Source organism: Falco rusticolus, chromosome 5, assembly GCF_015220075.1.
Source record: "Falco rusticolus isolate bFalRus1 chromosome 5, bFalRus1.pri, whole genome shotgun sequence".
NCBI lineage: Eukaryota > Metazoa > Chordata > Aves > Falconiformes > Falconidae > Falco > Falco rusticolus.
The window spans coordinates 2,123,944-2,412,301 of NC_051191.1; the positions used below are offsets into that span (position 1 = coordinate 2,123,944).

The 288,358-nt window shown below is 38.1% G+C and overlaps 1 protein-coding gene across 4 annotated transcripts; it reads left to right on the plus strand.

Annotated features, from left to right (window-relative positions):
* Positions 1–8,762: 8,762 nt before the first annotated feature.
* On the plus strand, positions 8,763–188,944 carry TBC1D22A (TBC1 domain family member 22A). Of its 4 annotated transcripts, XM_037387552.1 has the most exons (14): positions 8,763–8,960; positions 11,552–11,608; positions 13,782–14,122; positions 14,868–15,047; positions 40,643–40,713; positions 47,302–47,430; positions 48,382–48,444; positions 56,111–56,225; positions 56,703–56,705; positions 79,558–79,664; positions 95,307–95,382; positions 110,941–111,068; positions 155,463–155,558; positions 185,663–188,944. In XM_037387552.1, exons 1-14 carry the CDS (start codon positions 8,899–8,901, stop codon positions 185,789–185,791), a joined length of 1,557 nt encoding a protein of 518 aa, XP_037243449.1. In that variant the 5' UTR covers positions 8,763–8,898; the 3' UTR covers positions 185,792–188,944. The 4 variants fall into 4 exon arrangements, with proteins under 4 accessions (XP_037243449.1, XP_037243450.1, XP_037243452.1 ...); XM_037387553.1 differs by lacking the exon at positions 56,703–56,705; XM_037387555.1 differs by lacking the exons at positions 155,463–155,558; positions 185,663–188,944 and adding an exon at positions 136,425–138,043.
* The last annotated feature ends 99,414 nt before the right edge of the window (positions 188,945–288,358 follow it).

A 288,358-nucleotide genomic window follows, 5' to 3' on the forward strand; every position in this document is an offset into this window, starting at 1 on the left:
CTCGTCTGATTTTTCTGCACAAAGATTTTTCACACAGTAAAAACCTCAATCAAGCCCAATGAATTGTAGCTGAAGTACAGAACATTTTTCAGCAAGACATCCTACCTTAATTTAAAGAAATCAACTTTGGAGAAGCTCCTACATCCCCTACCCAACGAGGCAATTGCTTATCTTCACTCTTTAGAAAGTATTTTCCCTTATCTTCTTCTAGTATTAATTTCCAACCATTAAATCATATTATGACTCTGCTACGTTTTAGTAGATTGCCACTATCATTAGTTACAACTCTTAATTTTTGCCACCTACAAATACACAGCACTTGAATTTTCAGAGCACTGGTAAGAATGTTGGCTAGCATTATCTGAGAACTGGTACAAACAGAAGGGTGCCACATATGACCTAATATAAATCATAGACAACAAAGATGGTATGGGATCAGCTTGGTATTAGTAATATTAATAATTACAGTACTATTAATGTGGGAACAAGAATACAATATGATGTGAACTATAAATTTGAAGTTTTTGTCATGCAGTACTTATAAAACCTTATTTATCAGTATCAAAGAAATTCTCCACTTTTTTTTTTAAGGCTGTGTAAAAAAACAGAGGAAGATTTGTCTGGTAGAAACCTATCTGTTCTTCCTTCGGTACATTAGTTACTCCAGTATAAGATACTATCTCTTTGAGCAAATCTTTTCTCTCACAAAACAAAGCTAAAAAGGAGAAAACACAGAAGTTTTCAAGCTTCATTAGTATTTCAATATTGTTCCTGTTCTGCAGCCCATGGCTGATTTTCAGAGTTAGAGAGATTTTTGAAAAATGATGCATAACGTATTTATTTCCTCTGGCTACTTGTGAAATCTTATTTTAATGACCATGCATACTAGAATTATTACCAATATACTTCAGGATTTCAGTAGAAGAGATTAATCCTTTGAGCTCTTTCTATTTAAAATGGCTTTAACTTCTGAGGAGCTGCCTGTGATTGCCTTATCATTTTCTCTTCAAATCTCAGGGACTCTCTGGTGGTTTTACGTCAGTATTCTTAGTTCATTTCTTGCTCTAAGATTGCCAGTCCTGAAACAACTGTCAAGACCATTCAAGTGAAATTGCAAATTTTCATTTCAAGGTTTAGAAGCTAAGCTGTTCTTTCTTTTATTACTTTACAACATGATGCTATATGCTGTGTTATACAAGAAAGTGATAAGAATAGCAAAATACTTCGTTGTCACTTTTTAGTCTGAGTTTTCTTTTTTCCCTTAGCTGAAAACTTGCACTATTTCTATCCCTTTCTCAAAAGTTACAAGGTCTAAAAAGAACAAAACTATGCAGGTTTTTATTTTTTTCCAATTCCACCAAGATTCTTAAATTTGGGAAAACATTTATCTTCAGCTAATGAGTACTTAGTAAATCCAATTCACTAGGAGTATATCTCTTGGATAAGGAGCAGCAATGCTTTAAAGCAAATGTATAAAATACTTTATCATCCTTATCATATCTTTTCACCCAAGTATCTGTGGAGTTATTCTCATTTTCTTTGCAATATAATTTTGCTGATTTCTCTTTCACCAAGCTCTCAGACCCTCTGTTGCTAAACTGTAAGCCTTCTCAATGCTGTCACTAGTAAATGGGTGGCTCAGCCAACAGCATTACCACAGAAGCACTCAGTAACTCTTTTCTACTGAAGGTCATGCTGGAAGGATCCTCCAACTACAATATCTTCATTATACTCCTCACTCATGTTTACATTTGCTCTCATTCAGATGACCACACACAAACCACAAAACCAGCAATAAAGATTCAACTAATAAAAAACAGTTAATGAGACCTGATACAGACATACCTCTAAAGTAGCAAATTCCATTCCTCTTTAAGAAAATGTGAGCTGGTACAACTCACTTTATTTGAATAACTATAATGTATTATACTGCAGATATTTTTGAAAATGCTATCTATGCAACACACTGCAATGCCAACTGTGAGTTTATATTCTATCCTGTATTTTTCATTCACCTTACAGTACCTGAACTCACTCTACCACTAATCCTTTTCTACAGAAATTTTATTAATAGGATTTCAATACTGAAAATACGTGGAACAGTAAAAAAGAAGGGAAGAAGGCTGGTTTTGGTTTAAGTGTACATTTCAACTGCTATGCAGAGAAAATCAGAAATAGATTAAAACGTGAACAGTGAAACTTAATTGCCTTCTAATATACATTTGGATCAAAGAGAAATTAATTGAGAGAGAAATGAGGTTGAATAGCATGGTAAAGGCTTTGCTATCCTCAAGAAACACCTACAAAACTTAATCCCTTGTACACACACAACTGACATGAAAAAGGCTCTAACGGTAGCTTTGAGGCATGAAAAGAGAAGTCAGTGGTAGACTCAAATTAGATATAGAGATCCAAGGGTAAACCACAAAAGGAATTTCAATAAGTGCTCGTGACAGAGCCTGATGGTCAAAGACAAGACTAGAACAAAAAATCCAAACAAACCCAAAACCCAATCAAACCCTGTAGCAGTCAGTCATAAATATTGTCAGAGAAGAAATGTATGTTCTCAGGATAAACTGTAGATGCCTATTAACACACAACTTGATGTGTTATAACACCTGAAAATATCTGCTGAAGATAATTAATCAAAATTCCTGTGTAGTATAGTGTCTCCTTCTTATGTACACAGGACATAAAGACTCACTTCTAAATAGCTTTTTTTGACCATAAAATGGAAGGAGTCAAGCACGTGACTGACGCTAGTGGCATGCCACATGCAACGTCTCTGTGCTGAATACACCTTCTGAGAGCAATGGATCAAACAGGAGAGGAAACACAGACTGGCCAGGGAATGAACTGAAGGGAACATGTCTTTTACAGACTTCTACAGGTCTGGAGGTTTCCAACACTGAAGGCAGGTCAGCATCAGCAGTCACAGCAGCAGTGGATAACCAAAACGTAAATAATGCTGAGAAATACTTCTCTCCATGCCTGGTGCATTTCCAGAGATTTAAGATGAAACTGTCCACTAGAACCAAAATTATAAAAACTGAGAAGTTGAACTAAAGTACCTAAATCTGCTGTTGAATTCCATCTTGGAGTTAAGAGACACTTTGTTTCAGGTACTTTATCAAAAAATAATTCAATAATACAAACTTTTAAAAGAAAAGAAGTGAGGCCACTCAGCAAGATCAGTATGGCTGTTCCAAAAGGAAACCTAAGGGACCTGAGAGCCCTACTCACTCTCATATTACAAGCCCAATCTGCTTTTGTTCTTCAGTTAATTACAGGTGATACTTAAAAAAAAAAAAAAGACGACAATTCGTAGATTCAAAATAAAAGCTCCAGATACCCACCTTTTACATGCTGCCCTATTTCATGTCCAGTTTTTAGACTAAAGCAATAGTAAACAGTTTTGCTATTTGTTATGACTTTGGGGGAAAAAAAATAATTGGTTCTGTGTCTGTTTCAAGGAATTGCCTACTCCTACTGACTTTAGAGAAATGGTATTGCCTACTTTCTCATCAAGCCACAGTACTAAGCAGGTGTTCTGGCACCTCTAAAGTTCTCCCAATAACTCAAATTCTTTTAGTTTCAGGAAAAATCAACTAGTGCTCCAATGATTTTGCTTTTCACCTTGTTCTGATAGCAAGTTAAATGTGAAGTTTAGAAACTGATGTGTATTGTTTAATTTAAGGAAAAGAAACTTCTATCAGCAATGAACAGAAAAGAACTGTCATGGCTCACAGCCAAATACGCATTGATTTATTTCTCTGTCTTTGGAGTTCTGTCATGCTGCAGTGCTATGTTTAAACCTTCACTGTACGTACTGGAGGCACAATAAGGTGGAATTTCAAGTATGTTGGAAAGAGGACCTGTTACTTTTGCCAGCCTCCCTGTCTTCTACCCAAGGCTTCCATTTACAAAGCAATCTTCCTCCTCTGAGTCATTTAAGCCTCAACTGCATATTGCAGAAAATTATAGAAAAGAGCAGTTTCATCCACTGGATTGCCAGTGAGCAAGCACTCCTTGGACACAGCATGCTGTTCCAGGCTATGCCCAACAGACGGTGTCAGATTATCAGTTTATGCTGTGACACAGACAAAAATAATACTAAAACCTGCACATAAAAATGCATGAAATGTTAACATCAGCACTGTTACTAATATTTTAGTGAATGAGCTTTTGAGAACTACCCAGATCGATCACTCTTCTAGAAGGAGAAACAAGAGACAAAGACATTTACCCAGAAACAGCACATACTTGTTTATTCGGTTTCACACCCTTCTTTCACTCTTAGTGAACACAGAGTGTGAGTGTGCACGATTCCTTACATGTGCACTACCAGAATAAGCGTATTTTGGCAAGCCCACTCTTGTTCTCAAAATCTTGTTCAATTCATGTGCAATAGGGAAGGCCACTTACAGAGAAGAAGTTACAAAATGCTATGATGACTGCTTGTCTGCAATGATGACTCCTCCAAGCCATTACTCTCTCATGTCGATTCTTTACCCCTTCTTTCTTCTCCAGTTTTCTGGAGGAAAAATATACTGCACTGAAAGAGCTGTTGTGACTATGTGATTTGCTGGACCATGTCTAACCTCTGTCAGTCTAGCTGTTGGCTGTCCTTCTTTAACATGCCTTTGCTCCTTCTTCCATGGTTCTACATGTCTACTTCTCCCATTTATCTTACCTTGCCTCGTATTTTTGTCACCAAGTACTGCACCCTCTAGGATTATTGTCTTCCATAGTATAAGTGGTGCTCTCTGTTTCTGCTACCCTTTCCTTATTGTGCAGAACCCTGGTTTTGGGTTAGTTTGGTTGGCAACTTCACTCCCTTTGCTCAATTTTGTTTTAAAGAACTGCTTCTTCCATGATATTTACAAGAAAGCAGATGGATACAACAGCTTGGTAGAAAGGCCTGTGCATGGAGCAAACAGAAACAATGACCAGCCACCATAGAAAGCCCTGTGTACTACATTCAGAAGCACTTCCACTGGTTTGTTAAAGTCATAAAAACATGTGCAGAAACTAATCCTTCAGCATGGAAGTGGCTCATTTGAATTCAATTTATAGTCTTTTTCCTCATTGATTAAAGCAAACAAAAAAATGCATATAAGCATAGTCTTGTTAGCTTGCAGAATAAGTCAGTTTAAACCACACCTTGCAGATGCATCTACATTACAGCGTGTTGCTGACACAGCAATGTAAGGATAAGCATGAAAAAACATGCTCCCTAGCTTACAGAACTTTATCACAGCAAATCTCCCTGGTGTGAGTGTAGCTAAGTTACCAGAGGAGTGCTGTTGTCAGCTTAATTATGTTTAGCATCAATCTATACTTTGCCATGCATCATCAGAAAAGCTTCTTTTCCCAAAATACACTGCACCTCCACAGAAAAGCTTACCTGTGTCACCATACCAGCACAGCTATATTAGCAGAGGCTCTCTACAACAGACAAGCTGAAAAACAAATTGGTATAACTGAATGTCTACTGAAACACCTGCATATATATATATAGCTCACCAGCTATCACTGTGTCTACTTTGTTCAAAACGTTGCTAGTGCAAGCTACAACACTTGTAATTCTGATCAGCCAAGAACACATCTACATTTCTACAATTTGGAACATATAAAAATGTCTTAGGCATTCTCAATAACATCTACCATCTATATGCAGAGACTCAATTTTGAAAAATGTCCAAGAAAAATAAAAGCAAAGAGAAAAAGAGAGCAAGGGAGAGAAAGAGGGGGGAAGAGAAAGAGAGAAAAGGGGGGAAAAGCAGGGAAAAAGAGGGAAAAAGAGAAAAAAAAAAAAAAAAGAGAGAGAGAGAAAAAAAGAAGTCCACAGACTGCTGTGTTAGCCCAATACATTACTTTCACATGCTGGGAACAGACCTCTTCATAACTATAAATTCTTGCATAAAACTTTGCATGAAACAAAAAAATACTGCAGTAGGCCTTTTAATATTTCTTGTTACTCTGAAATAACAAAAATTCCCATGCAAGTAGTAACTAAAATATTACTGCAAGTTCATACTGCAATCCCAGTAGGGCTTAGCTTAGTTAATATTGCTGCACGGACTTCGAAATAACTAGTTTGGATGTTTGAAGCAGTGCAACTACAGCTAAGAACAACTCAACATTAACCAATTTCCCAAGTGCTTATTTAGATTCTTGGGAGTGTTTGAAGACTATGCTAATCAGCTGCAGTAGGCAAGTCCCAGTGCTGACTGCAGTGTTGTTAAAGTCTTTGAATGACAGCACTTGAACACTGGCAGATCTCATTCTCAAACACAATAAAGAGCTTGACACGGAATCTGTATATGCACTCAGCTGCTCATGTTACATTTCTGTGGCCTAAGAAGTTCAGCAGGAACACTGCTAAAATACATGTTCAGACCACCTTCACCTTCCAAGTACTGTATAGTTGTGAATTTACCTTCTTATGACACTCTGTTCATACTGTTTTAGAAGTCCTTTTCAAGGACACACTCTCGTGGTCAAATCATCTTAAGTGACGGGCATAAAAAAATGTACCTAAATTACCTGATGGTGGCTTGAAAAGTTCCTCCTTCCAAATGTCTTGCATCTCCAGAACTTGACAACACAGGTCTGCATCAGGGATAAAATAAAGCGCTGAATAAGGAAGAAATATGAAAGTGAATGGAAAGGGAATGAAAATAGTGTCCTTGCCTTCTTGAAAGTCAGCTACAGAGAGGACGGAGACCAGCTCCGGACAGCTTCAGTCCAAGGGTCTAAACTGGCAGCAGCCTTCCACAGTAGCAGACAGAAATTTTGTGACTGTGTACTTCCAGTTCTTCTTGACAGAATTGTAGGCCCATTTGCAGGCCAGACCTATTCACTGGAACAAATCAATGCAACAGTTATTTGTTTCCAGTATAAAATTTGGCATCAAACTAGAAACCTAAGCACAATGTAACATATACTGAATATAATGAAAACTAAATAATACAATCAACTTTGTACTGACTTTATTATGCAACTCAGTAAAACTTCCACTTCTGAAAGGAACCAGCAGTTCCACACGGCTGCACCAGACTGACACAAAAGCTAAATGTCCTTACTTCAGAATTCAGGTCAACTGTTAGAAGGATGACAGATGGCTCAGGCTATCTAGGCTGAATCTAATTACATTTCCCTTCGACAAATATCAACAATGAACAAATAAAAAGAACATAAATACATTTTCAACATCTATATTAATGCTAATGAAAGAATGTATCTTTACGGATTTATCACTTTTTGACTGTCACAACTGAAAGGACCTCATTTTTTGTATTCTAACTGCAACAGGTCTAATTTAAATATATCTAGCTAAGCCCAATCACAGTTCTACTCACGGCCTCGCAGGTTTCGTTTTCACTTTAGCTAACAGATGTAGTTAATATTACATTGGTTCTTGTGTATTCTATTAAAGTTGCTGATACGCAAGGTCAGGATGTGTTACAAAAGGTTCAGAATCCATAAGAGGGATCCTATTCAAAGGATACAAGTTGAGAAGATGATACTACCCATAGCGTATTCATCTATAAGTAGCATTGAAATTACTAGGACATGCAGCTTTCACTTGTAGACTGTGATCTAGCAAGACCTGTGAAACATTTTATTTTTGTGAGTTCTTAGAAAGTAACTGCTGAAGTAAATCCCGAGGCAGACAAAAAGCTTCATTATTTTATGTTCTTAATAAATAACTTACACATGAAATACATGCTAAAGAACAAATGTTGCATTGCAGGTCAGGTCTTGTACTACATGCCAGTTTTTGAGTTCATTATGGCAGAATGTTCCCTGAACAATATTTGACATATTAAATTAGCCTTGCATTAGGATGCAGCAAAAAACTCTGTAAGTCAGCACTGTTTTCTTAGAAGCCATACTCCAAAGAGTAACATAAAACCACACGTATTTTATTTGCAGAAGTAATATATCCTTGGACCAGAATTGCTGAGAATTCTACAGATAAAGACTCACAATCTCGTATCATCTCAAAGCAAATAAACAAAGAGTTTACGACTGAATGAGTCCAATCTTCAGGAGAACCTTAAAGCAGAAAAAGATTAAAGCCTACCTCTCCTCCATCAAAAGGTAACTAGGTTGTAAATAGTCGGAGAAAAACACAGTGGAAAAAAATCTGATGTATTTTTTTATAAAATAATGTTAGATCTAATTGGACTGAAATCTGTCCTCTTATCTCCAGTTAATGTCTCCTTTCATTGACATGGCAAGTTCTGCATTTCTTCCTAAAGAGTACTCTGAATTACTCCTCATGGTTAAATCGAAAAAGATTAAACCCTGAAAACACCATACTCGGAGTACCATGAAGTAAAACCTGACTTATAGGAATGCGCCAGTTAATCACAGAGAGGAGCCAAGAGCGGGTCTCTGTACCATTACAGGCTGGTACCACACACACCGCCGCAAGGCCAGGGAAGGCGCAGGCACCCTGCCGCCGGCAGCCTCAGCCCAGGTTCACACAGCGGCGACAGGGCCCGGCCAAGCCACCGCCGCTGCCACCCGCTGCCCGGCCACCCCCAGCCGAGCGGGACCGGACGCGCCCCCGTTTCCGTGACGGGAGGGGCGGGGCGGCGAGTGGCGGGGCGGGGCGGGGCGGGGCGGGCCTTCCCCACCCACCGCCCAGCCCTCCCTCACTGCGATTGGAGCAACCTGGCGCACCCGGCAGCACTCTCACTTCTGGTTGGCTGAAAGCTCCAGGCTGCCTTAGGGGGCGAATGAAGAGCGGGGTTGTTTCCTGGTTTCAAGATGGCGGCGCTCAGTCCTGTTCCTGTGGCAGGGGAGGGGGGGGAGTGAAGCCTGAGGGAGCGGGTCGGGGCCACAGAGCCGCGCCGCGGGAAGGGGGATGAGGTGACGGCCGCCATGGCGAGCGACGGGGGCAGGAAGCAGTTCTGGAAGCGAAGCGGCGCGAAGGTGCCGGGCAGGTGAGAGGGGCGGCGGGAAGGTCGGGGCCCGCGGGCGGAGGCTCCTCGCGGCGGCCGCGGGCCCGTCCCGTCGCACCGGCAGCGCGGGGCGGCGCGGGGAGCATGCAGCCCGGTGGTGCCGGGCCGTGGAGCGCGGGTCAGCCTGGCCCAGCCCCGCTGCGGGGCCCGTCCCGCCCCGCTGTCTCCCCACCACCGCGCTCCGGCCGCCGCGTTCAGCGGAGCCTCGCAGGTCCCGCGCCCCCGGCGGGGAGCGAGTCCGCCCGGGCGCTGCTCGCAGCCGCGGGCTGGTGCCGCCACCCCGTCGCTCCCGCCGTCCTCTCTCGTTAGCGCGGCCCCGGAGCGTCGCGGTGCTGGGCGCCTCGTTATCTGGTGGAAGGTTGCTGGTGGTGTCAGCAGGCGTTGGTTGTAACTTGTATCGTCAAAGTGGTTTCATAATCATCTGAACGTGCATTGCCCGCCTGATGTCACGGTCAAAAAAGTTAATGTGATTTTGGGGATGCATTTTCTGGGAAATCTTGAATGAGAGCATGTATTTGTAGCTTTTAGCAACGATACAAGTTACAGCGCTTTGTGTCTTGATCCAAGTAATGGCATTTTGAAATACTACCCAGGAAACTGCACTTCATAGGCATGTTGCTGTATTTCAGTTTGTGCTTGATATTTCAAAATATCATCAGTTTCTCAACTTTCTTCCTGAAGTGTGAACAGCAGACCCTGTTGTTCTATCATTGCTAGGACAAACACATTCTCCCATTCAAAACTTCCCAGAGGATAGACCTCCGAAGTCACGTTAACTCTTTTGACCATTGCATGAGGCAGGGAACACATGTTCGGATGATTGTTTAACAATATTCTCTGCTCCCATCTCTAAACTGTTACCACAGTAGAGTAATTCAGTTTATTATCTTCTTATTCTGAAAATAAGGCGTATTCTTGATTCTCAGAGAACAGTAACTATACATTGTACCATTTTACCAGAATTCAAGAAAATAATTCTACTTGTCGTTTAACTTCTTCCATTCTCAGTTACCTGTAAGCGTTGACTGGTAGTGGTTTTGCTTCTCTAGTCATAATCTAAGTCTTTCAGTCCAACTGTTTTTGTATGTCTTGACTACTTATTTTGTAACTTTGCTGACTCTTTTGGGGCTAAAACACTTTTTGACTCTCCTCAGTTACACAGGGTCTATGAATAGGTGCAGTTAATTAACTTGCAGGCTTGTGGAAAAACAAGGGTGCTGTGGAGAATGTGCTTTTGATCTTTTGGTTTTTTTTTTATGTTGTGGAGAGGATTATTGTTACTTGATGGTTACTTTTGTTATTTTTGTTTATATGTATGTTATACATTGTTACTTTATGTGTGAATTTCCATTATGGTCCTTGACTGGAGTGTCTGAAAGAAAGAGGAAATTCTGTGTGTATACCAAAACCGAAAGTGACATCTGACCCTTATGTGAGTGTAGACCAGGAGAACATGCAGACTTGTGGACATGTGGACTGTATGGCATGCAGTTGTGTAGAAAGACTGGAGGTATACTGACTCTTTGATTGGCATGGAATCATGTAAAAATCAATAAAGTGTATAAACCACCACTCTCGGTCATCTCTAGGGCTAATTTCACTACTCTTAATACTACCCTTGTGTAAGTTTAAGCCTCAAAATTTGTGTGACTGCTGTCTTTTTGGCTTGCTTCTATCTCAGGTTTACTAAGGATGGATTTATTTGTATTCATGGTCTTGAGGTTGGTTTGGATTTATCAGGAGGGCATTTGTCTCCTATGTGGTTTTTATTTTTAGTACAGATTAAGGTGAAGTAGATGTTAACATTGCGTATGGTTTGTTCCTCTTGCAATCAGAGAGTTTTGCGATAATTTCTATTATGAAGCCACATGTAAATCTTGATGTGTCTTCTGTGGAGTCTTTTACCTATAAAATAATTTTATAGCTGAAAACTCGAAGGAACGTTTAGTTTGTAGAGAGTTTTATTATTTACACAGTAGCATACTGTGTCATTGTGTTAGAGATTATAGTGAATAAATCTGTCTTTGGAAGCTTATTAATTTCAAAACATTTGATTTTAATACTCCCATGGCTTTTTTTCTCTAGCATGCCATATTTTGCATTTTTCTTTCAGCTCTGTTCTTTAGTAATTGTTAAGAAGGGGCTGGTTGGAATTTGAGTGACAAGGACACATAGAAGATCATATCTTTACAGACATTTCATTGAGAATTTTTATTTTTTTGCGAGAGGTAAATGAAGAAATGATGAAACAGAAAAAGACTTTAAAAGCAGTGTAGATTCCTATTGCAGAATTAACTTTTTTCTTGTTTTAGTTCCTGAGTGGAAAAGTCAGTCAGCCTAAATTAGCCTAGGCCTCAAAAAGAGCTCCTGTGTGGCAAATCTGTGGTTTTTATTAAGTTACTTTTTAGTGTACACTTCAATTTCAACATTATTTTTGGTGTTATGTGGGATTCTTTGAAACAGGAAACTGTTGGAACATTTCAGTTCTGTTTATTATTTACTATTTATTTACTACACAGAAAACCCTCAAATGTTTAATTACTTTTGTGATAACTCTCTTTCTTTTCCTTTAGTATTCAACATGTGTATGGAGCTCAGCATCCACCTTTTGATCCATTATTGCATGGAACGTAAGTTAACCTAATACTTAAATATGCCAGGTGGTTTGGATCTCCTCTGCCTTCTCTGCTCTTTCTTCCCTGATGTCTATAAAGCTTATTGCTAACAGTCCTTTTTCAATTTTTGTTGTAATCTTGGCTTCTCTGTTCTAAGTGCTCTTTTGTGACTTCCTGATGCTTACTGTATTGGGAATAACAAGTCAGCTGTTCAGTTCTTAACAGAGTTTGCCAACTGTTATCATCTGTTTGCAGTGTCCTATATATTGGAAATCGTATGGTAAATATTAATCTTAATTTAGCAGAAGAAGCTTACAACTGGGGTATAAGCAGCTTTCCTGCATGCATCTTTCTATTGATGGACTGAATTTGTCTTATCTAAAGAGAAAAGAGTCAGGCTGTGGTGTAGATCATTTTGAGGTGAAGGTGGGCTTGTGAATAAGGAGACAGCAGGTAGAATAGATTTTACAGTGATTTAAAAAATTATTGCCTTAGATCACAATTGTTGGATATCAGAACACAATGTATATGAAAATGACAACATGGTAAACATCATTAGTAACAAAATAAATTTTATGCTGATAACCCATAACTAATACAAGTGAATTATTTTCATCTCCTTATGGCTGAGGTATTTAGCTGAAGTGCTGCATTCTGACAGCTTCTGGGTTTTTTTTGTTTTGTTGGTTGGTGTGGGTTTTTTTGTTTGTTTTTTGTGAGTTGCTTTTTTTGAAAGGCTGTTTTAAGCTTTGTCAAAGACAAAGTTGTATCTGGTTTGTTGGTAGTTTTCACAACTCCTTTGAAATTAAAATGTTGGTGTATGTGAGAATTCTTGGGAAATTTTATAACTGATGAAGTGAACAGTCCAAAGCAGGAAGGGGAAAAAAAAACCCTGTTAGATAGAGCAGTGTTGGCTTGGGAGGAGGCCGTACTTCTAGTGGATTTTTTTCAAGGGCTGGTTTGAAATGGCACAAGTAAACATGGGCTATTTAAGTTTCAGATGATACAGAGTTGAAAGCAGTTGAAATATGTGACCTTAAGGACTGAAGAAAAAGGAGTGGGATGAATTGGTTCAAAATGTGGAGTGTTAGAGACTCAAACTAGAAAGTTACAAAACCTAGAAGCTTATTGCTTGAAGTTGTGACAGAAGAGGAGAAAGATCTTGCTATTTTAGACAATGATGGTAAGATGGGCAAAAGTGTTAGTATTGTAGCATCTGTTAAGAAAGATATTCCCTGTAATGCATAACAGAAACGTTACTGACATTGTATGAAGATTGTGTGAGAACTTTTTCTGGTTTCCAGTTCTGGCTGCCTTAACAGAAAAAAGGTAAACTAGCACAGGTGGAAAGACAGACATGGCCAGAAAGGGCCATTAAGTTAATGGCAGAAGCTTTTATTTTTTTGAGAGTCAACTGGGAACATGCTCACCTTTATGCCTTTTTTAGCTGAAATCCGAAGGAAGTTGCGATTGTTCTAACTGAGAATAAGTCCCAAGCTAGGGTAGGTTACTTCTTTCATCTGTTGAAAGAGGGACAGAATGTTCGGAGCTCATCAAGCTGCACTTAGGCAGGGTATTTCCTCTAGGTACTAGTTTATGAGAAGAGCAAAGTTCTGTAGCAAATCTATACTGGAGTGCCTGAATGGGGAGGAGTGATAGATTTGATGAGCTTTAAGGTGAAACTTGATTTGTTTATGGCAGTGATTGTATTACGTGATTGCTTATGATGACTTAAGAGTAGACCTGATGACTTGGTTACTGCTCCTGTGTTGTTATGCAGCAGTTGCATTGAAAGGACTGAAATCTCTACAGAAGTTCATGAAGAGAGAGGTGCAGTGTGTCCTGATTGTCTTATAAACTATTCCATTAGTATTCCTTTTATTTGACTTTGGGGTTGGTCTCTTTATTGTTTGGTTTTCTTTGTTTGTTTGTTTTCTTTTTTTAAGATAAGGGAAGGAAGGATTTGTTCAGCTTCCATTCAAAGCCAAGAAGAATCAATTTTTACCTGCCCTTGTTCTTGACATATTCAGCTGTATTTTGTCATGGGTGGATGTAACAGGATTGGAGGGAGATAAATATTTGCTACCTATGTAATGTCAAGCACGGACTTTTGGGTTTTTGCCCTATCCACAGTTTTTTCTTACTCCATTACTCGTTCTTTAAATACTGTTTATTTGTTTTTGAACAGCTTGATAAAACCACCAGCTTCAAAGCCACCTACAACTCCAGTGAAACTAAAGAAAGTCAGCACCTTCCAAGAATTTGAAAGTAACACAAGTGATGCTTGGGATCTTGGGGATGATGATGATGAACTCTTAGCAATAGCTGCTGAAAACTTAAATACAGAGGTGGTCATGGAAACAGCTCACAAAGTAATTCAGAATCACAGCAAGCTACAGGAACAGCATAAATCTGAGGAAGAACATCTACAGGAAGAAAAAGTAGAATTCGCAGAGCTGACTTCAATTGCAGGTGGTGATAATCGGCTTGTTAAATCAGTGAGTGAAGGTCATACATCAAGTTCATCAGGTATGTGAAAAAATGAAAAATCAACTGGGGAGAGCTATAATATTTGCCCTTTAAGACATTAACCCCTTCCCAACCTTTTCTTAATACCACAGGAAAATATTATTAATCGATACTGATTTGAGGGGGATCCTGCATACCATACTAAACTGTAGAGCATGTGTGTGAGAAATACATGGGTGAGGGAAGTAGGGAAGTATAATTTAACTTTTTGTTTTCAGCCTTAATACATCCTCAGTTTTGGAAGGAAGTTGCACTCTTGAATGTGTTTTAGTTAACTGCACCAAGATATATGCAATTAATAGTATTCCTACTATTTTGAAAAAATTGTGATTAAAATGCTACTATGTAAAGTATATTGAAAAAATGGGGAAAACCATGCATGTGGAGTTGGGTATTTATCCTCATGTGATCTGGCCTGTGTTTATTGCAATGATTTCCCAGTCTTTTTTTTTTTTTTTTTTTTAGACTGTTGAGGGAGACAAACTGCTTTCAGTAGCACAGAAATTTTAGAAATCAACTAGCCTTGCTGTTAGTATGATCTCTAATGAGTGTATTTTAATTGTGGAATACTGCTTGGAAGAGGAATTGTGGAATACTGCTGAATCCAAGTAATTTGAAGTCCAAACTTGTGCTATACTTGGAAGCTTCCATTTCTTCAAAATATAATTCTACTTTGAATTTACAAAACTTACTAGTAGCCTTCTCACTAGCTGAGGCTAACTGTTATGCTTCTTTTTCCCTTCAGATAATGCTAGTGAAAATTCTTCCATGCAGAGATCACAGTCCCTTCCACAAACTTCCACACCTCCCTTGGTGAGTGGAATGGCAGACTATCATGCCTCAGTTAGTCCTGCGTTAACTGAAAGAGAAGCATCCCGATTAGACAAATTTAAGCAGCTACTTGCTGGCCCCAATACAGATCTCGGTGAGTATTTCTTACAGGAGTGATGAATTACATCTAAATTATTCTTTAACTATAAAAGTTTCTTGTTTGATGAACTGTTATGTCTGATGGTTTGGTTTTGATCTAATCCTTTCAACATTTAGAATGGGTCTTGCAAAAGGAAGATGGAATAAATTTGAATGCTTGTATTCATGCTTATAATACACAATTTGCATTCATCCTACTAATATGTAGGGTGTTAGATGGCTTCTTGTTCTATTCTTTCTCATGTTATTTATTCCTAGTGGACTAATGTCTGGAGAAACAACAAAGTGTAATTAGCTGTGTTTAGTGTTAATGCCTGATAATGGAACAGCATGCATTATAAGAATGATTCTCACGCTTAGAAATATGAATGTGAAAAACTGAGGCGTGGGAGTATTACTGCTTGTCTACCCAGCGAGCATTCTTTATGTTCACAGACTGATACAGTAGTTCTGTGTCTCATCTGTAAGTGCTGACAACATGTTAATGTGAAAACAAATGTATTGTCAGATAACTTGACTGTTCTCTTTGTGCACTGGATTTTAACTGCTGAATAGTAAATACAAGTGCTTGAAACGGTGTCACAAAATCAAGTGGCTTTGTATCCCAAGTGAAAATCTGGAGCAAGTAGAAATAGTATGCTGTATTTGGAGAACTTGGCTGGTCACTTAGATGTAGGAGTATAGATCAAAATAATTGGTAAAGAAAATGACTTTTAGTTAGACTGTTCTGGAAGGTAGATACAGGAAACTTGTGGAAGGAAGTAGAAACTGCATGTTTGCAGTTCTTGAATTGACACATTCCTGTCCTGTAGTTGTCATGACTTCTTCAATATAATATAGGTCAAGTTGTGGCTTTTTTCCGCCCTTCTTTCCATGCTGTGTCTTACTGTGAGATTGATGCTAACAAAGTAGAACTATGGAAACAATACTTACTAGAGGAGACTTAACACTTCACTGAGTTATAGGATGTTCTTAAAAAATGCAACTGTCAATAAACTGAGGTGTTAAAACAAATCGTGTGTTCTGTATAAGCTTGAAAATGATAATCAAGTAGCACTTTTTCTCTTTTTGTTCTGAACAGATATTATGAGCTATGTGATTGTGACTGACATGAAAACTCATGATTAAGACTGTTGTAACTGTAGAAGTCTTTGTTATATAAGGTTACAAAGTCAGAGGGAAGACAAAGTTTAAATTACACTTACCCATTTCACTTTCTGTCTAATTAAATGGGAATCCTTTCCGAGTGAATAAAATTTAGGGTTTAAAATAAAATATTTTTGGAAAGGTGTGAAATAAAATCTCCACTCTTATTCAGAGTGCAGTCACGCTGACTGGTGAGTTTAGTCAATGTTATTAAAACAAACTAGGTTTAGGGTTTTTTCCCTATTGAACTTTCTAGATCTCACACAGTAATATACATAGGGATGTGAAATTTGAATATGTTGCTCTTGGATATTTTCACATTTCAATAATATCAATAAGCTGTCAATCTTTCTTGTATCACTAAATGTCTTTTCTATGTCTGTTTATAGGAAGCTTGTTTTTTCTTTAGTGCAAACTGTAATCAGTTTCTCTTCTGTGCAAACTAATCAGTACTGAATTTGAAGTTCGGGGAATTAGAATTCTAAGTCTAGTTTCGATTTTTTTTAAGTATAAAAAATATTTTGACTTTTGTGTCTTGGATATATCCAGTAGATTTCCTAACATCTATAAATAATACATGATTTTTCTGAGTGAAAGAAATGAAGACTATTGAAGATCAGGAAGGTGTTAGTAGTAGATGATATGTGATGGTAGTGCTTGGGCTACGTTATATATATTAGGGAAAGTGTGTGTATGCATATATACATATACAAACATGTATATATGTGTATGATTGTATGTGCAGTTCATCAGAATCTGATGTGTATGTGTGTACGCATTTTGGGGAGATTTTTGGTTCAGCTCCATGTTACAATGCAGACTTAATTTTAAAAGGATTCTTGATTTATCATGACAGTAGTAGCCTAGGAAACTGCTGTGGGTTGTGTGTGGTGGTTTGTTTGGGTTTTTGTTGTGTGCGCTGTAGATTTATTTTTTTTCTTTTTCCTTCAGAGCAATACTGAAAATGGACTAAGATAGAACTAGGTAACAGGCTCCAAGCTAAAGGGTTGACCTGCTGGGAGGCAGCTCTGTGGAGAAGGACCTGGGAGTTCTGGTGGACAAGTGCCCATGAGTCAGCAGTGTGCCCTGGTGGCCAAGGAGGCTGATGGGATCCTGGGGAGCATTAGGAGGAGTGTGGCCAGCAGGTTGGGGAAGGTTATCTTCCCCCTGTACTCTGCCTTGGTGTGGTTGCATCTGGAGCCCAATTCTGGACTCTCCAGTTCAAGAGACGGGAAGCTACTGGAGAGGGTCCAGTGGAGGGCTATGGGGAAACTATTAGGGGACTGGAGCATCTCTCTTATGAGGAAAGGTTGAGAGAGCTGGGCTTGTTCAGCCTGGAGAAGAGAAAACTGAGAAGGGATCTTATCAATGCGTACAACATTTGAAGGACGAGTGTTAAGGGGGATGGGGCCAGGCTCTTTTCAGTAGTTCCCAGCAACAGGACTAGGGGCACCGGGCACAAACTGCAGCACAGGGAGTTCTATCTGAATATAAGGAAATGTTCCTTTACCTTGAAAGTGACAGAGCACTGGAACAGGCTGCCCAGAGAGGCTGTGTAGTCTCCTTCGCTGGAGATACTAAAATCCTGCCTGGCCGTGATTCTGTGCAACCTGCTCTAGGAGAACCTGCTTTAGCAGTGTGATTGGATGAGATGATCTCCAGAGGTTCCTTCCAACCGTGACCATTCTGTGATTTTGTGATTCCATGACTTGTAGTGAGTACTGAAGGGGCAGGTAGCTATTCTGTTGTAGCTGGCTCATTCTCTTTGTGTGTGTGTGATATTGTGGTATGTGTGGGTCTTTGTTTTGTGTTAGATCCACAGATAGTTGGGTTTTGTTTGTCATAATGAATTGGTGAGTAGCTGTCTTGGAGATATTTTAGCAAATATTTCTGTTCGTTTCTGCATGTAGTAGGGTTGGTTTTGCTTGGAAGTAATAGTACCAAAAGTAAATTATTTCTGCTGACTTTGTTTTCTTGATATGGTTTTGCATATTGTTGAAAGAGATTAAGAAATCCTTTCAAAGCAATATAAAATAAGTTAAACTGTGGAACTGAGTCACACAGGTTTTCAGCTCAAGGCTTATTATCATAACATGAGAAGCCAACATAGACTAAGAACACTAAGTAATACATATGACCTTGAAATCCTTTCAGTTAATTTGAATAATCATTATCCCATAAAGACAGTGTAGAATGGAATGTTAGTCTTGTATGTCAAATAGAGGTTGTGAAAGAGTGTTCTTTTACAAGAAAAATCTCAAAAAGATGGATTGTGCATATAAATTTGGAAGTGAAGATTATTTTGGCTACTGAAGTCCACTAATAGATTTTGGATTTGGGTTTGGTCCATAGGTTGGATATTGTGAAGTGGTGCAAATAGGTAGGTTCTATCAACCCTATCAGATTATATACTGAGCAAAATACTACACCAGGTATAGCATGCAGTTGGGATATGAATCCACTGGTAAATATTACATAATGACAGAACCATTTTTAATGTTTCTGTGTACAGTTTGATCCATCAGATGCTTATATACACAAATAGTTATTAAAGCAAGGTACAATCTGAGAATACGAACTGGGAAAGGAAGAAAAGGAAAAAAAAAAAAGAAAAACACTCCAGAATTCTCAGCTTATAAAAGAATTCATTCTTCTAGGTTGCTCAACTCTTCTTTGTGAATAAAGAGCCTATGTCCATGGCTCAAAAGTGCCATTAACTTGCTTTTAATGTTTTGTAGAGCTGAACAAAACCTCACTCTTGTAATTTATAATTGCCCTTGCAGTTGTTCTGAATCTTTCCTTAAGCCTAAGACACTTCTCTGTCCTGCAGGCTTTTTTGTTTGCATGATAAAACAGATGCAAATAATATGCCTTATTTCCATTTGACACTTTTTATTTGACTATTGCTATGCTGTTATTACCTCCAATATAAATTGAGAAGCTTAATGTGAATTGAACGTCAAGAGTAGTTAGCTCTATGAAAAAAGGCCAGTTCCTATAGAAATGGTACGTCTAGGGACGTGAATTGTGCTGCAGGAGAGAGGTATTCAAGAGAATATACTTTCAAGTAGTAATGTAATGCAGAGAATAGGAAGATAATCCCATAAGGTTAAAATTACAGAATGGAAGCTGCTAAACAAGCTGTACCATGTTATGGCGAGAAAGGTGGTCTGGTAGAAGGAGCCTGGTGTAAGTAACAGTTGTGATGGGAGAGGGACTTGAGGACTGGCCCCTGTCAGTCAGATCATACTGAAGTGTACTGGGTGCAAATTCAGGAAGCAGGATAGGACTGAAGACAGCAGCAGGACAGCTGTGTTTAGCAACAGCTGCCGAGTAGACTGTAAGGCCTGTGTGTTACAGAGCCTCCCACTCCTGGTACTGCACGGCCGGTTATTTAGAGGGAACAATTTACACTAGTTGTTTTGTGCAATCAACCTGTGCTTATGGTTGCCTTGCAGTCAATTCGATGTAGATTTACTTCATTTCAGGCCTCGTCTTAACTTGTAATGGACCTTGCGTTACTGAATGAAGATGGGCTTTGTGCTTCCACAATCTTTTGCAAACAATTGGTTGCTTTAAGAGGAGGGGAGGGGATGGGATTTTAACAAAGTAGTGTGCGGAGAGTGTCTCTGAGAAGAAATTTCTTTTTGCTTCAACAGGCCACTGCTTACATTTTTAAGAGGGACAGTACTGCCATGTCTACCCTCTTTCCAATTTAAGATTAACTCTATTAAATTTGTTAGACTTGTGTTTTTAAGTAGTCTTGTAGAACATTTTAGGGAGCTGTTTACTGTGCAAACACTGTAAGCAAACTATTGATAAAATCAGACTGACTTGAAACAACAAACAAGTTATCTCATGCTTGTGACCTCAGCACAGCAGACATGATGGCTTTTGTAATATCAATCCAAAGAATAGCCTATTAAAGCCCTTCCTTAACTCCCTCTTTATCTTCAAATCAAACTGCTTTTCTGCTTTTCTTATATACATAGAGCTAATGAGTATGTAATTGAATGTCAGGAACATACTTATTTAAATATGTTTTATTTAAATAAACAACCAACAGTAACCTTGGTGTACTGTATTCTATTGATTTAATAAAGCTTCATAACACTGTAATGCTACTGTTATGCAACATAGCACATGTATATCAAATTCTTCAAAGTCAAAACCAACTGATTTCTTAAGATGTAAAGTTGTTCTGCATGTTAAGTTGACTTTTCTTTCTGCTTAGTCAACATGTATTCAGAGTTGAACAAAATAACATACTGAAGTTTAGTATGCTACCTTGGTAAAAATAATAAAGACCCTGTAAAAGCACTCATGAAAATGGTAAGGCATTCCTATCTTAAACTTACTCATATTGCTGTATCTTATATTCACCTTCAAAAGCTCAGTTTCATTTACTGATTGTAAAAAAAAAAACAAACAAAAAACAAAAAAAACAAAACAAAAACCCAAACTCTAAAAGGCAAACCTTTGCAGAGCACTCCACAGGCTGCTGAGTGGGGTGCTGTCTCTTAGCCAGTCCTTTGCTATAGAGGTAGTAGATAATGTGAAGTCTCACAGAACGTGTAAGGAATAGCTGAACTTTGATTAATCTGATGACAAAAATTAATTCTGTAATTTCTGGAATTACAAATGGTGTAATCTTAGGTTATCTCATTACAAAAGTGTGTTGCTGCTGTGTACTGTGATAAAAGAATTCTAGGGTGGATCTCTAGATATGAAATCTAGAAAGAAAACTTAAGGTGTGTCTTCCCCCCCCCCCCCCCCCATCACAGTTGTCATCTATATTGTAGCAACTTAAAGTATGATTTTTCTATTTGTGTTTATGGTTGTTTGTATATTCTAGACGTATATTAAATGTGATTAAACATAGTAATTATCTTTTCTTTCATTTATGGTTCATAAATGTAGTAGTCTGTAACAGCAATCCGTTATGTCCTTTAAAACTGTTTGTCAAACTGATGTTATTGAAAAGTTTCATTAACTTTACAAAATGCATTAATTGAAATGAACTTGATTAATACTGTTTCCAGCTTCATTAATTTATCCGCACTGAACTGCGTAGCAATTTATCTCTGTGCTCCTAGTCCATCCATGTCATTCAGATTTTTATTGCCCCCTGCAGTTTTGAATTATTTATAGTTGATCACACTAGTGGTTATTGTTATTCCTGTTTGTTAATACGTAGTATAAAGTGAACGTGTGTCCTGCTGCTGCTTCTTCATGTGACATATCTGTCTTTTCAAACTATTACTACTAAAAGGTGTCATCTCTGATTGCTGTTCTAGTTAGCTCGTTATCTATAAAACATGCTTGCTTTTTCAGCCAGTAAACGAGACTAGTAAAAAAGTCATTAGTCTACCAGCAGGGTTTAGGACATTTTTTTTTTTTAATTAAATCTTCTGAAATAATTCAGTGCTAAATATCTAAATAATTCATTATATTAATTACGTTTTGCTGGATTAGTATTTTGTCTTCCTGTTTTCTATGGCTTAGTCTCATAACTTGTGGTTTTACGTAATAATCAGCATTTGTTCCGAGTACTGCTTTAGTGGGATATTTCAATTTAAATATTATTTTTCATTCTAACTAGGTGATAATGGGCTCTTGGAACAATTTCAAGAGGATTTTGCGTAGTTTGTCTCCATAGGATATATTTCTCTTCTTTTGTGAAGATATTTGATTGATGTAGTAGTCATTGGATTATATAATGTGTTGGCATTTTCAACTATTGGTATTGGACGAGTCTTTAAATTTATTTTTTTTAGTAAACTTTTTATTTTCTTCCAGTTTTCCTCTCTTTTCTGTAACTCCTCTGATCTCGGGTTTTTGGTGTTTTGTGTGTGGGATTCTTTTTCAGTTCCTCTTTTATACCCCTACTTCATAGTATTCAAAACACAAGTTAAAATAGTTAATTTAGTAATTGGAGACTGCTCTCAATCCACTCGGTTCCCCAGCCTCTGCTGATACTGGTGATTGCCCTGACCCAGGCGCAGGACCTTACACTTGGCCCTTGCACTGAACAGCTGCAGATCCTGTTAACAAACAAAACAATCTTCTCTTGCCTCAGTTCTGAAAAAGGAGCCTGTACCTTAAATCTTTTACTTTTTCTTTTTTTTTCTTTTTTGTTTTTTGGCAGGAGCTTTGATATTCAAGTCAGACTTGATTAACAAACTGATATGGGGCATTACCGGCTACACAGAAGAGCCCTAGTTCTGAGACTCTGGACTTCTTTCAGGAAATACTTGCCAGTAAATCAAGGATCTCTTGTCTGTTTTTGCTGATACTAATTGCAGCAGCATGGCATAGAGAGTAAAACTTTGGTTTTGTGCTGAAGTCCACAGAGAGCATTCTAGATTAAAACCATTGATCTGAACACTACTCAAAGAAATACGTTCTTAGTACAGTCTTTAAAACTCCCACATTATACTCTTGGCAGTAGGTTCCTTTCAGCAAGTTAGTGCTAATTCTCTTTTCAAATGGGTTTGGATGTAGAGCATTATAATGGGACTGTAAGTTCAGCTGATATGAAGGAATTACTGTTCCAAAAAAAAATAAAATCCCCAAATTATCATCCAAATTCATGTATATACACAAAATTGCCGTGGTAGTTACCAGTAACTGATCATTGAAAACAATGGGAATTAGATAGCATTCTATTAAAATTGCAGAATTCATCGATTAAAAGTTTTTTCATGTCCATTGAAGCTTTAATAGAGTTTTCAGGAGATCATATACCCCTCATTGTATTGATTTGTGATCAGGTATTCAAAAATCGTCTTTAAGCTTGGGCCATGAGGTGAAGAATACGATTCAGAGGCATATTGTACTCTGGAGGAGCTGGGAGAAAGAAAGGTACTATATGGTGAAGTTTTGTTGTAGTTTTTTGGGTTTTTTGGGCTTCTTTAAATTTATTTTTTTCGGTGCACTATCTCCCTTTCTTTCCTGATAGCATCATGAAAGCTGAACTTACACAGATGCTATGTGAAATCCCCATTATTATAGCGAAAGAGACCTGGGTGACAAGTTTGGTGCTCCCTGTGGTAGTCAAACTCTCCAAGGGTGCAGCCTTGCCTGCTTCACACGTCATCCTGCAGATGACATGGTAGGGGAGGAACTTCCTAAGGATGTCACGAGCAAGACTATTGAGAACTTTGAACTTTCTATGGGTCCTGAAGCTTTTGAACATAAAGGTTAGCAATTTACATGTTGTAATGAGTGGCACATCCTACTTGTAAGTCAGTTTACCAAGGCTCAAGGAAGTAAACTCTTTGTGTATATTTTCTTGCTGCCATCCGTTCTGCTGTTAAAAAAAAAAAAAAAAATAGAAACTTAAGTCATAGTTCATTAGTAGGAAGTCCAAAACCGGAAGATATACAATAAAGCAGTTATTGCCTGGGTAGATAATCATAGTGGAGCATAGTTCACTCTGTAAGTTTGTGCTATGCTGCCTTCCTGATACTGATTATTGGTTAGATATGTCCTCACGTGTTTTATCAATAAGTGACAGTTACTTTGGAGATGTAATATATGTTTGCAGATAAATGAGAAAACCTTACATGGATTAGAGGCTATGGGCTAGCCTTTTACAGGAGTTTGTAATAAAGGTGGGAAATGCAGGAAAAACTTCTAAACCCCATCTAGAATGTTTTTTAAAAAAGATATAGTTTTTTCTGTTTTAATTATGAGTCTTTACTCCAATGATTGTATTGGAAATATTTTCAGTTGAGGTATAGATGTTCTTTGACAGCTAGGTGTGTGTTACTGGCTGATGCTGAGAACTGAAATGAGAGTAAAAGGATTTTTCTTTTTATATACTAACAACTTTTTATTTTTTGTGAACTGTGAGCTAAGCACAGCTACTCTACCTCCCTTAGCGCTTGACCAGAAACTGAAATTAATGCGGCTTTCTTGTCTTTCCAAATTCATGAAATGTTTAGGAGCAATACACTACAGTCCCAGTAGTCTTCTCACTTTAGAGTTGATTGGCAGACATTAGCTCTCCTTAGAGGCAGGAAATGGTAAAATGTCAGATTCCTGAAAGTGCCATGCAATTCACTATATTAATATGAACAGAAAGAGCCAAATGCAGTAGTTGAAAGGCAATTTGTAAGCTATTTTGGATGACAAATCAGTTGGCTAATTTTGCAAGATTGCATGCTTTTTTGTTTGACTTTCCAAACTCAGCTTTGAATGCAAGTGGAGAAAGTGATCCAAGAGCAGAATTGTACACCTAGTGAGCTGTTACATGTGAAATCCTCTGTCTGATTTGGATCCTTGTTATTCTGTATGTCATGAAGTTTATCAGCAGCTTTCCTCCTAAGCCGAAGATACCGAGGGAAACTATAAAAAGAAAGGTCTTTGCTCTTATATGGGAAATAAATGTATATTGTAGGTAGACTTAGTGGTTTTGGTTTTTTGTTAGTGGGGGAAGCTCTCTAGTACTAGCTGTTGTGAATAATTGCATTAATTTTGTGGCTCAGTAATCTAGACATGTATCTATTAATCCTGATTATTTGAGGTATGCCTTTTTTTGTACTGTAGTTTCACTGTGAAGGACCAGTGTCAGATTGCATTTTTTGAAAGTATATATTGCAGTAGTGTTCTGTTTTTTTAAAGTCTGTTTTGTATGAGTGTTTTCTAAAAAACATGAAGCTATAATGTTATAAATCTATGCCTTTTTTATTTGTTCTAAATGCATATGAATATTTTAATAAAAAAGTGGGGGAGGATGGAGCACAGTTGACATTGTCCAAAAATAAATAATGGTTACTTGGCTGTTCACTTAAAAACTGCATTTTTCTTGTGATTGGTCAATAGACTGTAAAACTCCATCTTCTCCCTAAACGGGAGAAACAAATACTGACTGTTATTTCTAATTAAGTAGGAAAATTGTCTCCTTTAACTGGTACTGTAAGTGGTATTTTCTATTTTCTCTATCTCTGTGTAGATAACTTATTTTACTTGGAAAGTTTGCTAGAGACTGTTTGAATGTCTTCAATGTGAAAACAAAAAGGTTGATGCACAGAAATGGAATGTTGCAGGAGAACTGTGAAAAACTATAAGGCCATTTAAAATCTTATACTGGCATAGTTGTTCTTTTTTACTTATTTTCATAATGTACATTGTTGGCTTCACTTGTTGCAACTCTTCTAGTGGTTTTATCAGTCTTCCTTTTGCTTTAGTCTTCATAGTCTTCTCCTCGCTTGATTTCTCATACCTTCCAAAACCAACCTCATCTACTTCTGCTTCTCTGACTTGCTATGTGAAATAGCAGACAAGATGTACTTTCCTGCTCCCTTCTAGCAAAGGTCCTAAAAAGAGTCTTACCCTGTGTTTACAACATAGGGTTGGGCTTTATTTCCTGTTTTCTGCATGCATTCAGAAGGACTCTTTGTTCCATTGAGAAGATTAAGGCAATGGTTGCTTAAAAAAAAATAATAATGAAGTGCCTAACAGAGCTATTATTCATTTTGGAAACCAGTTGCTGTGGTTGCCATAGTAATAACAAGCCCTCTATTGAAGCTATTTTCTATATGTACTGCCTGTATTATAACATGCTGTTGGGGGAGCTGCTGTTCTGTGCATCTATGCTCTTGAAAGAATTTTCCAGCTTTGTGTAGTTAAATTAGCCAAGGAATTTATGTTATAGGTATGTAAACCATGTACATTTAGTTTATCATATCTATTGTGGAGTTGTTTATGCAGACCATCACTTCATGTAGCCATTTACTATAATCTCAATGAAATAACAGCTGCATCAAAAATGAATAATGCATACAGAGAAATTTTGAACTCCTTTAATATTCCTTGCTTATTTTTTATTTATTTGTAACTGATAGAATGATGAGCTTGTAGTTTGAAAAAAAAATACTTCTAACTTGGTTGTTTCCTTTTGTGTGTTTTAGGTGTAATGGGTAGTAGCTCTACTAATAGTTCTTAGGGCTAGAAAGCTGGTAAAGTAATGGCATGTTTTCTATGTAGAATGCTCTGTGAAACATTTATGGAATATGAAGAATCTCTAGATCTACTGCAGTAAAAGGATATTGTCCTAAGATTTCTTTTAGAGTAATTGCATAACTTCAGAGTAATTAGAGTAATAGAGTAACTTTTTCTTCAAAGAGCAGAAATAAAACATTTTTTTCCAAAATCAGATGATCTTGTTCACTACAATGTATATCTGAATTTATCTACCAATTTGAAGCATTTACATACCACATTATCCCTTCATAATAAGATATCCTAACCCAACAATATTTCTGCAAAGAATAAATGCTGTCTCTGAAGCAGAAATGACACTTGGCTAGATCTATCAAATGGAGATATTTTTGCTCTAAAATCCATGGGGTTTTATAAAAATTTTCATACTAGTCACTGAATTATGTAAAATAATGCTACAACTGAAAGACAGAGTAGCAGCTGGGGTTCAAGGTGTTGCTTCAGAAAGTATCATTTTAATCTGGGACAGAGTTTATAGACAAGGTTTTGCAAATACTGGTTCTGGATCTGGCTAATTTAACCTCTAAATCAGTAGGTTAATTTCAGTCCTGTGCTTCCATTTTCAACAAGTGATCATGTCTGTGATAATTATTTTGAAAATGAGCAGTTGCAAAACACTGTCCTGGAATTTTAAGAAAACATTAATTATATTGAAGCAAGGATATTTTTGCAATACTTTTGCATTGAAAATGTGTGCCGGATTTGTAGGTGGCATTGAAACTCCATCGTAGAAATCCTGTGCAGGGGAGCATGTTCCTGGTTCATAACTAGGACATCTAGTTCCTTGGGAAATCTGCAATGGGAAAGAGTTAGTATACTGACAGTAAATTGAAATTATGCTTTGACTAGGGAAAATAACATTTCAATGACAAATCGTTTAATGGTTAATTAGATATTAAATAGAGGACAAGTTTCAAATATAAGTGCAAGTACATTTCCTGGTACTCTGAGTCTTGGTTGAGGATGGATTTCTTCTGATACCTTGATTTAAAGTGTTGCAGACTATGGGGTTGATATATAGAGCCAAACAGTTTTTTACAAGGCAGTCATTTCCAAGTTTGGAAATGACTTCATACTTGTACTTCTGTACTGCTACATTCTGTGCAATAAAAATTAATAAATATATGGTGTAGTTTGAGTCTATTTGTACTCTACACATCTTTTCTTTTTGACTTTATTAAAAACAAAATCGAGAACGCTTTAATAGCCAAGGACTGACTTGGGGAAAAGAGGTGTTTCCATGACGTCATGGGTATAGAAATGCTGTGAGTACTCTAAAAACCCCCCAAAGAAACCCAAAACCCCCAAACAGCCAAAGTCCACAGCACCTCAATAATGCAAGTCTTTTATTCGGAAGCATTGTGAAGGGCTGTCAGCTTGGCCAAGATATTATTGGGAGTGAAAACGGAGGACAACAAAACTGAAGTTCCTAACAACATTTTTGGGGAAGAGAAACTGAAATTTAGACTTTTTTTTTTGGGGGTGTGTGTAAAATACTAGCCATTCCTGCTGCTCTGTAAGCTATTATAGAAATCAGTGTAGAAGAAATTGGCAGCTAACTGGGGAAAACAAGAAATTTTGTTATGGTTGCATTTGTATAGGTGCTCTAGGAATGTTTCCTTCCAAGTAATATCAAGTAAATTGCATTTTGTGTGCATCCTTTGCCTTAATTATCAACAGTAATAGGTGAGTAAAAATGTTTCAGAAAGTGAATATAACTTGCACCTAGACTCTTCATTTTGACTGTTGGATGCTTTTTTTTCTGCATTTCATGGTTGATAGACAAAAGTTTTTTGATGGTTCTTTTCTATTCTTATTTTCCTTACTAAATAAGACTTGGACTAAGCATGCGTAGCTGTTAATGATGAAAGGCCCTACTTTCACTTGTTGGTAATTGATCAGAGAAGACTTGTTCATTGTGTATTAACAGCAGGTAATATATATTAGGCTTATACAAATACATATTATATACTCCAATATATAGTATATGAGAATTCCTCTTTTTTTGGATGTTACACTAAACCTCAGCCCTTGAAGTCTGTTATGTCATTTTAGTATAACTATAAGAGTCAAACAGCTAGAGTATTTTGGTATGCATACAGCTCTGGCTACATCATCCGACTTTCTTTCCATTTACCTGCTTAGCAAGTTACTTCTAGCATTTCTTTTCAGTAGTTTTTTTGTTAGTCTTTTCATTCATCCTTTTATTTTGTGAATCCATTGGAATAGTCACACATATTAGGGGGGAAAGGCAGAAAATTTCCAGGAAAGGAAGGAAATGAAAACTTCTGCTGGTGTACATGTTGAAGAGGTAACTTCTGTCATCTTCCTATATGGGGAACATGTTAAAAAAGTGCTTCGTTTTCTAGCCTCTCTCTGCTGCCTCTTTGTGAAGATGTAGCGTCTGTGGATGTAGGTGAGAACTGTTCAGGCTCTTAGAAGCTGTGAGATGGGTTCCAGGTTTAGAGCTTCTGTGGCTGTCAGGAGCCACCTGGGGCTGATGGCAGCTTTCAAGGCCAGACACTCAGGCATGTGCAGATAAATACAAGGCATTCTTCTTTCTTGGTTGCCAGGAAGCATTCAGTATTGGATGTTGCATGAGCTGGCATCTTGTCCAGTTTTTTTATAAAGTCAAGGCTGTTCATAAGAGCAGCATGTCATGCCTGTTTTCTAACAACGTTTTGTCAAGCATCTCATTTACTTCTGTTTCTTGGAAGGATGCTCTTTTTAGAGGTGTAATGAAATAGTTTTTTCTTTGCGTGACATCTTTGTGGATTTATTTGCTCTTAAGTCAAACTTGTGACCTCTGTCAGGCATTTCGTATGTTTTTGTAGCTCTTTTGTGTTCTCAACTAATTAATTTCTAACTATTGGCTCCCTTGAGTGTGCTGTGTGTTACATATTGGCCCAGTATGGAACTTTTTTCTAAAAAAAGTCTTTTAATCATGCATTATATGGAGAAAATTCAGCTTAAATGGGTTTTCTGTTATAACGTGCTGTAGAAAATGAATGCATGTAACACTTCTCAGTGGGAAGGTTAAATATTCAGTAGGAAGCATGGGAGGAAAAGGGAAGAGTCAGATGTGTTAAATGAAAAGCTGATGAAAATTGGGTACAACAAATGTGGCAACTTACAGACTAGAACTTGCACAGGCAGTGGAAGCTGGACAGGGAAGGGCAGTGGAAGCTGGACAGGGAAGGGCAGTGGAAGCTGGACAGGGAAGGGCAGTGGAAGCTGGACAGGGAAGGGCATAGGGAATGCTGCTCTGCCTGGTTGTCTAGGGATGTGTTCAGGAAAGCCGAGGTGCAGCTGGAGCTGAACTTGGCGAGGAATGCGAAGAATAACAAGAAGGGCTTCTACAGGTTGTGAGCCAAAAAAGGAAGGTCAAAGAAAGTGTACCACCCGCCAACCCCCCGACCCCAAATGAACAAGACTGATAGACTGGTAACAACAGAGGAGAATGAGGCTGAGGTACTCCACAAACTTTTTGCTTCAGTCTTCGCTGGCAACCTTTCCTACCATGCCTCTGGAGTGGATGGACTGCATGATGTGGACTGGGGGAGCAAAGCCCCTCCCACTGTGAGAAATCAGTTTTGTGACCACCTGAGGAACCTGAACATACTTAAACCTGTGGGACCTGATGAGATACATCCCAGAGTCCTGAGGGAGCTGGCTGATGTAGTTACCAAGTCACTTTCCATTATATTAGAAAAGCCATTGTAGTCAGTGAAGTCCCTGGTGACCAGAAAAAAGGGAAACACTGCACCCAATTTTAAAAAAAGAGTAGAAAGGAGGACCCTGGGATCTACTGACCTGTCAGTCTCTGCTCTGTGCCTGGGAGGATCATGGAACAGATCCTCCTATAAGCTACACCAAGACTCATGGAGGGCAGGGAGGTGATTCGAGACAGCCAGCACGGCTTCCCCAAGGGCAAGACCTGCCTGAACAAACTAGTGGCCTTCTATGATGGAGTGACTACATCAGTGGACAAGGGAAGAGCTATGGATGTCATCTATCTGGATTTCTGTAAGGCCTTTGACATGGTCGCCCACAACATCCTCCTCTCTAAATCGGAGAGAGATGGATTTGTTGGATGGACTGTTTGGTGGATGAGGAACTGATTAGGTGGTCGCATCCAGAGGGTAGTGGCCAGAGGCTCAGCGTACGCATGGAGATCAGTGAGGAGTGGTGTCCCTCAGGAGTCGGCGTTGGGACCAGTACTGTTTAATATCTTCATCGATGACACAGACAGCGGGACCAAGCGCACCCTCAGCAAGTTTTCAGGCAACACCAAGCTGAGTGGTGCCGTTGACATGCCTGAGGGATGGGATGCCTTCCAGAGGGACCTGGGCAAGCTCAAGAAGTGGGCCCGTGTGACCCTCGTGAGGTTCAAGAAGGCCAAGTGCAAGGTCCTGCACCTGGGTCGGGGCAACCCCCAGTATCAATACAGGCTGGGGAATGAAGGGACTGAGAGCAGCCCTTTGGAGAAGGACTTGGGGGTACTGGTGGATGAAAAGCTGGACATGAGCCAGCAGTGTGCACTTGCAGCCCAGAAGGCCGACCATGTCCTGGGCTGAATCAGAAGAAGCATGGCCAACAGGCTGAGGGAGGTGATTCTGCTCTTATACTCTGCTCTTGTGAGACCCCCACCTGCAGTACTGCATCCAGCTTTGGAGTCCTCAGCACAGGAAAGATATGGGCCAGTTGGAGGGGGTCCGGGGTGGGGGGGTGCACAAAATTGAACAGAGGGCTGAAATACCTTTCTGATGAGCAAAGTGTGAGAGAGTTGAGGTTGTTTAGCCTGAAGAAGACTCTGAGAAGACCTTACTATGGCCTTTCAGTTCTTAAAGGGGGCTTATTAGAAAGGTGGGGACATCCTTTTTTAGCAGGGCTTGCAGTGATAGGACAAGGAGTAATGGTTTAAACTAAAAGAGTGTTTATTTAGGTTGGACATCGTCAATAATATCTTCCCGATGAGGGTGGTGAGGCACTGGCACAGGTTTCCCAGCGAAGTTGTGGATGCCCCATCACTGGGCGTGTTCAAGACCAGGTTGGATGGGCCTTTGAGCAGCCTGGTCTGGTGGAAGGTACCATTGCTTGTTGCAGAGGTTGGACGAGGTGATCTTTAAAGGTCCTTTCCAACACAAACTATTCTATGATTCTGTGAACTTAAAATTTTAATTTTCATATAAAAATGCCAGAATGATTTCACCCCCCTCAGGATATTTGTTAAATTAACTCATGTGTCTCAAGGTAATCTAAGAATTTGAATGCAAGTATTTCAATTGTGTGTTATCTTTTGATTTTATGAAGTTTTCTGGTGGGTCACTTATAAGAATAAGGCCCATCTTAAAAACAGTAACATTTACACTTGCTGTAAAAGTTATGTTCATATTTGAAATAAAATGTACATGTAATTGATGTATTTTAACAGTAGTATTAAACTTGGCTTCACTGACAGTCTTTTACGTATATCTGAATTGGTACTCTGTATATGTTTCAATTTGTTCTTGCCTGTCTTGGCACTTTTTTATTTTATGCTATACTAGCATTAGACTAAGTCGCTTAGGAGCAAATTTTTTCCTGCTTTTTATAATTGTTGTTGGGAAGGGTAGGGTTCTTGGTTTTCTTTCATCTTGTTTTGCTCTTGAACCATCAGAGAAGACTGTAATGTGAATTGGTGCTTTAACAATAGTGATGTGCAAGGGTTGGACTGTATGCTTTTGGGGTGATAATCGTGAAAGCTTGTTACCACACCTGATAAGAATTCTTGCGTGGCATCTGTCAGTTGTAACATGTGCTGTTTGTCACTAGCAAAATGCTAGTTGAGCTCACTTTTAAGTGAAAAGTTAGGACCAGAATTTTATATGATTTTTTGGAGTAGTCTGAGATCCTGGAACTTTGGAGGACTCTCATATAGGACAGCAGTCATTGCTGGTACAAAGATTGAGTTATCATATACCCAGGGCTAATGGTTTGTGATGGAATTGACTTAACTCTCAATGTGCAATCAGTTTATCTAACAGTTTCTGTAGTGAAAGCAATTACCGTACCAGTTATAAAAGCAAAAGAGAAATAAAAGCCTTGAGAAAGTTCAGGAGGATCCTATATGACATGACAGTAGAGTAGAGTAGGTTATTAAACACAGTCCAAAAGGTAAAGTGGAGCAGAATACAAGTCCTGTTTGAGGAACAACTTGCAAAAGGTGTAAAGACTACTGTTGAATGCTGCTTCTCAAATATATTGAGAGAAGGAACATTGGCAAGGATTCTGTAGGCCCAGCAGACAATCCAGGTATGAAAAAAACACCCAGAGAGGATAAGGGTTTTGTAGAGGAACATAAATAATTGTGTTCAGCATGGAAGAATGTAGGGATGTATTTACTCCCAAATCCTACATTGTGAGAATTAGAGGATCTGTTTCAAATGTGTTAGTTTTTATACACCAAGGGCAAAACATCTTTGTTTATTTTTATTTCCATGTCCTGTGCTGTGATTTTCTTCCAGGAAGAGCAGTCCTTTGCACTCAGTCCCATAGGATTTTTGTTTGTATTTTTGTACATTGTTTGGAATTGTGACAGCCCACATTATCCCTAATCAAAGGAAATGCATGTTCGTTGCAGAATAGTGTCAGGGATGAAAACTGATTTATCTTGAAATTCGCAGAAAGAAATCATTCTTCCTCCTTTTTTTTTTAAATTTTCAAAGAATAACTTCTTAGTTCAGTGAGTCCTACAAGTAGTTGTTTATATTTAGCCTAGACACAGAGGTTTCATTTGAAATAGTGCCATAATTTAAATTCCCTGTCAAAACTGTCTTTGCTTGGTCTTGAACATAGAAGGAAACTTCAGCTGCATGACAGGATAGAAAGTTTTTTTAGAATAAGCAATATTCTAATTGGTTTGCATAATTCCTATCTTAGGCCTTACATGAGTTCCTTAAGAGTCAGTGGAATTTTTGTCCTGGACGATTTGTCACTGACTTAGTCATATGCTCCACATTTCTGATTCTGACAGTATATTTGCATCTTTTCTTAGTTGGTTTTTTTCCCCTTCCCCCCCTCCCCCCCCTTGGGTCTTTTTTTGTCCTTTTTTTCTTTTCTTCTCTTTACATGTCTTGTTTTTAGGGGTTGGTACCCATGTTTGTGCATAGATTCCTACTTGGGTTGAGTTGAGGGAGGAGGAAAAATATCAGTAAGGTGATTAGGGAGAGTTCAATGCGGTACAGAGTTTAAAATGAGCAGTTGGTGTTACCCGGAAGTAATGAATGTAGTTTCTGAAGTGCAACTTATTTTCTATTTTCTGCATATACTATGCTTATTGCTTTTGAAATGCTGTGCTTGTGTGTAACAGTAGCCAAAACTTGCAGCTTTAGCAAAATGATTGTGTAAGGTAGTAATAAACTTATGTGTAAGATCAGTTTCCTTTCAGCCAGCCTACCAGTGACAGAAATCGGTCAGAGCTGGTAAAGCATACTTGTTCCTAACTACTGCACAACGACTAGTGCAGCTGTATGATGCACAGCTGGAGATCACTTGCATTTGAAGACTTGGGGCCTTTGTTGTTGTTAAACCAACACCAGAGCTTGTAATCCTGTTCTGGTATAGAGGAGAAATACATATATAATTTGTAGAAGTGTTTGGTTAAGGCAGATTTTTCTCTTTTATTATATATTCGTTTTACTTATGAACTATTCCTCTTCAGTACTCTTGTTCATATTATATGTTTACTTTGCCTTTACTTCTTCTGACAGCTTCCCGCTGTTTTGGCTTTTAGAAGGATATAGCCAGTGATACTGTTACTTTATGATGTAGTGTTTGGTAGCTTGGGGATTTGCTTGACTTCGAATCATGGGTGGAATTGAAACTTGTAGATAGATGTGTTAGGGCTGCAGGCACATATTTAAGTTGCTGCCTGCTCTACTTGGATGCTGAGCTAACTCCCTAGGGTGTGGACAACTACTGGAGGCAACATGAGAAATTGCTGAACATAACAGTGTGAGAAGCTGACAGAAGTTATAGATAGCACCCCACCTTATGGGGTGCCTGGATTTCACAAGTAGCCAAGGGGGAATTGGGTGAGAAATGTCCAAACAGTGTCATTACCTGGAGAGGAGCACTGGGGCCACTTTGGAAGGTGCAGCATTACAAGACCAACAGTGCCTAGGTAATCATTTCTGAAATACCAGATTCGGTTATAGCTGTAGCAAAACTGGGACCACTAAAGGAAGAAGTAATTGGAGTGGTTTATTAATTTGGGACAGAGAAAAGGAGGTAGAAGTGTGGTGGAAAAAGAAGATCAAGTAATGGGAGAAAGGGTAAAGTGTGCAACCAGGTGCTGTCCGGGGATACCTGTTGGGCAGCTTGTGCGTGATCATTGCAGTTGGAGACTGACAATAAACTAAACCTGTGAAGATCATACAGTACAAGTCAAACCTGCTTCAGCTGCCAGGAGGGCTTCCTTACCTTGGCTGGTAAGAGGACACCTGTGTGGGTGGATCAAGAATCCTGTTATCACTGGCTTAGTGCTTTTTCCAGGTCTGTTTGTGGAGCTGCTACTCCATAACATAAATCAGGTATTTTGATATCTATTTTGGTTCTTTTAGTCATTTGCTGCCAATACTATTAGATTGAGTGGTAGTTCCTGCTTTTGACAGTGGTTGAGAACTTACAGTATTAGAATTGTATCTTGTCTGCTTCTGTAGACTAGAAAATTGGAATTGCATGTGAATCAGATTAATGTATCCATCTTCTGCCTGCTTTGGGAAAATTGCTGAAGTTGCTATGACCTAAAACTGTACCATATGAATTTACAATTTTGCCTTTTAACTGTTCTTGACCTTAGGCATCTATTGTGAAGTTGGCTGGTTTTGTTCTTTGGCATACAGATATTTTGTTTTAACTTGAACTTCTTAGATAAACATCTATTTAAGGCCAAATATCAAGATCTTCTGAAGATGATCACTTAATACCACGATAACATAGAAGTTCCTGAACAGAGAAATTTTGTCCTTCATTCTACTGCTCACCATCTCCTGTCTCTCCATCCTGGAAAACTAGACCCTCAAAGCTATAACCGTAAAGAACTAATCCCTGTGAGCCAAAAAGCCCATTCCAAATAGTAATGTCCTTGGATTTCTGCTCTGTTTCGAAGTAGCAGGCTGGTTTTCATCTTCTTCCTGATGTTAAAAAAAAATAAATATCCTATTGGTTTTTACTTCACTAGTGTCCATCTGCTCTTCTTTGATGCTCTCCTTAATGAAGCCTGTTCCTGTCCAGCTGTGTTCTGTACTCCAGCCTTGCTGTGTGTTGTGGCACAGCTGTTTGCATGCTTTTTTTGGTCATGCCTATTGTGTTTTCTTCAGGATCCATTAGTGCCCCTTCTCCATTGTTCATGACATCGCATAGCTCTGACATTAGAACTGCTTTTTGTTTTCTGTCCTCAGTGTATCAGCAGCCAGTCTCTCTGCCATTGTACTTAAAGCATCTCAGTGCCCAAACCTCAGTTTTTATCGTGAATGGGTAATCCTTGGTGTTATTTCCTATTTAGTGTCAGTGAAATTCAGGAGTCACTGATTTAATATCGGAGAATTTCATTTGCTTATTACATTTCTCTTCTGTTGAATCCCTTATGTTTGCAGTGACAGCATACTCATGATGAAATAATTAGTTGTGCCAGCCTGTGATATGTAGTTCAATTTAAACTTTGCCCTCTCCCTTAGTGTTCATAGTCTGCACAAGTTCTGCTTTCATTGTTTCTTTGAGACTTCAGTTCACGCTAAGTTCTAGTAGTATCATATCTTTCTAACGTTACCGATCTTTTGGTCATACTATATTCTTCCAGTGCCTATCAAATCCTTCAGAGGAAGAATAAGGGAGGAAGTGGGATACTACCATATTCCTTGGAGTTCTGTGTATAAGCATGCTTTTGTGCTACCTCCATCCATGGATATTTAGTCTTCAGAAGTACTGTGAGCTTCTTAGTGGTTTTTGAAAGCATGTGCTAGTCCTGACTTTATTTTGCTTAGACTCTAACATATTACAACTGCTTTCCTGATTTTGATATACTGTATATCATAAACATCTCACAAAGCCATGGAAGAATAATATATTTCTAGAGTAAGTTGCCAAGTGAGATAACAAAAATATTCTTGCTTTATTTTCACAATACAGAGAGAAGTAATAGAAATAATAGTTGTATTCAGTAACTTTCAAGCTAAAAACACGTGGATTTTATATTGTAGAATGACAAAACTATTATAACATATGATGTTGTCTTGCTCCATAAGATAAAATACTTTTCCAGAGTGAGAAATATTTTATAAATACAATATAATAAAAGAATCATCATGTTTACAAATGCAAATAAATTTGAAGTTTTAAAGTCATTGGGTAAAGAGAGTGACTATAGTTCACGACAGCAAAATTGCCTGTTACAAAATTAATTTAGAATTAACTTGGGGTTACAATTAACTTCATAGTTAAGAGATAAAGTGTTCTTCCAACAAAAGCTTCAAGATAAAATTTGCGTGTGCGAAGTTGTTATAGCATGACAACTGTTCAAAGTTAACTAAGAATAACGAAGACTATATGAAAAAAACCCTGCAAAACTTGTTGTCTAGACTTTGTTTTTAGAATCACTAGCAGCAGTCTGGTGTTTGTAACTTAGCAATAAAAAATAGCCCAAGCTCTAGAGAGGTAACATGACATCAAGAATAATTGCATTAAAGCATATATTTTTGTCTTTAATGATTCTGGTACATTTAAATGTAGTTTGGCAATACACTGATCCTCTACTGTAGCTTGTCTGAAACTGAATAGAATTTCATTTTTCTAATGGCAGTTCTTGTTACGGGCTTTAAGAATATAGAAGGGTAGTGGACACTTGGACTTTATGTCATTTTTTTTCCTTTCTAATGCACATTCTTACATGTTAATTTTAAAACATCTGTGAGGCAAAAAGTTGTAGTTAAATTTATTGTTATAGTTTGGTATAAGTAAGAAGGCAAGAGAACATTGATATCTGGGATTATTCTGAGATAAAGAACAAAACCCAGGTTCCTGTGAAAATATCTTTATTATTCAGATTGTATTTTTTTTAAGCTACAGTTCTGTTTTAAAGATGGTACCACTTTCTAGTTCATAATTCAAGGTTTTCTTAACTATACAGTGAACTCTGTTGGCCAACAATGAAGACAGGTGTGGAATTTCAGTTGATGATTTGAGGAAAGATACAGCTGAAATATATAGGGATGAGAGCCACAAAGAAGGAAAATAAGGAAAAAGGAAGTCTGGAGAAGAGGGTGAAGTGGATAAATGGGACTCAAGTGATCTGTAAGTAGGAACTAAAGATTAGGAAATTAGTGTTAAAGGGATGAAGATTTTCTTCTGGTTTTGCGGTCATGCTACTCTCAAGGAACCTTGGTATAACAGCAATTTTGTCATTGTTACTACTGTTTTTTATGTACCTCAGTAGGTTCTCCTTCTGATGTACTCTGTGCTTAAAGAAGGGGAATTAAAAATATTTCAGTGCTTTGCCATGTCTAGATCTTCTCTGAACCCAAAATGGCTCTCGGTCTGCCAGTTTGGATTTCTCTGAACAAGGCTACATTGCGTTTTCTGTTTTGGAGTTCGGACTGGTAAAACAATCTTAAACTTGTTTCTGCCTAATAGCGTATGCTTTTATTTTCAGATTAAAGAGTAGGCGATAATCTGCTTGTGCCAATTAATAAAGAGGGAGGAGTAATAAAGAACTGACATTGCAGTTTTTGAGCAAAGAATACTTGCTGTAGATGATCAGCATGTTGATAGGGATGAAATGTAAATAAGAAAGAATATAAAATGTAATCAGTTACAGTGAGTGTAGTTACGTTATTAACTAATTTAATCTGCTGTTATCATAGACATGGATAGGCTACGAGTACAAGGAAATACAAAGTTCAGGAATCCTTTGTTTGCTGGAAATCAAATAAGTAATAGAATATCTCAAGGTGAAAGATTCATATTTGGTGTGTTCTTACACTTTTTCCTTTAGATTTGGTATTCTAGGTTTTGGATTGCCCAGAGAATATGATTGAATATATCTTTGGTCATGCTCAATATGATGTTCCTAAATGCTTAGGTATTCTGCTGCTTTTGTTCACTTACACAATAATACTTATCTAAATATAATTTGTACTGACAGAAAATAACCTTGACTGACTTACGTACTCTTGCTTTAACAAGGTGTCACCTTGGCAACCTTGTATTTCTTCTGTAGAAAAGATATAAAGTAGCTCATTTAAAAACAAACAACAGAATGAACCATGTCAAAAACATGTTAGGAGATACTTTTTTTCCCCATTTTTTCCTGTGTCAGTGTGTTTTTAACTTTTTCAAGGGTTTGAAATGTAGAAAAGTTTCTATTAATGAAACTTATTTTTGTCAAATACTATTGTATTTCAAAGCTTATAGTTGAAAGAGTTTCATTGATGTTATAAGAAAGTCATCCTTTTTCTTTAGACTGGATTTGAGACTTGTGGTAGACACATTCACTTTGATATGATGGCCTTTTAACATCTTGTTTCTTAATATCTGTTCTTTTTCTCTGCCTTTCTGAGTTTCTGTTTTGTTTTGATCCTAAATGCAGCATCTGGTCACTGTTTTGCTTGGATTTGGTGATGTAGCCTCACTGTTCCAAGTGAGATCTCTGTGCAGCTGCTGTTGTCTTAACTGAGCCTGCTGCTCAGAGGGAGAGGGAAAACATATAACTTACTGAAGGTGTATGTCCAGTACTGTGAAGTTTCTCTTACTTCAACAATTGTTGATAAGCCCATGTCTGTTTGGAATAGTCATCATTGGTTTGAAGTGACCACCCTGAAACCACTCATCTACCTATGACCATAACAATCTTTCGTTTCTGCCTCCTGCCAATTTTCTGTAAGAAAAAGAGATGGAAGTATGAATTCATCCAGCTGGATTTTTTTTAACAATGATTTATTTAACTTCATATTAATGCTGTCGTCTCATTTAAGACAAAATGGATTTTGCAAGTATCATTTTTGCTAGCATGTATCTAATGTAAAAATAGGGCATCCTAATGATCAGGTAACTTAACACCGCAAAATCCAGTATACTAGAGTTTTTTGTTTGCTTCAGTTGCTTCTTTGACAACCTTTAATTACAATTTAGAATTATCTTTTTTTTCTTCAGTAACTATCTAGCATCAATAAACTTTTAAAATCTGATTCCTTTTTCTTGGGATATATTGCATGTATTTTAAATATTGTACTGGTTTCAGTGGACTGTGTTTTCATTCCTGGTTACAAGTAGTTGTGAGTCTAGAAGTAATTTGCTCTAAAATAACATGCCACACCTAACATGATAATTTGCATTTCTTGATATTATAGATGCACCTTTCTTTAAGAGTAGCAGAAGGAATTTGGGGGTGGGAGGGTAAAGACAGATGTTGCCAATAGGAGTCCTTGTCATAACAAAAAACCAAAGAAAATATGAATCTATAAATGGCCAAAATCAGTCAGTTGTGATATCTACTCAGAAAGTAGTTCTTCTAATTACTTTCTCCTGTGCTTCGTTTTCTTGGGGTGGGTAGATAGACAGGTAGGCAGAATGTTTTTAACGGCTTTGTTGAAACATAGAATTTGGAAAATATAGGCATATGATAGAAGCAAAATTCACTGGAATATACATAGTTAATTAAATTACTACATAATTAATTGGACTAAGTCTATGCAAAGTAAAATGTAGAATTTTGTTGTCCTGTATTCTTTAACAGGTTGATAACTTGAACTTTAGCAGTTTTAAACCATATTTTCTACTCATAGTAAGAAGAGGTACAAGCAGATATCTCAAATACTGTTTCTTGGGGACACTGTTAAGCGTCTTTTGTCTTTACATTTTTCGTAATTTTGCTATAACTTTTTTCACATGATAAGCAATTTTCACAAAAAGTATGTGTCAAGTCCCGCAGATTGGTTTAGCTGGGTATGGTATCTGACAAGCAGCTTTCAAGAGAATGGAGTACAACATGAAGAGTGAGAATATGGCATGGGATTCGATTCCAGCATTTGGACATAAAGTCTCATTCTCTTTCTGTAACTGCAAATCTCATTTTTAGTTAGGATCTGTGTAAGCATATTATACGATAATACTGGATATCTCTTGCATGTTAATATAAGGCATGTAAACTAAAAAGTAATGGTGAGAAATATCCCAGAAAGTTACCTTATCACAGTCAGTATGTATTATCATAGGTATCCTTATGGATAGTAATTATCCGGTATTTTATTGATTCATTAGAACTGCCATATAATTCTGATTTCATTGGACTTTACAAGAAGACGTGATCATTTTTGTAAACAACTTTGTGCTAATTTGAATATATCTATGTATATTGTTAGTAGTTTCCTTGGTTCTCATGACACGTTTCTTGTTTAATAGAAGAATTACGGAAGTTGAGTTGGTCTGGCATTCCCAAACGGGTTCGTCCAATTGCATGGAAGCTTCTTTCAGTAAGTTGTATTTTTTTTTTTTCTTCTTCCTTTGCATTTAGTAGTAATAGGGTTTTTTCAAGCATTGCAAATAATTTTGCTTGACATGTAATCCATCAGTAATACTTGAAATCATTGTGTCTTGTTGCTGAATTGTAATGCAAGTTCTGTTCTTTTGCTCAATTTCAAGATTAATTTGTCAAACTGAAAGGAGGGGAATGAGAAGGAGTAGTAAATCATGTCAGCTGTATATCTTTACTTTTTCAGCCTGGCTTTTGATGAAAGAAAGGCTTATGTGATGATAGTTGCCTCTTTCAACCAGTTTTGATGGAATGGTGGAGAGTTCAAAGACAAGTACATTTTACGGTTTTCTTGAAAATAGGTAGAGGAAATGAAGCCTATTGGTGTCCTGCAAAAAGGCTTCGTACTGACTTTAAGGTTAAAGTAACTACAAGAAAGGATTAGCACTATATTGAGGAGAAGCAGTGATAGTATCTTACAGGTTTTTTGGCCAATTTTTCTGTAGTGGTTTAAGACAAAACAAATCTGAACTACTGTGGTCAGTTACCTTGTGGTGTTGGCTCCTCTGATGTCAGAACTGTGAGTCAGTTCAGGGAGACAAGCTAATTAAGAAGTTAATGACTTTTTTGTAGTGTGAGTTTTTGGCTGGCTGTGTTCTCTGAACTTTGCCCAGTGGTCAGAGGATTTTGCAGCGGTGTTACCTTGGGAACAGGTTGAGCGAATTAACATGGAACAGCACTGGAGATGTTTCAGTTGGACATCAGAGACAAGCTTTCGGGAATTTGGGATTCACTGGGTGTGGTGTTACAGAACTTGATTTTTTTAAACGGTTTGCACTATATTTTAAAAGCTTCTTCTAAAAAAATACAGTGTTTTCCTGATAGGAGTTTTTTAATGTCAATCTTTTCAGCTATAATACTTGTGATGGCAAATGGTTGTGCATTTTAGCTGCTGTTTGTCTGTGGTTGGGAGAAAACTTGTGAGGATGTTTGTATTAAAAAGAATAAAAAAAAAAATCTCAAGCTGTCTACTCTCCAGAGGCTCTGAAAGACACTTTATCAGCAAATCTTCGTGCATTTAAGAACTGTTTAAAATTCCGAGTTATACACAGAGCAGTTTAACACTCTTGAATTTTTTAGAGAGTAGACTTAAATAGCTTAGCTTTTTGTAGAATGATTCAGTGGGGAATGCGAAGTATTTACTTCAGATTGAGACTGATTTCCAGTGACTGAAAGAGTCTCTTTTGCTGATGACTTCTAAATTTGCATTTGAAGGAACTAGGCTGCTAAATGCAGATGCAGCTTATTAATGGTGGATTTTCAAGTATCCTACTGTAACTGAAATGAAACATGCAGTACACAGTTTATTTTAGTTCTGTTTCCAAAGTTGGTGTCTGAGACTTTGGTAATGAAAAGAGCTTCTTTTTTTTTTTTTTTTTTTTTGTCTTAAAGTTTAGGATGCCTGTTTGGAAACACTCAAAGTGAAAAAAATTGTGACTAACTCAATATTGACTTTGAAACATAGTAAGCTAAGGCATAGTGCTCTGCCCTGATGGGGCCACAGTTGGAGTACTGTGTCTAGCTCTAAGGGTCCCCAGTTCGGGAGAGACAGAGAACTACTGGAGAGGGTCCAGCAGAGGGCTACAAAGATGAGTAAGGGACTGGAGCATCTCCCTTAACAGGAAGGGCAGAGAGACCTGAGCCTGCTTAGCTTGGAGAAGACAGAGAAGGGATCTTATAAATATATATTCTTCAGAGTGGAATATTAAATAAATAGCAATAATAAATAGCAATATTTTAAAAGTTCCTAGCTTTTATTATGTATTTCTTGTCATGATTTCTTATCTACTGAGCGGTTGTCAATACATTTTTGGAAACACACAAAAATGAGTGATTTAGTAATCATTACTCTTCTATACTGTAACACAGCAGCTTGTTTCATCTTTCCAAAGTGGGGAAGAAAAAGTTCTTTGAGCATCTGCGGTCGTAAACTCCGTGATGCTTTTTTCTAAATGGTAGTTAATTTTTAAGTCACATCAGTTGTTTAAACATGTTGCCTATGCCTAACGTATGTCCCAGGTAAGAGGGTGTAATGTGATCATGTTTTGTGCTATAGGTGCACTGGAAGCTATTGGTGAAATAAGTGTACAGAAGCAAAACTGTTTTGGTTAAAGGTCAGTTTCAAAACCAAAAAAGACCAGAAAACCAAAGAAACCAAAGTGTAACTTAGAACTAAATAAAAGGTGGATATGTTTGTTTTGAATTATTCAGAAGCCTTACTTAAAAAGCCCAAACTATGACTGACTTGGGGAACTGAGTACAGCTGGTAGTATTTGAGGCAGAAGGCGAATTGTGATTGTAATCTTTGTAAAATCAGCATTGAAGTTGGAATTTTAAAAGTAAGATTTAAATAATAATGTTAACATACATTTGATGAATACGTTTTTTCAAAGGGAAAGCATATGAAAATCAATATAATGCTTAGGGGCTGTTGATGTGATGCATCTCTACTGGTAACACTATATAAAAAAAATAGATGATGTATTTTAAAATACAGCAAAAACTTTAGATATACTGTACCTAATCATAAAGCAGAACTATTCAGGCTCACTTCTTTTTTGAATAACAAAACTAAAAATAAGTTTGCAAAAGCCTTTGGAGGAAATTAATGAATAAACAGATTAAACTGTCCACCAATTTATTCCCTGATGATATGTTGCAAGCCTTTCCAACTTTTAAAAATAAAACCTAATTTGTAAAGTGTACAGGAAACAAGATGTGTCCAATTGAAAGATGGCTTGTCTTAAAAACTGAATAATAGCAAAAAGACTTGCTGAGAAAATATTGGTATCCTTCGAACAATCATGTTTGATCTCACAAATGTGCTTTTCTAATGGAACTAAGATGTCCTACAGGAAAAAAACCAACAACCCAAAAAACAACCATTGAAAATAAATGGGAGGCAGAATTCAATATGTAACTTAATAGAAAGCACTGGGACAGGATATTAAATGTCAGACTGAATCTTGAGGCAAAAGTTAAGCTGGTGTGATTTAAAGTATCTGGAACCAGACACGAGTCAATACATCTTAAAAGATAGTTTTCCCAAAGCGAGTACCTCTTCAGGTGTCTGGAGCGTAGTGTGGTTTGTACTTATTCTGTTGCCATCTTAAACAATGAAGAAATTAGAACAATAACATCTTAAATTATTTTAATAAGAAACATAGAATTGTTTAGGATGGAAAAGACCTTTAAGGTCATCAAGTCCAACCATAAACCTACCACTGCAAAGTCCACCACTAAGCCAGTGCCCTAAACGCCACGTCTACATGTCTCTTTAAATACCTCCAGAGACGGTGACTCAACCACGTCCCTGGGCAGCCTGTTCCAATGCCTGACAGCCCTTTCAGGGAAGCAATGTTTCCTAATATCCAACCTTGGATAATATCCATCCCTTGGAGCAACCTGAGGCCATCTCTTCTTGTTCTATCACTTGTTCCTTGGGAGAAGGACTGACCCCACCTGCCTACAGCCCCTGTCAGGGAGTTACAGAGATTGAGTGATAAGGTCCCCCCTGAGCCTCCTTCTCTACCGGCTAAACACCCCCAGCTCCCTCAGCTGCTCCTCACAGGGCTTGTGCCCCAGACCCTTCACCAGCTCCGTTGCCCTTCTCTGGACGCGCTCCCCCACCTCGATGTCTGTCTTGCACTGAGGGGCCCAAAACTGAACCCCGTGTTCGAGGTGCGGCCTCACCAGTGCCCAGTACCAGGGGACGATCACCGCCCTGGTCCTGCTGGCCGCACTGTCCCTGGCACAAGCCAGGATGCCGTTGGCCGCCTTGCCCCCCGGGCACCCTGCTGGCTCATGCCCAGGGCTGTCACCCGGCCCCCCCTGGCCCTTTCCCCCCAGGCAGTTCCCAGCCCCCTGCCCCAGCCTGTCGCGCTGCGTGGGGCTGGTGTGACCCAGGGGCAGGACCCGGCACTGAGCCCTGTTGAACCTCCTACAAGTGGCCTCGGCCCATCGGCCCGGCCTGCCCAGACCCCTCTGCAGAGCCTCCTGCCCCCCAGCAGATCAGCGCTGCCCCCAGCTCGGTGTCACCTGCAAACTGGCCGAGGGTGCGCTCGGTGCCCTCGCCCAGGTCATTGATAAAGGCATTAAGCAGGGCTGGCCCCAGCACGGAGCCCTGGGGACACCAGCTGTGACCGGCCGCCAGCGGGATGTAACTCCGCTCACCACCACCCGCCGGGCCCGGCCGGCCAGCCAGCTTTTAGCCCAGCATAGAGCGTACCCATCCGAGCCATGCGCAGCCAGTTTCTCCAGGAGAATGCTGTGGGAGATGGTGTCAAAGGCTGTACTGAAGTCTGGGTAGCCACACCTGCAGCCTTTCCCTCATCCACTAAGCGGGTCACCTTGTCATGGAAGGAGATCAGGTTAGTCAAGCAGGACCTGTCAGTGTGGCTTTCTGAAAGACTGGGCCTGATCACCTGCTTGTGTTGTACATGCTGTGTGATGGCACTCAGGATGTTCTGCTCCATAACCTTCCCAAGCACCGAGGTCAGGCTGACAGGCCTGTAGTTCCCTGGATCCTCCTCCTGGCTCCTCTCGTAGATGGGTGTCACACTGGCTGATCTCCAGCCTGCCAGGACTGCCCCAGTTCACCAGTGATGCTGATAAATGATGGAAAGTGTCTCAGTGAGCACTTCTGGCAGCTCTCTCGGTACCCTTGGATGTTTAAACACTTGGTGTTTAAGTGGTCTAGCAGGTTACTGGCCATTTCTCCTTGGATTATGGTTGCTTCATATAGAGATATTTTTTAAAATCTGTTGATGTTTTAGTATGTTGCGTATTTTGTCCCTAAATGTTGAGTGAAATAGAAGTTGTAGAAATGGGTTATGATGTTGGAATGTTACTGGATAGTAATGGAACCTGTACACTTAGTGTTTATTTTTATTGTATAATTAGCAATTTTAACATGTTAGGTTTAGCCCTTCTGTTTTTCTTTGTAGTATTTAGGAGTGAATATGGAAATTGTTTTTGTAGTTAAATGCGTAGCATTTTATTAGTTAGTTGCAGTAGGTATGTCTCATTCTGTAACAGTAAATACATGCTGCTCGTCGAGTATAGCATTATTTTGATCTTAGGAGAAGTATTTTTGTTAAAGAAACTTAAGTCTGACAATTTTTTTTCTTTGTTTTAATCTTTACTATTAGTATGGTGATAGCTTTGCTGTGGAAAGTGAGCTTTTGTAATATTGGCAAGAAATATTTTAATTTGACTTGACTAGTGAATAATATGATTATTAGGGTTTTTTTACGTTGCCTTGGATGTCCAGATCTCTTTCATAGTCATTTATCTTTAGAATGTTTCTGATACAAAGTTTTTTTGTTCAGGACTGCCATGTATGTAAAAATGGACTAGCTTTTTTTTTTTTTTTCAGTGTTAGGGGGTATGTGTTTATCATTTGAGATCAAGCTGCTTACAAGAAAGCATTAATTATTTTTGTATATTCAGGAAACTTTTTGGTGGCCAGTTACTTTAATAATGGTGTTTCTAATAAGTATACCTTATACGTAGAAGTGAACATTTAGTAGTGTTGATGATACTTCTCATAAAATGCTGAAATAGTAACCCGAGCTTGTTGGTTTTTAAATGTAAGTAGACTTAGATGCCAGAAATAGCGATCAAACACGAAAATCAAGATGGATTTATTTTTTGGGTAAGATAGGAGTTTTTTGATATATATAAATGATTTCAAAGAAGAACTGTTCAGCTACGTTCTGTACTTGACGCAACAATATATAATCCTGTATTTCTGATACATGACTTTATTAGTGTGTCCATACCTTAAGCAAAATAGGATAATACCATAAATTGCTTTTGGGAAATAATGAAGGAAGTGTACAGCTAGCGTTCGTGCATCTTAAGAGCCCGGTCACTGGTGCTGTTGAGTCTTTTTCTGTGATGAAACTTTTAATAACCTGTTGTGATGAAATGAAAGTTGAAATTATTTTTTTCCTCTTCTGAAACAGTGAATAAAGCAGCTAGAATGTTTGTAAAGCTTTTGAATTAACACTCAATTGTATTACAAGTTTAACCATAATTTAAACGTATTTGCTAGAGTATATCATTCCTACTTGAAAATCACTGAGATAATATGCATTTTGTTTAAAAACTTAATAAAACTAATAGCCACATAAAAATACAGAAAATAATGAACTCATATAGAATTACATTTATCTGAACTTTTTATTTGAGCTTTTCTCTTTGGAAGGCAAGCATTGTCTTGGAATTCTTGATGAAAAATTGCTTGTTAAAGCTGAAAACCTTTAAGAAAAAAATTTTAAGAAAAAAGCTGATTTTAGTAAGGTGTTTTTATCTGAACTTTTGTATCAGTTGGAATGTTCAGAAAGCTGATTTACTAAAGGATTATTCAGATCCATGTAGGACTGTATGGTACTATACAGTTTATTAGCATTCCTGTGACATGTAATCGAATGCCGGTACAGCTTTTTGTAAAGCAAAGAGTAATACCCTTTTAATTTCACTGGATTTTTGTTTGTGTGGTTTTTTTGGTTTTTTTTTCTCTCAGGGCTATCTTCCTGCAAATGTGGACAGAAGAGAAAGCACTTTACAAAGAAAACGCAAAGAGTATTTTGCATTTGTTGAACAATACTATGATTCCAGAAATGATGAAAATCACCAAGATACGTACAGACAGGTAGAACACCTATTAAAGTGACTTACCTACAGGAGATCTGCTAAAGAACTGAAAGAGGTTCTTTTTGAAGTTTGCTACTGTTTTATCTATTTCTTTTATTTTACTTGATAGACAGCTCTCTAATCAATTGTTTCCCTACACTGCGGCAGCAAAATAATGAAATATTTTGGTCTGAAATTTAAAATAGTAGATTTCTTTAACGCTAGCTTTAGTCGTGCTATGTGTCACTTCCATGGTTTTCCATTTAAGAATAGTAGGGTTTTCAAATCTTTGACCTCCTGCTCAGACTCTCCTTCAAATGAATGAGGATGGAGAGGGAAAGTATAACAGTGACTGTTTCTTGCTAGCTCCATGCTTCTGCTTAAGACATTGAAACTGTATGATTTGCAGTAAAGAGGGGCATGTCAAACTTTCTTAACCACCCAGATAAGCAAATAACTTAATTTTTTTTTTATTAAAATGAATTTTTTGTATCAGTAAATAAAGACTAAGCAATACTACTTTAGCCTTCCTTAGGACAGAAGATGCTGAGATTGTTCTTTCAGGTTCAAGCCTGATCTTTAGTAGTAAGATGCGTATATGGTAGTGTCAATTGAACATGACTTTTCAGAAGTAGTAGTATGTATTTAATCATAGTTACTTTGGGGAAATGAGTATTGCTAATATGACTGTAACTTGCAAACAGTCAAAATGTGATGTAAGGATCCTAAAATGTGAAGACAAAGTATATGTAGTTTTTGATGGGGTTTTTTTGCTTCACTGATAGATTAACAGTGACTTACAGATTTGGCCATATGTTTTGAAATACAGTAAATCCATGTTATTCCAAAAATAGTTATACAGTGGGATTACAACCAATACTGTAAAACCATAGGATTGTTGTTACTATAGTGTTATTTAAAAAGTGTGTTGCTGGTTCCTTTTACGGTGTTCTTCTTTCTCTCTAATTAGATCCATATAGATATCCCACGCATGAGTCCTGAAGTTCTAAGACTTCAGCCTAAAGTAACAGAGGTAAGAATAAGATCCGAAGAATTTTATTTTTTCTAAGAAACCATGTTATTAATGAATCTGTTATCACAGGATTGTTTAGTAATTAATTTGACAACATTTGCTATTTTGACTTCAGGGCTAACTTTAACAAAAGTCAAAAAAATGAGGATATGTAAGTATAGGCTAAGAATAGCAGTGTAAATACAAGTAGTAAAAGGAGTGGCATCTCATTGATCTCCTGCATTGAATCAGTCAGTTTGGTCTTGTGCCTTTGAGGGTTTTTTCCTTTTTTGCTTTTTTATATATTTAGTTAATGAAATGTTTTTCAAGTACTCCAGAGCATAGTTCCCATAGTTCTATGTAACTGTCAAAATCATTTAAGGTCTGGAAGTTCTTATCGTAGAGTCTTCCACTTGGGAAATATTCTTGTGAATTTATAGCATGACCGGTTTGTGTTCCTTCTTTGATTATGCTTCTTTGTAAGTTTTGTATGTTGAGCACACTATTGAAATTCTTTTACTACTGTATTAAATATACATGAATTAATAATAAATGTTAATCACATTGGTCTATATTGTTGGGTAATTGAATCCCATGGGGATTTTTCTTTGTAAAGAATAAATAGTACAGATGGTGTGAATCATCCTCTTTCAATTACTACTTTTAATCCTTCAGTATCTTCTTATTCCTAATGTTTCTAGTTAGACTTTCAAATGTATTTCATGTATGTTCTTAGTATCGTTATAAAGCCACATAGAACATCATCTGATAGTTCATTAGATGATATGAGAAGTTAAATGCAGAATTAGCTTTCACTGGTTTTTCTGCTCTTGTGATTATTTAATGGAAGTGCTCCTCCACATGTTGAAGAAATCAGTTTGGAGAAATAGCATATTGTGGTATTCTGAAAGAAAATTACATAAAAATACTGTGTTCTTTCTGCTTTCTACATGGTGGTGTTTTACCTGGGCTTTTCTAGGGGCGAATCAAAAAGTAAAGTAAGAACAATAAAGGGACAAGAAGTGAAACAATACCAGTAAGAAATAAACTATTAAAGGAATGTGTCAGTTGTGTCAGTGTTGTAGCTAGAAATGAGCCAATAAATGAAACCGGAGGTGAATATTATTTCTTGGAAAAAATAGTTACTGAAAGAAGAATACTTAAATACTTCTAAGAGGAAAGAAATACTTGTACTGTATCAGGAATAGTCTTTTAAATTGTTCTAAAGATGTATTTGCATTCAACATAGTGGTGGCTTTTTTTGGGTGGTTTCTTTACTTCCTTGCATCGTGTGGTTAAACTGTTCTGAAGTTTTCAGTGAAGATCATCGGTCTCTTGAATATGACTTTGGTTCAGATATACAAGGCTTGTGTTTTTGTACTTCTTGGTTCAAGTGGAAATGCCCCAAAATTATGGTTCGTTCCCACCATGCGCCTCCCCCCCCCCCCCCCCCCCCGCCCCGGGTGTTTTAGTGAAGGAGAAATTAGAAGCTGTTTAATTTGTCTGGTGTAAGAATGTGTGTCTATTCTTTTTTTTAAAGGAAGATTGCAAAGTAAAAAACTTGTCTTCAAGAGTGACTCCTAGGTGGTGTATTTATTTCTAAATTAGCTGAACAATTGTAAAAACAACTTTAAAATAGAAATTCCAGCTAAAAAGCTAATTTAGAATGTTTAATGTCCTTTCTTTTAACCAAATTATTTGGATAAGAAGTAGCTTAATAAAAACTGATGATAATAATAAATGATACTAAGAAAGACGAACTATTCTCATTGGAGAATATTTTTAAATAAAGCATTTAGTAAAATAATAGGATTGTCAGACAAACTTGTGGGATCTTGGACTAGTTTTGTCTTTTGTTTATTAGATTATGCATAACACAATATATTTCTATGACTGCTTTTAAGAGATGGTTAATACATTTTTTTAGATGCAAACTTGATAAGAGTTTATAGAAACACAGCTTTGTATCTACCATAGTTACGTGCTTTTTCCATAATACAGTTAGAAATGTTAGAGTAAACTTGTATTGATAGTTAAAGAAGATATGGTCAAGGTTTTCCAACATTTGAAACATTTTTTTTTTGTTAAATATTTGGTGTGTTGAGGAAAGCATCTTATTATAAGACATTGCAAAGAATTAAGTTACAGGGTATTTGCAGTCTCTTTTTGGTTAAATGATTAACTTAGAGCTAAAGAGTTTATTTGGAAATTTGGAGAGTATATTAATGTGAAGAAGATACTAGTGCAGTATTTTTTAGAAGCAGTCATAGTTGACAGGAGAATTTTTTTTTATAGCTGAATTGTAATTAATCTGAAAATAGGCTGGTTTAATGAAAATGCTGACAGTCAACTTCAGAACTAGTAGACACTCCCAGGATAAAACACCTCTCATTATTGCTTGGGAATAATTAAAATAAAAAGGAAATACTGTGTCTAACTTTTTCCTAAGTATAATCCAGTAATATCAATAGAATTTCAATACCAATTATTATTCAGTGAAGTTTGAGCCTGGATTGCAGTTTCAGTTAATTTTGTGGGACCATTAAAGGTGAATTTTTTTAGATCTTCTTCACTTTTAGTTGTCTTTTTGCAGATTAACAACATTGCTCATGTAGCATATTCATTTAATGGGATTGACTGAGATGTCATTTACGAGTGTGTTTCCCCCCACAAAATTAGCATTGCTTTCACTTCTAGTTATTTGTTAAACTTGTCCAAAAGCATGTTTTCTAATGCTTTCTAATCTTAAATACTGCTTTGAAGTAAACATTTTAAATCCATACTTTTTAGAAACTGATTGCTCTTGCAAGTGGCATTGAATTATTTTCCAATGCTAGTAATTCTATTTCATGTATACAGCCCCTTAAATTAGTATGTTGAATACAGCCTGGTAGATTTCTTTAATTTGAATGTTTAGTAAATTGGGCCACCTAACAAGCATAATTGAGCCAGATAAAATAGATGAACATAATTCTTATTTATGTGATCCAGGCATTGCACAAGTAGAGTGCTGCTGCTTTCATGTTTTAAAAAAAACAACAATCCCTCTGTGGCATGTCCCCCCTCGCCCCCCAAAATAAAAAAAATCCCTGTCCATACCCAATATCATCCATTTGATCCAAGAGAACTGAAGCCAACTTGCGTAATGTCATCTTACAAAGACTAGTGTAAATGATGCTGGTAGAGTCATGACATCCAACTTCTCCCTTGCTGCATCCTCTCCCTTTCTGGGTTTTTGGAGCCCTACCCTAGCACAGCCTCATCCCCTATCCTCATAGGGGATCCCTTCCTATTCCCAAGGGCTCATGCAGACAAGGGCCTCTCATTGCTCCCAGGGCTGACTGCCTTTTAGGGAGGGGGGAGATGTTGCTGGTCCCAGGTGAGCAATGGTCACTTTCCCTTTTTTTAAGGCAAGTTGACAGGAGCTATAAAGAAGGGAATCAAAGTATGCGTCAGACAGGTTTCAAAGGGTGTGGCATTGTGTGCAAGACTTACTGTGGTTATGATGTTTTTTGTACATATTTTTGATGCTGCAGAGGTTTGGAATAATGATACCGCTACTAGGAAGAATGTCACATGGAATGAGGTCAAGAGACTGAAGGCAACAAAGCCGGGAGACCTTACAGCAGCCTTCCAGGACCTAAAGGGAGCCTACAAGAAAGCTGAAGAGGGACTTTTTACAAGGGCATGTAGTGATAGGATTAGGGGAATGTCTTTAAACTGAAACTTTAAACTGAAATATTTAGATTAGCTATTAGGAAGAAATTCTTTACTGTGAGGGTGGTGAGCCCCTGGCACAGGCTGCCCGGAGAAGCTGTGGCTGCCCCGTCCCTGGAAGCATTCAAGGCCAGGCTGGAGCAACCTGGTCTGGTGGAAGGTGTCTAGTGTGTGTGTATGTTACTAGATGATCTGTAAGGTCTCTTCCAACCCAAAGCATTCTATGGTTCTATGAAAAATGCTAGTCAAAAGACTAGAAGCATAATGTGTATAAACCTCATGATGTCTTCTGACTTCAATTTCCAAATGTTACTATTCCAATATTTGTATTGCTCTTGGTGGTATCTGAGTCTCTGTTCCCAAAGAGCTTTTCATTAGAGTTAATAAAAGCTTTAATTTATTTTAACTTGGAATTTCATTTCCATAATAAAATGTTTCAGTTTAGAAGGTGTTTTGAGTCTGATGTGTGGCAATAACTCATTATTATGTTACTTTTAAAATCAGTTTGAAGTGCTTTACATTTTATGGGAGTTATGTGGATCCTGGGTGGGAGGAAGGTAATGTTAAAGGACTGGGAATAAATTGTGGCCCTCAAAGAGGAGGAGAAAAGAGTTAGAGGTCTTCCTCCATATGGTTCACAAAGTTTATTTTAAAGACTAATGACAGCAAGTTTAGGTTTGTTAGATTTGATTAGCTGGTGTGGTGTAGTCTGTAACTTACTATCAACGTTTTCTGTATCTTTAACTGAGTTTTGTTTAAATGTCTAGTACATGGCTGTGTATTTCCTGTCGATGCTTGCATAGTATGGGAGAAGTAATTCCAAGGAAACAACACAATTTAAAAATAGTTTATAAATTTGTCCCTGCCTCTTTGGTTTTTTTCCTATACATAGAAAACAAAAAGCAAATTCTTAAAAGCCTTTGTGATTGAAGGTTTGGGGGGTCTGGAGTTCCTCTGAGGTGGCAAAACCCACAGGAAATTCAAAATCTGCATTTAAGCTAATGAATCCTTCTCTTCATGTATATGAATATAGTTCTTAATGTTACCATGAATGAGAGTTAAATTCAAGAGAGAGTAATTGATTGGTAATGACATCTCATGAGATGTAGTGGCTCATAGTAGAAAAGTAATTCCAGATTCTGTTGCTGATTTGAAAATCAAGAAGGAAACCTTTGGGGAAAGTGACTTTTTTAATGAGCCCTATTTGAACACAGTGATGAGTGCTGTGTAAAAACTTAAATCAGTCTGCCTTTCTGGTTTCAGTGCTCATTTTTTTTTTTTTTCTTTCAATTCAGAACAGCAAATGAAACTTTATGGAAATGGTTAGGAAATTGAAAACACTATTTCAGTGTGTATTTGTTGAATTTCTGATTAGAAGGCGATATTAAATCCAACGTTTAAATCACTGAGTGGTCCTTCCTGCTCAGTATTATTAAAAACAACCCAAATCCAGACAACACCCCTACCCACTTAGTTTTCATACCTGGATTTTAAAAATGTTTGAAATCCATAGGCTTCTCAATTTGCAATGTAAACTATGTATGTTATCAGGTTCTGAGTAAAGGAAAGTTTGGTGGTACAAATGTGGGGATTGTTTGACTTGAGAAATGCCTTAATGAAAAGCACTACTATTTTAATTTTTACAGTGTCTGTTACTGAATTACCGATTCTTTAAAAAATTATTTTTTTGATTCTCACTGTGTGTATTTTGTAACCTCATCACACCAGGAGTTTATTTAGCCTAGTGCATAACACTATTCTACGTTCAAAAATTGCTATTTAAATGGGTTTTTCTAGTCATCTCTATCTATTTGTTTTGAAGAGTTATTTGTATTTGCAGTATGCTAAACGTCTTTTATTTGAAGTAAAACGGAATAACAGTGATAATACTGACAAAATTAATGTTACTGAATCTAGAAATGGCAGCTGACAGAAGCAGGAAGGATGGCTATGAGGTAACGAACCTAGATAGATTTGCAGTTTTCTAATAATAGTAAAAAATATGACACAAACAACTAATTTAATAAATGTATAATTATGTAAAATGTAAAAGCAAGCTGTAAATGACAGGTCACTTATATAGTTGTTGATAGACAATGAAACCCCACTGGCTATTGCTTGATGGGCAGAGGTTGGTATCTTTTTAGTATGATGTGCAGTGTGTATTAAAAAAACATGAGGTAACCGGACCGGCACCAAGAAAAAATTATAGGTAAAGGAATAAGCATCTTGGCTAATGAAAACAAGAGGCTTTTATGAAGAATTTGCTATGTGAATATTTCACTTTCTGCCTAATCTTTGCTCCCAAACTGAAGTGACCCTGTGCAAAAACTGAACCGTAATTGCAGCTGTAATGGATCAGACCTAAGCTAAGGCTTGTGTTTCAGCGCCCACCGAACTCTTCATATTTATTGTTGTTGACAGTGTCCCTTGTTCTGTGGATTTTCAGCATTCCAGGGAATTGTAAAATCTGGAGATTAAGGGAAGTTGATTATCAAAAGAAAACTTGTGTGAGAAAGGTAGATGATGTTGATATTTGGGACTTGTTTCCAAAGCAAAAGATGCAAATGTGTTTCAGCTTCAGGTAGCTCATGTGGAAGCCTGTGATGGGACTCTCAAGTACTCAGATGCGAGTCATATATGCCTCGATATCTCCTTACTTAAAAATGTCTGCAAGAGGGCTTTTAAACAAAATAATTAAGATTCTTATTTAAAATGGAATTAGAATGGTTAGTATCTTAATCTAAAAAAGCAGAAAACTTGAAGTGAGCTTGAATAGAAATAAGACTGGCTGCATAAACTAAACTTCCTCTCCCTATTGCGTCCTGTCAGGTGAAGTCTTTCATGGGCTTTCTTGAAGCCTTGAGCATTAATTGACTTCTGGGGTTGCAGCAAACTATGGAATCTCCTTGGGGTCCTTACAAAGTCTATCATTGTTTTATTAGTAGTGAGCTCTGATCTTAAAAGCAACATAGTCCTTTGGTTTGAGCTGTCCTTCCTCTGCTCCCCTTACCTGCCTCTGCGTTCTGGTTTCTTGGCCAGACCTTCAATGGAAAGAGCAAATATTCTTTTGCTTCAGAAGATTATACCTGATTGAGTACCTGTAACTGGGGCAAAACACTTTGAAACTTTCACTCCACTACTTATTTGCAGTATTTAAAAGACATGTAGCTCGTTCAGAAGCAAATAATTGAGAGAAAATATGGCTTGTCACAGTCCTATATTGTGTCAGAGAAGTTCTGTGACTTCCCTGCTCCGCACTGTTCTCATGCTGTCCTTCCCATGGTGAGATATGTGGTGGCCTTAGGAGCTTTTGCAGATCCTAATCAAAATACAGTTCACAGAGTTGAGGAGGTGAGGTTATGTGATATGGCAGGCACAGCTGCCTTATTTCTACATTTTCTGGTTTCGTATTTTTTTTTTTTAATTGCCAGTATACATTCTTCTGAAGCCTAAACCCCCACACTGCAGTATTGGGCAAGCTTACCTATTATGGAATCTCTTTTTATGGGCATGTTGTTAAAACATCTAAGCTATGTGAAGTACTTTTTTCTGTAATTTAGGAATAAATAGAATAGTATATTGATAAAATACTTTCAACAAGGTGAAAAATCATGGGAAAATGATTTAATATTTCTGTCTCTTGAGGAAAGATAAATTTTATATTGTTGGAAAAGCTTTCATGAATAAGTGCTACTCTTTTGTAACTACTGTAACTGGTTGGTTTTAACATGTGCTAATACCCTGAAAATGTATTTCTTTTGAAGAACTGAGAAGCTTACTTCGCACTGAATGTTAATTATGAATACTAGTGTTCATTTAGGCTTTTATACTAGTTTTTATACTTGTTTCTATACTTGTTTTTATACTAGTTTCTTAATGATTATTATATTTGTCCTTGTAAAATATTCAAGTATATGGTTTAAAATAGTTTGTAAAATTTCTGATAGTTTCTTTAACTCTTTTTCAGATCTTTGAAAGAATTTTATTTATCTGGGCAATACGTCATCCAGCCAGTGGATATGTTCAGGGCATAAATGATCTGGTTACTCCCTTTTTCGTAGTCTTCGTTTGTGAATATATAGGTAAGATTTGTCTTAATACCAAATTATGACTTGGTACTGGTTTTGGAACAACATCTTCATTTTAATCTGAATAACAATTTGGATGAGCTAATCAAAACATTATTTGATGCATTAATCATAAAATTTTGAAATTCTAAATCCATTTAGTTCTCTTCAATATATACTGAGAAGCAAATAGATCTTGTGTAAGTAGTTGGTGGAGTTCAGGAATCGTTCAGCTTTTTATTCCAAACAACCTTCTCCTAACAACAAAACCCAACCAAACAAACCTCTCTGTAGCAGTTGCGACAACGTTCTCATTTGTGATATCTGAAAGCAGGGGGAAGAATCACAGTCTAGGTTTTGGTATCGCCGTGATTTCTAGTTAAGTGTTCACCACTCCTGATGCTTTTTTCTTCATAGATGGCTTTATTCTCCCTTTCTCCCCGCTCCCCCCATGTTTTCTGTGAAAACTTTTAATTGTACATATGAAGTGAGAAGGTGCCCACAGTAAAACAAGAAAAAACCCCATGAAACAAGGAAACCTTTTAAATGAGTGGTAAGGAAATTTAAGTAGAGGGAACCTACTAAACTAGATTTGTGACTGAAAGAAGGGCAACCTGAAACTAGGGACTGAAATTTAAGGCAGCAGTAATGAAATTTCTCTGGTGAAGAACTCTGCTGTTCTGGGGCTTACAACACATACCACTAGTAACAACAGGAGCATAAACAGCTGTATTTGTTGAGTTTGTGGCTTTATATGTGAGTATACTTTCTGAAAACTTTTTTATTTGCCAACTCAGATATTGGTTAAATACTCAACTCTTACTAGAAAACAATTCATGCCTTAAATCTGTAGATTAGTATTTATGTCTTTATAAACATTAAGAGTATGGCTAATCATTAGCAATTATTCATTAGTAATTGGGGTATCACTATGGATATAACTGCTACGGTTAAACAGTAAAAATGACAGCATTAATGTGTCTTGAATTAAAACTGTTTTCCTTGTACTTCTATTTGTCATACGTATGTACAACGAAAATACACAGTGCTTATATGTAAACTTGAACAACACGCTGTCTGGCTAACTTCAGTGGGGCTGTATATAGTGAATTACTCCTACCTTATCTACGTAAGATACCCATTGGTGTCTTAATCCAGATTTATTAGATTTAATGAAGGACAGATTATCCTTGAGTGGATGATAGACTATCCATTTACTCATTTGCATGGCAACGCCTCTGTTGCTTTGTTCATTTCTTGTTTCATAGGGGGACATTTCATTGCTAAGCAACTAATGAGAACTACCACTGCTTTCTACCTAATCATCTCTTAAGCAGGGTAGAGGCCTACTCCTGAGAGTACTTGCAGTTTCTGCCTTTTACTCCCTCATTTGACAGATAATGAAAACGTTCTTAATGATCCTAGAACAGTAGGGTCTCCAGTAGACTTTAGGGTTGTTAATTGAAATAAGAAGTTCAAATGAGATGTGATTAGAGAATTGATATTCCATGTTAAATAGACCATTTAATTAATATGGTAAATAAGTTTGTCTTTATCACCAACTTACATTTGGAGACCCTGATGATTGTTAATATATTTGCCAGTTTGTCAGTGTTTTTGTATAGGAGAGCATAGCTGTTCCACTGAGTGTCCAGTGAAGAAAGACAAAACTCAAAACCTAACAACCATACAAGAGATTTTGCCACTGCAAATTTATGAAACTCGGAAAACTGTATTCTGAAAGTTCATTGAAAAGTTAATGTCTATATAATAAGAAAAATACTGAAATGGAGGTGCTTTCTTTAATATAGTGGTGGTCTTGGCTAAGTGCTAACAGTGGTTATTTCCCCCAGTGACACATAAAAACTTGATTTGACTTTAAATAGCTTTTTTATTTGAATCTTTTGAATATATTCAGTTTACACTGAGTAATGCATCCAAGTTAGAGTAAATGTGCATTTTACTTATACTTGAAATAGGGACGTTACATTTATGAAGTATGTTAGAAATCATGAGATTTAGAAAATTGGACTCTGAATTGTACCTAAGTGATTTTGATAGAAATTAATGCAGAATTGAAGGAGCTTCCTAGCAAAAATGTTTAAGCTATTAGTGTATTTAGAATCTAGTAATACTCTATTTATCTTAGAAATTTTCTCTAGATCTTATTTCTTGCTCTGATTAAGTGAGTATTGGCTTGTAACTTAAACTGCTTTATTAGTACTTCATTGTTTTTTGTATCTTTCTCAATTTAACTGAAACCTTTGTGTTGCAATTCTTAGTCACTTGGGTCTGGAATCATGCCGTTGAAATTGATAATGCCTTTTATTTTAGGTTCTTTCTACAATTAAAAAAAAAACAGGTCCTGAAGAGTTAGTTTAATAATAAATTCTTACTAATAACAATGCCATTAATAACTATGTGCTGATAAGGTCATTTGATGGTATATCCTGATAGTGTTTGTACAGTTGAAGTTTTTTCCAATATTTTGGTGGGAGGAAAGTAATGTTTATTTATGACTAAGAGAGCCCTTAATCTTTAATCTTGCATAACAAGTGTGAGACATTTATTCTAGTGCTGGGAGTCTTTTGTTCTGCTAAAGACATCCAGACACTATTTGGAAAGGTGTTGCTAAAGAACTTTTGAAGATACAAATGACATGTGTGGAAGTGACAATTTACGTGCCTTTTCATTCAAATCTGAATACTAAAAAGTAGGTTTTGGGGTCTTTTTATAAGGACCAAAGTCGTGGATGTTTTGATGGTTTAGTATGGATTGAGGTACCTAATTTCAGCACATAAGTTCACACATTTAGAATAGGTTGAGCGACTGAATATACGAAATGAGTATGTTAAATGTGGCGAGCATTCCTTCAACCTTTACAGCCATGTAAATGCGATGGAAGTGTAATTTGGTAGTGTCTCATTAGTTCCCTGTTCTGCAATAAAAGTAGAATACTGTAATGCTTTCAACGGGATAAAACTTGGTTGTCAAACCAAACCAGGAGAGGCACAACTGTAGTTAAAAGAAAATTTCAGAGGGCTTAGATACCAGCCCCTGCTGGAATACAGTATATTCAGATTAGGATTTCTGGTCTACATTAGAAGTAGGAATTTGCACCTTAGGTTCTTCATACTAGGTGATTGTGTGTGTCAATCTCAACTTCCCCCCACTCCCCCAAAATGCTAGGCATCTTTAAGCTTATTCTGCCGTAATATAAAGCTTCCTTTGGAATTTCAAACACCAGTTGTACAGAAAAACTATTTTGTCATTACTTACAACCTCCTACATGACGAAGCACTGTTATGAGTTGTCAGAACAAATGGTAATTACTGTCAGGGCAGCTTTCCTGAAAGCTCTTTGTCTTTCTAGCATATTAGTTTGTGTCAAAATGAATATCGTCCATGTGGGTACAATTCCAGAGGCATTTTTGGTATTGAGGTAAGATATACCATGTGACTGCTCACTGTTCACTGATTTAACGTGGACAAGGATATTTTGCACTGGATTGCAAATTCTATTTCAAGTTGCCACAGGTGTTACTTTCTTTGTACACTTCTCTGTTGCTCCTGAGTTCCTGTTGATATACGCTGTTTCCAGGTATTAAGTTGTGCTGCACAGTTGTCCATGGTTTCTTGCTCACGGAGTCAGCTACATTTCACTACCTGTGACGTCTCACTACTGCGTCTGCATTTCAGTAATTTCCTGGGCCTTGTGTGTGTATTTAACACCACAGAGAGGACCTGGGTCACCATCCAGAGAGATGAGAGCTCAAGAGAAACACCATCATAATAAGGATGCATGTCAGGCCATTACTAAGTGGAATGGCTGTGTGAAATCACTTTGAAACCTCAAGCAGTGCTGAATCAAGAGAAAATTAAGAGTTAGTAGGAAGTCAAGGGCAGGAAATGAACACTATTGTAGCATTTCATAATTTGGTTGGATAAAGAACATCAAGAAAAGGCTACTGAAGACTGGAATGGCGATTGAGATATTGTCAGCAATCTTGTAATAAAGGAGCTTGAGACAATCTGAGGAGCTTAGAAGAGCTCATGAACTGAAAACTTTGGAAAGAGAGGGGGTCTTACCCTTGTAAGTATTTGTCTTGTGATCTTAAATTATTTTGTTGAAGGTAGTAAATGCAACTTCTGTTACCTAGTATTTTTTTTATTGATACATACATGACTTTTATGGAATAATGAATCCAGGCCCAAACCCTAATGGGGTTTGTATGGGATTTAGTCCCAGACCAGTGTTATCTGTGATAAGATAAAGGTACTTTAATCCTGGAAAAGCAGTCATCTGTGTATAGCTCCCTTGCTTACCTTTCTTTTAATTCCCTCTTGTGTGTCCTGTCCTTAAAATGAGATTTTGTACTGGTTATTGCCTTCTCTCCTTCCTTTTCTGCTGCAAATAATTACACTTAAAACTACTAATTCTGTTTTTTACATAGTTTGTTAAATGGTATATCTAATACAATTTTCATTTTCATAATATAATTGGAGTGATGTTTCAGAGCACTGTCACGGCTGTATCTGAGGTAATTCCTCATTGTTTCTTCATAAAATGTGAAAAAGTCGTCAATATAGGAGGGAGATTTTTCTTCTCTCCAGGAAAGAGTTGTAATTTTTATGCAGTAAGTAAATCTGTTTAGAACATACATAAAACTGAATTTGAGTGCTGAGGCAGTAAGCCAGAGAGCAGAGAGTATAACCCACTGACTCCAGAGAGCTGCTAGAAGTTTTTTCTCATACTTACAGGGTTAGAAGGAAAAATTTTCTTTAGCATGCATTATTTCCTTTACAAGACAGAGCTGAAACCTTGGGTGATACATTTATCTGAGATAGCAGGATTGATGCATCTAAACACCTAGACCTGTCCTATTCAGCTCCACCAATTCGCTAGTCCTTGGAGAACTACAAATAGGGCTCATGCATTGGGGTTTTGAGGAGATAAGTGGAAAAGATGTAACATTCTTAGATATTCTTAGATGAGACTGAGTGAAACCTGAAAGAATGGCAAGTTGTTTTGGTGAAATGGAATATGAACAAGGAGCTATAACTGTATTAACTGGATGCTTCTCCCTCTCCCAGGCCCTTCAAGTGGCTGGAGACTGATAGGGCCATCCTTGCTGTCTCCTGGTTTACCAGGAAAGAAACACTGGAAAACCTCCTAGGACAAGATTGATTTGGAATATGAATGACTTCTTCAGTTTGAGAGATGAAAAGCTTTTATTTGCAGTTGTTGTATGCTCTTGAACTTTTCTGATGATTTTGGCATTACACTTTGTAACAAATTTCTAGTGTTTCAGTGCTTTTCTTTGTTTAAACAAATGCATGTTTTTGAACAATACTGTATTAAATTTTTTTTTATTTACACATTTGTTAGAAATCATTTAAGTAACTTACACAAATTCAGTTTGCATAAAAACACTGACGTGAAGCATAACTGACATTTTAACACTTTCTTGCAAGTTGTAAAAGTATTAAGAAAATTATTTCCCAATTTTTTAAAACCATTGTAAAATTGTCATGAAAAGCTATTCAAAATAATTTAAATCACTCTTCTGTCATATGAAAATTCAGTGCCACAAGTTCCATTTGATCACATTAAATTCTCTTCTTAATGCAAATCACCAGTAATTTCCACATACACAAATATATTTCAGTGCTGCTTCTTAATAATTTCCATGAGTTTTTATATTATTACTCATGATGTTAGTCAAGTTGACTGAAATTTTCATAAACATGAACAATATTCTATGAAATATTCTTTAATAATGGAATGGAATATTATCTGATATTTGGATGGGCAACCAATGAAGAGAGCTTACACAAAACTTGAATTCAAGTCTTGAAAATACTGAAAATCCATTTCAATCTTCTATGTAACTCCAGAAAACATCATATGCATTCCTCTGTAAAAGATCTGCAACATACACGAGCTGCATGGTGATCTAAAACTTTTGATTTACCTGTCATTTGTCTTCAAAGCACTCTGCTTTCACATGTTACGAAACTCTTACAGTTATATATATGTATGTGTGCATGGACTAAAATGATGCAGAAACTGTTCAATGTTATCTTAGCTGGCTTTGAGATAACTGCCACTCACTTTTTCAGGTTCTAGGACTATGTTTCCCCACTCTCATCCTGTTGGGCCAGTCTGTTGTCCAGTGGATGTATTTTGAAAGTGGTGCTGAGCAGCTCAAGAGAGGGAAGACTGTGATGAGTAAGATAAAAACCATTTGAGTTTGGTTTCACACATTCATGATTCCTGCTTTGCACCATGGAACAGGTGAAGAAGGTCCACAAGCAAGCAGAGACCTGTGTCATGCCTGTCCCCAGTGCTGAGGACTTGATACTTCTGTACCAGTCTTCTTGCTGTGTGGCAGCACTGATTTTGACTGCAGTGGCAAAGCAGCTGGAAATGATAGGTGCTGAAAGAGAGTCCTAGCAGGGTGTTTCTGAACTCATTATTAAATAGACTTTGTGGAGCTAAATCACGTTTTATCCTGTTTCTTACGATTTGGCTTGTTTTGCTTTATTTAGGAGTTTGCTGAGATCCTTTTATAGGTCTCATTTCCTCCTTGCATCATCTATTTTATGCCACCTATCAGATTCCTTAGTTGGAATTCAGCCATTCTTTTCATGCAGAATGTACTAATTGCCCCAGTTTTAAGTCACTGCAATTTGTAATCATTTTCAAATGCATGCATATCCTTCTGTAATTCAGAAGACTTTTGTTTGATTTATTTTTATTTTCTCTATTTATTTAAATATTTTGAGTCATTGTAGTGAAAAACCCTCACAGTTCTTCCAGGTGAATTACATTGCATCAAAGGAAATAAAAATACAGACCTCATTTTTAGCGCCTTAATAAAACCTTAGCATTCTTTTGAAGCACTTGGCTGGATTATATTTTTAAATTTTTATGTATGTCTTAAGAAAAATGAATAATTCACAATATCCCAGCAATTTTCTTTACTAATATATAATATACCTCTTCAGGCCTAATTGGGCAAAGAAATCATACTATTTTACATCCTTCTGTTCACTTTAAGGAGGAGAATCCATGTGAAAATAACTAGCAGTGAATTGTTTGAATTGTCAACTGGCAGTGCTTGCCATAATATACTGCAGCATGTAATAAAGCAGTACATTTGGAGACATTGCAAACAACTATAAGGAAAATTTGGATAGTATTAAAGAGGATATCTCATGCTTAGGTTTTGAAGAGTTGGGGAATGAAAGGGCATGAAGTAGGGCAAATATGTCTAAAGGGCTTGAATGGAGAGAATTGATTGATAGGGGACCAGTGAACTATGAATTACCTTTAATCTTTTGATCCTTTTGTTTATGTGTTTAGTTATTTAATCAGTTATCTTTATTTTATCAATTTATCTTTCAGATAATTTGTTGGAATATTAATTTTTCACTTGCAGTTTGATCAATCCTGTAATCAGCGCTTTGTTCTGGGTTAGAGTTATATAACCATTTCAATTAAGGGCTATTTTTTTCAGGTAGTTATCATAGTAAAAGCCCTAATGAATATAGCTGAGCTCTACCCACGTATGCATTTTGTGTGTGTCTGGCTAGTGATAAGAGTTTGTCTACTTTTTTTTTTCTCCCTGGTTACTTAACCTACTGGAAGTCAGTGATGGCCTTTGGTATCAAATACGTAAGTGAATGTGTCTGCATAAGCTCTCTCTTATTTGGTTTTTGTCAAAATTGGGTGATTTACTTATTTAATTAGTTGATTGTTACCAATCTACTAATTGTACCAACCCAATTGGTGGTGCCGACATTTCTTGGGGTATAGTAACCTTGAGAAGGTATTAATTATGAGCAGCTGAGAACACATCTGCAAATAACTGGTGTAGCTGGTTGGTAGTATATTGCTACTTACATTTTACTCGATATGTTTGATTCCCAGTAGGGGCTTGGAACTGTGGGAACTAGATTATGTGGTGTAGAATTCAACTTCTTCCAGATCCCATTGTTTTTTTCAAGACGTCAGTGAACCCCGTCTGTTTTAGCTTTGTTTCACTGCTCTTTAAACTTAACAGTGGATCTGCATATTTGAGTGTTTCCAAATCAGATTTAGTTGGACAGAAAAGGGTTTGCTTGCCATTCGCTTAGATCACACAGCTAAATCAGGGCTTGCTGCTGTCAAAATAGGTAGATTTGTTTTCTCTTTTCCAACCCAAATGTGCCTTCCTCTTTTCTCTTTTGGTCAGTATTGGCTTTTCTCTGGCAAAGTGGATCAGTTCAGTTAAACTGGCAGGAAACGAGCCCCATAATAAAATGAGTAATTTAACTTTCTGCTGTCATCTTGATGATCAGAGACCAACATCAGTGCTGATGTGGGATAGGAGCGTGTTAGGGAAGAAGGGAGAAGCAAGATCTCTGTTTAATGTCAGATAGCTCTTAGACTGCTTTAGCTGTATTATTAAACTGCATGCTGATTTTAAGTCTTTGTGAATTCCATTAATTTTTTCCTTAGTAAGTTAAGGAGCAGTCATAAAAGCATCTCAACAGACATATGTAGGTAGGGTATGGCAACTTGCTTTTCTAGTGTTTTTACTTCTAATACTGTCTTGAATGGCTGTGATTTTTTGCAATAGACAGTACTGTTTTACACAATCAATCCTTTAACTCTGTGTTTCAGTTTTGATTTCACTGTCTTCAATACACTGTCAGATTTCCAGGCTAATTAATAACAGTTCATCTGAAAAGTTGGGTGCATGGTTAAATCCGATAGACATATTGGAGAAATATTTGAATCTGACTGAACAAGTTTTTATCAATAATTGTGATAACCAAACACTGTAAATATATTTTCTGGTTACTAGTTTCAACTTCAAAGCTAATTAAAAAAAAAAATTGATACACCAACTTTTATTAGTCCCCTGAAAACTCCCCTGAAAGGTGTCAAAGTTGAGGCTTTGCTACCTTTCTTGCATATCGTATATGGAATTATTTTTAATGTTACATCTGTCATATAATCTTAATTTTTTTTAAAAGCAGTTCCACAGATCTTTATAACATTAGCATATGAAGTTGTATCATACTGATGTGATGGAGAAAATAACTCCAGTCATCTTCATGCCCTCCACTGAAACAAAATTAAGTTCTCAAAAATCCATTTGGTTGACCACACAGATTGCAAAATTGAAATTGCTGTTCTCAGGAACTGGCATATATTGCAAGTTTGAATAAAGTGTGGGCTGTGATAAAGTACCTTCTCTAGTTTGATTACAGAAGTATAGTAGTAATAGCACTGGATATTTACCTCATAAGCATGTGTTAGTTGATGAAGTAGGATGGTACCCTCAGCTTCACTGTCTGTCAGGGAAAAACATGAATATTTTAACTAAAAAGTTTTTGTGGGTGCCTTTAGAGAAGGTTCCTATCTGAAGTGGAATAAACCAAAGTAGTTAGAATTCTGTGGCTACAGTTAATATTTGCTGTGAGAAGTGGGGAAAAAAAAATATTAAGGTTGTCCTAGTAAGTATATCAAACTGCTTAATTGCCTGTTTTGTAGTTCTCTAGACGAGAGAAAATTAGTATTTTGAGTAATGGTATTAATTGCGCATAGTGTTTTACGAGTTTCTGTTCAAAAAAATCCAACCAGACCAACCCCCCAAAACCACCAAAAAACCTCAAACCATGAAATGTTGAAGTGTATTAGCCCTTCAGAGATTTAAGTTTTGTGATTGTCTTCAAAGGAAGGGCAATAACTAAAGCATAGAGTCTTTAATGTTAATAAAGAATGGAAAAAACCCCAGTGTGTAAAGTATATGTGAAAGATGCCTTTGCAAAACAAAACAAAACCCAGCCCCCTCAGAAGTCATTAACAAGGAGTCTATCATCATGTTAATAGAAAACTTCAAATATGTGCAAATTTATGTTAGTAGAGTTACCAGTGGTGTCAGAATTCAGCTCATGTACCAAAATGCTGAGTGTGTTTTGAGTCATAAAACATACAGAAGGAAAAAGCCCAAACCCCACAGCATGCTGAAAAACAATAATACTTCAATTTTATTACTGAATGAACTTCTCTGTTGTATTTATTCTTTCATACTCCCGATTATCTATCTAAAATTTAAGTTTGGATGACAAGGGGGAAAGAACAACTGTCACCGTTGTATTTGTCTACTGAAGTTTTATGAAGCTTCTCTAACTGTCCCTGTTTGCATCTAATTTGAAAGAGTTTGTTTTCTACTTTGAAAGAGTGAAATAGGTTTTACTAAATCTTAATAGGATTGTTGCATTGATTTATAATATTGCTACTTACAGTCTAGATATTAATGATATTTTTTTATTCAAACAATTTTCAGATAATGCTGTCAAAGTCTTATAGTTCTGAACTGTTATGTATTCAACGTACTTTTGTGGGCAAATTATCAAAATATAGTTCAAGATGACAGTTTGGTTTAAAATTTTTCTCATGAGCTTCCATTTGATAAAGAAGAAAAGTAAATAAGTTTTTCTTTTTACTTTGGAAAGTATTTTCTTTATTCCTTTGTGCTTATGATTTCATAATGTTCTAAAAGAAACTAAAATATTTAAGAATAGTTCTTCAGTGTAATTGCCCTGACTTGCTTATCTGATGCAATGTGGTCCAATTTTTATAAAGAAGTGTAAAAGGTGAAAGATGCTTTCACCTGTTTTAAAAGCTTTTCCTAACTTTTGTTGTTTTGAGTCAAATATGTTAATAAGATAAATGTACAAGTTAGACAAAATGGAAAGTGGTGGATTTGGACTAAGACTGTATTAAAGGTTACTCAGGTAAATTTAAATTTTAAATTTAAACTGAAATGAATTCTTATGAAATCATTTCCTTTTTCACAGGAAAACTGTGATATTAAAAAGCGAATTTCTCTTTCCTCAGGAGAAGAGAGGGGAAAAACAGATTTAAAACCCAAACAGCAGCAACAAAAAAAAGAGAAAAACTCCTGAACTTCGCTTTTTTCTTTTTCCTTTTTTTAATAATGTTAACATTATTTTTGTAGGACTTCGAATAAAAGGAAAGGACTTTTATGTACTTGAGAAGAAAATATCCAAGTCCTTCAAACTTGTCATGTTAGAAAATGCTTTTCCTTTTGCAGAGTGGCATCTACATACTAAAGCCCATGTGCTCCAAGTCTCAGCTGTCACTTTTAACCTACCTAAATAAGTATTTCAGAGCAGTGATATCTCTAATTATAATACTGCAATATTTTTCATTGAAAGTGTAGTAAGCAACAGTTGGCTGTATATTTGATCCATGTTTGGCTGACGAGGTTGAAAAGAATGTGTCTAAAGGGATTAAGAAAGTTTGGCTATGGAGAAAAGCTGTAAGAGCAACTATTGAAGAAGCATACACTTGCTTTCTCAAAGATAGTACGACAGGTGTCAGGCAGAGGATTTAATCAGGTTTAATAATTTCTGATGACTGGTGGTAACTACTTCCAGGTACCCACTATTTGAATTCATTGTTTTTATCTTAAAGATGCTGCTGTATGTGACTGACTTGTTGTTAACTAGAGAAAATTATACAAAAATTTTTGATTTTTTTTCTTTGTTGGCATCAGATAGTAACTGAAAAAATGATAATTGCTACTTCATAAAAATGTTTTTTGAATAATTTATGTCCGTAAGATTACCTTAATTTTCCTACTCTTCCTAACATAATAACTTGTTCTAGTACAAAAATTTCTTATTTCTGTTAGGGCAAAAATAATTGGATTACATTTCCTTAAACCTATGTTTTCCTGCTATCTGTTCTTCCATTCTCCACATTATTGTGAGTAGAGGCTTCAGCAGGTGGGGTTTGAGGTTGTTCATTTGTTTTTTTTCTTTTAATCTTTGTCTGCACATTTCAATACCATATGAAAGGAGAGTATATTGAGAATATTGATCAGTATATTACAATATATGACCGAGCCTCCATTTATTATTTGTAGTGCAGTTGTGATGTGATGACTTTTTTGAAAAGCAGATTCAAAACGTGAGGAATGGAAAGGAGTTTATAAGCCCAGGAAGTTAAATCTCCTTTTAGATGACTGTCATGGTTTTATATTTTAGATATATAGCCAGGTAGAGACTTGAAAGTTACCAATAAAAATGTCTTCAATCATATTGGTGCCAGAAATGTTATCAGAGAGTCAAAAAGTCTGACAGAGGTCTGAAGGGAACTTATCGAATGTCACTCCATTGCGGGGGAGCTGCATGGATTCTTTGTTTAGATGTTTCCGATGAAGGGACTTTCCAGACCCTGTCTTATGGACAGAATCAGAGGAATTCTTTTGAATTTTTGCTATAAGAGCTTATAGAACAAATCTCTATAAAATAATAAGAATTTTCTAAGTTCAAATGGGACTAATGTTTCTAATGAAATGAATGTTTCTGTAATGTGGTAATATCTCATTATAGAGCATGAAAGCAGTTTTTAATTCTGTAAACTTGTCTTGTGTTCTTCTCCCTAATAAATCAGTTGGTGTGACAAGATACATGTCCATCCTACAAATCCTCCATTACTTGCTTCTGATAGTTGCTTTTTTTTTCCTGGCTATGTGGTTTCAGCTCATGGAGGGATCATCCAGCTTGGGTTACTCAGTATGCTACCTTCTGTGTTTTACTAGATGAAGTCTTCAAGACCTTTAGGGTTCATTAATTTAATTTTATATTGTGATTAAACACAGAAGTTATAAAAATGCTGAGGTCGCATAATTATACCAGCTTGTCTTCTATTTCTGCTAACTGGTGATCAAAATTTCTTCTTAGACTAGAGGTTGTCTCTGCTGTCACTGTTCTTCCTGAAAGTTTATTCGACATTATTTTACTACTACAAGGCATTTCTGGTCCCTCAAAGAAAGTCTGTGAGGTCATAACAATTGTCCTGTTGGTTATGTCATTTTTTTATTATTTATTTTGGAGCAGTGTTTATTGTGAGGGTGATGAGACCCTGGAATAGGTTGCCCAGACCAGCTGTGGCTGCCCCATCCCTGGCAGTGTTCCAGGCCAGGCTGGATGGGGCTTGGAGCAGCCTGGTCTGGTGGCAGGTGTCCCTGCCCATGGCAGGGGGGTTGGAACTAGATGATTTTTAAAGGCCCATTCTAACCCAAACCTTTCTTTGATTCTATACTGTTGTTCAAACGGAGATCCACATCTTGCTTGTGTTCTTCAAGTGCCTCGGGCAGTTTAGAGCTTAATATGGATTTTTTTTCTGGTCTAGTAATTAACTATACTCTGCATTAAATATTACTTTACATTTTCATAAGAAAAAAAGTCAAACCTTTTGTCATTAATAATCAGTATAAATACATCATAATAAATACAAGAGATTAAATCTAAATATTTAATGTTTTCAGCTAACTCTTGGATTTGTTAAATCAGTCTTTGTATTATTCAAGTATTCTAGCTTTTCTGTTTGTGTTTTTTTTCTCTAAGGTATGCTAAAGAGTACTTGAGAAAAAAGGATTTTTATTCCCCATGTATATAATAAAAGTTCTGCTAATGAAAGTCCTGTTTTAGTGCATAGGATGATGTGTTTAAGTGTATAAATATGATTATTGATGTGGATTTTAATTATCTGCTTTTAAAGTTTGTTTTGCATCTGTATGTGTATTTCTAAAGTTTTAAATGCATCTGTCTAAAGAAGATGTGTTATTTCATGATGCTTAATGCACACTCCCAGAATTTTAGAAATTAAATTAATTTGATAATATGAATGTTATCTTAGTAGTGCATTTCTGATAAGTTTGAAATATCTTTTTGTGATTGTCTCGCTTTTGAAGGCTGTTAAGAAACCAGTAGACTTGTCCTGTGAGGAAGTCATGAGAGGTTAGTGAAAGGTATTTTATTTGAAACTACAAACTGTAAATGTTGGGTCATGGGAATAAATGGAAAACAAGATCTTGAATAATGGCGGAAGCAGTAAAATGAAATCAAAGAGCTATCAAAAGATTTCTGCAAGTGTAAAACTGAAATAATTGTGAAGGAGAAAGTTAATTACAGTTAATGTAACTATTGGAGAGACATATTCCAAAGGGAGCAGCATATTTTAGTTCTGGCTTGTGCATCCGTTTTACTCTCCCCATGGTCTCTGTATAGTTATAATTAACGATCATCTTTCTATAGTGAAGCAGCACAGAGGTGGTTATACTTTCAGATCTAAATCTTCTCAAGCACACGTTCCAACAGACTGGGAAATTACTTTAATAGCTTTTAGCACCCAAAAACCACAATTTTGTGTGTTTATTATGAAGTAAGTCACAGGAAGAAAAGCCGAAAGAATTAATTAAGCACTGATAACATGCTGTACAAATGTCAGGAATATAACATTCGAATACTGTTGCATAGATTGGTAGCATCTTAAGATCTAAGAGAAGGTTTTCAAATTAGGTAGATCACTGCTTAAAAAGTTGGAAACAGCTTTGTCTTATTTTCAATGAGATGTGGTTAGTTAATGTTTTATATATTTCAAACCATTTGAAATACAGTTGTCAGAAGTTTGTATGCTGAATTTTTTTAATTGGAATAAGCTTTGTAGCTTAAATGCAAACCTGTTTTAATCATAGTAATCAAAGTAATTGGGTTTTCATAATCATGGGGCTTTTTTGCTTGTTTTTAATTTTGAAAATCTGAGATTTTTAATTTCTACTGTAAACTGGAAAACAAATTAGAAAAGTGAAAAATCAAGCGCTTAAGCACAATAACTAAAAAACGGGAAATTTTGCAAAACAACTTTTCTTCTAGATGTTTTAATCGCTTTATTTCATAGAAACAGAAATTATTTAATGCTTTCATAGCACATTAGGTTTAATAAAAACCCAACACTTGTAAAAAAATCTGTTGCCTGAGGAATTGTATTCTTGTCAAAGACATTTCTGAACTGATTTACATGTTCCGTCTTTAGTTAATTGTGAGATTAAATTACAGTTGTACTGTAATTGACATACTCTTATTTTTGAATAGATGGAACAGGGTTTTTTCCTAGAGGTTGTACCATGTGGTGTGGTTATTTCTTTATCTAATGATAAATGCCTATACAGTATATAGAAGTGCTAAGTCTCATGAATAAAGCAAACCTTGTGGCACAGATGCATGTGTAGCAGTTTCATTAGGAATTTGTAAATCACAGTAGATTAAGGTAATTAAGGAATGCACTCAACATTTAACCAATATAAGAAGTAGTGTTGCCTGTGTGGTCAGAGTTCATTCCTCTCAAATAAGCTGCTTTATATTAGTATGTGCATGTTGTGTTAATAAGTATAAATAATAGATGGTACTTATGTTCTGTTGTAAATAAGGCAAGAAGTCTGTAAGGTGCATTTCTTTATTAGCTATGAATGATGTGGGAGCTTACAAAATAAGGTAGCATGTCATTTTTATTAAAAATTTGACCAATAATGTGTATTTTAGATTTGCATTAGACATCCACTATCATAGGCTTGTGTGTACAGTCTCCCTGAAGAACTAGTTCTTTCCCCTGCCATCCATTTTTCTTTAAGAATTTATTTAGTTGTTCAAGAACAATAATAGGTCAAAGTAAAAATTTCTTCATGAGTGGGTGAACTTATATAAAGTTACTGTCATATGTAACTTGTTGCTGAACTTACCTGACAGTGGCAAATTTGTCAGTCTTTCATCACTGAAAAAAACATATGAATTTTTAAGTTTTTATATTTACATAAAATGTCTTGGATAATTTCTATTACTTTTATATTTATCCAAGCTAAAGTTGAACCTTTAGCCTGGTTAAGTTATCCAGCTAATTTATTAAACATATTACTGTTTATGGGATTGTTCAAATGAGTTCTCTTTGCCTGTCTTTGAATATTAAGTAATTATGTGCAAGACTTTTTTTTGTAGTTTTAGATAAGAAATGTTTATTTTCAATGCTTTTAGAATTCACCCTGCATATGCAGATGCATAGACTATTTTTTAAAAAAATATATTTTTGCCTTTAATGCAGTTGCTTTTTCCCTCTGTCCAGTAAATAATTGCGTTGAAAATCTACATTCATTTGTAGATTCTTTTTGAAGGCTCTTCCATTTTAGAAACACAGTGCTAGAGTGACTGTCTCTGAAATAGCTCTGTAATCAGTTCCATTCCTTAACACAGGCAGACTTGTGTTCCTGAGGCTTGCTTTAGACTTGTTTCACTGTGCTATGGTTTACTCTTACCCCACTCTTGCTTTCTGTGCTCTGCATGTTTGTGTATGCACATGCATAGGCTTGATAAAAAATTAAATGATAAGCACAAACTAGGTAATTAAAAAAAAAAAGTGATTTGGGAGACATGTTCAACTTTAATCTTTCATTTCCTATTCTCCAAGCACCTTTTGGATTTCTCAGAAACTCCCTTATCAGGCATTCTAAGAAAATGCTCATCAGCATCCTGTGCTCATTGTGCATACTGGATGCTAATTAGTAGTCCTGTAATTTGCTATCACATGCACCACTTCTCCCTGGAAATCTGTTTTGGTTGACAGCAGCAACCCTACTGAAGTGATTACTCTTAAGAAGAATTTGTGCTGAATGTTGTGTTCTTCATTGTTGCTAAAATACGGTTTTAAGAGCAGCTGTCATGAGCTTTGAAGACTCCTGTTTCACAATAATGTCACACTCAAAGGATGTGGCTTATATCTTGTTTTCTAAATGTAAACTACTTGTACTGGCCATACTTGTCACCTGTGTAAAAGGTTGCCAGGCTTGTGCTTGGCATCTGCATGTTCTGTGGGTCGAAGACCTGTTAGTGCCACCTGGTTTACTTGGTTCTATTTCATACCCTGTGTCGATGGTAGTTATTGAAGTAGTAAAGCTGATTTTCATCTTTCTTGTATCTGCGTTGTTGGGCAGTAATCTCTGTCCACAGCCTATGAGGAACTGATGTCTTCTGTCTGATTTGCAGCATGAGCTGGCAATGTCCCTGTTTTGCAAATAATTTTATCATTCTTAAAACCAGGCCTATTTCTGTCTAGATATGTTCTGCATAGGAATTAAGGGCATGTCTGGACTACTTAATTTTTTTGGGGGAAAAAAATTGCCATTGAAATCTACACTAGAAAAAGCCTGAATAGAAAAATCTTACTGGCAAAAGTGTAGGCCCACTGACTGTAATGTCTCAGTGATTTACTAATTACCGTTATGCAGAATCTGGAATTGGAGAATAAGTATATGCTCTTTTGTGATAGAACAATTGAGAGTACTTGCAGGGTCATACGTTAATTTTGATGAGCATGAAAATTAGGTCAAAGTAATCTAGATTACAGTATTTTTTGAGGTGCTGGTTTACCTTGTTCTCCAGGTCAACATAGATTATAACATTCTTCATGTGCAGTAAAATTTACAGAATTAATATTAATAAAGTAAAATGATTAACATTTAAAACATCATTATTATAGTGATGTATAAAGGTATTTATCTTGCTTCATTTTGCATCTTAAGGAAATGGTGGCATATCAACTGAAAACAAGTGTAGGATTATTAACAGTGGTAAAACAGGCAAGTTAACAATACACCCTGATGTGAGAACATGACTGGTAATAGGGGAGTATTTGAAATACAATGAGGTGATGTTTACCTAAGCTTGGACTGATGAGTTGATTGAGTTCTTTTGATTTGATTTAATTTTGCCTTTGTGACTGCAGTATCACAAAGAAAGGGAAGTTTTTACTTTGGTGATTAATCCTTGACAGCTCAAAAGCTATTTCTATCAGATAAAGATGTAATTAGGATTTTTTCAATGAGAGATATTGATGTGCTTATGTACATATTTAATTAGGTAATTGTTACTGAAAGAATTTACATTTAAATGCCCTATTATGTCCTGACTGAATAGCTTTTTCGTAAGGCTTTTTGAAAACAGAGTTTGAACTAGAATATGTAAGATCTTCTAGATGTGGGAATATTATTGTGCACCTCTGCATGCAATCATAAGAAGATGCAATGTCTGAAGTAGATTACAACAAAGTAAACTTTATACAGATAAGTACCTGCACACGTACAGTCAGAATGATTTCTTTGCGCCTCTGCAAGAGCTATATAATTTGGACTTAAAGGATATGGTCAGACGTTTTATGCATTAGATGAGAAATACATTTACACAAATTAGTGCTAAAAAAGGACAACTTAAAGGTGTTCAGAGAATTAAACTTCCTAATATTTCTATGTGTTGTATCTTGCTTATGTAAAGAACAATCATAATTTTTTTATGATCTTACAGTCTGTTTTGGGCTTTAGCACTGGGTCTTTCTTATACCATCATCCATTCTGTCCCCTACCTTGCACTCCAGTGAATTTATCTGAGTTTTGCCTGATTCTGAGTGCTGAGACACAGTTTCAAGATAAAAAGCTAAAATTAAAACATTAATAAGCCAATTACATATGTTTTATTAAAAATTAGTTGCCTTTGAAAGAATGTACGCTTCATTTTGTAGAGATGTTTTGTATCAGCTTGCTTAGTATACTGAAACAGTAGAACTATCAAGTTACATTAATTTCTTTCCCACTTTACAAAGACTGAGTGTTGATGTTGGTGTAAGTAGCAATTTAGAGGAATTCTGAATGCAGGGTTGCCTTTTTGTTGGTTGCATTTGAACACAGTTGGACACAGACAGCTGTTTGGATGTGTTGAGAGGACTGCTGGTTACTGTAGCAATATCATTAACCCATTTCAACAATGTCATATATTTTAAGTATTTTAATTTTATTTCAGGACATGATATCTTAATAAATTACCTCTGGAATTAGAATTTTCCAGTTCTTTAATGCAAAAAAATTGTTTTGTATGATTCCATCTGTCTGTAATGGCAGATGTTTTTACCAATTATCTATACTGAAAAGGTGAAATTCAAGCATTTTTTAGAAGAAATCAAATATATGTAAAAGACAGATCAGATATGAACTTAATTTTCACATTTTGAACAACTTCCACCAAAATCATCAACTAGACTTAATCTCATGTAAAACCCTATTTTTAATGGCAGCAAGCCATTATCATCTGTTTAGCATGTTTATTTTCTACTGACATTTGTAAAATAAATCTGTAAGTAATATTTTTTATTATTATTTTTCATTTTATCCTTAATGTCTCTGCCTTCGGGAGTGGATCCATTTAAAGCTGTTTAGGAAAAGTTACTCTTTCTTTTTTTCACTGTGGGAAGTTTCAGAAGCATACACTGGGAATGAGTAAAGAACTGTTAATACAATGCTTACAACAATGCGCATATTCAGATCATCATGTCATTGACTCCATGGTACAGCATTTTACCTCCAGGCAACTATTTTACTGTCTTCTACAATTACATAGATAACACGATAAAAATCTCTGCAGGAAACTGAAGAAAATGAGAAATGTTGCTGTGAGACTTTGTAATCAGGAAATTTTATGCAGCGATGTTTTTTTCCTGCAGATATTGATAGGTGTACACATTGACCTAATATTTTTCCCCATATTCTTGTTATTTAATCTTCGTATTACTGTCTATTCAGATTTCATTCATTGAGAATAAATTTAAAGTTATCTAAAACCAGAATTTGCAATTCTGTTTTCAAGCACAAGCCTTAAAATTGAAATAATGTCGTGTACTTTTTGGGTTGGTTAGTTTTGCTTTTTCTGTTGTTTGCCCTGAAATCCCTTCCCCTCTTTCTTTCCTAAACTTCTCTAGTGTTATTTTTCTTCACCCAAGTTGGAAAAAAATAAAAATAGAGTAACACACAACTTGATTGCTTTTCCCCATAAAACTGCGTGGAGCAAGAAGCACTTGGCACTATGTGCCTACACAAAGGAATAAACATATATAAACTGTTATTTTGCATGTTATTCTGCCAATCAAATATTCCTGAATTGGAGCTTGTCGTGAAAATGGATGGCTTTTTTTTAATTTCAACTTTAGTGTGGAAAAGGGTCATTCAGATATTCATAGTCAGTTTTGAACTTCCTCAGTGAAGTGCAGCAAGTGAAGGGGAATTGATGCAGCAGAAACTATTGCACATCACTGAGCACTTGCTTGTTTGGCAGCTTTTGTGGTGCTGTGCCACCTTTATTAGATTTAGTGTCTGATGGCTCACACAGTGCAGCTCGGTGTTCTGTGTATACCAGGTATAAATCAAAAAGTACCGGTTAATATAACATATATAAAAATATACTACTTGGCTGACCTAATGAAAAATGTATTTTAATGTATCTCTTAAGTAATTAATTTACTCTTGGAAATATTTAGTTGCAGAGTTTTAAGCTCAAGTTTGACACTTGTTCTATACAGATTTGATCCTACTAGTGTGCAGTTGAGATGTAATTGGGTTGTCTTACACATTTAATTAGATTGATTTTTAATTTTTTGTTGTATTTCAAAACTTTATTATCTGACATTAGAAGAGATGACTTAGGGATGCATGAAAAGCACAATGGGAATGAACATATATGAATATATAAGCTCCCACTATGTTTAAAGAACATATAAAAAAATCCTGAATACTTATTTTATGTTTGAATGGTTTATGAAAATGCTAGAGATCAGTCGGTATAAGGCACAGAAAAGCATGATGTTCTGGGATGTCTCTTCCAAAGGGAGAGACAGATCAAAAAAGCTGGATGAGCACTTCCTAAGAGTGCTATTTTTATTTCTGTAATGGTTGAGCTTGTGACTCTGTGACATTATATTTAGGGATTATGGATTCTTTTAGTGAAAGAATTGGATGGTTCCTAAATGCTGTCTGTATCTTCTGATTTATAGGATCACCCAAACTAGAGCAGAAAGAATGTGTAGAACATACCAAAAAACTTGTTCCTGCTTTAGAGGGTATATCATTTATCATCTTTTCTGTCTGGAAAAGTCTTTCTCTTCTAAATTACTGGGAATATTCATCCTTAATTTCTGAACTTTTTAAAAGGACTTCTCTACTGAAAATTTTGGTGTTTTTTTTGTTTTAAAATCTCAAGGCACAGCAGGTTGGAGGTAGGTAGGTAGATAACTGATTGTTTTCACATGTTGATATGAAACTTGCATTTTAAATTGACTTTTTTGTCCACGTTAAGTCTAACAATTTTCAGTATTTTTGTAGGTCTTGTGAGTAGTCTTAATTTTTCTGTTAGTGGACTTAGTAAAGGACATGTTGACACTGGCTACTTTTTCTGGACTTAGAAGGATCTTTCTGTTGTCTTTTTTGAGCTGTGGAAATGGCATTTCAATCTGGAATAATTTTTCCAAATGTACATCACCTTAACTGCTTGTCTAATCTTAGTGAGGTTTTCTTCATTGCTAGACATTTTGGGTTTTTTCTTGATGTTGGTCTATTTGCCTTTAATCCTTATCTCCATTGTAGTCAAGCATCTTTACCATGAAAAAACCTTTTATATTATGTTAAACTTTTCTCTTAATATGCTTTTTCTGAAGGAGTTAGATGTAATAAATGCAACGAACCCAAATTTGTTCTAGAACCTGTCTTAAATGAGGGGAATCTAATAGAGAAAGTGATGGGAACTGAACAGAAAGGTGTTGGAGGCAAATGTTACCTCCCAATTACTGCCCGTGTTACCCCTGTTTTCAACAGAGCATTGTGATAATTTGCTCTCCATTGCTGGGAGAGGAGTATGACTTCTGGGGAGTCTGCCCTCCTTTTTGCTGGGAGGAATATGCTGTTGACATTGGGCAAGGAGTTTTTTCCTCCTCACAAAATGATCTGCTATTAAAAAAAAATATGCTGTTGCAGTCTACTACTCTATTGTTTTGCAAGGCAGTGTTATATTTATTATCTAGGGTATTTACTATATGTTGGATACTTGTTTGTAGATATTCTAGAAACTGGGGTTTTAAAACTGTATGTGAATACAAAGGTGGCATTCCTTTAATAACCACTGGTGACTACTGGTGCATTGTTTACAGTCCTGCCACCTCTGAGATCGTGTACTTTTATTTTATGGAATCAGTGCTGCAATCCTTTGTTTTACTTACCAGATTTTCCAATATCTGAACTAATGTTTTATTAGCATGACCTGATCACCTTCTCCTACAGCTATAAATATTTCACAATCCAAAAACAATGATCCCTTAGAAGATGCACGCCCACATATAGACGTCAGTGCAAACAAGAATGCTTTGGTAACACCCTGCTACTAGTGTCTATTAGTAGTGGTAAAATCACTGGTATGTTAAAATTGTTTTGTAATATGTACTGCTCATGGTTATTACCAGTTGACAAATAAAGTACTTTAAGGTAGCGTAATCAAACGTGACAACCTAAAGGTGTACTTAGGCTTCTGTAATGACATACTGCAAAGCTATGGGTTGGATAGTAGAGGAGTTTTAAGATACTACATATGCTTGGTTTTCTCTTACTGTTTATTCTGTGCTAACTTGCAGTTGTGTAATGGAGGAAATTCCTTCTTTGGTATATCATACTCTGTCAAATTTGAATAAGACATCTCTTCTGCACACTCCCTCCTTGAGAAGAAACCAGGGTTGGGAAAGTTGCTGCTTTGATTCTCATCTTGATACAGTATGACAGTGTGAGCTGCTGCAAGAGGGGAGCTACAGCATTTATTCAAAGCATTCCCAGGTGTATGGGGCCTTTGGGAATTAGCTGGCAAGGCAGCACATTCTGTGTTCTTTTCAGAATGGATTAATTCAGATGCCATGGTTGAAAAATAAAACAGCGTGGCTTAGGTGGTAAAGTTTCAGTTCATAGCAAAATGTGAATTTCTTTTAACATACTTTTGTTAAAGACATAGTTTCCATAAATTAGACATCATTGGGGTTCTGTGCTTTTCCAGTATAGGGGGGAGGGGTTTGGGGTGGGGAGGTGGGAATCGTCTGTTTCCTTTTGTCTGATTTCCTTCTTATTCCAAACGCTTGCCTGAAAAACAAATCCCCTTTGAAAAGCTGTGGTCAGCTTTCTAAATAAATTCCACTGCTTTTCTAAAAATATTTTTCAGGGCTTTTTCTTTTGTCAAGACTGGCAAGATATTTTGCTGTGCATGGTGCAAATATAGACATGTTCTGCAGAGATTGTTCATATATAGCTTGAGAGTTCTCAGAGTGCTTCTGATGAACCTCTTTCAGGTGTGAAATGTTTAGAATGAAGTAATTTATTATATATTAATTCTGGTTAACCAGGCATGATTTAAGATTTTCAGAGTCTGCAAGAAATTAAGTATTCATTAACATTTAAAGCCATTAGGTAACACAGTTGAGCAATAAATGATTCATTTAGTCCCTCTTAAAGTAAATGTGCATTGAAGTTTCTGACTAGAAGATAAGTGGTGGTTGTCTTTGTTTTCAATTATTTTCCTCATTCTTGCTTGATTTATTCTGTGCACTTCATTGACTTGTCTTTCTCTCTCTTTTCTTGAAACAGAAGAAGAAGTGGAAAATTTTGATGTTTCCAGTCTGCCTGAAGAAGTGCTGCAGAACATAGAAGCTGACAGTTACTGGTGCATGAGCAAGTTGCTTGATGGCATTCAGGTAAATTGATTTTTTCCTGTCTGAAAGTAGTGGAGTTGTCCAATTAATGTCATGGCTTTGAATTACTTTAAGGCTGTTGAGAAAGTCTACATCCATGAAAAGCAGGGGAGAAACAGGTTTTCCCATTGAAGAAATCCGCACAAGTTTGGTGTAATATTAAGAAAGGAAAAGGGAAAAAAAAATCGTGCAACTTCTTTTCATCAATATGTCTGCATGTTTCATTGTAGTGTGATGTTCTAGAGCAGAGTTAAAATCAATTCTAGAGGCACGTTGTGCACCTCAGTCACCTGTCCCGGTTTCAGCTGGGATAGAGTTAATTTTCTTCTTAGTAGCTGGTGCACTGCTGTGTTTTGGATTTGGTGTGGGAACAATGTTGATAGCACACTGGTGTCTTTGGTTCTTGGTTGGTAATGTCGAAATTAAGTCAAGGACTTGTCAGTCTGTCAGACCCTGCCAGCGAGAGGGCTGGAGGGGCAGGGGAACCTGGGAGGGGGCACAGCCAGGACAGCTGGCCCCAACTAGCCCAAGGGATATTCCACACCATATGACGTCATGCTGTGAGTATATAAGCTGGGGGAAGAAGAAGGAAGGGCCGGACATTCAGGGTTACGGTGTTTGTCTTTCCAAGTAACCATTATGGAGCCCTGCTTGCCTGGAGGTGGCCGAGCGCCCACCTGCTGATGGGAAGTGGTGAATGAATCCCTTGTTTTGCTTTGCTTGCGTGCACTGCTTTAGCTTTACCTGTTAAACTGTCTCTATCTCAAGCCATGAGTTTCTCACATTTACTTTTCTGATCCTGTCCCCCATCCCACTGGGGGGCAGTGAGCAAGTAGCTGTGTGGTGCTTGCTTACAAGCCGGGGTTAAACCAAGGCATCGCCAAGCACGGAGAAAGTTTGCTTAACCCTCCAAGTAATATGGTCTTACTGAACTGGTGAAAAGCTGGCTTATTTATTATTTTTTAAATCATTACTATAGCAACCTATAAGCAATTGCTGTCTTTATAGTTCCTGAAATTATCTTCATATTTTTAAAACATCCGTTTAAAACTTTATACTTGTGTTGCTTCATTGGGTGTTGGAATTTTTTCTATGTGGAGAAGCTGTAAATGTAGGCACAATTTTTTGTTAATGCAGCAAGTTACAGACTTGAGTGGTAGATTTGTGTGTGCATGTTTGCATTGGCTGGCATAGAAGTTTATGAAAAGTAGAAGTATCTGCAACAAATAGTAAATAGATAGCTAAATATTTTGCATTTAGGTGAGGGAGGAATCCATATGATCTGCCATGGAGTAAATGGGAGTCCAGGCATCTCTGGTATTTAGCATATTGAAGCACCTTGTGCTGCAATGCTGACACACCGTAGAGCAGGAACTTCCAATTTTTCAGTTTACAAAGAAGTAACCTGAATTAAATTGTATAGGCTTTGTGTTGCGATAGGCACCAAATAATATTTATGTAATATCTGTTTTTCAGATCTGTGTTATTTGAAATAAACATGTTGTATCTTGCTGGAAAGTAAAAAATAATCTGATTTGGTACACTCAGAATATATGTATTACAATAATATAATTGTGAATTCCTGGATTACAGTGGGTTCAATATTGACCATTGCTAAAAGTGTGAAAGTTTCTGAAAGGTGATGATTTCTATTTTGCACTGGCCACAAAAAAATGTTTTGGTAGGCATTCAGGGTTTGTTTGGTGCTTTCAGTGAGCTGATAAAAAATAAATTAGGGTTACAAATATTTATCAGATTGCTGCTTCTTTTCTTTTTTTATCTTCATAACTTCTCTTTCTGATTATTCCTTGCTTTCAAATGAGTTACTTGTAGAGTGTAGAGGATCTGTTCTGTGAAACTTTCAGTATTGGTGACGATAGAAATTGTTGCAGGGATAGCAAAACTTTGGTTGATTTATTCCTAATGTTCTCTTAAAAGGTGAAGTGACGGATAAGTGCTTCTACTGTACTTAATAAATTGAATCCTGGTGGTAGGTCCCATTCAACTTTATTTGTTTTGAAATTATTTGGACATGTGCTTGAAAATTTGAGGTGTTGTTTCTCCAAGGGGCTTTAATGTAGCAAAAATGTTGAGACTGAATTTATGTATGTTGAAAATTCCAGTCATAAATAAATCATTATAAAATGTGAATAACCATAATTGTTGTTATGAGTTGAAGCTGTAGTTTTCAGTGAAACTAAATCAGTGCTTTACAGATTCTTTATTTTGACTGCATTATTTGACAGATGTTTCTTTCCTTATGGTACTTACTATTTTATAAAAGTGCTTTAACATATTCTTGCCTATGGCTTATGTCTTAATATGAATGTTTCATTCGCTAAGGCATATTGTGAATTTAAGCTTGTAACAGAGTTCATTTTGGACAAAATTGTTATAAAATTGAATCAACAAACAGAGGTCTTCAACTTCTTTGAGGTTATTTTAAGTGTGTTTCTCCTGGTTAAAGGTCAGATGAGTAGTAGCTCAATGTTTTCTGTAGTGTTATTGAAAAACATAGTTGCATGTTGATTCCTGTAAAAAAAATGCTGGTTTGCTTATTTCAATCTCTCAGAACTACTACATTTTGAAATATTTGACTACATATAAAAAAATGTGAAAATTTATGAAGAGAAAAAGTGAGACCTTGAAAGGAAGAAAGCCAGGTAAAGAAATGGAAGCCCTCCAACTTTTTTTTTTTACCAGTTTCTAGAATATCTTCTGGCACAGATCTGCTGCTCTGTTCTTTTCTGGAAAAGGAAGTTCAGAGATTACATAATTTCTCCTTAATATTCTGTTTTCTTACAAAACTATCAAGTACTGATAAGCAAAATACTGAAGGTAATGATAATGTAATTAAACTGCATCAATGAACATTTAAGCTTTTACAGAAATGAAATGGTTTTCGATTGGATGTATACAAGGATGCACTCGTCTATCAAAAGCAGGCTTGGAAGATTATGCTACTGATGTGACTAATGATGTTACAGTTAATTCAGTGCAACTGCGGAGTGCTGCTATTTACTCCTGTTCTCCTGGTTTCATTTGCTTGTCAGATAGAAAGGTCACATAGTTGCAGGTTGAGTTGGTTGGGAGAACTAACCCAAAAAGAAATCAGCTTATTGAGAGGAAGGGGTTAAAAAAAACCTGCAGAGAATAAAGTTTGTTTTACTGAAGGGGTGCCGTCCAGAGGGATCTTGAGTGGGCCCATTCGAACTTCATGAAGTTCAACAAGGCCATGTACAAGGTTCTACGCATGGGTTGGGGCAATGTCCAATATCAATATGGACTGGAGGATGCATGGATTGAGAGCAGCTCTGCAGAGAAGGACTTGGGGATACTGGTAGATAAAAACTGAATATGACCCAACAATGTGCGCTTGCAGCCCAGAAAGCCAGCTGTATCCTGGGCTGCATCAAAAGAAGTGTGATCATCGGGTTGAGGGAGGTGATTCTGCCCCTCTGCTCTGCTCTCGTGACACTCCATCTCAAGTACTGCACCCGGTTCTGGGGCCCCAGCATAAGAAGGTCATGGACCTGCTGGAGGGAGTCCAGAGGAGAGGGCCACAAAGATGATCAGAGGGCTGGGGCACCTCTCCTATGAGGAAGGGCTGAGAGAGTTGGCGTTGTTCAGCCTGGAGAAGTCTCCAAGGAGACCTTATTGTAGCCTTTCAGTACCTAAAAGGGGCTTATAAGAAAGCGGGAGATGGACTTTTTACCAGGGCTTGTAGTGACAGGACAAGGGGCAATGGTTTTAAACTGAAAGAGGGTGAATTTAGACTGGACGTAACAAATATGTTTTTTATGATGAGGAAGCCCAGAGAAGTTGTGGATGCTCCATTTCTGGAAGTGTTCAAGGTCAGGTTTGATATGGTGTTAAGCAGCCAGATTTAGCGAAAGGCGTCCGTGCCCATGGTGGTGTGTTGGACTAGATGAACTTTAATGGTCCCTTCCAACCCAAACCATTGTATGATTATATGATTCTAATAACTCGCATTCTGCATGCACAATCACCAAATCTGCTGGCAGAGGGCAAGGACTAGATGAGGATGGGTGAGGTAGGACCTGGAACTGTTAAGATCAGATCATGCCCAAATTGCATAAGTTGATTTACATCAAATTGTAGTAATCCTGTGCTCCTGTCTGCACCTGAACGCTCATTCCTGTCTATCCCTTGCTGAGTGCTACCCGTTGCGAGCTAACTTACAGAGCAGAACTGCCGGACAACACAATAAACAAAAAAAGCACTGATTGATTCATTTAGGGGGTGAACACCTTGAATAGGTACCGTAGTGTCATGGTTTAACCCTGGCTGGCAACTAAGCTCCATGGATGTTTTAAAAACATGAAGATAATTTCAGGAACTGTTAAGACAGCAATCGCTTATAGGTTGCTATATTAATGATTTTAAAATGAATAAATAAGCCAGCTTTTCATCACCTCAGTGAGAGTGTTTTACTTGGAAACGTGAGCAAACTTTCTCAATTCTTTGCAATGTCCTGGTTTAACCCCAGCCGGCAACCAAGCCCCACACAGCTGCTTGCTCACACCCTCCTGATGGGATGGGGGACAGGATCAGAAGAGTAAAAGTGAGAAAACTCACGGCTTGCGATAAAGACAGTTTAATAGGTAAAGCTAAAGCAGTGCATGCAAGCAGAGCAAACCAAGGAATTAATTCATCCCTTCCCACGGGCAGGCAGGTGTTCAGCCACCTCCAGGCACGCAGGGCTCAATCATGCTTAATGCTTACCTGAACAGACAAATACCATCGCTCCGAGTGTTCCCAGTTTCCTTCATCACCCAGCTTTATACGCTGGGCAGCATCATATGGTCTGGGCTATCCCTTGGTCAGCTGGGACCAGCTGTCCCAGCCGTGTCCCCTCCCAGCTCCTCGTGCCCCCCCAGCCCACCCGCTGGTGGGGTGGGGTGAGGGGCAGAAAAGCCCTTGGCTCTGTGCAAGCGCTGCTCAGCGGCACCGAAAACATCCCTGCGTTATCACACTGTCTCCAGCACAAATCCAAAGCACAGCCCCACACTGGCTACTGTGAAGGAAATTAACTCTATCCCAGCCAAAACCAGCACACGCAGGAAAGTAGTAAGTAGAACTGCACAGCAGGGCCCAGGTAGGATCATGACAGCTGAGACATAGGTTTACTTTAACAGCTGTAAATTCTCAGTTTACCAAGCTTGTGGCCAATATGCGGTGGTCTAGATGATCCACTTAAGCCTCTCTGCCACTCAAGAAATTTGCTGCTGACTGTTTCTTGGAGTTCATCATTGAATTGGTTCTTATTACTCCCTTAGTATTTTCCATATGATCTACTGTAGATAATGGAATGTCTTTACAGACAGCCGGGAAAAACTGGTTCTGTCCCACAAAGCCACAAAACTTTAGTTTTGTCTCGAGTTTGTAGTCTTGCAAGATGCTCTAAAGCTTATCTATAAAAACCTGTTTCTGAGGGGGTGTGTGGCCATGTACAAAATATGGCTAAATAAGACCACCATTCTTGATTATTTTCAACACGTTAGTTGATAATTTCACATTTGTAATCTATACAACAGTATTTTGGTGCATTTGTATTGTGAATAAGAATCATGTATTCCTATTTTTTTTTTTAGTAGCTAGTTAATTTCTAAAACTATTTTGCAATTCAAGTTGAGCAGTTGAAAGAGAAAACGTTTCAGATGTCAGTCCACCATGTTCATGATAAAGCTGGTTGTCTTTAGAACACTTCTAAATGCATGAGCACTTTTGCATTTTCACCTGTAGGAATAATGGCTGTGCATATGGGAAAACGAGCACTTATCCCACAAGTATTTTTTCCGCTTAATTAAGTAGACATTCCCATACATCCATCGTAATTATCTTTTTTATTACTAAATTGTCCTTTATAACACTTTCCTCAACAGAGTCCCGTTAACATTCAAGTAAAAAGTTCACGCTGATCTGTGCCACCTGAAAATGTAATGTTCATGTATAAAATAGAGTATAACTCTCCGTTTTCAGTTCAAGTGTAATGGTAATAAAATAACCAAAGGGGAAATATATGCATTGCATAATGATCTAACCAGATGTATTAAAAATAGCAATAAAATATTAATATTATTATTTATTAGGGCCTATGAATTTTTTTGAATGAAAGGGAGATAATTCATTTCCAGGGACTGGAGTATATATTAGCTGTCTCTCTGTAGCTGATTAAATTGTAAGATTTATGATTTGCAGTGGGAATCCTGCAAAGTTCTTTCTTGCTCCTTAGTTTTGGAAAGTTGTTGCTAATGTGTGCTTCAAGTCTGAATTATGGGTGGATGGATGGAATGCTGCTTGGAATGCCTTTCAGAGATCTGCAGGAACAGATAAACAGCATGAATATGCAGCTCGGATGCAGAGAAGTACGTGCAGAAATAGCTGGTGCTGGCTCTTCTGAAAATTCTTCACAGGACCTTCCAAAGGTTTATTTTTAAGGAAAAAAAAGGTTGAAGATAGCGTTCTTTGTGCCTTTTCATTAAACTCCTGCAAGACAAGTTTCTTGATTATGTATTCAATTCATTTGGATAGCTCATTTAGCGTTATGATCTGTTGTCTGAGAACATGGGTTAGCCAAAATAGACAGATACAGCAAATATGGACTGTAATTGTTGGCATCTGTCTGTTACCTGTCTTTTGTCATGTGAACTGCATGTCTATTGCGGATGTACTTTTGTGCATGGGTCAAGTTTCTGTATCACGGGTACCACAGCGTCTACCTGTGCAAATGCAGTGATAGCTTGTCTGGGATTTCTGGGTTTGCATCAGCCCAGTGCTTCTGGTAAGCTTAGATAAATTGAGAAAGTAGTCTTTCCTCCCACCTTCCTCGTCTGAACATAGCACTGCAAATGTGGTGTGCTCAGGGAAAATGTGATACACTATAGAAGTGTCTCCCACGCAGTCTTCAGAGTCACCACTAACACGGTATAGCTGATGCTGAAAGACAGTACTGCAGTCATGCTCCGATTTCTGTAGAAACAGATCCTAATGCCAGTCAGAAATCTATGTTTTAAAAATGTGGAAGTCCTGTCAGGGATTGTCAGAAATTCTAGCAGTACCTATTTCTGCGTGTAGTTCTCTTAACATTTGAGCTGCATATTCATGCTCTGTGTCTGTTCCTGCAGCTACTGTCGCTGTAACTCCATCTGTGAGATAGAAGTTCTGTACAGTAATAACTGCTTAGTGATTTCCAGAAATTCAGATTGTTCATTTTATGCTAGTGTCTTGTCCAAGTGGTATCCTGAGAATGACAAAAGATGGTGTGTGTGTTTTGGTGTTTTTTTTTTTTTTCTTGAAGCTATGACTGTTCTTAGGAAAAACAATGGCTTGCTTGATCAGAATTGTGTTTTAAAACACTTGTAAAAGTAACAGCTTTATATTTTAGAATTAAAGTGCAGATTGTGTGGTAAAACTTTATGAATGATAATATATATAATTATAGGGATGACTGCTGATGATTGTAAACAGATAGTCTTGCTGAAAGTGGGTTTATTGTTGAATGGAGACTTCTGTTCTGATGAATGAACAATACCTTGAGTTTACTCTTATTCTTTTCATTATCAGTGCCTTCCGTAAAGCTGTTTCTAAATTATGAACAGTTTTAAATGTAAATACCCAGTTTTTCAAATTTAGGTATTAAGCGAAAAGTCATAAACATGAGAAATTTCATGAGAAATAGGTTCTGCAATTAGGGCAGACATTTGTGCCTGTTCAGGATTCTAGAATGGCTTGTCTTCTAATGAGAAATGGATAGCTTCAACATTTTTTAGTAATCACTTATTAAATAATACCCCTAAATGGTATCTATCTGTATGTCATATGTGAGACTTTAATCTTCTGAAACGTAAGCATGACTACAACAGGTGCTTCTATCGAGAATACTTACTGTATTTGTGCTCAGATGTCTACTATTTTTCTTACATAATCTGTTGGAGCAAATACTGGTTTATGGTGTTTTAAACTTGGAGGAAGGAAAAGAACATTAAAAGTAGAAAAAATGTCTAGAAATTTTTCCATAAGCAGGTTTTAACTTTCTCAATTTAAGAGAATATTCTCACACATTATTCATATGAATTACTGTTCAGAATGAATACCATTAAGGGCAGACTTTTTTGACAGCAAAACATATGCAGCATCATGCTATTCTGTGTGACTTATTTCCAACGTACCTTCGGAACCTTAAAGTCTTGTTTGAAGCTCCTGTTCATAGAATTCTTTGAAGACTTGATTAGTACTTGGAGGAAAAAAAAATACGTTTTATTGAACAATGCTAGGAAGTTCATAAACTCGGGCAGTAGAGTTGTAACTATGAGCCGTTGGAATGTAATTAACACAATTGTTATGGTAGTTCTGTTCTTTTGATGTGACAGTAATTAAAGCATGTTTACTTACTATTGCCTGTTCAAAACTTTGAAGAGTTAAAATGTAAAAATATTGTATCTACTTTAGATTTAGCTTGAGCAGCTAAGGACTGTATCATGGTTGTTGATGATCTGGCCTCAGACAAACTGTTTCAGAGTAGATCCTGAAACTCTTGATGTACGCAAAACTGAGTTAAATGTCAACATTTTAATTTTTTGGAATAAATGATCCTTCAAACTTGTCTACACTGAGACTGTCATTAACAATGAGCCCAAGTCATATAGCATCAGTGTCTACTTTGCAAAGTATAAGTTGTACATTGATTTAGAAGAATTGCAGTTAAATCTATTGTTTGTGATATCACTGAACTGTATAGTAGGAGTATGCCACAATAAGCTTTACGTGAAAATTATTGAGTTTGCACTAGCACCTGTGCACAAGAGATCTGTTGAAACACTCCTGGAATTTCTAGTGGACACTGGAGGACTTAAATACCTCCCCATCAGTTTGAGAGGATTGAATGCATCACTAGGGTACCGTGCATCAGGATGCCTAGTAAGAACTGCAGAGGCAATTGCTAAATCTGCTCAGTTTCAAATGTATCTGTGCCTACCTCCTGTGAGGGTCTCTGGTAATGGGTGAACAAGAAAATCAATGCTCAAAACTGCTTTGGTATGAGAGCAATGGAATGGGGTGGATATGGCATCAAATTTTGTAAATGCTTTCAAGGGGATTCAAAAGAGCACAGACGAGTAGACTTGGGCATCAGGAAAGTCTACATTTGTAGAAAGTGTAAAACCAAACAGAATTAATGGTCAAAAGATAAACCCCCATATTATTTAATATTTTCTATAACTCCTGTAAAGCAGCACAAATCTGGAAGGAATCTGTGAGCCTGTGAAAAGCTGTACAGTTTAAATGTATTTCCAAAATGCAATTTGATAAAGTCCTTTACCAGAAGTTTGTAAAGAAGCTAAGCATCCATGGTAGAAGCATGACATGTTAGCACGTAGGGAGAGGAATGGTTTATGCAAGTAGTTCTCAAAAGAAAAAAAACATCACTTTGCTACTTTTAAAACATAAGGTGAGCTTGTGCTCAGTATGCTGTTTGCAGTTTTAATCCCTTCTGTACATCCCATTTTGAAATGATGGATTGGAAGTTAAAAAAATAATTATGGAGCAAGATAAGTGTGATCAAAGGTATGGAACAGTTTCTGGGTGATGGATTATGTTCTTCAGCTTGGATGACTTCACTAAGTGGAGGAATGTAATAGAAGTCTAAAATGATGAGCTGGATGAAGAAGGTGTATAGGGAGTAGTTGCTTTCCATCTTTTCTTATGCAAGACCTAGATAGTATCTTGTAATACTGCTGAGTGATTGGCTTTAAAAAAAAAAAAAAAGTGGTTGAGTAACTAAGCTGCAGGGCTACTTGTCAAAGGATGAAAAGCATTTTACATGAGCTTAGAACCTGAATGGTTTGAAGTCTGGTTGAAGAAAAATCTTTAAACAATTTTAATTACCAGGTTACCACCTTGAGTTAAAGAAATCTCAGTGCAGCAAACTGGAAACTGAAAAAAATGCTGCAAGCGTATCACTGCAGGCTTAATTTGCTCTTATTGTCTTTTGTAGTTATTTGGGGAAAACCCAAGGTGGTTCTTTTGTTTGGCCCGTAGCCGATTTTAAGTTAGTAATAATAAGCTTTTGTTGGGACTTCAGGTAATAGAAAATTGAGGGCATCAGTAGGATTTATCTTGAGGGCTGTAGTTTTTCTTCAGGACAGGTGCCTTCAGAAGCTTTTAAGGAGCCTGTGTCTCTTTGAAAGCCAGTAACACAGTTTTCTGGCCTGTCACTGAGAGTAAAATTTTCAGGAAGAGAACAGATCTATTTGTAATTGGTTTGTAATACTTATATTAAGGCATTGCTTTATGTGTTTTAGATGAAATATACTGTGCTATCAGTATGCTTCAGAATAAAAATATTTTATCTTCTACCTCAAATTTACTTCCTCACCTTTTTGGGATTGTACTTGTCCATATTTATAATTTCTAGCTCTGGCCCAGATTTGAACTGTTGCCTGGCCTGCGCCATAATCCAAAAATATACCCCCAACACTTCTTTTATTGCTACTTCAACAGTTTCTGTAGTTGTTTGCAATACATCCACTTGTGTAAAACTGAGATTTCATTACGTAGCCCAGTAGAAGATTGGGGATTTGATTCTGGGATGATGGATACTATTATAACATGAGAATCTGTACCTGTTTTTTTAATAAGATGTTGCTTTTTTCCATCCTGTTATATAGGAATAAATAAGATATTCTTTTCCATGTAGAAAATTTTGGGCTGCAATGCTTTGTAAATCTCTTTGCTGTTGCTTAGGATATTTTAAGTTTTCAAAAATCAGGCTTAATAATTACAAGGTTGAAAGCTTTTTTCATTTAAAGGAAGTATCTTAGAGTATTTCTGGAACATGCAGTGGAATATGTGCAAACAGCATACTCCAGCACACTTGTGTGTTTTTGTGCGTGTGCACTCTTTCTCCTGAACTGTATTTAAGATTGAATTTATATTACAGTCTCCAGCTTCAAGAAACTTGTTGCTAAACCCTGCCTACCGCTGGTAGTGTTAATATATATGTTGGCTATCATCATCTAAGTGTCATGTTTCCCTCCTACCTGCCCCCACCTTTTCACATAATTTTGAGAGCAAGGTGAACAAAGGTTTTTAATATGAGTTTGCTTAGAGGATTCACAAATATGTGAATGAAGTCCTTAAATGAGTTTAAAAAATTTGAAAAGTTCCCTTTCTGACATAATGAGATATACAACTTTAGAAAGCTTTTTTTTCAGTTGTCTTTTGTTCATTTGATAATATACTTGAACATACCTAAATTGATGTATAGGAATACTTAAATATACATCAGTAGAGAAAGTAGATGTCTAGGTATGCTGTATACAGATTGCTTAATGTATCCTTCATATTTAAAAGCACTGATCTGGTTGACAAAACCTTGTTAAAAACAAACAGCACATGAGGACTTTGTGTCAAAACTTTTCATTTCTTTCTGTAAATGGTTCTAATATTTTCATCACTATGTTGCTGGTAAACAGCTTGTGTAACCTGAAAAAGTGAGAAGCACTGTGCCTATACTTGTGCTTGACTGCAATCATTATTGTTAAATTATTGAGAGTGTTTTTTATTTTCAGTTTGGCTGGCTGTATTTCTTCCCTTTCCTCTCTTCCCCCTTGTCCCCATTTCTTTTTGAGAGTATGGGAGGATAATCCCAGTTAAATTTGTTCAGTGCATTTTTTTCTATATTTTCACTTTCTAATCAATTTTCTTCCTTTTAAACCTTTTCTACTCTTAAAATAAAATGTAAGGAATTACTTAACATGTTTTTTCATGTTTAGCGAAGGCTGTAATTGAAATATTTTATTTTAAATTATAGTGGTTATTTTTTGAGAAGTCGTGCCAGACCTAGTTGTAGTTGCAGGGCACTGAGGTGGTTATACTAGCCTCTGCAGAATAAGTACAGACTACTAATACGAAGATTTGAGACTGAAGCAAGTTTTGAGCCCTTGTGACATTATAAAGTCTTAACCTTCTGTATTGTAAGGTGAAACTAATTATGTGTCCAAGTCTGCACTAGATATTATAACCATTCAGCTGTGAAGTAGGTTAGCATAATTCACTGGAATTATGTTGGAAGCGATCTGAGCAGAACATCAAGGAATTTAGATACTGCACACCAGTGCATGAATTTTTTATCTTTATTGAGGATTCTGTTGTGTACTCATGCATACTTTGTCATATGTGAATACTTACTAGAAAGTGTCACGAACAGTGGTTGGAAATATAAGGCATTTTATATTAACTGTTTGCTGAAGACCTGTTGAGGCAAGACACTCCTATTCTTAGTTACTGATGACTTTTTCGGAGTTTTTCTTTTGCTTAAAGTGGATGGGCAAAGTTGCAGGAGGAATAAATGAGGAAATATAATAAAACTTTGAAGGATGAGTAATGAAATGTTCCTTTGAGGACCCACAGCTGTGAGGGGGAATAGGTAGCAAAGTTGAATACTGGAACACTTTTTTTCTGCAAAAGTTAGCAAAGAACTTTTATTGAGTTTACGTGGCAAGGTTTTGGTAGCAGGGGAGCTGCAGGGGTGTCTTCTGTGAGAAGAGGCCCTGTGTTGGACAGAGCCAGTTCCAGCCAGCTCCAAGATGGACCTGTCGCTGGCCAAAGCTGAGCCTGTTGGTGATGCTGGTGGTGCCCCTGTGGTAACATGTTTATGAAAGGGTAAAAAGCACTGCACAGCAGCTGTGAGAAAGGAGTGAGAAAAAGTGAGAGAAATAGCCCTGCAGACCCCCAGGTCAGTGCAGAAGGAGGCAGGAGGTGCTCCGGGCACCGGAGCAGAGGTTCCCTGGCAGTCTGTAGAGAAGACCACGGTGGGGCAGGCTGTCCCCCTGCAACTCATGCTGGTTAATGGTGGAGCAGATATCCACCTGCAGCCCGTGGAGGGCTCCACACCAGAGCAGGTGGAGATGCCTCGGTGGAAGCTGTGGACTGTGGAGATGAGCTTGTGCAGGAGCAGGCTCTCTGGCAGAGGCGAAGTATGATGAACTGACCACAACCCCTGTTCCCCATCCCCCCGCGCCTCTTGGTGGGGAGGAAATAGAAAGAGTTGGGAGTAAAGCTGACTAATTTTGAAGCCGGTATTGCCAATTAAATCATAAGATAGAAGAATTAAAATCTTAACCACTGTACTTCTATATTGCCCTGAGCAATAATTCATGAATTCCATGAGTTTGACATTTTGGGATTTTTTTCTTTTAACTGTGGTACTAGCTTTTCCTTCCACCTATAAGCAAAAAAGGAGCAAGAATAGTAGATAAATGGATGCTTTTTCTGTTTTCAAAGTCCTTCTTACAGCAAACTCCAGAAAGCCAATTACAAGTGTCATAGGAGGGAATACATACAGCATAGTTTAATTAGAAGAAAGGACTGGGGGAGCCAGCATCTTTCTAGTTAGTTGAGTCAGCAGATACAGGAGTGACTCCCAGCTGTGTTCATTTGTGGCTGAAATAATGAACAGAAAAATAAATGAACAGGCAAAATATCAAATGTAGTGAAGAGGAAACTTACCTGTTTTCAAATCCAAGATGGCAGTTTTGTTTGCATTTCCAGGTGTGTATGGAGTAAATTATTTTTTGAGAAAGAAAACAGTTTCAAATTCATAGATGGCAATTGGGAGTTGCACTGCCTGGGGAGAAACTAATGATCAAAGCAGTAGTCGTTTAGCTCTATGTTGGCTTTCAGCATTAAATAAGTGCAGATACTTTTACAGCCGATCTGTTATAGATTAAATAATTGAGTACCATATTGCTGTACTTTGAGTACAGTAGTACTTCCAGAAATATTAGTTAACTTTCTTTAAATAAATAAATAGAACAGTATGTAAACATTAGGAGAAAAAAAAATTGAATACAGTTTTTGTTGTTAGACCAGGTTCTGTAAAGAAAATAAATATGTATCACGTCCAGGATACAGCATCTTTAGGAAACAGTATGAGTAATACAGGAATGTGTCAGACTTGTATAAAAGGTATTGTCCCAGTGCATGGGATAGTTTCTCTGTTCCCGAAATAAGATTATGGTAATTTCCAGTCTTTCAATTTTGATGCTTTATTATGCTACTGAGGATGCTCAGTTCTGTTTTAGAGAGAACGCCAACAAGATGAAATGGTTGTCTGTTGTAGTTGGAATTTTCCACAGAAATCACCAACATTCAGAGAATTATTCTTGCTTCCTTGTCAACACTGTTTTGGTTTATGCATTGATTTCTAATATCAAATATGAAAGTGCTACTGCTAGGCCTGTGGAAAACTTTGCTATAATCTTTTACATAGCCACTACTGTAGTTGGTTACAAGTGATCAGAGCATGTAATAGACTTTGATACCATACATCACTTGTTGGTTGATGTACTATAATGGACAGAATTATTAGTGTATCATATCCCTGGTGAACTTTTAGGTTTCATACTTTACGGCAGTTTTACAGAATTTGAAGATTGAATTGTAATTCAGGTTCATAAAACAAATAATAAAAAAAAGCGCTGTGTAAAAACAGTAAAGAAAGTCAATATGGCCTTTTTTCTTTCTATTAAAAGAAAAATATGTCAAGATTCATAAAAATCAACCTATATTCATCCCTTTTACACTAAGGTCAAGTTAAAATTTGAAATCAAGTTCAGAACAATTAACAGTCCATCACTGATGAATTTTTTAGGATGGTTTTTGGGATAGTTCTCAGCTCTCCAGTTGATTTTCACAAAGGAATTATTTAAACAATAGTAATGTTCACTTTTATCTTGGTTTTCTGTGTATGTAGTGGTGACATGAAAACAATTTTACATAGCCACTTTCTTGTAAAATATTTATTGGTAATTTTCTTTTCTTGAATCTCTCCATATAGAAATCCATAACAAAAACAGTTGAGGGATTGCCTATCAAATATTCAGAAACATTCCTGTGCATTTAAGTAATGTCTTTATTTAAAAAGATTGATCACTTTGGGGTTAAAGTGAAAGTATCTTTCTTCCTTGTTATTTCAAACTCTAGCCCAATCTATATTATAGAGCTGTAATACAAAAATAAATAAAAAACCCCAACACTGAAGTTAATACTTTCAAACAAATACGTGCAAATACCCTGCCATTTTAGCTGTATAGCTTGTATGTTAGATTTTGATTCATGTTATTAACTGTAACCTCGGGTTCAGTGTAGTCACGACTCCATTGAAATAGACTTTTGATTTCCTATGCTGCTGGAAGGTATTATTCTGAAGTTCTAAAGTTCAAATTCTTGTCCTATCACTGATTAGGGTCTAGATTTTCATATTTCCTACATTATTTGTGATAGAACTGTAAATTTATGGGAAAAAATCACCTTAAAAGTTTTCTTGCGTGTCACATTTTGACATTTAAGATGACAGTCTTGTAAAGCTACTTGGACTTCTGCAATAAACCTGAAACTTCAAGGGCGCGAGATTAGCAAGTAGAGAGCAATTCATGCGGGAATACCTGTAGGGTCTACAATGTGGTGATTTACTACTCAACTGTAGACACAGACCTAGGAAATGTAAAAACAAGACAAAAACATAGAAAAATGCATGGATTAAGATATGCAAGTGAAAGAGAAGAAACTTCCCTCCCCCCGCCCCGTTCCCCAACTTATACTTGTGTGTGGTCTCTTCTTCAGGATAACTACACATTTGCACAGCCAGGAATTCAGAAGAAAGTGAACATGTTGGAGGAACTTGTTAGTCGAATTGATGGTAAGTCTTCAAAGCTAACCTAATTTCTAACTGGTGTTTCATTGAAAGTGTTTCACTAAAACATTTGCGAGAAGTCAAACCAACTTCACTGCGGTTACCTGCCATGGTTGGGGTAACATCGCCTTCTTCAGATGAGGTGTCATAATCAGTTTGTGGCACAGTGGTCTTTGCAAGATCACTGTCGTGTATCATTTAAAAGAAAGCCACTAGAGCATGAGCCAGTTTCATTACTTTTTATTAAGGCAATATAATCAAAATTCAATGGCAATTTCTTTGCAGCAGAGTAATGACCACATACAAAAGGCAGCCAGTATTCGTTTCACATTAAGCTCAATGATTGTTGTAATTCGGGCAAGTCACAGTGGTTGTTTATGGTTGTCCTTCGGCACTATGTTTGTGCCTTTGTGCATCATTTTGCTATCTGGAATGCCTGAATAATTTCTCTGTGGAATCCAATTAATTGTCAACTGTGGAAATAACATCTTTAATATTATAGATAAATTACAGTATGTGCAGGAGTAATTTTAGATTATGCTTTCATGTTTTAGCAGGGCGCTTTGAAATATTTTCTACCTTCATCCTTGAAATAATTCCCTTCGTGAAATGCTGACTGTCATATTTCTAGAACAGAGTTTAATTAAATGAAATGCAAGAGATAATGCTTGCCCATTCTTAACATACTCTCTTGATAGTTTAAATTAGTGAACAGAGTATTAACAAAATGTTGCCAAGCAGAACCAGGCATATATTTGCGACACTAGCCTGTCAATGACGAGATAGAAAAAATATTTCTGTATTTTAGCTTAATATTTGATAATCTTCTTGGAAAGCTTTACTTCATCTTTTTATTACGCATACTGTGAAGGTTTTTTGCGCCAGTGCTTACCATAGCAGGTTTTGGGTTGGGCTGCATGTATTTACATCCTGAATATTTGATAATGCTCTTTTGTGCCCTTTTAGGATGTTAAAGGATAACATCCAAAACTAAGGGCAGGAGAACAATGTTTATGTAACATTACACTATAAATGTAAAGGCATGTAAAACTTTGTTGTAAATGTATTTTGTACAATGTAAAATATGAAAAATATAAGGGGATACTTATGTATATAGGGTAGCAATGTAATTGCCAAATTTTTAAAGCAGTGTATTTTGTTACTTAAAAGAATAATCTCTTTGCAATGTGACTTTTTTGTCATTTTATACTTATATCAATATTGGTGTTTACATTGCGAATACTTGTAGAAGCAAAAGAGTGTATATTAAATGAAGCATTTAATTATAATACCTATAAATAGACTTCCTGAACTTGGTAAATGAACATTTATATAAACAATTTTTTTTGTAGTTTTCAGTAGACATCATGCGTGTTTGCTAGTTAATGTTGATCTTTCTGTCCTAAATACTTAAAGTAACATCTTAGATTAATCTTAACTCTAGAGCATTTACACGTTTGAGTAGTAGAGGATGGTTTCCTTGTTTTAAGCAGTATAGTTGGAAAAAGCAAAGCAAAATTCTAACATTAAGGAATTGATCATGTTATAGCAGGTATATTTTGCAGGTTGTACATATGACATACCTGTAGCATATGTAGAAAAAATATTAAAGGAAACTATTAAAAAACCACTGGGGATTATAACGCGTCAGAGTGAGGGAAATTTCATTACAAGTTTTTTCATTATAGGAGCTATGAAGTGTTTTAAAAAGCTGACATTGTTATTTTAAAAGGAAGCCAGTAAGACTTTGGTGTAAATGACATTACGGAAACCTAAAACTATTTAGGTTATAAGGGGCCTCTGGAAGTCAGTGTTCCAACCATCTGCTCTTGCCTCTCTTAATCTCCCTTGATATAAGGGGACAGGGTCAACTTAGATCAGGCTATGTAGAGTCTTGCCCTGCCAAATCTTGAGTAAGTCCAGGAATGGAAATTCTCCAGCCTCTTGGTAAGACACCTCAAGGGTTTGACTATTGTCATTGTGTTTTGGTTTTTTTTTTTATTTTAAAAACCTCCAACAACCGAATTTTTGTTTCTGGAACTGATGTCCACTGCCTTTTATTTTATCTCTGTGTACCTCTGTAAAAGTAACTGGCTTCATCTTCTCTGCACTCTCCTAAGTAGTTGTACTTGTTGATAGACATTTTTTTTTTAAGGCTGAACAAACCCAGTTCTGTCAGCCTCCTTTCATGTGTAGAGTGCTCCAGCTTCTTACCTACCTTGGTTGCACTCGACTGGACTTGCTTTTGTATGCCAGTGTCCCAGAATTGGACATGGTGCTGCAGACATGGTCTCATCAGTGGTGAGTACGGAGGAAGAATCACCTCTCCTGACCTGTTGGCTTCTCTTTTGCTAAGAAAGCCCGATGTACAGTTGGCCTTGCTTTCTGCAAGGACACAGTGCTGACTTGGGTACAGTCTGTTGGTCACCAGGATCCCCAAGTCCTTACTGGCAGGGCTGCTTTCTAGCCAGTTGGTTCCTGGTCAGTGCTGTTGAATGGGACTGTTCCACCCCAGGTACAAAATGTTTGCCCTTCCTGAACTTAGGAGGTTCCTATCAGCCATTCTTCCAGCCTGCCAAGGTGCCTCCAAATAGCAGCCCTGACTTTCAACATGTAAACAGCTCCTCCCAATCTGGTATCATGCACAAACATGGAGTCCACTCTGTACCATCTGTGTTAGTAAAGGTGTTGCACAGTATTGGCCCCTGAGGGATGCTGTTAGTAATTGGCTGTCAGTTGGACTTTGTACTTCTGATCACAACCCTTATATTATGGTGGTTCAATTAAAAGTTTTGGATAGTAAAAGATACACATTTTTTCAGAATTCTTAGGGCTGTTTCTTTTTTTTTCTAGAAGACTGTTCACTCGGTTACTTTCTTTTGCTAGAAAAATACACCAAAGTACATGTAAGATTAAAATAAGAGTTTTAGCTGTTAGATAGGCAATGGTAAATGTGAACTGCTGTCACTTTCAGTATGGATGCATCCTTTGGATGCCTCAGGTAAGGGATGCTGACCTGGCTGGCTTTTTGATGGAAACACAACATGGTTTGATTAAGTTATATGTTATTCTGCTTTACTCTTCTTCATTTCTTGTCTTTTCATCTTTATACTGGGTCTGCTTTACTGTAGCTGAAGGGAAATATATGGCTGATATGAATTCAGTAACTGTTGGTTTTTTTTAAAAAAAGAAATCACACCATCTATGTTGACTGTAAATATCCTAAGAGCTAATTACAGTTATTGTGGAATAATATTCCTGCTGCTACTGTGTCACATTATTTTCTTGATGCTGGGTAGCTGCATGGTGAAGAGAATCTTCATGTAGTAAGTAGCTGTGTGAGTAGATGAAGTTTGTATGGCTTGTTTGCTAACAGTAATGGATTACTGGTGTATGAAAAGTGATGCTTGTCCTTCGGAGAGCGTTAAGACATTATGCTAGTGATTTAAGCAACCTTCATTAACCCAGCCTTATGGATCACAACTCTTCTCAAAGTAACTGTCCTTGTGTGTACACTGCAGAACATTGCAGTAGACTTCAAACAGCCGAGCTGCTCTGTTAATTTAATCATAATCTCAATCTGCTTAAACTTCAGAAAATAATTTTGATGAATCATGTTTAATGGATTTTTTGAGTTTGTTAATAGGACTGTTGTAGATTGTTATAGACAAGATGGAATTTCAAGACAAAACGTTATTCAATCTCGTTTATCTCCTTGTCATCATCATTCAGATTGTTCTAGGAATTGTACAAAAATACCAAGAAGGAGGATCAATAGATAGCTCAATAATATAAGGAATGTTATAACTTATTATCTTTTCTGTTTCCTGTAATGTCAGTAGAACTTCTCTGCTCTAAATCGTGAACCATCTGTCATGTTTTGTAAAAGGGCACACTCATGTTGCATGCTGTCTTCCACTTTTGCGTCATTTAGGCTTGAAAGCAAGGAGACACTATAGGAATGCCAAAATTAATTCAGGATTTGTATTTCCAGAATTTATGTGTATTAACATTTTGGTGGTTTCGTGCTTGGGAGAGTCTTAGCTTCTTCAGTTTACTGTAAGACATCTTGTAATTACATTAGAGTTTGAGGTAGCCATTTGGAGAAGGCTGAGGATTTGTAGGTAAAAGTAGTCTTAGATTTCCATAAATGTTGATAAAAGAGGTTAAAATTCTGTGGCATTCTCTAAATGAACAAGAAGGCAGTTCGGGGGGGGGGGGGGGAAGTGTTACAATGTTAAATTTATCTTTTTTTAGTGTTATCTTCTTAGTAGTATTACAATAAACAATAAAGGCAGTATTCATGAATGAATTCAGTATAAATATTCTGCATCTTCTGTGAGGGTAAGTTTGGAAACATTTTTTTCTACATCTTTTATAGAACAACTCCTGGGGTTTGCATCTGTGTTCTGCACAGCCTGATCTGTGCTTATGTTTTCTTGTAGTTAAATAAATTCTGTGTTATTAGTGTTCCAGATTCTTTCCCCAGTAATTAACAATCTTATTGTAGAATTGGCCCTTGAATCTTAGTGACAATAAATGGGAAAATAAAAATGAAGAAAATGATTTTTTTTTAAAAAAAAACCTCTTACTGTTGCTGTATGTATTTTTTCCCCCCTTTTTTTGAAAATCGAAGCAATGGAAAAATACTTAAAAGCATAAAACAAGTGCTGCATTTTAACTTTCCCATAAGGAAGTTTATGAAGAATTCAGCTACATTTTTCAAAAGTTCAGTAATATTTCAGTATGTGTTCAGTATCCACTGTGAACACATCTTCTGATCATTTTTTGTAGAGTTACTACTGGTATTCTTACGTATGATATTTTAATTGAGAGAACTGCAGATTTATTTCCATTTTAATATTGTGAGAAAATACGTATTTTTCAAAAGAAAGGAAAATATTTTTCATGGAAATATAAAGTTGTATTTAATTTCAACAATTACTGGTTTAATAAATACTACCTAGTATTGTTTGGCAAAATATTTTTATTTATGCCTAGGTGCAGTTAAAATGTTCTTTCACCATTTTAAACCATGTTATATTAACAGTTCTGTTTTTTTTATCGTTGCCATATTGTAAATGTGTTTGTTTCATTCACTTAAAATGAAATACAAATTAGATAATGCATTTTGTTTTAATGTTCTGAACAAATTAATCTTGGCTCTACTAATCATACTTACTTCTGTCTTGGGTTACAAATGTCTCGGTTGGTCACTTGTCTGCAGTTCTGTAGGTAATGCCACGAGTGAGGACTTGCGGTAAAGTACTTTCATGTCATGGCCTTAAATTTATACTTTGCATATGTTTTTGCTATTTATGCACACAGAAATTTAAAATATTAAGTTATTGTATATATTTATATGCATTGTTTATATATATGCGCAGGTCAAGTTCTTAATGAAATGTAGTAGATAAGCAAAAATACATACAAAATTTTTTTTTAATCCACAGTGAAAGAGCTTATTTAATTGCACCATTCTGTGTACTTCTCATGCTTTGAAATATTTGCTGTACATGTGTCTAAAAGGTTGGTTGATACAATTCTTAATATTTATGTGTAGTGTTACGGTTTCTTATTGAGTTGGAGATGTTTATAAAACATCCTTCATTAGAATAGGATTAGTTCCAGTAGAATTATTCTTTCTGATGTCTGAGTTGATTTAAGAGCTGTGTGTTCTTTCTGGGCTGCTAACGTTTTAAATGTCCGGACTTCACCTGGGAGTCCTGCAGTTGCTCCTCTGAATGTTGCATTGGTGTTTGAGATCCAGCAGGTTCTTGTCTCAAGAGATAAAGGTGCCTGTTCCCCTGGAACTGTCCAGTACTTCAAACACTAATATTTCACAGTTCTGCTTAGAACTTAATTTGATATGGTGAGTTAAGCCCAAAATGTACTAAGAAAATATCTATTGATTAGTTTTGATTCTTCCATAGTTTCTAAAGGACAGTCAGTTTCTGTGATGATTGAACTTTTTAAACTGCAGAGAAGAATTGCTTTACTTTTTTTGTTTAGGAGAATTAGAATCTCAAAAAGGCAAAATGTCAATCAAGATTAATATGTTTTCTTATCTAACAACTTACTGTTGTTTAATAAGAACTCACAGAACAAGTGATCTGTTCATTATACTCTGATAGATATAGATTAACTAATTTGGTTTTAATTTGAATCTTGGGTGTTCATACAATGAACAGATGATGAAACTATGGTAGTAGGTGATGTGTGATCAATTTTTGTTCCATATTCAATCATGCTAATGATTTTTTTAAAAAAAAATGGTTAAAGAATACTTCATTGTATATGAAAAATTGTGGTCATGTTTAATTTTATTGTAAAACATTTTACTGACATATAATTTTGAACTAGGGTTGTGTTGAAGTATCTGGAAAAAAGAGCTCTAATTGTAGTAATTGAAAAAACTGTTACAGTTTAACTGTGCAGAAGTATTTTGAATTAGAAATGGACATCGAATTTATTTAGACCTTACTGCTGCTGTTGAAAATCAGTGATTAATAAGGACCTTCTCTGTCAGTCTATCTTTATATGTCAGCTTGGTGCTGAAGTGATTAAAAGTCTTGTAAGCATTTCATAACCATTTTAATAAATTTGTGCCATAAAGCTCTTTTTCATTTTAACAAAGCCATTTTATTTAGCTCACCAGTAGTTATTTTTTATCTGATTTTATGGTTATAATTACTACATTATACTTTAATCCACTCTTAAGTGCTAGTCACTGGGCATTATAATTAATATATCTTCTAAACGATATTTTTGTGTTTTAACCATGGGGATTATATTTGTATGCTATTAACAGAGTTCAGAGATCTTAACAAGAGTTGAGACCGGCTGTGAAATAATTTGTGAATTCCTGACCTCTGTAAGCATTGTAACTTTTAAATAATCAAAACTTACTATTTTCATGGAAAATTAAAAAAAAAAAAGGAAGAAAAAAACAAGTTTAACATGATGGGGAATTTAAAGTGTTAAGCATAAACCCTGTTATGAATGCACACAGTTAAGATTTAGAACAGGCTATGGAAGTCCAATGAATGTTGTCTGGAAGTAGGAGTGTCTCATCAAATATATTTCTAACTGCTGTTTGTTGCATTTTCAATAGTAAGTTTGAATTCCACCTGGAAACAAGTTTTATTTTTAACTTTTAGCTAGAATGGTAGCTCTTCTTTGATCGCTACTAACTTGCCTATATAGTTTCCCCCATTTTGCATTGGATAGCACAGAATTATTATTTGCATTTGATTCCCTGAGGCAACTAGGTCTTCCCTCCCTCGTTCTTTCCCTCCCTTCTTCCTCTGGTATTTTCTTCTGCTGCTTTGGGATCAGTGTCTTGGGCTTTTTAGTATCGGAATATTGGCCATATCTTTTATGTATGAAGAAGGTATTTCTGTCATAGCTACAAGCTGTACATTTAGTGAGCTAAATTCAAATAGACTGTTACCCCTAAATTGTAGGCCATGAGGATAATATAATTTGGTAATATTTCTGGTTTTCTGCCAGTTGTCTTTTCATTTTGTACAGGACTTCTCAGTTTTATTTTTTTAAACGCTTTTGTCGTAATTCTTACAATGGATGATTTTAGCCAGTTATAAAAGGCAAACTAATTCTGGAACAAGACATAATCAGCATGTAAATCTTTTACTGAGATCCCTACTATTACTTGAAGCAGAATTGTGTATCATAATGAGATCTTGTCTTCAAGTGCACAATTATGGTCTTTTGAATGTCTCTTCCTGTCATCAGGAACTTTTGTTATTAATGTATATTAATGAAAATTAATATACAATAACTGATAGTAACTCATTGCTAAGCTGTAGTCTTGACAGAATTACTTCTGTTCAGATTTTCACTAATTTAGGCTGGGAGGTTGTAAGCCTTAATCTGCATCTGAGAACATCTGATGTTAAGATTTTACTCTAAACTTTTTATATTTGTCGCACATAAACATACTGGCTTTGAACAATGTAGAAATTATTCAGGAAGAGAGAGACTGAAATACAAATTTGCTTTCGGTAGGTAAGGTACTCAAAATGAAAGTAGTCATTTACTGATTACAAAGTTCCTTGTTTCGGACAGCAAGGTTCAGTATGGTGAGCTATAATTTTAAGCAAATGACAATGTTTAAAGAATCTAGGGGTGGTAGAAAAGATTTCAACATTTTGTTACTATATTGACTGAATGGATAGTACGTGCAAGGTGGTGGTGGATGGGTTGGTTGAGGAGTCCCTAACTGAATCAATGAAGTTGCTTGAACTGCTCCATGTTAATCAACAATCTGTGAATCTAGACTGGAGCAAAATGTGCTTCAAAATGATAGAAGACAAGCATGGATGACCGTATCCACATGGCAGCTGATACAATCAAAGGGATGCTTTTTCCCTAAGGACATCTGGAAGCTTGCAGGCAATACTTATGAAAGCCAGTTTTGTGAAATGCTTATGGTAACTTGGAGGTGAACCTTAAGCTGTCACTGCTTTTCAGGAGGTTCTGGTCTCATGAGTGCAAGTTTGCAGGGACAGCCCTTGTGAGTAACACTGTTTCTAGTAAGCAGTGTTCTTCTAGGTTATGTAGTTTATTTGTGTTACAGTAATGTCTTTTTGATAGCTACCCACAGTTCAGCTAAGTAGAAATAAATGCCTACTACAGTACTGCATTAAATAGGATGCAATCTAGTTCGTTAGTTGCTTTGCACAGTTAAAACAGTACTGAAGCTTTGTAGATGGAAGCTAATACTTGGAAGCTGTCAAATATCAAGTCACAGCGTTATGAAGAAACTGGAAAAGAAGTGTTACTGTATTTGTTTAGCTTGTACATACATCATACTTATAATGGGCTGGACAGTGACAAATTTTCTGTAGTCCAGAAATTGCAATATTGCACAAGGAGGGAAGCATCATGGTTGCCTACTCAATAGCACACAAATTGTGACAGTGCAGTTTGCTGGTTTTAATCTAATGGTCAGACAAATTCCAGGCTTGCGAGCACATCCCTTGTGAATGAATTTGAGATTAAACCACGTGATTTTCTTTTTTAATGATCAGTGGCAAAATTTAACTGATAATCTGATATCTCTAGTGAAAGGTTAATGTTTGCACAATAGTCTATGGGAGAAATCTGATCAGCCATGAGGAAATGCAAAACACTTTAATATTTTGGCTATTTGTCACAGGATATTTAAAAATTTTAAATATGGATTTGCTATAACCTATGCTGTGAAGCTTCATTTTCACCATTAGCTGTCAAATGGAGTGCATTAAGTCATAAATAATAATTTCTTAGTACGTTTGAACCTAATATGGGATGGAAAGTGTCTGGATTTCTAAGTCGACCGATTAATTTTTTTTCCAAATCTGCTTCCTAAGGAAAAGAACAAATTCTTTCAAATTCTGCAGTTGAAAACTTGCTGGATTTTTATCTTTCTTACTGATGGAGAGAAGACAGGGGGACAAATTTGTATTACACTGTTCGGTTAATCAGGTTTTTTAAAAGTCTGGAAAGATGTTAAGTTGAATTTAATAGCAAGAATTACTTGAAAAAACCCCATGAATAAAATAGTGACTGAAGACCTTCTATATCTGAAGTAATTCTTAGTTTTGCATAGTAGTTCTGTCTGCACTACGTTCCTCCAGAAGTTTATTACCTGCCAATGATTTTTTTTCTCTTTTAAAGAACTTGTTGTCATTGTTAGATTCATATTTCCATACAGAGAACCTTCCAAGAGAGTCATAAAAGAATTAAAAGACAGGCAGGCTCCTATGTTTAATTTGCAAGAGACTATGTATTTCAAAGTGAAAGGGTTTTAAGTTTTGAAGCAATGGCTCTTCTGGGTGTCATGCTTTCTTATTAGGTGCCTGTGTTATTTGTGGATATGTTACAACTTCGGCTCTAAGTTTATGGTGTTTATTTTTTTGTTTGCAATGTCAGGGTTTTTTTAAATAAGAAGTTGACTAATTAAAAAATGAAGAGAATTAGACAGTGGAGGTTCTCATCTGTAGTAGAAATGGAAATTGATTTCTGAAATGTGTCAGTGCTTCATGCTGTTTGGCTTGTCTTCCATTATGCTAGTTTATGAATGACAAGTCTACAATGCTTGCCTTGATTGCTGTGGTCCCAAACCCGCTAGAGTGCCACTAGAGTGTTGTCTGCCTGATGTCAGTAAAGCCTTTGACACCATCTCCCCAGCATTCTCCTGGAGAAACTGGCAGCTCATGGCCCGGGTGGGTGTACTGTACCCTGGGCTAAAAGCTGGCTGGCCGGCCGGGCCCGGCGGGTGGTGGTGAGCGGAGTTACATCCCGCTGGCGGCCGGTCACAGCTGGTGTCCCCAGGGCTCCGTGCTGGGGCCAGCCCTGCTTAATGCCTTTATCAATGACCTGGGCGAGGGCACCGAGCGCACCCTCGGCCAGTTTGCAGGTGGCACCGAGCTGGGGGCAGCGCTGATCTGCTGGGGGGCAGGAGGCTCTGCAGAGGGGTCTGGGCAGGCCGGGCCGATGGGCCGAGGCCACTTGTAGGAGGTTCAACAGGGCTCAGTGCCGGGTCCTGCCCCTGGGTCACACCAGCCCCACGCAGCGCGACAGGCTGGGGCAGGGGGCTGGGAACTGCCTGGGGGGAAAGGGCCTGGGGGGGCTGGGTGACAGCCCTGGGCATGAGCCAGCAGGGTGCCCGGGGGACAAGGCGGCCAACGGCATCCTGGCTTGTGCCAGGGACAGTGCGGCCAGCAGGACCAGGGCGGTGATCGTCCCCCGGTACTGGGCACTGGTGAGGCCGCACCTCGAACACGGGGTTCAGTTTTGGGCCCCTCAGTGCAAGACAGACATCGAGGTGGGGGAGCGTGTCCAGAGAAGGGCAACGGAGCTGGTGAAGGGTCTGGGGCACAAGCCCTGTGAGGGGCAGCTGAGGGAGCTGGGGGTGTTTAGCCGGTAGAGAAGGAGGCTCAGGGGGGACCTTATCACTCAATCTCTGTAACTCCCTGACAGGGGCTGTAGGCAGGTGGGGTCAGTCCTTCTCCCAAGGAACAAGTGATAGAACAAGAAGGGATGGCCTCAGGTTGCTCCAAGGGATGGATATTATCCAAGGTTGGATATTAGGAAACATTGCTTCCCTGAAAGGGCTGTCAGGCATTGGAACAGGCTGCCCAGGGACGTGGTTGAGTCACCGTCTCTGGAGGTATTTAAAGAGACATGTAGACGTGGCGTTTAGGGCACTGGCTTAGTGGTGGACTTTGCAGTGGTAGGTTTATGGTTGGACTTGATGACCTTAAAGGTTTTTTCAAACCTAAATGATTCTATGTTTCTGTGGAAAAAAGGAGCACTAGCATATTTCTATAGCATTTTTTCATATGTTAAGGAGCAATGTACAAACACAACTCTGTGTGCAAACGTCTGTGCTAGTACACCTCTGTGGCAAAGGTTGGCTCGTTATTTCACTGTTCATTTGGATTGGTGCTAGAGGAGTTACTCTTGTAGCTAGTGTACATTTTTCAATAAAAATTGGGTGGCTCTTAATGAGAAATACACATTTTTCTTCCTTTCATTGAACTAAAACCTCTATTAATCAGATTCTCAGCTTAACGGCATTTCAGATAATTTTTAACAATTAGTGCTTTTTATATTTACAATGAAATATGTATAAACTTTTGATATAATCGAGTTAGAAATGAAGTGCCCAGGGTATGAAATATGAGTAGAAAAATGTAAGTACTTTCAAAAATGTCAAAGTTAGGTCTAAAGCTGATGTCAGAGAAGATTGCTAGGGTTCATAGGAATCATTAAGTAAAGCTCAACACCAAAAGGCTAATGTTCTGAAGTAATAAATTATACAGATGGATGCAGTAGCACCGTGCTATGCCACCATAATTTGGTGATTCATGCATAATTTTACTATTATTTTGTGGTTCCTCTTTGCTTATATGTAAATTTGCCTAGGCATTCACTCCAACAGTACCTCCCAGTCAGGACAGCAATTAAGTCATGCTTTAGTGTAGGTTATTTCTTTACTTAACCATGGCTCTAGTTTTTGACACTGTAGCCACATGCAAATTTAATTTTGAAATCAGTAAAACAGCATGAGAAGCTGACATTAAACATTAATAATAAATACTTTATAGGTTCTTCTGCCATGAGGAGCATGTGTTTAAGGTGGGTAAATGTGGTCATTCAAACTAGTATATACAATAAGTGTATTTATTAAAATTATAAATAGTTATAAATGCTTTTTATGTACAGAATATTTCTTTTTGTCAGTATGCTATTTTGGAATGCATCTGTATAATGTATTTTATTCTTTATAATCAGAAGACTCACTTCACCAAAACTGTATGTATAGATTTATTGAAAGTATTGGGAAACTTCTTAACTATAATTTTACATTCTTTTGAATTTTGTTAAAAGAAATGTCTTTTTTTTCTAAACTGTAAAATAATTTTACTATCAGAAACCTTAGTAGAAGTATTTTTTGTAAATTACTTGAAGTCTGAAAGCTGACAGTAATTATATATCTTGCTTGCTCATTGCGCACATGTACTTATTTTCACTGAAATGGAAAATTTAAATTTAGATTATGACTGTCCAAATTACCTTTATCAACAAAATAGCCTCTACTCACGATTACTTATAAAGTAGGAAGAATTAGCTTTTTTACTCAAAGCATCTTCTATTCCAGTCTTGCATCAATTGTATATAATGCACAGAGTTTAGTAGTCTATTTTTCAAGTTGTTTAGACTAGAAAGCAACTTTCAAGAAATTTATTATGCCCATTAACAACTGTAGTTGAAATATCACAAGTGGCACAATTTATTGTTCTTCATTACTTCCCATGGCTGCAAGTACCCAAATGAAATTTGTTTATGCTGTGCGAAGAACAAAAATGTTTGTGAGTTAGTAACTTCAGTTAGAAAGAAAGTTGACTTTTTTTACATCCTGCTGGATGTAGCAGGTTTTCTAATTATAGTAGTCTGCAATACAGGTATCTCTATGTGGCATTTAAAAAATGAATTTAACATAGTATCTCACTTCAGTATATCTAACTTGCAGCTAAATCTGCCTAGAACTACGGCAGTTTGGAGAAAAGGAGGCTGCGGGGCGACCTCATTACTCCCTACAGCTCCCCGGGGACGGGGAGGTGGAGAGGGAGGCGCTGAGCGCTTCTCCCTGGGATCCAGCGAGAGGACACGTGGGAATGGTCCAAAGCCGTGCCAAAGGAGGTTCAGACTTGACATTAGGAAGCTTTTCTTTACTGAGAGGGTGGTCAAACCCTGGGACAGGCTTCCTGGAGAGGTGTTTGATGCCCCAAGCCTGTCAGTGTTGAAGAGGCATTTGCACAATGTCCATAATAACGTGCTTTAGGTTTTGGTCAGCCCTGAAGTGGTCAGGCAGCTGGACTAGATGACCATTGTAGGCCCCTTCCAACTGAAATATTCTATTCTGTTTAGAAGTTACAGGCATGCATTGCCTTTGTGTGGAAAAGGAAAATACAGAGGCTTCTGAAGCTTATACTCTCTTCAAAATACAGACTTTGCATATAAACTGCCTTGTTTAGGCAGAAGACACATGGTTACTGCATCTGTCGACTTCCAATAACTTTTCAAGCTGGGGAATTGCTTCATCAGTGTTTTACAGAAAGGGAAGAGCCTCTGCGTGCAGAATTCCCACCTTTTTTAAAGATCATTTGTTGATTATATTTATTTATTTATTTATTTATTTTAAAAGTAACCTAGATTAGCAATGCTTCTGAGCAGGGGCTGCAGGGTAAGCCCTGCAGTTAGCTGTTGTGTTTGGAGTGCTGGCTAGATAACTGTTGCACTTGCACAGGTTACTGACCTGATGCAGAGTGCAGAACTAGCCTTCATATTGGCTGTTGTCTGTTTCCCAACTGGGAAATGCATGTTTAAAAAGACATGAAATGCACAGTTTAAAGATTCACAAGTCTTTATATATAGCTACAACTTTAAAAAGGTTCCCAGGAGAGGTACCAGATAGTTTTAAGATGTACATACAGTTTAATATATTTGTCTATATATTGCAGAAGGATATGAGCTTAGAAACATAGATGCCAGGTCTGCTGAAGAGAGCTTTAGCCACAGGTAGATAGAGGCTGAGAAGTGCCATGGAGAAATGCTGGTGTTTTATACATTTCCATGGATTATTTGTCGTCAGACACCACAGGAGATGGGATGTTGTGATAGGTGGACCTTTGGTGTAATGTGTTGTGACTGGTGTTATTTTAAAAAAAAAAAATCACTGTTGGTTGTTTTTAAAATCTACAAAATTTTTGCTTGCTTCCATATTGAAACAACTGTATCGTATTGGCTGACACTTTCATATAGCCACAAAATACATCTTGAGGAAAAAAATTGTTCTAATAACTTAAGTCTGTATTATAATCTAGTGCAATTAATTTCTGCTACCTTAATCTTTAAGTAGTGTTTCTTGTAATGGCACTGCCATACTGTTGGGATTTTTTTGTTATTGTTTATTTAGTATTTTAGTGCCTTTTTAGAGTTTTCTGAGAAAGGTGAAGTTTGTAAGGTCCGCACGTACTCACTGTTTTAGCTGATAATACACCTCAGTGAATGTGGACAAAGGATGATCTGGGTAGAGAAATCTTCCAAGAATGTAATTTGCATAAAGACAGACAGTAGGAATGTCTTATTTAGGCTTTAAGAAAGACTTCTTGTCATAAATCTATCCAAAATAAGAAATTAGCATTTCTGCAGTATTTGTCAGTCACATAATGCCAATGTCATACTTGAGCCAGTTAGTGGAAACCTGGTAACAGAATGTCTGTGATCCTTTTTGGTGGAAATTCTGCTCAATATATAAAAGCCATGTAGTAGATCAGTTCTATTAGCTCTAGCAATAACCCATGCAAGTGATTATCACAGCTTTCAAATAGTAAACGTGCTGCAGTAAACAGAGTGTGTATGAGTACTGCTTTAGAAACAATTTATTTGTACTGGGGTTTATTTGTATCTATTTGTTAAACTAAGAAATTATTTAAGCTGCAAATTACTTAAATTTGTTCACTGTATTTCCTACATTAATTTCACAGTTGGTTTTTTTTTTTGTCTGGATTGAATACAACCTTTACATGTACTTTCCTAATATTTCTTTGTCCTGTTAATTTAATACTGTCTTTTTATTACCAACACTTTATTTTTGGAAGCCATTGTTTTATTTGCAAACCTTGTCTCTTGTAGTCTTGCCCCAAATAATTTGCAGCCTAAGAAATTAGTGAGGATATATATAGCTAATAATTTCATTTTGTAACTTTATTTTTGTGATATACTGTAAAGCTCTGACCTTAATCTTTTCTTAACATAACACAACTGAGGGCAGTTTTTTTAAGACATCCAGAGACAGAAAAATAAACCCAATGTAATGGTTAACTAGTTGTTTCTATTTTGGGGATTTTCATTCAGTTGTAAGAGTTGGCATGTACCACTATATTTTATTTGCTTGAGATTGGAAGAGTACCTTATTCTTTTAGACAGTGCATTTGATACTTACGAACTTCAGAAAAATTGCAGTAAAATGTCTGTGTATTCTGTCTTCAGAACAAGTTCATAGGCACTTGGATCAACATGAGGTGAAGTACTTGCAATTTGCTTTCCGATGGATGAATAACTTGCTGATGAGAGAAGTCCCTTTACGGTGTACTATAAGGTTATGGGACACATACCAAGTAAGTATATTTTTAAACCTCTGTAACTTGTATATTGTTTTTTGGACACGCCAATACATTTCTGTGTGTTTTGTCTTGAACCTTTTTGGTTTATTGTCATCTGAAAATCATCATAATAAGAGAAAAAGCCTTCAGTGATCATCACCACTTAGAAACATTTAGTGTCTTTAGTCTTCTTGCCCTTCAAAACCAAGCACTTGATGTCATGATAATTTATAGTACTAAAATGAACACTCACTCAAAGCATGAGTTAATGTCAGTATTCCCTTCTGTCTCTTCAGAGAAGCAAAACATTGAATTGTGCTTAATCAGTGTCCTCCATCGATTCTGAGTTCCAGGCTTCTTACTGCCCGTCTGCTTAACTACTCAATCCAATACTAGCTTCCAGTCTCCAGTTCTCAGCATTCATCCTTCTGTCATGTCTTCTCTCTTACTGTTTGTCCAGACAAAACTCCTTATGTTACTGGCCTCTAGTTAAGGTAATTATTTTTCCTCAACAATTTCTTGCCTGACTGTCAAGTGAAGGAATTGATACCAGAGAAAAACTTTACCTGTTCTTGGTTCTGTTACTTGACATTCCAGTATCTTCTGGTTGCAATTTTTGACTATATGTATTTAAACAATATAACCTTATCTCCTATCTTCATTATTGAAGTTAAGGGCGGGGGGAGAGGGGGAAGGAAGAAAAGTAAACGTTAAATTCCATACGAATTTTCAACTTAATTAGTTTAGTAAATATGACAGTAACATCTAATTTCTGTCTCGTAAAGAGATGTTAAATTTTTATGTATCAGTGTCTTTATAGGTATTCGTTATGTATTAATGTTTATTGAGTTTCATACACTTTAATGCCAGAATGTCTACTTAGACCATCCATCCAGACCTCTAGCAGAGGGTTAAGAATTGCTTGCTATTAGTTTCATGAGTCTGGTAAGTTGTTTCAGTGCAGTGTGTTTTGTAGAATGGTATGCAAATATGATAAGAAAATGTTAATAAATGACGGGGTCTGTCACTTCTGCTGTTAAGTCGGTCATAAGAGGTGGTTGGTTTCCTTGCAGGTTTTAGTTGGTGGTTCATCTTCAGCAGTTTTCTGAATTGAATTTGGCTGAATTTTGCTTCCCTCTGGGGGTCCTTTTATACCTCCTTTGTCTCATTTTAACATCTGTTACTCATTCTAATATCTGTTATTACCTGACATTTTCTTCCAGTGCAAAATATTTATTCTTTATAAAATCTTTCTGATAAATGTAATGATTGAGCAGTTTCAGTGTTTCACTGTAGCTAATTTCTCTCATTTTGAATAATTTTTGTTGCTATTGCCGCAGCGTTTCTAACTCCTGAAAGATTTTTACACTGCTAACTCTAATGCTGCATTCAGTACTTGATCATTATCATCAATGTGCTAAAATCATGTAAAAGCTCTTCCTTAATCCCAGTAACCACCCAGATGTGCCCAAGAAATAGCTGGTTTTGCCAGAACTTCACTTTGAGCTCATCTGTGAGCTATCCTTCTATGGTACTGTTGAGAAAGTTCTTTTGAAGGCCAAGCATGAGGTTGCTTTCTCAAACTAGCTGGTGCCATGCTGAAAGGAAACTTTTCTCATTGCTAGTCCATAGGCACCTCTCAAGTTACACTTCAATGGGATCTTTATCCATAAGTGGTTCTAATTACTTAATTCTAATTTGTAGCAAATTCTGCTATATTACAATAGTTCTCTATGGTATTTAAAAGCTTAATACTTACGTATTTACATGAGATTTCCAAGGGTATCTTTTAAATGAAGGTTTCTTGTACCTAAATACCTAAATGAGTTTCTTATACCTAGAGTGAGATTATTTTATATATATCTAATGTACTTAAGGAGTAATTCTGTATTTTAACTCGACATATGCAGCACATCTGTACTGCTTTCTAGGTTTCGGTATTTTGCAAACTGTTCTGTATGCATTTCTTGGTGAGTAGCGTATTCAAAACCAGTCAGGATACCTTAACGTAGAAGTCTCCTACCAACCCTTTTTCTGAATGAAACAACCTTAAGCAATTCCACAAGTCACTTACCAGGTTTCAGCTGTGCTTGTACCAAACTTGTTAACAACCTATAATATGAATCTTATCAACTTGATAATATGGGTAATAAATGCAGTGAACCTACAAGATGCAGTAAAGTTTGTGCAAACTCTTTGCTAAAGTGCTATGCAATAACATTATGGATTTTTACATAAATAACTTGTCCCTAAGCAGTTCGGTTGCATATAATTTATAACTTATTCATTTAGAACTGTACCAGCAGTGCTGCTTTCCAAATGGAAAACACTTTAGAGATGGAATTTGCTCAGTTAGTTTTATCTTCTGATTCATATTTTCAACTGTAAATCCTGCTATAGGCCAAAATGTCATTTAAAGATACACTGGTAAAGAAATTTTTCAGAGGGTCTAGGACCTGTGATGTTGGATTTGAAAGAGACTTAAAATTAGCAAAGGCAGAAATGTAATAGGGGATCTTATTTTTTTGAAAGAAATTTAGCTTTCCAGATACAGATGGAAGGAGCAATCCTACTGAGAATTGTAACAGCCTGGATAGATGCTTGACTGTTTTTCTCAGTGTACTCAAAGGCAGATGATGTTATTAGGCTTGATTTTGCTATATTGTATGTCCTAAAACAGGAAAGCAAGACAACATGAGGATTCTTCTGAGATTTCTACACTTATGTCTTCTGCTATTTTAGTGGCTAGTTAGTATGTGCATGTACTGACTCCCACCCCCGCCCTCGATACTCTTGAACTACTGCAAACAGAAGCACCTTTAACTGCAGTATAAGTTCAGAGAGAAGGTGAACTAATCATGTTGCGAAGTAATATTAGCCACAGCAGGGACTACAAGGCATCCTTACACTGCTGATGCAAGAGCTTCTGCTCAGACTCTACCCACTTTATGGCTCTCAGGAAGCGATGAGGGATTTTGCAAGATACTGTTCACAGGCAGCTCTAGTCCCAGTGCACAGCACAATTTGGGAACAGCATAGGAGTGGTGCTGGAGGACGATCAGGATAGGTGGGACTGTCAGATTCCTTCATGTGGAAGGAATGGAAAGACAGACAGGTGGGTCTGTCAGATTCCTTCATTTCTGCACTGGAGGTTGGCTCCCTCGTTTCCTGCAGAAAGCCAGGGCGATGATGGATGGCTTCGCTCCCCTCCCAAGGATTAGAGAGCAGTGGCCTCCCTTGAAAGGGAGGATCCTGCTGATGATTTTTTTTCACAGAAAAAAGCGTTTTGTCTCCTTTGTCTTCCTCTCTCCCCATCAAAGCTGAAATAATGCCTTGTCTTGCTGAGCTGCATGTTTCTCTGTGTTTGAAGTGGAAAGATAAAAATTGACCAATCTGGAATGTAAGCTGGAGACAGCACATTCTCAGGCCTCATTTTCTCATGAACTGTAACACAGGGGGGGGGTCAGTGGAATAACAACAAACTTAAATAGCCTGCTGTCATATACTTCCTGGTGAAATAGATAACTGTTGTTGTCTGGAGCTGCTAGAACTGCGTTCTGTTTCTCCAAATATGTTGGAGTTCTTCCATTGACGTTGGTGAGAGTAGGATTGGACACTTAAGTGATGTCTACCTCTGTCTCTGGTAGGTACCATTGTACCAGAGTACCATTGCTGCTCTGGTTGGTGTCATATTTTCTGTCTAGTTTAATTTAGGATTCATCAGTCATTTGTTAGGCTCTGTGAAATAAATCATTGAACATATAATCTGAAATACCTGTACTTGAGCAAGTTAAAATTTGAAGGGAAGAGAAATTTGGAAAGGTTCCCAAATACTCGCTTCGGTAAATCCTCTGGTATTCTGTAACTGTATCTGTGAGATCCACTAAAATATATCACTGTCTTCTGTAGCAGAACTTTGTAAAGTAGAAAAATTAAAGACATTATGCATCTTGCTTACAAAGGATATGTTGTGAGAGCTTCTTAGCTATAAATATTCAGTTTGGTTTATGCTTTAACCTGAATTGCATTTTAATGAGAATGAATTACCCCACTTTTTCACTTGATTCAGGTTTGCTATTGTTTTTTTGCTGTTTGGTTTTCATTGTTTTGTTTTTGTTTTTAAGATAAATGCTGTAAATGCCTTGTGAATTCTTTCAAAATAGAAATTGCTTGTTAAGTTATACCCAAAACATTCAAATTTTAACTCTGTAGAACTGATTAATATGAATGTTCATAAACTGTAAAGTGTGAAAGATTACACAAACCAAAATAGTGTAACATAAGACCTCAGTTTTATCTTTTTATTATCTTTTGCTTTTTTATTTCACATTTTGTATCTCTTTTGGTATGAAGGATTGGTAAAATGAGATAGCATGATGGCTGAATTATTCAGGATACATAAGTGTTTAACATATTTCTATGGACTCAAGGAATGCAGGTTAGTTTTATATTTGTTCCTTGCCAGAGGGGCATTTTGACACTAATTTAAAGATTGCTTTGTGTATTTGAAACTGACTTTTGTTGGCTTCTAACTCTGACTTAAAATATTCAAACTATTGGATTAGAAATGTTGTGGATGTCTCCATGCTCAGCATCTGTGCTGTTCTACTCTGGATAAATATATTAAATATTTACCATCAAAACCTCAGAAGGTATCCATGCTTCAGCTCAAGACATTTTATTGATGTCTGCATCAAGATTTTCTTTTGGTATATTTTATTTCTTAAAGTGCATGTTGTCCTTGGGACACTTTTAAGATCCACTGTGTTTATGTAGCTGCCTACTTCTCTTTTGGGGAGGGGGGAGGAAGCAATGCCATTACAGTGTTGGCATCTGTTCTAAATTTTCATCCTTGAATAGAAATAGCAATATGCGTCTTGAACATCAGTGATTGTATACCAGTACTTAGAGCACAACAGTATTTAGTTTTAACTATCAGTATTTTTGAACTGCTTAAATATTGAATTCAAAATTGCATTTGATTTCTGGGAAGTTTGCAGCTAGAAGGAAGGCTTTAACAATGCTGTGAAATCATACTGATACAGATAATACAGTGTTGTATCGACTGCTGTTTTAAGTAGGATAAAATTTTTCATTGGCATACAAGTACTTTATTATATTTACTTTTCAAGTAAATGGTGTGCATGTATTTTTCATTGCAGTGTTTTCCTTCTGATCTGGTGTTCTTATATAAATTACCTTTTTGTGCTGTCTTTTGTCCAGTGATTTCTCCATGGAAGTAACTTTGTAGTGGTACATAATTTACAGAAAAGACACTGACATAAGTTCCATAGCTAAAAACTTCTTCAGGGTTAAAAAAAAAAAGAAAAGAAAAAAATTGTAGCAACTATGTATATTAGTTTTCAATTTGAAATACCTGGTGGCAAGTGCTGTGTGAATGTTTAGACTTCAAGTGTACAGCCTAATATTTTCTCCTGCCAAGAAGTGCTTTTGTTTCGAAGCACTCTTGCTAGCTCACCAGTAGGCTGATGTAGCTGGAATGAGTCACACACTCAACTCATTGGATACACCTCAAAACAGGCAGGTGAGGTAGGTAGTGTCTACAATGCCCTGGTCTCCTACTTTACAGCTTTACCCTGTTCTTGTGTGAGGAAAACTAGTGTTGCCAAGATATTTTAAGGCTTACCATAGAAAATAAATACAAATTCAAGTATATAATCCTGCTATGTAAAATGCAAAACAGTTACAAAGATTTGGAAAAGGTATAGGAAAATGCAAATAACAACACCGATAGAATTTGGCAATACCGATGAGTTCATGCTACTGAAACAGGTTTTTCTCCTAGTTCCTGTTACCCCCTGCTCCTTGGCAGTATTTGTTAGTTTTCTTGAGATTAGCCCAGTGAGGGGGCTGATGAGTACCACAGCCAGTACAAGGGAGGGAGGGTAAGAGAGCAGAGCTGTGATTTGAACCCTAGTGTTAAATCAGAACGATTGCTTGTCCTTTTCCAGCTTATTTGCAGTCTTTTCCTAAGAAGGTTTTTTTTCTTGGTGGGTAGTAAATTTCTCAGGTTGCATCTGTTAGACAAACATCAATAGAGAGCACCCATTGCTGCTGGAACCTACTGGCTTATGTCCTCTTCCTGAGGTCCTGCAGATGGATCCAGAAAAATGTAATTTTTCCTCCTTGAAATCTAATCTTTCTTCTTCATCCAGGAGACTGATGCTTACTGTGCTCAAAATAAACAATATTTCATTTTTTGAAAAATGTGTGTCTTCATTAGACCAAGTATTATCATAGACCAGCCATTTATATCCTTTCTTCAAGGAGGAATGAAATTTTCCCTCTCTTTGGCTTAGTGTTAATTTTTATTGTCATGTATCTCATGTTGGACCTCATACTCTGTTGACCAATGTGGTAACAGACATCTTTGTTTCCCATTTATTTGTTGGTGTAATTTATGTAGCTCATTACTAGCTTTTGATTAAGGGGATTTTGTTTAAAAGTAGACATCTAATGTTGTATTTTAATGAACAACATTTGTATCATTATCCAGAAGTGCTGAGGACCCAGAAATCGTGCTGAAGGTCATGAATAACTGCAGAAGCACAGGCTTTCTTTTTATCCATCTAACTAGGGACATATTAAAATAAAACTTTGACAGATATTTCAACAGCACCACATCCCTGCCCGCCCTGCCCCGCCCCCCCCCCCCCCCAAAAAAAAAAAAAAAAAAAGGCAGAAAAAAAGGGCAGAAAAAAAGTTTAGATGTAGTAATGTTATTTGTCTGGCCATCAGTCACTGAAATTTAGGATGTTTAAAAATGCAGTTACATTTTTTTCCTGTGTTTCCATTTTTTTTGCATAGACTCAATCAGAGATTTTGATTCCACGAAAATGACAATGATTTTAGTTTGTTTTTTGGTAGAGTTGTCTTGTGATTAGTATTTATTTAAAAAAAAACAACAAACTATTAAAGTTGAAACAGGAGTGTTTCTCAACAGACACCAGAGAATCTATACAAGAAAGGTATTATTACTACTCTGGCCTCAATCAGAGCCGTAAGCCACCTGAGACAAGAGACTCAAAATACATCTACTGAAAGCAGATTTAATTTTTCATGGCCAGGAATATTTTTCTTTTTATGGCAGTTCTAACATATCTTTTCCATATTGAGTTCATTCTATTAAGCAGAAAATTGTTTTCATCCTTTTCTTTAACAGGAGACTGAGACCTCTCACTGTCCCAGTGGTCTGGTCTATTTTTCCTGTTTTACACAAAGCATGGTTTGGACTGTAAAGGTCCTTGAACCAGATTAGGTTAAGTGGACAACAAATATTTAGAGTGAGATCAAAAATGTGGAGAAGGTATATACCCTCCCATCTTCTACTACTGACAAGCTTTATTATATTTGTTATACATATTTTTAAAATGCCCATTGAATATTTTTAAATATGTATCTAATTGTTTTAAAATACACTGTTTAAAACATCCCATGCTGGTGATTTTTTGCAATTTTGTTACGCAGTGAGGAAAGAAATTCTTCTCTCATTTAACAAAAGATTCTTCTGAAGTAACTTCCACTTATTTCTTTGATTATGAGAAATTGTCAAATCATTCTTTATTCACTTTCCCCCATCACCTGTTTCAGAACTGTTTTCTGTCTCTGTATGCAATCACTCCTTTTCCAAGCTACAAATATCTCTACTTATAGAAGCCGTTACATGCACTTTTTGTGCTTATCTTCTCTGTAATCTATAGTTTTACTATAAATTTGATTTCTGTCATATACTAGATGGAAACTGCTTCAAGAAGGAGATGGGCACACCATAGATTGATAGACTGGGATGAAATTGTTTTCTGTTTGTTTCTTTATTTTTATATTTATTTTTCATGCTTTTTCTCCTGTTGAATATGAGTGCTTTCAGGTAACTTCATAGTTAGTCCAGCTTGTTGGTCTCTGGTTAATGTTGAGGACAACATCGGTGTGTTTCCCTGTGTGGTTATCTAGACTGAATTTCATTTGCCATTTTGTTATTCAGTGACACAATAGCTTTCTGCAACTTTTTGCAGCCAACTTTATTTTTTTACCAATAAAAGCTATCCTGAATAATTTTGCATCACTATCAAACTATTCTTTTTTAAGACAACTTAGTAACACAGATCCTATTATGTTATTTTTGTCCTTTTAATTCATGAACACTTTCTTGTTTGACAACTTAATTTTAGAGTCTTGCTTAGTGACCTTGTTAAGTGTTTGGACATTTGAATATTTAATATGCATTTACTAACATATGGGTAAGATCATGATTTTAAGATTTCTAGGCATTTGCCAATTTGATTGAAACTGTCCAGTGGGTTAAATGTTTCTGGAGTAGGGGACACGGACATAGTGGGGTATAACCTTTCCTGCCCAGATATCAAATGTGAATGTGAGAGTTTAATTTTCTTTGGAAATACATATAAAAATACTGTGTGACTTGGTAATGACTGTTCTTGTCCACCTGCCATATACCATCAAGGAAACCAGCTCCTGGATTAAAGAGCGTCAGTGGCCTCTGGAGCCTGTACTTACGTCATGCCTCTCCCTTTATTTCTGCAGCCTCTTGTTTTCTCCTGGAGATTATTATTTATTTATTTATTTTGCTTCTTACTTGAGAGCTGGAATTCACTGTCTTGCTGTCTACTGAACCCAGCCTTGATCTTACCCACATTCGCTATAATTCAAGAACACCTTTTCACATTGTTTTCTTTAAAAGTAAATCTAAAAGTATGATTTGAATCTGATTTAGTTTTTGGATACCATAAGAAGATGTGAACATATGAGAGAAGGACTTCATGTGCAAAATTGGGATTCTAAACATGTTCCCGTTTAAACAAAACATCTTTATTCTGACTCTGCATTTCTTTGGAAGTTTCTAGCTCCTTTTGTGTTCAGCAAGTCAGTATTTCCCCCTATGTCAGTAGACTCCTGATATGTAGTTTCTTTCAACTTGAGCAGTTGAAAAGATTTTATACTTTTTAAGTCTTTGTCAGGCAACTGACTGTCATCACCTTCTACCACATGGGTATCTTCTGGGATAACTTTGTTGCCACGGCAATCTCCCATTGACAAGAGTTGTGCTCATTAGTACTTTATTGTGGCAGGCAATTATATTTCTGTGGCATAGCACTGAAGTCAGTGACCTCTTGTTGTTTATCTTGTGCTAACCGCAATCTGAAATAAAAGTCAAAGAAAAGACAGTAAGAATGCTAGGCAAAAAAAAGAACTGGACCGTGTATATGATATGTGCAGTCATTAATGTGCGTAAGCATTATGTGCGCAATGGTGAAAAACCAAGTTTCTTAAACAATAATTCAACTTTTCAATGTGACCTTAAAATACACTCATTCACATTTATATAAGCTCTCAGGTTTTCTCCTAGAAAAGAAGTAAGCCAATATGCTATTTGTAGACTTACAGTGACGTATATGTATGATTGGTATTCTTTTGTTGATCACCCAGGTCTAGTTTGTTGTTCCGATGTATTTTGCAGTTTCTTCTTGAGCGACAGAGTTCCAAATTCCCAGTGAAAGCAGACTGAGTGGGTACTGATTCTGAGCTGGACCATAGTCTTCACAGAGCAGCATGCACACTCAGATCCCACACTGTGATCAACGGTTACACGTCCTCACCTTCCCCCATATCCTGTCATGTATGATTTGCCACAACAAGGATTTTTATAAAAAAAAAACAACCCTCAGTTCCTCCATCAAATAAAATAAGCTTTATACCTATAGCTCTACTAATTATACCTTTCCTAATTAGGATCTTAGCCATCTCATCTGCTTAGCCTGGTCTTTATTTTCACCTTCTCTCTTGGCCTTGTGGGAAGACTCAATCTTGGCAGTTTTGGTATCTCTGCTCAAATTCTGTGGTACGGCAGAGCAGGCTGGGGACCATAAGGGATGTGTGTCAGGTTACTTCTTGGGAGTGAATGCCTGTGTAGTGGTATTTACCTGAACTCCAAGAAATATGCGCTTACACTAGCAATTAATCATAAAACTGACAGTAGCTTATGCAAGAGATGCTTAAATATGACACCCAGGAAAGTTTACGTTCTCATTTGGCACAAATGCATGCCTTCAAATTTACATGTTACTTCCCCATACATGGGAATTTCTGGGTTTAAAAGTCTGTTGGATCTGGAACTCTGATTCCTAGTTCCTAGTCTCTGGCCTTCCTACCTATGGGCTTACTGGGAACAGCAGAGGTGGGGGTTCGTATGAGGTATAAACACAAAAATTCAGGTGCCTTTCTGTAAGTTTGTGCATGTCTATTGCTGCATCGAGGTATCTAAGCTTCCCTGATAGCTGATGGAGACCTAGTAAGTAAACTCAGAGCATCCCAGAGAAGTTAGCTGAGGCTTAGTGTAGCTGGTCAGTTGAATCCCTTTTTTAGGCTTCATTGAACATACTCATTACATCATCATCATTACCCGTGTATGTTAAGTACACAAGGTGCTTTTGTAGACACTTAAATTAAGAAATCTTAATCTCAGAATGGAAGCACTCTTGAATTTCTGAAAAAAAATGAGTTAGCATTCCCTTCATAATATTCAAAAGGACTTTTTTATCATGTGAAATGTTAATGCAAGTAAGTGTGGATTGCAAATATGTTTGCATATTGCCAGTTTTTGTCCATTTTTCTTTGGTAGCTTTCACTGACATCAGGGAGGATTCAGTGTGGCAAATAAGACAAGGCCAAAGCTGTGTAGCCATGCTATTTTATACGGAAGGTATTTAGACGTGCAAAAAGCATACAAAATCAAAGCTCAGTGATATGCATAGGGAAACCTGTAGGTTTTTCTAGGTTCAAGTTCTTTCGACAGCTTCCAGTACTATTGAAATAGATGGCAATTTTTCTGTGGCTAAATGGAAGCTGATTCTGAATGCCAAGAGGATGAAATAAAGTTCTTATGCTTAACTTACTGTGAGTGATCTCATTGACTTCAATAGAATAACTCATGAATTCAGCTAATTAAGCATGTAATCTTAAGTGCTTTATTGATTAAGGTCTTGATGCACGACTATAGAATGTTAGATACAGTCTAGAAAACAGTTTGTTTTTCTTCTTGGCTATTTTGAAGTAGTCAGTGTTTTTAGAGGAAGGCTTTATTAAAATGAATACTGTTCTTAAAGACCAAAGTCTGAAAGAGAATAACATTGCTATAGAAGAAGAGAGAAAGAAAAATTGCCTTCCTCACATCCATATGCTCTTTAATTTTCTGTATCTTTTAGATTCTGTACACAAATGACTTTCGTAGCACCTTTCTGTAATTTCAAAGGTAGTTTAAAAACTAGGATCTCAAGTCCTCCTGTATTCCCTTTGTCTCTGAATTATGTTTGTATTTGCAAAAGTTCTCAGCAGTGCCCAGCAATAAGACACGGGGTTATGGGCACAAACTGACTCATGTGGAATTCTGTTTGAACACAAGAAAACATTTTTGTCCTGTGAAGGTCATCAAACACTGGCATAGGTTGCCTAATTTATGGGGTTTCCATCCTTGTAGGTGTTCAGAAGCCAGCTGGCCATGGTCCTAGACAACCCAGTCTAGATGACCCTGTTTAGCAGAGTGATTAGAATGGATGATCTCGGGAAGTCCTTTCCAACTTAAATGATTCTGTGACTTACATTAGACATAATTAAAACAAGTACATATTGAGTAGGTGCTTCACATATGTTTTGCTTATGCAGATTAGGAAGTCAGGAACTGAGAATTTATCACATGCTTTTCAAAAAAGGAGTTGTCTTGCGAGTGATTTGAAGATATGTGTCCATGTTTTCTACTTGAGATACACGTATGAAGCAATCACTAACATATTTCTGCCTTTGCTTCCACATATGCCATTGTCCATTATTACAACTTCCCTTATGCTGGTCTCATGCTTTCCTGCCTCACAATGAGGTGAGTATCTAGAATGGCAAAGGTGAATGTCTTTCTGATGAGTGAGCTGTCAGAGGTTTCCGTGGCATGCTGAGCTGTCAATCTTCACTGTCATTTCACTGTTGCTTTGAGATAATGTAACTTTTCTCTGTTGGGTAAGCTTTCACCTGGATGAGTCTAATGATTTTACATGACTACATAACACTTTATGTTTGCATAAATGAAATCGCATAAGTACACGCAAGGCAGTGAGCCTATGCTTTCATTGTCCTAAAGCAGCTGTGGAATTCCATGTTGTGAAGTTTTTTATAAAGCTGTCTTTGTACATGGAATATGGTTTTTTCCCTCTATAGGAAGTCTGCATGCGCGGAGGGGATTTTGCATAGCCATGTCTCCTCTTCTTGTGGAGATGTGAGGGAAACAATTTAGCCCATCTGTCTCGTGCTATACGCACAAGTAGTGGTCAGAGTGGGGATGCGTGTGTAGAGGTGAAGTATTATCAAACATCACTCAAATGCAAGACGTTTTATTGCGTTCAATGTGGTATTAAATAACTTCCCATTACATAGCAAATAAATTATTGTAGGTGACCTTAAACACATCACTTGGTTCTATTTACAATTACATTTTCCTGTTTCTCTAAAAGAAAAGTTAATGTCCTCTCAATGTTGAAACTCCTTTGTTAGTGCTACTTATGTGAGTAGGCCAACAGTTTCTAGATTAACTGATTTTATGCTTGGGTGTTTTTTTTTTAATAAAACAGCATGGATAAAGGAAGACATTTACTTGGCTTAAGAAATACTAAAATCTTGTTCAAAAAGCCTTGTGCGCTTTTGCTTTACTAATGTGCTTATTATCCTAGATATTCGGTAAAGTAGGCTATATTAGTTAAATATATCAGATTTTAATCTCCTTTGACTATTGTTTCAGTTGGTGCTGAGTGTATGGCTCTTGTCTGAAAATTGTACTCCACACTTTCTGTTGACTTAATAGGTATTCTCTCAGTTTACTTAGACCTAACTTAAGTCCTCTGAGTGATCACATCCCAAAGTATCACTACTGGATGTGACACTGTTGGAACTTAATTCTGTTATTTTCATAGTCTGAGTCACACAGATTCACATAAGCCAGGTGCTTAAAATAAGTAACCTCAGTGCTTCTGCAAAGTAGGTGATTCTCTACATACAGTATTGTTATATGTTGTAGCCTATCTTAGTTCAGTTATTCCTGGTTTACCTCAATTAAGTTGTGCCAGTGTCTGTGTAACACTGTTTATTTTCAGTTACTAAATTTCATTTTATAACTGCTAACACGGTAATATAAAACTAGTATGTGAAAGTTGGAGACGTTAATTTTAGCTATACACAATGAAAATTCTGTTAGCCAGATGATGGTTATAGTAATAGATAACTGTAAGCTTGTCTTCAGGGCATTTGTTCATGACAAACTCTTCCGCTGTTGATAAAAAGTACCTTTGTGATGCATGGAGAAGCACAGATCCAAACTGGAGTGCTGCTGTCAGCTGTGTGGCTTGCACAACCACGTGGATTTTACTTAGCGAAAGGAGAGTAAGCTTCCTTCATTACTTTAAAAATTTATTGTTACTATTAGACCTTAAACACTTGAAAAAAGTTTTCAAACCCATTGTAAGCATCCTTTTATGCAATGTAGTAAAATAATTACTACTGTCTTTCCAGGGTGTTCTTTTAAAATTGATTCAGTGTAAGTTATACTTAACACGTTTCACCTTTTCTGCCTTTAGGTACTATTTTAAACAAAAAAAAAAAAAAAAAAGAAAAAAAAAGAAAGAAGCAAGGGAAGCATTCTTATCTGAAACTTATTTGAGCATACTGATTCAGGGTTTTTTTTCTCATAGCCCATTTCTCATAATGTTCTTTAAATTTGAGTTAGTGGATATGGTATTCTGCTTGTGTTTCTTTGCAGGGACTTTCCTGTGTAGGCTATGAGCAGGGATGCAGAGTCAGTGTGTAATTCAGAATCGCTGAGGAAAGGAGCAGGAGCACAACAGGAACTTTGCAGGACACCCCTGCAATGCAGGGTAGAGCTGTTCCTTCCCACAGAGCCCTTCCTTGCTGAGCTTCACTTATGTGTCTTATGTGAGATTAAGCTACAAGTTCAAGTTTAGTATTTTAAAACTAGAATCTACTTGGTTCTTTTTTCTCAAGCTCCTGTTGTTAGTTATGCAGGTTATTGGTGCCCACAGAAGTGAATGCTAACAACTAAACCCTGACTATCATTTGATTTTTTTCCTTTTGTTTCTAATGACTTATTGTTGTAGTTAAAACCAGAACAAATGTAAAATAATCGTAACATGTACAGTTCTCTGGTTCCTTGTTTTAAATTTATTAAAACATCCATAGCTAACACAGGGTTGATATATATTACCTTAATATGAGAATCCATGATGTTTCCAACTTTGAACAGTAAAAATTTACAATCAGAAAAAACACTTCATCAGAAGTGTTCATAATAAATTTAAGATGAGCAGTTGAATAAAAATGCAAGCATTTTGTTCCTTCTCTAAATGAACAACATTGGAAATAATACTGAATATATGGTTTATATTATTGTGCATAACACATTTCTGAATAGCAGAACTCCATCTATGTAAGAAACAAAATAAATCACCATAAAATAGACTTGAAATTCAGAAATGTACAGAAAGGTACAGTTGATACCACTTTACAAAACAGGGTAGCCTCACTACTTTATGTTAAATAATTTGTATATATTTGTGATAAAATTAATCTATGTACTGCAGAACATTCTACTACACTGAAGATTAGTAGGTTGACGTGTGTAGATTGACCTGATTTGCTTCCAAGCAGACAATTTTAGTGACAAAGCTTTTAAGCAGCCAGCACAGGAAATGTATTAAGCTTTCAGAATAATTTTAACTCTTTTCCACTGTCTAAGATGTAGTATCTAAATTGAAATGCAACCTTATTAGGGGAAAGAAAGGACAAACAAGTATTCAACAAATCCAGTAAAATCCAGTAAAAATAGCTTCTTTATAGTAGCATAGATACTTGTTAGGGGGATTATGAAATCAGTATAATTACTGTTTGTTTCTGGAATGCACAACATCATTAGAATTACATGAAATATTAAGAACCTTATCTTCTTTTGTCTCTCCAGTGCTTTAGCTCCTGGTAATGATCACTTCTTCCTTAATATTCTGGTCTTTCTTGTTTTCCTGATATATGACAGTCTTGTGCTTTGCTCTGCCACTTGCGTTGCCCTTGACTGTCTATTTTGAGAGCTATTCTGCCCTTTCTTCCAGTCTCACAGGGGTTCTTGGTCCTTTTTTACTTTTCCTTCTCCATCCTATTCATGGGTGATCTGAGAATTTCCTACAACTTCACTGTCAGCTTTTGCTGATCATTTGCATATCTACTTTCTTTTTTTTCTGATCTGACTCCCTTAGTTAAGATGTGCATTTCGGAGTGTCTGTATGAGAGTTCTCCCTAGATAGCTGATGACAATTACTGATACCAAGAATTATTCTTTTTCCTCCTGAAGGCTCTCTGTTCTCTTACTTTGTAACTTTTTGTAGTAGATCCTGCATAGGATTTTTTGTTCAACATATTTTTCTTTCACATTTTCCAGACTATCTGTACTCTACTTTCCCCTCAAAAATTTCGAAAACCCCAACTCTTATTCTCATTTTGAATTTTTTGTCTAATATGGATCTCTTTAAATCAGATAGAATATGTAATTTGCTGCTGCTGTCATTACTCAGATCTTCCATCATTCAGTTCCTTCATTTTCTTGCCATTTTTCTCTGTAAGTATTCTTGTGGGTACCCAATTTACTTTTTTTTTTTTTTTTCCCCAGCAGTAGTTGAGGAATTACTGATCAGAAGATTCCAACTATTTCAAAGTGTGTGTAAAGCTGTGCTAGATCTTGGCTGTTCTGTGCTTAATTGGAATTAATATTTTTTTAGTGTGAAACTGAAATAAAATGTTGCAGTATGTAGGTGAATATGAAGAGGCTCTAAAGTGATGCCTAACATGGCATCAGTTATCAACAGTGGTTTTCAAATTAAATCTGATTTCTTCCGTCCTCTGGGCTGTCATTAGCAAGCATTATTCCACTAAATCTCTGCTGCCTTTAGCTGTCAAGATTCATTTCAAAACAATAAAAAAATTCAGCATAAGAATCTTCAGTTTGGCACTGCTTCAGAAAGTAAGTTGTCCTTCTGATTATTCAGATCTCTGTTCAGAGTATAGAACGTACACTAGAAAGTACAAGTTTTGAAATACTAGGTTGTTATACTGGTTATTCTAAACAAGTATACAAATCAGTTATTGCTAGTAAAACCAGCACATTTTAAGTTAATGAATTAATTTGGTACTACTGTGTCTTTTTTTAAAAAAAATTTGTCTAGTCTGTTCACCTATTTGAAAAGATATGTCTATGAAAGTATATTTGTTTGTATATTCAACATTTTTGGCTACACCCTAATCTGTTTTCACTGTGTGTTTAATAAAACAGTTAAACTTGTACATGGGAGTCAGTAAGATTCATTTCAGGTAACTCAATTGTCTTGAATAATTTTCCATAGGTAGTAATACCTTTCAGTGAAGCTAAAAATCAAAACAAATGTCTCTAAAGCACTCACTCAAGACTAAGTATAACGTCTGAATCACAACCTGAGCATCATTACTGTGCTGTGATACTGTCGGGACTTTGTAAACAATGAAAGAATTTACAAATAAGATGAAAATAGCTGTTGTGGGAAACATCTTTCTGAGATGGTGACTCCACATCTGCTGTTGCAGTTTTTGAAGCCACGACTGTGGTGTGATTGAAAGAAGATAAATTCCAATTCAAACTGGTAGTACTTGCATTTAATGCTGGACTTGTATTTTTCCACTTTTATTTAAAAAAGTTTATTGTAAGAAAGAATTGTGTTCTTTACACAGCTTTCTCAATTCATATTAACTGGGATGTTTGAGAAATACTGAGTTCATGCAGTCGGATAGAAGCTGAATTGTGTGTTGCCAATGGCAAAAGTTTGTCATTCATGTGTGCTGACAGAGGCTGCCAAAAATGCCTTTGGGGGGAGCTTCGTTTGAAGGTAGCTTTTGAAATGAGTTAAGAAAATATTTTTTTTTTTAAATTATTTTTTTAGCTGCCTCTGGTTGAACACTCCAAAACTAGTAATTCATGAAGTTGTACAATACCCTTTTCTGCAACGTTTACAGGGTGCTATATGCTGAATTTCGGCACTATTGTTTTGAACGGTTGATTATTATTATACTAAGGATACGTCAGCCATCTTTAGTAGAGTAGTAAAGTACACTTGTATTTGGTTGATTACTGAGATTTCTTTTTATTCCAGCTGCAGGAGTTCACAGTGCTTGAATTTCACCCTGGCTATCTTTTATTTCTCCACTGTCTTAATCAGTACTGACAATTCACCCACCTTTCTTTCTTGTTTCCAAGTCCTCTAATTGCAGCCTTCATTTTAATTTTTTTTTTCTTTTTTTCCTTCCCCTTGAAATTAAAGATGTTTTCTCATTCTAGATCCATTAAGCTGCTGTTTAAAAAACATTTTTTACAGCCATGGAAATGAGACCTTCCAATCTTGTGTTAATACGCATGCTGCTAGTTCTGCAGCTTTGTACTTGCATGTGCTCATGGGCAGTATCCCTGCAATCATGTGAGGTGATCTTGCTTGTATAAATTAGCATATGCAGCTCATGAATTCATCAATTCCCATTTTGATATGCTGACACCCTCTAGGTTGCTTGGATTCTTTATTAGGCACTTTTTTCCGAATTCTTCTCTTGAGAAGGAAGATTTAGATGCAGGTCTGCATATACATGCAGCAGATGCAGGTCTGCATTTTGGTTTGCAATAGTGCAGTTCTGGAGCAAATTCCCCCTTTCTCCTCACTTGCCTTCTATTGGTTTGGTTCATGGAATAGTTTTGGTCTTAATTCCTTTCTCAGGAAATTTAATGGCAGCTTTTTTTTCAGCTACACACCAAAGAGGTTCCAACACATAATATCCCCTAACTGGGACATACATGTTTCAAGGCAGTGACTTGGACAACTTCAAACCACATGAATGGTGGGAACATAGTGTTTGAGGGCTCAAGGCTAGGTCTAGTCTGAAGTAAAATCCAAAACTAAATTGAGTGTGAAGACAAATGCAAATCCAACTGCATTCACCGTAGCTGTAGAAGCCTCAGCCCAAACTGCTCAGATCTTCTCATGATCTCTATTGCAGATGTAAATGCAGACAGGGGCTTTCAGATAACCCTGTTTGGTCCATCTCATGTAGACCTGGATTAAATAGGCACTATCTCAAGTCCAGTCATGCATTTTGTTATTATATAGAGTTTATCAGCTATCAGATAGCTCTTAGTCTGTAATGTTATTCAGTACATCTTCAACACCTGCTGAAAAGATTAAAAGTTGCACACGTGTTTTTATAGTAATTTCAGATTATTTGTGCTTGGTTAACAAAAGTTCAAATACACCTAATTTTGCTGTCGTTCCTGTATCATGATAGACTCATGGGGTATCATTTTACAAGATAAAATTAATCATGTATTTGTGCAACCATAAATCAGAACCTAGTCATTGTTTATTATCATTAATATGGAAAATAGTGTTTGTATAGAAAATTTTCAAGTTTTGTCATAATAGACTTGAAAATGAGGAGGACCTGTCCTTCACAAGCTCCAGAGTTGAAAATAAGGACCTATCCTTATTCCTACTTAAGTACCATAGAAGTCCATTCTGCTACTAACCTCGTATTCTTATCTTTCCCTACCGTGAGGTGAGATTGCTTATGAGAGGATGGTTACACTTGTGCTATAGCTGTACCACTTCACAGATTAATTCTATTCATGAATAGCTTGTGAATCATCATTTAAAATATAAAATTCAGTAAAACTCAGTGGAGGGAGGAATAAAGCAGTGTTTATATAATGTTATGACTCCCAGAACAAGAAATTCAAGAAGGCAAAACTATAATAGAATATTTCCTTTTCTATAATTCTTTGAATAAGACCTGTTAACAACTTCCAGACATGTTTGGTCAGTTGTTTCATCTTTTGAATTTTCTGGATATTTCTAACAGAAGACAGAACTACAGGAGTATGTTTATAATTGCCATCATCCTAATTCAGTGTGCTTCAGTTCATTTTCCATGGAAATTTGCATTGGAGAGATGTGATGTTGGTGGTTTTCAATTTAAACGCAGTAGCATCCACTAAGGAAATTGCAGTACCTACATTTTTAAGGGTTGTGTATGTTGTTGAAACTGATTGATTGTGTTAGTCTAATCAAACTGTCAAAGCAATCCTTCTTACAACATTCTTCTTCATAAACCCATTAAGCATTTGAACTTGTGTTTTATGCCTTTTCCATAGCAGAAAGTAAGCATCATTTGCAGTCAAAGGGAAAAGGATTTAGACATGAGAATACTCAGAAAGGTTTAACTGGCAAACTGATTTGTAACTTTGAGAAATGAACAGGGAAACCCATATAATGCTAGTTGCTCATCAACAGTGATTAAATTATAGTTAATAAACTTGCAGTTGATACTTTAAAAAGAACTTTTTAAAAACGGGTATGTATTTTCCAGACCTTTTAATACAGCATTTCAACCAAAGATACTTTTCTTTCTGAGGATAGGTGATTAGCAGTGTTTCATATAAAGTCCACTTTATATTCCTGTGTGATGGTCTCTCAGCCAGCAGGTTACGTTATATTTAAATACAGAGGCTCATTATAAGAGGTTCATTTCTAATTTTACTGTGAGGTTGGGTTTTTTTCTACTGACTAAAATGAGATTTTTTTTTTTAGAGGGGAGTTTGCTAAGAATTCCAGAAAACTTTGTTAATATCTAGAAGGAACTAGAAAATAACAGCATCTTTAGCGTTGTTTGAGATAATTCTGTTTAAAGTTTAACTACACAGAACTATTTCTTGTGTATTTGAAAACGTCTTTTTTTACCCTGTTTCTTTGAAAATACTCAAGTCCAGTATCATCTTTTGTTAGATTTGTTTGGTATTAAGATTGAGTCCACTGTAATTAGCTTTATTTCTAACTGGTAAATCTATTAAAAAAAATAATTAAAAAAGAATTCTTAGTGGGACTGATGATTTCGGGGGGGAGGATATAAAAGAAAAAGGGTGTCTTAAGTGTCATTTATCCTAGTATACTTCAGATATACTTAGTTACTTTAACTCCATTTGTCATTACTTTCTGTTGACTTACATGGCTTCAGAGCCAGTGAGCATAGAGGAAACAGTAGCAGTTATAGTGATTCATTATTAAACATGAAATTGGAGAAAAGTTGCATGGAAATATTGGTGTTGGGGAGAAGATTAGGCTTTAAAAAAAACCCCAAAACACTGAACACATTTCAGGATAATGTGCAGTTAAAGTATCTTTGGTGAACTGTTTGGGGTTTTTTTTTCCTGGTTTCAGATTAAAATACAATTTTTAAATTGATGAACAGAAAACTGCATACATCTGTGCTATCTGTATTTATGTTACATGGATGTTACATATTTAGTTTTGAACATGTCATTATTTAGTATCTTCACAAGTGATTGGGAAAACAAGGTGAATAACAGAATAAAAAGCCAGCAGCTGGTAACTGCTCATTCAGAGTAAGCATGGAAGTGAACTCACGAACCAAGAAAAGCAGAAGGGCAATCTGAGACAGCGTATACAGCAATGAAATGGCACTTGACAGTCCCATTCATGTAAGAAAGATTTGGGGAGAAAAAGGAAATTATTTTTATGTACATATTCATTTAACTTGAGCTGTGTGTTGCCACTTAGGAACAAGAACTTGAGGTAATAATACTTGTGTGAAAACGTTAGCATGGAGAGTAAAAGCCTAATTTTGCCTTTATGTAAATCCATGGTGTTCCTGTGGAACGGGGTTGAGGTTGGACGAGGTCAAGAATGAGGGAAAATGAAGACTTGCTTCTTTTGATGAATCCTTAGCCTGGGGAAAAAAATACTGAGAGGGGAACATAGTACAGGTGTTCAAAATATGCATGGCATAGGGAAAAATTTAATTACATTTAAGAACAGGTGTCGGGTTCAAACCTAAGAGGATACTTCTCTACAGAGCATGCAGTTTAATTGTGGAACACTTTACCACAAGGCTCTGTGCGTCCTGAATTCTATAGCAATTCAAGAAGTGACTGAGCAGCTTTGTGACAGAAAAATCCATCGTTAGGTATTGAAACTGATTCCAACATCTGGCTTGAGAAATCTCTGTGCCAAGATGCTGGAGGATGGGAAGATGCTACCTAACACCTGTCAAAGATAAGATATTCAAGCTAGAGGTTCTTTCAGAGTAGCCATGCTGGGACACTAAAGCTATGTGGCAACTTTTGGCCACTTTCCACATAATAAAATACGTTTACCTAAGTTCTCCCAAACTAACTGGACACTTGTAAACTTTCTCAGATGTACCATATAGGAGTTCCATAGGTTGTCCTAAAGAGCAGAAGGATAACTCTAGAGACCATAGAAAAGTTGAAAAGTAAGTTACTTCTAACATTGTACAAACTCCATGTGATAAAGGACGTCTTTCTTCTGCAAAGCACTGTGTTTTTCATGCCAACATCATGGTTGAAATGGTTCATGTTGCATTTAGGGTCTAAAATCATACCAAGAAATGTCAAGTGGACACGCAGAATTAGGCAGCATTTTTCCCTTAACAGTATTTACTAACTTACAATATTAATAATGAAGGCTTTCTGCTAATTTACTTATTTAAATAGAAAGATGTAAAATGTTGATTTGTTAGATATTGATACCTGCATTTTCCACATAAATCTTGGATTGCTTTTAAAAACAATATTCTGAAATGTTCCATCCTTTGGGGGTTTTGTAAATATTTTTTTTCTGCTGTTCCTTCCTCATAAATTTTATTTGACCACTTGGCAACATCACCCACTAGGGAATGTTAACTTCCTCATTTGGTCTCCAGTTAAATGAGGAGAGCTGGTGTCTTCATTCAGTCTGGTTCAGCAGGTTGCTTGATTTCCTGACAAATAAATTAGCAAACCGAAGTGTTAAGAAAGAGATCAATACAAATATTTTACATAAAATCTGATTTGTATTACAGGTAAATTACATCTTTGTTTTCCAGTTAAGCCAAGAAATCCTTTAATTAGGTAAACAACTATTCCTCAAAACTGTGTTGTTAAATGCGTTAATGATAGGTAGACCTTTTTGTGTGAATAAACTCTTTCTCAAAGTACAAGGTAGTTTTTTTCAGGTGTTAGTATTGCTTACAGAGACAAGGACCGCTTTTTGTTCATCTGCTTCCGTCTTCACTGCTTCCTTCTCCTGGTCTCAGACAAACATCAGATTTGGCCTCCAATGTTTCTGGTAATCCAGTTGCTCATTGTTTATATTTTATTTAGTTCCATATTCTTGCAAGGTAGATATCAAAGACATTTTATCCTTCACAAAACATCAATATCAGTCCTATGTGGGTTTACATGCTAGGAGGGACATGTATTTGGAAATAAATATTTAATTTTAAACATGTTAGATTTACAATATGGACAAGACATATTGCTTAAAAGCATTAGCAAAAACTAATGTTATTCCTTCAGCAGGGAAGCAGAGAGGTAGTGGGGAGGACGAAGTGGAGGAGGAATGAGTTGTCTTCTATTTAATACTTCTAAATAAAATAGTTGTGTTAACATGCTTTGATCCCTTAAAGAACTGATTGTCAAATCAAGGGAAATTAAGGAAATTCTGTTATCTTTTTGAGTAATTTAAAATAATGTAGAAATTTTTTTCCGTTTTGTTCTGTTATGTAATAACTGAATAATGCATTATTAGGTTTTCCATCATATTGCTTAGTCTAAGGCATTAACAGAAAATTATGCAAAGTCAGAGTCATGTTACAGGTGCTTTTACTGTAGTAAATTTTAGACCCTGCAAAGGAATTTTTTAGTGAGGAATTTAAGTTACTTCAGTATTAAAATGTAATGGATATCTCTTTTCTTTTAGATGTGTTTGAATTTATATTTGTACGATTTAAGCTGCCTTATGTATTTTATCATCTTAGCTTTTTTCAGATTAATCAACTCCTTGCTATTCTTTTTTCTAGTGTCACTTCCAAAAATTCTGCTATAAAAGTAGACTTTGTGGAGTTAAATCTTCACTGAAAGTTTTCCTCACCAGTGCAGTAGTTCTGATTTATTTTTTTTTCCATTTCCCCCTTATTCTGCTTCATTGGTTTTAGGATTAAAAATAAATCCTGATCCAGAGAACTCTTCATATTTCTAAAGAGTTCTTTGCAAGTATGAAGATGAGCACATGTGCAAGTATGCATACCTGTACTAAAGCTACAGGCTTAATACCACGCTTAATTCTGAAACTGATGCCCTGAAGTTCGTTAAACTTGTGTTAAACCAGTGCGTTAACAACCTTGAGAGGTCTTTAGCTCATCAAGCATGCGTCGTCTTGCAATCTACCTTTGGCACTGCCTAGTTCTTTTGGATAATGTTATTTACTGAAACCAGGTGTGAGCTATGAGCACATCCTTATTCTCCTGTCGGGGGGGGGGTTGGACTTGCAGTATCTTGGCTGCCTTTCGTTTCTTTCTTTCTGCCCATGGCTGTGAGGAGGGTCCTGTTCTAACTTAGCTTTATTGTTCATTAGACATAAATAAGTTTAAGCAAGGCATAAGGAGCTGGGCAGGACTGGGCAGTTCTGTGTCACACAGTTGTGAGAGGAGGCAGGGGGTGGCTTACTGGCCTTGTTAGAAGCAATCATTTCTGGCCCCTTTCCACATGTTTTACTGCCTGCATGTGCTAATAACTATTTGTCAGGATATAATTAGTATAATAGAATAGAATTGAGTATTTCAGTTGCAGGGGACCAACAAAAATCATCTAGTCCAACTGCCTGACCAATTCAGGGCTCACCAAGTTATGGCAAGTTTTTGTTGCTCACCTAGAGTTAAAAAAACGCACCTCTAACTGATTTCTGTTGATGCCTTCTCTTCCTTATATTACTGGGAAAGGGTTTTACCAGAATGCTGTGTTCTAAAGTCTAGCAGCACTGCAGATGCAATTTTAGCTGTATATTTTCACTGGGAAAGGTGTTTTGGAGAGCTCCATCCTGACTTGATCTTTTACAAGCATGATTGAGAGGTGCGAGAGAGAATATATAAAACATTCCTACTGGAAAAGTTGCTGTTTGTATCACTGGATCATTGTAGTTATTCATTAAGTTTTAATGTTCTCCAGTATGCTGAGATGTCAGTTCATGTTCTCAAAACAGTGTTCGGAAGCCCCGTTCACTTGCCACATCAATGCCTTATTCCTGAGAAGGGCACAGAAGTTTTCCTCTGCTTCTCCAAGCAGGAGCTGGTGCTGACAGATACTTCACAGTAGAGAGATGTCACTGTATTCCTGTTTGCTCTAAAATGGACTGTATAGTGCACTATGGAAATAATCTGCTTCTGGCCAAATAACACAAAGGCATTTCACAGTCTATAGCACCATCCTTTTTCTTCATCCTTAGCACAACAGCACAGGAATTTAAATAAGCTCACACAGAAGGAAGATTATTTTTATTTAATCTAAAAATTGTAACCGAGGGGGGAAAATCAGAGTATTTTAGTGAATGTAAGGAAATAGAAGCATAAACACTTTGGTTTTGAGATTAGGGAGTATAAAATTTACAGAATGAAAGGACTTGCAGTCTAGTGTTGATTTAGAAGAGAATGCCTTAAAAAAGAATGAGTTTTCCTAGTATAGTTGCTGCATTTTGTTTGCCAAGTTTCTGATGTCTCCTTCTTTCAGCCGCTCTACCTTATATTCACAAGATTGTGTATATTTTTCAGTATCATTACAAAAATAAGTTTTGATTGAAGTCTTTTTAAAAATACTTAGTAGAAATAACCTTTCCAGAGGAAAAACGCTCTTTTATAGCTGGTCAGAAAGTGGAGTTCATCATAACTCACTGTTGAAATTATTTTTTTTTAAAGCATTTTATAATGTATTCATTACTGAAAATCCACAAATATACTTGAGCGGGAAAGATGCACTTTTGTTTGTTCTTCCTGCTAAAGCATAGCTTACTTTCATGGTGGAGTGTTCGTGTAGGTGAAAATACAAAAATAAAAGCAAAAAAAAAAAAAAGATCATGAGTCAGTCCTAAAAGCAATATGAAATTATGAATGACAATTCAATGTCCTGCCTGGCTTGTCTAATAACTTTGTTAATATGGTAGTCTAGTTCTGGGGGCAAACTGGTAGAGATTTCGTATCAGGCTAAACACCTTGTTTTGGATAAAGCAATGTGCACAACAGTAAGCAGTACAGGGAGGAGACAGGCTGAGCTTACCTAAAGATTTTACTTAGAGTATCGACAATCATCCATTTTTTTTTTGTCTAGATCTCCTGTTTTCTTCTCTTTCTTAAGCGTAAATTTGTTCTTGCTCATTTTAGGTCCTTGTATCAGCAAAAATCAAAAGAGCTTAAGGAGAATTGACTATGAATAGATGAAACATTCTGTATTGAATATCTGTCTCACTTGTAGAATAATTATTCCACCCATCGCTTTCTTCTGACGAATGGAACACAACTGCTGCCAGTTAAGTCTACTAATTGCATCTTTCGTATCAACTTCCAGCTCTTTCTGTTAAACTGTAATATGCTCTATCAAGTATATTATTCTGTAGATATGTTTCTTAGTGTTCACACTCAACAGATATTTTTGTCATGCATGCATTCCTCTGCAAGAGTGAGGGAGTGTGAAAGAATGCACTGAGCAGTGTCGGATGAAGCTCATTGCTATTCTGACAGCATGACTGGGCTCCTTTAGGAGGGCATTCAATCCTTGGCTTTCATTCCCTCACACTGATGTGATAACAGAATAAAAGAGCTTTACAGCTGATTGAAGTCAAGTAGTTGGGCTATTGTAAATGCTCACAAGAAGATTACTGATGAATACCATTACTGCTGGAGGTTGGACTAGCAATTGTGCATGTCCGTGCTTTCTTATAGAGAACAAATAATGAAAGAGAGCATGTGTTGTTAATTATGGAGTTAGCTGTGCTTTCCTTTTCTGTAGGGAAGATGGTGGTGTCCATTTGACTTCAGCGTGCTAAGAGTTGTATGATGCGTGTTAACCAAGTTCTGAGAAATCTTCATTTTTAAGTGGTAATTTGAGCTGTGGCTGTATTATTTCTCTAGTTCTGAATACCAGAATAAAGAAAATTGAGTATGATTCTCTGTTTTAGTCTGGAGTCAAAAGGTGCTTGGCCACTTCAGGAAATAATGGAAATTCACAGTTTTCCATCGTTTGCACTGCAACATTCTCGTTTTTCTTGTGACAGGAGACAGATTGAAGGCAATGAATTTATTACGGAATATTGAACATTCTTTGCATATAAATGAAGCAGATGGCTGAGATAGTCTCAGACTTCTGTGGTTTAGTTTGGCTGAACGTTTTTGAAACTAAAATACTTTGTGTCTGATTGTCTTTTCATGCATAGAGGGGATATATGGGAAAACATTACGTCAAATTCGCAGTCTCACTTTTTTCTGTTATGCTTGTAAGCGATGATGGAAATAGAAGATACAAAAACTCTGCAGGAAGTCTTTCCTGTGCTAGATGATTGTTCTTAAATACCTGTACTACCTCTGGCAGGACACTGGGTACTCCCTAAACGCTCAGGTCCACCTGAGCTTGGAGGTGGGTTAACACAGCTTCTCCTCTTTAGCTTGAAAACATTCCAAAAAGGCTTTTTGAATTGTTTTAATGCTGTTTTTTGCTAAGTAGAAGTTATAATAATTAGTTTCTTTACTCGTCACAGAATCCTTTCTGTTTATGAGAGAGCAGAAATAAAGAGTTTGTATGCAATGCTACAGCTATGCAGTGCATCTTTGTAAGGCAGGTTTGCTTCCAGGCTTCATTTATAACTTTTGAGTGTCTGCATTGGGAAATAGTGCAGTGCGTAGGAGTGGATCTGTGGAAAATCTACAATGCAAGCCATGGTTCGGTACATGAATCACAGAATTGTTTACGTTGGAAAAGACCTTTAAGACCATGGAGTCCAAACTGTTAACCTAACACCACCAAGTCCACCACTAAACCATGTCCCTAAGTGCCACATATCCACGTCTTTTTTTATAACTCCAGGGGTGGTGACTCAACCACTTCCCTGGGCAGCCTGTTCAGTTCTTTACCACCCTTTTGGTAAAGAAAATTTTCCTGATGTCCAGTCTAAACCTCCCCAGGTGCAACTTGAGGCCATTTCCTCTTGTCCTGTTGCTTGTTATCTGGGAGAAGAGACCAACACCCACCTTCCTACAGCCCCTGTCAGGGAGTTGTAGAGTGTGATCATTTACATACTTCTATCCCCTGAGCCTCCTTTCCTCCAGGTTAAGTAACCCCGGTTCCCTCAGCCAGTCATCATAAGACTTGTTCTTTAGACCCGTTACCAGCTTCATTGTCCTTCGCTGGACATACTCCAGCACATCAGTGTTGTTCTTATATTGAATGTGTGTGAGAATGGATTTCAAAAGAATGCTTGCAATCCAAACCAAAGCACTGCAGTAACTGTGCCCGGAATGACTTTCTGAATCCTAGGAAGCTCCTCGGAGCCCTTTCTGGCCACTCTACATGTTTGCTTCCTGATCCTCTCAGTGTTTGCTTCCTGATCCTCTCATCAGTCTTTCTGGCACTGATTGGTGCAGGTCCCCAGTTCTTTGATCTAGTTTTTCTTGTGGTCTTCACTGTGGTCACTGGAACTTTCCTTCCTGGGGGTCCTCTGTTGTTCTGAAAGGAAACTCTTTAGGGATCTCAATTTTCCTCTGGAGGCATCATCCTGACCTTGTGGTGTCTGTTTTTTAAAAGGAGTATAACCCACACAAACTGAAAACGTATTAAACTGACAATCTTTCACCATAGTCTTAAATTGGATCATCATGAATATCCATATGATTACTGTACACTGTATAGCGTAACTTTTAATATATTTTTCCATTGTTTTTGATAGGTGACAACAATTAGGTGCTGCTGTGATTCTTTTGTCCTTTATCTGTCTTTGAGAACAATAGCAATAATTCCGTAGATTGTGTTGATACCTCTGAACGAAAAAGGTATTATGAAAAGTAATAAATGGAAATGATGCCTCCATCTTATATTTGCTCTGAATTTGTTTCTAATGGAACTTTTATGAAACACAATAAATAGTATTGAAAATGAAAGTTTTATGTAGTGGCTTTGGAAATAGTAATAATACTTTGAATAACCTAAATAGATATAAAAAGCTATACAACAGCTTTTTTGCATTCTAGGTGGAAATAAATAGTTTATTTTGGAGGGGAAACATGGTCTAGTAGATAGAGCAATAGAGATAACAGTTGAAATGGCTGTGCTTTCTTGCTTTTTTTTTGTTTAAATACTGTCAATTCTTTTTTCTTCTCTTTTGCAAAAAGTTATGGTTGATAATTTCCAGGTAACATCAACAACCTACCATTTTTTTTCTTCCCATAAATGGAGAACAGATTTTTTGAAAGATTTGTAATAATTATTAAATACAAATCATCTCAACAAAAACTATATCTTCTAATTATCTTTTGATAAATTCTCATGTAGCTGAAAAACATTATTATACATTGTGCTGAAATACCTTTCCACGAAATTAACAGTAGCATTTTCATGATTGAGGCTTTAAGTTCTAATAGTCTTCCTGTTTGTTAATAAACAGGTTTTTCTTCTTTCTAACTAGATTCTTTCTTTCTTTGTGGTAATTTATCAAACCTGTGGGAAAACAAATCAATCTGTCCTTTCTGAAAGGCATAAACAACTTTCATTAATGATACTTTTTTAAGGTTTATATTGCAGATAGAAGAAGTTGTCTCTTAGCTGTGTTTTCACTTCATTTTAATATTTCAGGAAAAGTTGCTTTTATGGGGGTGATGTGCTGTTGTTTTATTTTGAGATAATCCAATACTTGCTTTTTAATAAGACATTTTCATAATTAAAAACCTTAATTTTGTTGAGATTTTAAAATACATTTTGTATTTTTGAAGTTAAATACTTCAGTGCAGACTAGATATTTGTATGACTGCAGTATTTTTTTTTAAGTGTGTTTATTGATATGATCTTGGAATACCTGCTATGTAAATTAGGGATGTGGTAAAGAGGTGTTTGGTTTTCTGAGTTTCTGACTTGTAGATTCCCTTCCCCTGTGGTATTGAGTCCCATTTTATTACACACACGTTCTTCATATCTTTTATTTTAACTGGGTTATGACTTGTTTTGTTTTGGTGGGTTTGGGGGTTTTATTGTTTGTTTGGGTTAGGTTTTGTTGGCTTGAGGTTGGTTTTTGTTTTCTGTTTCTGTTTTTTTTTTTTTTTTTCTAATTCTCTTTGTCTCTGGTCCTGTACCCTTTATGGAAACAGAACTGTGCAGCTGGGATTCCTGTAGGCTCTCGGTGCACAGTGCATGACAACCTTTGCTTCCTGCCTGTTACTATAGTAGCAGCACCTTGTCATTTTTCAGAAATGAGTATTAATTAGTTTTATAGTTTTAAGACCCCAGGGATGCAGAGGCTTTTCACAGCCATCCTTGCTGTCTGAAAGTTATGTGGCGAATGCAGATTCTTAAAAGGCATCCAGGATCCATCTTCAGTAGCTCATCACTGGTCCTGAGAATTTTAAAACTTATTGAATCACTTAATTGTTTGACACCACTATTTCTATTCCTGTACCTGGATAAGCAGTTTCTGCCGTGGCTCTGGGAGTCTCTTCAGTGTGTATATCTTCAGTAGAACTTCACATGAGCTGATTTCTTTGTTTTACAGCTCATTTTGCAATGCACATTGGTTGGTTAGAGCATGTTTCTTCCAACTAATAGCACGGTACTGCCTCCGTTTTGGATGGAATGAGCTACAGGCATTGTCAGTACATGTTGAGCTTCAGCTTTCCACACAGCCATTCCATTTTATACTGGTAATTTTTTAAAACTACACTAAAAAATAATGGGTACAGGAAAGAGTTTTCAAAAATGGTGTTAGATGATCAGTATTGGCCATCATAAAATCTCTACATACATTTTTTTTTAAGGTTGTAGAAAAACTAATTGCAATAAATCTTTTATTTTTTATTTGCTTTTTCTACATCCTTTGCCATTTTGATATTGGAGTGTTCAGGAACTGAGGAATACTAATGTATATAAAGTGACTGGTGGTGACGGGTAAGCTGTGTCAAAAACATTGCAGCTGTGTGCCAAATGAACCTGTATTTGCAACTTAAATAATATCTGAGATATTAAAAACATTGGCATTGACTTGAATGTATATTTGAAAAACACAGCTTGACATCCTTCTTTCCAACATTTCAGGGTATATTGTATTCAGATTTTAAAGCCTAAAAGTTCAGAATCTTCAATCTTCAATGCTATAAGGAAAACAATGGGGAAAATCTATTCAATTCACTTGAAAAGTATTATAAAGTTGAAGGAAAGATGCAATAAAAATTTATATTTTGATGATACATCTATTAATAGATAAATCTATTATTTTAGTTCACAACATGGGTAGATGATATTTTGTTTGATTTCTGTTGTAATTTTCTAGTGGCTGAATTGTTATTTTGCCAAATATTTGTTCCTTTCACATTCATTTTGTTGATAAAATTAATCCTGAAGCCTGGCAGCATGATTTTTTTGATTGTCTTATTGTTGCTTGTTACAAGTTAATAAAAGAGATTTGAAGAAAGTTATATAGAAGTATATTTTTTTCTTTTATAATAGCAAAAAACAAATCCAGTAAAAGTAATTTATAACCTCAGTCGGCACTCTTTTGAAGGCTTGAATAAAGTAATTTGTAAAACGCTTCTGAAAATGTGGAATGATGTTTAGGAATCGAATGCAGTATGCAGCCCCTGGGTTGTTTTAGTAGGACCAGTGCTGGGGTTTTAAATTATTTGGTCAATAGTCCTTGATTAAGGAATTTGCAGAAGTACTATACTAGATGTTAACTGTGAACTTCAGCTGAAGATTCTGTATTCAGCCAAAAAAAATTCACCGAGCAAGCTTTTATTTGTATCAAAGCTGTCCTCTGGCTTTTAGCTGCCTAAGGCTGTGGAGGTGCTGATTTAGGGCACTCTTGCTTGCTTTGTCATCTGTTGGAGGCTTCTCAAGAGACTGGTACTGAAGACTTGGCCCTTTAAATGTCAACATGGATTAGTGGAGAGATGCTCAGAAAAGCTGGTGGAAGGAAAAAAGCAAGCCATGTGTATTAACAGCAATAAGAGATTTTAATAACTTAAACTTCACACTGATGATGTCATATCAGATGGGAAAAACATGAAGCTGTACTGGTCATCTCAGGCTGTCGGTATGGAAGAAGCTGTTGTAAGGGCTTTTCAAGCTACTCAGCTGTACTGTATCTGTGATGGAGTAACGTTGTCCAGAAAAAAACCCCCATGTTACTCGTAATATTAGAATTAATAAAGTTGTACGCACTTAGGAAAGTATTGATGGTTAGTGTATGATACATCTGAGCTGGAGAAAAGTACAAACGGTATTACTGTCTTGTAATTGCTCAGGGTCCTTCAGGGTCAAGACAGATCTTTCGGTTCTCAGAGTAAAGAGTAGTAGCATCAGAGCTGACCTCCAGAGAACCCTGGTAAAGCAGATTGTGACAACTCTACAGGTGTTGCCATTCCCAGATAAGTCTTTTGTTTCATGCAGCTGCCCTCAAATCAGTGATCTGGTGTGAAGACTGTTTATTAGTGTGGACTTTAACTTGATTGTTCTGCTGTCCACCAGGTTTTGATTTTTAAACATTTTTATAAGATTCAAAATAAAGATCTTCCCTTGATTCAATGTTCTGAGAGATACTTAAGTGCTGAGCAAGCTGTGGCATCCATTTAGATGTTAGCATCTTCAGAACAATAGTGTTCTTCACAGGAAGATTTTTTTGCTAAAGCTAATGAGGTCAATTATATGTAGGGGATGTAGTTTCTCATTCCGATCAGAGTTCAGCAAAGCTGCACCTGATCATCACTGTTACTCTGTTTCTGTACTAACCAGCTGTTGGATGGGAATAGAAGTAGGCTGAAGAGTATATTTTGGATTAGTTTGGTGAGTCTTTTGGATTAACTGTTTAGGTAAGAAGCAGCTTATTTTATTCACCCGGACAAGATGAAGCTCGTATTGATAGCTGTCAGGCATCTAATGAATTTAATTAAAATACATGCATTATTAACATTTCCAGCTGTGATATTGAATGACTAGCAATTTTAAGATACTTGGAATGAGTAATGGTGTTGGCTTTTCAGTTGCTTTTGACATCAGCCCTTTTATAAACCTGCAGTTTTGCAGAATCATGACTATAGAGCCTGTGTGCTGGACATAGCTGAAAAGCAGCTGAATAATCTTTTCAGATTATGTGCTTTTTCTTCTGTTTAATCAGTGAAGATGCTGCTGCATACAGCAGCTGCCTACTTTAGCTTCTGTGACATTATTAGTGTGTTAGTTTTAATGGAAGCTAAATGAAAGCATGCAGGCCAAGGAATGTTGTTAAGCAGTCATATGGTCACAAAAAGCTCGGTGCATTCAGATCATCATCGTGAGACAAGACTGTACGTAAAGCCAAGTTGCCATCCCTAGATAGAGACTGATTCAGATAGTGTTGGTCTGCAAGGAAGCAGTATTTTCATGAATAAGAGGTAATATTTTTGCTGGCTAGTAAGTGGAGGAAAATACTTGTTCCAACGATTTTCTAATCTCTGGAAGAATACCGGTGATCAGAATATAAGGATTTTGTTGCTAGTTTGAAGAATGTAACGTGGTTTAGTGATGAGAGAAGGGGATGAAAAAAGCTAGTGGTCTGTCTTGAGTATCTTTATAACGGTTGTGCTAGAAACTTGAGTGGTGGTCTTGACTGTCACGACTAAGCTTGGAAAGATTAGCTTGGAAAACAGGAAAGGAAGGCAATAGCTCATGCTTAGTACTAAATACCTTTTTGGTATTTCTGTTCTCACTGTCCTATCCACTTACCTTCTTAGTCAACAAGACAATCTATTAAAAAAAAGTGACTGAATGGGATACGCATATTTGTTCGTTCTCAGTTTCTATGGTGTCTTCCTTGAAAGAAGGAAGAAGTCAGGGAATAGTTTGCTTGACTATCTAGTTGTTATTACTAAAAATAAAAGCAAAACATTGTGTACTTTAAGAAATACCTGCATAAATGTTGGGTTTATGCTCAGAATCTAATAAGACATTTTCACAAAATGTTTACGTACTACATTGATGTAATCATCTGTCAATTTACAGATGTAGGAGTTTGAGGATTGTGGGGTTTCTGTTCACTGGACAAGAATTCAGTAATATCTTTGTTGGATTACTTAATACTCTTTACTCAGATGACCAATAATATTTTGTTTAAGCATTCATTGCAATCAAAATACCAACTTTTGTCCAGAAAAGCACACATGTAAGCCTCCATATCTGGAAGTGACATACGTGTCCTAAAACATACTAACAGGACGTCTTTGAATTACATGTTGGCAGTGTGTCAGTAAGCGTGTTCTTGTTGCTTATTGCAGCTTCGCAGCAAGTAACTTGTTTTTTAATACTGTTTAGATATTTTTGTCTTTCAGTATGCGTGATAGGTATTGGTACATTTATTCAACTTTTTTTTTTTCAATTGTGAAGTGTTAAGCTAAAACTTTTTACTTTTTATAGGTCTGCTTTGAGTAATTAATTTTATTAAAGCTAATAATACGATAAAGCTAAATCAAATTAGTCAATTATACAACTTTTATGCAACTATTTCAGTATCTTTGAAATCCGGGGGCTAAAGGCTCTAGTGGTTGCCTTGAGCGTGGGTTATGTATTTCAGCAAAATGTGATAGCTGATGAATATCTGCAGAAAAGGATATCATTGTGCTCTTCTTAATGAACTATTTCATACAAAAAAAAATAATCAGTCCCATTGTTTAGAATAAAGGGATGCATGTAAATGAGGCTAGTGCTGAAATTGTATTTAAACAATGCTGACAGTTCTTCTATTGTGTCCATTAATTAATTTCCCGGCATCAAGGTTCTCGGGGAATGAACTGTAAAAATAATTACAATGATACATGAGGTAAATAGTTTAGAAATTCAAAAGGTGAAATAGGGAATTAGTTTAGTAAATATTATTCATACTGCTTATTTGTGCTCATTTGCCTTTTAAAAGCAGGTTATTGAGGAAGTGTGATCTGGTTTTGATTCACATGATCTGCTGAAGTTCTGCTCACAGTTGGAAAAGTTGCCATATTCCTTTTTAATCAATGGTGCACGTCCTTATTTCGAATCAGTAGTCTGCTTAAAGCAGGTTAATGTTTAAGTAAAAATGTTTTGCCTTACAGCAATATTCTTCAGAACTAGATTAGTTGCAGCCTATTTTTACTAATGATCTGAATTCAGTTTGTGCTTGGTAAGGTAAACCATATCTTTAAGCAGAATTTGGTGAATAAAAGCAGTTTGGATTCTGGTATTACACAGCTTTGCTTTTTTCCACCACATTTTTTGCCAACTAAGTGGTGTCAAGTCACTAGCTGAGGAGGCATTAAAAAGTTTAAGTTCAAGTTAAATCAGTGATTTCAGATAGAATAAATAGGGTCTTAATTAGAAGGAAACTTCAAAACAAACTTATTTCCAGCTGGACAATCGTGTCTGAATAACTGAAGCCCAACTTTAAGCCTAGTTTAAAACAAGTCATTGCAATAAATGTTCTGTCATTGAATGTAGATGAAACAAAGATGAGATAATTTATTTTTTTTTGTATCCCAAATGTGCATGCCTTTTGAAAATATTTTGTCTGAAGGTTTTCACTCCAATCTGCCATGTAACCTATAAAAAAAGAAATAGCCTTCAGTTTTTAGAAAGTGTTTTGTGCAACTTACCTGTGCTGGGGGCAGGAACTGGTCTGTCACTTCTGGTTTTATCCTCGTCTTACTGCTCCTCAGCCTTTCCGTAACAACTCAGTCAGTACTTCCATAACTTCTGTCATGCAAGAGGGATTTTAAGTTAAAGTGGGGGACATCTGAGTAAATTAAAGATGCAAAATGAATTTTCTGGGAAATAGCTAGAGGGTTAGACTTTTCAAGCGTGCGGATGTTTTTGAAAAGACTTGATAGTGTCATCTTCTCATATCCTCTTACAGCTTGTGTGATCTGACTGCCTATGCCTAAGCCTTTTTCTGAGGAAAATACTCAGGACTAAGGGGCGCAGGGAAGTGTATGCTTCGGTTTTATATTCATACAAGAAACAAAATACATTGTATGCTTGTGTTTCATGCTGTTACAGGAAGGACATAGTGATGTTCACTGTTAATTAGAGATTCTCTAAGTCATTACACTGCTTCATGGCTTGGTAAGATGATTAGGAGCCATATTAATGGCTCTAACCAAAATACTTAGTTCTTTAATACATTAACTATGGTGAACGAAAGAAAATATAGCTCTAAGTAATCAACTACTTCCTAAAACTTCAGTAGTGTAAATTATCCCCTGTTATTTATGAGGACTTATAATGGTATGTGGCTGTTATTTGTTAGCACACTGAAACCAGCCTTTAGTAGTTCTGTTAGTTCTTGCTACTGGTTCTGCTGTTCTCATCACCAAACAAGTTAGGAGGTTTTGATCTCAAATACTTACAAGGAAGAAAAACTTGTAGAAAATTTTTGGGTTTATTTTTTTTCTACTAGAGGAGCCACAAACATATTAGATTCAGGTTTTATATCTCACCCCTCACCATTCTGTTGGTTTTTGTTAGCTACAAATTGCAGTGAATCATTAGCATTGGTAGAATTCATGCTCACATTGCCAAGTCCCTGTTCTTGCCCTGTTCTGTGTAGCCATAACTAGTATGTGAAATAGAAGTTTTTTATCTTCTGCTTTGTAGAAATCCAAAGCAGCAGATTACGCAACATTTTCTCCAGTAAGTACAAGGAGCAACTAATGGTCACTCTTCAGTGCTGAGAAGAGGCTTATTAACATGGGAAATAACAAAAACAAATCAATAAGCTTTCTGATGGTTTCACGATGCTTAATTCTGCCCTGTATAACTAAATTCTTTTCAAAGTAATGGTGGGAATAAGTGTTGCAAAATTTAGTTGTTCTCCCTGGGTAGAGTTCAGTGTCACCTTGCATTTGTATCGAAGCCATTCTCCAAGAAAACTGCCTTACTCCACTTTCTTTTGTAAATGCCCAGTTCAGCCAGAAAGGACTATAAGGGAGTTGCATAAGAAGCCCCATTCCTTTAGTGAGATCTAGCAACATTCCTGTATATGAAGGTAATAAACCACCACCCATCAGAAGAAAAATAATTATAAAAGAAAAACACATTTCAGTATTGGATGTTAAAGTATCTCATTGAGTGAATTACACTTGACATCCTAGTCACAATGAACTTTTTAAAAAACTTAATGATTAATTCGTTGAATGAACTTAATGAAAAACATTGTTATTTTTTTTTTCCACCAGTGTATTCTGGAAAAGCTAGGATAAAAAAAGTAAAATACACACTTGAAGTTAGTTATTTTTTATTCTATATAAGTTGAACGTATCAGCAAGTGAAGAAGTCAGTAATTGAAATTCTGTTTGCAAAATACAAGCTAATGTAGAAAGTTATATGAGATATGCTTTTTAAAAGTAAATGATTAATAGGAGACTGGATAAATCAAGTAAATAGTAATTATCAATAGCATTCATTTATATTTTATATTGATTAATTGTCTTGCTATAAATTTTGCAAGCCATATGAAGCATTCTAACAGGGCAAGAAGACATTGATCCAAAAAAATGCCAGGAATGGTCTGTATTCCTTGTGATATAAACCTCTGCTGCAAAATCCCAGCCACAAGTCATCTTTTGGGAACTGTTGCCAAGTTGTTGACTAGAACAGAGAGGCCAACTACTAAATTATTACGAAAACTGATCTTTGCCTAGTTTTCAGCATGAAACTGTCAAATCTAATAGAACAATGTAAGATAAATAACTTTTTTGAACATTCCTAACAAAAATAGGAAATGTAAACACAGTTCTTGTAAAGTTGTGGGATTGTTTTAAACAGCTCTTCTACAAGGGACTTACAGTGAGCACTGAGGGTTGAGATGATAAGTTTTGCATGGTGTACTGGAAGTGCCAGATACTTCTAGCTTGCTGTTATGACCTGAAAATGTTAGTTTCCATCACAAATTTTAAAGTGCTGTCAAATGTGTTTGTATCAGTTTTAATGCAAAGATCAAACCAACCCATATTTTTTTGTGTTAATTGTTGGATGTTTGCATTAGAAACAGCTACTTATAGGCCTTACCTATAAGAAAGGTTGTTTTTTGGTTTGGATTTTTTTTTAAGCATAAATTATCCAGCTTCGTTGCTATATTTATTTTCAGGTAAGATTCAGTTTAGACAAGTGCTGCTGGTCAGCTACTGGGTTTAGGATCATCCCCTTGGAAATAGTCATGGTGAAATAAAAATAATGGTAGAAGACAATCCGAAATGTGCAAACTCAATAAACGTAAATGCTTTTAGTAGGTATATTTATGTATAACTGTAAAATACTTTTTAACGTTTATCATGATGAAAATCTGATTTTTTTAGCACCACAGAATAATCAGAATTTCATTATATAACTGGCTCTAAGAGTGAAAGTCAGGAGAAGGTTATGACCCTGCGCGTGTTAGTAGGCTGCAGTGTACAAAGAACATAGTTGCAATCCTCAAAGTATTCCAGTATCTTTCAGAATAACAAGATTTAGGTGACTTCGGTACCATGTTCTCTAAACTTAATCATAATATTCTTTCACCATGAGTAAATATAACATCTTAATAAAGTGTTGTCATGATTTTTATGGTGAGAAATCACCTCTTGCAGAGCTCTAAGAGCCAGTGAACATATGCATTGGGTTGATGAAGCCTACTGAGATTGCTGAAAACAGTAAAGAAGGTTCTTCGTTAAAGGCTATTAAGGAAAAAACGTGGATGTGGAAATAAAGGAATGCCCTTGTATGGATAAAACTGTCTGAAAGATGGAAAACTGATGGTAGGAAAAAGCAGACAGGTTTCAAAATTAAAGGAAATCACATGTAATTTTTATACAATTTGTGACGAGGCTTTAGCTCTTTCTGCTGAAACGATTGCAAAAGGGATACAGGAGTAAGTGAGACAGCCAGGTTTGCTGACAACACCATGTTATTGAGAATAATGAAGGTGAGAGGCTGACAGCAAGGAGTTGCAGGACTTCATGTTGCTATAAACAACCAGGCAGTAAATATGGGCTTCAAGTCAGCTTTCTACACTCAAGCACAAGAAGAAAATATGAGCTCAGTAGCAGTCACGAAAGAAAAAGAAAACTCAAAGGCTGGGAATTACTGGGAAAGGAGAACAAAGGATCATTATGTAGCTATGAGAGTTATGTTCTTTCTGTGTCTTATATACTGTTATGCAGCTCGGACCGTATTTCAACATCAGATAATTGCAGGAAAGGATGCTTAAGAAGGCTGAACACTGAGCAAAGATGGTGGGAACCGGTAGATGAGGAATGGTGGAATAGACAAACATTCTAGTCTACAAAAGAGAAGGGAAGATTAATGTACTGAAGAAAGTGAATAGGAAGTGATTGTTCATACTGTCTTTCAGTGTGATAACAGCTTTGAATGAAACTAGCAGGTGTTGGGTTTAAAATAGACATGCTATATAGCAAGCATTTGCATTTTGAAATTCTTTGCCACAGAACTTTGTGATTACCAAAACAGCTTACAGTTGCAAAAAGCTTTGGGCAGATAAGTAAAGACAAATCCATTAACAAGTATTAAATGGATATATTCTACAGCTTGTGTAAGGACATCTCTGAGCACTGAAAGTTAAAAGAATGTTCTGAGGAGGTACTGCTATATGCTTGCAGTCTTATACTCGTAGTCATCTGCTGTTGTATGGGCCTGGGGGCAGGATAGTTACCCTGATGGACCTCTCCGTGGTGTGCATGTGCTGTGCTTCTTCTCAGACTGGAACTCTGAGTCTCAGTTTTGACAGTGAGTTGAGTCTGTCCCTAGGAAGGTGAAGGCTTCTGGCTGAGAGAAACTGCAGATTCTGAAGGATGAGCCAACACATTCCACTTTCCATGATGGTCCTGTGCTGGCTTCTTTCTCTTTTTCTGCCATAGATTGCTTGGATAATTTTGGAACAGTTACTTAAATCCCTTTACAGCTAAAGTATCTGCTCTTTGTAATGTCATAAACCCAGAGTTTCTTATAGTTGCTTTCTTCATCTGTAATCATAAAGCGTGTTGGAAGTCCTTGTGCCTCAGCCACTATTTGCTTGTGGAATGTGGTGGTTTGATACCTAACCCTGGCACAATTTCATAGCTTTAATCATTCCGAATACTTAAAAAATAATCATGATTTGTATTCTACCAGCAAATATGATATAACATGAGATATTACACTCCCTAAATGCTGATGTATCCAGGGTATGGGAGGCAGGTTAGACTAATTGTTGACTAGACAATAATCAGTCTAGTCATACAACAAAATTTGCATTCTTTCAGCAATTTCTAATTCAAGTAGTTTGGGGAGTGTGGTATAAAAAATGTCTTTCATTTCAGCTGCAGAAGAGATCCAGCATTTGCAGGGCAATGCGATATTTGTGATGTTAACAACCTAAATGATTTTTATTGATAATGACAGATGGGTCTTAGATAATGTGCTCTGAGTCGTCTGTAATATGTTCAGAATAAGTCTTCTGGAAGGTTGTACATCTGTCTTGAGATCTTTTGCTAAAATATTTAAATCAAGGTCATTGTCTAGATTTGATTTTAAATAGCTTTTAGCCGGTAGTCTGCATTTCTGTACATTTAGAGATCAAACTGTTTGTATCTTCAAAAGATACACATGGAAAAACTATAATAGGTAGCAGGTGTTAGAAAAGGCAATTATGCATTAGCTGTTTTACTCAATTTCTAAAACTGTCTAAAACTATCCATTGGAAATACTTTGTAGCCTAGACTTATCTCTGAAGCATGATGATTTTTTAAATCTATAGGGGGGTATGCATTTTTTCTTTAATGAATTGCATATTTAAACCTATTTGGTTTCATTTAAGAGCTGAAGAAAATTGTATTGGAAAAAAAAAAAAAAGATTGAACAGAAGAATCTCAAGGAAAAGTACAGGTTCTTAATACTTTGAGATACTTTTTCTGCAGCTCCTCAAAAACATTTTTAGTTTCCAGTATTGCAGTTCTGAGGTTTTTTTGCTTTGAAAAATTTTTTTAAGCCACTTATCTTGACATTCTGGCTATAGAAGAGTTTTCTTTATTATGTGATACTAGAATGAATTCTCAGGCTTAAAGTCGGAATCTTAGGTTATTATCAGAAAAAAAAAAGAATACTCTGATGATCTAATTTGACTGCCTTTGTAATATTGTTTTCTGAGTCAATGTAAGAGAAAGGAAAATAAACAATTTTGTGAACAGCTACTGCAAGTTGACTTGGATAGTTAAAATGCTGCTTTCAGACAGATTTCTGTGATACTGCCCCTTCTCCCCTGTGCTTTTGAAGAACTTACATAATGTTGGAAGAGTGAGAAGAAAGTGTATATTAATACCAAACCAGGTTCCTTTCAATTCCCTCTTTCTTGCTCATGTCACATAATTAAAGAAATGTAAACCTTTATTATATTCAGGTAGAATAAAAAATAATCCAATACATAAAAGATCATGATGAATGGTTATTATTGTAAATGAAATTTTCCTGCCTACAGTCTATTCATTTTTCCCCCTTCTTTATGTGCAAAAATAGCCTTCCTCTTTCTTAATCTACCCTCAGCAGTATTTCTGTACTTTATTTGCTCAGCAGTCTCAGTCCAGCTTTATGTGCCTCCATCCCATAGCAGTAATGTGGCTTTTTTTTTATTTCCCTGCTTTCCTGTTTGATTGCAAATGCTCAGGCTGGTGCCATGCTCTTCAGTTACCCGTTCTTTGAAGCAGATCTAAACACAGATGATAATTCACCAGGTAATGGTGAACCAAGCTGGTTCTTACTATGCCAGAAAGTTTTCACCAGTGACAGTACATACTTCAGAGTGGGCTTCTGGAAAACGCATTGATGTTTTCTTGTACAGACTGTTCACTGAGTCTTAAACACAATCAGTTTTCATTCCACATTACTACCCTGTTTCCCACCCGAATTTGAAGAAAGGTTGTCATTTTTGTGCGATAACGTTGTGTATACCAAAATAACAGAAACTTTCCGTGTATGATTACAAAGCTACTGCTTGAAAGGACATTTTTAAAATTCATGTTAAAAGTGAGAAATTGGTTGCAGTTCAGTGCTGAGAAAAAATAGACCAGAAGTACTGTTTCTATACTTAATTTAAAAAAAAAAATTAAAATACTTTTTTCTCATTTTAGAGATGAAAATGTTATAAAAGATTTTAAAAGGCTGAATATAAAAAAAATACTGCAAGTTCTGTAAACTTATTTACAGAAAGTAGTAAGAGGGTTGTTTTCTATAGAATTGGATTTCTGCATTTTTTTAGAATTGTGTTTGATTATTTAAATAGTGCCACAATAGTTTCTGGTATGATAAGTGATACCAGCACTTTGCTTACAAGTATGTCGTCTTGGTGTATGGTTTTATGCTTTTATATATGTTAACTCTCTATCCCAAGAGAAATGTAAACACTAAAGTAGATGATGTGGATTTTTCGGGAGGGTGGTAGTAGGTACATGATTCTGTAAAGCTGTTTTTAAGTGGACTTCACTTTGATTTTTCTGATTAAGACAAACTCTAGAGACAAGTCGAATTAAAATTACCATATGCTTTGTCTGTCCTGAGATTTTACCATGTTACTCAGGTAACGTTACTCGAGTAGAGTGTTTTCCTAAAGTAGGAGAAATATCACAGGATTTTATAATCAGAATCTTCCTTTTTTGGTTCCAGAATTAAGGAACTACTGTTTTCAGCCACAACTACACTTTTATATTTAAAACTTCCCTGTGAATAACTGGCATTGACTCTTGCTGATTTGGTGGACAGGATGGTCTGTGGTTTCTGTAGCTGCTAACATGGTGTAGCGCACTGTGCGCTGCTGTCAGTCCAGGGTAAAGGAGAACAAAGACTAGGAGGAGAATATTTTTACTTCAGTTGTGACAGTGGAGGTCAGTAACGGTACTTTATTGCACTGTTAAAAATGTTACATGGAAATACTGTGCTCTTCGAAGTTAAATAGCAATAAAATAGATATTTTATCATGCTATGTTTTACATAAGAAGCTATTTTAGTTCTTTATTTAGTATCTTTACTTTAGCAGAACACTGTAGTTTCTAAAGAGTGAACTGCAGTTTAAAATGACCAATAGAGAATATTAAAAAAACCCTTATACTTTTAAAGCACTACAGTTGGATCTTATAAATTATTTAGATATGAGCATTTAAGTATCCCTACATTTCTCAAATTATGTAGCTTAATTTTATAATTATTATTTTTAAATGTTATTTTAATGAGATGTTACATAGCATTAGTTCACCATAATCACATTGATAATTAAATATCATCTTTTTTTCAGTTCTCAGTGGTATAGCAAATAAAATCTAAGATTAATTTGGTAATATGAGAAAACTTAGTAGAAGTCTTTTACAAGTAGGATCACAATTTTTTCTAAACTCTTGCATATACTTATAAAAACTGTAATTTCTAGGGGGAGTTTTATAAAGTGACTGAATCTACTTACTTGAACTAGGACAGAAAGCTGCAGATTGTAGAATCGTGGAATGGTTTGGGTTGGAAGGGAAGTCAAAGATCATCTAGATCCAACCCTCCTGCCATGGGCAGACTCCTGCCACCAGACCAGGTTGCTCCAAGCCCCATCCAGCCTGGCCTGGAACACTGCCAGGGATGGGGCAGCCACAGCTGCTCTGGGCAGCCTGTGCCAGGGGCTCACCTCCCTCACAGGAAAGAATTTCTTCCTTTTATCTCCTCTAAAGGCTCTTTCAGTTTAAAGCCATTCCCCTTGTCCTATCCCTACATGCCCTTGCAAAAAGCCCCTCTCCAGCTTTCCTGTAGGCCCCCTTTAGGCACTGGGAGGCTGCTGTAAGGCCTCCCCGGAGCCTTCTCTTCTCCAGGCTGAACAACCCCAACTCTCTCAGCCTTTCTCCATAGGAATGGTGCTCCAGCCCTCTGATCATCTTTATGGCCCTCCTCTGGACTCGCTCCAACAGGTCCATTTCCTTCTTATGCTGGGACCCCAGAACTGGATGCAGTACTTGAGACAGAGTGTCACGAGAGCAGAGTAGAGGGGCAGAATCACCTCCCTCAACCTGCTGGTCACGCTCCTTTTGGTGCAGCCCCGGGTACGGCTGGCTTTCTGGGCTGTGAGCACACACTGCGGGGTCATGTTGAGTTTCTCATCAACCAACACCCCCAAGTCTTTCTCCTTAGGGCTGCTCTCAATCCATTCTCCACCCAGCCTGCATTTGTGCTTGGGATTGTCCCAACTGACACTGAGGACCTGGCACTTGGCCTTGTTGAACTTCATGAGGTTTCACAGGCCCACCTCTCAAGGTCCCTCCGGATGGCATCCCTTCCTTCCAGCTGTGTCAACTGTGCCACACCGTGTGGTGTCCTTAGCAAAATTGCTGAGGGTATACTCGGTCCCAGTGTCCATGTTGCCAACAACGATGCTGAACAGCACCAGCCCCCGTAGGAGGAAAGCCACTTGTCACTGGTCTCCTCTTGGAGATCGAGGCATAGAGTTGCTCTGGTCGCAGCGCCCCCTAGGGGCTGCCCTTGGTGTGAGTGGCGATGGCCACTGCTGCCCCCGGCCCTGCCGACGCCTCCGTGCTGCTCTCCTGCAGGTCTTGGTGCTGCCCGGGGGCTTCCCTGGCTCAGGAACCCCCTGTGCACCGTGATCCCCCGCCATACTGCACAACGTGCCTGCTCCACAGCTGATTGTCTCGGCAATCGGAATACAAATCTGAGTTGTAAATGTTTTGCGTTACAGGGAGTAGATTTTTCTGCTTTAATAAAAACCTCTAATTCAGTCACATACAGACCAGGTTTATTTTTAAAATGCGTAATGATTTCCTACAGCAGAACTTATAAAGAAAAAGCTACTAGCAGTAGTACAGTTTGCCCTTAGTAACGGAGATGAAGCATATGTTCACGCCAGAATGTTGAGCTAGGCAGTGCAGTATTTCATGCCAGATATAACCTGATAGATAACATCAGGGACTAAAAACACATCTGTAAAGAAGGAATTTAAATATAAGAAATGGATGAATACCTCCCCGTAATTCCCGTTACAGATAATAGCTGTGATAGTTCTGGCATAGATGAAATGCAAACGAGCTTCTGATACGAAGAGAGAGATGTAGCTGACATTTGTAGTTAGCAGTGAATGCCATAAAACTACACTTGGGGTATATGGTGCTCAAAAGTATTGTTTGTGTACTGAAAGGATGATCTATTTTTATTTTTTCTAGTCTGAACCAGAGGGGTTTTCTCACTTCCACTTGTACGTCTGTGCTGCCTTCCTTGTCAGGTGGAGGAAAGAGATCCTGGAAGAGAAAGATTTTCAAGTAAGTAAAAGGGATATTTTCCAAGCACAGGGTGGTATTTATTAAATTTGGCTTCCTAGCGTTACTTGGAGATAAATTTATGACAAAATAGTAGCAGCTGCAGCAAGACTGACGGTGTCTGACTGTTTGTTAGAGTTGCTCCAAAACTGTTAGACTAAGCAGTAGGAGATGTATTTTCCTTTTCTACTCTGGAAAAGAAATACTGTTTTAACTGAGACAGACTTTGGGAAGATGGTTTCTGGAGTTACTGCTGCAAGTAGAGCCTTGGTATTTCAGAAAAAGATTTTCTGACAAGGTAACTGGATTTTCTTTTTAAATCTGAAATGCATCACTGGAGTTATTTATTTATAATTTCTTATCTGTATAATATAACAGCATACAGTTAACGAAGTGACTTCATTCTTTCAGAAAAGCTAGGCAAGCAGCCTTTTAAAGTAAGGAGCCTTTTTTTCAGTAGGAAATAAAAAGACTGTAAAAGTATTTACTTCGGGTCCCTACATTTCAAAACCTTAGATTTTTGCAGCAAAGAACGTTACCAGGGAGTTGTTTGAAATGAGATTTGAATATGGCAAATAGGGAAACCATTTGCATACCCCTGTAGCAGTTCAGTTATGTTTGTGAACTGGTGACAGTTCACTTCCATAGAAATCCTTTATATTGAATTTTACCCTGTGATACACATGCGATGCCTGGAAGGCCTTGAAGTCCTGTTTACAGGCTGACGGTAAACAAGCCACGCTGCAGAGCCCCCCCCATGGCCTGCCCTGGGGAAACTGCCCGTTACCAGCATATTTTCTCTCCATCTGACTGAACTCTGTCGCCCTGTACAAATGAACCATTGTGTAAATTTGTGTATCGCTTCAATCTATTTTATCTTTCTTCATAAAATGATTTATTCAGAGCACTTTAACATTGCCTATGTTTGCAATAAATAAATGCCTAAGGGCACAACATAACAACATCAATTTATGCTACCTGCTGATGCTGTCAGATTTTCTCAATTTATGTTATTTTGTCAAAAACAACTTTAATGTTGGCAGCCATGCCTCTCAACTACAATTGTTCACTTTTAATCCTTCCTATTAAATTTTTCCTGTTGATTTCCTGCACCGAAGTTCATAATTTTCCCCTCTGTACCGACTCTATTACAACTATGCTTAAAGTAAATAATAATCCCAAGGTACGTTACTATGAAGATTTGCTTTGTTCTCCTTACATATGTTCAGGTTTGTTTGCTTATTTAATAATCAAGGTATTTCTTTATGGATTAATTGCTTTATGGGTTATGTAAGCTAGACTACAAAGTACATAAATCAGGAACACACTGGAACACATTCATCACGCTGCTTTAGCTTGCTTACAGCATAGAAATGCAATTATAATTTTGAGGATCTGTAGACTTGTGCTAGTTTTATCACTATCATATGTTATCACTTAAAGCTTTGGCCTTCTTTGTTGTGTACATGACCTTTTAAAATGACTAAACGAATGTGTTATCAATTCTCCAAATGATAGTTCTCTCCCACAGGCAAGAACGAAATCTGTTATTCTTCTGCTTTGTTAATAATAGCTGTAGACCATTGCCTAGTCTTCAAAGTAGTAGCTCAAGAAATAGACATTTAAACTAGTCTGGAAAATTGGGGAGTTCAGGATGTGCTATTGGAGTACTCTGATTGCTCTGAATTCACATTATTGAGAAGTCATAGCTATATAGTACCTTTTGTACTTAAATTTTTCATTCTGCAAACTGTATCAAGAATCATCAAAACATGCATCCAGTCATTTCTCTTTCACGTGGTAGGGCTTGTATTTGTTTTTCTGCAGATGATTGAGATAAGGGAAGTCTCTCCTAATTCTCAGTCAGAGGGCCTGGTTCTTTAGTTCCAGCTGTGAAAACTCATGCTGCTCTTTTACGTGTCTGTTTTACCTCTTTCAGTAGAATTAAAATCCTCACAGGAATTTTAAGGCAGGATAATTTCCCCAGAACACCAGGTGTGGTGATATGCCAGATGAGGCACTGAGCAGGTTTTGAATCACAGACCAGTTTTAAAAGACTTGGTTATGCAATACTTTTTGCTTATTATTTGATCAAGTATATTATCAGTAATGTTACAGTCAAGACAATGATAGAAAATACTCTTTGCTCTGGAGATGCTTGTTTCCATCCTCTTAAGTATGTCTTGCTGCAACCTAAGCAATCAGTAAAAGTATGATGTTTATTTTTCCTCACATCAATAGATGAGTTAATTGACTTATACGCCAAATGTTCAGCCCTCTATGATAATAGTTCCTTCCTTCTTACAGAGAGCACACGTGTGTGTGCTTCTTGTTTTAGGGTGGCTTTTTGTGTATTGTTGTCTAGCAGAGAAAGACATTCTGCAATGAAAGGAGTTAGGCTGGCTGGACTAATACTATGGAGTGATACAACCTGAAAACTATCTGGTCGTTGGTTTACATCTGTAGAACTAAATGTTATGGTATCAGTGGAAACAAGTTTTGATAAAGGAAGTAGAGGAAGAAATAGATGTTCCAACTCAGACCTCCAAATGTTCAAATAATCATATGTGTGTATTATAGGTATACATGTATATAAATAGCTTATATATAAACTTGTAACACAAGCATATAAAACTGATGTTAATCCTGTATTTTTCATGTTTGTAGGACAACGTAGGAAAGTTTTTTCACTGTAAGATGATAATCAAGTCATGACAGAAGTTGTCTTCATTTTAATCTGTTTGAACAAGTTATTGTTCTCATTGCTGTCTGTTTGGTCTAGTGTAAGATATCAGTGTAGACTTCCTCTGAAACATGAGATTTGCAGGTTAATGTAAGTTTTAGCAACAGACAAGTGAGGAGAAAGGTGATGCTTTATATGTAAATCTAGAACAATTTACAACATTGTCTGCAGAAGTTTTCCCATCTTTCTGCCATAGAAAAACTTGGACCTCTTGACCTTCCACATGTCACTTCTTCATTCTGTGTCCTCATAAACTGTTTCTGTCTGACTACTATAAAATACAGTACACTGGAGAATGAAGTGCAGCTATTTCAAACTGCAGTGTCCCAAGAGAAAACGTTTGCTTTTAGGAAGCTGGGGAGGAGGGAAATGTCAAATGGTTTTGTTTGGCTAGGTGTTTATAGTTGCTTACATTTTGTCCTGCTTAATAGAGGTATCAGTAACCTTTCTAGTCAGGTTTAATCCTGTTTGGAAATTTACTATTTAATGCAATGAGCTATGTGATGCAATACTATATAGTGAGAACAAAATTTGCTACATGCAGTTTTCGAAATTTCCCAGGGTCACTTTTTATAACTGAAATTATACCGGTATGTGTTCAGGTAGACATTTTAAATATTTCATGCCCACGTATAATACAAAGACTAATATTATTGAAAAGAATGATAGAGTTTTAGTTATAATTAGAGCTTGTTACTCTCTCACGGTTCTCACTTCTACAGAGGGTCTGCTTTAACCTACGTAGGATGCTCCACATACCCAGGTACAGAAAGCTGGTTTGGGTAGCTCTGTAGCTCTATTCGTACCTCACATGTGGGGGAACACAGAACACAGTGGGCAGGCAGGAAACAGAAGACGTTTTAATCCTGGCTCAAGTTTTCCTTTGTAACCAATGTGTTTTATAGGACCAAATGGGTCGTTCTTGGCTTGTGATTTTTCTGTTGATGGTATAAGTGTTCTTTGTTAATTCACTGGTTCCATACTAGTGTCGGATTAAAAAATGAAAAAAAAGCAGGAAATTTAATATAGCTATAAACACAGTGGGTTTTTAAATGTCATAAAATATGATTTGAGATGTGAATGCCAAATGTGAAATTTAATTTCTACTATCTAAGCTTAAGTGATTAAGGATGCAAGTAATGAAGACCTTCCTATTCATCAGTATGTGTTACTTTGACATAGTGTAATCCATTTTCATCACTACAGCAATAAGTCCAGAATTCTTCTGAATTCTTGAGAGTTGTGAATAGTTGATGCTGTTAAGTGATAAAACATTCATTTTGCATGATTTTGAGCATATTTAGAATTAAAACATTAATAGAAAATATGGCTGAGTTTAATGGTGTCATGTACAAGGTATCTGAAAGATTTGTAAGGAAACAGGACTTCAGGGACTAGATTCAGCTGTCAAACTGAATATAGGCTAATAGTAATGTTGGACTGACACTGGTTTAACTGTTAAGTATTGGAGATTTAGTCCAAATTTTCATTTTAAGTAAGTTATCATTTTGTTGGCGTGGCTGAGCTACAAAAATATATTCAATATGTTGTGGTAAGGAATCTGTCTTGCAGATTTTTTCTTCTTCATGATTCTAAGATACAGGCTTTTCTGTCTGTCTAACAGACATTTTCACCCATGCTGTCATCAGCTCACATCTTTATTACTGTGATGTCCTTTTCTTTGGCTTTGACAAATGCATTTTTGCTTCATTTATATTCACCCAGACTGCAAAGAAGCTGTAAAGATCATTTTTCAATCCATCATTTTTTCTTGCTTTGCATCTCCTTTAGCTCCCTTTCCTTTATAGCGCCAAGGAAAACTTAGATGCTTTCTCTTTCAGAGCCTTTAATGGACTAATTCCAACACCTTAGTGTCATCTCATATTCCGTGTTGAGATGCTGACTGCCAGTTTATCAGCCTGTGATGACAGCCTCATCACGTACTTGAGCTTGCAAGAAAGTATCTGTGCTATCTCCTAGGTTGACCGTCTTGCTTAAATAGGGCACCTAATGCAGATATTCAGTTACTTTCCTCTGAATCCTTATGTAAGTTCTGTTTTTCTGCACAACCCAGAATAGATTTGACAGGTAGGCTTGAGTCTGTTGATGGCGCTTTACAATCACATTGACTAGTTTTGCGTTGCTTCTTTTCATTTTTCTGTGAATTTGTTGTCTCTTGGTTTATACTTGAGCCATAAAATCTTCATGGTAGTGACTGTCCTTTATTCTGATTTATATAACCTTTAAAATAATGATGATTTAATCATTTTTTTACATAAATACTAGGGAGTAAGCCTTATTGACCTCATGACCAGAATGAGTATGTTCACACTTGTCTGTCCTATTAAGATTTAGACAAATGCTTTTCTTTTTTTTTTCACGTTTACTTATGGTGCAGTATTACAAGCTAATGATAGTTCAAATGCTAATGTGAACCACCATCTTCCGCCATCACATGATCAATACAATTTTAGGGAAATTAAGGTCATTGTAACCACATATGTAAATGTTCATGCCTTATGAAGTTGTTGTCAGGTTTCTTTTTGCTGTAAAACTTAGGTTTTGTATACATTAGTTTTAAGATGGAGGCCTGTTTCAGAGGATAGTGAAACATTTCACAGGGCCTGCATTTTAAGGAAAGTCAGGTAGAGGGTGACTTTGAAGTGCATCTTTAGCTTGGTGGTGGAGTGAGTGCTGTCAGAACCTTTAGTTTCTTTTGCCTTTCCTTCCCTTTTCAATGATTACTTAATTGGAATTAGTGTAAGGTTAGAAGGTTTGCTACTATCTACTCTTCTTCCTAAATCTCAGCTCACTTGGATACTTTGCCCCCTTCTTTCACATGAAAGCGGAGGAGGCTGTCATGGCTTAGCCCTGGCTGGTGACAAAGCCCCACGCAGCCGCTCGCTCGCTCGCCCTGCAGTGGGGTGGGGGAGAGCATGGGACAAGTAGAAGTGAGAAAACTTGTGAGTTGAGATAAAGACAATTTAACATGTAAAGCTAAAGCCGTGCAGGCAAGCAAAGCAAACCAAGGAATTCATTGACTACTTCCCATGGGCAGGCAGGTGTTCAGCCATCCCCAGGACAGCAGGGCTCCATCATGCGTAACGGTAACTTGGGAAAACAAATGCCGTAACGCTGAATGTCCCTCCCCTTCCTTCTTTCTTCAGCTTATACGCTCAGCATGACACCATATGGTATGGAATATTCCTTTGGCCAGTTCGGGTCAGCTGTCCTGGCTGTGTCCCCTCCCAATGTTCCATGCCCCTCCAGCTTTGTCTCCTTATTTCATTCTTGGACTTGTCTGCCAGTTTTCATCAGTACAGTATTACAGCCTTGGATACAATCACAAAGGAGTCTGTAGCTTGTATTTATCAGCATTTGGACTATTGCATTTATTATGGGCATATTTTTTATTTCACTTTTCACATGAGCTAACATTTTTGTTAAAGTGGATTCTTGTACATGAGCTAAAATAACTTGAAAGAGAAGATTTTAAAGAAACAAATCAGATTCCATACACCTGTCAGTGTATATTTGCTACAGCTACTCAGGTTAAATAATAAAACTTTGCACCCTGAAAGTGGAGTAAGTAGATAGTTACAGAGGTGACTGAATAAACAAGATGCTTGGAAGACAAATTAAATTCATATTGCTGTCTGCATAAGTAACAGGTTTTAGTTTAAAAAGTTTAATGTTAATATCCTTCATAGTGTTTATCTGCTATATGACCTGCTCCTATATCAGAAACATAATTTTATACCACCTGTTTATGCTCAACTACAGTAATACAGGTTTCCTTAATCTTTTGTGGTCTTGTTCCTAGTCTATGATGTGAATTTTTAAATAGTTACTTTTTCTGCATTAAAGTACAGGAGTTGTCACTTCTTATGATATGAGGCGTAACTAATAAATATATTTTTAATTTAGCTTCTTGGTGTGTACTGTGCTAGAAATTTAGTTCCTGTTGCTACTGCAGTAAAAATAAATGCTTCTTCATTAAAAAAAAAAAAAGTAATGTTTCTGAACAGATTAGTTTTCTGAACAGGGGAGTGTTTACCCCTCTTTTCTGTAACCTCTATGATTAGATAGTTTTGTGGGTCTGGATCCTGTGCCCTCACTCATCCGTGTGCAGAAGCTAACAGGGTCTTTTCTGTGAAAGTACCAAAACCAGTAAAGAGTGAAGGACTGTGAACATGGAAATCTTTCTAACTTTAAAGAGCCTGACTACTAACATTGCTGTGATTTTATTCCCTGCTGTGAGCACTTTTGGAAGACATTCAATATATTGTCACATGTTGCAAGAAACTGTAAGCTTTGCTGTTTTAGACTTTGAACATCATAGCTAGCAATCTAAAGAGGTTGCTCCTTAATCTCTGAGTACGAGTAGTAGATGACTGGGAGTTAGCACTGTTAAATTATTTATATTGAGAAGAGCCAACTTACAATAAAGTTACTGACATTATTTTTGAATGCAAATTGCTTAATCAACAGAGAATGAGGTGACTGGTAAAACTTGTATCTAAATGCAGTCTTATGGGGGAAAAAAACATCGTGTGTCCATTGGTCCCGTCTTCAGTTATTACAGTCTCAATTTAACTGCTCTGTTAGCAAACCTACTCAATTTGATCAAAAGCTTCTGCATCTTTTGATTATCATGAGTATCTTTACTTGATCTCCACATGTAAGTATATTGTAGATTAAACAGAGACATTTTATCATATATTCTTAGAAATACAAGTTTTGTCCTACAGAAATTATTATTGCAAAATTTCAATATTAAACTAAAATATAAGAGAGACTGTACATCATCCTTCTTTTAACTTTGGGAAAGTAGTGGTACTTGCCTTGTATCAGGAGGAGGAGTTGCCCTCTGTCTAGAAAGTTACTGGAAGATGCTGACCAGTTTGTATAGTACACTAAAAATGGTTTAAGAAGCATGAAAAAGGAAATAAAACTCCTGACACTACCCTTTCCTTACCTCTGAAGCTTCAGTGTAGCTTTCTGTGATCATTTCCTTCTGATGAGACTGTAGGCCTATTTTTCCTATTTTATACATTGGTTGTCCTGAAAAAATTGGCTTGAAATGTACAAAGCTGAGAATAAAAACCATTAAAAAAACCCCAACCATACAAAAAAAAACCACTTCTGATTTATATTGTATTCAGATAGCCATGTGCATAGTTTTATACCTAAATTCACCCCCCTTTTTTTTTTCTTGAGTTTATTGGCCAAGAGTTCATAATAATAATACATTACTCATGTCTGGCTTCTTTAAAAAAGTAGTATTTAACTTACCTCCAGTAATACACATAAGTTTTAGGATCTCTATCTGAATTTGAAACTTCTACATCTGTTTGTGTTGCCCTCTTTCAAGCCTAACACTTCCTCCCAGAAGTTGTAGGTACTCCTCAAAATATTTTGATCAGTTGTACCTAGTAAAATTGCAAGTTATAGTATGATGATACCGAATTGTTAGTAGCTTGAGTATATATATTTGCTGCTGAAACTCGGAAATTACTCTGTGCTATGAACTGATCTGATCTTGTCAGATAAATCACAGGGGTCAGTGAAAACTAAGCCATGCTCTCTCCAAAGCAATTGAGCAAAATCCTTGAGTAGCAGATCTAGCTGCTTATGGAAAGAGGTAAATACCTAATTACTGCGGCCATGGCTTACCTTGGAAGATCTGCCTAGTTTTTAACAGACCCATCTTCTAGTCTAGAGAATATAATTTAAATTAAAAATAATTTAAACTGAAGTAGGATTACCGAAACAGAAAGAAATTTTCAAAATCCCTGCTGAAGGAGACTAGCTCTACAGGACCAGCGTACTGTATCTGTAGGACCTCTCTTCTTGGAAATGCAGCATGAAATAGTAGAAGGGTGAAACCTTGGTGGTAAGAAACAGGACAACAGTCTTCGGGTTTTGGTATTGGTAAAAGCAGAAGAAATATATTTATTGTTTTAATCTTATAAATACTTTTAACTGTACTTTTTGAGTGCTGAGATTTAATAACTTTAATTTCATTTTTACCATGACTTGTTTTAGGTGTAATTTCAAGGCACATGCATTTATCAAGTCATTTACTACTCAGGAGTTTGACAAATCTGAAAATCAAGATACTGGGACATAGTAATAAATGCCTTCTTCCCTAAGCACATTAGTTGAGAACATCTAAAAGGGAATGAGACACAGCACGGTAAAAGCTACAGTGGCTATTTCTAGAGGTGGAAGAGGTAAGAAGAATAGAGCGTTGTTTTCCAGTGATCGCCAGTTACTTTTTCTTGCAAGTAGGTGGGAAGTATGCTTGGAGAGCAAGGGTCTTAATAAATCTCATGTCTGCAAATTGTTCTAATGAGTGACATATTTTAACTCAGTACACACAAGTATGAGTATGTAACATTTTTATATTTGTTTACTATTTAAAATATAATTTTCAAGAGGCTATTATAGTAATATAATATAAATTTTAGTAATTTATAATACTGAATACTCTGTTTTTACCTCCATGTAAGTGTTCATGCCATTTGAAATACTGCATTTAGACAGTATTTTTCTTCAGTTAGTTCCAAATTAGGTTGCTATTGGAATAGTTAGCTTCTGTGATAGTCAGGGAAAGTTGCAATTTTAGATGATGCATCAAATTAAAAAGTTCAAATGTAAGCACTGAAAGTGCAGTTTTGTGCTTGGATTTCATGTGCAATATACAGCAATTCATTAACTTCTACCCCTTCGTTCATGTAGAACAAAACCTTTGACAACAGATGTAGTATATTTGACAGCTGAGGTTGTAATACCTTATATTATTAGGACCAAGTTGTAATTCTATTATTTTTCTGTGTTCGTCAAAAAGAGCAAAGCAATTATATGACAAAATGAGCGGTCATTTGTATGTACTGAATCAATTATATGCAACATTAGCTGATTAGCTAATATTTGTCTTCCTTATTTTTCAAATATTAATCTTTTAAGTAACAGAAGAGAGATGTTAACCAGGTGAATAGTTCAGTATAAATATTATATGTAGATATGCACCATGTTACAGAGACCAGTTATATTGAAAACAGGTTACATTACGTAGTTAGGCTTAAGGATTAATGAAATAAAGCCAATATTGTGAGCCAGGTCTAAATCAGAAATAAAGTCACTTTAAGTTATATTTGTAGTCAGAGGAAAGACATGAGTGTGAATCCGTCGTTCTGATCTCACCTTATGCTCTGCAAATATTTATGTCACACTATTAGTTACAAGAGATCATGGCATTGGCAGAAATTAGAATTAATCTGTTAAATGCCTACATTTAGTGGTCTGAATATTGAATATTCCTTGAAGACTACTTTGAAGATTTGAGTGTCTCTTTGCAAGCCCATGTATCAGTTCCTGTACCGACTGTTACTAGGGACCTTGTCAGTAAGGAGGAGGGATGAAAGCTCTTAGGCATCCAGGAGCAAATCCAGTGGCGACTGCTGTATAGAGGGAAGAGATGCTGAACATAATTCCACTTGTAAAACTTGTTTTGGTGTGGACAAAAACTGTGGAATATAGTATTTGTACAACTTGTATCAGTTGAAAAAGGTACCTTTAATTTCTGAATGTTTTCATGGTAAATATGTATGTTTCTTCTGCATGCATTCATTCTTTGGGCCAGAGTTACTTGACTATGAGAGAGTCCTAAGTGTTCCCCCTTTGTGTGCAGCTCTATTTTTTTATTATTATTATTTGAGTTTAAGGAATTTAGTATTACAGCTTTGAATCCAAGATGTTTTTGGTGGAAAACACATCCATGTGGGAGTCATAGGAAGATGATTTTTAAATGTACCAACAAATGCCTAATTTCTATTTCTGAACCTAATAATTTTAACTCTTGTTTAATAATGAAATTTATCCCTTTTCTGTAACTGAGTGAACTCTAGAGTGCATTTTTATTTTACTTACAGTTCTTCTGTAAAATCATACTATGTACTTTGTATAATCTTGTCAATAACTGATTTAATGCATTTTATTGATTAGCTTTAAACCTTTTCATTACTACCCATTTTGCATAGAGGCTAATAAGCAGAGCAACCTAAAAAAAGGTATTACCCACATATCACTTGGTCCCTGACTACGTACTGTAACAGTCTCTTCAGAATCAGTGTTTCTTGAAGGAAATGCAAAGGATTACAAAAAACAGGGGACATGAAGAGTTACTGAATATAGAACTTTAGAGATCATTCCAGTAACAGTGGCGTAGTAATAATTTTTCTTAAACTTGGGTACTGTAAAAACTGTAGGATCCTCACAGTTCAGTCTTGTAAAGCTAACTACCTAGTGTTACATATCTGCAAAGTACTGCAGTTTACCGAAATCTTTATTTCATTATACTCTCTGAAAATTGCATATTTTGAATGTGATTAGATTGATCCCATTAACCTTACAGTGTCATTGGTTAGCTTTTCCTATTTGCCCCAGGAATTAATTCTCAATTTTTTAATGAAAATTGCTTGGTGAAATTTGTGCTAGATTGTTTTTTTCCCCTCTATTGTTTTCATTAACGTTGTTGTTTTAATTGCAGGAAAATGTTTAATATGGCTTTATGTCCCTTACTCAGTTGTTTTTGTTGAAAGTTGTCCTTGCAGAATGAACTGACACCCAATAAATAGGCCCAGATGTAGCAACAAAAATTAATAGCAAATGCAACTTTTGGAGTGAATGACATTGGCCTGGACCAAATGTAGTATAATCATTGTTGTTTTAAAGGTTTCTTTCTGAACAGTGTTATAGAAACTCTAGGTTTTGGATACATACATTCTGATGAGTTCCTAAAGCATTCACACATAAGGTATTTAATGATGGATAACATTTTCCTGAGGTGAAGAGCAGTACTTGGACTTTTTTTTTTTTTTTTTTTCCCTTAAGTATGTATATTCTGAAAATCTAGAAATGACAAAATGTTGCCATGGTTAAATGATGCTGGATTTTGTAGCATATTATGCTGTTGTTGTTTGGAGTAAACTACAAAGCAGAAATGATGCAAACGTCACTCACTGACTGGACCTATGGCAATCATATAAAGTGATTTCTCCAGATACTTCATGGGTATTTATACTGGGAAACTCTGTAACTTTCTGTTTGGTCACTACATCTAACTTTAATCTATGCTGAATTATACTTCTCAATAAAAGACTCAGAAGTGATTACAAAAAGTAAGATAAAATTCTATAATAGTTATTTTACAACAGTGTCATAAACATGGGAAGTAACTTACTGTCATCCAGCTGTTTGAGATGAGAAAATAATTTTACAATGCTGTTTCTAATGAGTTACATGTTTTCTTGGTGGTGGTTGTTTTGGTGGTTTGTTTGGTTTTTTTCAAAACAGAACCATAGATGTATTGTTACAACTGATGGCACCCATATGTATTTTATGTTTCTACGTATTATCAGGATATTACACAGGGTGATGATAGTTATTTTTCTTTTTAAAAAAAACCAAACAAACAACAAACAAAAATAATAAAGTTTTTTCCAAGATACAGGGGATCCACAGGTTTATTATGTTTAACTACAGAACGTACAGGGTGAAATGCTTTAGCAAATCTGTAGTGTTCAGAAAAACACATATCATTAATGCTGCAAGTCTGCACATGGCACAATGAATCCAGATTTATGAAAATGTAACATTCTTCTAGAATTCATAAATCAGTCCTCAAGAAAGAGGACTTTTGACAGTGTGTAAGTAATTAGTAATTTTGTCAATAAGTGTTTTTTTTTAAAAAAAAAAATAACTTTTGGTAAACTTTTAAAATTATGGTCTTGGCACAAATTTGTATTTACTTTTATGTGAGAAGCTGGAATGGTTAAGTAGTTCTGACTGCATCTAAAAATTGCATTGTATGTCATAATTGAAATAGAATTCTATTTCACTTATTCTAGAAAAAAGAATGAGGTGAAAAGTATATACATAAACCCAATGGATATGAAGAATATAATTTGTCTAATAAGCAGTGTTGTGGTTTAACCCCAGCCAACAGCTAAATCCTATGCAGCTGCTCACTCAGTTATCCCCCACACTCCCGCAGTGGGATGGGGAAGACAACCAGAAAAAAGTAAGACCTGTGGGTTGAGATAAGAATAGTATCATAATTGGAAAAAAGTTAAAAAAAAAAAAAAATAACAACAACAGCAACAACAATATTAATTGTAATGAAGGAGAGAGGGAAAAAGAGGAATAAAACCTAAGGGAAAAAGAAACAAGTGATGCATAATACAGTTGCTCATCACCCGCTGATCAATGCCCGGCCAGACCCCGAGCACCAGTCAGCCCCCCCGGCCACCTTTCCCCAGTTTACATACTGAGCATGACGTTCTATGGTATGGAACAACCCTCTGGCTATTTTGGGTCAGCTGTCCTGGCTCTGCTCCCTTTTAGCTGCCTGTGCACCTGCTCACTGGCAGGGCATGGGAAATTTGAAAAGTCCTTGACTTACTGCTAGGTAGTGCTTACCCTAACTAAAACTTCAGTGTGTTATCAACATTATTCTCTCATACTAAATCCCAAACGCAGCACTGTACCAACCACCAAGAAGAAAATTAATTCTGTTGCAGCCAAAACCAGGACAGAAAGATGCTAAAATAAGGACCGATTTTCCTTCGCTTCCCCATGAGGTAGTTCCTTGATAATCCTCCAGGTCTTTGGATGGCTTCAAGTGAACCAGAATAATAAATCAGATTTGACTTCAGTTGAGTTATTTGACAAATGCAACTCACCATTTTTAGTAAATGCTACTGTTGAAAAGTTGTACATGGAGAGAAAAAAGGCATAGTCTTTTGAATATTTTGAGTAGGTCCTCAGGGCTCCAGAGGCACACTGCTGTTACATAAATACAGTCGTACTTATTTTCAAAGCATACTCACTTGGGCACATTAAAAAAACAATAAAATATAAGTTCAATAAATAGGCTCCAAACCCAAAAATATTTTGCAAATAAGCAGAGCAATTCAAGTATAATTTGCAGAGTGTTTTATCAAGATGTGAAGGTTTTACTCTTCCCATTTTATAGTTGAGACTAATGCCTGTCATTGTTAATGCTGCATGTAAGATCCAGGCAGGAAATGAGATGAAAAGCTGAGCTGAGGTTTTTACATCCACGTTGTTGTGTCATCCCTGTTTTGAAAAAGTGCTGTTTCATTCTGGATATGCTGTTCTTTGCTGATCTTAAGGGAGTACCAAAACTAGGTAAGACTTTCTACCAACAGAAAATGAAATTACAACCAGAAATTTTAGGATGGGCAAAATTTCAAAGGTATTGAATCTCCACCAAAAAAAAAAAAAAAAGCCAAAACACCACAACAAAAAAAACCACCAAAACCCAACCAAAACATCCAAATCAGAAAAGACTGTCTATGCTATCTATTTGGTAAAAAACAAACAAACAAACAAAAAAAACCCCACAAAACACAACTGTTCTTTTTAATATATTATTTATTTACATTCCAACTTTCATTAGTGCACTGAAACAGCACATAATGTATAACTTTCTGTGATGTTTGAATTATCTCCTTTTAACAGAACCGTACACTTCTTGGAACTGGATGGGATCTTTAATTCTTGCAGATTCCATTGGATGTTCTTATCAGTCCAGATTTCATTTTTGCTACATGGCAGTTGTGCTGTATTGTGAATGGTTTCATCATAATTATTTTTTCCTCGGATTAAATGTTGAGTTTGTCGTAATTGCAGAATTATCATATTTTGTCTTCAGTAAAGTGCCTGTCTTAACATATTGAGCCTTAGGACAAAAATATCTACATAATAGAAGACAACTACTGTAGAAAAGCAATGCTAGGCTATCAGTGGGTCAACAAATTATACTGAAACTAATACCACCAAAAGTGATATGGGGAGTATGAACAGAACTGAGAAAGTGGACCAAAAAAAAATAATTAGTGCTAAAAACATGAAATTGAAAGGTGTTTTAACATTTCCTTTGTAATGCCCATTTCTACAGACTTCATGAGGAGAGAATTAGACACAGAATAAATACAAATTTAACTTAACGTATTTTAGATCATGTTATTTTTCCTTAAGTAATTCAATGGATATCACAAAATTGAACAGATCGGAAAATATTTCAGAGTGACTAAAGTCTAGATATTCAGCAAAAGAAATTCAGTATCCAAAATTATACTTTCTAATGAAATGACTGAATTTAAGACATGATCAAAATTAGAGATTGAAATATGAAGTTTTTGATAGGAAGTTCCTTCAGGTGATCAATGCACAGTAATGTTTAGTAGTTGGAATAAGGACCAACTTAAAAGTGAGACCTGAGTTCTTATTCACAATATTTTTATGGGCAAATCTCTAAATTTCAGTTCTGTTTTGAAAGATGGCCACATATTAATGACACCTTTTTATTCAGATGATAGTATGTAGTCAGTCATTATTTTCACAGAAGATAAAGTTCATCACTATGACTCAAAATATCTGAGAACTCAGGTGAATTCTGTGCTTTGTTATTACTGACATCACTTATTCCATTAAAGCCCTACTTAGTAGTATAAGGGATTCCAAGGATATCAGTAGGACCTCACACTGGACCACAAGACTTCCATCTCTTAACTAGCTTATATCGGTGAAACCTAAAGTATAAGAAAAGCTTTTAAAAAATCAGTCCATAGTGTTTGGGCTTGCTTTCGTTGGTTATGTTTTCATCTACAGTTGGTTACTAAAATTTGCTCACGTTGTAAATGTAAGAGAGTTTTCTGCTGGCTAATTACCCAGCCCTCTAATGGAAAATTTAGTGCAAAGATAAGGTTTACATTACTTGCATGATTTTCACACATATATCTACGTAAAGGATGCATGTTTCAGTCTGTTTTGCATAAAAGCAGCAGCACTATGGTAAAGCATTTCAGATTGCTGCTATATTCACTTGTGTATATTGGTAATATTTCTGAAATTCAGACATAAATTTATATTAATTTTGATAGTGTGGTAAGAGCATTTTTACCCTGGATGCAAGGAGGAGATGGAAGAAGGGACAGTCTAATTGTCAAAATCATTGAAGGAGCAGCTGCTGGTTAGTTACTAGCTAAGAGCAGCTGTAGCTATGTGACTGAAATGCAGATGGGTCATGTTTGCAGCTGATGCTCTGCTGATCCTTAATGTATCTTCTTTCTTGGCCCATTCACTCTGCATTAAATGTATAATCATACCCAAGTTAAGGATGTTGATGCTTTGCTAGAAGTCAAACTGGGTATATACTAAGATTTACCAATTTTTAAACATTTCATACTTTTAACAATTTTTTCAGTTGTTCAGGTTATATATTGTGTCATCTGTCTTATGTAGGTGACATCTGTGAGCGTGTTTTCTTTAGAAATGTTTCAATCTACCCATTTGACATCAGATCAGGTATTAAAATCTAGAGGTGTCCAAGTTTTGGCTTTTCAGATAAAATCTTGTCAGTAATCCAGAGGGTGAAATTATAGAAGAGAATGATTTATTATCTTTTCCTGCTGTTCAGGTTCCTAGGAATCTTTTTTCAAATCATTTGATTATAGTTGCTAAATAGGGTTGCTGAAGATGCACTGTAAGAAGCACTAGAAAAATCCAGAGCACAGAATTCCTGAAGATACAAAGAGCACACAGATAAATATAGTCTCTTGGATCAAAGAAAAAGAACTCTTGTTGCAGTCTTAACTGCTGTCCTCATGTGATTAACAGCTAAATCTTTCATTTGGCAAAACATGCCTGTGTGTTTGTATAATCATTGAAATACAGTTCTGTGTGTCTGTATCTGAAACTTGTAATGCTGCTTTATCACTAGAATTAATTTCATCTGATGTATGTAGACTTTATATATTTTAATGCAGGCAAGTGTTGTTTCTTCTGCACGTGTCATTCATCATCTGCTCTGACTCTGACCATAATGAAGTCTCCCATCATAAAGCAGTGTGATAGAGGCATAAATATAACGTAATAACAGCGTGATTTAACAGCATGAATCAACAGTGGATTGTTGTAGCTTTCCAAATCTGTACTGCAACTTCGCATCTCAACAGAATATTAGAAAGTAAATGAGGTAGCATCAGGGTTGGAGTGGTTCCAGCCGTCATAAGTAGACTGGCTTCATGCTTTGCTGGGGCTGCAAGGATGCTGTCTCATCCCATTTCAGTCTTGCTGAGCGTGTTATCATTTCCCTTGTGGCAGCATGATCACTTACCAGTAAGTGATACAATGTAGGTCACTAATGTGAAACTGTAATGAAAGCATTTGACGTTTTATTACCTTTGTTTATGGAGGTGGGGTTTTTTTACTTTTCAGACAGAAATCCTCTCCAGTTAAAATTATTTTGAATACTTTTAGCTGTTTGGGTAGTCTGAGGTATTTATTTTTTCTTCCATGAAGATTTTGAATCTACAATTACTTTTAGTTAATGTATCTACCACTTGCAGCTTATCAGAACTCTTCTTAGCAATGGGTTTGTTCTTTTCATGGGTAGGCATCATTGTACACTTGAGAGTGCTGTCCAAAGGCTTTTCCTAATTTTCAGGAAGACCATGGATAGGGAAGCTCTAACGTATCAGAGGATAATACTGTAAAGAGACTGGTTTTCTAGTCCACAAAGTGTCCAGCTAACAATAATAATATTTATTCTTATTGCCTGAAAAAATACCTTTATTTTCCTTTATGGATTTTGATGACAAGCTTGTAACATGTAAGTTCTTCCTGTGCCTGTGATGACAATTTTTGTTGATCTGTCTCAGAAGACCCTGTGGGAAGAAAAATACTATGTTCATGAAGGTAATAAAGGTATAGTTTTAATTACAAGTATTAAATTCTATCCATTTTACTTAGAATTTTTCTAATAATTATTATTTATCTAGTTACATATCCAGTTTTCTTACAGTCAGTTAAGAAAAACATATGAAACTTCCTTTCTGTAGTGTCATTCCTAACAGCTTCTTTTCTATCTTTATTCCTGAAAAGTGAAACTATACTAGATAACAGACCAGACAGTGAAACTGGATTTTATTCTTTGGTGATATTATGTATTTAGTTGATAGATGTAAATGTGCAAGATAATAATTTCATACTGTGGTTATTATTTTCTTTTTATTTTTAGATAGCATTGAACAGTATCAGCAGAACATAATATGACATCCTACCAGGAGGACTAAAAAATATTTTTTAGCTAATCATGTTCACAAGGAGGTTTGTCTAGTGAACTTCTGTGGGAATCAGTAATTGGCATGATGCTATTCAGCATTTCCATTAATAAAACACCGGATAATAAAAATCTGTGGATGACACAGATTTACCATTCTGGCAAAGTGAGGAGAAGGGAGCAGTTACATAAACCAGTCTCGAATCACTTGTTCAGTTAACCTCTTCATGCAAGCTGTATGTTGATATGGTGAAATGAAAAATTTTTGCAAATACAGGATAAGGAGAACAGGTCATGTCTCTGGAGTGAGGGACTGTAGCCTGGGATGCATGGCTTCTGAAAATATCCTCAGGGGCATTGCTGGCAGCTCACTCAATATGAGTTCCCATAATGATGCTGTGGCACATGGAGGTAATTGGATTCTTAAATTAATAAATATAAGAGCTTGTTTTGCCTTTTGGAGGTTTGTTTGGTTTTGGGTGTGGTTTTTTGTTGTTGGTTTTGTTGTTTGGGTTTTTTTGTTTGGTTTTTTTTTCAAATTGTAGAATCGTTGAATTGTTTGGGTTGGAAGGGACCTTAAAGCTCACCTAGTTCCAACCCTGCTGCCATGGGCAGGGACACCTGCCACTAGACCAGGTTGCTCAAAGCCTCATCCGACCTGGCCCTGGAATTGCATCCAGTAATATTGCATCCAGTTCTGCTGTCTGAAGTCAAAGACAGAGAGAGGGTTCAGAGAGGATGACTGAAGTGCTTAAGATGTTGAATTTGTCAAAAGTAAAACCAATAGTTGAATTGATGATTATATGAGAAATTGGATATGAAAAAAAATCCTAACTCACTAACAAAATAAGTAATGAATTTCTGCAGCTCTTAAGGTTTTCAAATTGATGTTTTTCCTGAAAGGAGGAAAAAAAAAAAAAGGTTCAGGTTTAGTTCCTAGTATCTACACAAGAGGTCAGACCAAGATAAGTTATGATCTTTCCTGGCTTTAGCATCTATGACTCTAGGAATCAGCCCAGAATTTCTGTTGTGTATCTGACACATAATACTCCCACTGACATACATGGTTGCTATCGTGTATAGATACAGAAAACATCTGAAGTTCTCACAGTTGTTGAAACAGACAGTGAATTGGCCTTAGAGTACAATTTTGAAATAGCAGTTGCCATTTCTAAAATATGTATAATGTTTTTGCCTTCATGCAGTTACCTCTTAAACATTTTGATGTCTGGTTATGTGATATGCAGTTACCTGTACTGACTAAGCAGCACACTGTTAGAACCACATTGCTATCATAAAATATAAGTCTAAATTTGGATCCCTGTGTACCCTAGTTGCAGAGAAAAAGCACAATTTTGTTTAAAAAAGTTGTTGAGTAATCACTGCTTTTTTCATTATTATTTTTTAATTTTTATCACCATGTCCAAGTACATAATTGAACTCTAAAACAAAGTTACTTTTGTTCTGACAGTAGGTTGTGTCTTTCCTTATCTTGGAAGCCTATATGAGGTAACAGGAAATGCATCTGATTTCTGTTCAGAGCTTTACAGCTCTAAGGATGCTGAGAGGGTACTCCGCAGAGGTCCAGCAATGCATTTTGCAGGCGGGGAGGAACACCTTGCAAGATTAGGGGCCCCTCTTATCTGCGCGAGTTGTCAGTTGTGTTTGGCCTGCTTGCTGCTAAAGGAAGGGAAGGATGTGATGCAGGGAGGGTATAATCCGGAGAGATTTCCCGTAGGCCTTGCTTTATGGCTGTATTTTACAGAGGTGCTGTTACTATCCAAGTTTTAAATCAAATCTTCCACACAATGACAATTCGATTTTACTGTCCTGTAAGTTTCCAGAAAAAGGACTTTATGATAACTATAAGTTATTTTTCTCTCATCAACAAATGTTTTTATTTATTTTCAGTAAATACCACAAAGGGATCTCTGTGTTTTCTCCATTTCAATATAAAAAGGATTTTCTGAAACAAAGAAAAAAAAATCCTGCTCTTCCTGAGCAATTTAAGTGACCTGCTAAACTAAATGCACTGGCAGGGTTTCCATTTAGTTGGTAATTCACAGCTGTCACTGGAGACATCTCTCTACAAAGAAAACTGTTTTCTTTCCATGTTTATTTCTTCAGCAGAAACTGCTGCATAACAATGTCAATTATTGGCTTTATCAGTGTGTAACCCTGGAGAAGACTAAAATCACGGGAGCCTGTACACTTGACTACCAAACTCAATCAAAACTACCGATAAGAGAACAAAGAGAAACTAAAAGCTTTTGGAGTATGAGCTGAATAATAGGATGAAGTGACATATGCCCTTCTTTGAGACAAGCAGATGGAGAAGGATTAATTTTCTTTCTTGCAATCTTCTGTGCTCTCCTATGGTTTCCTAAATGCTGGGGCATGTAGATTTTGCTATCTTACAACAAAATTGTCTCATTGCAACTGCAAGACAGTAAAAATAACAAGAATTAAAATGCCTATTGTTTTGTCATGTACTTGTAAACAAATTGGATTTAAAATTCTTCCAGAAATGCCGTTACAGCAGATTTATTATTGCCATCATAGCCTCCTAGCTAGCTCTTTCAGCTGCCATAAAGAGCAAGATCTTTATACATGACAAGTCGTTTGCTCTCTATAGTGTTTTCTACAATAGACATCCCTTTGCAAATATAGTAGGAGCTCCCATTTATCCCATACTAATTTGTTTTCTGCAAAGTAGCATTTGCTTGCTGTTAGCTGAGTGAATAGCAATGGTCGCATCCAGTCCTCAGGAACTGATTCACTAAAGCTTTGTGTTAATTCTTTTTCATCGCATGCGTAGTTTCAGGTGCTGATCTGCATAGGACAACAGGCTAAACGGGGACATTTGAAATCCTTAATAGCTGCTGTTCTCTACCACATCCTTTCTTAAAGATTGCTGCCCCGAGAAAAGAGAGCATGGAGCTGCCTCTGAATTGCCAGCTTGCGGGCAGGCCTGTTAAAACAAACCGAAATTGCCACCAGCAACATACCTCTGAAAGTTATATTTCATGTAGTTGATGTCTTTATTCTTTCCTGTGAGAAACAGCAGTATCTTCCAAGCTGTGCAATAGTTTCTTCTCTTGGAGATTGCTGTGATAAATACGGGAATTCCTCCTCTCATCTGCCTGCTAACAGGTGAGGGATGTAGTCACTGTGGGCAAACCAGCCCATCAAACACTTACGTTATACCATGTAATGCGCCACTGAGGTATTTTTCCACTAGAACTGTTACTACAGTTTTGGCCAAACCCTTAAACATCATTTGGTCATTTTCATTTATTTAAACAAAATGGTATTTGATCCACAAGGTATGGTTTTATAAAAGATATAATTTTGTCATGCTACAATAATTGCTATGGAAACAGTATTTCTCTCTCCATATTGCTTTTACCATCTTTTTAGTAAGATTTGTCCTTACATAGTAGAAAATTAAGGATTTTTACTTGCTTGATCTTTGGTGACCGATCTGGAGCTGCTCTGGAGTTGTCAGAGCGCTCCTCGGCCAGACCACTCTGCTGGGCATTGATACCATGACAGGGGCCACTGCTTTCAACATGCAGATTTTTGTGAAGTTTTAGAGAGTAAACTTGTTTATTTCATTACATATACGGACTAGGATTACCAAGAGCTACTCATGGGCTAAATTCTTTTAGGACTTTAATCTTCCAAATCTTAAAAATCAGCAGTCAGAAAAGGTTAACCCAGCCCATTGTCACCCACTGTACTGAAAAGACATTCGGTTCTCTGTGTCTGTGTCTGGAGGCTGTTGGTTTGTAGATAAGCAAAGAATAAATCCTGTATTCAGCTGTTGGTTTGCAAACTCTTTTCCATGGAAGTTGAGGCGTTCATCATCTTATATAGAAATTTGATCTCAAGTTCTGGCTGACTGAAGCTGAAGTTGTAGGTTTCTATTTCTATCAGTATAGTGGTATGTAAGAAAGGTGATTAAATAGTATATAAATAAAATGTGTTAGTATTGTAATTGTCTAAGAACTCTAGGGCCTTAGGATATTTGTATGTACCTTAGAGCTTCCATGTACTCCATTTAGAATTATTATTTTTCCGTAGTCCCAGTAATATATTCTTTGTCTATATGCTTTTGAAAAATTGCATCTCTCTGGGACTCGCATGAGAATTATGTGTTTGTTTTTTATGTAATCTCTTCAGAATTATGTTTACAAAAACAACAATAGACTGGGAAATGAAGAACTGGCCCTAGCAGAGAGAATTAAAAGAATGTGGCTTATTTAACCTTGTAAAACAAAGCTTGAGAGGGAGTATGATTATCTTCTAGAATGCATTTGAATTGCTTTGTAATGAGGGTAAAGATTGGAGTCATAACATAATGTTGGTGAAAGATCCAAAGGATATAAATTGTTCCATTTTGATTTATAAAGAATTAGGTAAAGCAACTTCTATGTAAAATATCAGGAGGTAAAAAGCAGTGTATATTTTCTGACAAAGCTTGATAGATTTATGTTATTGTGTGATACAGTAAGATTAATTCTGATTTCTGTTTCTTCTTGTCCCCAAACAGACTGAAAAATGTCTTGAGCACAGTTGTTAATTATCTTTCTTACATAGTATTTATGCTGTTTCAGAATATTTTTATTTTTTAGCTTGTTGTGTACAATTGAATTATATTGTGTTAATTTGAATTAATGTCTCAGCCTAACTGTCTGTTGAAGCACTTTTGGAACTTTTTGCCAGCTGAAGCATCATTTCTTCTAAGAGGTACAAAGGAAATGCAATTCCATATATTTTTCTCCTAAGGCATCAAGGAACAGATAGAGATTGGGGGGTGGGTGGGGGGATGTTGTTGGTTTTGTATGTTGAGAGAACCTGTGTGGCTTGGGTGATCCTCTCTCTTGTGCTTTTGTGCCTGCGTGCTTTGCTCATCAAGGAAGCTTAAGAATTTCTTCATGTGAACAGTGGTGTTCTTCTCAGAGTTGAAGGGACTTTTGGATTAGTAGTTACCGATTTTTGTGAGGATTCTCAGGCTCTTAGAAGTTTTCAGTTATCAGATTCCCTGCTGATGTAGAGACGTAGGACTCTGGGCCGGCTCTTTATCTGTCCTTCAACTGCGATATTTTCTTGGAGGTGGTTTGGTTCTTCTCTTCCGCCGTCAGCTCATTGGTTCTCTGTATTGATGTCCTTCAGTCTGTTAGAGGTGCACAAACACTTTGTGGGTTTTGACACGGCAAAAGTGGGGAACGTTTATTTATTATTCAGAATAAAACACCTTTATATGGCTTCATGTGGTATGGGAGATCGAGCGACATAAGAGAAATGGCCTCTTTCAGTCCTGTATCCATAGAGTACAAAAATATTCCATTTGAATTATGTTTAGGAACTTTTTTTACTTCTAAAAATACACTAGTTTAAGTAGCTGCTGCATTGTGACATATTTATTGGATGTAAAAGTTATATATCTCAGACCGTACTAAAGTTATATGTACAGGTAATTTTGCATCAGCAATCCTTAATATATGTTTTCTCTAAAACAAGATTTTATTCAGAACCACTTACAGTGTGAAATACCTTTTTTGTCAAAACATACTAATTGCTTTAAGTCTGAAATATATAAAATTTTGATACACTCTTCTCCCTGTGATTCATTATATTGGTATTTTATGATTGTCTGTCTTTTTTGCTGAGCCTTTAGCTATTATACTACAGTGTTAAAATTTAAGTCATTGTAGAGAGGGGAATATGTGTGAATTTGAAGCTGTACAAACTGTTCAACTTAAAATGCATTGCCAAATTATGGTCAGGAAAACCAAACCAAGAAGAGTGGGTAGCATATGGACTTTATGGAGAGACAGAATTGTAAATTTTCTGTTGCAATCTGCTGTACAAATATTTTGATGTTGCTTGACTACAGAAAAAAATGATAGAATATAGTAACTTACTCATTAGAAATTCATTTCAGAAATGAAATTCTGCCATAATCGCTGCAGTCTTAGTTGGTACAGCAGTTTCTATGATTGGGTGGTGGTTGTTTTCATATTTTTTTTAATAGAATGACTTCTGATCTTTGACTTGTTATACTCTGGATATTTCCCTTTTTTCCTTTATTTGATGCTTTTTGCATAGAGCTAGTACAAGTGATGTACTTGAGCTTTTACTATTAATTTGCTAAGATTTATATTTTGGTGCATAAGAAGTACACATATCTCCAAATACCAAAAAATATAGCAATATTTCATAGAACAATATGGCAAAAAGAATAATCTGAGTGCTTCAGGACCATTCTGCTCTGTGCTGTAGCAATTGGAGTACTAAGAAATCTTCTTGGATGCTTCCTCAGATACTTAATTTTCATATGAGATTTTTAAAATGCAAGTTCTGTTTTCTGTAGTTTAAATGTAAGGAAGAACTTAAGACTGGTTTTATTTGACCGGCTGATTTAAGTATGAATTTATATCAGTGTTCGAATAAGGTGACTTCCTTTTCTTTCTTGGGTATTTAATATTCTGTGTCAGTACCTTAACTTCTTCTTTTTCACATGCATGTAATTTTGAAGCATTTTGAGGCAGTTAAAAAGGTATTACAAAAATAAGGTGTTTGTTTATGGAGTTGAACATCTGTTAGGTTCGGTGGTAATGCTTGCTTTGTTTTTAAGCCTATGTTCTTAACCTTGCCTTATAAAATTGTATGTCATAACCTGTAGATAGTAAGTTTCGTTAAGAAAAAGATCTAACGTGCAAATTTGTTTCCTGCTTTAAGATGTAGGGATGGGGATTACTTGTGGTTTGGGGTTTTGTTTTCATTTGAGAACAAGGACATAAGGCTACCTACAATATCAGCTAAGGTGTGGTCCTTTAATGTACTTTTAAACGATATTAATTTATATATTTTCATAGCCATGTAAATGAAGATGGAAATCTTCTCTTCAGCTAAGTGAGCATAGCTTCTCTGACATGGTTCTTTAGAACCACGTATATTATGATTAACAATTAAGGTTGCTAATGACTTGTATAAGAGATCCATACTGGATGAAACAGGACTTTAATTGCTATTTTAGTGGTTTTAATATGCTGAGTCCAGGAATCTTTTTCAGAAGTCATGAAAAGAAAAACATGAAAGGGAAACGATAATGCCATCAACTTCTCATAAGCTTTCATTTTCAGAATGTTAAGGTGTGTTTCTATGAAGTTCGCCTTAGGAACCTGAAATTAATTATAAGGATAGTATATTTCTGTATGTTTTCAGAAGATTAATTGGAGATCGTTCAGTTGAAACGAAGAATAAAAAAATTCTATTTGAATCAAGGAATAAAAAAATATATGGTTGTTGAAGATCACTATGCACTTGAGTTGCTGAATGTAAGCTGGTAGGAAAAATTAACCTTTAGCCTATTTAGATATGTTTTTCACAGCATCCTTTTTTACATACAACAAGCCTAGTTAGAACTCTGAATAACCTTTTTTTCTGTAGTTGGTTTCATACTGTTCTGAGTTCTGTATGCTGTGGTCTGATGATTAAGATGTCATGGAGTACGAAAGAAAGCAAAATTGAGATAAATAATCATTATTGTTTAATAGGCAATTCTTTGGAAAGAATTAGTAACCCTTCCAAGAAATTCTAGACGCATAATTTAGGTAATGTGCAATAGAGAAACGTACAATAAAATGTCAAATTTAGGATGGAATTTACAAAGTTGAACGTTCAGTATTTCAACAGATATTGGGGTTGGGTTTTTTTGATTTGGTGCTTTTTCCTCTAAATTGTCACAGGACAGGATATGAACTTTCACATTCAAGGTGGGAATTCTAGAGTGACACTGATTTATGACTTGCCAAGAACATATCTCTCCTAAATCCTTCAGACTGTGTCCAGTACAGGCTTAAAGGCACTGCAGGCTCCTAACACTTAGCATAGATAAACCAGTGTTTCCCCATCTTCTGCTTATCAAAGTTTAGGTTTACCCATCGTCTTTGAAATTACAAGAACAAGGAGGGCATTACTGTGTCCAGGACCCCGGCTGGACTGTTGGTGCTCCCTCAGCCATCGCTGCCTACCCTTGCATGTGCCCTGTGGCACGGAGCTTGCATGCTCAGGTAGCAATGCGGGTGTTCAGCTCCACCACTGAAGGATCCAGGTCCACTTACACCTCTTAACCTGTATCTGCAGCAGGGATTTCTTAAGCTGCAGTAGATGACCTGTTCTTCCTATCTCTTTAACGTTAGGTTTTTGAAATCTTAGTTTTCTTAATTCCAGCTGTGCCCAATAGGAAAGAAATGTTTTCTCTGACTCCAAGACATAGATAATTAATAAGATGCACAGCACTCCAGAAATACAGCTCATTATTTGCAACTCCATGTGGCGGGGTAGGGCAGCTGGAGAAATAAGAAGTGGCAGCAGTGTAGGAAATATTGCTGAGCGCATTGAAAGAGGAAAAACGGTACTCAAGAAAGAAAAGGGAACTCGTCTCAGGACTAGAGCCCTGTTTGTTGGGTGCAGTAGCTAACAGCGCGGGGCAGAGAGCAGGGAAAGGTAGCTCTGAGGCAAGTGACCAAGGTCAGCTGGGCTCTGCAGTGTGTGCTGGACCTGTGCTCCCATGTTACCAGCCAGTGCGTTTGTTACCGCTTCGATAGCGGGCTGCAGGGGGAGGATTTGAACGGAGCTTGGCCAAGTCCCGAAGCAAGGGGTATCCTTCATCCTAAATATCTGGGAAGAGGACTAGAGATTAGCATTGCACAGCACGTTACCAGCCTGGCCGCTGCAGCTGCTGAGGCGCTCAGGCAGCAGCTCTGGCACATCTGTCTGGCTGCATCACTGTGCAGCGCAGGGGAGGGACCAAGTCCACGGACAGGATGCCCGCTTGGTACTAGCCACGCATGCCACCCTTTCCTTTCACACTTGACCGTCCCAAATACAAGCAAGTGAAAAAGAATGTTGTAAAGGAAATGGGAATTAAATCATTCCTATACTAAGCATTTATCTTGCCTGTATAGTGGTTACATCTGGTTGGAAAAAAAGTTTTTTGAACCACTGTACAGTCCTGGCTCTCTCTGGCACCACATTATACATTTTCCCATAAAAACATTTAGAATACTTTGTATGTATGCATACGCTTTAGTTCCGTTTTATATTATCTAAAAAGATAAATGGACAGTTTTTCTGGCCATAATTGGTTTCCTCCTTAGCTTGTCTCAATAATTCCTCTAAATGAATTTTAGTAGTATTGCACTTCATTAGTTCTTTAAAAGTAGGTGCTGTGTTCTAAAATTTGAAGCACAACTTCTGAAAGTACAAATAACTCTTGTAAAATAAGCTGTTTAATCACATTGCCAGCATAAATTTTGCGGTGTTTTCTATGTGTGCATAGTGTGTAACAGATATAGCTCTTGTTCAAAATATAGCTGTTAGCGATTCCTTATTAAGTAATGAAAGATTATATATAAAGTTAATTTACCTTTCATTTAGTTATATGCGGTCCTGCAGTATAATTTTGAAAAGTTCATGATCATAAAATATAGTAAGTTTGCAAGTTCTGCCTGTCAGTACAAAATAGAGCTGTGGTAGACAAGAAGTACTCAGACTGTAATTACATTGCAGTTAGCCGCAGGAAGGATTAACAATTCCCGTAGAAAAATACTGTGGTTTAGGACTGCCTTTATTTGTGAAATTAATAGACTGGTTCTCAGTTTTGACATTAAAAACTAACTCTATTAATGTCCTCAGTATGTTCAAGTCTGATTTTAACTGTAGTTATTTCCATTTTTTTATTAACTAGAAATAAGAACACTATTCTATTACTGGTTTTAATGTTCTGTTAAGTTTCTTCTGTTAAAAAAACACACCCTGCAGTTGAACTTTGTCAATAATTCACACAGAAAAAAGGCCAGAACTGAGTTTCCAAAGTAGATTAATTGCTTTGATTATGACAGGAGAGATCTCTGTGCTCTACTTACTGGAATAACGTTTTTATGGTTTATTGACTATCAACATGTTACTTGTTATGTAATTGGTTTTGATGTTCCTTCCTTCCAGATCCACATATGGAGTCAGTGTTGGGGTGATGTGACAATAAATAGCATAACAACTATAGATAGCAATTACCAAATAACCAGTATTATTGCCAAATCTTATCCTAAAAGCTGTATTGAATAAAGGGATTATAGTGGACTTCATACTGTAAGGGAATTTGCTAATAAACTGTATTTCAAAACATGATAAAATTTGCTTTCCGTAGCTTCTGGGTTTGGGATTTTTTGAAGATTGATTGAATGGGCTGGAATTTCATTGGGTTACAATCTCAGTGAGGAGAAAGAGGCTGATAACTTTGTAATAATTATTAACAATGTGAAGGTTTATTAATATTCCGTTTTGATTTAGTTTACAAGGAACAGACCTTTAGAGGAAACTGAGGAATACACTGAAGAATAAGGGCTTTAGAAATAGTCGTCTTTTGGAGATATCTGTCTGGTAGTCTGGGATTTTCTTTTACATATATGTATTAGATCTTGTGTGATAAGTTTATTTTTTTCCCTCAAGAATAATTTTGTATCTGATAACAGCCATTGCTTAACAGGCAGTATTACTCCCAAGTTTTATTGCTGTGTTGTTTAAAATACAGACCTCTTACTTTTCGTACTTTTAAAGGTACTTTTATACCACAGTACTTCCAGCAAGTTTACCACTGTCATGTCTTGATTACATGGTGAATAGGCTAGTTCTAGAATACAAGTTCATTTATCTATGGAAAATGATGTTTTGAAAGTACAGGTACTTTAAAAGTACATTCTGTACTTCTACATAAGTTTAAATGTATTTTATATATTGTAGCATAGTTGAGCACCCTTTGCACCATTCGGTGATGGAATAGGAAGCAAACGTTTTTCACGTAACCCTTTTGAAGGATCCTTCAAAGTGGAATCAGTGGGATCTGACTGTGCCTCACAGTGTAGCACAGAGCTACAATCCTGGAGTTTTGGCCAACAGGACATAGGTCATATTTGCTGATACCATGTTACTACAATAAAACATACACCCGATAAAAGCAGGAATCCATCTTTTATGACCTTTTCAAATTGAATTCAACTTATCATTTGAAATTACTTCTATTGATTAATTTGATCTGTATTGCTATATAATTACTGTTGAAAGAAATTGAACTCTTGTTTGCTGTGCTATATACAAGGCACACCTAGAAAGCAGCAGCACCAGAAGTCACAGATATTCTTCACGTTTGCATGTGAAGAGACTAATTAGGGAAGAGAATTGTAGCACTTCTGCAATGTAGTCAGCCACTTTGCTTTATCTGTAGCTGTCTACCTGTAACCTGCCTGATAAAGAGGTTATAAAAACATTTAAAGTATTAAAAATTAAATGAATATTTTATAGCTGCCTAAAGAGGAAATGTAGGTATTCCTTGTCTTCACACCTAGCACAGGGATATTGGAATGAGCTGGGCAACAGATGCTACAGACTGAAAGTAGGTTGAAGATCTTAAATGTGGAAGTTATATGGGGAATTTTTAAAGAGCCATATGCAAAACAATATGGGAAAACTTCTAGAGCTGGTTGGAATTGGCAAGTATGGAAGATGTATACAGGTGCTAATATAATGTAGGAAATACAGCAAATCTAAAAGAACACTGGGACCTGTTTTAAACCATTTTGGACTTAGAGAGCTCGGAATTAGATTTCTAGTAATTTCTAGTGACTCCAGTACCCACGAGCATTTTGTCTCGATTGCCAGCTATAAAATGGATATACTAACACTATTTACCTCTTAGAAGTCTAATAGCATGGTTCTGATACGTTGCATGTGCGTTCTTTTTTGTCTGAGTACAACTAGGGTCTCATCCATGACAGGGTGCACCAGTAGCGGTATATTTATACAAGGACAAGTGTCAAAGAATTCACACACTTGGGCAGTGTTGCTTTCTTTCAGATAGCATTTACAGAGCAAGTGAGGCTTTTTCTTTTTAATTTTATTTTTCTCAACGCTAGAAAACATAGTTCATCTACAATTAATAGCTGGTGTCTGAACTTGAAAGAATAATCTTGTATCTGACATTCATAGCAAGTATCTATGCAAGTTACAGGAAAATCACTAAACCTAATGGGATCGCAGGTTTGTTTGGTGTTACATGGGTGATTGCTTATAAATAATCGCTGTATAAGTGATGCATTGCTATTACACTGGTATCTTTTTCTTTTTTTTTCTCTCTCCATCTAGGAATTGTTAATATTTTTACAAAATTTGCCCACGGTACACTGGGGAAATGAAGAGATTAGCGTACTCCTAGCAGAGGCCTACAGACTGAAGTTTGCATTTGCGGATGCCCCCAATCATTACAAGAAATGAACATAAAGAGCCAGAAATTATTAAGACCAATGTTTTCTGCAGTATTACGGCATCTGTTGTTCTGGTTGTGCTTTCAGCTCATTGCTCTTTCGTTTGAATTAAGATGACCATTAAAATTCTGTTAGAATTTGCAGAATGAGAACAGAATACCAAAGAAATGGACAGCGCAGGATATCAAACATTGAATGAACTTAGAAGTGAACTTTTTTGCACAGCATGAAAAATGAGTTCAGAAGTCTATCACATAACTTTCTTCTTTTTTCCCCCTTCTCTAATTAGGAGAACTACAGTCTGACTAATTTCTGTCAAGCAATTTTTATGTGTACCTAAGACTTAAAAGTACTTATGGAATGATTTTGTCATTACTTCAGTGTCACCTGCCATGACTTCTATCAGCCAGTTTTAGTCACTAGAAGTTACTTACTTTGAGTGGAAAAAAAGAACTTTTCATAGTTGTAAAGACCATATGAGACAGCCAGGCCAGTGTTTCAAGGTCTGGTTATAACTCAGAAGACACTGATAGTCGCACACCATCTGTTGTTTTTCCATGGAATTAGGTTAGAAGACTTCAATAATGTAAGAATATAGAAGGTTGGAATGGAAATTGGTTTCATTTTTCTAAACATTACTCAGTCTTGCAGGGTGCTGTAGAAGCATTTTAGCCATACAAAGGAGTTACTTAAAGTTGAAGACTCATCTGTAACATGAAAATAAATCCCTTTCTGTGTATTTTAGAGTGTTCTTAAAATATCAAATAAAACAGAAGATCTGGTCTTGTCAAAATAATTAAAGTGTTTCTTTCAAGGCCTTTCAATTTCTCAGCATGAAAGTTCACTTTTAAGAAACATATGAAGAAGCTTGGTTTACAAAGCAAGATATAGTTTTATCTATCTCAGTTGTTGCCTTAGTCTCCATTTCTAGCATGTTAGAAAAGGAAAATTAATATAGCTTTCCAAAGCTTATTTGTTAAACCATTTAATACCTTTTTTCTGATTATTCAGAGGAAGCAAGAAGATAGTTCTCAGTAACAGTAACTATGTACTCAGATCACTCTCATGTCATTAGCAGAATAAAAATCTTCTATAACTTTATAGAATGAAATTAATGTTTCTTCCTATAATCATGGGATACTGAATAATTTCTTAAAACACAGTTTAAGTGCACTATTTATTTTCAACAAATCTTCTCAGATAAGAATTCTGATGTTGCGTCGTTGGATGTAAATAACTCATATTAATTTGTGCCTACCCTACACATATAGGTTATTAAGGGTGAGAGTTGCAATAAGCAATATACTGGAAGCTCAGAATTGTTATTCCTCAGTTCAGTTCTCAAGTTGCACAAAGTTGCACGAAAAATGTAGTGCACTTTTAAGTTTGGGAAATAAAAGATATTGAAGAGGTTTTTTCTTATGACTTGTTATTGGAAGATTATTTTCAAGTTCTTAAAAATACGTAGATACATATTTTGAAGAAAGCTTTCTAGATGTGCTACGTTACATTGCTTGCTTTAGGGGCCTTAGTTCCTGACACTGATGTTATAATAATAAGGTTGTTTCAGGGTAAATAGAATAAAAATACATTTTTACCAACATGTGATGGAGATCTGTATTGTAAATTATATGAAAACTTTGGTAGAAGAGAAAAAACTGAATGAATTCAGAAGCAGGACTGTTTGGTGGCTAGGATGCATTTCTGTTCCAGCGGTATCAGCTGGGGGTTTCAGTTGCGATGGATACGAGATCAGGCCTCCTAGATTGCTGCATTTGTGCCTAGAGGGTGTGGTGGGGCTGTGTTTCTCAAATGTGCATATACTGTCTTCTGTAACTTCAGTTCATGGTCTACTAATGTATCAAAATTTATGTTTACAAAGAATGTCATATTGTGCCTAACAGAATATCTACCAACAGCAGAATAAAAGAAACCTGAAATTTATGACCATTTGCTTTAAACTTAGTATTTACAATCATTTGTTAATAGAAATGCGTATTATTGTAATGAGAGAAGACACACAGCATTAAATGTACAATGTTGTAAGGATTTTCTATAATTAACTTTTTTCTATTAAGATGTTATTTAGGTAGTTACATGTAACATGGAAAGTTGACCCAAAGTTGTCTGCTGTCAGATGCTCCTGCATAACATTTATGGGACTGGATATACAAAATTTCCTTCATCGGGTCCACATAAGTTGTCTGCCATGTCTTCCAAATTCAACAGGTACCTCTTACGTCCCTTGGAAGGAAGTATTCCCATTAGAGGTCACATTTACTCTTGTGTCTGTGTCAGAAGTTGAATATTGTACTTGAGCACATTGCTTTTTAAGGGTAGTGGGAAGTTTCCTAATATAATAACAACGCTTATTTATGTAGATATAGACTTTTCTGGAAAATATGATATAGATATATAAATAACATTTATATATCTATACAGATAGGAATAGTGTTCAGTAAATAGGAGGCCAACATTTATGTAAAATTTCAAATTTTCAATACTTTAAGATTTACAGAAAGTATTTCATTCTATTTTTAAAAACACACCTTACCTTTAACAATTCTACATCTCAGGTAATGTCATTCCAAACAAAATAATACATAGAAAAAGAAATAACATTATCATTATTACATCCCATGTACTTATTTTTTTCAAAATTCAGGATTCTGAATATTATAAAATTCCTTTCTAATACGTATTTTCTTATGAAGGAGGCATCTTGACACATCGCTAGTGAAACCAGGCAGTAATTTCCTAGAACTCATGTGTAATAATGAAATTGTAGTGTCTAAAATGTGCGTTAAAGAATTTCTGTAATAAAAATTTAAACAAGAATGTACGATATAAAAACATATATGACCGCAGAATTTGAAAAATGTAAATAAACAAATTAGTTAACTATGTAAATACAGTACCTGGAATAGGATAGAAATGTAAGTTGAAATCTGATGTAACTCTGTAATATGTTATAAGAAATTAGTTTAATTATTTTTTGGCTCAGTTCCTTATGGAAAGACCCATGAATTTAACTTCAGAACTACAGAGTAGAAGTATCTGAAGTTCCATTGTATGCTTCTGACAAATATTACCACTGAGGCAATGGTTAAAACTATAAAAGTGATGAAAGATGAGGAAATAAATGCATATTTATGAAGTGCTATATGGAGTGGAAAGCTTTTTTTATTGTTTTCATCAAGCACATTTCGTACTACATCAAAGCATGTTTTGGTGTGTTTATGTTTTATGGTCTCAGAACCCTGTATCACAAGAGCAAATGCAGTAGCAAAACCCGTCTTCGCAATTACATTTCTGTAACTCTCTGCCCTTGTATCTTGTAGATTTTGCCAGTTAATAAGACAGCTTCCAAAGGTATGTCTCTGTTTAAACCATATACATACAAGGTACTGAGCATTTTCTGCAAAAAGCAGATGAAGATAGATTTGGCACCACAGCAGAATTAAACGGGGGGCCAGATGGAGCAAATCAGGGCAAAGCAAACGGAGGAGGTACAGAATTCTGTATGTCCCTGAAGATGAGGAAGGAGAGAAAGCTTCAGCTCCATGGGGGGGACACAGTAAAAGGTAGTGATGTGCGATGAATAAGATCTGGAAAGGTAAAGATTGTTTTAAGTACATTAACAAGCAAAGAGAGATGTCCTGTACATATAAGAAGCTCAAGGGTAGATCTAGATTAGATATTAGGAAGAAATTCTTTATTGTGGGGCACTGGCACAGGCTGCCCAGAGCAGCTGTGGCTGCCCCATCCCTGGCAGTGTTCCAGGCCAGGCTGGATGGGGCTTGGAGCAACCTGGTCTGGTGGCAGGTGTCCCTGCCCATGGCAGGGGCTTGGAACTACATGAGCTTTAAGGTCCCTTCCAACCCAAACCATTCTGTGAATCTGATACTATGTTTAGTAAGCTGGTGGGAGATGTCCAGTAATCCAGATGAGTCTGGTGAGAAAAATATACAAACCTGGTTATACGGAAGGAAAAGTTACTAACTTCTCTGTTTAAAACTCCACACAGCACTCAGGGGAAAAGACACAGGGATGCAACAGGCAATCTTTGTTAACGTGTGTGAGTGACCATGAATTGTAATCATGCTTCTTCATCTGCTAGAATCTTCTGAAGACACTGCAGAAAATCAGCAAGGAGAGATTTTTCAAATTGCTTTTTCAAAAGCAGAAGAGGTCAAGAAGGTGGAGTAAAGGCCCCAAGGTCTCACAAGGAATGTGCTGGGAAGCACAGCTGAAAGCTGTTTGTTTATTGATTTTCTTGTACAAAAGCAGTCCTGGATACCTATCTTATGTCCTGGGCAGATATCCCACAGATATAAATGTGAAGTGCAACAGAAAGGACTTCCCAGAAATCTGCTCCCCACTTCAGGTCCCTTCCTCCTTGAAAACAGAGTGGGGAGAAAGGCAAGTGCTTTGTACTGCTTCAGATTCTTTGGAGCTGGGAGAAAGAGGTGAGGTGAAAAAGCTCCTGGTCCAGCAATCACGCAGGCAGGATGCTGTGCCATTGCCATGGTAATGAACTTGAGCTCAAGTGCTTCTAATCACTGTATGATGGAGAGTGAAGTTCCTGAGCAATTTAATTCCAGGTCATTTGCAGTTTTATAAATTAAAGCTAAAATCTTGCATCCCGTCATTCCTTAATCTTGGTGTAGCTGAGGCAGCACTGGAGTAAATAATTAAATTGCTGTGGCACCATATCAAAGAACCTTTTAACACTTCAGAATCTTCTGTGCATACCTCACATTTGAGTCAAAACATGTGCCAGAAATGAGAGCCTGAGAAAGATGTGATACTACAGAAGGCCTTTCAGAGACAGGTGCTCTGAAATGTAGGCTTTTTTTTTTTTTGACAAAAACTCCCTGTAAGATTCCAAATGAGAATTTATGTGCATAGTCAGTAAAGCATAGTTGTTTGAACTGGAATCCACATTATGCTTGTGATCAAGCTTCCTCAACACAGAAAATTAGTCTGAATTTGTCACCAAGACATATGGAGATCCTTGGAAACATGCTCCAGAAACAAGCTTAGAAGTCTGAACTACAGTACAGGTATTCATTTTGTCCCTAATACAAAATTATCTAGAAATCTAAGTCATAAAGTGCAAAAATTTCTAGCAGCGTCTGTTGTTCTGCCTTTGTTGTCAAATTAATCAAGATTTAGTGTACGTATTTGCTTTGATTTTCCTGTTATGTATCATATGTGATATTTCATTTCTGTGAGATCTGGATTTTGGAGCCCAATCCACTTCATTCCAGGAATTTCTTATCCAGCCATCAATTACCTGTGCCTACTCAGAGATCCTCCTCATGGGAAGACTTCTGAATTTGAAAGCAATAGAAGAAAAAACAAAAACAAACAAGGAGAACAGATTATTTTTACTCTCATTAATTTCTGAATTCCAGAAGGGATAAGGAAAGGCACTTCTTGGGGTATTTGGACAACTTCAGCTTAAACTCAGGATGCAGTCTCTGACATTAGAGCTTTCTGAAATCCAGGTTAGATATTTTCATGTATTTCCATCTTCCTCCAGAAAGAACTGAGATTTCCAGTGAACAGTTCCTGCTACCAGCCCATTTGATCAGCCCGTTCACTCTTTTAGTAGCAGCAGAAATACAAAGTACGTAGCTGTCATGACAGCTCACAGGAGGTAACAAGATGCCCAGGCTTATCGTAGTTAGATGGCAGTTTCACTCATGTCATTTTAACAACTAAGGGAACTCAACAGACTTGGCAATCTTTCATCACTTTTGGTCTTAAAATAAGCAAGTAACTCCAGCTCAAAGCAGGTTGCAGAAGCACTTTTAGTCTGTCGTTAAGAACAGGCTATATATATACATATATATATATATATGGAGAAAAAAAAATTTAGCCCTATACCTACCTGATCAAGTAAAAATTTATCCTAAGACAACAAATATTTGCTGCAACTGTGTAGAATATATTGTTTCATGCAAATAAATAATTCAGCTTTTGCATGCAGGAATGAATAAATTTGGCATATCAGTAAAGAAAGTTTTCTTGTTATATTTTTCCCAGATACTTTATTATTATTGCATCAGTGGAAAAATTTATGTAAGTTTGAAAAAGGAGTGCATTTCTTTCCATCACTGTCATCAAAATGCCGGGCAACAAACATCTTCACATTCAGGTGAAGATTACATTCTTACTACAAAGGCTGCTCAAGAAACATTTTATGTGAATGTTTTGATGGTAAAGGCCAGCCTGTTGTTGAACGCGCACAGTCATCCTCTGTGATGCAAAAGTGGTAATTCAGATCGCACTGGCTAATACTATTTCTGTTATCCACAAAAGAATAAGAAAAAAATCCATCTTTCCCCATCCAAGGACATGTGTGTGTTTGTGGAAACTTGTATTCGTTATGGAAACGCTCTGAAAATAATATTGAATATGCTGTCAAATCAATTAAAAGTAATTGTAGTCAGCAAATGATACCCAAATCCAACAAGCACTCCCCAAGAAAAGTGGTAAACACAAAATAACCGGCCTGACAGAGGGATCGCTGTGGACAACTTAAGAGTTAGTGTTGGTTAAGTTAGTCACTTTGTTATATTTATGCAAGTTATTATCTCCCCAGATCTAAAGTATGTCAAAAACTTAGACATCTGTCTCTCAGCTTGGCATACATTCCTTTCCTAGCTGATGGAGAGAAACAGGTCCTTCCAGGTGCCATCACCCCTGCCTCTGAGTAGACCTCTGAACCATGCCAAGTGAGTGGCACCCAAAAAATTTCTCTCTCTCCCCACTGGCACTAAAGTTGTCTGGAGGACATGCCCATAGCTAGGTGTCAGCATTGGCATTTTCCTAATTTGAAGTGGCTGCTAGCAATTTTAATTTGAAACGGCATTTCTGTACATACATTAGAAAGAATCACAAATTCTCTCAGATGCATTTTTAAAATACACACTTCAAGTTCAAATTTTATGTTCACATGGCCCAAATAAGCTATAATCTGAAGGACACACTGACTTGTTTGTTGCAGCTACTGTTCTGTAACATCAGCTTCACTTAGGTAAGCTTTAGCTTCGGTTAGATAGCAGTTCAGGCCATTAGCTTGCTGTTTATATTTGCTCTTTCTTGCTGTGAATAAACTATAGCCCTATAGTACAGCCAGAGGTAAAACTTAGTATCCTTCCGTGCAAATTGGAACGAGTGAAAAAAGAAATGTTGACAAATTACTTCATTTTAAAATTTAGATCATTGCACTGGGATCTTCTTCCTACCACCTGTTATGTAAATAAATATTATATGCTGCTAAGTAAAATGTATAGGACAAGTTCCCATTCTGTCTAGCCAAAAGTAATAGGAATGGTAAGGTTTACTTTTCCTATTTAAGTAGTGTCCAAACTGTATAATCTGTTTTCCAGACAGTGAGGAAGATAAAAGATCCTACCTCACAGAATGGACCGTGCATTTGTCAGTGTCCTAGGCAGAATGCTGAACGCTACAGGGAAGTGTTGGCTGGGACGGTGATAATCTGGCAGGGAGTAAGGACTTGAGAAATGCCCAGAGGAGGTCTCGCTTAGCAGACTGGATTCCCAACCGAAAAATTTAATTTGAAACTGTGTTTGCTTCATGTAGTTGCATATTTCTGTGGAAGACAGAAACAGTATGTCAGCAACAAAATGGCCTGATTGTGTCCTGAGTGTATTATTTAAAAAAAACAAAAACCACCACACAAAAAACCAAACCCCTCAAAAAAATAAGTAACACACCAGTAACATCAATCCAAGGGATAAACAGAGTAACTTTATTGTTGTAAAACTAAACTGTTGGTTGAAGAATACCAATACTGAAAAATCTGAGGTTGTTGCTCAAGTTTAGCATGAGTCCAACAGCTATCTATACATCACATTACTTTACATGCATATACAGCATTTGCATATCAAAGGTTAGACGAGTTCTCAAAGCCTTTTATACCTTGCACTAATCTTTACGAACGGGGTTGTGTTGTTTCTCCAAGTTGAGAGAAAAGGCAAACTTTGGAACATAAATCTTTAGAAATGCCAAGTCTCCATGTCATCCTCTCTTCAGTTAGCTAGACCCACGTCTGCATCAGACCCAAACTGGCTCACTTTAAATCATTGTTCCTCAACCAAATTAATAACATTAACCTTTTGTCTTGCTACTTGCACATATTGATTGTATTTTACACAACTTTCTTGTGAAGTATTGGTGGGGAAAGTTTCTGTAAGACAGCAGTGGTGCGCTCTCAATTCCAACTTATCAAACAGATCTAAGAGAAAGAACATCAAGTTTTACTGAGCAGGAATATTGTGAAGATGCACACCTTCCTTCTGAATTACCGCTGTCAGTTGATTAGACTGCTCTGAGCTTTTCATGTAAATCCTGTTAGACTCCTTTCTGACAGGCAGGATAACCCCAGCCTTCACCTAACTTAAGGGCCAGGAGAAATGGTTGGAGGAAACCCATGGTTAGAGGGAATAGGCCCCATGATTGGTACGTGCCATGGAACTTGGCCAACGTACCTGGCTGGTATCAGTACAGAATGGAATAATACAACCACCGTGAATATAAGTTTGCTTTCAAACAGTGTAGCTTTGGGATCCTGAGGTCCGGCATGTATGAGAATATGTATCTGGAACAATCTCGTGGTGACTAATAAGTACTACCAGCTATGTTGTAAACTCAATTCAAAAAAAGCCTCTGGGAAGCATTTGTGTATACTTTTGGATTTTTTTGTCACATCCAACTTTGGGCTTTCAGTATTAGAACTGCAAAAGCATCTTCCTAGTCTGTTATATTGTGTGGTAACTTTATATTGTATAAAGTAAATATATTTGAGCATTTAGTAATAGCACAAACTTCAATCTCTGCTTTTATAGAGTCTTCTTTATAAGCTTTTTTCCTTCTGGCTTTTAAGACATAGTAACAGGAGCTGCAGAATGAGGAAGTGATACAGCATCGGCTTCTGGCTTATCGAAAAGCAAGTGATTTTAACTTCAGAAGTAATTGGTAAGTTTCTTTCTTGGTTGGTCTGGGTGAAAGGAAGTGTAATCTCAGGATCTGAAATCAGGTTCCACTAACATTCTTTTTTATTAAAGGAAAGAAACAAATTGAGGTAAAAAAAAAAATTACTGATAGATCTGAGGCAGCCCACAGCGTAAGAGCTGCCAGTGTCTGAATGGAGACTAAGTGTTGCTTATGTTTAAAGTGCAAATTAATTTCCTCTCTAGAGAAATGAAGTAGCTCAAAGCTATGAAAATCTCATATGTGAACAAGGGCTATTAAAGAAACTGCAGGTTAAGACAACTGATGGAATAAATGCAGCAGAGGAAGAAGATTGAAGTTTATGGTGACTAGGCAAAATAGATCAATGGGGAAAAAAATATATATATGGAATTTCCCAACTTACAATAGCAGATGAAAAGAAATAGCCTGAAAACCATCCAAAGACAAAAATACTACTCTCTTTTGAAAGAGGAAAAAAAAAAAAAAAAAGAAGACAGAAATTGATCTGTTTGGATAATCTGTTGAAAGGAAGGCAGTCCAATACATCTCTAACTCAGAGACACTAGTGCAATTTGTACCACTTTGGATAGCAGTGCAAAGAGAGAAGGCAAAGCACATTTTGAGGCACCTATGTTGTCACCCAAAAAAGTATTATTCATAGTACTCAATTACTCAGCTGACCTCTTTAGGTTGCTTCCAGGGACCATGCAGAAACAAAGATATGGAGACAGTGACAACCTCTAACCTGTGTCCTGCTCCCAGTCACTCTGGGCAAGAGATGCGCTGAGAGCAGAGATGGACTAGTCAGCTACATGAAAATGGACACTTGGGATACCTCCACATCCCACTCCGTGCCATTTTTAGAGGAAAAATACAAAGAAATAGCTTGCATAACTCTTATGCATTTTGAACTAGAATTATCTCCAGGAGTTTTCCTTGTCAACCAAGACTCTCATGGTCAGCTAAGACTTACAGTCTACTGATACGCTCTAATATCCTAGGACGAAACATAGACTCTTGAAAAATGCAGTAACTGATATAGTTGGACATAGATACTGATGACCACTGTTTTGTGGTGAACTGATACAGGGATGATGGTGTTGAAATCAAAGTATATAAAAAATTAAGGATTTGTTCAGGAGTTCTAGCTAAACTCTACTGGTTCCCTGAAATTAAAATGTACATCTGATGCTAAATCCTTTAAAGAACTTTATGCAAAGTGTCTGTTACCTTGAAATGTTTCTTTTTTTTTAACCTGCTCTATTTGCAGAAGTTTCACTGATTTTATGAAAGGTGGATGTACAAAATCTTATTAGACCATCCCTGGGCATAGCAAAAACTCTGGGAATGTACTCTTCCCACCCCCCACCCCCTTTTTCTGACTTGGGTTCACTGCATAAACAGAAAAGCCAGGTGAGGGGGAGCCAGCCCCACTGTTTTTATTGCTATTTTGCAAGTCTAAGCTTCTCCATTTCTTCCACATTAAAAATTTTATCATTAAATTCCAGATGACTGAAAGAGACTTTTTGGCAGAGTTGCTATTCAACAAAATTTTGGTTTTTTTTTTAAAAAAAAGGATCTCTAAATCTCTAGAGAGGCATCTTTGGTCTCCAAACGCTGTAGCTGTAAAAACACTTCGGAGCTGGTACACGGGAGGGCGCATCATTCCTACGGTTGCAGAGAGCCAGAAGCTGCACTCTTAGCAATCAGCTCCTGCGCAGTAACCCTTTATTTCTGAGCATACAAAAGAAGACTTTAGCAATCACGTCCGTAGCTGTAACGTTAGAACAGCAAAAATAACCGCTGTCCAAAAGCTTATGCCATACAGGGATAATTACATTACAAGCCAGTCTTCAGAAATTACTTGCTTTCCTTCAGTATCAGGGTCGGCCAAAAGACATTTGCTTAACCTGTCATGATGCTGTTTTCAGAACCAAGAAAATCCAGCATGTTGTTTCTGTTGCTGTTTGGGGACTGGTCAGCAACTGCAGGGGAGCAAACCAGGCAAAATGTGGCCTTTAGTGTACATCATGCTAAGCTTTGGCATACGGGCTGAAATTCCATATAGGAAAATAGCATACTGAACACATCTGCCATATGGTAAAACTAGTGAAATACCAGCAGCAGTAAGACCAGAACGACCTAATCCTGCATACTAGTGCTGTTTCTCATTTAAGTGTGTATCGCTGGATATCCCAGTCAGAATTAGGAGCCTCTGCGTGAGGTATTCAACCATCACTTTTGCCTTGAGCAAGCAAAGCTGGGAAAACAACAAAGACTGGGATTTAAAAATCCCAGCCTAAAGCAACAAACAGCACAAAGAAGAGTCTCATAGCCTGTTGTAAATGCCTCCGATTGTGGGATTTATCGCTTTCCACCTGTACTCTCCTGATCTAGCTACTTAGCCTCTGCAAGCTCATTCAGAGAGCGACTATCTGAATCCTTCAGCTGTTCACCTTGAGTAATACCACAGGGCCAGATTTCATCTCTGCAGCCTGGTTCAATATTGAAATGGAAGGAGACAAAAAGAGCGCGTGCATAGCGTAGGGATGAATCCCAATTAAAGTTGCTGTTGTTTCTTGGTTACAAAGACAGATACTGGCCAATGGGGTCACGAAGGAGGAAAGCAAAATCACGTTCCTGCCTCATTTTTACACAAGGCAACACGGTGTCCCTGCTGCAGTGGGGAGACCATACCAAAGTCCTTACAGAAAAAGTTCAGCTGTGGTGCTTATGTCACCTTTTCAAGTTTGAGCTCACTTGTCCTTAGGCAAGACAATCACCTCCCGCAGCAAATCTTCCAAGCAGCTCTCTCTCTCAGCCTGTGAGATCTGGGGAGCTCTGGAGCCACACTATTGCACATCAGGTGCGATGTGGTTGCCGTGCTTTAACCCAGCCGGTAACTAAGTACCACACAGCCACTCACTTACTCCCCACCACGTCCCCACAGCCACCCCAGGGATGGGGAGGAGAATCAGGAAGGAATGTAAAACTCGGGGTTGAGATAAGAACAATAATTAAAATGAAGTAAAATAAAAAAAACCCAACAATCACGATAACAACAACAACAACTTTAATGAAAAAGTGGGAGAAGGGAAAAGGAATAAAATCCAAAGGGAAGGGAGAAAAGAAAACAAATGACGCACAATACAGTTGCTCACCGCCCATGGACCAATGCCCAGCCAGTTCCCAAGCACCAATCAGCAGGCCACAGCCAAACACCCCCCACACTTTATATACTGAACATCACGCCACATGGTATGGAACATCCCTTTGGCTAGTTCAGGTCAGCTGTCCTGGCTGTGTCCCCTCCCAGTTCTTGCATCCCTCCAGCCCTTTCGCTGGCAAAGCCTGAGAAACTGAAGACTCCTTGTCTTAGCATAAACATTACCCAGCAATAACTAAAAACATGTTATAAACATTACTGCCACAGGAAATCCAAAACCCAGCCCTGCACCAGCTACCAAGAAGAAAATTGACTCTATCCCAGCTGAAACCAAGACAGTGGTCTAGTGCAGCAACAAGGCTTTTACCCTCAGTCAGATTCTAGCATCCACGCTGTTTCTTCCGCCTCCAGAGGCCAGACCACACTGCTCCTCCCCCACCCAACCCCCTCTCCCACCATCCTCAGGGCTGTTTAACCACTTAGCAGGAACGAGCTACAGCTGCACATCGTCCATGTCAATCAACCCACTGCCTCTGAGGCAAGCCCACAGCTGCATGTTATCAATGCTGATCAGCCCACCGCCTTCAGTCCTCTACAGTCTAGTACTTGGGCATTGCTCCTAGCAACTATGGCATTGCTTCTAATAAACCAGGGTGATCAACTAAAATGGTAGAGAAGGCATGCAAAATCTCCTGAAACAAACCAGCTGATGAAGAAATGCAACTAGATACTAGTAAAGTCCCAGATATGTTAAAATCTGCAAATTAATTGTTTCCTTAATCGGATAATGCTTCTGTGGCTGCTGTTTGGAAGTGCAATGGCCTGGAAAATGGAGGTCAATAGAACAACAAAAGGACAACCAGCATAGCTGGAAAGAGGAGGGCATTTGATGGAAATAATTTAATCACCAAACAAATTCCTTATCTGTTAAGTAGGAAATGCTGGTTGGGAATGCAGTGGAGCATGTTATATCTTACTGCTGAAGTCCTAACAATGTAGTTAGTCCTGCTTTCGTGCAGCAACACCTATCCTTTGGGATGGAGCAAGTCCTCTTATGTTGTTTTTCTCTAAAAAATATTAAAATGGGTAGGACCAGTAACAATAGCTGATTTGTTGTTGTTGAGGTCAGGGTTATTCTGCATGTATGATACACTAACTTAATATTTTGCTTTCTTACCAAGTTACCCTGTACGCTGATACCAGCTCTACTATGACTCTGGTCTGAAAGCTGATGGCAGGTTCTTTGTGGATTCCTGCACATTGCTGCTGAACTCCTCAATTGCCCAACACAACGACACTATTAAGCTGAAGTTTAAAACACTTAGATGAAAGACCATCCCTTACAAAAGTTCCTCAAGTCAAAATTTGCCGCTGAGTTCTCTTCCTCTGCTGCAGTTCACCCTGGCCTAGCAACTGCTTAAGTGCTGCCTATGACCATCATTATATGGCATAATGTCATGTAATTCAGCCCAGTTCTTCCAGAAAGTCAGGAAACATTGCTACGTGATGTGGTCAGATATAGCTTGCCTTGTGAGACGTCTCAAAGAAATAGCATAGCATCCATTGGGGAAAAAAGGCAGTGGGACAATAAAACAGCAGAAAACTACGTTGCTCATTGACTGGTACAGTCTGTAGGCAGACAAGCTAATGTTACCTGGGATTTTTGAACTACAGCCCTTCCCAGTGTTAATTCTTCTGTGCTTTTACATGTTGTCCATAGATATTTTTTCAAAATGTTCACTTTGAATTTGTATATAGCACCTAATCTTTCAGCAATATACAGTTAAAATTGAGCTAGGAAGAACAGCTGCAGCTGGCCCTCCCAGATAAGAGATGGGAGTATTCAGCTTTTTGTTTGCAGCGGAGGGAGGCTGGAGACCAGCCAGTGTTAAGCTGTATCAACGTTGTAAGGTAGACTCTGAGGGTACCAAGCAGTATCACAAATTTGGACAAAGTGGGTCAGCAAAATGACCTGCACAGATTAAGCCAACGATGTTAACAGAGGAGGAAACGTAACCATCAGATATGCAGCTAATCAGGCTCGTGAGGTACAGGCCCAGGGAGTCAAGAGTAAACAGTCAATAAATAATAAGATGCCATGCTTCAGTGTTAAGAATGCTGCTGATTTAATATGATGTGATTGAACTGCATGTGTTTTCTGTTAACAGACCCTTTCCAGCACAGTCTGGGAAGTCTGATCGTCATTTAGGTTTTCATGTTCTCTGCCAAATGATGCAAATACTGTGTGTGTGGAGAAATGCACTGGAACGTGTAATTCAAGCACAAAGAAGATCTATACCAAAAGGTAAGCTGAATAACAAAAATGCAAGATATAACCAAACTGTAACGGACTTTTTTCCTTTCTCTTATTACTATATTTTCTTAGCTTTGATGTAGCGAATCACCTTCAAACACAGGATGAATCTTGAAAACTGTGGCTCTGTCAGAGCTGATGCTGTTCACTAATGATTTGCTGCTGCTGTCTATTTGGAGGACACTCTCATTAAACCCACAAGTCCTCTTTCAACCAGGACGGCAACCTGGGGGAAACACAAAGCATCTTAGTTTATAAAAAAGGTCTCTCTCTCCCTGTTACCTGAAAGGGGCAAAAGTTTATCTATGGGGTTTCAAAGCAGCTTGTGATATCTGCCGAGAGGCATTGTGGTGTGCTTCCACAGCAGCTTAAGGTAATCGAGGACTCAGTAACTGTAAACTGCACTTTCCCTGTGGGCCAAGGCTGCACACCTCTGTCCCATCTCTTGCATCAGCCCTGGCGTCTCTTTGACTTCATATGGATCCTTTTCAGGGAACTTACCTGGCTGAAACCTAATTATTTTATTTCATGGTAAGTTTTTGGGTTTTCCAGCTCCCTGAACCATTTCAGTATGCAATCAAATGAATGCCTGTGCTAAAGACACAGAGGAGAAGGGCATAAAAAGCTGCAAATGAGAAGGATGGTCAGACCAGAGCAACCTTGATTTAGATCAGCATAAAACACATGCTGAGAGTCCTCTCCTGAGGGCTCTGAGTGGGAGAGGCCACAGAAGTCTGATCTTCTGACAGCTGCTAGCTAACCTGTGCTCACATTTTGAGAGTATGTTCAGGCCTTTACCTTGCTTTTTCCTCTATTTTGTTCACACAGCTCACTGAAAAGCGTTATTTCTTTTAGGCAGGCTGTTAGCTACTTGGCGTTTTCCATTGGCCAGAAGAGAAAAGCAGTGCTGCTGTTCTGTTGGACCCGCGGAAAGGGCATATCTGGTGGCGGGCAATGAGGGTCTGCCCCTTCCATGCAGCAGGCAATAAAGACGGTCAATATTCCCACCATTTCTTCTTCAAACCCTACTTTACAGTGAGCTCATAGCCCCTCAGCCCTGCTCTTCCTGGTCCTTATAGTGGCCTTTCTCTGCCTGCTCCACCTGTTTCCTTTACTGTGCTTCCCTCTATTTGTTGGCGCTTTGCTTTTCCAACTAGGACAATGTTTGCAAACTTTCTCTTTTTACTCATAAGTAAATGTTTTTGCCTTTAGACTTCCAAAACATATTCTAAATGAATCTTTTTCAAGTCCTATTTGTGTGCTCATTTAAGCACAGCCTCTCATACAAAACGTTGTCCACAAATCAGCCTCCTCTCTTTGGTTTGCATATCTCATATTAAAAATCCTGATTAAAAATTCACACCATAATTCTTACCCCTTGCTTCCAAAGCCAGTGGATAAATACTGCCACAAACATGGACTTTGTTCTATGACAGCACATTCATTATGTATAATTACAAAGCACACGAGATGTTACTCAGTGTTAGCTTGGCTACACTGGAATTCTAGCACACATCTGTACACAATTTATAGTTGCTTATAACATATGCTAGCACACAGCATGTGAACAGCCAGAATTTAAACTCAGATCCTGCATGAGGCTCTTTGCGAATCTACTCACAGCTGCTGCCGGTATTGCTCGGTCTTGGAAAACAGGAACAGAGGAATTCTACTCCAGGAAAAGTGAAGACGGTGGGACAGAGATTCAGCTGACTCTAAACTTTCTTCTTCTTCAAATAAAGATATGGAGAACTGTAGGTAGCTCTTACAAGTTATTTCTGGACTTTCAATCTTAATTTTTTTTTTTTAAGGAGAAGAGATTAAAGATTGCCTGACAAAACAGGAAATAAACTCTCAAAGTGTAAGAGAAGGTGGTAATTATACTGTAAGTAAAAACTGCAGTGCCCATATTGGACTGACATGGAGCCTCTCAGAATATGTTCAGGTGTCTTATATTAACATCAAGCAGCAGTTGAGATCTTGTCTTTAATAATGCACAATGTTATTACTCTGACGAGTACCAGCACTGACGTCTCCAAGCTCATATTTGAAGAAGAGCAGACTGCTATCATTGTATTACTCACTGTTTCATATGTAAGCACTGCCAGTTTAGCTCTCAGCCTCTGGATGCAGATGACATTTACCTCTGTGTCTTATGCTTTGCAGTAAAAACTTTCAGGCAATACAGAATGCTATTTTAAAAGTAACTCTTCAGTTCTTTTAAATTTCGTGAAATAAAGTACATTATTTCACCTAAGCAGACTATAAACAGCACTTTTCAGTAGCAAACAATGCAGGGGTCTCTTTATCTTGTGAAAACCAAACACTATGATTTTCCAGTGTGGATGACTGAAAGTTTGTCTTCTTTCAACTACTTCAGACAGCTTGGCTACAGATGTGCTGTCTACCATGCCTTGAGTTAGCTGCATCACTTATATCTGTGTGTTGTTTGAAAGGTGCTTCCTAGAAAACCCAAACTTTGAGTGTCTGCTTGCAGAGTCCAGGAAATTTAACTGCCATCCTACTATATTTTTTGATAGTTTGAAAAGCTATAGTCTGAAAGGTGACAAAAACCTCCAGTGGAAGAGTTAAAAATGTGCCTCTGAAATATTGCGATGATTCATTCCAGCAATGTGAAAGCATATGGCTTTCAAATCCAGTTGTTCTTAGTTACCTACAAAAGCTTCACTTAATTGTCTTCAAAGTCAATCTTTAAAGTCAAGTTCATAGGAGAGAGGATGATATGAGCATCCCCAAATTCATTGTCATCCCAGAGGGGGTTACCATCCTGTCTGCACTGACCATTGGTACTAAACAGCATGCATCAGTCTGGTTGTGACATCCTTTTAAATATGATTAACAAGTTGGATGTATATGTAGAGCTTGAAGTTTACGTATGACAAGATTTGTTCCTGCTTTTGCGTGACAACCCCAGAAAAGCTCTTATGATGAATCAGCACTTCATTAAGGCTTAGCCAGACATGGCTGCTTCTGGTCAGCCAAGGCCAGCTGAGAGTGGCAGTAGGCTTTACCTGTGCAAAGTGGTTGTAACAGGCAATGAGCTTGTGTAAGGGAGGTAGAGATATTTCTGCTTGGGGTAATAAACAATAAATCAGGGAGAGTTCTGAATCTGAGTTCAACCAAAGGTGGAGCTGGATTGTAAAAGAAACCAGGACTTCCTTAATCCCATCCTCTTCCAAGAGTACAAATGGAGGACAGGAGGTTGGATGAAAGCGTCCTCAACAGAAGGACTGGGAGTGGCTGGCAACTTCTCAGCTGGACCATGCCGACAGAGCAGCCACGTGAGGCATGCTTCGTTTCCCTTCATTTCTGTCCAACTGTTTCCACAGACAGCGGAGCTGTGGTGATTGAAGGTAGTATACAGATTTGCTTTTGGCTTTTCCTACCCTTTCCTAGGAGTAGTTTCAGAGTAACTGGCAAAACTGTAGGGCTCCATCATTTTTGGGTGGTGATCCTAAGGACAGGACAGCAGGCTCCTCCTCAGCCAACCGGAACCCCCACAGCTATTCCCAGCAGTGAAGCGCAGAGGTCTGACAGAAGGAACTGTCCTTCAGTGGCCAGCACTAGTCAGGAAAAGCATCTGACATGCAGTGGGAAAGGAGGAAGGATGAAGGAACAAGGGGTGTCGGTGCTACTAGGAGCTGGCATTGCACTGAGCTGACAGACTGCCCTGGGTGGCCCAGGTAGGACCTGACACCCGGGCTGCTCAGCCAGGGTATCCCCATCATTCCTGCCTCCCCAGGTCGTGTGATTCAAACGGTGTGTAGGGACTGATGGCTGGGGTACGGCCCCAAGGAGTTCATCCTGCTGGGAGCTGAGGATAAGCTGGCTGAAAACTACAAATATTCCAGTGGAATCCAGTCTGACTGACAAGGGTCTATGGAGTCTTTGCTTCTGCTCAGTGGAAAGAGTCACTGATATTGACTTGTTTCCACAAGGAGTTTTGTTTTCATTTTCTGAATGCTTTCTGACACAAATTTTTTGTAACAGAAAATTACCAACAGGCTATATAGAGTGCCAAAGTTAGGCTCAACCATTGACCTACTGTCCAATAACGTTATGGTCAGACTAGACCCGTATGACTGTCTTATTTGATCTACTTTAAACAGATGCTTCCAGCCTTGCCTCAAAAGCCCTACAACTTCCCTGTAACTTCTGGTCCAGTCAGAAGTTTAAATACGAATATTTCAAGTGATAGAAAATGATTTTTTCTTTTTTCTTTTCTTCTTTTCCATTGCTCTAGCAATCAAAAGTATGATTTTAAATTTTGTATGACCCTGTTTGTCATGTACCGGGAAGAACTTAGCACGTGGCTCTCAGCACTGTGAAATGAATTCACTTTTATAGCTGATGTGTCTGAGAAACAGCTGTTTGTGACATTGTGTTGGTAGTTACAGAAATCACTGAAATAGTGAACCCTTTTGTTAATGCACTGGCCATTGCAAACCAGAATTATGTATTTTTATTCCCTCCACTTTAGAAAGCACATCCACTGGTTAGTGATGGCTGTCATCAATGAGTGTGCCAGAATTTGTATGCTAAGCAAAATGCCACTTACGGAAGGACAACGACCTCCAACTTCAGAAAATCTCTGCCTGCTTTTTTGAGCTGTGCTGAAAACCCTTTTCCCATTTAAGCTAGCACTTGAACTGGTGCTCATCACCAGTAGAGAAGGAGTCATCTGGAGGTAACACACCTTCTCTCTGAAAGATTTGCTAGCTTAATTTTCAGAAGTACCGTGCTGTTCTGATTTGTTCTGATGATAATGTGGGCTGCATTTGTTCTGACACTGAGAGAACCAAAATGTCCTGAATAAAAGCACCTGTGCTGAAGGACAGAATTACACCCAAATCCCATCAAAATCAATGGCAGCCTTTCCACAGACCTCCAAGACAGTCGGAATAGATGTGTTTGTGGTCATATTTTATCTTCACTCCACGGTTACTCAGAGCACATATGTTTATTCATAGCCAAACTGATTACAAGTCAAAAAGGCTCCACATAAAACTTGACCCTGCATCTGACAGGAATTAGTTTCTCCTTGGATAATACTTAAGGTGAATTACAGACTTTCTTCCTTCAGAGTGGACTTGCTTATCGTTTTAAAAAAAATGCTTCTTTTTTATCTAATCTCAGGACTCGCTCGTATCTCTTTCTTGGAACAGTTGCAGTAAATCTTAGCAGGATTATCAGAGTTTTACAGGCTTTTGGAAGCTTTGGATTTGCCTTCATGCTGTTAGGCAGTGCAGGCATGAGAGGATGAATCTGCATCACACCTAAACACCTGCCACTTCAAATCCTGCAGTGACAAAGAGGGCGTCCCAGTAGGATCACCCAATTACTGCAGCCTACAAAAACACACCATTTTTTCCTGCAGCCACGGAAAATTAATTCATATTTTGTCATAGACTTACTGTACTGTGCTATGATGCAGACAAAATATGACAAGGTTGGAGGCTATGACAGAAAAGAAAATTAATTTGCTCTGAAATTAAGTAGTACTATCATAGGAGAGATAAAGGTAACTTAAACTAACATGTTGTCCAAGGAAGGGGATTATGTTTTCTTCCGTTTGAGTAGAAATACTTTTGACAGATGATTCTTAGGGCTCTGGAAAAGAGAAGGGGTGTATTAATGTAGGCATGAACACTTTTAATGGTGAAAGGCAGGTAAAACAATAGTTTAGTAGAAAGGCATTATCAGTGAACTGCAAACAGCACTAATGCTCCAAAGGAGCTGCTGTTTCTGTGGTCCTGGGGGAGGACAGGTGGAGAAGTGCTGGGAGTCTGTAGTGACGCCAGTGAAGAAGAATGAAATGTCATCTACACCTCTGTATTACTTTCCACATCTCTTAACTAGGTGACAAGGAAACACAGAGGCAACAATTCAGTGACAACTTGGGCTGTTATTTGTTTTGATGAATTTGTGCTCTTTAAATAAAAAGCTAATATACATTTTAATTAAGAGCTATGAAGAAGTCATTTGTGAAAAGGTTCAATTATGTAAAAAAAAAACACAGCAAGGCTCCAATTTCACGCAAACCTTCACAGGATAAAGAAGGCCAAGTATGTCTTTTAATTATAAAGCTATTTAGTTTATAATTGCAGATGGATATGTTTTATAAAAAACAGTCTCAAAGAAATACTTTACGCCAAGCTTCAAGAATATGCTAATGTTTAATACTTAGCAGCCAGGGCAAAAAAAAGCTTGTTTTGCAGAAATGTCTCTAATTCTTGCCAGGTAGTTGAAAATTCCAGATTCTTGAAATCAGGACCCAAAGAATTTAACCACAATTCAGTATCACCTTCAATGGCTACTGACTGCAGCGTCCTATCCCATCGAAAACAGCCTGAGAACATTACCTGAGTTTAGGTATCCAGCGTATGGCTCCGTGCAGCATCACGAGCCAGACAAAGCGGTTTAAATGTGACGGTACCCACCACTACTTCTGTGGTTCCTAGCTATGCACTGCTTGCTTTGTGCTGGATCTAGCATCCAGCAGTCCAATATGTGATCCGATTAAATGTGCCCAGGAGAAGACAAAACCCTAAAGTAAGTTTAAAAATTACTGGATTAGTGAATTGAAAACATCTCAAACAAAAGCTGGCAGAATGCAGGGAGCAGATGAAAGTGACTAGGATCAAGGAGAAAGGAAAGGAGGAAAGCAAGATGGATGAGTGAAAAAGAAAAATCTTCTCCTTGGCAAGCCATGTGCAATTCCACAGCTTCAGATATTAGTTGGAAGGGGGATATGGAGCCCACGTCCTCTGTCCTTTTACCTGGCTGCTTTACTGTCAGTTCCTGAGATATAAAGTGTAAAATAACCGTTGCAAGCTGCATCTGCCCTTTTGAGTGACTTCACAACTCTGCTTTTTAAAAGATCTCTCTCCCTTTTCACTCTGCAATCTCTAAGTCCGGTGTACAAATGCTACATCATGGAAAAACTTTGGAGCAACAGTTTCCGTAGATTAGGCAACTTAGTAAAGATCCTGCTTTTCCTGCTTGTGAACTAAAGGTTTCCCCAGTCCATCAGTATACTGCTGGCATCTTAATTTGTACCATAGCAGCATCGTCCAACAGCTTCTTATGTTATCTGACCATTCTTACAGTATCAGCCATTTTACTGGTCCAGTTTAGAATATTTTCCCAGCAGATACTTGTACAACTGATGGGTGCAGAAAATTGCAGCAGGGGTGGATGGACAGAATGGGAAATTCTTACACTGCCTTTGCTGTAGAGAACTGGCATCTAATGACTGCCTGAGACTGGTTGACCGAAATGATAGATTACAGCAATGTCATTCCAGTTCTCTCATACTTTTTCTCACTTTGGGATCATAAAATAGTAGTTGCAGATCACACATTTCCATGTAGAGAAAAAGTTTTCCATCAATATTCCTGCTGTGGCATCTGCTCTGTGTATTAGATGTTAGGAGGGGGTATTTCACTGGCCTACATTGTTAGAGGTGACCTTTGAGGAATATCCTGTATAGCTTGCTCTGTGAGAGTTTAAATAATTGGCTGCAGCTGAAGAGGTTGCTTTGAGCATTGCTTTCTTTAGCTGTGGTACACCTCATGTCAGTGTACTAGAACAACTTTGGATGCTGCGTGTAGGTAGGGAGCTGCCTTGCTGAACCACTGCTAGATAGGACTGGCTTTACAGCTGGGCTGGTTCTAGCAGAACAGCGTTAGTACAACAGCATGTCAGCTGCGTAGCGGGGGCAGGCTGGGGGTGGATTGGTGTTTAGGATGCCATGCACAAAGATAACTGCTATTTATCAGTTATCAGGAGCGTCCTTTTCTCAAAAATACACAGAAATTGAAAACAATTCTGCAAAAATCTGTCACAAGCATGCTGTGACAGGCTTACTGTCTTGGTCTCAATGGAGTTACATTAGCACCTTGTTAAATAGTCCATTGATTTTAGAATGCTGTAATGGCCTATCGGTATTGCAGGGTTCTGAGTGTCTGTATTGATCTCAGTGGCTGGTCTTTCACTGAGTCTAGATGTTACACAGCTGGGGCTCTTTCAAAGTCATACTATGAGATATATGAAAATACAGGTGCAGAAGTGTGCCCTTTCACTTGCTGAGCACGACTAGGCATTAATTTGCAACAGGTCTGAGAATTTGAGATGTAAAAGATGTCATCTTCCTATTTCTTTAATGAGTTTTTTTGTTCTGACAGTCCTTTAGAACATGTTGGTTTACTGTTAATACTTAGGCGTTCACTTGAAAAATGGATTTATTGTGTTTATCATATTATATTCTCTTTGTTTAGAAGGCAACAGTCAACAGAAATGGTAGAACAAGACCTTCTTGTCGCTCCCCTTCCTTTAGCAGGACTTTCAGTTTCACTCCAATGAAATACAGTTGAACTCTACAATCATTTTGATGGCTGATGCTCTTATGCTTTGGGTAAGTAGCTACCAGTCAGTTAAATGCAGGGAGGCCAAAAGCCAAATTGATTCCTTAATGTGTGCGCCCTGGGAAGTCACACTAAAAGTTCTCAATGTTGCACCGCAGATGCTTGAGTGTGTCAATATTGGTGACAGACACATTTCAAAATGACCTTGACTATCCAACAGCCATGTCCCATGGCACTAATTCCCTGCATAACAAGTTGACCACCTTTAAATGCAGAGGGCTGGAAAAAAGCTACTATGGTGAATAAGCTTCCTGTGCATTTTTCAGTCTTTTTGGCTATTACGTGCTGTTACTGACCCCTAAGAAAGAGGTTTCTGTGTGTCTGTGAGATGCATGAGGCTCAGATCTTTACACTTCTGAGTGACTCAAGGTTTTCGGTCCTTGAGCAAACAATCTCTGTTTCAGTGAATAACCAGAGCTAAACAGCAAGAATTAGTTTGTGATTCCTAAAAGAGAGAATAAATATGAATATCAGGTATTCTTTTGGAGATAGGGATGTGTTTGTATTTAACTACAAATGGCAACTGAAGCAGGGTTTCTGAAGTCCCTGCAGAACCCTGTTCTCTCTCATTCATTCTCAAGCACATCCGTCTGAAGTGGCAGCATGGCTTGCTGGCACAGATAGCACGCTTGGATTGCTGGTTATCACTGGATACCAGGTAGCAGATATGGACAACAAGGGAATGACTAAAAAAGACATTCCTCAATATTCCAGAACTTATTTACCGCCAAAGACAGAGGGAACATGGTAAAGTTCAAACTGGGGAAAAAATTATGTGACCCAGAGGCGCAAATGTTAGTATTTAGCAGCTCCTGAAAAAAAAACCCAGAGACTTCTGAGGCAGCCATAAAAAAATCATTGTCACGGGGGACAGATGATGAGTAAAATATATGTGTGTACTTCAAGTCACTGCTGTTCAAGAAAGGGGATTTCTGTTTTGACTGGGTGCAGAAAAAGGCTAGTAGGATGGAGGAGTGGAAACAGCTTTAGAAGATGAGAGCTCAGCTTCTTTAACCTAGCAGAAGGGAAGCTGAGAAGGGGTTTTCTTTCTGTAAATTCATCAAATACATAAGAATAGTCCTAGGGCAAATGCTGAACAAACAAAAAACATTGAAAAATTGAAAGGGCTGATGAAAAGAACTTCAAATATGATTGGAGGCTGGAAAATAGGCCTAATAATATCAAGTTTGAAGAGATTTCTATGGTTACCCTTACCAAAAAGGGCAGAGAGATTACTTGTTCATAGTGTGTCAGCTTCTCCCAGGAAAAATCAATTTGGTGCCTAAGAGCTCTCTCGAGTTACACAAGAAGATGGTGAGCAGCCACGGCCTTGAGCCAAAGCTGGTTCGGGAGTTCAGACAGGAAACGGAGCTCAGATCTTCACCAGTGGGATCATCCCTTACAGCAGTCTGTCAAAGAGGGTGTTGAATGGCTCAGCTCGTAATACTTACCTAGAAGACACAGTTTTAGCTCAAAGCAGCTCCATGCAAATCAATGTTAGGTGAAAATTCACAGACTGAAAAAAGTAAGGTCTGTTGTGACTTTGAGGTCTAAGAACATACCCTACAACAAAACACAGAACATATAGCTTTGCAGGTAGAAAAACGCAGGCAAAAAATCAAAGGCTTACAGGCAAACGCAGGGACTTTCTTCTCTTCGGAATACATTTGATTCATTGATACTGGCTTTTTGTTTCACCTGCAGAGACTACCCTGTTCCTGAACTGACTCATCAGTCTCTCACTCCCCTGCTGCTTACAAAATTGTTCATGCCCAGCCTCTCCCTGGCAGGCGTTCGGTTCAGCCCACCTGATGGCACTAATATTTTATAGCTCTAAGTCACCTTCTTTGGTTCTTTCATCGCTTTGTGCTATAATCTCTGTTTCTTCTCACCCGCATAAACCAAACTTGTGAATACCCTGGCTGTGTCCACAATGGGCAGACCTGCAAGCAGGTAACCTTGAGGCTGGAGATCAGACATGCCAAAGGTTACAGCTCACTACACACAACGTCCTTCCAGATAGCAGGGGAAATTCCAGCCTTAACATTTCATGTCTCGTCCTGCTTCCTAGCCCCAAAGTCAATTACTAACAGCACTTCCTGATAATCTTTTAAAATTAGAAATATAATGACCAAATATTGGTCATACATACAAATGTATGCATACAAAATATTTTACAGTAAAAAGAAAACAAAAAGAGTCCAGATCATTATTACAGAATTTTGATGCAACCGATTTGTTATTTGCAAACTGATCAGTTCACCAACTGATCAATTTGCTGTGTGATGTGGCACAAGGCAGATTTGCCAGACTGGTTTTCACGTGAAAAAAAAAATAACGCAATTCAGAGACAGTTTGGTCAGAATTAATGCGCAGCTGTTCCCCTGTGCTATGCGGAAAAACAAAAGTGATGCTGACCTGTTATTCCAACTAAGCTCGGGATCTGAGCCGTCTTTGTGGGGTGATGTCAGGTTTGTAGGGAGCTCTGCTCATAAGCCCTGCAAGCAAAAGATGCAACCAGCTAGCATGGCTTTAAGTCACAAAAGGCAGCTGAGTGGGCTGTGGCACTGCTCCTGCTTGGGGTCCACTAGCTCACACTGCACCTAAGGGTCTAAAAAACTCTCACGGCAGTATGGGAACAATTGCTGGTTCCTACACATTATATTTCTTCCCACCCTTCACAGTCTCTCTGTGGCAGGTAAACCTGTCAGCTTCAGAAGCTGAAGATCTAGCGAGATCCCAGTGAATTCCCTCTGCAGTGCCATGCAACATAGCTGTAGAATTGGGCACTTTTAGTCCTTCATTATGAACCTACCTCCATGAGATCACCACAGGCTCTGATTCACAATTTAATATATTTTCTGTTAATAATGAGATGAACTGAAGTAACTGCAAAGAAACTCAATTAGTATTGCAGCTAATAAAAATGATAGTTGTGACAGAAAAATTACTCATAACTGCAGAATGTGCTTCTGCATGTTTTTCATTACTTAGCCTGCACTAACTCTTGTAATCTAACATATCCCTGCACTTCTGAACCACACATGGCTTCCCACGGAGCAACATCTAAAATTTTTGTCTACACCAGAGTGGTTTTTACTGCCGCTTCCCATCGCGAGTATCATCTTCCTCCTCCAAAGGCAGTCATGTAAGACACAACTCCAAGCACACACTTAGCATTTTAAGTAGTTACCTGCTTCTGCACAAAAAAAGTCCATAGAAGAGGCCACATAAAAGTCAATTAAAACTTGTCTACAGACATGCTTCCTTCACTGCTCACCTGGCAGCAGCAGTGGTGGGTGGGTGTTTTTAGTCATTAGACTTTCAGAAACCCATGGATGTCAACTGCTGCATACGTAGATTTGCCAGTGTTGTTCTAGTGTTGCATTTTGCAAAATAGGTTATACCTATCTTAGTGCTTTTGAGAGATGCTGAAATACCTTAACGAGAGGATTTTTCACACAAGCATTGATAGCGTTCAGTGACCATGGAGATTCCTGCAGAGGTTAGCGTGTAATTGCTACTGGTGACTCTGAAAAGCTCTTTCTCTCCTGGTGTCTTTTACAAATAATACTTTACTCTGGTAGTAATTATCTTCCACCTCTTATGGCAGAAAGAATCATTCTGTGTTTCAAATTGCTTTTCATTTTTCTATTTCCGTAATTAAAAAGCCCGATTTATTTTAGAAGCTTAATAAAAAATAATTGGAAACAAACAGTATTTTCAACTATAGAGATGAGAAGGAAAAGAAGGAGTGTAATATCAAAAAGACAGATCCCTTTTACCCCAAATCGGTCAAAAATTGGGTTACTGGCTTTACTGGACCTGTGTTAAATCCCACTGAGTTCAGTAAGTTGAGAGCTACAGTAGGTAGTTTTGCATTTCAGGGTGCGTTTTTAGCTCCAAAAAATGTTTTGCCAATAATCATGGTAATGCTTTTTTACTGATACAATTTGAACGTATGTTTATTTATGAACAGTAACACATGCAGCATGAACAGGTAACATTTGATGACACAAAATCTGTGCTGTGAACACAATAACATTATTTTTTTCTTCTGTGTTGTACAAGTACATGTACTTTCAGACTGGCAAGAAAGACAAAAGCCTGAAAGTTGGTTCTGGCTTTGCAGTAATGCGTCCAAATAACCACTGAACAGTAGGATGTAACTTCTGAAATAATTTGATTAGCACTTTACTTATGCATTTTGACTAGTACAAAGTAGACTGTAAAAAAAAACCAAAAAACAAAAACAACCAACCACACCTGTTTGTGGTACAGTTCATCTCTGGTGTAACTTCACTGATCGGAGCCCAGTGGGAATGATTAAAAAAAAAAAAACCAAACCAAGAAGACCTATTGTCTTCCATTAATAATTTATGTTCTTTTCTTTGTAAGTGACCTACTAAATGGAAATAGAAGAATCGGCTGGAAATGTCTCAAATATAAAATTAGGTGCACAGTGTCCTTATATATCTCACTCCCAAGGTTTTCAATTGCTTTACCAGAGAAGCTCTTTCTAGTTTGGGGGTACACAGCCAGGCATCAGAGGAAGCAACAGCTGTAAAAACAGCATGATCTTTTCCTTAATCCTTTTGGATAAGTCTCAGCCCATTTGAAGCAAGTTATGATTACAGTGCAGAAATATGAAGACATTCCTAAAAGGTACATCTTTTTGCTGATCACATGGATACCAGTAAAATTTAAATACCTACCAATATTATAGTTTCCATAGTCGAAATTCTCATTTCAGCACAAAGTGCAAATACTAACTCAAGTTTTAAAATTATGAGAATAAAAACCTATCTCCACACACACGTGAAAGAACACAGGGACACAAGAGATGGCAGGACAGGGAGCCCCAGTAGCCCATTCAGGGAAACAGCCCTCCCAGTCTGGGATGGGCACTGGAGAGACCAGAGAGTCTGAGAGCTGGCTGCTGGAGGGAACAGAAGATCTGGTTTAAATGGCCCCTGGAACCCCATGGGTCCTCAATAGGCAGTGTGGACCTTTGGGTCCCTTCGGGATGGCCCTGGGAACAGGGAGTGGTGACAGCCTCACCCCTACCAGGCTACAGGATGCAGCAACTCCTCATGAAGTTCAGCCTCTGTTCCTGGCAGTTCCACAAATGAAACCATCCAAAGAGAGGAAATACCAATGCAACCCCAGTCTCATTAAAGAGTGGTGAGTAGTGCTAGAACTCTTCTGGTGGGGGTCAGTACTCAGGAGAAGAAAAAGCTGCTTTTTGGTGGCAGGGGTGAAGCACCACAGCCTCTGTGGGAAGGTCGCCAAGCCTGAGCCCCCTTCCTTTGGACAGGACAGGTCTTTTTAACAAAGCCCAGGTCTGGGGGGGTTCCAGCCCTGCAGCAGCCCATGGTATCATTGCCTGCACACCAGGGAAGGCCCACTGCCTCCTCCACTCCTGGGCTTCCAGAGAAGAGAGCAGGGAGCAGCTGGAGATAACCCGGTGTTGAAGACACCGCAAAAACAAAAGCCTTGCTCCACCCAGAGGACCTCTGGCTGTTTTCAAATCCTGCTGCGTTCTGAACTAAGGAATGAAAGAGGCTGTAAGGAGAGAAGGAATTAGTCATACAGGCTGGCTGGTGTGCATTTGCATCATTATTTCAGCTAAGTTTTGTTTTCAAAGAAACTTGGCAAAATAGTCCCCAAACTGGTCTTTCTGGTGAACAACTGAGTTCCCATTTTTGTTGCTGAAATTGGGTTCTGAGGGAGGTAACTGCGGCTGGGGAGGGATGTCAGGCAGGGGCTCCTGTGCCTGCACCTCACGTGTTGCTGCGGCTGTGAGGGCGGCTGCCCTGCAAGGACGGCAGGTCTGCTGCAAGCCTTGGCAGCAACCAGGGGAGGATGGCAAGGGCAAGCCCCCGGAGGCAGGCTGAACAAGCACTCTTCTCTCCACAGCTAGTCCTGGCGAGGCTGAGCTGCCAGCTGAAGCTGCAGAGGAGCTTTCGTGGGGACAGCGCGGGGGAAATGGAGCAGAGAAGCAGCTTCCTGCCAGGATGTGCTGTGCTCTGGGTGACTCCAAGGATGTCTCTCCCCTTGCTTTACACATTAAAGCGCGCACTGCTCTTCTGGCATCTGGCTTTATGCAAACAGGTATTTTTACTGAGATTGAAGGCAGCACTTATTTGCAGAATAATCATTTTAGGCTGTGTTTGAAGTGTTCCCCTTTTCTCCTTACAATGATTTTCTCTGTTTAGTTTTGCTTGAAGCATTTCTTAACAAGCTTCTTCAGCTTACCTTGCAATCTCTGCAGCCAGGTGGGCGGGCTGGGCCACCGCTGCTATTTGATTGAACATCCACAGCTCTTTCCAAAAGATTGTTGCAGTCCCTGGATCCATGGGTTTCTCAGCATCTGTTTAGCTTTAAACTTGTGAGCCTTACTGAAGCCACGTGCATTTGGAGCATGTCCAAAAAGTCCATAAAAGAGACTTTCAGGCCCTTATCGCTCCTAACTCAGCTGTGAGCTGTATGCCCAAGCTCTCAACTGAACTTTAAGAAACCTTTAAAGAAGCTTACAGTCAGAGCCACTCTTTCTGCTGCTTGGGACCTGACCCTGGAGGGAGCCAACGCAGACTCTCACAATATTGAAGCTGCTCTTTATTTTTCTGGAGTCAGATGCTCAAGTCAGGCTTCTAACTTCCTGAGGTACAAAACCACCAGGTGCTTGGGATATTTTACTGATGGAAAGTTCAGTAACTCCAGGGTTGGGGGCAACTGTGCATCGCTGTAGGGGTTACTTTCAAGCACCAGTGGTTAGTAATCCAATCCCTTAGTCTATCTGTATCTTAATTATTTAAATGTGCAAGACATGCTTCATAAAGGATTAAAAATAATGCTGGCCAAAACTGGCTTTTAATCTATCCGTTTCGAGAATACTATTTATTTATTTAAATGTATTATTCAATCTTCAGTTGCTTTGGTGTTTTGGAAGTGCTATAAAACTGAGCATATACTTCTGAAGATTAAATTTAACTTTTGGTACTTATTCTTTGCAAAACAGTGGATTGTTCAAAGGACAGAGAGAATAAGTGGGTTTAGAATTTGTGTGGTTCTATTTTTTATTTTTATTTTTACTTTCAGTAACAGAACATACTTTAGAAAGCTTAAATTAAGATCTTGATCCAAAGTAAGATATAAAATTCTCATGATATTTGCAGAAAAAGCCTAGATAGGGAATGCAACTAGATAAGGTAAATGTACAAGAAAGTCTGGCTTAGGGATAACTTACTGAAACTCAATCACTTCTCGTCAGGTTTGCATGTCAAAAACTTGATATTCAAGCGACACTAATCATCTGCTTTTGTAAGCAGAAAATGAGACAGCTTTGTAGGAGATACACAATTATTTTTATTTCCTGTTATAATTCTCTTAACCATTTAGTATGTGTGGCAATATCACTTTTGAGTTTGTTCAGATATTCACATCAGTAAATTTGATCCCTGCACTATACTTTTCTATGTCCTTTTAATATCCTCTCTCCTTCCAGTTTTCAATTTATTCCAATTTCTCTGGTACGCTTTTCATAACTATAATATATTCCAATATCAGGTTTTATAATTACTTGGACTCTATTCATTTCCAAATTTATATTTCAGGTTGTATTTCCTCTTGTGTTACAAGGAACAGACCATTGTACTGAAAAGCAATCTAGGATGTATGTGAAAATTATTGCAATAGTAGTGTAGGAAATCTGGTTTAATTTAGGGAGTATCTGGGTTGGTGGCTGAATAGCATGGGGGAATTATTCAACAGAAGGCAGGTCAGGTGGCTTGATACATCAATAGACAGCTACTTTTTAATGTGCTGATTGGCAGATGGGTATTTCTGCCAGTATTATCTTTGATTTTACTGAAATTAAATGTCAGCACTTGAAGGCATAGAGTCTCCACACATTGATGTGTTACAAAAAATGCCGTGGTTTGGATCTGGCTCTGGAGAGCTCGATGCTGCATGGACATGGTTCTGTGCTGAGCAGCACCTCTAGACACCACAGGAAAACACAAGGCTCAACTCTGCGGCTGAGCCCATGAACCCTGATCCACCTGAGAACATAATCTCATACTTAAGTTTAAATATGTGAACAGGTGCTTACAGCTGGAGTGGACTGCGCATGTGCTGAACAGTAAGTTGATGTTTAAGTGCTCCAGTGCAGCCTTATGTTTAGTATCCTGCAAAGTGGAGCTCTAAACACCTCAGGACAATGGTACAAAAAGAAGTTGTGGGTCAGAAAGATGCTGAATCTTCAGTCTGGAGAATAAATACCTTGCAAATATGAGGAAAATCACAACACGGGCATTTTTTTAAAGGGGAAACCTGTAAACCGTGTCCAAAGATTAGTGGAGGGTGAATGTAGCTACTTGCAGGTACACGTTTCTGCAGAGTAAAAAATCATGAAACAAATCTCAATGTACTAATGTTCAGAAGGCAAAATAGGTAGTTTGAAGGATTACAGCAACTGTATTGTTTGTAACATAGGAACCTGGTTGAAATGAGCACTGAGGAGAAGAGAGGTAAGAAAAATAAAACATACCTCTTCAGGGACCAAACTGAGGGAAAGGGAGATTGAAAATGTAGTGGGAGTTGACAAAAGATACCAGCACTGATAAAAGAGTTCTCAAGAAAAAGCACTGAACTAGTGATCTTTTTAACCAAAAAAAGCATATCCTTTGGAAAAAAAGGGGGCTTAACAATGACTTCTGTAGAAGGAATGAAATAAGAAGTAGTACAATGAGCACTGGAAGTGGATCAAAAGAGAAAGTGATCTTTTTTTCCTAAACAGAACAGTTATATTCATTGAGATCATAAACCAAATACATAAAGAGGAGGGAATGCAGGAAGGTGGGGAGGGGTGGCATGAACCGAGGTAGAGGGAGGGAGTGCTGAGAGCAGAGTCCCGAGTTCAGCGTGTCACCACAATGGCAACAAAAGAAAAAGAAAAAAAAAAAAAAAGGAAATGAAAGAAAATTGCAAATTTTTCTTAGTTACCATTCTGAAAAGAACAAAGTTTTGGTGGGAAATAGGTCACGAAAGATGTGAAGAGGCAAGGAAGGCAGGCAAGACCCTTGTTTGCAAGTGCAGCACAAAAGTGGGGTTGTTCAGACAGAAACACTGTGATCAGAGAGGAGATTTCCGAGGCTCGAATGGACAATCTGCTGCTTTTCAAAGTCCCATTGTGTCTAAGATGAAAGGATGGCCAGAGCATTGTAGTATCATAGCTTACAGATAAAAGTCAGAAAGGTTTTGAGACATGCATTTTAATTATTAAATGGAGGATTAACAGCTTTATTAACATTTACAGTGATTAACATGCTTAGGAGCAGATGAAGACTATGTATAATTGTTTGGTTTATACTTTTATACATTCCATCCTGGGAAATCTGTGCACGTTCCATGTAAAACTGATAGCTGAAAACTGGAATTTGGTGGGCACTAGAGGGTAGGCAGCATTCTTGCCACAAAGTCCTGCTAGCTGGGAGTACATGGACAAATTTTATTGGGTGCCATCCGTATGGCTCCTGCACCCATCTGACTTTGGGGGCTAGAGCCTGATTTGTTCCCCGTCCCCACTCCAGCCCCAAGCAGCTCAGCCCAAGCTCTCCGCTCTCACTGTGCGGCCGCAGAGCAGAGCCTGTCCCTTCCTTGATCTGGGGCTGGCCCAGGTGAGGACACATAGAAGGGCAGTGGGAGCAGAAGTGTCACCCCCCTACCACCCGACCAGACTGGCAGCTTCCACTCCTGTTTCCCAGGCTCTGGAAACATGAGGTGACTACACATCCATGCACAACTGTGGACCAGGCTCTGCAAGAGCTGAGTGTATCCCGCAGCCAGATACTCCTCAGATGCCACAACGCCCATGCTGTGATATTGGCAGGCTCCAGGCAGCATCTCACTTACTGTGCCTAGACCGTTTGCTGTTGTGCGCCTGAGCTGCAATCTGGGAGGGGTGTTGGGATCTCTAGGGCTCCCCACTGACTATGGGGACACTGAAACATCCACCTCAGGATGGACCCAGGAGGTACTGCATCAGGCTTCAGAGCTTAGACGCCTAGCAAGTCTGGCTGACTATGGCTTTTCTGCAACGTGTTGTCCTAACGACAACAAAACAGGACTCTAGAAAAAAAAAATTCTAGAAATTTTTTTTTTACTCTTGCTTATCCCCTTCAGTTCTGTGAAAAACAGCCTCCCTGCAACTGTGGTACTGTGCAAAGAAACAATTTTCATGCAGTAGTTTGGTCAGTGTGCTAGTTTATAATTAGGGTTATGCTGATTAAAAATAGGAGAAAAATCTAATTGCAAAGTCCTGCAGGTCCACAAAGTCAGCATTTCCCATCTCTTAATATAATAGTTGACTAATGATCATCACCTGACTCAGAATACTTTCCCCACATTCACAGCAGAGTAAATGTACAAACAATTCTCTCAGCTGAATTTTAGGCATTTCAGATATGTGTATGTAGCATTAATTTATCATTCAGTCCTGTGCAATATTTCATCAACAATTCTGTCTGGTAAGTTTTTCTTTCTGACCCACAAGGATTATTACTGAATCATCTTCTCTAGAAAGAAAACAATCGTTAATCTGCTGAAACTCAATCTATGAGAGTAAACAGAATCATTAAGAAGTTATATGGAATCAGAATACCTTTATAATCTGACTAGTGCCACACCTAGGCCAGCATACAGATTACGGCCCTCCATTGTACAGGAAAACAGAATAGTTTCATAAAAGTTACTTGGTAAAGGCTTTGATTTTTCTCAGATGATGATCTGATTTCATTACCTTTACATACCAGTATACACTGAGCTTAATTTTCACGTGAGAAAATCACAGTCAGTGGCAGGAACATTTCTATTTGGCTGCAACTTCAAAGAGGGAATAAAAAATTTAGAAGGTAAGATCAATAGCTGGAAAATGAAATTCATCTTAAGAAGGAAACTTAAGGCTTAGAGCCATGCAAAACAGCCAGAGAAGCTGTGATTCAAAATCATACTGGATGAGAAATTATAAATCTCAACCGAAGAAGAAGCTGTTCAAGCTAAAAGAAAGACATGCAGCAAGAAAAAACGCACCCTTCTTCCCCCTGTCCTAAATGACTGGGAGATAAAAATCAGGCACAGCAGCTCAATTAGCTTTTCATCCCCAGCTGTATGGACCAGGTGTATCTGCAGAGCACACACCTCCCCACCCTACTGCACCAGTTACCTAGAAACTCTTTTAGGAGCACTGAGGTGTGGCTTGGGAGCTGGCTCCACAAAGGGAAGAAGGCACTGAAGAGGAGCTTTCCGTGTCCTGGGTATTTGCATCGTCTAGTGGGCGTACTGTAGAAAAGAGAGGAAACAGCTCTGGGTCTCCAGTCCCAGGTAGAGACTCATAACTGTGAATGAGTTTGGCTGAGGGCCACCATGATGGTGGGGAACTGGAGCACTTGCCCTGTGAGGAGAGGCAGAGGGAGCTGGGGATGTCCAGCTGGAGCAAGGATAGCTTCTTGTGGGCTGAGCAGCTGCCCCAGGTGCCTTACAGGGAGGCACTGAGGAGGAAAAGCCAGGCTCTACACAAGTTGGGGCATGAAAGGAGGATGAGAGACAACAGGCATAATCTGAAACAAGAGAAGTTCAGATGGGATGTAAGGAAAACATTTTTTCCCGTGAGAGCAGTGAGGTAGGTTGTCCAGAGATTTTGTGCAGTGTTCATCATTGTAGGTTTTCAGGATGCAGCTGGATAAAGTCCTGAGTAATCTGATCTGAGAGCTGACCCTGCTTTGAACAGGAGTTTGGACTAGAGACCTCTTGGGGTAGGTCCCTTCCCACGTGTAACTGTACTATTAAATAGAAAAAAACCCACACAAACAAGAAACCCGTAGGTGAAGGAACTGTCTGTACATCAAGACTGATGTAAGTACCTAATCCTAAGAAAAATTTTCAGACACTGGAGTCTCCTTTGGTGGTTGATTTCCATGCACAAGGTATTTCGGGTACAGGTTTTGCTTCAGCATCTCCTTTCTGCTTGCTAGCTGACCTGTCCCCATCCCTCCTAGCTCTGCTGCAGCGGTTCCAGCCTGAGATATCCATTTCCTCCTGCATGCAGAAGAGGGAATCCAGGTTTGGGACATCAAGTGTGGCAGTACTGAGTGAGGCGATACCCAAATCCATTCAGGACTCCAGTCTGGAGTGTGTAATAAGCAGACAATAAGCTAATAGCTACTAATTAATTTCCCTGTATTGTAACTAGTTTGTAGGCTTTTATGTTACTTTGGAAGCTGTACTACACCTACCCATTCCCCACAAACTGTTGTCCTGTGTGACTGATTTCTAATCCTGCAAATTAAATGAGCTTAATTCTTTCATAATGGCAGACACCACATGTTAAAAATGGGAGTTCCCGGAGGAAGCCATAATGGCAAGCTCCAGATGGGGCAGTGACAACGTATCAAACAGTAATCCCACTCACGGGTTTGAAGATCAAATCCTATATCCCTCTGAAGGACGTAAGTACCATTTGATGCCTAAATCCCAAAGCATTTTGCTCAGCTGCTGCATAACCCTATCTACTGTAAGAACATGAAACTTCGCCTCTGTGCATGCTCACAGATGCCTTATATTTGACAACATCGAGCATTTTGGCATCTGTGTTACACCTGAGTGCTTTCAGGTTTCACAAAGTGTATGCTGTGCCATCTGTCTCATCGCGGATGTTTGGTGCATTAGACATGCTCTCAGCCCAGTTCCTGGATCAGAAACTGGGATCCTCACTTGAAAGAGGGGAAAGGAAAATCCTGAGTTTCAGTCCTTTTCTGAGGACTGTTGATATGTTATACAGTGCCTGAGTAAAATGCTAATTGGGTTGTAAAATGCTTCAGTGGGATCTGAAATTCAGGACAACCCCTCCCCAAGACATTCCCTTGCAGTAAAGGTAGCAACCCAGGTTCCCTGATGTGAGCTTTCTTTGTGCCTTGGTTAGTTTTCCGACCATGGCTGCACCGTGACCCACCTTCAACAAGGATGACAGACTGTCCTCAGCCTGGCCAGAGTTTAGTCTCATCCAGGGAGCTAGTTCTGAAATTGCAGTGTTTTAAAATATGCAGAGATGAAGGGAATGAAATGGTCCGCATCCTAGGTGAGTTAAACACGAAGCAACTGCATGAAAGAACCGGCTAAATCTTGATGCTTTCAGGGAAGAAACATTTGCCCCTGGGCAGTGTATCTCAGTATCTCAGGCAGGCTTCTCCAGGTGGGAGGAGATGGAAAGGAAGGAAAACAGGGAGAGCAAAGGAAAAACCTGTTGTGTCCTCTTGGCTAGATAAGTGGCTTCCCTTTTGGCAGGTTTATTTTGTCATCCTTTCCTGAGGCATCCCTTCAGATAGGGAGCCACGTTCCTAAAAATGGGGCTGTAAGACTGAGCACCTTGTCTCTTTGTGATCTGTGCTGAGGTGTTTGTAATTCAGAAGCAGCATACAGCTCATTCCTCAGGAGTATTTCCCTTCACTTCAGGGTAGGCATAGATTACATACAGTGTTTGATCAAGTTTTGTTTTAAATTGAGCCTTGGAGTCTCTGATGTTCTATAAAGGGCCGAGCACGCTGACAATGCTGTCTGAAGGACAGCCCTTATGCAAACAGAAGTGTGCTCCCCTCAGCCAGATCCCTTAATAGCTTTCCACCGCTATTTTATTTTCCTCACTTTTACCTCTTGGGCACTTTAAAGCAATCGTTCCTTTATCCTACATTTTTCTGCTACTCAGTCAATCAAGATGGGATGGTCAAAAGGATGCTTGCTCCTTTACACCTCTGCTGAGTTTGCTGTGCTGTTTCAAGTACCCATTCCTATCACTGTTTCCTTTTACTGAGGGAAGCATTAAGGAATTTCATCAGTTTAATGTCTATTATGGCTAATTTACAAAACATAGAACGGTTGCCTTAAAGAAGGCTAAAGCTGAAAACAAGAGAATATTTAAAATTTGGAACAAAGACCGCTTTTCAATCGACTCTTTATAGTGCTGAAACCACTGGGATATGTTTCCAGGCAACAAGTTGCCTAACTATGTGACTAGCAAGGACATCTGCCATCTTTAACTGTGCTTAAAAGGATCCACGATGCCTGCAGTCATTTTTAAAAGGCCTGGAAGGGTGAGTAACTTCCTCTTTCGCATCTTTAGCGGGAAGATTTGCTAGCACTAATGGTCCTAGTCCATCCAACTGGATCACTGACCTGATGTAATGAAATCATGATGCAGGATTTCTATTTCACCAAGTAATTTTTCCCCTTCCTTCCTAAAGAAAGAAAGGCCCTTCTCCTTAGGTAATGCCCATTCCAAAACAGGCATGTCATCACCTGTCAGCTTTTGATTAACGTTTCCTCCCACCCCTATTTCATCTCATAGAAGAATGAGGCACTCTTTTCTGAACTCATCTCCATTTAAAAAATTATGTAAAATAGAACATTTATCAAAACAGGATTCAAAAATCCTGCTTTGCCTCCTTAGATACACAATTCCTTAGCAGAGCTGTTGCTCTGGTGTGCTGGGATGGGAGACAAAGTAATGAATATTGCCCACAGAGCATACATGTAATAACTTTTCTGAACAGATTGTAATTCAGAACGTAGAATTTCTTTCACTGTGGAAGCATAGGACACAACACAGGCCGTGCCCACACTGCACACAGCTCTTAAGACTAGACCAAAGCTGTATTATAATTTCCCAGCTAGTCTTGCAGGAGAGCAGAAAAGAAGTTCTAAGGATGGAGTTAACATGAATCTAACACTAAACAACTGATACTTTGCTTGGACAGCTCTAAAGCGAATAGGCTTGTTTTCAATGTGCAGAAGAAAACCCTGGAGGATGTATATTACAGTGTCTCTGTAGTTTTGGGACTATCCATAAAAGATTGAAGAAATGCTTGCGGCACACATTTACATGGTTAGGGTTATGCCCAGCCTGCTCCTCTCAGTGTTTGAAGATTTCTAGGAGGGTGCTGAGTGTCTCTTGCAAGAACAGTATAATTGCATGCCATGGTGCCATGAGCTGGCACTGGTGCTCAGAGCAGCAGCCCTGCAATATACTCTTCCCCAGCAGCTTCCACCTGACCTTGCTAGTTCATTTCCTTCACCCTTGTGCTTTAATTTCTTGTGCAATAGTGCAGTGAGCCTCTTGTCAGCTCTTCAACTCCCAGTTCAGATTTAGCCTTGTATCAGCTCCCTGCTCCAGTCTGCCACTCAGCTGTGAGTAGCTTTATGCCAGGGTGAAGAAGCACAATAGCAGGCAGGAGAAATGGAGGAAGAGGGCAGGATGTTCTTCATGCTGGCAAATGCCAGCTTAAAGCACTTGTGAACCTGTGACTTGAAATGGGTCATTAAGAATAATGTACCTTGGAATTCTGGCAATACTGCACAGTTTTATGGCAGAAGGACAAGTCATGAACAAAGTTTTTCTCTGTGTTTAAAGATAGTATCTCACATAATTAAAAAGTAAGGCATTTGCTGCAACTTCTTGATAGAGTCTTAGCACTTAATAGAGTAACACAGTTTGTTATAGCCTCTTTATTCCATCCTCCAGCTGCACAGGTCTTCGGTTCAAAGCATGGTGTTTCCCTGGAAATTCAGACTGCAGTAAAGGATTTAGACTAGCTTTCAGCCAGCCAACTCTGACTGCATCATCCCAAACACCATTTGAAGAAACACATTTCTTTAATTTTACCTTGAAATCATGTCACAAGTTGGATACAGCTTTCAAGAGAGAAAGATTATTATTATAAATAGATAACCACAGCTTCGGGCTGCATCATTTGTTACTTCAATCTCAGTTAGGTCCATAATAATGTTTGCGCTCAGAAAATCCTCAAGAGCATGAGAGTGCATTTGTATGGCCTGTTAGGCACAAAATTGCCTGTTTTATTGGTGCAATACAGGTGCACCTTTTAAAAATTTTACTCCCTGTGTTTATAACTGCTCAGCTAAAAAAATTACAAAGCAGACAGGGCACTGTCTCGTAATATGAAGACAGTGGCTGCTAAAGCAATGCACATGTGATTTAAGATGCACTTTTCTTAACGTATTAACCTGCTACATTTCTTCAGCCTACTTATCAAAATTCTTCCCTAAACAACATCCACACCAAAACAGAGCTGGAGACATCCAAGCAACGGCATTACGTGAAGACCTCATGAAATAAATAGCAGCTTTCCTTCCTTAAACAGTTTTGTTACTGAGCAGGTTGAACTCCACTGCAAGTATACAGTTTAAGAGACGTCCACACTGTTTCAGCACACCAAGCAAGCTCTAGTTGTTTCACCTCCACAATTGGCTAAATGACACTATGATGTGTCAGCACCAAGTTTTTGCTTGCCTTAGTGCCAGTTATCAGTTTAACCATAGGTATTACTGTTGTGATCACTAGCTTGTGAATATATATTTTGACTTTTGAGAAAGTTTATTACTTTGCTGTGCTCCTGCAAATGAAGTTTAGGTTTCATAGTTTAGGCCATAACAGTACAGCCACATCATGATTCAGTCTTGTACCCTTTGGATTTGACTGAAGAGGCATTCTTACAGACAAACCTCCAGCCCTGGGGTTAGGTGTCTTCAGGTGCAAAGGTTCCGTAACCCAGGACATGCACGCTGGTGGCAGCTCTCATTTAGAGGGAATGGGAACTAACTTTATTTTTCTTTCTTTCTGCTACAGGGAATGGCTACCCCAGATAACTTGGAGCTCAGAGCACAGATCAGTGGTCTTCTTATCAGGAGCCTGAAGAAAGAACCAGGTCTTCTTTTGGCTTTTCAGAATGGGAAAGACGTGAGGCCTTGGTAAGCTCATGACAGATATTGTTTCCCCCACACTTTCACTGCTGCCAGGGTCATGCCTGCAGGAATCATCACTTCCAACTGGCAGAAAAAACATAGGTACAGCCACTCCATCTCCAGCGCTTCTTTTCCCTTCTTAAAATTTGATCCTAGTCTCCAAAGCACTTCATTTTCCCATGCATTCCTGCTGAAATCAGTGGGAATACTTATCTGAATAAACCGTGAAAAATTACACTATTATTCTTTAGGGAAAACATAGATAAAGGCAACGCTGGAAAGCAGCTCTGAGGTTGCTGAATCAAGACTGAATTAGTATAGACTACCTAGCTAAAGGTTAGATCCCAGTTCCCTTCGAGGATGAACTCTTCTGATTGATCTACAAAGCTCCCTGGAGGTTTCCAGTTTTCTGGGGTAGTGTTACAAGAAGTTATTGCTGTGTTTTGCAGTGAATTCAATATTGGGACTCTAACCTAAGACTCACAGCCACTTGGTGTATCCCAAATTAAGTAAGGGTTTGTTGTCATACACTACCTACATATCATCTACATATCAGAAACCTGGGACCGAAGCAGAAATAAAAAGGCCGTTCCACAAGATCACCTAAAAAGTCTGTGCTGGGACCAGTAATTGAACTGAAAATGTCCTCATCCTGCAACAGTAGTGGCCAGAATCTGCCAGAAAGAAGAGAAGCCACTGTCTGCCTCTTTCTTAAAGCTACTGCAAAAAAAAAATACCAAATTACATTGTCCTTCTAACACTGTTTTTTATTAGAACAGATGAGAACAGTAAGTATTTTTTTTAAGGTGAGAAACTTAAAAAGAGCTGAAAATAGAAGACACTGAATCTCCTACCTCCTGTATTGGGCTGGGCAGGGTTTTCTCTCCAGGCCTCTTCTCAGTCTAACAATTTCCAGTAGCTTTCCAGTTTGGATCAACTTACACCATCTCAACAGGTATCTCTAAAATTATCTTTTCTTTAGCTCTGAACTACATGTTTGTTTTCTGCACCTTAGCAGCTCCCTGCCGGCCCAGTCTGTCCCTTCCCAGCTGCCCAGCTCTGCTCACCTGCACCTTTTCCCGCTGAGCAAGTTCAGTTGATGTCAGAAAAGGAGCAACTGCCCCGTCTGTAAAATAGTCCTCTTTTGCCAAAGCCCAGTGGTCAAGGCAAGGCAAACAAGCAGTCTTCCCACCTGCTTCCCAGCCACTATTTTTCAAAGGAACACAAAAACCACTAAACTGCAAACCAGAAAATTAAACAGATGCTATTCATCACAGTCCCACCCCAGCACCTGGACTGCCATACCATCTCTTTCCACCTCAGCTCCTCTCTCTCTTCTACACCTTGTTCCTGTATGCCCATTTCTCACTGTCAGCCCAAATACTTTTATATTTTCTTTAATATATATCAAAAGCATCTAATTTTTATGGAACTTTTCCCCTCTGTTTCCAAAAGCTCAGTGTTCCCTCAGATCATCTTATTTTTTCTTCTGCTCTCTTGTAAATTGTTTTTCATTCAAGACTTTCTTTTCTTTGCTTACCTGAAACTTGATATGCTGTTTCTGATTATTTTTCTCCATTTTGAATCTACTCATCTCAGTCTTTCTTCTCCTGAAGAATCTGGTGTCCTTGGCTTGAACACAGTTTTGGACACTGATTAGAGGCATATCCAGATCAGATCCTTGCAGGGAGCATGCCCTGTAGGTGGGCTGACATCAATGTTCATTTTCATTTCAATGTTTATTTTCATTTATGCCAGCTCAGAATTTGGTTCCACTTTCTTTGTTTCTTTCACTTTAATTTGGCCTCTTTAAAAAAATAAATCTTACATCTTACCATTCATGGCTTAGATTGCTACCAGGTAACAATGCTTACTTCTCCCTCCTTTTTTTTTTTTTTCTGTGACTCCTGTGCCTTTCCAGGACTGGAGCTGTCTATTTCTGCTTGTGTTCCTACAATCCACACTAATGTCCACTCTCAAAATCCTTATTTGCTGTTTTCCGCTTCATACCCTAGAAGTTTTATCTGATCTGTCAAGTTTCTTTTATAATTGTGTTCAAACTCTTGACCTTGTCATATGTTATTTTCTTTATAAGAACATGGGAATTGCCAAATCAGAAAACAAACAATGATTCATCAAGCCTACTAGCTTGTCAAAGAGGGCAGAAAAAGCTCACAGAATACCTAGACAGGAATACAGTATTATATAAGGGGATATAAATCCTCCTTGGCTTCCAGCATTGATCAGTTTGAGCCCTCAGGCTTTAGTTTATATAGTTTACAGTTCTTATTTCAGCTAATAGAAAGTACCTATGGTCTTTTCATGCACATGTATTTAATGCTGGTTATATTTTACCAACATTTGGGCTAAAAAATATTGCGTATGTTATTTGCATACTACGGGAGAGAAGCCTTTTCCAGTGCTGAGAACTTCTCTGATTTACCTAAATATAAATAAAACAATGGGAGAAAAGAAGTATTTACTTTTATGCACCTTCTCTGAAAGAGGATCCTTCTTCTCTGTTTTTACGTTTATGTACGACTCTTTATATTTTTCTTAAGAACATTAAATAATTTGAGGCTCTCACCCACTCTGTCTGGATTTGTGCTCCAAGATGTAAAAAGAACAAGAACAGTTTCCCAGCGGAGAGGAAAGTTATTCCTGTAGATCTACCGCAGGAAAACATACAGGACAGGGTTGCAGGGTGAGTTCTGGTAAAGCTCAATAGTGAGGCAGGGACTGAGACCGTCAGTTTGAAACGAGAGCCTTAAAAAGGCAGCTTTAGATAGAAAATTTCACATAGATTTTAGTTAGACCAGTTTTGTCCCTTTACATTTTGTGCCTTTGGGATGAGAGAATCCCCAAGATGCCAGTTGCCAAGGAACTTTCATAAATAAATACCATGAATGCAGTACCACTTCCAAACATATTTCTGTCACATTTTCTAGGTAGTCTATACAGCTTTTTCTTTCCCTGTCATAAAAGTATGCTTGAGAATGGGATATATAAGTGCCTTTTTTTTGGGGGGTAAAACACATGAAATATGGTTTTCAAACATCTGAGTTTGAGTCTCCAGCAGGGCATCAGACATATGGCCATGCTGTTCCAGTTATGAGGTGGCTGTCCTGTATGGAGCCAGTGCTCTGGTACTGCCATCCCATCCCACTTTGGAACTTTACTCACAAGTTAAAACTGTGCAACATCTTCATCAGCCATGGAGAGGAGGCTCCCCTGTGCCAGAGTCTCTAGCCAGCAGAGCCATCAGCTTCCACCACCCAAGGTTGGCCCACTTGGCAGAGCAGAGTCCCAGAAAACCAGCTGCCACAGCAACCCATGGGCCAGCTGGAAAACCTCACAGAGTTGATCTCAGAGCCTCTTGAAGTCTTCTTCCCAAAATGACTCAGGGCTTTCTGTCGGTTTATGACTCTTCCCATGGCGTGCTTTGAGCAGTTTGTGGACCATTGTCAGTTAAAGCAATTGAGTCATTGAACTCTCTTCAGTTCTAAGATCAAAACCCAAAAGCTCTGAGTAAGGTACTGCATGCTGTATTACACTTTAGGTAAATAAAAACAGCTGGGATGGAAACCGTAGATCAGAAATTTGGTTTTTCCCTCTTTAGGTTGAGGGGGAGGTAGATAGATCTTATTTTATCTTCCCCTACTAAGACTTGAAGGATATAACTAGCTTGTCATATAAATGAACTTTGTCAGAGCTAGTCAAATTTTTCAGTCATCTCAGTTCCCTCTGGTATGTTCAGCTCAAATAGATGATGCGTGTAGTGTTTGCTCTGTTTAGTAGCACAGGATACTCTGCGGTCTTCCTTTAAACCTCCAGAATTATTTTTCCTTTTTTCCACTGAAGAGAGTGCCCAGAGCTGCCTCTTTCTACAATTTATTTATATGAACTTTGACAACTTTCATGTACAAAAGATGGTGCTTAAACATTACCCATGTTTTTCCCTTGTTTCCTACCAATCACAGCCCTGGAGGAGGTTTGAGTAATTCAGTTTCACTGATTGCAAATGAGCAGGAACTTCAGGTGCCATGTGTTGTTTTCTAACACAACCTTGTTAATCAGAGAGACACCCAGAGAGACCAGCTGCATGCAACTGAACCTTGGCCATCTAGTTAGTGTGTTCCAGCTTGCCTGGGTAGCCTCCCGGGCCCTGCTCTCTCCCAGAAGAAATTCAGCACAGGCAATACTTGTTCTCCAGGGTTAGCGAGGAGGAGGGTGCCAAGGTGTGCGTACACGCTCTGACTTCCTACATCAGAAGGGTAAACTCTGTATTTGAAGTATGTTTTCTGTATCTATCCGAAAAAGCATTTGGTCATCATTTGGTATCATTACACTTTTGATGCATAGGTATTTAAAAATGAAAGGAGAGCTGGATCTTTAGAGGAACAATAACGCATTTTGTCTGAGTAATAGCTCCTATGGACTTTTAATGGTTACAAGGCTGAAGAAACCATTTGCTCTTGAATGCTTAGCAGCTGATTCAACACAGGCTGATTAGATAAAGAAAAGAGAGTAGAAGGATAATAAATAAAGAAGCGTTGTGATGAGGGTTCTAAGGAAATGAAAAACACTTTATTGATAATCAATCTGTGGTAGGTTTTGATAATGAATTCCTGTATAATAAGTAGCCTCTGTGCTCACCCTGCCATTGGAATTTTAATGAGAAAGATAATAGATCCAAATTAGAAGTTTGCCAGTGAGCCTGTTATTAAAACAATTAAACATTTTTAATGCAAATAAACAGAAGTTACAGTCTGTATTTTGCCATTAGGTTATGTTACCTTCCTTTTGTTCCTTACTAATAAATGTATCCTTTGGATATATACTCTTAAGAGTTTTGTGATTACTGTCTCTTGAACTAGGTGAGACTATTGTAGATGAAATAACTGTCTTAAATACCAACATAAGATCATTTAATTATGTTGCATTGGGCAGGTAAAAATAAGTTTTCATTTCAAGCCGCAGTCCTTCTGCCCTTGAAGGCTGTAAGCTCTGTTGACCTAAGTTCTATTGCAAGGCAGTGGCATGCATGGCACAGCAGTTAAAAAGTGTAAGTTTATCTGTCCATGGGTTAATCAGATTTCTTCTTGCATCTGGACAGCTACGATCAACCCCTGGCTGTGCTCTGCTGGATCGAGCACTGAACAGCACCCCACACTCGCACAGCAGAGTTTTCTCACCTCAGGCCCACCTTCTGATGGTGTCCCTATGCTTAAAACACTTGCTGTAATTCTGCCTCAGTGGCTATAATATCCGTCATCAACTGCTTCTCACCAGCCTGTTGAGACTCTGCCTCTCCACCTTACTTAGCTGCTGTTTAGCTCATTTGTTGTTACTCTCATTTTATTTCTCCAGTGAACTTACTGCATGATTGATTCTTGCTAATTCTGCCAGCTGGTCACTTTTGTTTCCAAACAGGCTTGTCACATGGCTTCAGCGATTTATGCTGTGCTCTTGCTCTCCCCCTTTCGCACCGCCAGCCGTCACTGAAATGGGGGCCCAAGTGGTTGCCGGAGGGTCGCAATGGGCCACTGTGGCTCCATGCGCCATTTTGGCCCTCACAGCACCATCTCCTCTGCCCTTTTGCAAACGCAGGTTGAGCAGCTGACCTGGAGGTGTGTAGGTGTTTTTAAGCTTTCCTGTTTCTTTGATGGTTCAGTGAATTTAATATTTTGGTTTCTACCAAAGCTCACCAGAATACTCTGTGTCTGGGAGGTGTGTGCTGGGAGGTGTGCACGGCAAGGTTTGGTAGCGAGGGGGCTACAGGGGCGGCTTCTGTGAGAAGCTGCTAGAAGCTTCGCCCATGCCTGACGGAGCCCGTGCCAGCCAAGGCCAGAGCACCGGCCAAGGGCGAGCCCACCAGCGCCAGTGGTAGCACTTCTGTGGTAACATATTCAGAAGGGGGGAAAAAACCATCTGCACCAGCAGAAGCAAGGGGCGAGGCTGTGCGGGAGCAGCGGCCCCGCAGCCCCCGGGCAGGGCAGGAGGAGGCCGGGGGGGCGCCCCGGCAGCCCCCGGTGCAGCCCCGGCGGGGCGGGCCGTGCCCCCAGCCCGGGGGGGCCGCGGGGCAGCAGATCCCCCCCCGCAGCCCGGCGGGGACCCCGGGCTGGAGCAGCCTGTGCCGGAGGGGCTGCGCCCCGCGGCAGGGCCCCGCGCAGGAGCGGCCCGGGCAGAGCCGCAGCCCCCCGCGGGAAGGGCTCCCGCTGGAGAAGGGCCTGCAGGAGCGGCTCCCGCCGGAGGGCCCGGGCTGGAGCGGGGGGAGGAGCGGCAGAAACAATGTGTGATGAACGGGCCACAACCCCCCTTCCCCCTTCCCCTGTGCTGCTTGCGGGGCAGGGGTAGAGAAACTGGGAATTAAGCCCAGGAAGAAGGAAGGGCTGCGGGGAAGGTGTTTTTTCTAATTTGAATGGTAATAAATTAAACCAGTTTCCCCAAGTAAAGTCTGTTTTCCCTGTGATGGTAATTGCCGAGTGATCTCCCTGTCCTTACCTCGACTCGTGGGCCTTCTGCTACATTTTCTCTCCCTGGTCATGTGGAGGGGGCAGTGACAGAGCGGCTGTGGGGGGCACCTGGCATCCAGCCAGGGTCAAACCACCACAGGAGGAAAACAAAAAGAAAAGAGAAAGAGAAGGACCAAAACCACTAACAGAATGCTTTAATTTTAATTTTCCTGGGGAGTGACCACCAGGAAACAATGTCCTTTAGGATGAAAGGTGACTCAAGTACATAGAGCAAGTCTCAGATCTGTTCTTGCACTGTGATATACTACTCCTGAGGGGAGAAAAACCTTGGAAATTATTAGTATAAGGGCTGCAGGTACCACTGGCCTCACCTAGGACCCCACCTGCATCCCCTGCCCAGGGCCCTAGGGCCCTATTTCAGCTCAGGACTGAGCCCCCAGCCCTTGCTGCTTCCTGACAATTGCTCAGAAGGGTATCTCGGACAAAAAAGAACAGCAAAAAAACCCAAATAAACAACAAAAAAATGCAGCTCAGAAGACTGCAGCATGACCATAGCATATGGACAGTTTTGTTTCCTCTGGAGTTATGAAAAATATCTGTGTAACCAATAAGTGAAATGTTCACAAATCATGATAAACGGAAAAGATTTAGCAGTTTTCAGTACAGAAGAGATTTAAGTATTGGACTAAAATATAAACCAGTAGCTGCTTCAGTCTTTTTTATATGTATCAGTCTTCCATTTTACTGCTACCTCCTTTTGACATAGACACTCAAATTCATCTTTCAAATTCTGTTTGCTCTGATGAGACATCTTAGCTCACTTTTAATGGACATGAAAGTTCTAAAGATCTGTGGTTGGGTTAGCAGTGGTTCAACTTCAGACAGATTGCTATGTGGTGATCAAATCTGTTTAATAAAACACTTACATAGGAAAACTGGAGGGGGGGGGGGGCAGGGGGGGAACCAACCAAAACAAAACAAATTGAATAGCACAAGACATGAGAGAGAGATATCAATTAATACCATACTAACAAAACAGGTTGACGTTTTGGAGAACATCTAATTTTTCCATTCAAGAGAATTTTGGGGCTGAGGGGGAGCAGTGGGTGTGAGAGTTCTTATTAAATGTGATGATTTACATCACATGTGACAGCTCTATGTACCAGACATATGTGAACACTGACATCTGTGCTAGCTTCACCCGGAACACTGTATTTGCTAAACCTGGTGTTACCCTATGTGATTTTGAGGAAGTATATGATACTTGTGGTGGAGTCCAAATATCTTTGATATGTCAGCAAAAGCAAACAGATTTGATGGCAATAATTTCTGAGGAAACATTTGCATTTATTTCCCTACCTACAAAAACTAGAAATTTGGAGGGGAGATTGTATTTTTGTTCCCCTTTAAAGAAGCCTGTAATTTCAGTATCCGGAAAACTGAACCTTAATCCCCAGTCAAGGTACATCACAGGTTCTCGTCCTGAAGGGGTGTCATGGCTTCTTCTTCATACTTTCTCTTGTGAATGTCCTTCATTCTTGACAATAGCATCAACTTCCACTACTTTGTCTACAACTTCCACTACTTCTGCAGACAATGATGGTCTTTGTTCCATGTTATCAGTCCTATATTGAAGAAGTTCCCAAAGTTAGGTCATTTATCCATTGCCTTTTCTTCATCTCTTTCCTACAAACAACAAATTTTATAATGTTCATTGTCTAAGATGGGGGGTGGGGGTGGGGGGTGCCAACCTTCTTCTCTTTCTCTTCTCACTCTTTGCATTTATTCTTTTTCTATTGAACTGTGATTCATGGGGGCTTCTATTTATCAGTTTCTCCAGTATTTAACACAATGGGTTCTTAATGGGGTAAGACAGGGTTAAGGGAAAGGGAAAATGCTGGGTGTTATCATAATATAATTGGCAATACAAATAAAAAGCTGTCTTCTTTTAAGTCTATTTGTCTGTGCAAAGAGGGCTGAAACATGCTTTGCCTTCAGTCTTCTCCACTCTGACTTACATTTTAATGTCACTAAGGTAAATCTCAGAGATGAGAGCTTTTTCCTTCTGGGGTCACTGCATTAGGATACTCTGCGATCAGGAAGGATGGTTTTCCATTTAATTGAAATATCATTACCAGTCTGCCTTTTTTTCCCAACTCATAGAGTTGACCTTCATTAAAACAATTTGCTTTCTACAGGAAGATGAGACCAACAAGTGACACTTGCATCATGAAATGAAAAAACACTGGTAAATCATACATGACAAATGGAGTTCTAGGAAAGTTTAGGGTGCTATTCACCACTCTTCCCAAGTAGATTCTATTTATTGTTCCCTTAGGAACAGACACTGTACCTTATGGAGTAAGGTATTGATTTTGCCAGTTACTGAGGATAATGGTGTATATTTCTGAGTTGTTGCATTATTCTTGAATGATTTTTCTTAGTTACTAAACAAAATGTGTTTTTTTATACATATGTTGTTCAAACCTGTCAGGTTCAAGAACAAGCTTGTTTTATATAATTCTCTAAAAATAGAATCATGATTACTGTATACAATTCTTTCTGTTTATTACTGGTAGAATTTAAATTCTATTCATATATGTGATTTAAGTTCTATTTGTATATATTATTCATAGATGTTATTGCTAAGCTGCTCTCTATCATCTTTGAAAGGTCGTGGAGGATAGGAGAGGTGCCTGAGGACAGAAGGAAAGCCAATGTCACTGTAGTCTTCAAAAATGGCCAGAAGGAGGATGCAGGAAACTACAAGCTGGTCAGCATCACCTCCATCCCTGGAAAGGTGGTAGAGCAGCTCATCCTGGAGGATATCTCAAAGCATGTGGAGGAAAAGAAGGTTATCAGGAGCAGTCAACATGGATTCACTAAGGGGAAATCATGCCTGACCAACCTGATAGCCTTCTGTGATGGAATGACTGGCTGGGTAGAAGAGGGGAGAGCAGTGGATGTTGTCTATCTTGACCTCAGCAAGGCTTTTGACATCGTCTTCCATAACATCCTCCTAGGTAAGTTCAGGAGGTGTGGGTTAAATGAGTGGACAGTGAGGTGGATTTTTCTCAAGTTATTTTTCTCAGGTTGAAATACCAAGTTCAGAGGCAGTCCTTTACTCCTTAATTGAAGATAATTCTTAAAGCAGCATTAAAGAAGAAAGAATCACTGTCTACTGGACAATCAGTGAATGAAGAGTGTATTAAGAAGCAATTATTTATTCCTATATGATTAGTTTACACCTATTCCCAGCCAGCAGATGGCTGATTCTCAGAAAGCCCCTAAGCTAGACCCTTAAAGCATCCATAGCATTGCAGCACCACTTTTGGGCCTTTTGCCTAAATATCACATATTGAAAGAAACTATTGTAAGTTTATGTACATGTCTTCTGCAGATGGCCTAAGTAGCATATGGCAAAGTTACACCCAAGCTTATGGTTAAGCAGTATGCACATACAGGTCAAGGCATGAGTTTGGACTGCTTTTCTCTCCATATCACCTTTTCCAGAAATTGGGGTGAAATGGTGGCTTACAGGCTTGTGAATATAGAGGACAGGAGATGGCTTAAATTTGTAAGGATAGAAGTGGTAGTAGGAAAAAGCCAGAAGAGGTGAAGTGCAGGTAATAGAGGTATAATTTAATGTCCTTCTGTCACTCTGTCCTTAAGGAATAGACCTTCAAAAGAGCCCATGACTTAATTTTTAAATTTTCAGTAGAGTTGATCGCAACTGGAGTTGGACTTTGAGAAAATGTTGAGCTCCTAGTAGACAACTTGTGGACTGACTTCCTATTAAAACCTGGTCACTTTCTTCAGTGTTATAGTGAGATCTGAAGTTTTTTAATGTTTTGCCCCAGCTATAGAGGTTTAGTTGTTCTGAAAAGCATAGCATGAATTGCTGTCTTGATACTCTCCCTGAATAACAAATAGGTATATTTTGTCACTTGAATGTTTTTATAGTCACGTATAACTTATAATGTTCTGTCATTGTAGTTTGTCTCCTAAACTTCCAGAGGAAGTTGGACTTGTTTATACCAAATCTGTATGTGAATTTCTGACACACAGAGAAATACAGCAGTAAAAAAGATTTATACTCGGAGTTTATTACTGATGAATAGAGTCATACTGGAGTCAGGCAAGAAAAGACATGTTTACTGATAGTAAGTCTTCTGTTTAAAGTGGCGGGTACCAACTTTGATGGGATATGTGATATGCAAGCAGAAGACAAAATTTTACTGAGGTGATGCAGTGAGTATAATTTTCAAAAGGATTTTCAAAGGAGTGCAGGGGAGTTAGTCATCCACCTCCAGCTGGTGTTCAGTGAAAGCTGGGTGCCAAAGTCCCTTAAGGTGTCTTAGACATTTTGTGCAGTAACTCTACTGGAACATTCTTAGCCTTATTTATCACCACAGGAAAAGGCTTGCCCTTTTTTCTTCCACTTCCCTTTACAATAGGTGGGAAAATTTGTCAGCTTTATTAGTTAAATAGGTTGGATGTCTTTCATGTTTATGATATGCAACTGTGCCCTTTGTTTTGTTCACGTTATGGAAATGAAAATGTCCCTGTTAAATATTCTGTGGGATCCTTACTGAAAGCATGCATTAGCAGGGTCAGGCTTGTTTTCAGTGTGGGAGAAGATTATTTGCTTGGAGATCATCTTAGTGTCATCAACACAAATTATAGGTAGTTTGGGAACTGTAATTATTTTTGCTCGATTTCGGAGTGTTTTCCAAATTAAGATTTGCAGATCAGATTGACTTCTCTCCCCCTTCAAGCTCTAACTCCATGCAGGTTTGTCTCTGCAGCCCTTCTATACCTGCAAGCACTTCTGGGCTCCTTCAGGATGCAGAGTGGGACGATTCAGCTGTGCAAAGGGGCAGGTGCAAGAAGAGCTGTGCTTTAGGGCTTTGCATGTTCTACATGCTGCTACTGGAAGATGTAGGGCCTTGGCATTGCTGTCTGATGAGTGCCCCTAAGACAGTGCTCCAATACAAATATCAAGCTGCATATGCTGGAATACCTTCAGAGCTGTGGTGGAGTCAACCTTCTAGAGTTCTTGGGGAGCATCATATGGGTCTTCTACTGCCCACGTGGACCCCAGGCTTGATTTGCCTGCAGGATGCCTGGCCCTGGCTCTCTGTGCAGTCACTGGCTACCCCATCAGCTCCTACAATGAGATAAGGAGCGTACAGTTAGATAACAGGGAGAATAACCTATGGCTTTTCCTTTCAAGACCCAAGCCAGCTCTGGTACCATCCACACTAAGGCGATGGGAAGCTGTAGGGAGCCTGGGCACAGGCCGAATGCTGTTTACCTGAAAGGAAAAATCTGGATGTTGTATGCTGGATCCTGAGGATACTCAGGGCTCCATGGAGTGGAGTGTCTAGCTCACACCACAACTTCCCTGGCCAGCGTGCACATGCACGTGCATGGTTCTGTGCACATCCGCATGTGAAGGAAGGTCCCCTGGGCCAAAGCTCCATAAAAAGCTGAGAAGCAGTCTCAGCTGCCCTATACCATAGCATAACACCCTTTGCTTATGTGGTTATTGTACTGTGGTCGAGCAGATACATGGGTACGGTCTTGCTCATAGTAGGGAAGATCCCATTTCTGTCTTTGCAAAAAAAAATTTCTCATCCTATACACAAGTTCAGATTTGATTCTCTCTGCAGTTCTTAATGAAATACCCCCTTTACGATCTTTCTTTTTTTTTTTTTTTTTTTTTTTTTTCATTTCCATCAGGCTCTTCAAAGGTTCACTGGACACTTCTGTCTTCGCAAAAAAAAATTCTCATCCTATACACAAGTTCAGATTTGATTCTCTCTACAGTTCTTAATGAAATACCCCCTTTACGGTCTTTCTTTTTTTTTTTTTTTCATTCCCATCAGGCTCTTCAAAGGTTCACTGGACACATGTTTAAAGTAATTTCACTATATAGTAAACTAGAACCTTAAGAGTAGGGCAGGAAATCAGTCTATTATGGAGGTTTTTAGTTGATTTGCCAAATTAATGTGTCAGTTCACCATGCAGCAGTAGATATAATTAAGTGTCAGAGAAAGAGGGCTAAATGCATGAATAAAATATCTTATTGTATCATTACACTTTTATAATAAGATTTACTTGTCAACTTAAAATGTAATAATGTAACTAACAAGATAATTTATTTCTCAATATAATGAAGACATACAGAAGGCAAAGGCAGGACCTCGTAAGATGCCAGCTTCACTCTGTGGCTGAGTCTGCCTGGTAGCATGCACACTTAATGAAGGAAAAACCCTACTGAACTGAAGAAGGGGGCATAGCTGCGTAGGATGAGTAGCGGATGAGAAAAGAGCGGAAGTAGGCATAAAGTTTGGATGTGGTGGAGGAGAGAAAGATGAGAGAAAAACTGTGATGACAGAAGGCATAAGAGTCTGCTGGGGAAGACGCTGCCGTATGCATTTCTCCAATTGATAGAGCAAGACATTTCAATAATGTAAACTTCCAGAGAAAGAAGGTTAAAATAACTAATTGCCTTGGTGTGGGTTGAGAAGATATGTGTGGAAAGCTATCCCACACTGGCTGACACATGCTAACTTGTCTGGCTGTGTAAGTTTTAATGATGCCTTCTTCAGGGAAAAAAAGGTCTACTGGAAGTCAGCTAGGAAGACAGAAATCTCCAGGCATTTCTCCTCAAATTAATTACATCTGATAGAGACTATGATTTACAAAAAAAAATGAGACCTGCTTAAAGAGATTTTGAGGAATAATTTGTTACCATCTAGTTTCTAAGACTACGACACGACTAAGTCCTGGGAAGTTCCTGCTTGTCACCATTTCTAGATCATGAGCGGTGCCCTTTACTTGCCATGCTTGAATTCCTGTCAGAGGAACTGTGCAAGAACAGGCATGCATTTAAAAGAAATGGAGGGGTATGCTACCATTCTGGCTGGCTTTGAGAACAGCAACCCAGGGAGCTGTAAACATGAGACCCTGCATGAGCTACTCTGAAGACTGTGGTTGCTTCCTTCCTGGCTCATTGCCACAGACACAGGTGCTTCCAGTGACCACCATAATCATGGAGGGCAATTAGACAAACACACCTACCCGCGTCTGAATGGAGCACAGTATAGGTGCAGGTATACTGGGGCTATTTTCATCGCTATAGCAGGTGAACGGATGCAAGATTGTCTCAGAGAGAGAACGACACATCCTGACCTGATCTGCTGATTCTTCTTAGACCTGGGTTTTGGCCAAGGGCTGAAGGAGCTGGCTTTTGCTGATGTCTGTGCAGATCTGAAGGGGTTCAGTGCACACAGTTGAAGTATAGGCTGCACTCTGTGACAGCTCTGGAACATGCTAGGAGGCAATGACAGGCTCCCTGTATCAGCATGGTGGAAGAAAGAGTTGCTGTGATTAGCATCCATGGTACACTTCCAGCTGTGCAAGGCTGTGTTGTGGAAAGTATGTAATTTCTGTGTGATCTGCTCTCTCTCTTTATATCACATGTAATCTACACAGCCAGGCGATACGCAGAATAGTAATTGCACACAATGTAAGTTCATTCCTGAACTGTGTAGCATAAATAAATATGAATGAGAGGGAACATACTGCACTTCACATTCTTTATATATTGTGCTGCATGTTATGACAATTAGTACACTGTGGTACATCATTCAAAATGTGAGAAGTACAGTACCTGCAAATGATGTTTTGGTTTTCTCCTCATAGCTGCCAGATGGTGTGGAACCATTTACACAACATCTGAGTGTTAGTGCATTTTAAGCAGGGAAAGAACGATCCTGCTTAATGTTTTGTTTCTCTCTCTTTTTTTTTTTTTTTCTTTTTCTTTCTGATTTTTTTTTTTTATTCTTAGCCACCTAGCCAGTATATTTCAAGATTTTTTGGCAGGGTCAGAATAAAATAATAATAATAATAGAAAAAGGTGGAAAAATAGAACAAGCCTCATTTATCATGCTTGTTTTGTTTCTTCATGGAGGTCTAGTGTGATATGACAGTGCTTGGAAAGCCAACTAAAAACTTGTTTCAGGACTATTTAAAGAGATTTCCTAGAAATGAATGAGCATAGGTACCACATGGACCCTCATGGCATAAGGCAAAATTATTTTGTCCATCTGTTCAAACTAATGGACTTACAAAAGAGATCTTCCACTCATATACAACTTGAGAAGCATTTAAGGAGTAAGTGTACAACCTTTTTCTCTACTACAGTGAAAGATATATAAAAATTGTAGCTTTCTAGTAAGCTTTTTTGTTTTGTTTTGTTTTCCCCCCTAGCTTAGAAATACTGTGGAATACTAAAAAGAAGGGAAAGAGGGAAAGAAATATTTTCACCTCTACTCCAACGAGTATTCCTGGCCACTCTACGGAGAAGTGTTATTTGCCTAGGTAGGCTGTTAGTCTTAATTGGTTTGTTTTTTCTTGGATAGCCAAGATGGTGCTACAGCTCTAAGGTCAGTATCCTTAGATTGGCTCCAAGTCAGCTATACAAAGGGACCAGAAAGTTTTCAAAATCTGTAGTTTTGTTTTAGTTGAATGGAACTTCACTTCTTAAATTAAAGCTCTAAGCAAGTAAGGAATGCAGACTGGAAGTTAAAACCAGGAAAAATCATAGTTTTATGTACAGCTCTTACACTGCCCCCCACCGTGTCCAAGCCAATGAGTTCCTGCTTCTAAGCTTCACTGAGGTTAACACTGTAATGCTAACTTAGAAAAACCTTCTGAGTCCTTTTTGGTCTTTCCTTTGCATTGCTTTTGAGGTTCATTTTTTGTGCTTTGCTTCTGTGCTGTGATTCTTTCATGCATCATAGCATACAGTGCCTTGAGCCTTTGCTTCCCAAATATGCACAAAAGCTCTCCAAGGAAGTGTGCAATCTTTTGTCTTCTTCCAGAAATTCTTCCTGAGCTAGTCCAGAAACACTTTCCTCCTTAAACTGATGAAAACAAAGAAGTCAAATATGCTCCCAAACAGACCGAGTATATTATGATGATGGAGACTTGAATTGTCCCATCTGCAATAAAGGCTGAGGCTGTAACTAAACCGTGGCATGTTTAGAGAAACTTCAGATAGCTTAAAATTGCCTTTCTTGGATTCTGCTGGCAGTGCTGCCATAGTAGCACATTCTTGCTGTGGGCTCCAGGGAGATTGGAAAAACTTCACATAGAAAGTTCCACTAGGATAAACCTATTCCACTGGTGCTGACCTATGTAAAGCTAGCAAAAATGTGTGTATGTGGGCTATAGTTGTTGCTGTGTAAGCTTATCCCTAATGCACAGTAAATGTTTTATGCTGCTGAAGTTATATATTTGATTCATTGACTGGCATTTTTCCAGTCACCCTTTACTGTTACCAGTTCCACTCATGTCAATATATTGGGTTCTGTATGTAAATGCTGATATGTTCAAATCCTGTCAATGTGTTTAGTTACCTTTTCTTCTTAAATGAAAAGAATCAATGTACCTTGATGATCAACTTAGAGAAATTGCCATTTTCTTACCTTTTGTGGAAAAAATGAAAAGGAAAAGAGTTTTGGTAGATTTCTGGAGCTGGCACACTGTCTGCTTCCTTTGAAAGCATAAGAGGTGAATTAGTGACCTTTGCTGTATGTACAAGGGAGAAGGGAAGGAGAACTGTTGCTCACCTTCAGTTTCCAGCATTCTCCACCTGTTCACGCTGTAGGAAGTCACTAACATTCAAAGTCAAAATGCTAAAGTATTTGAGCATTTGAAGCCTGCGTTATAATACTGGACAGTGTAAGTAACTTCTATCCAGTCTTGGAGAAAGGAAGGATAAGAAGAAGGGAGGAGATATTGTGTTATATTGCTAGTTGATTAGGGTCATTCAACCCTACAAAATACATGTAATTTAATATAATCTGATGTAGTGCATCTTCAAGAAATACAGTTTTCACAGTGGGTAGAAGCTTGTGGGCAGGTAATAAAATCCCTGCACTGACCAGAAACTGTTGTGAACATCTGTTCCCTGACTACTTAAATTATACTTGGACAGTTTGATGCATCTCTGGCATCCATCCCGTGTTCTAGCAGAATGAAAGTAGAAGAGAAGAAGAATGTAAAATCAGAGAATCCTGTTGGGTTGTAATCTTTCTTTCTGCTTTTTCTGTTTTCTTCTCCCTCCAGTAAATCTGTCACATCTTTGTTTGGAAACTCAAGACATCCTTTCTTTCCCTTAGTTGTATTTGCAGCTGCCTGCTTACTTATTTTGTGTACATTGATTACAGCCATGCAAGGCTTCAGACTTAATTAAAAGGCAGGGCAAGAGAAAGAGAGGGGTTTCTAGAGAAATATCTTCTTGTGGCATGTCCTGTTGAGTTAAATCCAACTACCAAACTATAATTTCTGGAATGAATGATTCTTCCATGAATCTCATCTCAGTACCATCTTCACCTGAATTATGCTGGGCTGCTGTCACACTCAGGGGTTTTATATAGCCTTGGAAAAAAGGCTAGGAGAAGGATGATTAGTTAGGTTGAAACTGTTATGGTGACACATAAAAATGTGAATTGCCTTCAGCTTCCCCCGATATTACAGCAAAAGAACAATTAGTTCCCGTGTTAAAGCTACACTTGCCCAATTCTTAAATGGTACTTATGTACCCAAAGTGTTAGTGCAATGTGGCAGATTTTCCATACTGGCAAAAGCAGTGCTTGATTTAACAAAAAGTGAAAATCAGAGCCACTGCACAAATTTTAAACTCCATTTAAAAAGAGCAATAATCATTAAGTCAGAATTATTAGCATTTTTAAGGGTCTTTTTATCCCATTTTGGCTCAAGGATATAATCTCATTTTGGCATGCTTACATGAAAATGAGTTGGTGCCTGGGGCTTGGCTTCCACAACAGTAATTTGGAATATGAGTCATCTATCATTAGTTTATGCACATGCAAAAATGTAGACCTTGTGGTTTATGGCAGTGGAGGAGGACTACAACATGTAATAACAGGTGTACTTCAATACTGTGGCCTTAGGAGATGCTCCAGCTGATTTTCTTCTCTGCCAATGGCAGAGAAAGACTTTACTGTATATGCTGGTATAAATCTACTCCATACATAAAAAGGAAACATTGTGGTTTCAGTAATCATACCAGGCGCAAAATGCAACTACTAGCTTTTATTCAAATAAAATTCTGTAATCCTTTCCACGAGCTCAGAGCTGCATTCAGCTGGGGACTCTGAGAATAGCTTATGCGCCTTATGAGAAATGGAGTAGAGTGAAAGACAGAGTTATGTGCCTCATTCAACAAATATGTTAATACTGAAGAGTTCCCACCCCCACCCCCACCCACCCCCGCCGTGGGTAAAGGAGGAGACAAGCAGCAAAAATCCTGGCCACAAAAGGCAACCGAAGTTTCTATACTAACATACAGTTGCTGATTCTGTCAGATGGGTGAGCTATCTGTCTTCCCAAGCATCTAGGACTTGCCAAAATCCTTTGTGCCATTCCTCGACCTGCTTCCCCAGAGTGACTTCTATGCAGATCTTTAGCCTAATTTGCCATCAGCTCATATCTTGTTACAGGTTACAAAACCCTGGTTTAAATGCAAAATTCTTCTACATTAATTATTCCTTCTTGTAAAATCCTTCACAGAATCATTAATTTGCAAAGCCCAAGCTTACTTCATTGAAAGGAAAAAACCTATAATATATATCTAAAAGATTTAAATATTATTTTAACAACCCAGAATCCTCTTTCCTCCTCCTCCAGCCTGGATTTTTTTCCTCCTTCTCTCATATAGCTGAATGCCAAATCTCCATAAATTAATCACATCATATACTTAAAATGGAAATAAAGGAAATCTCTTTCTTTCCATGTTTTGTAAGACATGTAACTAAATTAATGTGGTAGGTTCTCTGTGAAAGTATTTTTCCCAGAGAAACTTAAGTCAAGCAGATATATTCTATACTTTGTCTCTTCTGGATGAAAGAAGACAGTTCCTTGCTTCTTCTGGTGTAAGTTTTGCATCTGAGAACTGCAAACATATCCCCCTTACAGATCAGTACACTCCAACAGAAGGTAATGACCGTGGTCTAAAAAGAAAAACAAGAGCACAAATAATAATTAAAAAAAGAGATAAATCAAAGTAAGACAACAAAACTAAAAGCAAGGGATGTGTTATTTATTTTTGTATTTGCTGTGATTATTGAAGTCACTTTATGTTCCTTTTTCTGTCTGTAGAATGTACAAGTATATACTAAAAAAAATCTCAGAATAACATTAGCAAGGCATATAATATTTAACATAAAAAAAAAATAAATCCCCCAACCCCTCAGAAAAGATGAGAGGTAGAGAACGATTTCTATATAAGAAGAAATAAGTAACCTAGCATTTTTGACCTTGGAAAAGAGACACCTGAGAAAGGATATGGTAGATGGTATTATGTATGGATTGTTAGGAAGTGGTCATCAGGATGTGATGTAAAGTTACATCTCTGACCACCTCTAACCATTTGGGTTCTCTGGGGCATTTAGACAGGAGCCAAGTGCCTGTTCATCTACATACAAGTTCCCAGTTAGGTAACAGACACTCATTTCCCCTCAGAAGGGACTTCTGAGCGTGCATAGCTAATATGAGGTACAGATGGACTAAATTAGTGTGAAGGACTAGGTGTGGTTAGGAGGGTTGGTAGGTAGGTTTGCTGTCTGGGTCTTAGCAAGATGCCTGGTAGGACTAAGGCAGACTGCAGAGCACCCTGGGTTTATGTACAAAGTGGTGATGGACAGTCTCCTGTCTGGAGGATGGAAAGGCATTTTTACAGCTGTGTTACCTGTCACACAGTTCAGGGCTGTGTGTGTGGTGAATACATCTTCTGGGAGCGGATGCCCTTTGTGTTTGGTATTCCTATGAAGGAGGCAACTTCTTCACTGTATTTTCTCAGTTCTTTTGCTTTCTGCATCTTTGCTCAGGTATCGCTTCCAGGCTGATGCTGGAAGATCTGATTGAATGAACTGTGCATGGTACACATTATCACCTGCATAGTGCTATCAATTCTGTGTACATTATCCTATCATCTTTTCCTAAAGCTTCTGTAGGTACTGAGTAAAATGCAAAATGGGGTAGAGCTGATGTGGAAAACAGCTCATTGTAATCAGCCCTTGAATTCAGCTGGAGTGCAGAAACCTGAGCCGCTGAGGGGTGTTTCCATTCCATGTTTTTTTAAGTTGCTTCTGAGAGTTTGCACACAAAATATATTTTTAAAATGTGCTGTAAAAATTGTTCTTCAATTTTTAACAACTTAATTAAGTATTAAAATCCAATTCGCTTTATATTTCAAACTGCAAATTCTAAGGAGTTTTTGCTCTCTCCTATTAGGAAGGGTGTTTGTCATAATTATTTGTTATGTGTATTAAATGTATGAGTATGCATCATTTAAATTGTAAATACTTTTATGCAGAATGACAATCAAAGATAAGATTGGTGCACATTCAAGCTATGATCACACATCCTGAAGAAGCCATGGTCTTCCAAGTACAGACGTCAGGGGCACATGAAATAATAAAAAACTGCAGTGGATCTTCACAGCTGCACTTGGGGTACCTGCACACTGTAATGGTGTGTAGTCATACCTCAAATCCACCCTGAATGCCTCTACTAGCTCTAAACTAGCCACCCTGGTACAGGCACTTGGTACAGGTTTCATGCCATTGTACCAGGTATGGCAGCAGAGGATGCAATATACTTTTTTTAAATGCTAAGGTGATTATTTTGCAATGAGCTCCATGTTACTGCAGCTGCACAGTTAATGTTGCCCAAGCTATCTTGCCTAGAAATAGCTGAAGAAATTCCACATGAGCTGAAATCACCTTTGACAGCAGTTTACAGGTAAATAGAAGTAAGAAGGTGTTATTGCCCTTATTTTATTGAAAGGGAGAAAAAGGAACACTGGACTTAACTAACTTGTCAGAGAGTGGGAGTCTGATGGACTACATGTAGGGTGGGCACTCAATAAATCTAAGGTCTAATGTGGGTTCTAGTGCACTCTTGCATGATGATTGTGTCACTTAACTCCTCTGAATCTCAGTTTTTCGTGCTCTGAGATAGAAGTAATTATATGCAGCTACCATATAATATCCACAGAGAGCTGTGTAGCTGGAAAGTATCACTGAACCTATCAATAGGAAAAATGGGAGAAAGTTAATAAATTTTAAGGCCAGCAGGGAACATCATGATCATTTAACCTGTCCTACTGCATTACTGAGGCCATAAAATTTCCCCTATGTGATTTCTGAATTATTCCCCAAACTTGTAGTTTCAGAAAGGCATTCAGACATTTTCTACTCTTGATACGAATACTTTTAGAATCTATACCAGCAAGTTTTTCTAAAGGCAATAAATAGAAGCGTACCTTTGGTATCATAGGGAATACAGTGCTTCAAAACAGGAGGAAAAGCCCATTTAAAACAGTGTGGAGATATTCTTATAAGCAAAATCCCATAGTTTGTTTGACTCAGTGGAAATATCCTGCTTGAATAAAATTGAAAATGTTAATTCTATTTCCTCATCTTGCTCCCCTCTCTGCTGAGCAGGGTGGAGGTCTGCTGGTGAAACCATGCAAAGGTACAATGGGGATCTCTCCAGGATCTGGGCTCTGACACACAGTAGCTGCCCCTGGGTCCCAGTCTTTCCAGTTTCTGGCACTTGTACATATGAGGCCCCAAGGCTGCAGCCTCACTCTGGCTGCTGGTACAGACCCTCTTACACACACATGCAGTGACACACTGACACACTTGCACCATGCATCCCTCCTGTAATTCAGCTTAGTCACACAACCCATGCAGGATCTGGTCTGGGTCATCACTCTCCTCCCTCCCACTTCACTCCCAGAGACACAGACACGTACGCACCCACCCTAGAGAGTCCCTCACCCAAGAAAAGAGTTAGAAAGGCATTTAGCAAGAAGACAGGACGGGGTGCTAATCAGGTGGAAGGCACAGCCAGACAAGAGTACCAACCAGCACCTGTTCATACATGACTGATCCCTTTAATTCCCTTACTCCTCTGTCTTCCTATACATGTTCCTCCCCATATCACCTTGATCCTTCCATTTCCCCACCTGTGATTCCCGTCCTAAACATTCCGTAATCAGTCCTGTGCAATCCTGAAATGCTCTTCCTCTGCATGTCACAGCGTGTCCCATGGCCCTAGGCAGTGGCCCCTCAGTGTGAAAGGTGACCTGGAGAGCAGCTTCCACTGCTTCATGGTGATGGGTGCCCCCAGCCCCTGGTGCTGAGGCTCTCCTGGGGCAGTCCTGCAGGAGCCGAGCAGGGGCTGTTTCTCTAAGTGGGTTATTGGAGTTCCTCCACCTGCCTTGAGCCCCTGTACTCCTTCATGGGTGTGGAGATGGGCAAACAGCTGGGGTGGACCTGGGATGAGGTGGGACAGGGTGTAATTTGAGGTCACCCTCCTACTTTTTTGCCTCTGTGCTCCTCTGTGTGTGCGCAGTCAAGATTTTTGTCACATTGCTTAAGAACTGTATCGTTGGAGTGTATTGCAAAATTACTTTTTTCCTCCTAATGTTTCTTTTCAAACAAGCATTTTTCAAATTTCTTAAGCAACAATGAAACCTTTCCTCTTGGGGAAATCCATATTAAAATATTAAGTGGGACTGTTTCCAGCTGGCCTCTCTTAATAGTTTTTATGGTGAAGATTTTTACCTTATGAAAACATTAAAATAGAATATAAATCCTCCTACCTCCCACTTGTGCTCCTAATAGGGAAAATCACCTCACCCTGCACTAGTCATCTGTGCAAATTATTTTAGGATGGGTGAATCTCTATCTGGAATTTCTTTGGTCTTTCTGGTGGTTACAGGGTGAATGCCTAAATCTGAGATGGCTAAACACAGGTAAGATGAATCCCATCCTGCATATAATTTTGGGGGGAAAAGGTCAACATTTTCTGCTACAATCACTGCTATGTGATAATGTAAAATGCTTTCCCATGTTATTTCCAGAAATGCACAGACTAAACCAGCTGATCAAACAGCTGCATTTCAGAAGGTTCAATAGTCCAGAAAAAGAATCAGTGAAAAACCATGCACCCATTTTTGTACCTTTAATGATTTACAGTTCTAAAAGCCTATCCAAACCCTTTATCCTGCAAGGTTTTTCCCAATAAACAGGCCTTGACACTACTACGAATTTCACTGCAAATATGGCACACGAGAGCCAAAGAATCCCGGTAAACCTCATGCCACAAGCTTAAACTTTCTGCTTTACCCGTGTCAGACATTGCTCCTGAACACAGTGGGCAGGGAAAAAATGTGCTTTTTCTCCAGGTAATGTCTGTGCACAGTCTGGGTAAGCTCTTCTCCACAGAAGCTGACCTGACATTGAGTACCTGTGCCATGGGGTTGTATTTTCTTCTGTGGAGTGGTAGATGGAGAACAGTGTTTGGTGCAGGGAACATGACAAACCACTGAAGATCAGTAACCTGCCATGGTGAGTTTTAACAGATAAATCAACTGCCATCAGTCATAACTGTAACCTTTTCTTTCTTCGATGACTTCCCCAGTTCCTCATATTTGCCACCACATCAAGGCTCAGAATGGTCAGACACCAACTTTTTAAATCCTCTGTCCATCTTCCTGTTCAAGATTGACAGATAAAATAACATCAAATAAAGGAGGGGTGGGGAGAAACACTGCTGTAAAATTTAACTGTAGTTAAAAGCCAGCCAACAAATCACAGTGAAAAGAATTTTGCCAATTGTCTCAGTCCCTAGTTGATTGAAAGATTTAATAGAAGTATCGCCTTTGCTATAAATACCGCATTATTCTTCTGACATGAAAAGTTTCAGCAAGTATACTTTGGTTTTAACAACCTTAATTTAATGTTGAAAAATGTTACTTCTTGCAGCATTAAGTATTTTATATACAGTTGTATAATTGAGGGCTGTGATTATCACAGCATCCATAATCTGATTATGAAGGTATTTTTTTTAATATATTATAGATACAATTCTAATGTATGCTTTTAGGAGTTGCGTCAAAATGGGTATGGCTATGTGAGGTATTCAACTTCCGCCAGGAGAAACGCCTAGTGGGTACCAAGAGAAAAGAGGTGGGTAACAGGATCTGTGCCCTGTAGAAAATCATAACGGCTTCTTGCTGCAGTACTTCCACTGTCACTTTCTGGCTTGTACAAAGTGAGGTCCTGGCATGCCCTGCCTGTTCCCCTGCCAGAATTCTGAGCGGCCGGAGTTTACCGCAGCTGCCAGCTGAGTGCATTGCACTGAGACAGGGAAGGCATTGCCTCCACCAGCTCCATTTTCTGCCAGCAGAATGCAGAGGAAGGCATGAGTCATCCTGCGCAGACTTCCTGTATGACTTTGATTAGCTAAGATCTTTTTCTATGTCATTAATTTTTTAGAGATGTATATTGGCCTGCATTTTCCAGAGTAATGGGTTACTTTGCCTATTCTCAGCTTCTTTGCTGAAATCGGTAAAACTGAGTGTCCAGATCTCTTCTGAAAACAGACCCACTTTAAGGATGAAGTCATACACATGCCTTGGTTTAAAAAATGCTGGTGGGTCTGTCTTTTGAAGGGTATGGTCATGTGCATAGATTTCTAGCCAAGAAAACCCCATCTTTTGTAGTCCTGGTTTTCTTGGTTTCTCTAATTTAAAAAGTATAATCTACTCAGATTGTTTCCCAAATTCATTCCATCTAGGTATGAGTTTGCATCACCTTTACGTACCCGTACCTTGGAGACAAGCTATTTTGAAATCAGTATACACTTCTTTCTAAATGCCCCTGTTTTAAAAATCCACGTTCCTGCTAGTTAGAACCCTTGGCTTGTAAAAACTGAATGATCTTCTTATGGGACTCAGTGCAGTGCAGGCCACGGGCAACCCAGTCCTTTCAGAGTAATGAGGACTGCGGGCAGATGACGTTTGCCCCTGCATGTGCTGGGTCCTTCTCTTTCAGCGCAATGTGCACAAACAGTGTCTTGGGTGTGGGGTTTTTTTGTACATTTAGATGTTTTCTGGATGGGATCACTATATAGCTCTGAAAACTGGCTATTGCATAGGTCACATAGCTATTTTGATATTCATTTCCATTGCAAATTCTACCCATTTTAGAAATACTTGGAATACATAAGGTGCCACGTAATTAAACTCTGACGGTTCCAGTGAAGTGTTATGCTCTATCAAGCTCATAATATCAGTCGAAAGGATTTTTTTAAAAGAAGATGCACACAATGCAGTGTGGAGAATAATATATCTTTTCACAATTTATTGAACTACATTTGCATAATTTAATATTTTGAAGTCCATAAATACTTATTTATTTGCAAATGCTTGACATTATGATGTGACTATATGAACTCTCACGTACCCTAATAAGAATTAAAGAAATTAAAAATCAGGGCACTGGCAGAAGAAAAATGAAAAGAATCCTATACAGATAGCCAGGAAAATATGATATGGGAAAAAAAAAAATCAGACACATTTGAAATTAAAGCTGACACGCTGTTCTCAGTCTACCCCACTGTGTATAGGGACTGTTGAACAGTGGGTGTTTTATGATTGTTTTTTCAAAGTGAATCTCATTCTCGTAAAGGTCCTGGGCTGATACCACTAGCATGCAAAAGTTGAATTCTTTTTTCAAATGTTCCGTGCATGAATCGTAGCAAAAAAATAAAGAAACATGTGAGCTGCTGAGCATCCTTATTTCCCTAGGAGCTGAGTGGAGGGAAGGGCATTCCCCGTCACACGGGATGGACTTCTCCTTTGTTTCCTTTTCATTTCCTTTTAGCTTTTTGTCATCAGAACAAGTTCTGTATAAGAAAGTGATTAAGTTTCCTTGCCTGTCTTGCCCATAGCTGTTTGGTTTGTGTGACTTTCTGGGTTTTACAGCTCCAGCAATAGGAACTGGAAGGGTCGTCTTCTTACCACAAAATCTGTCAATCAAGCACACCTTTTGTGGGGTGAAAATTTTTGCCTAGAAAACATCTCATTTCTACAGACCAAGGATGATCTCACAAAACAGGTGCACTGTCTTCTTCATTACAAAATTGCAGGGAAGTCAGTGTCCTGGAAATGCACTTACTCACTTTCGTTTCCTAGTCCTAACAGAGCTAGTTCTCTAAAACAAAGGAGCAGAAGATTTAGCTAATCTCCCTCTGAATGAGGTTCCTGGTTTTGCCCCAAGCACGAGGATGCTTTTGTACTGATCTCTGTGCAAGACCAGGGTCTACTAGTGAGTGCGTTCTGATCAAAATCAATCTTCAACTCTGCATGCTTGCATTTGTGAAGGAGCTCAAGAAACAAAAATCTATTTTCATATAAAAAAATATGAAAGGCATGAAGAGCAGCCTAAAAAGAAGACTATACATTTTCTCATTTGAAATTTAACAGGAAAAAAATAATTAGATTACTGTAACCTTAACTGCACAATGCAGATGGTTTAATTGAGTTATGAAGACAGTATTTTCTTCTAGCTGAATTTGGGGTTTCTTTCCAAAAAGCCTTTATCCTCTGCAGTAGACATGAACGCAATGGTGTGAGTAGAAGTGTTGCATCGCATTCTACATCTGGCACAAGCAAACAAAACCCCTTTCTGTAATTGTTATGCGTACATTAATGCGATAGAAAGAGACCCTCTTGGCACTGTTTCTATGGCACTGAAACAATTCTGTACCTTTTTTCTTATTATAGACAGGAACAGCTATCTTCATGTCTGTCTGCTCCACTCCATCTTATTGATATGAGTCTTGACAATCAAGCTGTATACGAAGTGGATGCGTCACCTTGAGTTACAAGCATCATTTAAAATACTCAGCTAGTTGCATATTTTACATATTGTTATACCATGGTTATACAGCGGTATTGTGCTTCTTGTCCAGAAATTCCTGGAAACCTGAAATTGCTTGTTCCTTGATGTGGCCACAGGCTGTTGAAATTCAAATGAGCTTTTTGCTCAGCTGGAATTGTATTAAGTCTGTAGGACTGCCTGTGATGCCTGGATTGGAGGCAGGAGACGACTCTTGTTAGTAAACGCGTGTTTGACTGTATTGGTATTACTGAATGATAGCTAATCATCTGAAAGTCAAAGGAAGCCTCTTTAAGGGGGCGATGCCTTGCCAGGAGAATAGGAACAAGTCTGGGCCACATCTTTGTAAGTACTAAATTCTCATTTCTTTTCGATCCAGCAGATGCCCTCTTTAAAGGTTAATACTTAAGTAGTCACTTGGGAACTGGTGTCCCCTTCACTCTGATCTCTGAGTCAAGCAGACTGCTGAGAAACTTCAGTTTGTCTCTTCTATTACCTGATGCCCCTTTCTCTCAGATCAAAACTGCTGATAAAGATTATTTCAGCTGCCTGATCTCCTGCATATTTTACGATTGCTGAATAAAGGGATGAGCTGAAGTAATTCAAAAATATCAAAGTGATACCCAGGCAAGTTACAATTGCGTTTCCTAAATTCCTCACTGTTATTTGAGGTAGTGAGGCAACAGGGAATGTGATTTTTTTGTGTATCATTCAGATGGCACAAAGACTCTGAGGAGGCAACTGCCTTGGCTGAGCAAAGGACCATAAAGGCTGTTGGGATGATACAGTAAATTGCCATTTTCTCTTATTTAGAGTGATCTGGCTGAAGGCTGAGTAGCAACTAAAGTATGTCTGTGGCAAGCGGAAAGGATGCTGTCCTTGTCCCATGGCTCTCACAGACCTAGATAATCACCCCCAGCTCCTACCCCCAGCTCTGAAATTCTCTCAAAGATAAAACAGATTGAAATTGTTTTGACACTGTTCATTCATCTATATGAGCACAGAACGAGAAAGTTCGACAGGAAAATGCTTCAGAGACGTATGATAAACTAATACTACCCAGATGAATGCAAGCGCTGCCTGGAATATAGACAATGGTGGGTAAATTGCTTCAAATGAGCCTTATTGATTCCACTCCCGTGTTGATGGGGCATATTTGAAGAAGGAAGTTTCATTTAAACACTTGGGTGCTGCAGTAATTAAATGAACTCTGGGACAGTTTACGTAATGACTGGCTCTGATTCTTTAGGAGCCAGTGACTATCTCCCTTAAACATGAAGCATGTTAATGGCCAAGCAGCTAATTTATTATAATGAAATGAAAAAATACCATAGCACCCTTGCAGTCCAGATAATGTAGCAGCAGGTTACTGTTCTGATGAATAGGGACGTTACTCAGCAGATGTAATGCTTTCTAGTCTTAGAAAAGGATAGATCAATTTCTTATTCTTTATGAAGAAGGATGATTCCTTTGCAGCACTGCTGAGAGATGTGGACATTTACATCTTTGAGTTAATCACCCCCAGAACAATCCAACCACCACAGGTACGCTTAGCTGTTATTTTTCTTGCTATATAAATAAGAAATTAATGTACACACCGGGAAATACAAGAGGGATTTTATTTGTGTTTCTGTACCTCGGTGATAATTCTGCAGGCTTCTGCTGCTCGCGTTGTGTTTAAGGAAGCCCAGAGAGGGGCAAGGCCACCTCTCCCGTGGGCAGGGCGGGCTGCAGGTGGGAGCCCCCGGGGGTCGCAGGCTGAGGCAGCCGCCTTTGGGTGGGAGCCCCGCGGAAGGCTGTGGCTCAGTAGATGGCAGTCTTCCCTCAGAGTCCGCTTAGTCCCTGCCTAGGGCTGGGGTGGAGCTGGGAAAGGGCCGCAAAGCTCAGGGCTCCCCATCATTGCAGCCGCCACTTGCAAACCCTCTATGCACTGTTTCCTTAGGCACCTCCGGGAGCTGGTGGTGATACCCCCAGCGCTCCATCAGCAACGTTTAGAAGTGCCGGTTACAAAACCCTTTACTACAACTGAACCAGTTGTGGTAGTAACTGCCTCCCAGTTTTTCTCTCAACCAATACCTGAGATCTCTTACAGTCAAGTTTCATAGCAGACAAAAAAATGACCTACTGACAGTGTTGATGAATGCCCCGAACAACTTTTTCCTGGCCATCACCAAGGAATAGCATTATAATAGTATTACTGAATGAGTGACATTTAGGATGATACATTATGCTTTGCATAAAGATGACTACTAACATAAAAATCAATGTCTGGAATTTATGATGTCATTTAACTTAACTCTTGATTTTCATTCATTTGGAAAAAGTAGCACTCCCAGTGCTCAAAAAGGCAAAGGCAGGTATGTCCTATATTGCAAGCACATAAATAACAAATCTCCCCATGCCAAGATTCAGGTCTATTTGCAGAGAGTTCCTTGCTGTTCTCACTGTCCCTGCTTTTGGTATGGTAATAAGATGCTTTAAGAATAATTTGATAATTTTCTGCAACATGCTTTTCCTGTGGTCTGTCCTGCTCTCGCTTCCCTGCTCAGCCTGTGCCATACTTGAGAGCTCACCCAAGGCTGCTTTCAGCTGAGACAAAGCTGAAAAAGCACCCTATGGCCTCTGCTTACATTTGCAGATGTGCACTGAGGTAGTCTTGCACATTTAATCACGAGGAGACAGCACAGAGCAGGAAGTGGGGATGGCCATTCTGCAGGAGATTCTGATTATCCATTAGTGTCAAACTGAAACGAACATCTGACTATGATCCTGCTAGTGAAAAGCATTCTGAAAAATTCTTTAGGGAATAGAAAAATGACAAAACGTGGGGTTTTTTTTACAACATATAGGTGCTTGTTTCAATAAGGACTAAACACTTTGATTTGATGTTATTTTTCCTGCTATACTATACATATTCAGGTGGAGAGGAGTGACTGATGACATTCTCCTATAATGTTTCCGAAGTGATGAGGTAAATTTATATTAGATATTAGGAATAACTTTCCAACTAGTAAGCAGGATGAAAGTCGTAAAAAAACCAACCAAACCCTTGTGAAACTAGATTAGACAAAGCTCTGCCAGGGAGGCTGTATTTAAGTTGATTGTACCTAAAAAGCAGAGGAATGGACAGTCAGTTGCTATCTTCAGGCAACTCCCAGCTTGTCAGTTCTGAGAGACCCTGCAATAAAGCACAGTATCACTAGCAGTGAAGGAGAATGCTCTGGATTTCTCAAAATGAAATGTTTTAGATGTATTGAAAAGGAATGAGTAGACTATTTTTGTAAAGTCTACAGATGGAGACATTCCTGCAGAAGTGCTGTGATTTAAGTAGGACAGAATTTTCCATCAGGAATTTTTTTAACCAGTTTTGCTCCTCCTCTCTTTGGGGGGTGCTTAGTTACACAACAGTATCTTTCACCAAGAGTTCTTCCAACAGCCTGTTCCTTGAGTGTTTGCTAGAGAAGTCTTTGCCCAGTCCATGTGTTTCCCAATCCAGTGTGTTTGGATTGCAGCTCTGCATGACCTCTGGATAGTCTAGCTTGCCTGACTCACACCAACATGCAAGCAGGAGAGGTCCTCACAGCAGCACATGCATTGCTAGAGAGATGAAGGTCATGCTGTTGAGTTTCAGGTCATCGACCTGGAGTCTAGCCTTTACAGAAAATTGAAAAGCATATATCAACGGTATCAGACCCTGCAAAGGCTATGGCTATACTTGCAAAACATTGTTCATGACCTGAAGACTTCAGCCAACAAACTGTCTGTATGGATCTAATTGCAGGTCAAATTGATTAACAACAGTATGTGCTTGACTTTTACCATTAATCTAGTTTTATATTGTCTGTAACCAGAAGCTATGTCCCTTTATCAGAGGTTTTTACAGGCTATGTCTATACTGGTACATAAAACAGGCAGGGGCAGGTCTCTAGTCTTGAGGCCAGTTAGCACTGCATGGTGCGTGTCCAGCCAGAAAGAAAGTCCATCCTGCTCCCCTTCTCCCATAAAATGGGACTGCCATGCCCAGGCTGCCAGTGAAGAGAGGTCCCTTAGTACCCCTGAGGCTTTCTCAGGCAATGTTTGAGACAGCAAAGCCAAAATCAGCATTAGGAACTGCAGGAACAGCTTAACTGAATGGAGAGTTGCAGATCAGCATCTGGCCTGAGTCTTGACCTTGTTTAATTTGCTACTATAGACGTAACCATCTGTGGAGTTGTGCCTACTCTCTGTATTTTCTCCTCCCGGTATCCTGATAAGGTAAGGAAGGGCTATATTGATTTTCCATGCTTCCTTACCCTCACGGACAAAAGAGTGAGAGGTGATGTTGCTTGTCCATTTACATTTATGTAAAAATCTTGTAGAAAAACTGGAATGTCTGTGCCAGGCTTTTCATTACACAGGCCACTATTGTTTAAAAATGTGCACTGACAGTCAAAGCTGTGCTTTATGCAAGGATCTCTTTCGTCCATTCTGGGAATGGGTAGGGACTTCAAAGTATGTGCACTATAAAGTATTATTAATCACATTTATAATACCAAAAGAAACCTCAGAATACATGAGAAACAGACAATGAAATTTTAAACACTCTTCTCCCCTTAAAAATTTGATAAGATACAGGGTTATTTTTACCTCATGTTTGTTTGGAGTGGAAATTTTGTTTCTATTAGAGTGGCAGCTCCTCACCCCCAAAATGTTCCATAATTATCAGCAAAAAGTGCAGAATCAACAGAAAAAATCTGTTTCATGAATTGCTCATAAACATAAATCATTCAGACAATACAACTCTACTTCCTGCTTGGGCACTTATCCAGGCAGTGCTCCAGCTGAGATTTATTTTCTATTATTTAATTTTAATTGGATGTGCTGCTACAGATACTATGCACAAATACCAAGCACGGTAACTGACTTAATTACATATTTTTTTCCTGGGAAAGCGTGACTTTACATATACCCTTAATACAACCACAGTTCCTGTGTAATCTATCTCTCTTTCTCACTTTGGGTTTTGACAGATGGGCTCTGTCAGACTGAGCAGCCGTGATCCAAGGTGTTACCACCGTCAGCTCTCCTATGCCCTGTGCTGCTGGGAGCTGCTACCCTGGAGCAGGGTGACAGAAGCCACCATGAACCATCGGGTGGCTTTGCGGCTTGAAGAGCTGATGAGCTGAGAGTGCGATCTCTGCTGAGCGCTGGGTAGATTTGCCTGTGATGCCTCTGCTACAGGAACGCTGACTTTGGAGAGAAAAGGGGGGGTGGACAGATGGGATGATAATGCCCTCAGCCACACTTACTGGTCTGTCAGAGCCCCCGGCTTCTTCTAACAGCATCCCAGCACTGCCTCCACGCAAGTGAATTTTCTGTTTCAGTAATATCGGCACAAATTTCTCTGCGGCAATCTCCGAGACACTGCCCCGTTGTCTACCATGTGCACACCCAAATGTTCAAAAACCTGAGCCGGGCTCCCCCCGTCACACTATGTTAAAGCATTTAAAAATTGAATTCTACAGTTTTGCTTTCTGATATTCAAACTGTACAGCATAAAAGATACCAAGGTAAAATTTTTTGGTTGGTTGGTTGGTTGGTTGGTTGATTGGTTTTGTTATGATAAAGCTGAATTCCCAGGGACATAGTGAACCCCTTCTTCCGGGACTTCCCAGAGAGTTTGGGGTGGCCCATGGTGATGACAGCGCAGTGCGTATCCAAGCTGTGGTCCCAAATCAGTGCTGCTGCCAGACTCTGCTCCGGGACCTGCGTGGGGGACAAGGAGAGGGTTTACCCCCTTCCTGCTCCCTCACTAGAGAGAGCACCTGTGATTTCCCCCCGGAGCAAAAGTGGTGTCACTTCTTTCCTACTGAAAAGAGAGACCAAAGAAGAGCAGCATGGGGCTGTGGGAGCAGTATGTTGCTGCCAGGGAACCGTGTGCTCCCTGGGGTAGAGGGCATTAGTCATCCTGCTCCACGTTAGCTCTGTGTTACTCCTGTGCAAGCAGCGTGCTGGCCACTGTCACTGCAATGGATGGGCCTGCCTGGAAATTACGTTCTTTGGCACAGTCAGCATCCACTCTTCATATATCACACCCTATGTGATCTGCTGCTTCTTCAAAGGGCAGCTCAGGGTGTTGGTTTTGATCATTAAAGCCTCTCGCTGTCTCTGTGTGTTACACAGTTCAGCTGGGAACTGTTTTCAGCGAGAGTCTTCTGCTCTGGAGCTGACCCCAATCTCAGCCACCGGTAACGTCAGTAAAATGGAAGGTCTAGCCATAGTATCGTGATCAAGAAATGACGTTTTATAGACCACTTTGACAGATCACTATAGGTCAAGATGTGTAAGAATATTTTAATGTGGCAAATCATATTTTGTCCTCAGGATTCAGTTTTTTAACATACATTCTATTTACCTGTGTAATACATTCTATTACTTGTGCAATGTGTTAACAAACTAGCTGATATATTTATTTCATTCTATAGCATGTTTCAAAGAGCTATTTATATACACTGACCATATATTTGGTTTCCTCAGTGATTTCCCCTGAGTTCATGAACTCTGGTTTATGTTCAAATTCTTCTCCCTGTTAGATCAAATTATTTATCTCCAGGGAAGATGAGTGGAATGAAGTGGCACAATAATATTTGTGATGAAAATCTGAAAAATTAATGCTTTTGTGGTTATTTATAAGGCAGATATTAAAGAACTGTGTGCTCATTACATTGTACTATGTAGGTTAAATAAAAACTATATAGGTTAAATAATGTTTGGCTTTTATCCATAGAGATGGAATGGAGCGTGTATTAATTCTAACACTTAAAATTACATATCAGGAAGATGGATGCAAGAAGACATTCTGAAAAAAACCCACAAACCCAAAAGTTTCATCCTAGGTTTTCCCTTCTTCATAAGGCTCTTCTGCCCCACAGCCTTGTGCCTTAGGACCACTTTACTATAGTATCTTGTGCTGAACTGAGTAGTGTTCACATGAGCAAACTTGAGAGTAGGTCCAGCCCCTTGGGGTTTCAGGGTCTGGTGTCAGGATGTTTGAGCAGAAAAACTGTCTGTTCTTACATATTTTATTCCTTTACATTCTCCATTCCTGTCCTGAAGAAGGATTTCTGAAAGTTTAGCAAATGTTGGGAATTTTCAGACTAAGAAATGTGGAAACAGGGGAACACAGTTTTACTTCCTTGAATCCCTTTAAACACCAAAATCTCTTCCTGCTTTTTAAGAGCAGGGAGAGAGCAGAAACTTAACTCACAGAGATGCAGGTTTATATGAGCTTGCTACCACCCGGAAGCATGTACAGCTGGGATCTGCATGACTTCCTTAAAGATGTTAGCGAATCCATGGTCCTAGTAATGTGAGATGCTCCTTGCTCTGCAGCCTGTTGGGAACCTTGTGGCGCTCAGGCTCCCTTTGAAATGTGATGGCTGAGAGTTCTGCATTTTCTATTTATCTGTAACTCTCTTGTCTTTTTTGTAAGTACTGGAGAACAAATCTGAGGTAAATTACAGATTTATCTTAGCTGTATGTGCTTCCTGGGTTGCAGTTCTTAGTTCATGGATGCCTTAAGGTTGCTGCTGTGATGGTGTTGGGATCTGTGATCAGGATTTTCCTCAGCTGTGCTAGATGCCGTCACACCTGCAGGGTCCATAATAGCTACAGAAATGAGTCTTGAGGAGGGACTTGCAGATTTGAAGCTAAAGCTGTGTTCCTTACTGAGCAATTAAGAAAGGGTGAAAGCCTCTGGAGGAAAAGTGGATGTGTCAGTAGCCCATGGCAGCAGCAGTGGGAGTGCAGGACATGGGTAAGGGGACCTGAGCTGAGGTTAGAAGCAGAAGATGCTCTTGTTGCTTTTCACACTTTTATCAACATGATGGTGTTCAGTTACCAAGAGTGTGACTGCCTAAGAAAGTTCAGTAAATGAAAGACCAAAGCAACATTTTCTGGTTTTCCACCTTCATTTTGTTGCTGTTGTCTGCATTCATTCTTTGGTTCCTCATACACTGAGTGACTGCAAAAAACTAAACAAACAAGCCCTAGCAAATCTAGTAATTTTGCTTGCTTGCTTACTGCTTAACCAGGTTAGAAAAAATGAAAGGCATACAACAGAGAAACATGACAGCTCAGGAGAGGAACAAAAGAAGTTTTCATGTAAAACAGCTTGCTTTTGGATTGACACAGGAATTGATTGTTTTAATGACTGGGAAAGTAAAGGATGGGTAAGGCAAACTATGTATTTTTTTTATACATACAATTTCTTAAACTCGTATCTTGCAGGAGAAGTGTTAGGATCTGAGTCTTCTGGAAAACTCAGGATGCACGGTGCAGTTCTTAATCTAAAATTTACAAAGCTGTATTGACTGTCTTGCTGTAGCACATTGTGACAACATAGTGGCAATCATTTTGGCAGCCACATAGCCCCTAGACTTTTCTAAAATGGTCTATGTGGTCAACAGTTTAATGTTCCCATAATATGCCATTATGCTGCTTGTTTCTGTGCTGACTTGCTAAGTAGGGCACAGCAACTTTTGTTGTGGCAGCTTTTGTGGCAAAGGCTGAGTGAAGTATGTCACACCATGCGAGTTAATTTGGTCTAACAGCAGTTTGTTCCCCAGACAAATAAGAAAAGGCACTGGTGTATATGAAAAAGTCCTGAGCTACGTTCCTTTAACGTTGTTATGTTATGACAGTGCAGTAGTGTTTTAAAATGGGGGGGGGGGGGGGGGGGGGCAGTGGTGAGGGGAGACAATAGGGCTGGGGGCAGAAATTAAAATTCATAAACCTAAGACTTGAATGGCAAAGCCGGCATGAGAATTATAGCTGTTGGCTATTGCACTCACTTTAACAGTATTAAGGAAACTTGCGGGATACTAGCTGCTAGCAAACTGTTTAAAGGTATCTCAAGATGGATGGACATGGTAACTTTTGCCTTACCTGCTTCCAAATGTCCAGCAATATCTTTGTTCTCTGCTTTAAAGTTTCTTTGAATGGTTCACCATAATATTAAATAATTGTTGCCAAAGGGTAGTTAATGACCCAATATATAGCTATTGTAGCAAAATTATGTCCTTTAAGGAAGTAGTCTTTCAAAGAATAATTAACCAATTTTGATGGAGCTCTCGCTGGTGGGAGTGCAACTCCTTAGCATGATATTTATTTAAGTACCTTTTTGGAGCAATTTAAGTCAGACATTTGTTCTTCTTTAATGGACACTGGAAGTTCTCCACCACTGAACAAACAGATTTTCGCAGTTCTGGCTGCTTTATTCCTGAGCAGTGTTTCTCTTGAAAAGGTCTCCTACCAGCTGTGGACTTACAATTTATTATATGATGCTGAAGGTCTAATGCCTTGGTTAACAGGCTGTTAATTATGGTAATGGTGCTTAGGAAAAGATTATTATGAAATGTAGTTAATAGTCCTTCACAGTGCAAAAATGTTGTCTTAATATAGAGATATGAAGAAATCACCATGGTGTCTCTTAGTGCATGGGAAGATAAAGAGATGAAAAGGATATGCTGCTTGCTGTTGAAACCTTACAAAAAGACAGAACAAAATTTCAAGACACTTCATTTCATTGGAGACATGATACAGGCCTTGGTGCAGCCCATCCACCCTCTGGTACTGTTACGTTTCGCTCCTGTTGTCACTGACAGGCTTTCAGACCACAATGGCATCCACAGTGTAAAAACTGGTGATGTGTAGAAGTAATGAGAATGGAAATCCCTGAGGTAAAGCCATGTCATGTTATGTTCCACTACAAGGCATAACATAAGCAGATATTTCCATAATGAATAATGTGCTATTAAGGTAATGTATTTGTAAAACTTGCTTGAACAGAGCAAATTACAGAGGGATTAATAAGAGATATGGTATTATTTTGGAGGAGAAAATCTGTAGCTATTTTTGTTTATGGAGACCAAGGAACTGAGCTGGGCAAAGAAGTTTTCTCATTAACAGTAGAATTTTATATTTTTTTTACCTTTCTTTTAATCTGGCACAGAACTTCCCATGGAAATAAAGGTAATGGGTACTAATGCACTGTAATTACATCTATAGTGGTAGTGCATAAAACAAGTTCATCAAAGGTGGCCAACATTGTTTTCTCTTTCGTTTAAGTTGTCCTTAAGGCTTCATTGGTCTCTAGCCCTCTTTCACACAAGAAATGACTAATAACTCTCCCTCTTGCCCCCAAGCCCATAACTTACATAGCTGAAGCAGAGAGGAAGACTAGAGTATGCAACTGAAGGTGGAAACACAGGAGTAAATATTAGGGAAAATTCTATTCTTTTTTGTATATCTAGACATTCGAGGAAAGTATGTTGTTAACACAGAGTTACATTGGTTTATCCAGACTAGAGTTGATCCTTTCTGCTAAAGGAGATCCTTTATTTTACAGTAGAGTTGTATATTACATGAAATTGTATCCTGCTCTTATTCCTGCACCTATACAAGTCCTTGTTCAATTTGCACTTTGGGTATTTGGCATATGGAGGCAATTTTTGAGCCACTTCAAAGCAGTGAAATACCAAGGTGAAGATGTCCATGAAAAAACAGAAGAGGGTTCCACAAGAAAAAAATGGTATGGTGTTCAGTGAAGGTTATATATGCAATGCACATACTTGTGTAGTGTTGTAAGCCAGAGAATTTTAATTCATATTTAATACTGTTTTGATTTATTCAAGCTTGACACTATATGCTCTCTGTTAATTAGTAAAATGTAGTGTTGTACAAAACACTTTAATAAGAATTTTCTTTAAACTAATAGTTTCAGGAGTTTCAAGAAGAAAGCGGCAGACTGGATTTCCTGTCTTGTTGCCCTGAGACCCTCCACCACACCTCCATACAGCAAACAACAAATCAGTACTGGTTAGGAGCCAGTGAGTTAACGGTTGTTACGCTCAATATGTTGTAAAACATGGAATCACAGGCTGGATGAAGTCGGCCGGGACCTCTGGATATCGCCTAGTCCAAACCCTGTGCTAAAAGCAGGGTCAGGTACAGAGGATTTCTCAGAGCCATGTCCAGATGTCTTTTGAATATCTCCAAATGAGGGCACTCCAAAACCTTTCTGGGGAACCTGTTCTGATGTTTGACCAATGTGACAATAAAAATCTCTTTTGTAAGTTTAAATGGAATTTTCTGTATTTCCATTTGGGCCATTTCCTCTGGTCCTGTCACTGGGCACCACTAAGAGCCTGGCTCTGTCTTTTTTATACCCTCCTGTCAGGCTTTTATATAGATTGAAAAGGTCCTCCCAAGCCTTCTCTTCTCCAGGCGGAACAGTACCAGCTCTCAGCCTCATCTTGTACAAGAGATGGTCCAATCCCTTAATCACCTTCATGTGCCTTTACTGAACGCACTCTGGTGCATCCATGTCTATCTTGTACTGGGGAGCCCAGTGCTGGCCGCAATACCCAGGTGTGTCTCACCAGCGCTGAGCAGGGGGAAGGACCAGCTCCCTCCACTTGCTGGCAATGCTCTGTCTAATGCAGCCCAGGAGGCTGCTGGCCTGCTTCACCGCAAGGGCACATCGCTGGTCCATGTTCAACCTGATGTTCACAAGGACCCTCAGGTCCTTTTATGCAAAGCTGCTTTCCATCCCCTTAGCCCCATACTCATGCATGAGGTTATTCTTACACTTTGCAATAAAATAAATTTTAAAATAGAGCTAAAAGCAAACATTTCAGCCTTTCTCTTTGAAACAACATTTCTGCTTTTTTTTTTTATTCCCTGCATAATAGGGTCAGAAAAGTTGTTGAGTTTCAGCGATATGTTAAAGCACCACTGAGAAAGCCAAAACAGCATTATTTGCATATGCCATAAAGAAGCCTGGAATTAAAATATGTAGAAATAAACAATGAATGTGATAAACTGCTGAAGCTTCTAATGAGAAAAAGAGGCATTGATAATTGCAAACTATAGCCAGTTTTATTTGTACCTCTTATTTTTATGGGGGTTTTGTAGCTTTTTTTTTTGTTTTGTTTTTTTTTTTTTTTTGTAAAGCATTGTTCTAATAGCACAGCATGTTGTTCAGTTTTCTGTATCACACATTGTCTTTCAGGTACAGCCAAAGAAATGCAAAGGAATCAGCGATACATTCCTAGGGCTAGTTCTGGCCTATTTGGAAGCAGAGGTGAAGCTGCCCCAAGTCATTTTTTGAGGGCCAAAACTGCAGCTGAGAATGGTTGGAAATGCATTAACTGCAGCCATTATAATCGAGACTGTGGACATAGAAGTGAGGGAGACATAATTTTCTTGTTTGGATTTGCCATTAACTTTGTTATGAGAGAACCTGGACAACTAAAGGCACTACAAGAGCGCACTAGACATTTCATATTTTGTTGACGCTGGCAAAAAACAAAAGGCTTTCTAGCATCTCAAGCAAGATAACATTGGTTATGAAAAGCAATCTGATGAGAATCAAGCATATCCCTACTCAAGCATTCCATTACAATGCAAAGACCCTAAGAGCTGAATTAATCTGTATATTCTGCCAAGAGATTACATGCCAGTGGGAACATCCAGAAGAAAATTGAAGTTATGGACGGGTACGCAGCAGTTGCACTGGTTGCTCACATTACAGGGAGATTTGGTCAGTGAAAATCTGCCATTTGAAGACCAAACTGTAAAACTTCAACTCAAAGTTATTTCAATTTTTCTATACAGATGTGAAAGCTGAAGGATTTGTAATAAAGGCAGAGCCAGTACCTGCCAAAGCAGGTGCACTTCTGGGTACCTGGAACAATATGTTAAAGGGTGTAAATAAACAGAATAGTTATATTGAACAAAACCATCTTGGACCTAAGAAAACAAAAGGAAGCAAAAAGAAAAGTAACATGGGTAGAGGATGGCCCAGGGGCTCTTTTATTTGGTTGGGTTCTGCTCCTAAAAGATTTGATGGCAAGGAAAGGATCTACAATCAGGATCTTTTTTTGTCCTGAGTGCCTAACTGTGCTCTGAAAATGTTTCCAGAGTGTAGACAATTTGTTTTCTAATGCCTTTTGTCTTTCTGCCTCAAAACCAGTAAGAGTATTTCCATTGTGGATTTTCAGAACTTGATGAGGTTTTAAGGATTCCTCCCGTGTGAGAGCATCATCTGAAGAAAGGGTTTATCAAGCTACAACAAAAGAGATTTTGTTTGCCAGATAAAAGAAAAAGCAATATTAGCCCCTTCAACAAAATACTTAAGTGTTTAATTTATATGCAACATATTTGATCTGAATCATAACAAAACAGAATAAACACTGTGGAGATTTCAAAGAAAATGATTGTATTATTACTTCACTCAAATACCAAAGGATGGTAATATGAAAATATTTATTTTCACATGTTGCAAATGTGACAACCTGATAATATTCTGGATGATTACAACTGACATTTTGTTTGGAAAATAATAAACAATATAGTCTCCTGGAGTAGTTCCATAAATGATTATTGGGAATGTGCCCTGAGATATTCATAGAGAGTAGCCCTCAGAGTGGGGCCAGGGCTCCTCCATGGCTAGTGTCACTAGCTGACAAATACTCCCTATTTCCCACCTAACAAGTAAGAATGTAAGCCTGAGAAGTTAGAAAAGAAATTTCAGAAAAGACATAATGATTATTAAAAAAGTTGAGAATTACTGTGCTTGAAGGAAAACATGGAAAGCCACATGAGCCATTTTATGTCTCAATAAAGCTGACACAGTATGTTAGACAGAACTCACAGAAACATTAAACACTTCAGGATTCCCTGGGATAAGAGCTATACTGCATATCTCATCAGTTAAATATTTATTTCTCAGCACAAGTAAGGACAATACTTTTACGTGCAAAAGTGATGAAGCTGTAAATACAGACAAATGGTGGTAAAATCCCTGTAGGACGGTAAAGCTGAGAGTACAACACTGTTTCACAAGAAATCTTGGAAGTCTTGAATGCCTCATGGCTTGAGTAATGAGGGGAAGTTAATATAGATCATTTTTAACATACTGAACAGTGCTTTTCATGTTTCCAAATGTGGATGGATGAATGTCTACACAGAGCAACTGTAATAGATTGCACAAATCTCAGGGCTGTGAGCTGATTGTTTGTAGCTGAGGACAAAGCTATGAGTAATTAACCCACCGTGTAGCATTCCTAAAGTTCAGAATGGCTTGCTCTTCTGGGAGTTAAGGATATAACAGTCTTTATTCCCAAGGCTTTTGTGGAAATGAGTTGAGTAATTTTTGAGTCACATAATACTTTTACATCTAAATAAATAAACACAGATTTATTTATAAATATTGTCTTTGTAAATAGTCTCACTTATGGCCAAAACCTAATAATTAAAATCACCTGTGTATGTTTGTGAAGTTGCAGTTTGATATTTAATAGTCGAAAATATAATTTGCAATACAGCAATAATAATCGCTTAGACTGTCTATAAAAAGATTTGTTGGAAGTACAGTACTACATGGGCAATTCCTGTGCTGTTATGTGCTTTTTCTGTATTACTGAAGAGAAACTATGGGATGTATAAAAAGAAAACTCAGCTGATGCCAGAGAAATTTCCCGTATCACATTACCATGTTATGCGCCTAACCATTTGGCCACTTAGAGTAAACGGTAACTCCTTTGCTAGAGGACCATATGGGTTAGATGGCTAATCTTTTGTCCTTTATATGAAACTCCTGTTTCGAAACACACCGTATTTTTTCCTCCATGAATGTTCTCTGGTACTAAAAGATGGCAAGGTCCATTTGTGTGTATGGTTTATGGTCTAGCAATAGTTCTACATAGGAAGAAAGATAAAGTGCCTGCTGGACACACTGAACATAGCTCAGAGCAGAGCCCCAAAGGCATGTGGCCAGCAAGACTGCTGGGCAGTGCAGTGTCATACTGAGCCTCACACCTGTCGCTTGGAGAAACATGCCTATGGAGAAAGTTGAAAACTTGCATATGGAGAAGAGCATGCCCTTTACCAGCAGCCAAAAGAATCTCAAACATCTGTTCCTCACACCTGCTACAGGTCACAAGGCTGCAAAGAGGATGTGTTGGCCCAAGAAGGTGATCAGGACAAGAAGCAATGGGCACACACTGAAACACAGGAAACACATTTTTACTGCAAGTGTGATGGAGCACTGGCACAGGTTGCCCAAGGAGGTTGTGGAGTCACCATCCCTGGAGATATTAAAGTCATCTGGACTTGGCCCTGGGCAACCTGCTCTAGATGTCCCTGCCTGACCAGGGGTTGGACCAGATGAGGTTCCTTCTAACCTCAACCATTCAACGACTCTGTGACTCCATGAAGATATCCGAAAAGTCATGTATGTTGATGAATGAGGTTTTTTGTCTTGATATACACATCATTCTGCTCTCAGTACAAGGAGAAATATTACACTCAAATGCTGTGATGTGACCAGAATTGCTTGGCAATGCATATTTCTGTTCTAATCCAAGGCCAAACAATGGCCTTAAGGACATCATATTTGTAAGAAAATCTTAATCTTTCTCATCAGTTCATACCCTTATAAATGTCAGGTTTTCTTAGCTTCTGAGGCAGAGGAACAGATCTTTTCACTGAACTGTTTTACTGGTTATTATTCCTATATTTTGTTTTAGGCAAACTTGACAGTATTTCAAAAAAGCATAGGTCAGACATGCAATATGTTGAATTCACTGTATAGGTGGTGCAACTTTTTTCAGCGTAGGTGTACTAACTACAGGAAAGCAAAAAGCAGAAAGTCAGTTGTTTGTTGCTGAGTATTTAGCCTTCTGAACATATTAATTGCACTGATAGATTTGGGTGGACTTACTAATTGCATGGTCCAGATTTCCATTTCTCTCCTGAGTGGGTGCCAAATGTGTGTACCTGTAAGTAACTAATTTGTACAGACAACTGTGATTACTTATCTGAAAGAGAGACTGCAGAAATAGCGATCAGTTACATAAGCCACTGAACTGTCTGAACATGTCTTTTCCTACCTTTTATTTCCAATCACAAATATGTAAATACTTGTCTAAAAATCTGGGCTTCATTGTAAAATTAAACTGTATAGAAAAAGGTGGAGGAGGAAAGACAAAAAGAATTGAAACGAGTCCAGATAGATTTGCATAATATCAGAATGTCACTACATTTTAATATCTGTTACAACATTTCTGATACTTAATAAAATCAGGTTAGTGCCAGAATCTAGTAAAGGTCAACATAGTGCATTTTCATTTTATAGCTACAACATTTTCACATTTATTAAGATTATTTTAAACTGAATGAATTGAATGAATGAATGACATACTGTAGAGGTAAATATCAAGGAAGAAGAATTATTATTTAAGTTAAAGGATGGTATTGGCACAGAATCAAATGATTATAAATTGGCCATGAATAAATTTAAAGGGGAAATTGGAAAAATGCCCTCATTCATCCAAGAAGTATGTTTCTGGAACTGTCTGACAGAGGGGAACGGGACTGAGTAATTTAAACTGTTAAAAATAATGGGATGTGCTTGGGAAAGGGATCACGTAATTAAGCAGGAGATGATTGAATGGAATGAGATTTGTCACAGAATCCTGGGAAGCCATTTTGTCCCAGGGCACAAGTTTGCAGTGACAGTTTTCAGATATGTGGTGGGTCTGTATTCCTACAAAGGTCCCCCAGAAACGCTATTGCCAGAAAACTGTACAATTTTATTCACGTTGCTGAGTTTCTGTTCAACACTGGTTAGAAATCAGCTATGAGTTTCCTATCTTGATCTGTAATTTGGCTTCTAGGGTCTGCATTTATTGTCCTCTGAAGCCTTGGAGGTGAGCAAGTAGACACAGATGAGGTGAAATTGTACCTTTAATGGCATTACATCCTCAGATGTCTGGTTGATGTGCCCTGTTCACACATTCAATGTAAAACTAGTTGCAAGGTATGAGCTAGGAAGAAATTCTTTCCTGAATTTAAATTAGCAGCAATGTTGCAGTGTATGTGACTCTCTTAGGACTCTCTATGGGTTTTATTTAGGAACTGAAGTGTAGGGACCTTTGGTATTAACAAGATTCTTCCTGCTTTTACCCAGGGCATGGTTCAGGCTTGGCTTTCTGATAGGGTGTTGGGAAGATTTTTTTTATCTGTTAGTGCATGGTACAAATGTTTTCACACCCCTTTCAAACCAGGCAGCTGTTGCATGGGTGCCTGAAATTTGAGAAACTGTGCTCTATGAGTTGGCCAATTTCTCTCATTCTTTGTTCTTAAATAAGGTAATCATCTTGCCAATTTTAAATAAATGTTTAAAATCTATTTTTAAGAGCATAAAAATTACTATTAAGAGTGGAAAAAAACCATGTCATATGCAGTCCTTAATTTTTTTAATTCTGTAACCATTTTCTTACGGACTTTCTGCTTCATGGTCACCTTCATCTTTCTTCATATTGGTACTCCCCACCTCACTATAGGATTATATAGGTGAGGGATGACACATGAAATGAGAACTTTGTCTTTGATTCTGAGGCACCAGGGGAGAAAAGAGAATATAACGTAGTCAGTATTTCTCAATGGTAAGCCTTTGCTCCTAAGAAGCCTTGAACAAGGAACACATGGAGGCCAGTTTAATCATGAAGTCTATTGACAAAGCTGAAAAGAGAAAATTGCATAGTACTTGTCAAGGACACCTGCCTTTAGTAGTGCTTTGAGCTTCAAATCCAAAAAACAAACAAAAGAACCTTCTGCATAAAATAAGATCTCACAGCTGGACTACAGAGCTAGGTTTCTCGTGATTTGCATCAGCAGAGATTATGTGGATCTGAAAGAGCTAGAGAAATATTTGGTGCAACTCAAATACATTTGAAACACTCAACACACTTTTAACGAAAGTCTAGCAGTTATATGGCAAGAGAAAAAAAAAATATCCCTTCTGTGAAATGCTGCAGAGGCTGTGTTAAATATCATCCACTGTCTGTTCATCAGAGGCCCACAGCAGCATTGCCAATAGTTATACCATAATTCCCAGTTCTCATCTCTGTATGTTGTGTATTGCAAGACTGCAAGAGTGTGGTGATACCACAATAAGAAATTACATTTCACAGTATTCCTGATGTTCTCCATAATGTTCACCCACGAAATACCATCAAGTTGTGAATGCACCAGGAAATAATTCTGGCCTCTTGTTCTTCAGAGTGGTCAAAGGACTCCAAAACAACAGACAAAGACTATCAACTTATGTATGGTCTTGACTAATGGATTTTTCACTATGATGATCGGAAGGATGAAAGGTGTGAAAAGAACTCTCTTTTCCCCCCACTAGATTTTCCTCAAATCTGATCTTCTTCACTGTTCTGGTTTAAAACTTTCTTCTTCAGAGTGGGAGAAAACAACTTCTCCTATTCCCTGTTGCAAAAATGAACTTTACAGTGCAAAGGCTGTCTAAACTCACATTCCAGCTGTCATAAGAAATTTTAGCATATTACAGCAAATAAACCAGTCTGCTGCTGAAAAATAAATGGGAATTAGAACTGGTCAGAAGTGTTTTTCCCTGCCCTGCTTACCTGTGATAGATGTGATGAATTTCAGTAAATGAGGTTTTGATCACTATTTCCATCAAAGACTTCACCTCCCAACAACAACATTTGAGTATTTTGCCAAACCTATACAATTTCTTGATTAAGAGAAAATCTAGTTTGGACAGAGGTTCAAGACATATAGTCCTTTTAATGTGTTCTCAAGGACAAAAACCATAATGTGAAGGGACATAAGGGGGAAAAAAAAAGGAAAAAAGGCCTAGGGGCTCCAATACAGTAAAAAGTTTCAGTTGGCAGAAAGAAGGATTAAAGCATGCAGGAGAAAATAAACTGGAAAACATACATTAAGTGGGATGGAAAGAGCAGTAAAGCTAAAAGAGACCTTGGGGAAGGGAGAGGACAGCAAATTAGACATGAATTTGTAATCTGATATTGGAGCAAAATAAGGCAATGAAAGCTGAGCTATTTATACAAAAGAAGTGCATCATGAAAATACTCCACGTAAATGAAGCAAACATTTTGGCATCTAACTTTCCCTGTAGTGGGTTTATAGCCCCATTTTATAACTGGAATTGCAAATACAGAGTGCAAAATGGTGAAGGGCTGGATGTGGTCGAATATAGGTCTTGTGAGTAGTACCCATCTTGCCTAACTTTACATGTCTTAAAGTTGACACATCAAAAGAAGCTCCCCTGTCTTAAGAGCAGACACATCACCCTTTGGATCTGCCTGTTTCTACAATCAAAGAGTGACTGGAGGGTGACCAGTTTAGACAACTGAACTTTTGCATAGCTGAAGTTTAGAGGAGTGAATGATGCTTTTTTGTTACTAGAAGACCTGAAAGAACTGAGAAAATGAGAATGACGTGAAAGGTCTAGAGGGTGTAGAAAGGATTAGAGGTTTTGAAGAAGTTCTGAGAAAAGATTGAAGACCTCATAGGAGTTTATAAGTATGGGGAAAAAATGAAAGTTTTGAGGAATGTGAAAAAATATTTGAGGTGTTACAGATGAATATAACCAGTAAAATTAAAGCATGTTAAGGGGGATTTAGTATTTTACATCTTGAACACAGAACTTACAATCCAGTTCAGATGAAGGAAATGAATAAACTGCAGGGAGAAAGTTCGAACCTTCACTAAGATGATTCTTTTTCTCCAACTTCTCACAGTTTGTGACTTAGTATTGCAGCACTGTCAGCGTTTACATCAGTGTAACTGGCAGAATGGAAGGATATCCAAGTTGTTCCAACTCAGAGAGCCAGTTAATAGGTGCCTTCCATAAACTGATTCACTACCTGAGAATATGGCAGCTGCGTGTCGTGGCCAGATTTAGATGAGCAGTAACTCTTTGCACACAACACCAAGTTTCTCAGAAAAACAGTGCTCTTCTGAGTAACCATTTTCTATGGCAAAAGTGTTGACTTTGTGCTCTTTTATCTTCTATCTGTAGCAAGTGCAAAGAAGATATGCTAACTCCCAGGGTTTCGTGGTAATATTTTACTAAGGAAATATTATGACCTTTACTAACTGATATTTTATAGAAAAATTTTGGGGGGTTGTATAATTTTTTTACTTTATTTGTGACAAAATTGGAAATCTATTCTTTTCGAGGTAAGTTTTGACAAGATTAGGCTTTTTTTGTGTTTTGTTTTGTTTTGTTGACGTGTACGTTTCCTGGTGTAAAAGGTTTTGTTACTCTCAGCTTCCGTTAATTGGCATCTTTTTAAACAACTAGTTGCTTTTGCTTGCTGAAAGATCAGTTTTTTCAACTTTAACATGTTGACTTTATGATGATGCAGCTCCAATTAAGGCTGATATAATTAAGCTCTGAATATGTCACCCCCTTGCCTTTCCATAACCCTGTAAAGTTGAGCCATCCTGTCTTGTAATATGCAGCCTTTTATATTGAATGAATAAAGCTGAGTTTGACATAAAATATATCCTGGAGTCAGCCTTTCAAAGCTCTTAAAATTACTCACCCGGACTCAAAATCTAATTATCTTTCAGCTTTCTTCCTTTTGCCATGAGAATGGTCAATAAAGTGGGGAGAAAACCAACTCACAAATGACATTTTAGATGCTAATGGGAGGAGAGGGAAAGGAGAAAGAATTTTCCAAAATTGAATATAACCTTTGTCTCCAAAAACCACAAGTAAGCCTAGGTACGATCAAGTTTAAATGCATCATCATACAGTTCATCCTATACTGTTTAGTATGCACTGAGTGCAGAGAGGGAAGAGCATGAAAGAGAAGTAAATGCATTCAGTACAAAATAAATGGGAAACAAGGCTTTTCAGACTAAGACAACATTTCACTGCCTCTTACTGTTTTCTTTCCTTTATTTTAGGTTGAAGTAGTTTATCGTTTATGTTTCCAAGTTTCTATATTTATCTGTGAAGCAGCTGGTGCTATTTGTTCTGGGTGATTTAATTTATTTATTACCATGTATTCTAAAGACACGTAACTCCATCTTCTAATGATTCTACTGCATGCTTTTTAAATTGGAACAGTTGATCAGGCTTTTTTTGCTACATTGTCTCCTGGTTTCTTTAAAAGAACAACTAGAACTTGATGCATTTTCCTTAAATAAGGAATTTAATCAAAGTGAAAGGCAGACTTGAATAATGCCATATATAGATTCACTAAGCACAAATATCAAGATGCTGGAGCAAACTTCACATAGATTTTGTGCTTTGGTTAAAAAGTTCACAAGGGCTGCAAATATAATTGCAAAGTGATGTGTGATCTGCTAGCAATATCCCAAATAAAGAAACATTTCAATGAAATGTATTTGCCTTAGTCCTCTTAAGTCTTCATTTTAGATAACGCTATTTTTTTGTTTGTGTTTTATTCTGAGGTGCAGACAAGAACATAGGAGTCTTGTAAAAATACATTTTTACATTGCTAGTATAAATGTGTCTGTCATTCCAGCAGTATTTTTTTACTTTTAAAAATGAAAATATTAGTAAACATAACTCATCCTCATATCTATTCTGATCTGATTAGACTGAAGTCACACATCTGTTGATTGGGGAAAAATAGTTTGATAATCATGGTAGAGTGAAGATTTTACTCTATAAGGCAATTCAAGACAGAAATGAACGGTGGACATATAATACCATCTCTTTCTTTTTCTGCTCTGCTGCAGAAAATGAACGGAGAGCAGTAAGAAAGTTGTTATTGCTTGCAGACTTTATCTTTGATGACCCTTGAGAAATAAACCAGCAGTTGTTCCTCATGCAAAATTCCAAATAACAGGAGCATTGCCACAGCTGACTCATACTTGCCTTGCTGATGCCATTGTTGTTGTTTATCTCTTTGCTAACACCTAAACAATCTGCTGAGAGGATACCATCTACATTCACTATCAGGCAGATGAAAGACACCGTCAGCTGAAAAGGAAATCTTGTTAAACTCTAAAGATACTCAGTCGGTTGAGTATTCAGTTGTAAGACCATTCACTTTTAATTCACGTGGGGGATTTTTCATGTCCAAGCCTAGGCATTTTTTCATGGTTGGTTTTTGTTTTTTTTTTTGTTTTGGTGATTTCTTTTCCTACTAAATTTTTTTTAAATTTATGATGGAGTATGATAGGAGCAGAATCATGCTTTAGAAAACTCACTAGTATAATAATCTCTCTATCCTAAAATAATCAAAGAGTAGATGTGAGGGAAAGTCTACAGGTGCTTAGTACACCACCTCTTCAGCAGTGCAGAAATTATTTTATTTTTTTTAAGGAAAAGCAATTTGCAGTTGATCTTTGGCTATTTCTCGCATTCTTTCCTTTTTATAAAAAAGGGTGGGGGCTTAAAATCAATTTATCAATCATCCACATCCCGGGCTGGACTGTCAAAGCAACTCGGTTTGCTAAATGAGTCAACTGAAAATTTGACTGTAAGAGTCACATCAGGAGCAGGTCTGCACTCAAATCACTTCTGAGAAATCTGGCCTTCATGTGCATCCTAGAGAGCACCTGTCCGATGCATCTTAAACCAGTGCTCTGAAAGCAAACATTGTCTTGCATATCCATTATCTGGAATCAGAAGCTGGGTTTTAAATTTTCTACAATTTATTTTGAACTACTTCATGGCTTGTGCATGTCGATACATCGACAGATATCACTCCAGCTGCGTTAGAGATATTTTATGTCATTGAACAGAGGTTGTTGGTGAGTAGCAATTCTCTGTTGAACGAACACAGAAAATCTGAAGCAGCACAAAGTAGTATGCTTTGAACTGTCATATTTCTAGGCAGAACAATACAGTAAATGATTCTCTCTGCTGTGTCAGAGCATCAACCCCTTTAAGGTACCAAGTACAGACAGAGCAACTGCTTAATATTTGTTAGAGTGCAGGGAAAGATGTCTGGCATTCAGTCCTGGCTCTAGAGCTGAAGATCTGAACTCCAAACTGACCTGGAGTGAGGGAAAAAGAGCTACCCAAGCAGAAAAGTTTTACTTCTCTTCCTCCCAGCTGTGGTATGAAATTTTCTTTGTTTGTGCCTGTTAATCATTTTACAGCCCTTAGAAAAAAGCACCCTGTAGAAATTTGAAGTACAAACTGCCATATTAAAAAGAGTAACAGAGAAGCACAGGTGCTCATGTATCTGTAAAAGCCAACAACAGCATTTTTTAATGGGTCTACAAAACAATTCCTTAAGATCCAGCCCATGCCATTCTTATACACTGCTCTTTGAGCAGCAGCGGAACAGAGCGCAAGATGAATGCAACTGGCCAGAGCTGAGTACTTTTAACTACAGAGAGCAGAGCACAAACTTCACCCAGGCCTCAGTCACCTTCCCTCTCCAGTCTCTACAGACCAATTGTTTGTGCTAGTTTGTCTTTATGTATGAACCAGTTGTCTGAAGAAGGTAATCAAATGGAGAGTGCTAGCCTTGGCTACTGAAAGGTTGTTTGTGCATCCCATTCTGCCACCAGCTGAGCTGGCAGTAGTAGGGTTAGGGGGTGGTGGGGGTATCTCAAAGGAAAAGGGAGTGAGAGGGCAGTGACAGGAATCCTGAAATCATCAGAAAGCACCCTTCTTCGGGGAAGGCAGCAAACAGGGGGAGGATGGTATGGCAGCGCCACATGTGCTGCCTGGGAGAGCTGAGATGTGGGAAGGCAGCAGCAGAAGCCTGAACGAGCAGTGAAAAGAAGAGAATGAGAAAACAGCAGGCTTGGGGAAGGCTTGAACCAGCGCTCTAGGCCAAGGTGCAATTTGTTTTTAGGATAAATCCTTTTCAGTAATCACAGCAGCGAGAGCTAAGAAGAGGAACTGTTTCTGCCAGAACTGCGCCAGACTTTTGCCGTCCAGCTCCCACTGCCCGGTGAAAGCAGCCTGGTTCTTGGTCAGAGGTTGGCCTTGCCAGCAGCAGCACCGTATCTACACATTCTCAGCCTGCTCTAAATATGCTGCTTTATGAGTCAATACCGTTCACTTTTTATTGCTGCACCGACTTTACATGAGTCCCTGGAGGAAAGGGAGTTTAAGAGGCCCTCACGAGATTTGTGTCTGATGGCCTTCTGATAGCTTTAGGGCTCATATCACTTTGATCCCTTCAATTGAAATAGAGTAGTATGTGTTTTCCACCGCTTTAGGCTTGCCTATATTCTAGCTGAATAAATATATCCTTATTAATGTTCATTTGTGCATAAACTTACATCTCTGCTTGTGACTGGATCTTGACTGGCAGCCCACTGGTGTAAACACAGTCCCGCTCCAAGCGCCAGCCAGGCGAGCTTACTCACTGCCAGTGTCTAAAGGTATCGTGTCTTTAGGGGGAGGATATAGTTCATAATCCATTACTATTTAATTGTATCCTCTCCTTTGATACTGCTGTTGAGGGCTCCAATTAGTTTCAATTGTGCAGGTGGTTTTAGTAAAGCAGACAGTTAGGCTAATGGGAAACGGGCTGTGATCATCTACCTCATTTCACAGAGCTAAGGAGTAACAATCTCATTTGAACTGAGTTCAATTATTCTTGACTGGAACTTGCTTTAAACTAGCAACCTCAGTGCAAAAAGGCTGTCGGGGCCATTCAGCCTCTTGAATTCTGTTTTACACGCGTAGGTCCCTCCATCAGAAGTATTTGACAGTAACTGGCTCTGATGCAGCCAGTGAAACATTCCTGTTTGGCCACATCTAACAGGAGGTTCCTTCCTCACACAGCCATTTTGACATTTAATTCTTGGGAACTGTAGGGAAAACTCTTCTTATCTAAACACACAGATACATTACTGCCAATTTGATGAGAGTAATCGCACTAAAAAAAAATATCAAATAACTGTTATGGGATTTTAATCAGCTCATAGATCTGTGTTTTGTTGTGTGGCCCTAATCCTGTGTGTGCAGTTAAGAGTGTTTAGCACTGTTTTCTGTCTCCTGTTCTGATTCTGAAAACCTGGAGATGATAAAGGGCAGACAGAATGAAAACAGGATAGGAGGTGGACAAAATTGACATGCAAATGGAACTACACAGATGTGCTCACTGATGGGTGGTCATTTTCCCAGGAGAAGTCAGCAAGCTTGTGAGGGCACTGGAGAAGTCAATGTCTCTTTGGTCTTCGGAGACAGATCTTCTTGCCATACACACATATTTGGCTTAAAGGTCATGTAACTGCCAGTCTATCTGATTTTCTCTTTCTGTAGCATTTTGAAACAAGAGGCTCATCCTCACTGTCATGTTGTTTTTCTTTCTGTTTCTCCGCAGGGCTCTATTTCTGGATGTCCACACCGCAGACTTGTTACTTTAATGTCAGTTTCTCCTTGAACATAAAATCATAGAATCACAGAATCATGAAAAGACCTTTAAAATCAAGTCCAACTGTTAACCCAGGACTGCCAAGTCCACCACTAAACCATGTTGCTAAGCGTCACATCTATGTGGTTTTTAAACACTTCCACGGATGGTGATTCCACCACCTCCCTGGGCAGCCTGTTCCAAAGCTTGGAAAACCTTTCAGGGAAGAAATTTTTTCATAATATCCAATCTAAACCTCCCCTGGCATAATCTGAGTCCATTTCCACTTATCCTGTTGCTAGTTTTCTGGGAGAAAAGACCAACCCCACCTGCCTACAGCCTCCTGTCAGGGAGTTGTAGTGACTGATAAGGTCCCCCCTGAGTTTCCTTTTCTCCAGGCTAAACAACCCCAGTTCCCTCAGCTGCTCCTTATAAGAATTGTGCTCTAGACCCTTCACCAGCTTTGTTGCCCTTCTCTGAACATGCTCCAGCACCTCAATGTCTGTGTTGTAGCGAAGGGCCCAAAACTGAACCCCGTGTTCGAGGTGCAGCCTCACCAGTGCCCAGTACCGGGGGACGATCACCGCCCTGGTCCTGCTGGCCGCACTGTCCCTGGCACAAGCCAGGATGCCGTTGGCCGCCTTGCCCCCCGGGCACCCTGCTGGCTCATGCCCAGGGCTGTCACCCAGCCCCCCCCGGCCCTTTCCCCCCAGGCAGTTCCCAGCCCCCTGCCCCAGCCTGTCGCGCTGCGTGGGGCTGGTGTGACCCAGGGGCAGGACCCGGCACTGAGCCCTGTTGAACCTCCTACAAGTGGCCTCGGCCCATCGGCCCGGCCTGCCCAGACCCCTCTGCAGAGCCTCCTGCCCCCCAGCAGATCAGCGCTGCCCCCAGCTCGGTGCCACCTGCAAACTGGCCGAGGGTGCGCTCGGTGCCCTCGCCCAGGTCATTGATAAAGGCATTAAGCAGGGCTGGCCCCAGCACGGAGCCCTGGGGACACCAGCTGTGACCGGCCGCCAGCGGGATGTAACTCCGCTCACCACCACCCGCCGGGCCCGGCCGGCCAGCTTTTTAACCCAGCATAGAGCGTACCCATGCGAGCCATGCGCAGCCAGTTTCTCCAGGAGAATTTTGTATGAAATGGTGTCAAACACTTTACTAAAGTCCAGGTAGATAACATCCACAGCCTTTCCCTCATCCACTACTATACAAGTAGATCTTTTGGCAGGAAAAAATCGTTGTGAAGCAGAGTAACTCCTTCCACAGGGTGCCCCTTGCAGACAGTGCACCGTGTCTCACTCTTCCCACCAGAAGAAGTCCTCCAGCAATAATGCCTCAGTAGGCCATGAAAGAGAGTTCATGAAACGTCCATAAAGGACAGAGGTCATGCAAGGGAACAGCCTTTAATGGACAGTAGATGAGCACTGCAACAGCACAGCACCAAGAGACTGAGGCAAGCTCCAGAGCCAGCCCACCCCAATTCCACTACACCTCACCACCCATGTACACAGGGCATAGAACTAGGATGGCCACGCTTTGTTCAGCAACAGCCCTGCTGTCCCAGGTCACCTCCCTGGTGACTAAGAGTGGGATGCATCATTGCTGCAACCACTGGATCCTGAGCGATGCTCAGTGATACTGTCCTGCTCTCCTGACAGTCCTACAACTGGTGATTGCCCTCCCACTTGTGTGTTGCAGCCCACTCCTTCACGTGCAAACTACTCCTCCAGGCCTCAGGAAAAAGGAAAGGGAAACTGCTTAGAGCTGTGACCATGACCAAAAGCATAAACCAGCCTCCATTCCTGCTGGTGAAGTAGTTTGTTCCTCCAGTGATTAACAGCTACTCTATGAGAATGAACCAAGTGGACCTAGACTCTTCTAGATGGAAAAGAGACAAATGGAGAAGGCTATTTAGAAGCCTGTACGATGAAAAGTGATACTGAGAGGATAGATAGTCACTGATTACAGTTTCTTTTGATACAAGGACTTGAAGAAATGAAATGAAGTTGGAAAATAGTAGTCCCAAGATAAATGAAAGGCAGGCATTCTTCGAACAGTGGATAATGAGTCTGTGAAATGCCTTGCTACTGGAGACATTAACAAAACAAAAAAAATCCATCAAAAATTATTAATTTGTTTAATGATGTCCCTTTTTTTGGAGGTGAGGAAAGCATTTTTGGGAAGTGCTACTAGGTTTTGATTTCTTACATTCTCTGGTTGTATCTGGTTGTGCCCACTGTCAGAGTGAGCGCCCTTGACTGTTGTTGTGTGCTGATAAGGCCTTTCCAACTTAGTGAAACCCTTTTCTGAAGGATAAACCACATCTTATCCAGGCTTTCTGAACATCAGGTACTGGAAAAATGGCAGCAGGCAATACGCTGCAGTAATACATGGTAAATATTCTCCAAAGACCTGCATGAGGGGGTGGTCCTTTCACACAGGAAGTAAAAGCAGGGTGATGCCATGAGTTACACAGATGAGTAGAGAGAGATCATATGGTCTGTAACAGGAGGCCTTCAATTCATGCTAAACGTTATAGGCTAACAAATCCTGTGCCACTGTGTGTGCCAGATGATGCACATCATGGATATACATATTCCATGCCAGCGGAACAGTATGGTGGTCTGGACAATGTGACTGTAAGCTAGTCCCTACCAACTGACCATAGATAAATGTTGTTCCCTTAAACTGATTTCAAAGTCTGTATGAACAAAACCAAGTGAGCTAGTAACTAAAATATTTTTTTTTTTAACTGAATACCACAATGGTACTTTTTAAGATTTTTTCCTTCTATATTAATAACAATGTTATCCCAAGAAGGCAAAACCCAAAATTAATCATTGTTTTAAATTAATAGTGTTTCTGTTTTGTGTTCAAAAGTAAAAAAGACATGGAGGAAAACATGGTGATTGTGTTGAAATTATTATTGTTATTAAAAACAACTCTTTTGGGCCTGTGGCTAGGTTGGAGGGAGTAATAAACATGTCAAAAATCAAGAGCTGATTTACAAGGGCTGAGAAACTGTGGCAAGAATTTCAAAGGAGCTTATGTCCTATTCAAACTATGATTAATCTGCTTTTTGTTCTTAAAATTAAATGCTATCAATTTTACTTTTAGAAAATGTTACTATAGAACCAGGAGTATAGCCAAGACACTATTAATTTCCCTGTATAATATCTCTTCATGTGGTAACCATAAAGTCAGGTTTGGCACAGGGAATAGGTGATTATGCTTTATTTATATAATATAGAATTTTAGGAAGGTGCAAACACAGAACTCTTAAATATTCAGTAGTTTCCATTCTGAATAGAAAAATGTAAATATCTGATCTGATTTATTAAAGATGTCAACAAAACAAGCATAATCTGACAATTTCAAGGATTTACTCATAGCTAGCAATCATTTCAGTCTCTCCTGAATCCCAAATCATAATTGAATAGAACCAACTTTTATCTGACATCACGAAGATTGAACCTGTTCTAAGAATGTTTACTCTGTCATTGAGAGAAATGGATATCCTGAGCTCTGAAGTCCACTGTCAAGAGAAATAATCTTGAATCATGGCATTTGATAAACAGCATTTGTATCATCCCCCAAAAGTAAATGGATTTGGAGATTAAGTGATGATTACTAGTACAAACTAGCTTAGAGGTTTTTCTTTAAATGAGTTTATTATTTCAAGCAATTGGTATTCAAGCTGTTTCAGAAGATAGAGACAACATGGAGTAAAATTATCCTTACGTCAATGAAAAGAATTTGTTTATGTATGGCATATCCCTTAACTGTGTGAAACAATCGGGGAACTATTAATTGCCGCCTTAATGAAGAGACCAGCAGCTCAGTCACTTTCAGAAAATAGTAAAAAGTGCCTTCCTGATTCAGCACAGAATTCATTCAAGCCTGTGAAAATCTGTATTAGTTCAATATATCATTGTTACAAAAACTGAATTGCACATAGTTAGCTAATGCAATAAAGTGTAATTTAGCACTTTTATTTTCCAAGTATGTTTGCATGTGAATCCACTCTCACATTATAGTGACTTCCCTTTGTTTTACAGTCACAATTAGCATAAACCAATGTTTTTCTCTTCAAGGAAAATATAATTTAATATTAAGGCCATGTCTGAAACTGGAAAATTGTGAAAAATGGTCCTGCTGCTGTCTGGAGAGCTCTCAAGCAGTATAGACCCCAAATTGAATGTTTTTGATGAATCTGTTCTTTCCCTGGAGAAGTCATCAGATGGAGAAATTAACAGAGATGGTCCTGATTCTCAAGCATTAGAGTTTATCACCTAGCAGGTCTTAGAGAGATCAGGAGAGGCTAAGACCTCAGGTCAGGGAGGCAAATTGAAATGTGGGGCATGTGCCCATGCTTATGCCTGTGCAGCCAGCCAGCTGAAAACCTGCATACTACATGCACTGTGCCTTAGTGCTTTGATGCACAGGGAATCAAGATCCTGAATTCTCTTTAACTTGGCTTTTCCAGCTTGTTGGGCACGGAGCTCCTCCTTCGTGTGTTGTCACACATTAGTAAAACATGCAGAGTGGTGGAAGGAGAGATTTTCCAACCAGGACCTTGAACTGGCCAGGACTTTGAAGGGGATCCGCTTAGATGTTTCCCTCTAGTGAGCTCCCAAACATAAACCTTTAAGCCACCAAAGCTTGGTTATATTAGAAATACAAGCTTCAATCGCTTTCTAAGTAACACAATCTCAAAGTGACTAGCAATAAAAATGTCTTATAATCCATTTCCTCTGCCTGCTGCACGTCTTTGCATTCAGGCTTACATTCACAAACTTTCTGTGTTGCAGCAAACTCTGTACTGTCCCTTCTGGTCCTCCTGAGGACTCTTACCATCACTTCTGAGGGCTGAGGACTGACTGCTCCATCTGTTCTCCATCTGAACACATGTACTGCTCCTCAGAAAGAAAGCTATATCTCCCCTTTTTCTAAGAAGTGTCATTTTACCTCTTTTTTTTGAGAAACATAATGCACAGCTGAGAACAAGCAATTCAAACATATGTAAACATTTATCTGGTAGGGTTTTGCAATTATGCACAAGTCAATGCCCAATACTTGCCAGCGTCATAGGGGCACCTGGCATCAGGTACTGTAACACAAGTGCTGTATGCATACCCAAAAGATATTTCTCCCATCTTAAATCACTGGAAGGCTTTGTGGATGAAAAGGATGTTTTCATGAACCAAAAATGGCCAGGGTTGTGAGCAGTTCTTCATCCTCCTAATGGAGCCCAGGCTGAAGAATTCAGCTTTTTTATGTTGTCACTAGTTCAAAATTCATCCTCACCCTTTAATTACCAAATGACAAAATAATTATATGCTGCATAGTTTGATGTGTTTGTTATTTATATTTTCTTTGTAGTTCTAGACATTCCAAAAAAAGATTTTGCCTCATTTTTTATTTTTTTTTAATGGAATGGCTCTTTTGCTGTTTCACAGGCCTAACTTGCAAGAATATGTGGCTCCCCATGTCCCAAAATGAGATTCAACATAATTGAGTTTATATATGGATATACCATGACAGTGGAGAGAACATAGTGCACTGGAGCATATTGTAACTTCAGTGGACTGAAGGCCGAACTCATCCCTGAAAGATGCCTAACAGAGAAGTCCCACTGAAGACACTTGGAGTTGCAGGTGTTTCTCTGAGGTCAAAATACAGCCCTAAAATATTAACAGCCTTTCTCAAAAAGCTGAGAAAGATAAAAGTCTTGGACAATTTAAAGTACTAAGTCTAAAGTCAGTGGGAATTCTCTGTGGCTAGAAGCAGTGAGGGAAAGATAGAAATATGTTCTGCAATAATTTATAGGTTTAGAAGATTAATGGAGAAAAAGGTGCAGACATGCAACAGAGATAAAAAGCAGTATTATCCAGGACAACCCACACACAGAGATCAAAGTTAATTTGAAAACCTAAGTGTTTAAAGAAAAAGCAAAGAACATCTGAAGAAAGGAGAGGTTAACACTGAGGAAAAGAAACAACAAGTTAAAAAGAGATACTAACAATTGCAGAAAAGAACAAGAACAGAAAAGTAAAAAAAAAGAGAATGTATCTCTTAGGAAGTTACTGGGGATCATTAAAAAACCTCAACTTGATGTGAGAGGTATTTCAGAAAAACAGACTATTCCTCTGGATGAAAGTACACATCAGTAGAAGGGAAAGAAAATTACTAGTAGAAGTGTTAAATATGATGCAATTGCATGTAAGTGTGGAAAAGGGAATGTTCTGAGTAATCCAGAGGCAGAAAGTGTCTAAGCATCAGGGAGGAAAACAAGCCCATCTTGGTCATGACACTGAGTTACAGCCTTACATTAGAAAAGCTGCTGCCATTTTCCAAATTGCACACACTTATGACACTTTTCCATATGTTTCAGAGAGATTATAGGGTTTGAAAAGAGAGGATAAGAAATAGGGGAAAGGAGGAGATTAACACACTGTATCAGAATGAGCAACGCACTGCCAGTTCCTCCTACTCAGCCCTGTGCCTTCCTCAACACCCTTCTGAAAAAATGGTGTTTCCTCTTCTCATAATGAATTTTCAGGATGGTGCGGTTGTAAAAAAGGCTCATCGTCTTTTGATTAGAAAGTGGGGAAACATCAAGTAGAGACATAAGAAGGTGTTATTACTACTTCTCCAGCTTTAATGAAACCCACAAAACACTGAAACACTTCAAAGGGAAGTTGAGATCTTGGACAGAATTAGGGAAATACTGTAAGAACAGTATCAGTCCTAGAAAGCCTGCTTTCATGAGGAGGTTAGAGAAATTTTATTTTATCTTTGCCAAGGTCAAGAAGTACTTATACAGGGAAAAGGATTCTGAGGCAAAAGTTCCTTTGATCTATTTTTAAAAAAGCATAGTGGGATGCCACAGCTAATCAGAGGCAGAAAAAAAAGTATAAATAACAATAATTATCAGGAATTTTGTTCCTGATGTTTTAAATCTGGCCTGAAGTCCCTAAGAAAGCCACACTGCTCACCGGGAAGTTGTGGGCTTGATGAGTGGATCAGGTTTGATGGTATTTGGTATACAAAAAGTCAGATTAGATGATCATAACTCCATATTCTGTTATAATGTACAAATCTTTTCTTAAAAACTTACTATTATTGCAAAGCTGTTTCTCTGTCACATTGTATTAGATCTGGCATCTTTTCTTCTTTGACAAGAGCGATTATTAACTCTGAGTACCTACAGGTTCTTGTGTTATTTAATGGACTTTCCCTGGCACCTATTGCTGCATTTTTGAGTGCTTGGAGAAGCAATGTGAGCATCTTCAATTAACACAAGTCAGCAAAGCCATTTATGCTTTCAGAACTTTGTAGTTTGGTCATGATGACACAGTAAATGTCATTTAACTAACACTGTCCAGAAGCTTTTGCGCTACTTAGAAATTAATATGTATCCAGTCGGGCTATTATTTCCACCATGCTGAAAGGAAGAAGGCTCTCTTCTTCCAGCTTGTGTTCCTGCACTAGACATAGACACCTATATATTTTATAAAGTTGACACATCTACATTTTACCTGCATGAAATACTTCTGAAGAAAGAAGTTGTGTCCATGAGTGTTGAACCCAGTCATACAAAAGAGCTTCTTCTTTGAGATGGGTAGAAAGAAATTTCCATGCCTCATTGTGCTTCATATGAAGTCATTAGGCAGTCTGTAAGAATCCAAAAGGCTTTCTTGCCCTTTGGAGATGTTTCTCTGTTGTTGGTTTTGGTGCTTCCCCTGTGGCTGTGAATCTTTGTGTTCAATGTGATGAAATCTACAGCTTTTGTAACAAGTATTCACTGATTCAATGTTTACATTGAATGGCAAGCAACAGTCCCCAAAGCAGTTTTAGATTCTTCTTCTACACATTCAGAGTATTCTCAGGGTCTTCTTTTAGTTCACAATTATTCCATATATATATGCTGTCACTTACACATGTACTTCATTGAACATCATAGCAGTTTGAACACATAATGTTTGCAGATGACTTGTACACCATTAATATTTCATCGAACTGTGTTGTTTGCAATCATTTATGGGAGAAGGGTATATCTCTAGTCCTTAAATCAGATGAGCTGTTAAAATGTGCAGTGGACTCTCAGGCATTTCTGAAAGCAGTTTACAGTCTTTACATGTATTTTAACCCAGCATGATTGACAACCTTGACTAAAAACGTAGGTCACTCAGCCATATATAGCTTATCTTTCAGACTTCTATTTATCTGATTGCAGGAACACTTCTCCCACTTGAAAGTTCAGCCCACCCAGCTGGTTTTGGTTACAATTACCTGTAAGAGCTTCATAGCTTCATACTGTTTTTGGCAATATCACTCATTCATCTGTGTACCGAATTTTTTATTGTAGTGTAAAATCCCCTGCTTTTTGTACACTATCATTCTCATTCTGAATGGCCCTGAACTGATGTCAGAAATAATGTTCTTGCATCGGTGTGTTTCTCCTGAGAAATCCTTTTTCTTCTTCCCAGGAAACACTCGTATGTTGCTCGTGAAGTCATACTAGAAAGTGCCGCACACTGGGGTACAGTCTGCCAGAGCCTGGAATGCAACCCATGTTTAGAAGCTGCTAGCATACCTTTAAATATTTGAGTACCATTTCATGACGTTTGAGATGACTGGGGAACCTGACAGTCATTGAAAGGGCTAGTTTTCTCCTTGTGGGAGTTGCTGACTATCTGATCCAAAACCTTAAACCTCCCACAAATGTTTATTCATTCATTTGAACTGTCTCATTAAGGAACTGAGAAAAGGACATGCACAACTTCACCTAGCCCTTGCTATCTGGAGCGAATGGTCTGCTGCGCTCCAAGGCCAGGTGGATTAGGATGCTCCAGGTGCTGGTTTTTAGCTTTGGATTGGTAATCAAGTTATGTAGGAAGAAATTTTGCTGAGGCTGAGTTGCAGAGTAGCAATTGCTTGGACTATATGTTGCTTTGGGACCATGTCCATGCTATGTTTGATTTAGTATGATAGTTTGAATTGAGTGTCCTGAATCTTAAGAGACTCTCAGATCAACCCATCCCCTGTATTTACTGGTGTTTCTTGTTCTTTCCTGCTAAAGCACTTAATTTTCATAGGCATAGTATTTGTTAGGACAGAGTCATTAGGACTGGGACTTGGCACTTGTCCAAGAAGAAGAAAAGCTGTTTTAGGCTTTATTCAGCCCTTTGGGATGCTGGGATATTTGATGCCATGTCTAGAGCCAACGGCTTCCTTACCATGCTCTAGGATATCCTCGGTCTGTTCTACTTCAGGGGGAACTGAAAGAAAACAAAGGAACTGATTTTAACTCGATGGCTAAGGCGCTAAGCTGGGATAGGGTTTGCTCTAGGGTACCCAGTCTCAGGTTGCTATTCTTCAGTGAATTATCAACCATCTTTCTTAGGTACTGGCACCAGGTGTCCATGTAGGGACTGTGTTATGACTGACCTCCAGCAAAACTTAGCAGTATTGTCAGCACAAGGTAGACTCTGCAATACAAACCGGATTTCATGGCTCACAGAGGCTCATCCTCTTTCACTGTATGCACCTTCAGAGGAGTTTGGCCTTGGACATATACTGCTGGGTGGTCAGTCCCTACTGTTGTTTGTATGAAAGTATTGAAGGGGTCCACAGTCCCAGGTGGGTTCTGCCAGATTGTATGGTGAATGTATGTAACAATCCAAGCAGAAATTCAAGAGATAAATGCAACCCACACACTGTCTGCAGAGAGAAGCAATAAGAAGGGTCAGCAGTGTATTCTCTCTTGTGAGTTTCTGGGTCTTGATCTGCCATCCTGAGTGTCGTGGTTTAACCCCAGCTGGCAACTAAGCCCCACGCAGCTGCTCACTCGCTCCCCCCAACAGGATAAAGGAGAGAATTGGAAGAGTATAAGTAAGAAAACTTGTGGGTTGAGATAAAGACAGGTTAATAAGTAAAGCAAAAGCTGTGTGCACAAACAAAGCAAAACAAGGAATTCATTCACCACTTCCCACGGGCAGGCAGGTTCAGCCACCTCCAGGCAAGCAGGGCTCCATCACGCATAACAGTTACTTGGGAAGGCAAACACCACCACTCCAAATGTCCCTCCTTTCTTCTTCTTCCCCCAGGTTTGTATGCTGAGCATGACATAAGATATAGAAAATCCCTTTGGTCAGTTGGGTCAGCTGTCCTGGCCGTGTCCCCTCCCAGCTCCCTGTGCCCCCCCAGCCGACTTGCTGGTGGGGTGGGGTGAAGGGCAGAAGGGGCCTTGGTTCTGTGCAAGCACTGCTTAGCAAGAACAAAAACATCCCTGCGTTATCAACAATGTTTTCAGCATAACTCCAAAGCATAAACCCATGCTACTGCTATGAAAAAAAGTATCTACCCCAGCCAAAACCAGCACACTAAATCTTGATCTCTCTCCTCTGCTCTCTCAGCCCTAGGACTTGAATACATGAGAGATTTGTGCACTGGCTGTACTGCAGTTCAGAGAAGGAAAAGGAAAAAGGTTGAATGTGGCTTTGAAGTTAGAATCTGCAGAGCAGCTGTAAGAGCATGCATAGGATGCAGTAATAAATCATGGGTCTTATAATCTTTTTCGTCTGTTTTCTCTGTGTGCTTCATATATATATGTTATATATATATTGATGATACAAGACTGTCTATACAGAGAACTTGATAAATTATATATTTACAACAATTGATCTAAAACTGTGGTACAGTCTGCACCACAAGTGTTAAAAGCTATTACTTGGGAAGAGAGCACAGTATAAATAAGATTCCAGCAATTTTCAAGCATTCAGGTTTAGTGGTATCTAATTCAGGCTCATATTCAGCGTACAGATCCTAGTGGCTGTATTTTAGAAGCCCTAACAACAAAGAATAGGATGAAAAGAAAGAAAAGCAGTGAATCAGAAAAGTCAGCAATTTGGAAGGCAATTTGTAGACATCAGTGAGTCAGAAAGGTACCTGTCTGTCCTAAAAAACAGGCTTCCTCCTTCAGGCAGGAAAGGAGACTCACTCCCTTTTTTCCCTCCTTCACCTCTTCTTCCTTTGCTATTTTTCTGCTGGACTGCTCCCACTATTTGCTTTTTCTGGGCTTGACTCCCGTTTTCCCACGTCCTCTAGCAGATGAGGATAGCTATCCTTGTCCTGTATTCCTTGTCCCTTTGCTTTGTACGCAACTGTTCAGGGAAAGTATACAGTTGAAGCTAAAATCTGAAACAATTTCTGAACATTTTCCTGCTGCCATTCAGACTTTGAAAATGTTTTGGGTTTGTTGTAATTTTTTGTTGTTGTTGTTGTTTTTTTTCTTTTCTTTTTTTTTTTTTGGACCAGGCAAAATACAAAGCACACATAAGGTGAAGTAAATTGATGTTGATGTCCTGA

What these genes read in the sequence shown, in the direction of transcription:
- TBC1D22A (XM_037387552.1), top strand. Translation starts at nt 8,899, where the DNA reads ATGGCGAGCGACGGGGGCAGGAAGCAGTTCTGGAAGCGAAGCGGCGCG. An exon ending in TCATACATCAAGTTCATCAG is followed by an intron (nt 14,123 to 14,867) that starts GTATGTGAAAAA and finishes TTTTCCCTTCAG; the next exon opens with ATAATGCTAGTGAAAATTCT. An exon ending in TGGCCCCAATACAGATCTCG is followed by an intron (nt 15,048 to 40,642) that starts GTGAGTATTTCT and finishes CTTGTTTAATAG; the next exon opens with AAGAATTACGGAAGTTGAGT.